This window comes from Bombina bombina, chromosome 7, assembly GCF_027579735.1.
Source record: "Bombina bombina isolate aBomBom1 chromosome 7, aBomBom1.pri, whole genome shotgun sequence".
Taxonomy (NCBI): Eukaryota; Metazoa; Chordata; class Amphibia; order Anura; family Bombinatoridae; genus Bombina; species Bombina bombina.
In genome coordinates this window covers 559,299,831-559,588,188 of record NC_069505.1, presented here as the reverse complement: position 1 = coordinate 559,588,188, position 288,358 = coordinate 559,299,831, and the positions used below count along the sequence as shown (strand labels likewise).

Here is a 288,358-nt window from a genome sequence, read left to right as displayed (position 1 = left end):
ACTCCAGCTTTAAGGAATCAATTCCGATTAGGTCTCAGTGAAGCAATAAAAGATGAGCTTGCACGTGGTATTATTCCTGATGATTTAGAAGCCCTCATGACACTCAGCATAGGTATAGACCGAAGGTTAAGGGAAAGAAAATCTGAAAGATCCTTCAGTGATGCAAGCTACAGAAGATTATCCACTTATCAAGCTACGCCTTCAACCTTACCAGCAAGGTCCTCTGATGAACCTATGGATGTAGCAGTGATTCGTGGTCCTCTAAAACCCGAAGAAAAAGCTAGGCGCAAACTATTGAACCTTTGTTTATACTGTGCTGATAAAGATCACACTGTTAAAGATTGTCCATTACTTCTTCGCCAAAAGAAGGGTAAGACACCACCTAGTTATCATATAATCAATATGGTACATGATTTCAATTCTCATTTGTCCCTTCCTCTCTCCCTACAAGGTAAGGTGTGAGACTGAGTGGTCCTGCAAGAACAAGGGTACTAGTTCATACTTAAACATAACACACCTATCTGGTTCCCGTGGTGTTGTACGTGGCTGGGGAGAAGAAGATAACTTCAGTGAGTTCAGTGAGGACGAGGAACGGGACATGATTAGCTCGGCATCCAACCTTGTGCAAATGGGGTCTTTCATGCTGTCGTGCCTGTTGAGGGACCCTTGTATAAAAAAGCTGAAGGAGAACGACCTGTACTGGGTGTCCACGCTACTAGACCCCCGGTATAAGCTTAAAGTGACTGAAATGTTACAGAATTCCCACAAGTCGGAAAGGATGGAGCAGTTCAAAAATAAATTAAAAAGTATGCTTTACACAACGTATAAGGGTGATGTCACAGCACAACGGGAATCTAACAGGGGAAGAGATGAAAGTAATCCTCCTCCTCCTCCCACGACCACGCCGGCAAGGACAGGACGCTTTCCAGACGTGTTGTTGATGGAGGACATGCGGACCTTTTTAACTCCTATGCAAAGCCACAGCCCTTCGAGATCCAGCCTCAGAGAAAGACTCAACCGACAGGTAGCAGACTACCTCGCATTAACTGCGGATCTTGACACTCTGAGGAGCGATGGACCCCTTGACTACTGGGTGTGCAGGCTTGACCTGTGGCCTGAGCTATCCCAATTTGCAATCGAACTTCTGGCCTGCTCCGCTTCAAGTGTCCTGTCAGAACGGACCTTCAGTGCAGCAGGAGGTATTGTCACTGAGAAGAGAAGTCGCCTAGGTAAAAAAGTCTTGATTATCTCACCTTTATTAAAATGAATGAGGGATGGATCCCGAAGGGACTGACATTGTGCGATACATTAGAGTAAAAAAGGCATGATGAGATGACGAGCTGCCTTGGGCTACAAATGGTACACACGCTGCTGTATTTTATCTTTGAATGCCGGATGACTTGCGTGACTTATCCGCCAACAACTAGGGTTCAAGCCGTAATGTTTTAGGGCACTTTCTAACTGTCAAACAAACATCAATTTTTCTGGCCGCTGCTATAGCAGCGGCTGCAACAATACCTAATTTTTCAGGCATTTGTACATGCCTAATTTTTCTGGCCTCTGGTGCTGCACTGTGGCTACAAAACCCAAACCAAAAAAAAACGGCACATAACAGTGATTAAACTGTTAAGAATAGTAATACTTAACACACCACTCATATCTGGTGGCACAGTAGACTGCACGCGCAGTGCCCCAAATTTGAAGTAGGAGGACCGACCAAGCATCTTTTTCCATCTCCCGGTTCCTAAAAATTATCTCCGGGTTCATAAAATCGATGCCATACCTGTACTCGATTGTGCAAAAGGATGGCATATGTGGTATTTCATGCTGTTGTGCCTGTTGAGGGCCGTGGACCATCGTATAAAAAGGCTGAAGGAGAACGACCTGTACTGGGTGTCCAAGCATCTTTTTCCATCTCCCGGTTCCTAAAAATTATCTCCGGGTTCCTAAAATCGATGCCATACCTGTAGTCTATTGTGCAAAAGGAAGTAACCTTACCATGGGTCCCAGACCGCATGTTTTATTGTTATACTTTGTCAGGGTAATCAGGCAGGCCATATAGACCTCCCCCGATAGGGGGAGTTACAGGGATTAAAGTGCTAAGAATAGTACTACTTAACACAACCTAGTTACCATGGGTCCCTGACCGCATGTTTTATTGTTATACTTTGTCAGGGTAATCAGGCAGGCCATATAGACCTCCCCCGATAGGGGGAGTTACAGGGATTAAAGTGCTAAGAATAGTACTACTTAACACAACCTAGTTACCATGGGTCCCTGACCGCATGTTTTATTGTTATACTTTGTCAGGGTAATCAGGCAGGCCATATAGACCTCCCCCGATAGGGGGAGTTACAGGGATTAAAGTGCTAAGAATAGTACTACTTCACACAACCTAGTTACCATGGGTCCCAGACCACATGTTTTGTTGTTATACTTTGTCAGGGTAATCAGGCAGGCCATATAGACCTCCCCCGATAGGGGGAGTTACAGGGATTAAAGTGCTAAGAATAGTACTACTTAACACAACCTAGTTACCATGGGTCCCAGACCGCATGTCTTGTTGTTATACTTTGTCAGGGTAATCATGCAGGCCATATAGACCTCCCCCGATAGGGGGAGTTACAGGGATTAAAGTTACAGGGATTAAAGTGCTAAGAATAGTACTACTTAACACAACCTAGTTACCATGGGTCCCAGACCGCATGTTTTGTTGTTATACTTTGTCAGGGTAATCATGCAGGCCATATAGACCTCCCCCGATAGGGGGAGTTACAGGGATTAAAGTGCTAAGAATAGTACTACTTAACACAACCTAGTTACCATGGGTCCCAGACCGCATGTTTTATTATTATACTTTGTCAGGGTAATTATATATCTATCAAATCTATCTATTTATCTTCTATCGATTCTATCTAACTATCAATCTATGTATATCTATCTATCAAATCTATCTATCTATCTCGTGGCCAGACTGATTTGAGACAGCCACTTGTGTTTAGGCCAAATTTGAAGTAGGAGGATAGACCAATCATCTTCTTCCATCTCCCTGTTCCAAAAATGCAGGCCATATAGACCTCCCCCGATAGGGGGAGTAACAGGTAGTAAACTGCTAAGAATAGTACTACTTAACACACCACGGGTCCCAGACTGCATGTCTTATTGTTATACTCTGTCAGGGAAATTATATATCTATAAAATCTATCTATTTATCTATCAAATCTATCTAACTATCAATCGTATCTATCAAATATATATTGCATCTATTGATCTATGTAATTCGTATCTATCAAATGTATATTGCACCTTTTGATCTATGTAATTCGTATCTATCAAATGTATATTACATCTATTGATCTATGTAATTTGTATCTATCATATGTATATTGCATCTATTGATCTATGTAATCTATGTATCTATCTATCAAATCTATCTCGTGGTTGTGCAAATGGACTGTTTGCGGTTGTTTGCGGTGCGTTACACGGGGAGTTTGGTCTGTCATTGTGAAGCGGGCGTAACCCTTACACTACCTGATCGATACAACATCATACCTGATGTTTTAAAGCACGTTATTCAAATTTTTTTTAGGAATGTTAGGTGATTAAGGCCCTTTATGGGTTAAAACCAGACTCTGCATCAACTATGTAATTTTCCGTTGGAATTTTGCAAGGATCCCCCTCCGGCATGCCACAGTCCAGGTGTTAGTCCACTTGAAACAACTTTTCCATCACTATTGTGGCCAGAAAGAGTCCTTGTGGGTTTTAAAGTTCGCCTGCCTATTGAAGTCAATGGCGGAAGTTTGAGTCCGCCGTTCGCGAACCGAAATTTTAAGGTTCGCGACATCACTATTTAGTATCTTTAGCCCTGGGCACACTCACTATCATGTCTCATATTAGTAACCTTTTCCCTAATTGAGAAGGAGTTAGGGTTTGTGCAGTGTTTGATACTTTTAGCTAAGCACATTTTTCTCGGTTTATTCAAGACTATTTAGAACTGCCTGGCTAATCAGTCTGTGCCTCTGGTTGTGGAAGAAGAATTATTTTGCTGTTTACTTTCTGACATTGGCCTTGGCTAGTTCCTGATTCTGTTTGTGTGACCCTTTTGCCTTGAAACCTGATTTTGGTTGGACCATGCTGGATTTTCTACCTCACCTGTTTTCTTACCAAGCCTCCAGATTTACCTTGTTCTGTATTTGCCAGAGATACAAACCCTGCTAGTCTAACCTTGTACCCTGCTAGTCTAACCTTGTACCCTGCTAGTCTAACCTTGTACCCTGCTAGTCTGACTTTGTACCCTGCTAGTCTGACCTTGTACCCTGCTAGTCTAACCTTGTACCCTGCTAGTCTGACCTTGTACCCTGCTAGTCTAACCTTGTACCCTGCTAGTCTAACCTTGTACCCTGCTAGTCTGACTTTGTACCCTGCTAGTCTGACCTTGTACCCTGCTAGTCTGACTTTGTACCCTGCTATTCTAACCTTGTACCCTGCTAGTCTAACCTTGTACCCTGCTAGTCTGACTCTGTACCCTGCTATTCTAACCTTGTACCCTGCTAGTCTAACCTTGTACCCTGCTAGTCTGACTTTGTACCCTGCTAGTCTAACCTTGTACCCTGATAGTCTAACCTTGTACCCTGCTAGTCTAACCTTGTACCCTGCTAGTCTAACCTCTTTTCCTGCTTTAAGCTGCAGCTCCTGAGGCCATCTTATTGCTGCAGTGCCTGAACTTTCCTGGTCCTCTTTAGCTACAGTGTGTACCTTGTCTACCTGGTCCTCTGCAATTCCTAAACCTGTGTTTAACCTCTGCCTGTCTGAACTGCCAAGGCCTGTGTTTAACCTCTGCCTGCCTGAACTGCCAAGGCCTGTGTTTAACCTCTGCCTGCCTGAACTGCCAAGGCCTGTGTTTAACTTCTGCCTGCCTGAACTGCCAAGGCCTGTGTTTAACTTCTGCCTGCCTGATCTGCCAAGGCTTGTGTTTAACCTCTGCCTGCCTGATCTGCCAAGGCCTGTGTTTAACCTCTGCCTGCCTGATCTGCCAAGGCGTGTGTTTAACCTCTGCCTGCCTGAACTGCCAAGGCATATGTTTAACCTCTGCCAGCCTGAACTGCCAAGGCCTGTGTTTAACCTCTGCCTGCCTGAACTGCCAAGGCCTGTGTTTAACCTCTGCCTGCCTGAACTGCCAAGGCCTGTGTTTAACCTCTGTCTGCCTGAGCTGCCAAGGCCTGTGTTTAACCTCTGCCTGCCTGAACTGCCAAGGCATGTGTTTAACCTCTGCCTGCCTGAACTGCCAAGGCCTGTGTTTAACCTCTGCCTGCCTGAACTGCCAAGGCCTGTGTTTAACCTCTGTCTGCCTGAGCTGCCAAGGCCTGTGTTTAACCTCTGCCTGCCTGAACTGCCAAGGCATGTGTTTAACCTCTGCCTGCCTGAACTGCCAAGGCCTGTGTTTAACCTCTGACTCCCTGAACTGCCAAGGCCTGTGTTTAACCTCTGCCTGCCTGAACTGCCAAGGCCTGAACTGCCAAGGCCTGTGTTTAACCTCTGACTCCCTGAACTGCCAAGGCCTGTGTTTAACCTCATCCTGTCTGAACTGCCAAGGCCTGTGTTTAACCTCTGCCTGTCTGAACTGCCAAGGCCTGTGCTTAACCTCTGCCTGCCTGAACTGCCAAGGCCTGTGTTTAACCTCTGCCTGCCTGAACTGCCAAGGCCTGTGTTTAACCTCTGCCTGCCTGAACTGCCAAGGCCTGTGTTTAACCTCGGCCTGCCTGAACTGCCAAGGCCTGTGTTTAACCTCTGCCTGCCTGAACTGCCAAGGCCCGTGTTTAACCTCTGCCTGCCTGAACTGCCAAGGCCTGTGTTTAACCTCTGCCTGCCTGAACTGCCAAGGCCTGTGTTTAACCTCTGCCTGCCTGAACTGCCAAAGCCTGTGTTTAACCTCTGCCTGCCTAAACAGCCAAGGCCTGTGCTCAGCCTCTGACTGCCTGAACTGCCAAGGCCTGTGTTTAACCTCTGCCTGCCTGAACTGCCAAGTCCTGTGTTTAACCTCTGCCTGCCTAAACAGCCAAGGCCTGTGCTCAGCCTCTGCCTGCCTGAACTGCCAAGGCCTGTGTTTAACTTCTGCCTGCCTGAACTGCCAAGGCCTGTGCTCAGCCTCTGTTTGCCTGAACTGCCATCACTCAGCCTCTGCTGTACCCTGTGTTCAAGCAATTGAGGTGCAGCAGATGAGAAGCGACGTGTAAGGAAGATCAGCCTGGTAAAAGCATTTATTATGGTTTGTAAGGGAGATAGACAGCAGCTAGGGAGGCTGGAGAGGATAGAGTTGCAATAGTCAAGGCGGGAAATGATTAGAGAGTGGATTAGAGCCTTAATTGTGTCTTGTGTGAGAAAGTTGCGGTGGCAAGAATTGGCCAAAGACTGGATGTGAGGAGTGAAGAAGATCTGAGTCAAGTGTGACCCCCAAGACATTGGGTGTGCGGGGTTGCGGTAATGATGTTATTATCAACAGTTAGAGAAAGTTGGGGGTAGGGATTTTTGGAAGAAGGAAGGGAAAAAACAAACTCAGGGCTAGATTACGAGTTTTGCGGTATGAGTAAAAAAGCAGCGTTAAGCCTCATAACACTGCTTTTTCATTACCGCTGTTTGCGTAAAGTCTTTTTTCAATGGGACTACCTTTGCACCGGTATTACGAGTCTGCCTGGGAGGCCAAAAAGTGAGCGGTACACCCTATACCACCAAGATCAATACTGTAAACTGAAAGTCAGTAGTTATGAGTTTTATGTTACAACGCCGTAACATAAAACTCATAACTAAATTGCTAAAAAGTACACTAACACCCATAAACTACCTAAACCGAGGTCCTCCCACATCGCAAACACTAAAATAAAATTATTAACCCCTAATCTGCCGCTCCGGACTTCGCCGCCACTAGAATAAACATATTAACCCCTAAACCGCCGCACTCTCGCCTCGCAAACACTAGTTAAATATTATTAGCCCCTAATCTGCCGCCCCTAACATCGCCGCCACCTACCTACATTTATTAACCCCTAATCTGCCGCCCCCCCCAACGTCGTCGCCACTATACTATATTTATTAACCCCTAAACCTAAGTCTAACCCTAACCCTAACACCCCCAACTTAAATATAATTAAAATAAATCTAAATAAAACCTACTATTAATAACTAAATAATTCCTATTTAAAACAAAATACTTACCTGTAAAATAAACCCTAAGCTAGCTACAATATAACTAATAGTTACATTGTAGCTAGCTTAGGGTTTATTTTTATTTTACAGGCAATTTTGTATTTATTTTAACTAGGTAGACTAGTTAGTAAATAGTTATTAACTATTTAATAACTACCTAGCTAAAATAAATACAAATTTACCTGTAAAATAAAACCTAAATTAAATACAATTAACTAAATAAAATACAATTACCTAAATTACAAAAAACAAACAAACACTAAATCACACAAAATAAAAAACAAATTACAAGATATTTAAACTAATTACACCTAATCTAATAGCCCTATCAAAATAAAAAAAAGCTCCCCCCAAAATGAAAAAAAAAAACCCTAGCCTAAACTAAACTACCAATAGCCCTTAAAAGGGCCTTTTGCGGGGCATTGCCCCAAACAAATCAGCTCTTTTACCTGTAAAAAAAATACAAACAACCCCCCAACAGTAAAACCCACCACCCACACAACCAACCCCCCAAATAAAACCCTAACTAAAAAAACCTAAGCTCCCCATTCCCCTGAAAAGGGCATTTGAATGGGCATTGCCCTTAAAAGGGCATTTAGCTCTTTTGCAGCCCAAAGCCCTAACCTAAAAATAAAACCCACCCAATAAACCCTTAAAAAACCTAACACTAACCCCCGAAGATCCACTTACAGTTTTGAAGACCAGACATCCATCCTCAACGAAGCCGGGAGAAGTCTTTATCCGAGCTGGCAAAAGTGGTCCTCCAGACGGGCAGAAGTCTTTATCCAGACGGCATCTTCTATCTTCATCCATCCGGCGCAGAGCGGCTCCATCTTCAAGACATCAGGCGCGGAGCATCCTCTTCTTACGACGACTCCCGACGAATGAAGGTTCCTTTAAGTGACGTCATCCAAGATGGCGTCCCTTAGATTCCGATTGGGTGATAGAATTTTATCAGCCAAACTGGAATTAAAGTTGAAAAAATCTTATTGGCTAATGCAATAAAACAATAGGATTGAACTCGCATTCTATTGGCTGTTTCATTCAGCCAATAGAATGCAAGCTCAATCCTATTGGTTGATTGGATCAGCCAATAGGATTGAAGTTCAATCCTATTGGCTGATTGCAACAGCCAATAGGATTTGTTCAACCTTAATTCCGATTGGCTGATAGAATTCTATCAGCCAATCGAAATCTAAGGGACCCTATCTTGAATGACGTCACTTAAAGGAACCTTCATTCGTCGGGAGTCGTCGTAAGAAGAGGATGCTCCGCGCCTGATGTCTTGAAGATGGAGCCGCTCCGCGCCAGATGGATAAAGATAGAAGATGCCGTCTGGATGAAGACTTCTGCCGGCTTCATTGAGGATGGATGTCTGGTCTTCAAAACTGTAAGTGGATCTTCGGGGTTAGTGTTAGGTTTTTAAGGGTTTATTGGGTGGGTTTTATTTTTAGGTTAGGGCTTTGGGCTGCAAAAGAGCTAAATGCCCTTTTAAGGGCAATGTCCATCCAAATGCCCTTTTCAGGGCAATGGGGAGCTTAGGTTTTTTTAGTTAGGGTTTTATTTGGGTGGTTGGTTGTGTCGGTGGTGGGTTTTACAGTTGGGGGTTGTTTGTATTTTTTTTACAGGTAAAAGAGCTGATTTCTTTGGGGCAATGCCCCGCAAAAGGCCCTTTTAAGGGCTATTGGTAGTTTAGTTTAGGCTAGAGTTTTTATTTTTATTTTGGGGGGGCTTTTTTATTTTGATAGGGCTATTAGATTAGGTGTAATTAGTTTAAATATCTTGTAATTTGTTTTTTATTTTGTGCAATTTAGTGTTTGTTTGTTTTTTGTAATTTAGGTAATTGTATTTAATTTAGGTAATTTATTTAATTGTAGTGTAAGGTTAGGTGTTAGTGTAACTTAGGTTAAGTTTTATTTTACAGATAAATTTGTATTTATTTTAGCTAGGTAGTTAGTAAATAGTTAATAACTGTTTAGTAACTATTCTACCTAGTTAAAATAACTTACCTGTAAAATAAAAATAAACCCTAAGCTAGATACAATGTAACTACAACTACAACTATTATTGTAGCTAGCTTAGGGTTTATTTTACAGGTATTTAGTTTTAAATAGGAATTATTTAGTTATTAATAGTTTTATTTAGATTTATTTTAATTATTTTTAAGTTAGGGGGTGTTAGGGTTAGACTTATGTTTAGGGGTTAATAAATTTAGTATAGTGACGGCGACGTTGGGGGCGGAAGATTAGGGGTTAATAAATGTAGGTAGGTGGCGGCGATGTTAGGGGTGGCAGATTAGCGGTTAATAATATTTAACTAGTGTTTGCGAGGCGGGAGTGTGGCGGTTTAGGGGTTAATATGTTTATTCTAGTGGCGGCAAAGTCCGGAGCGGCAGATTAGGGGTTATTAACATTATGTAGGTGTCGGGGGTGGCAGATTAGGGGTTAATAAGTGTTAGGTAGGTTGCGGCGACATTGGGGGCGGGAGATTAGGGGTTAATAAATATAATGTAGGTGTTGGCGATGTCCGGGGCGGCAGATTAGGGGTTAATAAGTGTAATGTAGGTGTCGTCGATGTCAGGGGCAGCAGATTAGGGGTTAATAAGTGTAAGATTAGGGGTGTTTAGACTCAGGGTTCAAGTTAGGGTGTTAGGTGTAAACATAAAATGTGTTTCCCCATAGGAATCAATGGGGCTGTGTTTCTGAGCTTTACGCTGCTTTATTGCAGGTGTTAGACTTTTTTCAGCCGGCTCTCCCCATTGATATCTATGGGGAAATCGTGCACGAGCACGTACTGTATAACCATCTCACTGCTGACTTAAGCAGCGCTGGTATTGGAGTGCGGTATGGAGCTCAATTTTGCTCTACGCTCACTTCTTGCCTAATAAAGCCGGGTTTTTGTAAACCTGTAATACCAGCGCTGTAGGTAAATGTCAGGGTGCCAGGAATCAGACTGAGACGAGAAGTGCAAAAATAATCACACCTTTATTAATACCAAAAAATAATAAAAAGTCCACAAGACAAATAACAAGCCAGGAATCAAAACCAGAACTGGTAGTCAGACGAGCCGAGTCAGGAGCCAAAGCGAATAGTCACACGAGCCAAGTCAGGAGCCAAAGCGAGTAGTCAGACGAGCCCGAATCAGGAACAAGGAGAACAGCAGAGTCAGGAACAAGCCAGGGATCAGGAGGGACGTCAGACAGCCAGGTAATACACAGGGGCTCTCACAAACAGGTCTGAGACAATGCAAGGGCAAAGCATACTGAACAGAGGCCCTTAAAATAATAAGTGATGACATCACAATTCTGAGACTGCATCCTGTCTCACACTGATGATGTACACCAGTCTGGTCATAAAAGGAAGTGCAGGAAATGAGCAGCATCACACAGTATGCACCAGAGTCAGCAAGCAGGTGAGTAAAATGGCTGCCAGCAGCACATGGCAAACAGATCAGGGAAAAAAAACCCTGACAGTACCCTCCCCTCAACGCCCCTCCCCCGCGGGAGGAAAAAAGGCTTATTGAGGAAACAGGCATGGAAGGCACGGAGGAGGGCGGGAGCATGAACATCAGAGGAGGGAACCCATGAACGTTCCTCTGGACCGTAGCCCCTCCAGTAAACCAAATACTGTATGCGGCCCCTGGACATACAAGAGTCAATAATGCTGCTGACCTCATACTCCTCATGGTTGTCAACAAAGATAGGATGGGGATGAGGCAAGACAGTGGTAAACCGATTAAAAACCAATGGTTTCAAGAGGGAGACATGAAAAACATTGGAGATGCACATTGCAGGAGGAAGGTCAAGAGTGTAGGCCACAGGATTGACCCGTCGGAGTATTCGAAAAGGACCAACATAACGGGGAGCCAGTTTATTGGAAGGCACATGAAGGTTCAAGTTGCGGGAGGACAGCCAAACTCTCTCACCAACCTGGTAGGAAAGTGCGGGCAGACGCCTACGATCAGCCTGGAACTTTTGGCGCTGCATAGAACGTTGAAGGCGATCCTGAATCTGCACCCACGTGGAATGGAGTTGCAGGAGATGCTCCTCTAAAGCCGGAATACCCTGAGACATGAATGAATCGGGCAACAACAATGGTTGAAACCCATAATTTGCCATGAACGGGGATAACTTGGAGGAAGCATTAATAGCACTATTACGAGCAAACTCTGCCCAAGGTAACAGTTCAGACCAATTATTGTGGTGATCTAAGACATAGCAATGGAGGAACTGTTCCAGAGCTTGATTCGACCGTTCCGCAGCCCCATTGGATTGAGGGTGATATGCCAAGGAGAAGGAAAGCTGGATCCCCATTTGAGCACAAAAGGAACGCCAAAATCTGGAGACAAACTGGCTACCCCGGTCCAACACTATCTCCTTGGGTAACCCATGTAAACGAAAGACCTCCCGGGCAAAAATTGAAGCAAGCTCCTGAGCGGTAGGCAACTTCTTCAAGGGAATGCAATGTGACATTTAAGAAAAAAAACGGTCAACCACCATAAGGATAACAGTATTGCCATTGGAAACAGGGAGCTCGACAATGAAGTCCATGGAAAGATGTGTCCAAGGATGCTCACTATTAGCAATAGGTTGAAGAAGACCCACAGGAAGACGTCGAGGAGTCTTATTCTGTGCACAAACTGAGCAGGAGGCAACATATGCAGCAACATCAGAAAGGAGACCTGGCCACCAGAATTGTCGAGTGACAGACCAAATCATTTGGTTCTTGCCTGGGTGACCTGCGCTTTAGGATAGTGGTAAGTGTGCAAAAGTTTAGTTCAAAGATTCTCAGGAACAAAACACTAACCGCTAGGTTTCTCAGGAGGTGCATTGGTTTGTGCAGCCAGGATCTCCTCCCCAAGGGAGAAGTCAAATTAGTACGTATGGTAGCCAAAATATGTCCAGGAGGTATAACTGGAGTAGGTACAGACTCCTCCTTGGACAGAGGCGAAAATTGTCGAGAGAGGGCATCAGCCCTAACATTCTTACTACCAGGCAGGTAGGAGACCACATAATTAAACTGAGACAAAAATAGTGCCCATCTGGCCTGTCGGGCGACAAACGTTTTGCTTTAGCTAGATAAGTTTTTTTTTTTTATTAGTTTATTTAATTTCGAGAAATGTATACGGAATATATTAAAGCACATTTGCTTTTGTATTGCACCATGCAGGGTAAATCAAGATCAATGCGAGTTTATAGATTAAATAATACAGAGAAAAGAAAAAAAGAAAAGAACCAAAAAAGAACAAATCATTGTCAATCTGACTGTTTTATAATAAATGCAAAAAAGAAAGACCCTCATTAATTGTATACAAACTGCGAGTTTTCTATTTTCCAAAGGGGTAACTAACAGACAAAACAAAAACAGGAAAAGAAAAAAAAAAAAAGGGGGGGGGAACCCACCAAGAACTCTCTCCTCATCCTCTACACCGCACCCCTGAGCACCCAGCCTGAAATATCCAGGAGATATAGTGGGGCGGGACAGTGCATGACTCATCTAAGCCCTTCGGTGCCCTGACTTTTTTAAGGGTCCAGCCAGACTTAAATCACTCAATACCAGGTTACAGGGAATATTTCCCTTAGTATCAGGCCCTCAAAATATTCAAAGACACAAACAGATGCAGACTCTGCACTTCGTAAGTAAACCGCTGATTGCAAGCAAATGATGTACAATAGCTGATACTGAGTAGATATCATGTAGCTAGTAACAGGTGCTCTGAAAACCGTAAACAGTGTAGCATGTAGTCAGTGGTAGTAATCACTTGTAACAAACTGAGGGTAGAATCATACAGCGTGTGGGTGTGGTGCTAAGTAAGATACAGGTAAACACAAATTTCAGCGTGTAAACTGAAACTAAGGTGAAGCCGGTTAATCTCACCACTCTTGCCGCTGTGTGATCTTTTACTCAGGCCGCCCCATGAAAGGTAAGGATCCACTCCTCCGGCATCCAAACGAAAGAACTCTGATAAACAATGAAAGTTACCTTGTATTGGGACAAATTGCAGCCGCAGGGTATGTGCAGGTAAAAAGTGATGTCTTTATTGTAAGATCAAAAACAGGGTGTCAAACAAACTCAGGGGTACATTGAAACAATGGCAAACGTCCGACGCGTTTCCTGCCCGGAGGCACTTCGTCAGGGACTTAAATTGTATGAACATTAAACAACTTAAAAAGGCTTGCGTACATAAATAACAAGTATAAATTAACAAGCATGAACTATTACCATCACATTTAGTTTAGTATCACATTTTACACAACTTCAATATGAAGTTTATCTTATTTTGTATTTTATATTTAAAGTTTCAGTATCGCATCACTAGAATTAGAATGTAGATTCATTTAATCACTACTATTAACGATTTTTCACTTCACTTCACCCAAAATCTAAAATTTAACATCATATTTTTTTCTCTTGAAGTCACATTCCTTGTCTTTTGTGTTCTAATGCTCTAGGAAACTTAACACCGCAGCCAAAGGCAGCTAAAGGAAGATTTGACATAATAACAACTGTCAAATGTATCAAAAGTTGTTTTTGTTTAGTATCTCCCATTCTTGGTTATCTGCTACATGCATATAACTATATCCCCAGTACTAAAATAGTTTCGTGTATTTTACTAACGTTATTGAAAATACGCATGAGATTTTATTTATCTCACTCTTTGAAAGTTTGATACTAGATATTAACTCTTATTTCCTCTGAGAGTCTGCAGTACATTGTTATAACAATTAGCTTAGATATTTTATTTAATGTTTTTTTCAACTTATTTTTATTGATATTCTTTTTTGTCTACCTACGGAGCAATGTGATATTATGTCATTTCATTATTTCATTTTTTAATATTTTAGTTTAATTCCTTATCAACTGTGTACTTATATAATTAACATCATGGTAGCATGGTCATTAAACGTTTATTTTTTCATTCTTACAAGTAATTCACATTGATACAAGATTCATATACATTGATTACTGAGAATCCAATTTTAACCTATGCAGAGCCTATTGAAAAGGTTCTCATTTTGACCAAGTATAAATCAGTTTCTACTGACAGTATTATTCTGTCCCTTTAATTGCAGTACACAGGTGTTCTCATTGTGACGTAGGTACGCAAGCCTTTTTAAGTTGTTTAATGTTCATACAATTTAAGTCCCTGACGAAGTGCCTCCGGGCAGGAAACGCGTCGGACGTTTGCCATTGTTTCAATGTACCCCTGAGTTTGTTTGACACCCTGTTTTTGATCTTACAATAAAGACATCACTTTTTACCTGCACATACCCTGCGGCTGCAATTTGTCCCAATACAAGGTAACTTTCATTGTTCCTCAAAATATTCAGTTTTGTGAAACGATTTAGTGAGGATATGTTGTATAGAAATAGGATATGACTGGCTAATTTTTATCCATTTATTAAAAAAGCGTTGTATTTGCTTATTTTGTATCTTTGAAGTATTATGTTGCTCGAAAATAATCTGTTGTTTCACAGCTTCCATAAATAGGCTAAAAAGTGGAGGTTTCCTATGCTTCCAATTTCTTAATATCAGATTACGGGCAACTAAAATGATAGTGTTAATCAAGTCATAGTACTGATCTTCTATATTTAAAAAGAAAATAAATCTTGGCTCAAAAAAAGAAGAATACTCTGGGATGCACTTACTGAACCAAAAATTTACCTTCTGCCATAATTGCCTTATTTCTGGACAATACCAGAAGCAATGGAGCAAATCTGCCCCAGACATAACACATTTGTAACAGAGGCCTGATTGTCCCGGCGTCCATATAGCTAGCCTCTTTGGGGAAATATAAGCATTATTGAGTAATTTTAAGTGAGATTCATGCCAGGAGGAACAGAGGGGAGCTTCAATCACCCATTTAATACCTTTCTTGATGTAATCATAATTGATTTCTTCAAAATGATTCGACCAATACAATACATATTGTTCAAGGTTTAATTGACCTTGTTTTGCTAGTAAGATCTTATATAGAAGTGAAATCAATTGATTTCCTTGTTTATATAGGTTAATATAGTCTCCAATTTTTTCGAAACATTCCGACCAGCTTCCTGACTGTAATTTCTTATTTATAAAATGACGTAACTGCAAGTATGCAAAAAAGCTCTTATTGGAAAGATTAAATTCAGTTGCAATTCTCTCAAAAGTTCTCATGTTAAGCCTCTCATCAAGGAATTGTATTATCTTTATTAGACCTTTATCAGCCCATGCCTTGAATATCCTATAGTGGCATCCAGGTAAAAACTCAGGATTTCTTCTGACTGGTAGAAAAGCTGACATATGAAAATGAATCTTAAGGCGGTTACATAATTGTTGCAAAGCTTTGAGCACATTATATAGACTAATAATTGACTTGATATTAACTCGGAGCTGTGAGCATGTGCAATGTAGGATTGCTTTGATTGATAACGGTTGTATAAGATTCTCTTCTATACTTATATTGGTTAACAAGTCATAGGATAGGAGCCAATCGATCTCATAGCGTGCTAGAATAGCAATATTATATAACTTTATATCGGGAAATGCTAAACCACCGAGTTCCTTATATTGAGATAATTTTTTTATAGCAAGCTTCTGCCTAGTCTTATTCCAGAAGAATTTGGCACATGCTTGATTAAAAGTTTTAATATCTTTGTCCTTAATGAATAAAGGGAGATTATTCATTATGGCCTAGATTTGGAGTTTGGCGGTAGCCGTGAAAACCAGCGTTAGAGGCTCCTAACGCTGGTTTTAGGCTACCTCCGGTATTTGGAGTCATTAAAAAAAGGGTCTAACGCTCACTTTTCAGCCGCAACTTTTCCATACCGCAGATCCCCTTACATCAATTGCGTATCCTATCTTTTCAATGGGATTTTTCTTACTCCGGTATTTAGAGTCGTGTCTGAAGTGAGCGTTAGAATTCTAACGACAAAACTCCAGCCGCAGAAAAAAATCAGTAGTTAAGAGCTTTCTGGGCTAACGCCGGTTCATAAAGCTCTTAACTACTGTACTCTAAAGTACACTAACACCCATAAACTACCTATGTACCCCTAAACCGAGGTCCCCCCACATCGCCGCCACTCGATCAATTTTTTTTAACCCCTAATCTGCCGACCGCCACCTACGTTATACTTATGTACCCCTAATCTGCTGCCCCTAACACCGCCGACCCCTATATTATATTTATTAACCCCTAATCTGCCCCCCTCAACGTCGCCTCCACCTGCCTACACTTATTAACCCCTAATCTGCCGAGCGGACCGCATCGCTATTATTATAAAGTTATTAACCCCTAATCCGCCTCACTAACCCTATAATAAATAGTATTAACCCCTAATCTGCCCTCCCTAACATCGCCGACACCTAACTTCAATTATTAACCCCTAATCTGCCGACTGGAGCTCACCGCTATTCTAATAAATGTATTAACCCCTAAAGCTAAGTCTAACCCTAACACTAACACCCCCCTAAGTTAAATATAATTTTAATATAATGAAATTAATTAACTCTTATTAAATAAATTATTCCTATTTAAAGCTAAATACTTACCTGTAAAATAAATCCTAATATAGCTACAATATAAATTATAATTATATTATAGCTATTTTAGGATTAATATTTATTTTACAGGTAACTTTGTATTTATTTTAACCAGGTACAATAGCTATTAAATAGTTAAGAACTATTTAATAGCTAAAATAGTTAAAATAATTACAAAATTACCTGTAAAATAAATCCTAACCTAAGTTACAATTAAACCTAACACTACACTATCAATAAATTAATTAAATAAAATACCTACAATTACCTACAATTAAACCTAACACTACACTATCAATAAATTAATTAAATACAATACCTACAAATAACTACAATGAAATAAACTAACTAAAGTACAAAAAATAAAAAAGAACTGTTACAAAAAATAAAAAAATATTTACAAACATAAGAAAAATATTACAACAATTTTAAACTAATTACACCTACTCTAAGCCCCCTAATAAAATAACAAAGCCCCCCAAAATAAAAAAATGCCCTACCCTATTCTAGATTACTAAAGTTCAAAGCTCTTTTACCTTACCAGCCCTGAACAGGGCCCTTTGCGGGGCATGCCCCAAGAAGTTCAGCTCTTTTGCCTGTAAAAAAAAACATACAATACCCCCCCCAACATTACAACCCACCACCCACATACCCCTAATCTAACCCAAACCCCCCTTAAATAAACCTAACACTAAGCCCCTGAAGATCTTCCTACCTTGTCTTCACCTCACCGGGTATCACACCGATCCGTCCTGGCTCCGATATCTTCATCCAACCCAAGAGGGGGCTAGACATCCATCATCCGACGGCTGAAGAAGTCCAGAAGAGGGTCCAAAGTCTTCATCCTATCCGGGAAGAAGAGTAGATCCGGACCGGCAACCATCTTCTTCCAAGCGGCATCTTCTATCTTCATCCGATGAGGACCGGCTCCATCTTGAAGACCTCCACCGCGGACCCATCTTCTTCCGACGACGACTTCCCGACAAATGACAGTTCCTTTAAGGGATCAGCCAATCGGATTGAACTTGATTCTGATTGGCTGATTCCATCAGCCAATCAGAATATTCCTACCTTAATTCCGATTGGCTGATAGAATCCTATAAGCCAATCGGAATTCGAGGGACGCCATCTTGGATGACGTCATTTAAAGGAACCGTCATTCGGCTAGTAGGCGTCGGGAGAAGAGGATGTTCCGCGTCGGATGGAAGATGATGGCTCCCGAAGAAAGAAGATTGAAGATGCCGTTGATAGAAGACTTCATCCGGATCATGGACCTCTTCAGCTCCCGCTTGGATGAAGACTTCAGCCGGATCATGGACCTCTTCAGCTCCCGCTTGGATGATGACTTCAGCCGGATCATGGACCTCTTCAGCCCCCCGCTTGGGCTTGGATCAGGACATCGGAGGAGCTCTTCTGGATCGATCGGTGAACCTGGTATGGTGAAGATAAGGTAGGAAGATCTTCAGGGGCTTAGTGTCAGGTTTATTTAAGGGGGGTTTGGGTTAGATTAGGGGTATGTGGGTGGTGGGTTGTAATGTTGGGGGGGGGTATTGTATGTTTTTTTTTACAGGCAAAAGAGCTGAACTTCTTGGGGCATGCCCCGCAAAGGGCCCTGTTCAGGGCTGGTAAGGTAAAAGAGCTTTGAACTTTAGTAATCTAGAATAGGGTAGGGCATTTTTTTATTTTGGGGGGCTTTGTTATTTTATTAGGGGGCTTAGAGTAGGTGTAATTAGTTTAAAATTGTTGTAATATTTTTCTTATGTTTGTAAATATTTTTTTATTTTTTGTAACTTAGTTCTTTTTTATTTTTTGTACTTTAGTTAGTTTATTTCATTGTAGTTATTTGTAGGTATTGTATTTAATTAATTTATTGATAGTGTAGTGTTAGGTTTAATTGTAGGTAATTGTAGGTATTTTATTTAATTAATTTATTGATAGTGTAGTGTTAGGTTTAATTGTAACTTAGGTTAGGATTTATTTTACAGGTAAATTTGTAATTATTTTAACTATTTTAGCTATTAAATAGTTCTTAACTATTTAATAGCTATTGTACCTGGTTAAAATAAATACAAAGTTACCTGTAAAATAAATATTAATCCTAAAATAGCTATAATATAATTATAATTTATGTTGTAGCTATATTAGGATTTATTTTACAGGTAAGTATTTAGCTTTAAATAGGAATAATTTATTTAATAAGAGTTAATTAATTTCGTTAGATTAAAATTATATTTAATTTAGGGGGGTGTTAGTGTTAGGGTTAGACTTAGCTTTAGGGGTTAATACATTTATTAGAATAGCGTTGAGCTCCAGTCGGCAGATTAGGGGTTAATAATTGAAGTTAGGTGTCGGCGATGTTAGGGAGGGCAGATTAGGGGTTAATACTATTTATGATAGGGTTAGTGAGGCGGATTAGGGGTTAATAACTTTATTATAGTAGCGGTGCGGTCCGCTCGGAAGATTAGGGGTTAATAAGTGTAGGTAGCTGGCGGCGACGTTGTGGGGGGCAGATTAGGAGTTAATAAATATAATATAGGGGTCGGCGATGTTAGGGCAGCAGATTAGGGGTACATAGGGATAATGTAAGTAACGGCGGTTTACGGAGCGGCAGATTAGGGGTTAATAATAATATGCAGGGGTCAGCGATAGCGGGGGCGGCAGATTAGGGGTTAATAAGTGTAAGGTTAGGGGTGTTTAGACTCTGGGTACATGTTAGAGTGTTAGGTGCAGACATAGGAAGTGTTTCCCCATAGCAAACAATGGGGCTGCGTTAGGAGCTGAACCCGGCTTTTTTGCAGGTGTTAGGTTTTTTTTCAGCTCAAACAGCCCCATTGTTTCCTATGGGGGAATCGTGCACAAGCACGTTTTTGAGGCTGGCCGCGTCCGTAAGCAACTCTGGTATCGAGAGTTGCATTTGCGTTAAATATGCTCTACGCTCCTTTTTTGGAGCCTAACGCTGACATTATATGGACTCTCAATACCAGAGTTATTTTAAAGGTGCGGCCAGAAAAAAGCCGGCATTAGCTACGGGGGTCGTTACCGACAAAACTCTAAATCTAGCCGTAAATAAATTATCTGGTGGAACAAAATGGTTTTTATCATCATGACTTTAGCTGATAATGAAATTGGAAACAGTGTCCAACGTTGTAATTTAGATGTTATATGTGAAAAGAAAGGCGTAAAATTAAGTTTATACTAGATGTTCGGATCCTTATGTAATTTAATTCCCAGGTATCTAAAACTCTCAACCTCTTTTAAGTTATGCTGCTTCAGGCTGTCTTTATTTCTGTGTTTCCAGAGAATCTCTAATTTTGTGGTGTTCACCTTGTATCCTGAAATTGCACTAAATAAGTCTAAAGCTCTAAAAGCTATTGGTATGTTTTTTGTTTTTTTTTAACTTTTATCTTTATTATTCAGCAGAGTAAATTTCAACATATTGATTGTGCCATGCAAGGTCCATATCCAACATCAACATAAAATTAAATTCATCCAGAACTTAACTGCATTAACAATACCACTTAACTTATCCATAACAGAATTAACAATTACTAACGCAGTAATTATATTAACAAAATCTGACCCAAGCTCTGGGATCGGTATTTATCGTCTATGGACTGAATTAACTAATTTTCTCTACTGATTTTACATAGACATGTGCGATTCGTTTCGGTTCGATTCGGAAATTCGGAAAATTCGGAAAATTCGGTGATTCGGATTGAACCGAATTTCCGAATTAAAATTCTGCCGAATTTTCCGAATCTAACCGAATCGAACCAAATCGATTCGTAAATTCGGATGGCCATTGGGATTACACTAGTATTGTACAGTATGTTAGGTTAACACCTAATATACAGTATAATACTAGTCTAATCCCACCTAACACTTACCGAAATGCCGAATTTACGAACCGAATTGAACCGAATCGAACCGAATCCAGCCGAATTTCTTCGAATCCGAATGAATCCGAAACGAATCCGAAACGAATCGATTCATAATTTTCCGAATTCGAATCGATCCGAACCGAACTTCGAAAAATTCTGAATCGATCCGAACCGAACCGAACCGAATTTTTTCGCCATGCACATGTCTAATTTTACATATACTACCCACAATTTCTGATTGCTTCACATCACCGGACCAGTTTTTGGGACAAGTCATATTTATCACTTGATCCCTGATATCCCTCCTCCCCCCCCCTCCGCCGAGAAAGAAGAGAAAAAAAAAAAAAAAAGGAAGCCCCCCACCAGAGGCTACCATACCTCCAATAGTACCAGTTCCGAATTTCTAAGTAGGAAGATCATATAGTCTATTTCCACTGCCGAGAAAATCTTAATAAACACAGACCATTTTGTGAAAAACTTTCTAATGTCCCCTTCATCATTCATATTAGTATCCAGCTGTTCTAATATACATTGTTTTTTTAGACAATTTTTGATCTCCATAACCCTTGGGATTGCAGTCGATTTCCATTTTTTAAGAATCAGATATCTGGCTGCAATCACTGTCATATTGATAAATTTATATTGGAGGTGTAGTTTTTCCTTGTCTTTTCTCAGAAAGACACTATGACTCAGGGTAATTTCAAACAAAGGGATCTTCACTATATTTTTTAACCAATATTCTACTTTTTTCCAGAATTGACCCACTCTAGGGCAGCTCCATATCATATGAACCAGGTCCGCTGCGGGTTTAGAACATTTTGGACACTTATTAAATTCATTATTCCCGCATTTCAGACCTTTCTCCGGGGTGAAATACGCCCTATATAACAGTTTGACTTGTGATTCCCTCCAGGTTGAGGATAGTGTAGTCTGAGATATTCTTGTGATAGAGCCCTGTACCAACTGAACATCCCCATTACTCTCTGGTATTAAGTTGTTCCACTCAACCGAGAGTTTTTCAAGATTTGATGTACCCTTAAGGGAGACAAGCATATAATAGCAAGGAGAGATGGAGAACTGACCATTTTTCACCATGTCTAACCACCCCTCCAGTCTCCCCCACATCCATCCTCCGTTAGCCTCCCTCCTGAGCTCTGTTACAAAGTGTCTAGCCTGCAGATAGGCAAAGAACTCTCTATTGTAGATATCGAATTCCTGCCTAAGTGATTCGTAAGTTTTAACCGCTTGATTCTCTCTGTCCATAAACTGAATAGCCCTATCCAATTCAACCGTATGCCACCTTTGGAATGTTGCTGAATCTAAGCCAGCTGGGAATTTCGGGTTACCCCGAAATGGAACAAACTTAGATACATTACAATCTAACGATAGGAGCTTGCCCATTTTCCACCAACTTTGTATAGGATTGTAAATTGTTTTAAATGATTTCAGCTCCTGAGGTATTAGTTTGGATTTGCAGTGTATTAAGGCTACTGGTAGAAATGGATAACAAATGTTATTCTCTAAATCATTGTTTGTTAAATAATCTATGGAAAAAATCCAATCTTCCACAATGCGTGCTAGATAAGCCATATTATACAACCGCACATCCGGTAGTGCGAAACCCCCTTGGTTTCTTGGTAGTTGTAATTTGAAGAAAGCAATTCTTGTTTTTTTGTTTTACCATATGTATCTTCTCAGTACTGCATTCAGCTGCCGGGTGTCTTTCCCTTTAAGAATTATTGGAACATTTTGAAGAATATATAACAATTTTGGCAGTGATACCATCTTAAACAAGGCTATCCTACCAGATTTGGACAGAGGAAGACTTTGCCAGTTTATTAAGCTCTGTTTAATATCCTGAAGTATTGGGGGATGTTTAATTCGTAGAGCTTGTCTATGTTAGATGGAATTAGGACACCTAGGTATCTAAAGGCCTCTGACACTATTTTGAAGGGTATGTTTGATGGTGATTCTTTATTTTTTCTCAACCATAGCATTTCTGATTTTGAATTATTGACTTTGTAGCCTGAAAAAGATCCAAATTGTTTAATGATCAGTATTAACTTTGGCAAGTTGTCTTTAATGTTTGCTATGTAGAGAAGGATATCGTCGGCATATAATGCAATTTTGAGCTCCTTATTTCGTATTTTTATGCCTTCTAATTGGTGTCGTACCATCATAGCTAAGGGCTCTATTGAGATATCGAAAAGCAGGGGGGAGAGAGGACACCCCTGCCGAGTTCCCCTCTCCAGAGTAATCTCTGGAGTAAGGGCGCCATTGACCAGCAGTCTCGTAGATGGTTTGTTGTATAGATTTTTAATCAATTGACAAAATTTACCTTCAAACCCAAAATTAGTTAAGGTCTCTGTTATATGATCATAGTGAACCGAATCAAATGCTTTTTCCGCATCTATTGAAATGACCGCAACTTCTCTTATCTTTGCTGATGAGTTGCGTTTGTAAAGAAAGCCTGCTTGGTCTCTATGTATAATGGAAGGTAGGATAGATTGTAATCTATTTCCTAAAATAGAGGTTAAGATCTTATAGTCTATATTGAGTAGAGCTATGGGTCTATATGACTCTTTCAAGGTAGGATCTTTCCCTTGTTTGGGTATTAATATTGTGTTTGATGCCGAGAAAGAGGGAGGAATTGAAAGCCCATCTATGTATATTGCGTTAGACAAAGATTTGGAACTATTAGTGGCGAAAGAATTTTATAAAATTCATTTGGTAATGAGTCTGGGCCGGGTGCCTTATCAAATGCGAGTTTATTTATGACTTTCTCTATTTCCAGCTCACTGATGGGAGCATTTAAGATCTCTAACTCTTCCCTCGCTAAAGATGGGGGTGTCAACTGTCTCCAAAATTGAGCAGATTGAGTCTTGTCTGATTTTTTGGACGAGTATATCTCCTGATAATATGTTAACAGGAGGTCCGCTATCTCTTCTGACCTAGTTATTGTTTTGCCTTCCTGTTGAAGTGAATCAATCACGGCTGATCCTTTAGTTCCTTTTACTAGATTGGCCAGGAGCTTACCCGTTTTATTTCCAAATCTATAAAGTTTGGCTTGGAGTTTTAATTCTTTTTGCGAAGCCTGGTAAGTTAAATACGTGTCTCTCTCGTTTTTAGCCTTTATATATTTTAGCCAGTTAACCCTTGATTTATCTAAGAGATAGTGATTATAAGAGTTGATTAATGAACTAATCACTTCTTTCTGTCTAGTTTTAATTTTTTTCTGAATGTTAGCTATATAAGATATTATTTCACCCCTTAAAACAGCTTTTGCAGCCTCCCAGAATATCATAGGATGCCTGCAGTAGTCAGCATTGTGCTCCGCATACTCTTTAAATTTCAAATTAAGCCAATTTTTGAATTTTAGATCTTTTGATAAATAACTAGGAAAAAAAAACGTGCTTGTTTAAATCTCTTATCGGGTTCCTGGAACTGAAGCACAATGGGGGCATGATCCGAGAGGGAGATAGGTAAGATCTCTGTCATTACTTTCCGCTCGAGGAGCTTGATATCCAACAAAAATAGGTAAATTCTGGAAAATGATTTATGAGCCCTAGATAGGCATGTAAAATTTCTTATTTCTGGATTTTGCAGTCTCCAAATATCTTTTACTGCCAAATTCTGAGTAATTTTTTTAAAAATCTTGGTTTCCAAGTTGTCTCTTTTATTTTTGACTTGATTAGCAACTGATCTTAGTCTATCTAACGGATATTGTGGGGCCATATTAAAATCATCCCCACAGATCAAAAAACCTTCCTGAAATAACATAATTTTAGTTAGTAAGGAATCCCAGAAGGTTGAATCTATCACATTATGTGCGTATAGATTACATAGTGTGTATATGGTTTTTGCCACCTTCATTTTTAACAAGATAAATCTCCCTTCTGGGTCTACCCCAGTATTAAGAATCTCTAAACCATTGGCCATTATCTTTTTCCCCAAGAGTATGGCTACACCTCTTTTCCTATTTAAACTTGGAGTGGCCACTACCTCCTTTACCCAGGATTTCTTTAGTTTCCTGGTTTCTTCAATTTTTAAATGCGTTTCCTGGAGGAATACTATATCAGACTTTATCTTCCTTAATTGGTTTAAAATTGCTTTTCTTTTTATAGGGGATGTGAGGCCCCCAATATTCCATGAAACAAATGTAATACTTTCTAACCTTGCCATATTCTTAAGTTAAAATGAGGGGGGAATAAAATAACAAAAAAAAATAAAAATAAATAAATGAAAAAAAAAGAGGACAGCGAAGGGGGGGAAGAGGATAGGGAGACAAGACCATAGTCTTGAACCATTTCTTAACGGGTATCAACTATCACATTTTTAATTTAAATCTATTAATTATTCAGAGATATTTAGTTTAGCTAAGAGTTCGCTTGCCTCTTTAGCCATATCAGCATAGTGAATTTCATCCTTAACCCAAACTTTAAGCCTTGCTGGATAGATCAGGGTGGCCCATATACCCATATTATTGAGTTTGGTGCATGTTGGGGATAGCTCCCTTCTCTTGGTTGCCGTTTCAACCGAGAAGTCCTGAAACAGAAAGATACTGGAGTTCCCCAGAGAAATGGGCTGGTTTTTACGGTAATATTGAAAGAGAATGATTTTGTCCTGAAAATTCAATAGTTTAACTATAATTGGTCTTGGCCTAGCTTTCCGTGTGTTGTCTGGGGCAGCTCTCCCTAATCTGTGAACTCTTTCAATAATAATTTTAGGATATGTAGTTGGAATTTTGAGGAGTTGAACTAATGTTTCAGTAATGAAGCTGTTTACATTTTCATATTGCTTCTCCTCTGGCACTCCTATAATTCTAAAATTATTCCGTCTAGAACGGTTTTCTAAGTCCTCAATTTTAAGTTGGAGTTTTTCAATTGTTGCTTCATTAGTTTTAGATTTTATGGTATGTGTGACCATTAGATCTTCAAGATCTGAGACCCTTTGCTCAAGTTCTTGTACTCTGTTGGAGAACTGCCTAAGCTCTTGTGTAAGTGACCTCATATCTTGCTTGATCTCTAACCTCAGAGTGTCAAACTTAGGGGCAAGTGCTTCTAAGATACTATCCACCAAGGCTTGTGTGTTTGAGGATTCGCTAGAATGTGGAAGATTGCTGGGAACTAGATTAGTATCCACTGAGGTATTTATTGAGCTTTTTGTTTTCCTATCTCTATTTTTGTTCGCCATGGTTGGAGAGGGGGTTTTGCCGTGAATATTTAGGAATTTATCCATGTGCGGTGGACCAACCTGTGATTTAGGGCTGTGCTCTTAATTTTAGACTTACCAAAGTGATAATTTAAGGTGAAGGGGAAGAAAGCAAAAAAAAAAAAAAAAAAAGGGGGGGGGGGGAAACCACAGGGGGAGTGATGGGAAGGAATGTGAGGAATTGTGTGTGATGGTGATGGAGAGTTGAAAAAAAAAATGTGAAAAATTAACGTGTTATTCTTAATAGACAGAATCCAGTAAGGACTCTGATTTTAGTGATTGGTTGTGCAACCACAACGGAAGTGAATTTGGAAAAAAAAAAAAACGAAAAGAAAGTGACTCTGAGTTTAACCCCTTCTCTCCTCCTGGATCTCTGTATTCAATATTTGCTCTAAAAAGCTTCTTACACTTGTAATAACCCTATCCCCTGCTTAACTTCTTTAGTGGTTGACCTTACACAGTCAGACAATTTTAAGAAGGAAAGAAGAAAATAGACTGTTTGGCAGCAAAAAGTGGAGTTTTTTTTGTTTGTTTTTCCCTCCCTTCCTTCCCTCTTTCTTCTTTACAAGTAGCCCTTCAACGTTGGATTTATTATCCAGGCAGAGTTATTGTTGTTCCCTTTTTTTTTTTTTTTTTTTTTTTCTCTCTCTTCTTATAAACAAACAAACAAAAAAAAAAAGATCAAGGGAGAGAGAGAGTCCACTCACTGAACGTGGAGGGCTACAATTTCTCCCAAGCTAAAGAATTTTAACCCTGAAAGTTTTATATCACCTAATTGGTTTTGCTACTCTAGAGTGTGTTGCTTCCCCCGGTTAAATTGACACTTTAAACCATTGATTTAATTGGGTTAATGCAGACAGTGAAAGATATTTAAGTAATACGTGAGGTTTTACAGCATTTTCCCCTTTCCTCCCCTTTCTTCCTCCCCTCCTATACTACTTCACAGTTATTCGCTTTTGTAGGCAGCTTACTGATTTAGAATAAGAACTTATTTAATCCTATTTTGAGCCTGGGCAGCTAGTTTTTACTGCACTTTCTGATCTGCTCTCTGTAACGTCTACCAAACTAATAGGGAGCTTCAGAGCTGAACATGTTGCACCACCCGTATCTATTTCAAAGAAAAAATAAATTTGGTGGAAAAAACAACAATTTTTGCTTAAATCGTATTTCGTTTAAAACTAATAACACATTTGAGCAGTGACCCAGCTGATATATACACCCCGGTATCACAGTTTTCACAGTGCCACAGTTATACCACAATTATTATATATACCACAATTATGCCACATTTATCACAGTATATACTACAATTATCGCATGTGGAAAGCATATAACCAATTTAGTTCACATTTTTCACATTGTTATTATTGCATAATATATAACCAGTGTATCATTATGTCCCTTGAACAATGTAACCTCTTTTAAATTAAGTTTTTTTTTAGATGTAAGGCTATTGACACATACTAAAGTTTTGCAATGGTTGACAGTGATACTTTAACTTTACTTATACGTCAAAAATCAGGGTTATTCTGTTTTCCCAGTCTCCTAAACACAAAGAAGAATTTAAATGCAATAGGGTTCCCCGTTCCAAGGTTAATAGGGGAGTCTCCCCCTTCTTACTCCCCTCTATCTCCCCATAGTCAAATACACAGAAAACTCTTCACTCAGGGCCAGCTTGACCCAATTTGTCCAATAGGTAGTTCGGGGTTAATCCCCTTATCCAGACCAACACAGGGAAGAAAACAGAGAGAGATATTAAAAAGTACCTGACCCAGTCATATAAGCGTGATAAACCTGTGGCTGTACTTCTCCCTTAAAGGCCGGCAGCAGCTTCCTCATGCAGCATCGGTTAGAGGAGCAAAAAACCGGGTCTGCTACTTCCAAGAACTTAGAGGGGGATCCTGCCCTGAAAAGTGTGAGCGTAGTCCATACGCTTAGAGCTGATTTACAGCCAAGCCCTCCTTTTCACAGGGAAGCAGCCAAAGGATACGCAAAGAAAAAAAAGACAAGGCTCCTCCGGATGCCGGTCGCAACCAGCCGCCACTAACCCCTGTCAGATCTGCACATCCAGAACCCGGTTATCTCAGCTACCACAACATGCGTGATGCCTGCAAGCTCCCTTCTGGGTTTCTGTCTCTTACTCAATCCTCTCCGTCTGCGTCTCAGTCACCTGACAGCTGCACCTCCAGACCAGGCCCCCTCACGCAGCAGCGGTGGGAGGGGGAAGGCGACTCTGCACAGGACTTGGTCGAGACTGGGCTTCTCAGCTTGATGCCACTGCAACGAGATAGGTACAAGGAGATTCACCTCTGGCTCTTGACACTGGGGTTCCCAATCAGTTGCGTACTGTCACCAGGTACTTGTTGTTTGTTCTATCTGGTCATTCCTGATCATGTCGTGTCGGTTATCCTTCAGGCGTCCCCCTTCCCCTCCTACATAGATTATCTGCTAGGGGGGAAAAGGAACGCTCCTGTTCCAGTTGTTTTATTAGTAATTAGTTAGCCATTTCTTTGCCAATTCCTTGCAATAAACCACCGAGTTCCTTATATTGAGATAATTTTTTTATAGCAAGCATCTGCCTAGTCTTATTCCAGAAGAATTTGGCACATGCTTGATTAAAAGTTTTAATATCTTTGTCCTTAATGAATAAAGGGAGATTATTCATTATATAAATTATCTGGTGGAACAAAATGGTTTTTATCATCATGACTTTAGCTGATAATGAAATTGGAAACAGTGTCCAACGTTGTAATTTAGATGTTATATGTGCAAAGAAAGGCGTAAAATTAAGTTTATACTAGATGTTCGGATCCTTATGTAATTTAATTCCCAGGTATCTAAAACTCTCGACCTCTTTTAAGTTATGCTGCTTCAGGCTGTCTTTATTTCTGTGTTTCCAGAGAATCTCTAATTTTGTGGTGTTCACCTTGTATCCTGAAATTGCACTAAATAAGTCTAAAGCTCTAAAAGATATTGGTATGTTTTTGTTGGTCTGTTTAAAATATAATAGTAAATCGTCAGCATAGAGTGATAAAACACATTTTTGGGCCCCAAAATTTATTCCCTCTAGTTCTTGTCTGAGGTAGATTGCCAAGGGCTCGATTGCTAGATTAAAGAGAAGGGGGGAAAGTGGGCATCCCTGGCGTGTTCCTTTCTCTAATTTAAAAAAAGGTGTTTGGGTGTTATTAACCAGTATGGAGGAGATTGGCTAGTTGTATATAGTTTTAATAAAATTTATCAAATTCCCAGGAAAACCAAAGTTTGTCAAGGCAATATAAAGATGTTCCCAAATTATAGAGTCAAAGGCTTTCTCTGCATCAACCATTACCAAAGCAAGATCATCTTTAAGTAATGATTTATCTTTATGTAGTTTATTACAAAAATATTCTATTATCATATATGTCTTTCGAATATTTTTGGTAGGAGACCTATTAATCATAAACCCAGATTGATCCTGGTGAATAACTTCTTGAAGTGATTCCTTTAATCGATTCGCTATTATAGAAGTGAGTAATTTGTAATCTATATTCAGCAAGGAAATAGGCCTATAGGACCCAGGATCTGTTGGATTTTTATCCTTTTTTAAAATAAGGGTTATGGTTGAGGCCGACATTGATTTTTCCCCGGTAAAATAGTCATTAAATAAACAAGTCAAAATAAAAACAACTTCCGATTTGAGTAGTCTATAAAACTCCGCCGGAATTTGATCTGGCCCGGGAGCTTTGCCGAGTTTAGTTTCCTCTATAGCCTTCAATACTTCAGCTGGAGATATGGGGGGCATTAATTAAATTAGCCTGCTCTGGCGAAATCTTTGGACAATGGATCTAATTCCAAAAGGTCTTGCTAGATTCTGTATCAATGGATTTAGCAGAGTATATGTTCTTATAATAATTTAAAAAAACATTGCTGATGTCAGATACTTGAGTAGAGTTCTGGCCTTTCATAATAATATTCTTGATTATGTTGTTCTGTTTCCTGCACCTATCTAGCCTGGCGAGATATTTAGCAGACTTACCATATCTACCGCCATAAATAGCATTCATTCTAGCCTCCTCATTTGTCATTTTTGAACAGAGAAACAAGTCTCTTTCTTGTCTAGCTTTTCTATACTTATTCCAATATTTTCTTAGTGGGCTATTTATGTATTTCTGATAGGCCCTGGAAATAGTGTTTGCCAGTTGAACGTCGTGGGCCTTAGACTTTTTTTTGGCTATGATCATATATAATTTTATCTCCCCCTTAAGTAAGCTTTTGCAGCCTCCCAGAATACCTCATAATTATTGGCATAACTTTGATTATTGACGCTATATTCACGCCACTTATTCTTTATCCAATTTTGGAATGCTCTGTCATTTATCATATATTTTGGAAAATAAAAGTTATTTCCAGTACTTGTCTGGACTAATCTAGCACCAATCACCAATGATAATACTGCATGGTCTGATAATACAATTTCACTGATCTCTGTCCGGGTGTCATCTCGAAGGAGAGAATCAGAAATTAAGAAGAAATCAATCCTAGAGAAAGATCTATGGACACGAGATTCACAGGTAAAACTTTTTCCATCAGGATGATGGATACGCCATATATCGTGTAACTTTAAATTTTTGCATATTTGAAATATATATTTAGATAGATAAGTTAAATTCTTGTGGTCAGTAAGAATGACCACTGGCACGCTAGTACCCTCGAGAAGATGCCTCCGTTCCATGAGTGCCAAAATTATGGCCAGTAATTCCCTGTCGCTATTTTCATAATTGCACTCCGCTGGAGACAATTTCTTAGAGAAGAAACCACACGGATGCAAGGAACCGTCAGGCGTAGGACGTTGAGACAAGAGGGCACCTACTCTAGTCTCAGATGCATCGACCTCAAGAACGAAAGGCAGGACAGGGTTAGGATGAGCCAGAACTGGAGCAGTAGCAAAGGCAGTCTTAAGACTATCAAAGACCTTAATAGCAGTAGGGGACCAGTGGAGTGGATCATTCTCTTTACGGGTCATGTCAGCGATAGGTTTGACCAAGGAAGAAAAGTTTTTAATTAACTTTCTATAGTAATTGGCGAACCCTAAAAATTGTTGATTAGACCGAAGACCAACTGGGTGAGGCCACTGCAGAACTGCAGATAACTTGTCAGGATCCATGGAGAACCCTGAAACGGAGATAACATAACCTAGGAAGGTTACTTGAGTCTGATGGAACTCACATTTCTCAAGTTTACAAAACAGGCCATTCTCACATAGTCTCTGAAGAACCCGTGTAACATCAGAACGATGAGCCTCAAGTGTGGGTGAATGTATGAGGATGTCGTCTAAGTACACCACAACACACTGTTGCAACATATCTTGTAGGACATCATTAATAAATTCCTGGAAAACAGCAGGAGCATTACAAGATACTCATAATGCCCGCTCCTGGTGTTAAATGCTGTTTTCCATTTGTGGCCCTCCTTGATCATAACGAGATTGTACGCTCCTCTCAAATCAAGTTTAGTAAAAAACGTAGCTCCCTTGAGGCGGTCAAAAAGTTCCGTAATGTGCGGAATAGGGTAAGCATTCTTAATGGTAAGATGATTAAGATCCCTATAATCGATGCATGGTCTTAACTCGCCACCCTTTTTCTTCACAAAGAAGAAGCCAGCCCATGCAGGAGAGCAGGATTTGCGGATGATCCCCATCAACAGAGCATCGGCAACATACTCCTCCATAGCACAATTCTTCGCAACAGACAGAGAGTAAACCTGGCCCCGAGGAGGAATGGCTTCAGGTTGCAGGTCTATGGCACAATCATAAGACCGGTGAGGAGGCAACGTACCGGCACGCACCTTGTCAAAAACATCTAGGAACTCTCGGTACTCCTCTAGCAATTGAGATACCGAAGAAGTGCACAAGACTTTAACTGGTTTCCGAAGACAAGTGAAAATACATTGCAGAGACCATGACAAAATTTCGGACTTGCGCCAGTCGAGACTAGGATTGTGCTTTTGGAGCCAGGGATAACCCAGAACAACCGGAAAATGCGGAGAGTTTATCACCTGGAACTGGAGGGTTTCAAAATGGAGAGCCCCAACAGCCATGGATAATGGAGCAGTTTCGTGAGTAACGAGTGCGGGTTGAAGGGGCCTGCCATCAATGGCCTCAATAGCAAGCGGAACAAACCGACGCAAAACAGGAATGGAGTGCTTTGATACAAAAGCACAGTCAATGAAATAGCCCGCAGCACCAGAGTCAACAAGAGCCTGGGTGACTATGGAGGAGTCCACCCAGGAAAGGACAACCGTGACCAAAGGTTTCTCATTTAGCGGTTCCGGGGACAAGGATAAAGCACCCAAGGTCTGCCCCCAACAGGACCTTAGGTGTGAGCGTTTGTGGCCCTGCAACCCACAATAGAGGCAGAGCTCCTCCCTCCTCCTAAAGGCCCTCTCTGCCATGGAGAGACGCACGAATCCCAACTGCATTGGCTCAGCAGTACCTGGTGACTCGGGACCAGGAGGCATGGGAGGAGAGGGGGGCATGGGTGGGAACGAACATGTAGGAGACAACGGAACAGGAGGCTTCTGCAAGCGCTCCTTGAAAGAGGGGGAATTAGAAATATTGGTATCCTACAGCGCTGCGTTTGGTGACCTCTTGCTCCTGTCTATAATGGGTCCCCCAAATTCCCACTTGGTTAATAGAATATGAAAGAATAAATAGATAGGAGCGGCAAAAATTATATAGGCAGGGTCTTATGTGATTGATAATTATAATTCTGATGCTAGACCCTGGGTTAGGATAGCATATATTGGATGTTTAGAAAAAATTCTTATATGAAATCATGTGTTATAAGGATGGACTTAGAAATTGGGTATGATGTATTTGACAAAGGGTATTTATTACAATTTGCACAAAATATCATATAATTAAAAACAACTGTGTACGTTTCACAGAATATTATATAGTTAAAATAGTTAAGTACATGGATCCATGTTGATAAAATCCTATTACATATAAATGTGTCCTAAAAATGTTCTAAAAATGAATATGGCTGTCTGAATGTAAAATCTTGTAAGTCTCACATATACAGTATGGCGGTGAAGTCGGACTGGTGAGTGGCCTCCCTAATGAAGTAAACACAACAAACGTGTAGAAAAAAGCAATAATACTAATATGCCAAGAAAAAAGCAATAATACTAATATGCCAAGAAAATGAACAGATATAAACGTTGTGATCAAAAGATATATCAAAATATTTAAAAACAGTCTCCAAAAATGAGATCTACAAAGCAGTTATAGTTAGCATGTGAACAAAAAATAGCGATGTGGTACCACAAAAACATATATGTGTATATCAAACCAAAAATATATATGTGAATATCAAAACAAATTCATGAAAATATTGAAAAATGAAAAAAAAAAAAAAAAAAAAAACTTTAGTGGACAATAGGTGTGTACTCAAACTAGTTGGTGTGATTTAAAAAGTCATTGTTGGAGGTGTAGAGGTTCCTGGAGTTCAGTCTATTTGGTATAATGGTCCTTTGGAGATCCTTTGTTTGTAGTCCTAAAAAAGCCTTAGAAGTCCTAAAAAATGTTTTGAAGATCCAAAGTGTAAAAATATAAAGAATATACGAAATGTGTAAAAGTGTGGTCGATATATAGAAAAAATAAAAATAGTAAAAAATGGTGAAAAAAGATAAGGATACTCTGGAAATTCCTCAAGACCTATAGATAAAGAGGGCCTCTCACTTAGTCTGATGTCAATTAGGATCAAAAAAGACACAAATGCCTCAAGATCCTCTGGTAAATCTCTGGCAGCAACTTCTTCTTTAATTGCATCAGAGAGCCCATGAAAGAATGCAGCAACAAGGGCTTCATTGTTCCAACCTACCTCTGCGGCAAGCTACGGAACTCAATGGCATACTGAACAACAGATCTTGTACCTTGCTGAATGGACATGAGTCGTTTAGCAGCAGAGGAGGAGCGAGCCAGAACTTCAAATACCCTTCGAAAGGAGGCCACAAATTCAGGGTAATTTGAAATCACAGGTTTACTAGTCTCCCACAAGGGATTAGCCCAGGCAAGAGCTGTGTCAGAGAGTAACGAGATGAGAAATCACACCTTAGCTCTGTCAGAGGGAAACGCCTGAGGTAACATCTCAAAGTAAATGCCCACCTGGTTCAAAAACCCTCTGCACTGATTAGGATTGCCTCCATATCGCGGAGGTAGAGGTGCAGAACCGGACATGCTCCTGGTAGGACTAGATGCAGCAGCGGAAACAGGAGCAGCCATAACTTGCGGGACACTTTGGTCCAAATGTGCAGTGCGAGTCAGCAGGGTTTGCAGGGCTAATGCAAATTGATCCAAGCGGTGATCCTGTTCATGCATCCTGAAAATGATGGCAGGTAAAGGTGGATTATTAGCACCATCAGGATTCATGGCCCTTGCGTAATGTCAGGGTGCCAGGAATCAGACTGAGACGAGAAGTGCAAAAATAATCACACCTTTATTAATAGCAAAAAATAATAAAAAGTCCACAAGACAAATAACAAGCCAGGAATCAAAACCAGAGCTGGTAGTCAGACGAGTCGAGTCAGGAGCCAAAGCGAATAGTCAGACGAGCCGAGTCAGGAGCCAAAGCAAGTAGTCAGACGAGCCCCAAAGCGAGTAGTCAGACGAGCCCGAATCAGGAACAAGGAGAACAGCAGAGTCAGGAACAAGCCAGGGATCAGGAGGGACATCAGACAGCCAGGTAATACACAGGAGCTCTCACAAACAGGTCTGAGACAACGCAAGGGCAAAGCGTACTGAACAGAGGCCCTTAAAATAATAAGTGATGACATCACAATTCTGAGACTGCATCCTTTCTCACACTGATGATGTACACCAGTCTGGTCATAAAAGGAAGTGCAGGAAATGAGCAGCATCACATAGTATGCACCAGAGTCAGCAAGCTGGTGAGTAAAATGGCTGCCAGCAGCACATGGCAAACAGATCAGGGAAAAAACCCTGACAGTAAGTGAGCGGTGACAATAATGTGCAAGTTAGCACCACACCCCTCTTACCGTAAAACTTGTAATCTAGCCATCAGTTTTAGAGAGATTTAGCTTAAAGTAGTGAGAGGACATCCATGATGAAATATTAGAAAGACAGTTAGTGACACAAGTTAGTAAGGAAGGGGACAGGTCTGAAGCAGAGATGTAAATTTGGGTATCATCAGCATACAAATGGTATTGAAACCCATGGGACAGTATTAAGGACCAAGGACAGAGCCTTGTGGTACTCCAACAGAAAGTGGTAAAGGGTCGGAGGATGTGCCAGAGAAGGTAATACTAAAGGTCCGGTTAGACATGTAAGAGCAGTGCCACGAGAAAGCTGCGTCACAGAAGCCGATGGATTGGAGGGTTTGGAGCAAGAGAGTGTGGTCGACCGTGTCAAAAGCTGCAGACAGATGAAAAAGGATTAACAAAGAAAAGTGATCTTCAGATTTTGCTGTAATTAGGTCATTAGTAACCTTAATGATTGCAGTTTCTGTGGAGTGTTGTGGGTAAAATACAGATTGAAATGGATCAAGGAGGGAGTTTAATGTGAGGAAATGTGATAAACGTGTATATACGAGTGTTTCCAGAAGTTTTGAGGGGGAGTAGGGAAATAGGGTGGTAGTTGGATGGGGGTGCTGGATCAAGAGAAGATTTTTTGAGGATAGGTGTAATTAGTGCATGTTTAAGGATGAAGGAAATACACCAGTGCTGAGGGAGAGATTAAAAATGTGTGTGAGGATAGGAGTAAGAGTAGGAGAGAGGGATGGCAGTAATTGTGAGGGGATGGGATCAAGGAGACAGGTAGTGAGGTGAAAGGAGGATATAAGGACAGAAACGTCTTCCTCAGTAGTGGGAGCAAAAAAGCTGAGTCTGTGGCTTTGCGGTTTTTGGACATCGATTAGTGGTTGATGGGGTTGTAGACTGCTAGTGTGTTGAGAGATTATTTTCTGATGAAGTCTATTTTGGTAGTGAAGTGGTTGGCAAAATCTTGAGCTGAGAGAGAAGTGGAAATAGGAGGTGGGGGTGGGCTGAAAAGAGTGTTAAAAGTGGAGAACAGACGTTTTGGGTATGAAGAAAGAGTAGAGATAAAAGTAGAGAAGTAGTCCTGCTTGGAGAGGTTAAGGGCAGAATAGTAGAAGTTTAAGATGAACTTGTAATGAAGGAAGTCAGCTGAACAACAGGATTTTCTCCAATGTCGCTCAGCAGAAGGTCTACGTAGGTAGTGTGTCATAGGAATATGCCAAGGATGAGTATGTGACTTTTTGGCTAGGGTAGGAGGTGCCAAATTGTCAAGGACTGCTGTAAGAGTGGAATTATATTGACAGATATATTGATCAGGGCAGGAAAAGGAGGATATGGAAGAAAGCAGAAGTTTTAGAGAGTTTGAAAGATGTTCCAGATCAAGTGACTTAACACTCTTGTGGAATTTGGTGTGAGGGCTAGAAGGAGGGAGGGCAGTTTAAGTGCAGTGATATTACAAAATGATTAGCCTATTCTGCTCATCACCAAACTCTTTGACCGCCTCAAGGGAGTTACGGTCTTTTCTAAGCTCGATCTGAGAGGAGCTTACAATCTTGATAGGATCAAAGAGGGCCACGAATGGAAAACAGCATTTAACACCAGGAGCGGACATTTCAAATATCTTGTAATGCCCTTTTACCTATGTAATGCTCCTGCTGTTTTCCAGGAATATATTAATGATGTCCTACGAGATATCTTACAACAGTGTGTTGTGGTGTACTTAGACGACATCCTCATACACTCACTCACACTTGAGGCTCATCATTCTGATGTCACACAAGTACTTCAGAAATGATGTGAGAACATTCTGTTTTGCAAGCTAGAAAAATGTGAGTTTCACTTTCCTAGATTACCTCATTTCCACTGCAGGTTTCTCCATGGATCCTGACAAGTTATCTGCAGTGGCCTCTCCCAGTTGGTCTTTGGTCTATTGTACATTTTTTGGGCTTCGACAATTACTATAGAAAGTTTATTAAAAATCCTTGTGTTACTGACCCCGGCTCGTCTGACTACTCACTTTGGTTCCTGACTCGGGTCATCTGACTATCTGCTATTTGACTCCTGGCTTGTCATTTGGCTTCTGGACTCGTTATAATTTTTTGTTATTTTTTTAACCCCTTAATGACCACAGCACTTTTCCATTTTCTGTCCGTTTGGGACCAAGGCTATTTTTACATTTTTGCGGTGTTTGTGTTTAGCTGTAATTTTCATCTTACTCATTTACTGTACCCACACATATTATATACCGTTTTTCTCGCCATTAAATGGACTTTCTAAAGATATCATTATTTTCATCATATCTTATAATTTACTATAAAAAAAATTATAAAATATGAGGAAAAAATTGAAAAAAACACACTTTTTCTAACTTTGACCCCCAAAATCTGTTACACATCTACAACCACCAAAAAACACCCGTGCTAAATAGTTTCTAAATTTTGTCCTGAGTTTAGAAATACCCAATGTTTACATCTTCTTTGCTTTTTTTGTAAGTTATAGGGCCATAAATACAAGTTGCACTTTGCTATTTCCAAACCATTATTTTTCAAAATTAGCGCTAGTTACATTAGAACACTAATATCTTTCAGGAATCTCTGAATATCCATTGACATGTATATAATTTTTTTTAGTAGACATCCCAAAGTATTGATCTAGGCCCATTTTGGTATATTTCATGTCACCATTTCACCGCCAAATGCGATTAAATACAAAAAATCGTTCACTTTTTTACAAATTTTTTCACAAACTTTATGTTTCTCACTGAAATTATTTACAAACAGCTTGTGCAATTATGGCTTAAATGGTTGTAAATTCTTCTCTGGGATCCCCTTTGTTCAGAAATAGCAGACATATATGGCTTTGGCGTTGCTTTTTAGTAATTAGAAGGCTGCTAAATGCCACTGCGCACTACACATATATTATGCCCAGCAGTGAAGGGGTTAATTATGGAGCATGTAGGGAGCTTCTAGGGTTAATTTTAGATTTAGTGTAGTGTAGTAGACAACCCCAAGTATTGATCTAGGCCCATTTTGGTATATTTCATGCCACCATTTCACCGCCAAATGCGATCAAATTAAAAAAAACATTAAATTTTTCACAATTTTAGGTTTCTCACTGAAATCATTTACAAACAGCTTGTGCAATTATGGCACAAATGGTTGTAAATGCTTCTCTGGGATCCCCTTTGTTCAGAAATAGCAGACATATATGGCTTTGGCGTTGCTTTTTGGTAATTAGAAGGCCGCCAAATGCCGCTGCATTTCACACGTGTATTATGGCTAGCAGTGAAGGGGTTAATTATGTAGCTTGTAGGGAGCTTGCAGGGTTAATTTTAGCTTTAGTGTAGAGCTCAGCCTCCCACCTGAAACATGAGACCCCCTGATCCCTCCCAAACAGCTCTCTTCCCTCCCCCACCCCCCAATTGTCCCCGCCATCTTAAGTACTGGCAGAAACTCTGCCAGTACTAAAATAAAAGCTATATTTGGGTTTTTTTTTTTGTTTTGTTTTTAGCATATTTACATATGCTGCTGTGTAGGATCCCCCCTTAGCCCCCAGCCTTACTGATCCCCCACCAAAGAGCTCTCTAACCCTCCCCCTCTGCCTTAATGGGCGCCATCTTGGGTACTGGCAGCTGTCTGCCAGTACCCAGTTTAGTGAATAATGTGCCTTTTTTTTAAAATAAAAACCCTTTTCTGCAGTGTAGCTTCCCCCCCCCCCCCCAAGATCAACCCCCCACCCCTTCCACATCAATTAGCTGTTATTTACACTTTAATTCAAGTACTTTTTAAACTTGATTTTTCTGTAGTGTAGCGGTTCCCTCCCGCTCCCGCCCCGTGCACGCGCCCGCCCGCCGCCCCCCGTGCACGCGCGCGCTCCCGTGCGTGCTCCCGCCCCTCCCGCCCCCGATCCCGCCCCCCTCCACTCCACTGGGTACATCGATGGCCGCCCACCCGCCTCCCAGACTTGCTCCCACCCACCAACGATACCGGCCACCGATGTCCGGTGCAGAGAGGGCCACAGAGTGGCTCTCTCTGCATCGGATGGCCAAGGGGGGTTATTGCAGGATGCCTCCATATCGAGGCATCACTGCAATAACCGGAAAGCAGCTGGAAGCGAGCAGGATCGCTTCCAGCTGCTTTCCACACCGAGGACGTGCAGGGTACGTCCTCAGGCATTAACTGCCTTTTTTTTGAGGACGTACCCTGCACGTCCTCGGTCGTTAAGGGGTTAATAAAGGTGTGATTAATTTAGAATTTTACATCTGTCTGGTTCCTTGTACCCTGACACACACACATTCACACACACGCACATAAACATTAGTTAGGCACATACAACACTTTTTGTTTTCCCCTTTGAACATATTATTATTTTAATGCAGCACATACTTTTTTTTTATTCCTTTGTACCCCACTCTCCCTTGAAACCCCTTCCCTTTTAATCTTTCCCTCTTCCTTTTTGAACTGTTTATCTCACTTTTTCATTTAAATTTTTTGATTCATCCCTTTATTTTTTTGCTTTTAAATATTTTACAAACAGCTCTGCCCCATCTTTGTGTTGTATTGTCTACTTCTTTTAGATGTTCATTTTGTATAAACATGCTACGTTCATTATAGCCAACTATGTAAACGTAGCCTGTTTTAGTAATGTTTTTGTGCTGTTACTTAGATTTGTAAGCATTTCAAATTCAATAAAAATGATTTCATAATAAAAAAAGGAAAGGGTTTAGAACCAATTGTGCAGTATTCCTTTTCATACACTAGATGGCGCTACACGCTTATGTTTTATTAGTGTAGTTGCTGGTAGCATCTGCATAGTGACAGGTGATGTCATACCTAGTCTTGTCATTGAATGGCTATCTTATATGACTGGTGGTGTACAATTCAGTTTTTGTGCCCTAGGCACTGGCAAATCTGCTGCCTCTAAAACTCCACACTCTCAACAAGTTTAACTCATTATGGCATCATATATTTTTTACAACTATAGTTTAGAGACTAGATATGTTCATTTGGAGGTTTCATTCACCATCAAATGCAAAAAAATGCGCTTTTCGTGCCGCTCGTCTATTTTCGTTACATCATTTATTCTTGTCCAACAGGAACACACTAAAATCTGTGCAAATCTAGATTTTAGTGCGCTGGTGTTCCACAAGAATAAATGCGGCAATGGAAATAGCCGAGCGGCATGAAGAGCCGTCCCCTTCCGCATTCGGAGTTGAAGGAAACCTCTAAATGCATGTGTCTATTAGGAACATTCACAAGCATTGACATCCAGGAATTGTTGATTTGTAATACAATGAATTCATAAATCAAACATTAGGATAGAATGGGTGTGAGAAGGCATCTTGCCACAGAACTACTCCGTACAATTTGCTACCTCCCTTAAAGGGGAGCCTAGATACTACCATGCTGCAATGCATGCTGGTATCAGGCTCACTAGGCAATCACTGGATGTCTCAGGAGTAAGGTAGTCCAGCGATGCCTAAAAAACTGCCCCATGGTCATATGATAACTGTGACAGCCAGTCATAGTGATCACAGGTCAAAAATGACAAGCTAAAGTTTAACAATGGCTTGTCTTGGCCCCACCCCTTCTCCCTGTAAACACGTTTGGAAAAAAGTAAAATATATATATATATATATATATATATATATATATATATATATATATATATATATATATATATATATATATACAGTATATGTGTGTGTATGTATATGTATATATATATATGTATGTGTATGTATGTCAGCGCTGCGGAATCTGTTGGCGCTCTACAAATAACCGATAATAATAATAATAATAATGTATATATGGATAGATAGATAGATAGATAGATAGATAGATAGATAGATAGAAAGAGAGAGCGATAATAAAATGATTAAATATAAAGTGTTAAAATAACTCTAGGTAAATGCCCTAGAATGTCTAAATTCTACAAATATATACTTTTGTGTAGCAGTTTTGAGTTGGGTGACCACTATTTAGCTTAAAGTAATTGTAAACATTAATGAATTAAAACCCAGTATCAACAAATAATCTTAAAAACAGGGACACTAATTTTTTAAACTTTACAAAGATGCTTTTTTTTTTAAATACTTACCATTGTGTTGTGGTAAACAACGCTGATCCTCTGTCCGCATCTCCTGCTTTCTTTTGCATATCGGTGATGAATCCGGCTTCCTCCAATTGTTGCGTGCCCCTTGAGCTGGACGCCAAAGGGGGCACACAACAATTGGAGGATGTAACGTGGTTCAAATGTTAGTCAAAGGCAAAACTTAACAAAGGAATATTTACCGTATTATGAGCAAAAGAAAAATAAGTCACAGTGCATTATTAAGACAAAGAAAATAAAATTATACATAAGCAGTTTTTTTTAAATAAAAGGAGAAATAACAGAAACCTGTAACTTTACCCAAAGTTCTATAGTTTTCTGTTTCCAGTTAAATTAAATTAGGAAATGACCAGATACACTGTTTCCCATGTGCTATGACAAACTTATATTGTTAGAGTCAAAGTTATATACCATTTTCTCTGATATCAGATTTCTTGACCAAACCTCCTTCCTGAGGGGCCAGGGAAATACCGTAATAAAGCTCTGAATACTTGGCTGAAATTTTAGAACACCTTATAACTTCTGTTCTGTATATCTAGTTCATTAACACAGATAGGCAATCCCTGTGATGGCATGAGGATTATTTTGATACCAAATATATCCAGCAGAAGAGGTGTCTAAAAGGACTAATATTCATAAAAGCTTATTCTAATTTGATCCAACAATAACCTTTAATTGACCTCAGCTCTCTATCTGGGCAGAGGCGACATTTTTGCATCATTAAAATCACTCTCTGTGTTAATGTGGGGCAATAAACTGACCTTAGGCAATAACGTTTCTCCATTGAGGCTTAATGCCATTTATGATGAGCCTCTTGTTTTCTAGGAAAAACAGGAACAGAAAATAAATGATGTAGCACACAAGCTAAAAAGATAGCCCCTTACAACTAAAATCATGAGGCCTTCATGACCTCCCCCCAAGTAAGAGACGCAAAGGGAGGTTGCACACAAGCCAATCCAGGAGCGTATCAAAGGGAGCTTCCCCTTGATGTGATAACCTCATTCCCTGACAAATTGCACATAGGAGTTTTGCCATCATGATGCCCTCCATTTAAAAATGATACACAATTTGATTGGTCTCTAAAATGTATGTCATGCCCTAGGGACACCCTTAGTATTTGCAGGGCCCTGGGCAAGACAAATTTGTGGGGCCCCACGGTTCAGCGCTCTTATTCCCCTGCCCCTGTATGGCTTACTCCTGTTCCAACATCCAGTGTTACCTATATAAAGATTAACAGTATATCTTACACCACCTGATACCATAAAGCTTTCTTCAGGATAAATATTGCACCTTACCATACATTCACCCCTGACAGTGCAGGGGCCCCCAAACACGGGGTCCTGGGCGGGTATCCCTCTCGCCCTGCCCAAAAGGCTTACCTGTCATGCCCTGTTACACGTGTGTCTGTGATGCCTAGTTTCTGAACACTTTGTTTGTTGTCAGCTGTGGATTAGCTAACCGGGGATCTTGCCCCTACACCTAAGTAATTTCTCCAGTGAGGTTTGCAGCCATTTATGACAGGGACGGGACTGTAGCTTTCTAATAAAAAACACAGGGACACATTTCTTCTGAAAACAAACTAACAAATTATGTAGCACACAAACCTTACAACTATTTATCACGAGGCCTTCATGACAGAAGTAAATTGAAAAGTTGTTTACAAATGCATGTTCAACCTGAATCATGAAAGAAAATGTTTGAGGTTCAAGTCCCTTTAATTAGCAAAATGCTTCTAGTAAGCTGCATACGCACATATGCTACACACACTGTGCAACAGCATTCGAACACCATACATGGTCTGAGAGTCCTCTGTGGTTTGTATGATGCAAATGAATTAATCACAGACATGATACACACGGGCTCTATAAGAAAATACACCGTTTCACTCATAGACCTATATCACAGGACATTTTACTAATTGTTATAGTGTGGTCACGTCAGGGACAATCAGCTACATCATTTTGAACCTTCAGACAGTTATTTTGATCTTGCACTGATTACAGGGCCAGATGGACTTTGTAGAGGTGCATGCACAGTTTTAATTGAGACCTCTGATACCTCTGTACTTAAACCTCTGCTAGTATGGCTCACCTGGAGTTGGACATTCACTGAGCTTTTAATACATGGAGCTACTCTTTGTCCTCATACCCTATTCATACCCTAGATGGCGCTGTTGCTATCCATTTTCTAAGCAGCATGGTTGGCAGAATCTCTACATGGTAACAAATGATAAGCCTCATGCTTGACTCTGATTGGTTACATGGTTTGATGATTCCGAACAATTTCTATTTTTCTCTTTAATGCTAAAGTGGAAATCCTGTTTCCTTTTTTTTTTTAAAAAAATCCCCACATTTGTTTCCTTTTTATGAGAAAAAAAAAATCCCTTACTTACACAACATTTCTGAATATTACAGGTTATACCAGTTTACGGTTGCTACTTGGCCTATACTTTACTGGCACCACCAGTATTTTTGTGTGGGGTTGGTGTCAGCATCTTATAGATATTGGTAATGTATTGGCTGCATTGAGTCCTCTATCCTATTTATTATGCATTGGTTTCCCTTTGTGAAACCTGCAACAATCTAAACAGTGTCCAGAAACACCCTGACCTGCCAATAACCTAGCCATGCCTATCTGGTAACCACCCAATCACATCCACAGACTGCCTGACTCTTCCTTGGGCTACCACCTTACACCCTGACCAAACCAACTCTGCTACCATGGTGTCTATTCACACCCATAGATCTTCCTTCTATGGACCCCAACATAAATAGGTTAGGGGAAGAGATAGTGTCATTGGTAATTGTTTTCTAAGAAAGATGGCATCTCTATACCTGCTCCATGTGCTTGTAAACTTCATGGAAAAGAAGGTTTGTACTATAATATTCTGCAAGAACTGTGAACCAACTAATATGATAAATTACCACTGTATAAAAGAACATTCATTGTTTCTTCTATCATGATTCAGATAGAGCATGTGATTTTAAACCACTTTCCAATTTACTTCTATGATCTAATTTGTTTTGTTCTCTTGATTTCTTTTGTTGAAAGGATACACAGATAGACTCAAGAACTGCTCGTTGGTGGCTGCACATATATTCCTTATGTTATTGACTCTCCCAATGCAATCAGCTAGCTTATAAAATATATTTAGCGTTTAATGTCCCTTCAACAAAGGGTACCAAAAGAATGAAGATAATAGAAGTAAATTGGAAAGTTGTTTAAAATTGTATTCTCTCTGAATCATGGAAACAAAATTTTGGGTTTCATGTCCCTTAAAGAGAAAACACAATAGTAATGGTAAGCTGTTGTAAGTTTTACATACAGGGAGTGCAGAATTATTAGGCAAGTTGTATTTTTGAGGATTAATTTTATTATTGAACAACAACCATGTTCTCAATGAACCCAAAAAACTCATTAATATCAAAGCTGAATAGTTTTGGAAGTAGTTTTTACTTTGTTTTTAGTTATAGCTATTTTAGGGGGATATCTGTGTGTGCAGGTGACTATTACTGTGCATAATTATTAGGCAACTTAGCAAAAAACAAATATATACCCATTTCAATTATTTATTTTTACCAGTGAAACCAATATAACATCTCAACATTCACAAATATACATTTCTGACATTCAAAAACAAAACAAAAACAAATCAGTGACCAATATAGTCACCTTTCTTTGCAAGGACACTCAAAAGCCTGCCATCCATGGATTCTGTTCTGTGTTTTGATCTGTTCACCATCAACATTGCGTGCAGCAGCAACCACAGCCTCCCAGACACTGTTCAGAGAGGTGTACTGTTTTCCCTCCTTGTAAATCTCACATTTGATGATGGACCACAGGTTCTCAATGGGGTTCAGATCAGGTGAACAAGGAGGCCATGTCATTAGATTTTCTTCTTTTATACCCTTTCTTGCCAGCCACGCTGTGGAGTACTTGGACGCGTGTGATGGAGCATTGTCCTGCATGAAAATCATGTTTTTCTTGAAGGATGCAGACTTCTTCCTGTACCACTGCTTGAAAAAGGTGTCTTCCAGAAACTAGCAGTAGGACTGGGAGTTGAGCTTGACTCCATCCTCAACCCGAAAAGGCCCCACAAGCTCATCTTTGATGATACCAGCCCAAACCAGTACTCCACCTCCACCTTGCTGGCGTCTGAGTCGGACTGGAGCTCTCTGCCCTTTACCAATCCAGCCACGGGCCCATCCATCTGGCCCATCAAGACTCACTCTCATTTCATCAGTCCATAAAACCTTAGAAAAATCAGTCTTGAGATATTTCTTGGCCCAGTCTTGACGTTTCAGCTTATGTGTCTTGTTCAGTGGTGGTCGTCTTTCAGCCTTTCTTACCTTGGCCATGTCTCTGAGTATTGCACACCTTGTGCTTTTGGGCACTCCAGTGATGTTGCAGCTCCGAAATATGGCCAAACTGGTGGCAAGTGGCATCTTGGCAGCTGCATGCTTGACTTTTCTCAGTTCATGGGCAGTTATTTTGCGCCTTGGTTTTTCCACACGCTTCTTGCGACCCTGTTGACTATTTTGAATGAAACGCTTGATTGTTCGATGATCACACTTCAGAAGCTTTGCAATTTTAAGAGTGCTGCATCCCTCTGCAAGATATCTCACTATTTTTTACTTTTCTGAGCCTGTCAAGTCCTTCTTTTGACCCATTTTGCCAAAGGAAAGGAAGTTGCCTAATAATTATGCACACCTGATATAGGGTGTTGATGTCATTAGACCACACCCCTTCTCATTACAGAGATGCACATCACCTAATATGCTTAATTGGTAGTAGGCTTTCGAGCCTATACAGCTTGGAGTAAGACAACATGCATAAAGAGGATGATGTGGTCAAAATACTAATTTTCCTAATAATTCTGCACTCCCTGTAGAATATTTTATATCTCAAAGCAAGACACAAGTTAGAGGTGTTACCTAATGAGGGGGTGGTTAGAGGTCCCATAAAATGCACAAAACCAGCTGCCTTTGTTTAGTTAAAAAATGTCACCAACAGTGGTGACCCTAGCGTTTGACCAAATAGGCAACTGCGTAAGGTCTTGCTCACTTCAGTATAATGCGTCCAAAGTTAAAAAGGTGCAGCCTAATCAGCAGAGATCACACTGTGGGGCATATTTATCAAGCTCCGTATGGATGCCCCTTGTTTCTGGTAAGCCTTCAGGCTCGTCGGAAACAGAAGTTATGAAGCAGCGGTCTAAAGACCACTGCTCCATAACCTGTCCGCCTGCCACGGACAGAAATCAACCCGATCGATTTACGAACGGGTTGATTGACACCCCCTGCTAGCAGCAGATTGGCCGCGAATCTGCAAGGGGCGGCATTGCAACAGCAGTTCACAAGAACTGCTGTTGCAATGATAAATGCCGACAGCGTATGCTGTCGGCATTTATCGATGTTCAGCGGACATGATGCGCTACTTCGTATCATGTCCGTTCGCACATTGATAAATATGCCCCTGTGGCTTAACTTTCTGGCTACCGGATCTTTGGCAGCCGAGCACAGTGCTCTCTCCTCATTCTGTCCTCCACAGCTTTCTACCACGATTTTATGTCCCATATCAGGACTGTCCTGCATTTTCTGGGACTTTTGAGAGGCAAGTTTCTTATACCATACTATCTAGTTATATGCAGACAAACAACAGTGCTAAGGCTTCCACATATGCAGCAATAAAGAAAACCTGTTTTTTACCATTAATTTGGAGCCCCCCCATAAATTAATTTAATGACGAAAGGCAGAGTTAAAGGAACATTAAACCCACATTTTTCTTTCATGATTTAGAAAGATCATGCAATTTTAAACATCTTTAAAATTTACTTATATTATCTTATTTCCTTCATTCTCTTGATATTCTTTGCGGAAAAGCATATCTAGATAGGCTTAGTAGCTGCTGATTGGTTGGTCAAAATCGGCAAATGTTGAAATTTGTGATGTAACATACGATCCCACAATCTCAATCCGACGCAGATCGATGCTTACGTCATTACAGATGTTCTGAATAGACATTCGACTCTATTTTACACTTTTCCCAATTTAACAAACATTTAACAGGTACACTCGTGTCTATTTGGCCGCAGCGTACCTGGTTTTCAATCCGCCACCCTTGAGGCCGTGGATGCCATAGAAATCAATGGGAGTCTGAAAGCACCAAAAGCTTATGTTCAATGCTGCACCCTAACATAAACCCCGAGTCTAAACACCCCTAATCTGCCACCCCCGACATCACCACCACCTAAATAAAATGTATTAACCCCTATTCTGCCGCTCCCGACACCGCCGCCACAAAATAAACTTATTAACCCCTAAACTTCTGGCCTCCCACATCACAACCACTAACTAAACCTATTAACCCCTAAACCTTCAATCCCCCACATTGCCAAAAACTAAATTAATTCAGGAGGAGAGATGTCGAAAATCCCAAAAGAGGTGCGCTTGTGACTGCAGACAGATGGAAAAGTCAGTAGTAAGGCCGCACTCTTGATAGATAGATGAATCAGATGAAACCTGTAGAGGATAAAAAGAGGCGCCACATCGAGTATTAAAGAGTAGAGAGAGGGCGCCACAATAGCGTGATACCGTCTGGAATGCAGGTACAGATATAAGTAAGTATTATGCTTACCAAATGGTGTGGCACTGTGCTGTGACCAGTGCAAAAGAGCAGGCTAGCACTTATCAGTGGCTAGTACACTGTGGAAGCCTAGCTCCAAAGGCACTTGTCCTGGTTGCAACTTTGTGTATGCCTCCTGTTGTCTGGACTTCAGGTGCTGCAAAGGTGTAATCTTTTGTGTGTTGTTCAGTTGGTATTGATAAACCACAACACAGACAACGTCAAATAAAAATGACTTTTAATACTTATGACGCGTTTCTCAACCTCAAACAGGTTGTTTCATCAGATAAAAAAGTGAATGTCATCATTACCAATTGTTAACAAATTATACACATTTGTGTGTCAAAAGAGGAAGTTGTCATCAGATGTGTAATCCAATAGAAAAACATTTGTGTGCATTCAGCTGTAGAAACCAACACAGGCTCCCAGCTGTTACAATTTAAAATTTTTGACAAATTAACAAGGTTAAAATAGGATGTGTATATATGTGGGAATCAAAAATTTTAACCTGTTGGTTACATTGTGAAAATGAGTAAATGAAACAATCTTGTCACTTTGTTTTCATTAAAAGTTATTACATATATAACCTCACGTAATCATTTATTGTGATGGACACAATCCTTTTAATTTAAAATAATAAACAGAAAAAAATGTGTGTATATGGGAAGTAAAAAATTCATTAAAAAATAATGAGAATCTGAGTGGGAGTCTGAACTTTAACCTATTGTTTGCATTGTGAATGTGAAAATTTAAAGAAAATAATATTAGGTTTTTGTAGAAGATAGATGCTTATATAGCCTCAATATATTTGTTATAATGGCTTGATAGATATATAAAACCTCAATACAATAGTTTGTTATAATCAACACAATCTTTTTTTGATGTGAGAAAAGGGAATTATCACTTTGTTTTCATTACAAGTTATTGCATATATAAACACACTTGATAGTTTATTGTGATGAACACAATTCTTTTGGATAAGGAAAAAATATGTTTAATTATAAAATTGGAAAAGGTGTGTATATATGAAAAAGGGGATGATTCATTATATAATAAAGATCTGAATAGGAGTCTGAACCTTTAACCTGTTGTTTGCATTATGAATGTGAAAATTGAAAAAATGTAAAAATATGTTATTATTTGGTTTATGTTGGAGATAGATACTTGTATAGCCTCAATGTGATTTGTTATAATGGGTTGATGTATGTATAAACTCAATACAGTATTTTGTTATAATAAACACAATCTTTTTAGATGTAAAAAAGAAAAAATGATGTGTTTGTACATAAGGATGTGTGTATATAAGATGAATTGTCCGATAAGCAGAAATATTTTTAAATATGCATATAATATTTTGATGCAAGTAACAGTGAAATTACTATCTAGATGTGTTGTTTTGCCCTATTTTTCCAATAATATGTCTGGCTTGTGAATGATACAAAATGGATTGATAGTCTGTATCATAAAAAAATATATTTATTTAATATTGTAACAACTGTGAATATCTATCAATTGAAGGCTGCTAGATGCAGGTTGGCATTCAACCCTTGTGGATGAAGAGTTTTCAGTCGATAGATCCAGTATGTTTCACGCTGTCTGAGTCTGGTGAGACTGTTGTAGTCAAAACTCTTTGGAATAAAATCAATGGGAATGTATTTGAAAATGTATGGATTTCCATTGTGTTTGGTTAGACGATGATTAGGTATGCTGTGTTTAATTTTATTTTTTCTGGAATTTTTACAGTTGCGGTGATGTTCACCCCATCTGTTTCTCAGTTTTCTGGAGGTGCGGCCTACATATTGGAGGCCGCATAAACACTCCATAAGATAAACGGTAAAAGATGAATTGCAGTTGAAGAAGATAGGAATTTGGAAAATCTCACCAGTGATTGTGGATTTGAAGTTTTTAATCCCTGATTTAATAATTTTACAAGAGCCACATCCTGTTTTGCCGCATTTGTAAATACCCCGAAGGCCAAATAGTCCCTTGTTCTGATTAGGATTTTGTAATGTTCTATTGGAAAATTTGTGTTTCACTTTCTTGCTGGGAGCTAGATGGTTTCTAAGTGTGGGCGCTCTTTTGTATATGATTCTTGGTGTTTCTTTTACCAAATGCTTGAGAATGGGGTCCCTTTGTATTATATTCCAATGTTTTTTTATTATGTGTTGTATTTTATGAAAATCAGAATTGTATTGTGTTATGAAAAAGGTTTCTTTCTCACCAAAAGGTGTATCTGTTTTATTGATCTTTCTATCTGCTAGGATATCCTCCCTGTTTAGATTTTTCGCTCTATCAAGGGCCGTGTCTAGTAAAATAGGGGGGTATTCTTTTTCAATGAACCTATTATATAATACTTGACTTTGTTTCAAAAAGGTATTATAATCGCTACAATTTCGTCTCATCCTACGAAATTGGCTATAGGGTACATTATGTATCCAATTCCTGTGATGACTGCTGTGGTAATTTGAAAAAACTGTTACTGTCGACATCTTTAAAATATGTCTTGGATGTAATGTTGTGTTCTTCTAAACTAAGGATGAGATCTAGATATTCGATATTTTGTGTCTGGATGTTGGCCGTAAATTTTAGGCCCATGCTATTGCAGTTAAGATGTTCTATGAAATTGTTGGCCAACGATAGATCTCCTTCCCATAAGAAAATCAGATCATCTATATAACGGCCATAGAAGACCAGGTTCGCCCCAAAGTTTGCCGAATGGATGTATTTTTCTTCAAAGAAACCCATAAATAGGTTTGCAAAACTGGGGGCGAACCTGGTCCCCATGGCCGTTCCTTTGATCTGTAGGTAAAAATTGTCTTGATATATAAAATAATTGTGCTGTAAAATAAACAAAATGCTCTCTAAAATATAATCACATTGTGTGCTTGGCAAATAAATATCCTTGTGAAGATAATGTGAAATTGCTAATAAACCTAAATCATGCGAAATGTTCGAATATAGAGAGCTAACATCACAGGTGATCCAAGAAAGATTTCTATTGTTAATATTGATTTTTTGTAAATGTTGTAGTAAATGAGTGCTATCTTTGATGTATGATGGTAAAGTGACTACATGTTTTTGCAGATATTTATCTATAAAAAAGGATAAGTTGCAAATTAAATTTCCGATTCCAGCAATGATTGGGCGTCCTGGGGGATTTGTTTCGTTTTTGTGGATTTTAGGTAGATGATAATAGTGGGCAATACCTGGTACTTTTAGGAAATCTCTTTCGTTTTTATTCAAGATTTTTAAGCTGAACCCTTTTTCTATCAAATCTGTATAAGACTTTAGAAATTTATCAGTGGGATCTCCTTGTAGTATTTGGTAATATTCTTTGTGTCCTAGAATCCTGTCTGCTTCCCTAATATAATCTGCCAAATCCTGAATAACTATTCCGCCGCCTTTATTTTTGAGACTAGAGATGGCCTTTTGTTGGCTCATAAGGCAATAATTTCTTTTTTTGTTCTTTGTCCTCAATAAATTGTCAAAATCTTCTAAAACCATACTGTGGTACAAATCTATATGATCCTTTCCTATATTGGTAGGATTAAAATTGGATTTATTTTTTACATCAGTATGTATATATCCATCAAACAGATGATTGGTGAGATCACACTAGTTTCAGAATATAGGCAAACTAAATTGTTGTTTGGTGGCATGGAATCAGTCAAAATGGTTTGAGTCATTGAAAAATCGATATGATCAGTTTTGAGTTTTTTGTTTGCAAAATATTTTTGTAGACTAAGTTTACGTGTGAAACTATTTAAATCCACAAAGATGCCAAACATTTTAGGCGTGTTTTGTGGACAGAAAGAAAGCCCTCGTTTTAAGACTATTTTCTTCTGGGATAGATAATTGATAAGTGGAGAGATTAAAAATTCCCTGATCTAGTCTGGATAATTCCTTTTTCTTGGCGGCAAGGGCTCTGCCTCTGGAACCTCGTTTTCTGTAGTGTGCAGTCTTTTGCCTGCTCTTATATGTGGACTTTCGGTTCTTAAAAGTGGGGCTAACCCTAAAAAAGGAGCTGGACCATGACTTGTGCTAGGACTCTCTATATCTGATATGGATTCTCTGTGTTCAGTGGACAATAATCTGAATCTGTTTGGATGTTCAAATGTATCTTGATGCAAATAATGCACACCGTTTATTTGAATGACCACACAATTTCTTTGCTAGTTTTTTATTTCACTACACTGTGAGAAGCTGAGACGCTCACTGACGCACACCGACTAACAATTAACACTCTAGGATGCTTCCTCCACGTAGGTTTATTACTCGAACCAATCAAATTGATTTTCACATTGTGAGACTGTGCTTCCATCTAACATGCCCACATCAACACTTTTTTTTGGTGGTGATGGACAATTTTAACACTTATAAGGAAGAATGTGATAGCAATAAAAATAATGATGTTGGCTATGGATAATACCTATCTGTGAGGACACAAAAATAAAAAGAGTGATATAAAAGTATTGTGTGTGATGTTAATTAATAAAAGTGACTGACCATACGGCTCCTCTGGTATATGTAGTGTATATAAAGTAATGTGATGTGTTGGCATATGTTGTTGGTAATGTATGTGCTGAAAGTGATCTTGAACAATAGTGGATGCTGGCCACAAGAGAAAAAAAAGTGTGTAGACAAAGGAGTGAAATAATCTAGCTAGGTGCGTGTTGAAAAAGTGATAACTGACAGCTCTCACTGTCCTGCATAGGATATCTTTGTTTATTTGTTAAAGAAAGTGTTAATGGAATGGTTGTTACCCCAAGAAAATAAATGTGTTAGCAAGTGAGTAAAGGGTTCAGACTAATTGTGTGTTAAAAAAGGTGATAACTGACAGCATTCACTGTCTTTCATAGAGTGTCTTCTTGGCTGTGCATAAAAGTGTTGATGTGGGCATGTTAGATGGAAGCACAGTCTCACAATGTGAAAATCAATTTGATTGGTTCGAGTAATAAACCTACGTGGAGGAAGCATCCTAGAGTGTTAATTGTTAGTCGGTGTGCGTCAGTGAGCGTCTCAGCTCCTCACAGTGTAGTGAAATAAAAAACTAGCAAAGAAATCGTGTGGTCATTCAAATAAACGGTGTGCATTATTTGCATCAAGATGCATTCGAACATCCAAACAGATTCAGATTATTGTCCACTGAACACAGAGAATCCATATCAGATATAGAGAGTCCTAGCACAAGTCATGGTCCAGTTCCTTTTTTAGGGTTAGCCCCACTTTTAAGAACCGAAAGTCCACATATAAGAGCAGGCAAAATACCGCACACTACAGAAAATAAGGTTCCAGAGGCAGAGCCCTTGCCGCCAAGAAAAAGGAATTATCCAGACTAGATCAGGGAATTTTTAATCTCTCCACTTATCAATTATCTATCCCAGAAAAAAGAGTCTTAAAATGAGGGCTTTCTTTCTGTCCACAAAACACGCCTAAAATGTTTGACATCTTTGTGGATTTAAATAATTTCACACGTAAACTTAGTCTACAAAAATATTTTGCAAACAAAAAACTCAAAACTGATCATATCGATTCTTCAATGACTCAAACCATTTTGACCGATTCCATGCCACCAAACAACAATTTAGTTTGCCTATATTCTGAAACTAGTGATCTCACCAATCATCTGTTTGATGGATATATACATACTGATGTAAAAAATAAATCCAATTTTAATCCTACCAATATAGGAAAGGATCATATAGATTTGTACCACAGTATGGTTTTAGAAGATTTTGACAATTTATTGAGGACAAAGAACAAAAAAAGAAATTATTGCCTTATGAGCCAACAAAAGGCCATCTCTAGTCTCAAAAATAACCCCAATATCATTATCTGCGACGCCGATAAAGGCGGCGGAATAGTTATTCAGGATTTGGCAGATTATATTAGGGAAGCAGACAGGATTATCTGCGACGCCGATAAAGGCGGCGGAATAGTTATTCAGGATTTGGCAGATTATATTAGGGAAGCAGACAGGATTCTAGGAGACCAAGAATATTACCAAATACTACAAGGAGATCCCACTGATAAATTTCTAAAGTCTTATACAGATTTGATAGAAAAAGGGTTCATCTTAAAAATCTTGAATAAAAACGAAAGAGATTTCCTAAAAGTACAAAATCCAGGTATTGCCCACTATTATCATCTACCTAAAATCCACAAAAACAAAACAAATCCCCCAGGATGCCCAATCATTGCTGGAATCGGAAATTTAACTTACAACTTATCCTTTTTTTATAGATAAATATCTGCAAAAACATGTAGTCACTTTACCATCATACATCAAAGATAGCACTCATTTACTACAACATTTACAAAAAATCAATATTAACAATAGAAATCTTTCTTGGATCACCTGTGATGTTAGCTCTCTATATTCGAACATTTCACACGATTTAGGTTTATTAGCAATTTCACATTACCTTCACAAGGATATTTATTTGCCAAGCACACAATGTGATTATATTTTAGAGAGCATTTTGTTTATTTTACAGCACAATTATTTTATATATCAAGACAATTTTTACCTACAGATCAAAGGAACGGCCATGGGGACCAGGTTCGCCCCCAGTTTTGCAAACCTATTTATGGGTTTCTTTGAAGAAAAATACATCCATTCGGCAAACTTTGGGGCGAACCTGGTCTTCTATGGCCGTTATATAGATGATCTGATTTTCTTTATGGGAAGGAGATCTATCGTTGGCCAACAATTTCATAGAACATCTTTTTTTTTTTTTTTTTTTTTTTTTTATTGAGGTTTAGTTAAAGGCATACAGAGAACATAGTAACAAATTCTTATGTCACATTAGATAAATTGTTACAAGAGTAATAAAATAGTCATGAAACAGGCATATAGTCAGCAGATTACATAGCTTGTAAATATTATACTGATAAAATGCTAATCTTTTATGAACCTTCCATATGACGTAATAGTTTACTCTTGGGCCAACAAAAGTAACAGGTAGTAGTGAAGCGAAGGAAGGAAATTATAATTGGGAAGATCACTTTTGGATCTTATTGATAAACCTCGGGTGTTTTTTTGCTCTTTAAATTTAACAACAGTTTTGTTCCTGAGGCTCTGAGGATTTACGCAACATAAAACAAGAGGGGTATTAATTGGGAGTAATAATGTATCCTCAGGACTACTCACAGAATATGTAAATTATTAAAGTAGGTAAGGGAAATGCTGTGAACTAAGTAAATGAAAAGATTGCTCTGTTAAAGTATGGCATAGGCAAGATAAGCCATATAGATAGCCCTCCAGGATTAGGAGGTACCTTACAGGAGGGGGGGGGGGAGGTGGTAAGTGAAATAAGGTTTATGTAACTTATGGGGTATACCATGAGAGAGTAACAGAGCAGGTCCAGCCTACAATAGAAACCTATTCACTACTGTTATGTAACAAAACCGAAAATCACATTGCAGCCCTATCAGGCTCAAAAATTAAACTATAGCACAGATTCTATCTTCTATTTAAATGGTTTTAGAGGATCTGTTGCAGAAAGGGAAGAAGACACATAGACATAGATAACCCAATATAGTTAGCGGCATGCGAGGATTGAACATAACCCCTAGCATGGGATGTAGGAAATCGGGATACGTATGGCTCACCACCTCGGCCGCCGGCGGTGTCACCATACATGACCAATAAGCAGGGGCAATATACAAATAGTTCCAACAACCAGAGAATTACAGAATACATATATAACCTACCCCTGGTCTGGAACGCTAGAGGAACATTAATATTGAGGTTAAGCAATTGTAAAGTGAGAGGATTAGGTTATAAGCAGGTGTACAGACAGTACGTTGCAAAGGTCAATTTAAAATAGAGAGCAAGGTAGTGGTAATGGGCTCTTAGGGGTGCTGTGAGTGGATGTGGCCTAAATTATATTATGAATGTGCTAGAAGTAATATTAAAGGAATTGGACATAAAATGGACAGTTGGATTGAAAAGAAAGCTGTAAAAAAACAGGGGGTTATGCAAGGCAATATACACTCTTTCCAGATAAAACATCAGCGAGTTAGGCCATTTATGACAAACATCTAGCTTATCAGTCAGGATTTGATAGATATCATAATATGGCATAGATAGGGAAAATGGGAGTATGACTAATTATAGGGATTGAGGTTTTTTGAAAGGGAAAGTGAAGGCTGCATATAATGCTTAGAAGCAGGCAAGACAGAACTATGTAAACAATACATCTCTACATTATTAATGTGCTCTGCAGTCTCAAGTTAACAGTACAAATAACTTCAATGGGGGGCTCAATAAGTCAGGATGCAGAGAAAATATAGATAACGTCAGCTCTCACACACAAAAGGAAAGACATAAGATATATAGTCTATCCTGCACTGTAATTTGTATCAAAGATAAACTCACAAACTGGGGTAATTGCACATAGGGGACAACAAGATGATGTATTAGAGTCCAGTATATTGCGCAATGCCTTGGAGCGCAAAACCCACTATTGTCCATTTTATCCCACAGGGAGCTGTCTTTTTAGTTGCGTGGCATGCGATAGGCATGAAACATAGTGGAGGTGGCTGTGTATGGAAGAACCAGCCAGTGTTCAATGATCTAACCCACACCCTGTCTCTGTGTCTGCGGGGCAGACGTACCTGTCTTCAGGGTGGTCACGAGTCTGCTGAAGATCTTCTCAAAACAGGCTGCTGGCCCAAGAGACATTACAAAAAGCAGAAGGGCAGACGCCTCCACCCTAGAAGAAAGCAGCGCTGTTTGTGATTCCTGCCGCCCCTCATCTGCAACAGTAGTAGCTAAGGCGCCTTTCTGCAGGTATCCCTGCACTCGTGTCTGTGCTACTGGAAGTGAGGCTGCCAAGACTGGATCCATCTGCAGGGTAGGACTTCCGCAAATACGGGGCTCTGAAATAGAAGAGCTCGTAGCTAGTACCACGCTGGCTTCTCTCTGTTCCTCTGTATCTTCTGAGCCATATCGCGGTGAGAAGTGTTCTGCCTCTGTCATCCAAGATGGCGGTTGCCGCGGCTCAGCTGCAATGTCTAAGCGCCTCTTCTTGCTTTCGGCCCAAATTTCTGGGGTGGTAACATGGGCATTATGGGGCTTGAAAGCCTCATCTATTGTATGTAGAAGCGCTTCATGGTGGCGCTCCAGAAGCCCCAATATTTGATTGAGGATGATCGCAGCCATGTTGCTGTGTGTCAGGGAAAATCAGAAACAGGGTCTGCACAAGTATTCAGATCTGCAAAAAAGCCTGCGATACAGCGCAAAGATAGTCCTCTCCATGTATCTTCACAGTGGGGAATCAAAAAATAAGTAAAGTTTACAATAAATCTTTTAAAATTGTGAGATATTTCAGGAGCTCTGAAAATGTGCGTCTTGACACAGTGAAAGCTGGCTCCGCCCCCCTTCATAGAACATCTTAACTGCAATAACATGGGCCTAAAATTTACGGCCAACATCCAGACACAAAATATCGAATATCTAGATCTCATCCTTAGTTTAGAAGAACACAACATTACATCCAAGACATATTTTAAAGATGTCGACAGTAACAGTTTTTTCAAATTACCACAGCAATCATCACAGGAATTGGATACATAATGTACCCTATAGCCAATTTCGTAGGATGAGACGAAATTGTAGCGATTATAATACCTTTTTGAAACAAAGTCAAGTATTATATAATAGGTTCATTGAAAAAGAATACCCCCCTATTTTACTAGACAGGGCCCTTGATAGAGCGAAAAATCTAAACAGGGAGGATATCCTAGCAGATAGAAAGATCAATAAAACAGATACACCATTTGGAGAAAAAGAAACCATTTTCAATTCTGATTTTCATAAAATACAACACATAATAAAAAAACATTGGTATATAATACAAAGGGACCCCATTCTCCAGCATTTGGTAAAAGAAACACCAAGAATCATATACAAAAGAGCGCCCACACTTAGAAACCAGCTAGCTCCCAGTAAGAAAGTGAAACACAAATTTTCCAATAGAACATTACAAAATCCTAATCAGAACAAGGGACTATTTGGCCTTCGGGGTATTTACAAATGTGGAAAAACAGGATGTGGCTCTTGTAAAATTATTAAATCAGGGATTAAAAACTTAAAATCCACAATCACTGGTGAGATTTTCCAAATTCCTATCTTCTTCAACTGCAATTCATCTTTTACCGTTTATCTTATGGAGTGTTTATGCGGCCTTCAATATGTAGGCTGCACCTCCAGAAAACTGAGAAACAGATGGGGTGAACATCACCGCAACTGTAAAAATTCCAGAAAAAATAAAATTAAACACAGCATACCTAATCATTGTCTAACCAAACACAATGGAAATCCATACATTTTCAAATACATTCCCATTGATTTTATTCCAAAGAGTTCTGACTACAACAGTCTCACCAGACTCAGACAGCGTGAAACATACTGGATCTATTGACTGAAGACTCTTCATCCACAAGGGTTGAATGCCAACCTGCATCTAGCAGCCTTCAATTGATAGATATTCACAGTTGTTACAATATTAAATAAATATATTTTTTTATGATACAGACTATCAATCCATTTTGTATCATTCACAAGCCAGACATTTTATTGGAAAAATAGGGCAAAACAACACATCTAGATAGTAATTTCACTGTTATTACTTTGATTGCATCAAAATATTATATGCATATTTAAAAATATTTCTGCTTATCGGACAATTCATCTTATATACACACATCCTTATGTACAAACACATCATTTTTTCTTTTTTACATCTAAAAAGATTGTGTTTATTATAACAAAATACTGTATTGAGTTTATACATACATCAACCCATTATAACAAATCACATTGAGGCTATACAAGTATCTATCTCCAACATAAACCAAATAATAACATATTTTTACATTTTTTCAATTTTCACATTCATAATGCAAACAACAGGTTAAAGGTTCAGACTCCTATTCAGATCTTTATTATATAATGAATCATCCCCTTTTTCATATATACACACCTTTTCCAATTTTATAATTAAACATATTTTTTCCTTATCCAAAAGAATTGTGTTCATCACAATAAACTATCAAGTGTGTTTATATATGCAATAACTTGTAATGAAAACAAAGTGATAATTCCCTTTTCTCACATCAAAAAAAGATTGTGTTGATTATAACAAACTATTGTATTGAGGTTTTATATATCTATCAAGCCATTATAACAAATATATTGAGGCTATATAAGCATCTATCTTCTACAAAAACCTAATAATATTATTTTCTTTAAATTTTCACATTCACAATGCAAACAATAGGTTAAAGTTCAGACTCCCACTCAGATTCTCATTATTTTTTAATGAATTTTTTACTTCCCATATACACACATTTTTTTCTGTTTATTATTTTAAATTAAAAGGATTGTGTCCATCACAATAAATGATTAAGTGAGGTTATATATGTAATAACTTTTAATGAAAACAAAGTGACAAGATTGTTTCATTTACTCATTTTCACAATGTAACCAACAGGTTAAAATTTTTGATTCCCACATATATACACATCCTATTTTAACCTTGTTAATTTGTCAAAATTTTTAAATTGTAACAGCTGGGAGCCTGTGTTGGTTTCTACAGCTGAATGCACACAAATGTTTTTCTATTGGATTACACATCTGATGACAACTTCCTCCTTTGACACACAAATGTGTATAATTTGTTAACAATTGTTAATGATGACATTCACTTTTTTATCTGATGAAACGACCCTTTTGAGGTTGAGAAACGCGTCATAAGTATTAAAAGTCATTTTTATTTGAAGTTGTCTGTGTTGTGGTTTATCAATACCAGCTGAACAACACACAAAAGATTACACCTTTGCAGCACCTGAAGTCTAGTCAACAGGAGGCATACACAAAGTTGCAACCAGGACAAGTGCCTTTGGAGCTTGGCTTCCACGGTGTACTAGCCACTGATAAGTGCTAGCCTGCTCTTTTGCATTGGTCACAGCACAGTGCCACACCATTTGGTAAGCATAATACTTACTTTTATCTGTACCTGACTTTCCAGACGGTATCACGCTATTGTGGCGCCCTCTCTCTACTCTTTATATTTTAACAGTTGTTCCACACTCTCTGGGATCAAGAGGAGCAGCCTGACTCACCATACCTATTAGGAGAATACCTTTATCCCTTCAATTTACCACCAGCTTATGGACATTAAACAGGACTAATACGGTAGATCTGATCTACTATATCTAAAGTGTAATACCTTGCTTTATATTGAATATTGTTTTCTTTTTTAAACATCAGCGCTCTTTTATATCCCTTCATTGGGATATGTTAATTTTTACATCGAGTATTAAAGTTTAGAGCATCCAGCAATAGAGGGTGCAGAGCCTCTAGCATTATCGAGACTGCTGTCTCCTTTGGGCTGTACTCTTTATTGGCCTCCTCCGATTGGCTCATCCGGTCACCTGACTTCACGTCGGAAGCATCCTGACGCCTCTCTGAGTCTTACGGGCGACTCTGTGGGTCCCGTAATGCCTCGTATGGCACTCCGGTTGTGCCGCTGTATTTGGTGAGTTGCTATTGCTAGAGGCTCTGGGCCCTCTATTGCTGGATGCTCTAAACGATACTACTTGATGTGGCACCTCTTTTTGTCCTCTACAGGTTTCATCAAAAACTAAATTAAGCTAGTAACCCCTAAACCTAACAACCCCTTAACTTTAAATTAAAAGATCACTATCTTAATATAAATTAAAACTTACCGGTAGAATTAAAATAAACTAATTCTAAGCTATAAATTAACCTACCCTAACTATTATACTAAAATTAAATTAAACTACCAATTAAATAAACTAAATTACATATTAAAAAAACTAGCACAACTAAAATTATTTAAATATACACTTAAACATTATTGCAAAAACAAACGCTAAGTTACAAAAAATAACAAAAACTAAATTACGAAAAATAACAAACGAAATTATCCAAAATAAAAAAGAATTACACCTAATCTAAAAGCCCTATCAAAATAAAAAAGCCCACCCAAAATAAAAAAAACCCTAGCCTACAATAAACTACCAATGGCCCTTAAAAGGGCCTTTTGTGGGGCATTGCCCCAAAGATATTAGCTCTTTTACCTGTAAAAAAAAATAATACAAACACCCCCCAACAGTAAAACCCATCACCCAATAAGCCCCTCCAAATAAAAACCCTAACTCTAAAATAAACCTAAGATACCTATTGCCCTGAAAAGGGAATTTGGATGGGCATTGCCCTTAAAAGGGCATTTAGCTCTTTTACAAGCCCAAACCCTAATCTACAATAAAAACCAACCCCAAAAATTAAAAAAAAAATCCTAACACTAACCCCCGAAGATCCACTTACAGTTCTAAAGTCCCGACATCCAGGCGGCGATGTGTTCATCCATCCAGGTAGAAGAAGTCTTCATCCAAGCGGCATCTTCTATCTTCATCCCTGCGGCGCGGAGCGGGTCCATCCTGAAGCCATCCGACCAGAGCTCCTCTTCTTACGGTCTCCGCTGTAAACTGAACCTTCAATGCAAAGGACGCGATTCATGATAGCGTCCCTTGCATTCCTATTGACTGACTTGAGTATTAAATTCAAATCAACCAATAGAAAGTGAGCTTCTAAAATCCTATTGGCTGTTCAAATCAGCCAATAGGATGAGAGCTACTGAAATTCTATTGGCTGATTTGAACAGCCAATAGGATTTCAGTAGTTCTCATCCTATTGGCTGATTTGAACAGCCAATAGGATTTCAGAAGCTTGCCTCCTATTGGCTGATTGGAATTTAACACTCAAATCAGAATAGGAATGCAAGGGACGCCATCTTGAATCGCGTCCCTTGCATTGAAGCTTCAGTTTACGGCGGCGACCGTAAGAAGAGGAACTCCACGTCGGATGGTTTCAGGATGGACCCGCTCCGTGCCGCAGGGATGAAGATAGAAGATGCCGCTTGGATGAAGACTTCTTTCACCTGGATGGATGAAAACATCGCCGCCTGGATGAAGACTTCTTCCACCTGGATGGATGAAGACATCGCCGCCTGGATGAAGACTTCTCCGCCTAGATGTCGGGACTTCAGAACTGTAAGTGGATCTTCGGGGGTTAGTGTTAGGATTTTTTTACATTTTTGGGGTGGGTTTTTATTTTAGATTAGGGTTTGGGCTTCTAAAAGAGCTAAATGCCCTTTTAAGGGCAATGCCCATCCAAATGTCCTTTTCAGGGCAATGGGTAGCTTAGTTTTTTTTTTTAGCGTTAGGGTTTTTATTTGGGGGGGTTGGTTGGGTGGTGGGTTTTACTGTTGGGAGGTGTTTGCATTTTTTTTTACAGGTAAAAGAGCTGATATCTTTGGGGCAATGCCCCACAAAAGGCTCTTTTAAGGGCCATTGGTAGTTTATTGTAGACTAGGGTTTTTTTTATTTGGAGGGGGTTATTTTGATAGGGCTATTAGATTAGGTGTATTTCTTTTTAATTTTGGATAATTTTGTTTGTTATTTTTGGTAATTTAGTGTTTGATATTTTTTCTAACTAACGGCTAGATTTAGAGTTTTGTCGGTAAAGACCTGTGTAGCTAACGCTGCTTTTTTCCCAACGCCCCCTTTAGACAATGCTGGTATTTAGAGTTGTCTGAGGGGCTGCGTTAGGCTCAAAAAAGGGAGCGTTGAGCCTAATGTAGCTCCACTTCAACCCTCAATACCAGCGTTGCTTACGGTAGCGGTAAGCTGGATAAACATGCTCGTGCACGATATCCCCATAGGAAACATTGGGGCATTTTGGGCTGAAAAAAAACCTAACACCTGCAAAAAAGCAGCTTTCAGCTCCTAACACAGCCCCATTGTTTCCTATGGGGAAACACTTCCTAAGTCTGCACCTAACACCCTAACATGTACCCCGAGTCTAAACACCCCTAACCTTAAACTTATTAACCCCTAATCTGCCCTCCCTAACATCGCCGCCACCTACCTACAATTATTAACCCCTAATCTCCCGCCCGCAACGTCACCGCTACTATAATAAATTTATTAACCCCTAAACTTAAGTCTATCCCTAACCCTAACATCCCCCTAACATAAATATAATTTAAATGAAACTAAATAATATTCCTAAAAATAACTAAATTATTCCTATTTAAAACTAAATACTTACCTATAAAATAAACCCTAATATAGCTACAATATAATTAATAATTACATTATAGCTATTTTAGGATTTATATTTATTTTACAGGCAACTTCATATTTATTTTAACTAGGTACAATAGCTATTAAATAGTTAATAACTATTTAATAGCTACCTAGTTAAAATAATTACAAAATTACCTGTAAAATAAATCCTAACCTAAGTTACAAATACACCTAACACTACACTATCAATAAATTAATTACATAAATTAACTACAATTATCTAAACTAAAATACAATAAAATAAACAATTCTATAATACAAACACTAAATTAAAAAAAATAAAAAAGAATTACAAGAAGTTTAAATTAATTACACCTAATCTAAGCCCCCTAATAAAATAAAAAAAGCCCCCCAAAATAAAAAATTCCCTACCCTATTCTAAACTACCAAAGTAATCAGCTCTTTTACCAGCCCTTAAAAGGGCTTTTTGCGGGGCATTGCCCCAAAGTAATCAGCTCTTTTACCTGAAAATAAAAATACAATACCCCCCCAACATTACAACCCACCACCCACATACCCCTACTCTAACCCACCCAAACCCCACTTAAAAAAACCTATCGCTAACCCCCTGAAGATCTCCCTACCTTGAGTCGTCTTCACCCAGCCAAGCCGAATACTTCATCCAAGGTGCGCAGAGGAGGTCCTTGATCTGGTAGAAGTCGTCATCCAAGCGGCAAAGAAGAGGTCCTCCATCTGGTAGAAGTGTTCATCCAGGCGGCGTCTTCAATCTTCATCCATCCGGAGCGGAGCCATCTTCAACGGAGCCGACGTGGAGCCATCCTCTTCAACCGACGACTTCCCGACGAATGAAGGTTCCTTTAAGGGACGTCATCCAAGATGGAGTCCCTTCAATTCCTATTGGCTGATAGAATTCTATCAGCCAATCGGAATTAAGGTAGAAAAAGTCTGATTGGCTGATGCAATCAGCCAATCAGATTGAAGTACAATCTGACTGGCTGATCCAATCAGCCAATCGTATTGAACTCGCATTCTATTGGCTGATCGGAACAGCCAATAGAATGCGAGTTCAATACGATTGGCTGATTGGATCAGCCAATCGGATTGAAGTTCAATCTGATTGGCTGATTGCATTAGCCAATCAGATTTTCTCTACCTTAATTCCTATTGGCTGATAGAATTCTATTAGCCTATCGGAATTGAAGGGACGCCATCTTGGATGACGTCCCTTAAAGGAACCTTCATTCGTTGGGAAGTAGTCGGTTGAAGAGGATGGCTCTGCGTCGGCTCCGTTGAAGATGGCTCCGCTCCGCTCTGGATGGATGAAGATTGAAGACGCCGCCTGGATGAACACTTCTACCAGATGGAGGACCTCTTCTTTGCCGCTTGGATGACGACTTCTACTGGATCAAGGACCTCCTCTGCACACCTCGGATGAAGAATTTGGCTCGGCTGGGTGAAGACGACTCAAGGTAGGGAGATCTTCAGGGGGTTAGCGATAGTTTTTTTTTTAAGGGGGGGTTTGGGTGGGTTAGAGTAGGGGTATGTGGGTGGTGGGTTGTAATGTTGGGGGGGGGTATTGTATTTTTATTTTCAGGTAAAAGAGCTGATTACTTTGGTAGTTTAGAATAGAGTAGGGAATTTTTTATTTTGGGGGGCTTTTTTTATTTTATTAGGGGGCTTAGATTAGGTGTAATTAGTTTAAACTTCTTGTAATTCTTTTTTATTTTTTTTAATTTAGTGGGGGGTTTTTGTATTATAGAATAGTTTATTTTATTGTATTTTAGTTTAGATAATTGTAGTTAATTTATGTAATTAATTTATTGATAGTGTAGTGTTAGGTGTATTTGTAACTTAGGTTAGGATTTATTTTACAGGTAATTTTGTAATTATTTTAACTAGGTAGCTATTAAATAGTTATTAACTATTTAATAGCTATTGTACCTAGTTAAAATAAATACGAAGTTCCCCGTAAAATAAATATAAATCCTAAAATAGCTACAATGTAATTATTAGTTATATTGTAGCTATATTAGGGTTTATTTTATAGGTAAGTATTTAGTTTTAAATAGGAATAATTTAGTTATTTTTAGGAATATGATTTTGTTTCATTTAAATTATATTTATGTTAGGGGGTGTTAGGGTTAGACTTAGGTTTAGGGGTTAATAAATTTATTATAGTAGCGGCGACGTTGGGGGCGGGAGATTAGGGGTTAATAATTGTAGGTAGGTGGCGGCGATGTTAGGGAGGGCAGATTAGGGGTTAATACTATTTATTCTAGTGTTTGCGAGGCGGGAGTGCGGCGGTTTAGGGGTTAATACGTTTATTATAGTGGCGGCGAGGTCCGGTCGGCAGATTAGGGGTTAATAAGTGTAGTTAGGTAGCGACGACGTTGGGGGGGGCAGATTAGGGGTTAATAAATATAATATAGGGGTCGGCGATGTTAGGGGCAGCAGATTAGGGGTTCATAGGTATAATGTAGGTGTTGGCGGTGTCCGGTGGGCAGATTAGAGGTTACATTTTTTTATTATAGTGGTGGCGATGTGGGGGGGCCTCGGTTTAGGGGTACTTAGGTAGTTTATGGGTGTTAGTGTACTTTGTAGCACAGTAGTTAAGAGCTTTATATTCCGGCGTTAGCCCATAAAGCTCTTAACTACTGACTTTTTTTGGAGTCTTGTCCGTAGAGGGTCTACCGCTCACTTCTTCCAAGACTCCAAATACCAGCGTTAGGCAGATCCCATTGAAAAGATAGGATACGCAATTGGCGTAAGGGGATCTGCGGTAGCCTGGAACCGCGGTAGGGAAGTGAGCGTTAGACCCTTTCCTGCCTGACTCTAAATACCAGCGGGCAGCCAAAAGCAGCGTTAGGACCCCTTAACGCTGCTTTTGACGGCTAACGCCAAACTCTAAATCTAGGTGTTAGTGTTTTGTTTTTTTGTAATGTAGTACTTTTAATAATGTTTAATAGTATATTTAAATAATTTTATTAGTGTTAGGTTTTTTAATATGTAATTTAGTTTATTTAATTGGTAGTTTAATTTAATTTTAGTATAATAGTTAGGGTAGGTTAATTTATAGTTTAAAATTAGTTTATTTTAATTCTACAGGTAAGTTTTAATTTATATTAAGATAGGGATCTTGTAATTTTAATTTAAAGTTAAGGGGTTGTTAGGTTTAGGGGTTAATAGCTTAATTTAGTTTTTGGCGATGTGGGGGGCTGACGGTTCAGGGGTTAATAGGTTTAGTTAGTGGTGGTGATGCGGGAGGCCAGAGGTTTAGGGGTTAATAAGTTTATTTAGTGGCGGCGGTGTCGGGAAGCGGCGGAATAGGGGTTAATATTTATATTAGTGACGGTGATGTCGGGAGCGGCAGATTAGGGGTTAATAGGTTTATTATAGTGGCGGCGATGCGGGAGGGCAGCAGTTTGAGAGTTAAAAGGTAGATTATGGGTGTAAGTGAACTTTGTAACAGTTTAGTTGGTATAAATAAAGTTGGGAAAAACCCAAATAACAGCGTCATCGATGACTGTTAGTTAACAACAGTCCGATGCTCATCGCCCCGTACTTGGTGCGCGTGTTTTTGACGGCTTTTTTTTATAAATATGGAGATTGTATTCAGATCCGCGGCCGTGATGATAGGCGTGCGTATTGATGCCCGCGAATGCAACACAGTTGCCGATTTGATAAATATCCCCCGATGTCTCTTGCAACAACTTGATACATATTGTGTACATTTATTGTATATGCATTGTTTTATATGTCTCTGTCATCGATTCGTATCTATATATTTCATCCATTATAGGGATGTGTTTCTAGTTGAGAACTCCACACTGTCTTAGAGTTTAGTGGAGTATATTGCAGTATACATTGTTTTATTTACCATTGGTATTTTACCTATACTTGTTTTTGTGCTAGACTACTTCCTCCCTTTTCTGTATATATATATATATATATATATGAAAAATAGAAATATTGAACAGAGATATATGTTAAATATATATATGTTAAGACAATTGTATTAAACAATAACAGCCACATATGTCACATGTAATCAAAGGACACAAATATGCAGGCTTAAGCCTAAAAGCACAAGTCCCATCGTACTTGAATGGTCAGTCCCATGAGCATATGTAGAAAAATGACCTAAGTCTTTATCGGATGTAATTGATAAAGGAGGATTGTAATGTCCCAATTGAGGAAAGGGACGCAGCGTAGTCAGCAAAGTTCAGTGGATATGTGCAGGAAAAAACCGGAGCAGTTCCTCCCTAGGCCCTTAGGGACACAGCGTGAGGAATGACACCGGTACACTCACCCAGGAAAAGACAGCCAGCCGTGGAGAAAAATAGAGACTCCTATCTCCGCAGGACAATGCCGTCTCGGCGTTCACAGCTGAGAGTGAATCACTTCCAGTATCATGTGACTGCTTATGTCGCACGTCACGTGGTCTCCCGCCAACCAATCAGAAACCTTGTAAAGCCGTAGCTAAGACCTTGATGCAGCCAGGGATTCCCATGTCACAGCACGATACTTCCAGCTATAAGCATCTCCTCACTTAGACAACGGCAATGGTGGTGGAAAATATAGGTGAATCCTGAACAGCACAACTGTGTATAAGCTGACAAGAAGGTGCTTCTTAGATATCCCAATAGGTATAATGCAAATTGAGCCTGGGATGATGTCAGAGGTATGAAACTGCTGATGATGAATGGTAGACACCCCACAGTCCACCGGGTATAAATGAGATAAAGTAAAGAACTTCCAGCAGTCAACCATAAGTGTATCAAAAAACGTAGTGCTTTATTCCAGGATAAAACAACAGGACAAGCAGTAAAATTTCAGAACGTAGTCTGACCGGTTTCGGTCTTTCTGACCATAATCATAGACTAATGCATAACATGTGTAACATACATTTAAATAGCATGTATCTTATCCTGATTGGCTAAAAACAAACAGTCAGAAATTCTAACTCCATATGTACTGACACCAATGAATCACACTTATTAAATGGATATACATATACAATTTGTCAAACCATTTAAACGTAAAGTGGTGAAAAGGACAAAGATAGACCCTTTAAGCAAATATCATGTCATTACATATAAAGTGTACAAGAATATAGAGATGTTATGTACAAAAAATATTATAAAGAATATATATATATATTCACTTGGAATACAGAAACATACAGTATAAGAATATATTTAAGCATATACATATCTTCATGCTTATACTTGTAAATAATTGGAACAAGGATATATGGTGAGACTTTGGCAGAATGTTGTACTAATTTATAGTTCATCTCATAAAATGATAATGAATCATATGAGAAATAAATATAGTCAAACATTGATAACAATCATGAAGCATTAAATCATAATGATGGTAATACCTTACTATTCATTGGTTTTTTGATACACTTATGGTTGACTGCTGGAAGTTCTTAACTTTATCTCATATATATATATATGTGTGTGTGTGTGTGTGTGTGTGTGTGTGTGTGTGTGTGTGTGTGTGTGTGTGTGTGTGTGTGTGTGTGTGTGTGTGTGTGTGTGTGTGTGTGTGTGTGTGTGTGTGTGTGTGTGTGTGTGTGTGTGTGTGTGTGTGTGTGTGTGTGTGTGTGTGTGTGTGTGTGAATGGAGCTTTGTAATATAGTATAGCCACTTGCAAATAAAGAATTGAAATTATTACAGTGAGTGCCTTCCGTTTGCCTGCTTTATATGTATTTCATTTGAAGTGCACCCCGGATGATGAACTGCTGATAAAGTGAGTGCTGGTACCCCTTTGCATTTTTATATAAATAAATATAAATATATATATATATATATATATATATATATATATATATGTGTGTGTGAATGGAGCTTTGTAATATATGTACTCACTTATAAGTGTGTTCTCCAATACATGGGGCGCACTTCGAGAAATACCAGAAAAGGTTCCCTTAATCGTAGTGTGTCTAGACACATTGTAATCGAACATAAGCAACATTAATGTATGTTCAATATAACTCCCATTGAAACCTTTCCCGTTTCCCATAAATATATTAGGTATACCAGATTATGCCAGGGATATATCGGTTCCAGTCACTGTTTCCCAATGGATTAAATAAAGTTATTGATTCTGCAGTAATCAAGTGAGATCTAGGTACTATACTATATTTGTGATCCTTGATTGTCATATTCATATGATTGTTAATCCATATGCATGTTTAGTGTTTTCATATGTTATCTTATTCTATTAATGACATGAGTTCTTGACAGCACCACATAGATACTCAGTGTTCTCTACCTGCTTTTTGCATCTACATGCCCTCACCTGTCCTTCACTATCATGTTCCCTGTGACATTGCTTCAGATATCTGGGGCAGTGATATTTATGCTAGCACCAAGTTGGGATATAGTTCCTATTTGTCACTCTTATTTATACATATATATAATTGTAATTATTTTGGAGACCTATATATACCACTTATTGTTTATATTTACATTTGTATAGGTCCACCAATATGATATCACATCAGGTTACACACATATATATTAATTCACTTATTTATCTTCATCTATTCTACACTATCACATGAGTCTATACATATCATTTTTGTATTCTTTTTGCATATGTGTACACATGCATATCATATTTATCTGTATACATATGTACTGTATGTATGTATGTCGATGTGTGTGCACATATGTGAGTGTATGTATGTGTGGGTTTGTGCATATGTTTATATTATATGCATTATTTTACACCATAATAAAGACACATAGCTGCCACCATTAGCATATATGGTCAATATGAATGTACACATTTTGATTTGCCACCACCAAACTTTTTAGGTATCCTTACTTATTCAGTAGGGTTGTTTCTATTAATGTTTATTTATTTATATACAGTTTTCTACTATATCTATTTCATTAGGGGATTTAACACACATATTTGGTTGAGGTATCCCTGTAGAGGTAATTTTTTCCTATATCAAGGATACATATGTGTGCGTATGTGTGCATGATCATATCCAGGCAAATAGCGCTAGTAAGTCCTTTAACTAATCGTGATTGTATATCACTTTGACAACCATGATAGTAACCTATTGGATGTTAGCCATGATAGGAAACCATATCCTACGTTGTCCCATACTTCATGATTGGCTCTCTCATATCCACCTCCAATAGAGAATCAAGGATTGGTCATATGACAGTCACGTGATACTAGACGGTCATGAATCAACAGCATTGCTTAAGATGGAGTTTTTGATGACAGCTTGATGGTGGTCTGTATAATAAGCGTTTTTTGTATTTTGTATTTTCACAGCAGGGTGGTTGAATGGGAGGTTTTGGGCACACTGTATCCGTATCTTTTAGATGAGATCACGGACACGATTCACATTATAAAGACACAGGTGATCATTACAATACAATTATGGAAGCAATTTTATGACAAGACAGGAGGCTCCTATTTTGCTTTACTTTCTTTACTTTCTAAACTCCAGCAGTAATAGAAGTACAGAAAAAAAACCATAGTATATCTGGACAACCAATCAGATCTCAGTACACGGTAATAAAGCCAGGTTCTGGACAATCCACTTCCTCTTTCTTTACTGCTCCAGCAACAAGGTGATGTAAACTTGTTCTGAATTGATTTTCAAATTGCATTGTATGCCACTCATTCATTGAGAGTGGATTTCTCTTCTATATTTCTTTTATATATTTTCTATATTTTCTAACTAACATATATCTTTTGTTATAGATTTATACTTTTATATTTGTTTGTGATTTCAAACTTTTTCAACTATCATCTTAACGCTTAGTTTTACTATTAAAACTGTTTGCGTTTCTATATATTAACGATAGTATCGTTGGTAGTGTAGTGGTTCTAGGCTGAAGGCTTGCAACATCTTCTCTCAGTATCGCCGTCCGGGCGCACTTTTTACCGCCATCGGTGCTCCAGCGGCTATCTTGGTAGAGGAACTTTGCAGTACTTGCTTACTACGCACGCAACATCACATCACGTGACTGCGGCCATCTTGGATTTTAATTTTTCCACTATACCACCAACGATAAACGTATTTGCAAGTGATATCCAAAATAAACGATACACTTATTTAAAGTTAAATTGATGCATAGATGGAGTACTAATATTATATACATCTACAGATACGGATCAAAATCGCTAAATATCCCTGTGAAATAATAACTAAAGGAAAAACAACAAAGAAAGTATCCTTTTAACAAAATAAACAGAAGTGTTTTCTGGCATTTGGCGGTACTCTCTGAGCTCCACAGCAGGCAATACATGTATTAATCATATCATTATCTATCTATCTATCTATCTATCTATCTATATATATTATTATTATTATTTTTTTAATTCCTTAATTTAATAATCAGATATCATGTCTGATGATGATGAACAAACTCCTGTTGACATACAGTCGCTGGTTAATAACTCTGTGTCTCAAGCAGTATCCTCTGCTCTAGCAGATAATTCATCCATAGTTAAAAAACATTATACAGGAGACCCTTGAGCCTCCAGCCCTGACGCATAACCCCTCTGAACCAGAGACCTCAAAAAAGCGTACTTCCAAAACCAAACACCAAGGGGAACCCCCCCTTACTAAGAAAAATAAGCCTTCCATAACCCCTATCCCTAATAATAAGGGAAGACAATGACAATGATATTACCTCTGAACCAAATAACCCCATGTACTACCCTGATGGGTACTTATCAAATCATGAGTCAGAAGAAGAATGGCCTGAAGAGCCTCACGAAACACCATGTTCCCAAGGGGACACTGACCAAACCATTATAGACCCCTTAGGTCAGCCCATGTTTGACCCTGACCAAATAAGACACCCACGGTCATCTGAATGGTCCCCTTCACCACACATAATGCAATTCTTACAAGCATGGCTAAGAAAACCCCTTCCTAATCCCACTAGGAATAAATTACGGGCCGAATGCCCACGACCCCTGCTCCCAGATAGGGAATCTTCCACCCCTGAATTCGACTCCACCATGGTGAGTTTCCTCACCAGAGGTGGGAGAGACCCTAGAAGGGGTCTAGACAAATCACTTAGATCGGCCCAAGATAAATTGTTAGACATGGTGGGGCCTTTTACACAAATTTTACAACTCGCCGATCAGGCGATGAAAACTTTCCAACCCATAGACCCTCAGCAGAATGGGCACAACGTACAATTTGCCATTGGGCACCAATGTAGTACTCTCTACTGAGAGGCGAAGGGCAACTCTTGCCAGACTAGACCCTAAACTTGCCGATATGGCAAAGACAGAAGGCGGATCCTCAGCCAAAGGATTACTCTTCGGGGAGTCCTTTATTCGAGATCTGATTAGATTTGTTTCCACATTTACCTCTTTAGACAGAGCCCAGTCTAATGTGCACAGAGTACTCTATAACAGGTTTTTTTTGTGCCAGGGCTGGGCGTTTCAGGGGTCGTTCACCCAGCCGAGCAACGTTCAGAGGCTCCTTCCGACAGCACTATGCTCCACAAATTAGACCCTTGTTCCCTACACGGGGCCGGCCCTTCTGAGCCAGAGGTCATCCACAAGCCCCTCCAGCTCCCACTAATCAAGGTTAGTCCTTCACTCCTTCATGCTTCCCCAATAGAACTAGCGGGCAGACTTGCACATTATTTCCCAACCTGGAACACCATAACCTCAGACCAGTAGGTTTTGCAAACAGTTTTAAGATTCCAGATAGAATTCTCCCAACTACCGTCGCAACCCCTCCCTCCCAACCCAATCCCGTTTCCTCATGCTATGCAGGAACTTGCAAATTTGGAAATGCATCAGCTTCTCCACAAAGGGGCTATAGAACGGGCCTCAGTACAAGGGTTTCTAAGCAATATATTTTTGGTCAAAAAGAAGGACGGAGGCTTTTGCCCTGTCATCAACTTGAAGACCTTAAACTTATTTCTCATCTACCGCCATTTCAAAATGGAGGGCATACACTTACTCAGGGACACCCTGCAAGGGCAGGATTGGATGGTTTGTCCAGATTTAAAAGATGCATACTTGACAGTGCCCATGCATTCAGCATTCTGCCATTATCTCTAGTTCCTTTGAAATGGAGAACTCTGGCAATTCATGTGTCTCCCCTTCAGACTCAGTTCAGCTCCTTGGTGTTTCACCAAGATTATGAGACCGGTTGCAGCCTTCCTTCGAACCAGGGGCATCAGGCTCATCCTCTATCTAGACAACATCCTCATTTTAGTGCAAGACAAGAGCTTATTACTCAATCATTTAGAGTTCACAACGAACCTCCTATAACACCTAGGTTTCGTGATCAATCACAACAAATCTCTCCTCTCCCCTGCCCAAACTCTAGAGTTTCTAGGTTTCACAGTGAATTCAATAACATCTACCCTAGCCTTGCCACAGGCCAAACTAGTCACCATTCGCAAGGAACTCAGATCAGCTTTGAGGAAACCTCAGTTACCATTGTGACAACTTGCAAGGATAATAGGACTCCTATCCTCCTCCATTCAGGCAATTTTTCCAGGTCCCTTATACTACAGGGCCATGCAGAGATTAAAACACTCTTACCTACACAAAGACCCTTCCTTTGCCCAACCGGTAACTCTCTCCCCAGCGGTCAAACAGGGCCATTTTTGGTTCCTCACCGGATTTTATCATAGTATCAGACGCCAGCCTGATTGGCTGGGGCGCATCCTCCGACTTTCAGGCCACCGGGGGCAAATGGACTCCGGAGGAGTCCTCTCTCCATATCAACTGTTTGGAACTCATAGCGGGTTCTTTTGCCATCCAATCCTTCAAGGATTCCTTGACCAATTATTGTGTACTTCTCCATATGGACAGCATCTCAGCTGTCCAGTATATCAACAAACTTGGAGGTACCAGGTCACTGACCCTATCAAATTTAACGCAACAATTTTACCAATTTTGCTTTGAGAACAATATATCAGTGATGGTGGAGTATCTTCCGGGACAGTCCAACGTCATAGCGGACTGGTTTTCCAGGTACTAGAGAGACGCCAGCAACTGGAAACCGAACAGATGTATTTTTCTCAAAATACAAGCTCTCAGGGGTCCCTTGTCAATAGACCTATTTGCATCCCACACCACTTACCAGCTCCTGACATACTTCAGTTGGTTACCAGACCCAGGAACCCTTGCCACAGATGCCTTTCTCCAGAAGTGGCCCCCATACAGGGCTTATGCTTTTCCCCCATTCTCCATGATCTCCAGGGTTCTAACCCTCATCTGCAGACTCCAGATCACTATCGTGATAGTCACTCTCCTTTGGTCAGCTCAAGCCTGGTTTCCAGCCCTCTTAGAACTAACGTGTCAGTACCCTCTACTGATATCTCCCTTTCCGAACCTCTTGAGGAGCACAGAAGGTGACTATAACCCATTAATTCTAGACAAATAACTCTGTCTCCTAGTTTGGACAGTTTCAGGGGTTCCTGGGACCCCTCAGGCCTTTCGGACACAGCTCAAGGTCTGCTCAGAGATTCATGGGCCCCTGGAACTCAACGGTCCTATCAATCCGCATGGTCGATCTAGGTTCATTGGTGCTTGGCAGAATGTACTGATCCCTTTTCAGCACCTCCGGTGATTATAGCTAATTTCCTGGCACATCTATATGAACAAGGGAAAGCTTATCGTACTGTTAATCTTTTTCGCTCAGCCAATTCAGCAGCTCACCTACTGGTTAATGGCCTACTGGTGGGGAAGGACCCTCTCATCTCTCGCCTCCTGAGGGGTATCCGTCTTAGGATTCCCCCTCAATCTTGTTATAAATCCTTGTGGGAGGTCTCAAAACTTCTGTCCTTATTTCAATCCTGGCCGGATAACTCCTCGCTTTCCATGAAACAACTGTCAGCAGTTGCTCTGTCTTCTATCCTTTAGGAGAGCCTCTGATGTTCAGGCTCTTAATATAGACGGATTTTCTCTATCTCCGTCAGGTTTACAGTTTCATATTAACAGACATACTAAAACCTTCTCGTCTTCTCTATCTTACCCTTATCTAGATTCGGAACCTCTACTTTGTGTAGCAAGATGCCTTAAAGAATACTGCACTCGCACAGCTCCTTTCCGTACTTCAGATAAAGGCCCTTTACTGATCTCTTATGTTCAACCCTTTCGCCCCATATCAGTCCCTACTATTGTCAGATGGATACGATGGGTAATGTCACTAGCTCACATTCCGTCCTCCTTCGGAGCACATTCAGTCAGAGGAGCAGCAGCCTCCTGTGCCTTTAGGAAAGGTTGCTCTTTGCAAGACTTACTGGCTGTGGCAGACTGGTCTTCTGACTCTAAAATCGAAAATTTTATTTTAAACCTATTTCTCAGGCTGCTTTGTCACTGTTAGATACTTAAGCTTTAAAAAAGCAAAATAGGAGCCTCCTGTCATGTCATAAAATATGGATTATGATAGCCTTGGTGACTTTATAGTCCCAATTTTATTAAAGACAGGAGGCGAGTATTTTGCCCCCCCCCCCCCCCTTGGGTAAATGTCTTTCTCCTTCCCTATGTATGTGTATATATATATATATATATATATATATATATATATATATATATATATATATATATATATATATATATATAAAGGTATTTCGTGTTACTTTCATGCATTATCTGTTTTATTCTAGTGTGAATAGTCGGATTTCAAGTTCAGGAAATTTTCCTGGAAGTTATCTGTTAAGGAATCATGTTCCGGTTCCGTTGGAGACCCGTTGGTCTTATATTCTGCAATTCCTGAGGATGGTTCGGTCCGGACCAGTAAAGAAAGAGGAAGTGGATTGTCCAGAACCTGGCTTTATTACTGTGTACTGTGATCTGATTGGTTGTCCAGATATAATATGTTTCTTTTTTCTGTACTTGTATTACTGCTGGAGTTTAGAATGTAAAGCAAAATATATATATACATTTTCTGATAATTCTGTCTCCCTTTATGGACCATGAATATATTTATATAAAGTAATAAAATCGCTTCTCTTTTCAAGAGTAGTATCAATTTATATGACAATACCTAATTAATTAGTAAATTACGTTGAAAAAAAGGAAATGCATAAAAAGGTAAACAGTATAAGGTGATTTTATAAAAGGTTAAATATAGGAGTTTCAAACTTACACCTAGATTCATCAGCCAATAGAATGAGAGCTGCTTAAATCCTATTGGCTGATTTGAATATCCAACAGGATTTAAGCAGCTCTCATTCTATTGGCTGATTAAAAATTTTCAGCCAATAGGAATGCAAGGGACGCTATCTTGAATTGTGTACCTTGATGTGAAGATTCAGTGTACAGCGGCGACTGTATGAAGAGGATACTCCGCGCCGGGTGTCTTTAGGATGGACCCGCTCCACGCCACCGGGATCAAGATAGAAGATGCCATCTAGATGAAGATTGAAGAGGCCGCCTGGATGAAGACTTCTCGCCGCTTGGATGAGGACTTCGCCGCCGGGATGAAGATTAAAGAGGCCGTCTGGATGAAGACTTCTCGCCGCCTGGATGAGGACTTCTCAGCCGGGATGAAGATTGTTCAAGCGGGAATTCAAAAACTGTAAGTGGATCGTCGGGGATTAGTGTTAGGTTTTTTTAAGGATTTTTTGAGTGTTTTTTTTTTTTTTAGATTAGGGTTTGGGCAGCAAAAGAGCTAAATGCCCATACACATTCCCTTTTCAGGGCAATGGGTTGCTTAGGTTTTATAGATCATTTGTTTGTTATTTTGTGTAATGCATTTTTTAGGGGGTGTTTGTTTTTTTGTAGCAAAAGAGCTGTTTAACTTAGGGCAATGCCCTACCAAAGGCCCTTTTAGGGCCCCCCAAAAGGCCCTTATAAGGGCCTTTAGGTAGTTTGGGGGGTGGGGGTTTGTTTACTGTTAGGGGGCGTTTGTTTTTTTGTAGCAAAAGAGCTGTGTAACTTAGGGCTATGCCCCACAAAAGGCCCTTTTAAGAGCCCCAAAAAGGCCATTTTAAGGGCTCTTGGTAGTTTATTCTACATTTATGTTATTTTGTTTCACTTTGTGGAATTATTTGTTCATTTATTTTTATGTTTAGATGTAGGGTTTATGTTAGGGTGTTAGGTTTAAACATTATTTTCTTTTTCCCCATAGACATCAATGGGGCTGCGTTGCGGAGCTTTTCTTTGAACGAACCAAGTAGCAGGTACACACCAAGGCAGAAAAATGGAACAAAAAATAGGCATTCCGACGCGTTTCACACCCCCTAGTGGCGCTTAATCATAGACTTCTATCAGCCAATCGGAATTCAAGGGACGCCATCTTGGATGACGTCCCTTAAAGGAACCTTCATTCTTCAGTAGCCGTCGAAAGAAGAGGATGCTCTGCGCCGGGTGTCTTGAAGATGGAGCCGCTCTGCGTCGGAAGGATGAAGATAGAAGATGCCGTCTGGATGAAGACTTCTGCCCGCCTGGAGGACCACTTCTTGCCGCTTGGATGAAGACTTCTCCTGGCTTCGTTGAGGATGGATGTCCAGTCTTCAAAAACTGTAAATGGATCTTCGGGGGTTAGTGTTTTTTTTAAGGGTTTATTGAGTGGGTTTTATTTTTAGCTAATGGTTTGGGCTGAAAAAGAGCTAAATGCCCTTTTAAGGGCAATGCCCATCCAAATGCCATTTTCATGGCAATGGAGAGCTTAGGTTTTTTTAGATAGGATTTTATTTGGGGGGTTTGGTTGTGTGGGTGGTGGGTTTGACTGTTGGGGGGTTGTTTGTATTTTTTTTTTTTACAGGTAAAAGAGCTGATTTCTTTGGGGCAATGCCCTGCAAAAGGCCCTTTTAAGGGCTATTGGCAGTTTAGTTTAGGCTAGGGTTTTTTATTTTGGGGGGGCTTTTTTATTTTGATAGGGCTATTAGATTAGGTGTAATTAGTTTAAATATTTGATAATTTCTTTTTTAATTAATGTAATTTATTTAATTGTATTGTACTGTTAGGTGTTAGTGTATGGCAGGTTAGGTTTTATTTTACAGGTAAATTTGTATTTATTTTGACTAGGTAGCTAGTAAATAGTTAATAACTATTTACTAACTAGTTAAAATAAATACAAACTTGCCTGTAAAATAAAACCTAAGATAGCTACAATGTAACTATTAGTTATATTGTAGCTAGCTTAGGGTTTATTTTACAGGTATTTAGTTTTAAATAGGAATTATTTAGTTATCAATTGTAATTTTTATTTAGATTTATTTTAATTATGTTAAAGTTTGTGGGTTTTAGGGTTAGGGTTAGACTTAGGGTTAGGTTTTAGTATAGTGGCGGCGATTTTGGGGGCAGCAGATTAGGGGTTAATAACAGTAATGTAGGTTGCAGCGATGTTAGGGACAGCAGATTAGGGGTTAATAATATTTAACTAGTGTTTGCGATGCGGGAGTATGGCGGTTTAGGGGTTAATATGTTTATTATAGTGGTGGCGATGTCGGGAGCGGCAGATTAGGGGTTAATAATTTTATTTTAGTGTTTGCGATGCGGGAGGGCCTCGGATCTTGTAGTTATGGGCTGTACCGCTCACTTTTTGACCGGACAGGCAAACTCGTAATACCGGCGCTATGGAAGTCCCATTGAAAAAGCTATGGGTAATGTATTTATTATTTTCTGTAACTGTTTCTTTTTTATAATGTAACTTAGATTTTTTTTTTTTATAACTTAGTGGGGTTAGTTTAGAAGGGGGTTGAGTTGTTAGTGTAGTTCTAGTTTGTGTTGGGAGGTGGCATTCAGGCTTTAACCTCCTAACCACCCCCCGTACCTGTATGGGGGTTTATTAGGTGATTATTGATGGTTACCATTTATTAGGCCTTAATCAACCAACCACCCCCTCACACCTGTATGGGGGTTGATTAGATGATTAGGTTAGGGCAGCTTATGGGTTAATAGTGCATTTATCTACAATTTTTAGAATATTATGCATTCTTATGTGTGATGCATATTTTTTTAACTATTGTACATAAGTTAATATGTATTTATTTTTTCTTGTGTTTTTTATTTTAAATATAAATATATACTTTAAAATGTATATTCATGTTACAAAAGGCATTGGTGTTACAAATGTTTTATTGCATGACAGGCATGCAGTTATATGATATTATAATTATAATGCGACTGGCTTTTATAATATAAATATCTATTTTAAAAATATATATTTTTTTACAATAATAAATGTATCAAGCAAGAATATCTACATTTGAATTTATATATCCAACTAATATTTATAACATGACCATGCATTTTATTTCAAAGATGGAAGCTATAATGTAGTCAGTGCTTGCATCAATATTCAATATTTAAACCGTTATGCATGTATATTGCATAATGGTCTAACTATTGAATATACATTAGAATGTGTTAATGTAAGCTTGTTGTGTTTATTAGGGATAACATAGATATATATGTTAAAGGAATAGTCTAGTCAAAATTAAACTTTCATGATTCAGATAGAATATGCAATTTTTTTTTTTATAAATCATTTTTATTATATTCCAACAGATTATACATTTTCCATATAATTTCAAAAAGAAAAAAAAAAAAAAAAAAAAAAGAGAAAAGAAAAAAAGAATAAACCAAAATGTTAAAGGCTTAACATCCATAGGCAGTTCAACGACCCTTATACCAATAAACACAAAAAAAAAAAAAAAAAAAAGGCAGAAAGAAAACAATTCTCCTAATATTTTTATAGACTCTCTCTGCCTATATTAATTTAATTAGGTTCCAATTTGTCATTCCTTAATCTTATCCTTTTCTGTTGAAATATACTTTTTTTCCCATTTTTCCCCCCTTCCCCAACTTCCCTGTACACGGTCAAAACAAACAACAAGCCACAATCAAGCAATAAACCAACCAGCTTTGTTCCCTCTTCTCCTTCCCCTTACAGCATATATATAGGATAGGATATAGGATAGGATAGGAAGGATAGATTGCATCTTACTTTACCATATTCCTAGAAGTACCAATTCTGAGTTCTGAAAGGGAAATATTATTTGATCAATTTCTGGCCTTGTGAGCGATTTAATGAATGGTGCCCACTTTTTAAAGAAGGACTTGATATCTAATTCCTCATCTATATTGGTATCTCGCTGCTCTAAAATGCATTGTTTCTTAAGAAAGTTCTTGATCTCTGAAACTGTTGGTAGACTTCTTGACTTCCACTTTTTGAAAATTAAATATCTGACTGCTAAGATAATTGCAACAATTAACTTTCCGTTAGGCAGATGTTCTTCTTGGTTATTCAGACAAAATATAATCTGGGTTGGTGAGAGGTCCAGAGGGGAAATTTTAAGTGACGTCTTCGCCCAAAATTCTATTTTGAACCAGCACTGTCTGATCAGAGGACAGTCCCAGATCATGTGTTTCAAGTCTGCAGCCATCATAGAGCATTTGGGACATTTATCAAAATTTAAATTCTTAATGTCAGCCGCTCAGGAATCAATCCGGGATGTAACCCAACTGCTAGCGTGAATTGAAAGCACACGCTAGCACACTGAGAAATATCCAGGACGTGACCCACTCAGGAAGCAGATTAGAAGATAACAAAAATGAATATTGTTCCAGAATGCAGGAAAGCCACAAAGGATAAAACGTCCCTTTAAATAGTTCAAAGAACAAAAAGGAAATGCTCTTACTTGAAGCTTCTGAAAAAGGTCCTCTTTAGCAGGCTTGTAAAACAAAGGAAAAGTTCTCTTTTGCAGCTTGTAAAAGTATAATGTCCCTTTAAGCAGGTTTATAACAAACAGAAAGGCAAAGTTCTCTTTTGCAGCTTGTAAAAGTAAATGTCCCTTTTAAGCAGGTGTATAACAAACAGAAAGGCAAAATTCTCTTTTGCAGCTTGTAAAAGTAAATGTCCCTTTTAAGCAGGTGTATAACAAACAGAAAGGCAAAGTTCTCTTTTGCAGCTTGTAAAAGTAAATGTCCCTTTTAAGCAGGTGTATAACAAACAGAAAGGCAAAGTTCTCTTTTGCAGCTTGTAAAAGTAAATGTCCCTTTTAAGCAGGTGTATAACAAACAGAAAGGCAAAGTTCTCTTTTGCAGCTTGTAAAAGTAAATGTCCCTTTTAAGCAGGTGTATAACAAACAGAAAGGCAAAGTTCTCTTTTGCAGCTTGTAAAAGTAAATGTCCCTTTTAAGCAGGTGTTGTTTAACAAAGAATAGGTTTAAAGGTAAAGGCCAAAGCAAGGTCAGGCAGGCAGAAGTCGGCATCCAAATATCAGCAAAAGGTATTGGCAAAAGACAGGGTCAGGCAAGCAGAAGTCGGCATCAAAGTATCAGCAAAAGGGTAATAGCTACAGGCAAGGTCAGGCAGGCAGAAGTCAATGTCCAAATATCAGCAAGTAGGGATTAGGCAAGAGGCTTGGTCAGGCAGGCAGAAGTCGGTACACAGAAGAACAAAACTGATAAGGTACTCACAATCCAGGGAAACAACAAACGGGCCCAGATTCAGATCTCCCGCCGAGATTTAAAGGGCAGAGCGTAACCGTCATCAGAGGGGTGTGAGAGAAAGCGTCATGTTGCTAAGCAACATGACGTCAGAGACACAGAGGAGTTCCGGGAGCCGCGGCGACACGGCGATGAACGGAAGCGCTCATGACAGCACCCCCTCCTCAAGGACCCCTCCGGGGGACAGGACCAGGTCTATCAGGATGAGTCTTGTGGAAGGACCTGACCAATATAGGAGCATTTACTTGATGAGCAGGTTCCCAAGAACGTTCCGTGACTGGATAACCCTTCCAATGAATGAGATAATACAATTTCTTGCCCCGCAATTTGGAATCTAGAATATGGCTGATCTCAAACTCAGGATGTCCATGCACCAATAACGGTGGAGGTTTAGAAAAAGGCTTAGAATACCTGTTAAACATCACAGGTTTTAAAAGAGAAACATGAAATACCGGATGGACTTTGAGAGACTTGGGTAAAGCTACCCGATAAGCAGTGGAACATACCTGACCCAGTATTCGGAAAGGACCCACATATCGTGGTCCCAATTTGTTAGAAGGTTGTTTCAGGCGAAGAAATCGAGAGGAAATCCAAACTTTATCACCAGGGCGATATTTGGGAGCCTTTTTCCGTCGAAGATCCGAAAAGAACTTGTAACGTCTAGAAGTTACAGAAAGAATACGATGTATCTTCTGCCAATGTCGAGTTAATCTTCGGGCTGTAAGATCAGAAGCAGGATTCACTGTGGAGGAAGTATGCAAAGGGAATGTCCTAGGCTGATATCCGTAAGCTGCATGAAAAGGAGAAGTCTGAAGGGAGGAATTGTACCGGGCATTATGGGCCAATTCAGCCAAAGGAAGGTAAGAAGTCCAGTTTGAATGATAATGATCCACATAATGTCTAAGATATGTTTCAAGACACTGGTTTACTCTTTCAGTCTGACCATTCGATTGTGGGTGGTGAGAAGTAGAGAGAGATATAGTAGTACCAAAATGTTTACAAAGTGACCTCCAAAATCGAGAAACGAATTGTACCCCTCTATCTGAAACAATATCTAGAGGAAATCCATGGATTCTTACAATATGTAGAATAAAAAGTTCAGAGAGTCTTTTGGCAGATGGTAATCCTGGCAAGGGTACAAAATGAGCCGTCTTAGTGAACCTGTCGACCACCACCCAGATAGTATTGTTCCCAGTGGACAAGGGAAGATCGGTAATAAAGTCCATGGATACATGAGTCCAAGGCTGGTGAGGTATAGGCAATGGTTGGAGTAATCCTGAAGGAAGTTGGCGTGGAGTTTTGTTCATGGCACATTGTGTGCATACTGAGACGTAATCCTTCACATCTTGAGAGAGTGTAGGCCACCAGACATGTTGTTTGAGGTTTCGAGTGGTAATACTGATGCCAGGATGTCCAGAAAGGGGACTATCATGAGCCCAAAATAAAATCTTGGAACGAAGGCGTTCAGGAACAAAGAGTAAACCATTGGGAGGTTTACAGGACAAAGGAAGATGCTCTTGAGCGGACTGTAATTCTTGTAACCAAGAAGTTGTTAACTGGGCAATGACTTCATGAGGTTGGAGAATGGTACCAGACTCAGGAACTGGGGTATCTTGAAATTGTCTGGAAAGTGCGTCTGCTTTAATATTTTTTGATCCAGGTATGTAAGACAAATTATAATGAAACCGAGAGAAGAATAAGGACCAGCGTGCTTGCCTGGAATTTAGTCGTTTGGCTGTTTGGAGATACAGAAGGTTCTTATGATCAGTAAGTATAGTAAATGGCAAAGAAGTACCTTCCAGCCAATGTCTCCATTCATCCAATGCCATCTTGATGGCAAGCAACTCTTTATTCCCTACGTCATAGTTAAATTCGGAAGGAGTGAATTTTTTAGAGAAAAAAGCAACAGGATGAATCCTTCCAGTCTCTGGTATTCGTTGAGACAGAACCGCTCCAGCAGCAACAGAGGAAGCATCCACCTCCAGAATAAATTGAAACTCAGGATTTGGATGACGAAGGATAGGAGCTGAGGAAAAAGCTTCTTTGAGAGATTCAAAAGCTTCTATAGCCTCAGACGGCCATACTTTACAGTTTTGTCCTTTTCTTGTGAGAGAAGTAAGAGGAGAAGTAATAGTAGCAAAATTCTTGATGAACTTTCTGTAATAATTGGCGAAGCCTAGGAAACGTTGTAAAGCCTTCAAAGAATCAGGTCTAGGCCAATCCAAAATGGCAGAAAGTTTAGTAGGGTCCATTTCGAATCCAGATGCCGATATTACATAACCCAGAAAGGGTATGGATTTTTGATGGAAAGAACATTTCTCCAGTTTAGCAAACAGATGGAATTCTCTTAGACGTTGAAGTACTTTCTTGACGTGGTGCACATGATCTTGGTGGTTCTGAGAAAAAATTAAGATGTCGTCCAGATATATGATAACAAAAATATTCAAAAAATCACGAAAGATCTCATTTACAAAATGCTGGAAAACCGTCGGAGCATTGCATAGCCCGAAGGGCATGACCAAATATTCATAATGCCCAAATCGAGTGTTAAAGGCAGTCTTCCACTCATCTCCTTTGCGTATACGGATCAAGTTGTATGCACCACGTAGGTCGAGTTTGGTGAAAATGGTGGCTCCCTGAAGATAAGTAAAAAGTTCAGGAATAAGGGGCAGAGGATAACTGTTCTTGATGGTAATCTGATTCAATCCACGATAATCAATACAGGGTCTTAATCCGCCATCCTTTTTTCCCACAAAAAAGAAACCAGCCCCTACAGGGGAAGAGGAGGGTCGAATAAATCCTCTAGCCAGATTGTCTTTTATATATTCTTCCAGAGCCATGTTTTCTGGTTTAGAAAGTGGATATGTCTTGCCTCGAGGATAGGCAGCCCCAGGAAGGAGGTCAATGGGACAATCAAAAGGGCGATGAGGAGGAAGACGTTCCGCTTCTTTTTTGGAGAAGACATCCACAAAGTCATGGTAATGCATAGGTAAGGATTCCGGAGTTTCAACTGTGAGAGCAATAGTGAGTGGTAACTTAGTAATCTTTTGAAGACATTTAGTCTGGCAGGTAGATCCCCAGGAAGTGAGTTCACCGAAAGTCCAAGAAAAAATGGGATTGTGAATCTGGAGCCAGGGTAATCCCAAGATAATGGGAAATTGCGGAGTGGGAATGACATCGAAACAAATTGTCTCAGAATGAAGTATTCCTACGGTGAGGATTAAGGGTTGAGTAGAAAACTGAATGTATCCAGAACCCAAAGGATCTCCACTGACCGTAGAGACTGAAATGGAATACTCCTTCTTTAGTAAGGGTATAGAATGAGTAGAAACAAATGTAGAGTCAATGAACACACCTCCAGCACCAGAATCAATTAGAGCTTGGGTATAGATCTTCTTATGTCCAATTAGAAGAGTTACTGGAACAAAGAGTTTCTTGTATAGGGAATGACCACTATTTTGGCTTAACTCAGTTCCCTGGACTAGAGTTAAGCCCTGGCTTTTACTGGCCTAGTAGGACAATCCCTTAATAAATGTCCTTTAAGGCCACAGTACAGACATAAGCCAAGAGTCCGTCTTCTTAAGCGTTCAGTCTCAGTTAATTTTATACTTCCTACTTCCATGGGTTCAGCCTGATCAGTAGTAGGAGAGGCTGGAGTGACTGGATTAGAAAAACGAGGAGCTAAACGAAAAGGAGTTCGAGTGGAAGTCCTCTGTGTTCTATCCTTTTCTTGTTGGCGTTCACGAAACCTGGCGTCGAGACTGATACAGAGATTTATTAAGGCTTCTAAGGACTCTGGAAGTTCACGATACACCAATTCATCCTTGAGACGCTCAGAAAGTCCTTTACGGAAAGCAGCTCTGAGTGCTCCCTGATTCCAAGTGGTTTCAGAAGCAAGGGTGCGGAACTCAATTGCATATTGAGAGACTGGTTGATTTCCTTGACGTAAATCCAGGAGAGTTGCTTCAGCAGCGGATGACCTTCCAGGTTTATCGAATACGTTTGAGAATGTAGATAGAAATGTATCAACATCCAACAGTATAGGATCATTCTTTTCTAGCAAAGGTGACACCCAAGCCAAGGCTTTTCCTTTCATTAAGGAAATAAGAAACGTGATTCTAGAAGAGGCAGTAGCAAAGAGAGTAGGGCTATTTCGGAAATGAAGACGGCATTGATTCAAAAAGCCTCTACATTCTTCAGGATTCCCATCATATTTATCCGGAAGAGGAATCCTGGGACTTAGTTGTACCTGAGACTGATTGTTAGGAATCGGAGGAGGTAATGCCTCAATCGGATTTGGATTGGGATTAGGATTGGGAGGTGCGGTAGCAACCAAATTTTGTAATAGAGCAGTAATTTGATCAAGTTTAGTGTCCAGAGACTGCAAGTGAGTGGCATGAGAACCCAAGAGCTGTCCCTGGTGAGCCACGGCCATAGATAATTCAGTGGGGTCCATTTTTATGGCCCGTTTGTAATGTCAGCCGCTCAGGAATCAATCCGGGATGTAACCCAACTGCTAGCGTGAATTGAAAGCACACGCTAGCACACTGAGAAATATCCAGGACGTGACCCACTCAGGAAGCAGATTAGAAGATAACAAAAATGAATATTGTTCCAGAATGCAGGAAAGCCACAAAGGATAAAACGTCCCTTTAAATAGTTCAAAGAACAAAAAGGAAATGCTCTTACTTGAAGCTTCTGAAAAAGGTCCTCTTTAGCAGGCTTGTAAAACAAAGGAAAAGTTCTCTTTTGCAGCTTGTAAAAGTATAATGTCCCTTTAAGCAGGTTTATAACAAACAGAAAGGCAAAGTTCTCTTTTGCAGCTTGTAAAAGTAAATGTCCCTTTTAAGCAGGTGTATAACAAACAGAAAGGCAAAATTCTCTTTTGCAGCTTGTAAAAGTAAATGTCCCTTTTAAGCAGGTGTATAACAAACAGAAAGGCAAAGTTCTCTTTTGCAGCTTGTAAAAGTAAATGTCCCTTTTAAGCAGGTGTATAACAAACAGAAAGGCAAAGTTCTCTTTTGCAGCTTGTAAAAGTAAATGTCCCTTTTAAGCAGGTGTATAACAAACAGAAAGGCAAAGTTCTCTTTTGCAGCTTGTAAAAGTAAATGTCCCTTTTAAGCAGGTGTATAACAAACAGAAAGGCAAAGTTCTCTTTTGCAGCTTGTAAAAGTAAATGTCCCTTTTAAGCAGGTGTTGTTTAACAAAGAATAGGTTTAAAGGTAAAGGCCAAAGCAAGGTCAGGCAGGCAGAAGTCGGCATCCAAATATCAGCAAAAGGTATTGGCAAAAGACAGGGTCAGGCAAGCAGAAGTCGGCATCAAAGTATCAGCAAAAGGGTAATAGCTACAGGCAAGGTCAGGCAGGCAGAAGTCAATGTCCAAATATCAGCAAGTAGGGATTAGGCAAGAGGCTTGGTCAGGCAGGCAGAAGTCGGTACACAGAAGAACAAAACTGATAAGGTACTCACAATCCAGGGAAACAACAAACGGGCCCAGATTCAGATCTCCCGCCGAGATTTAAAGGGCAGAGCGTAACCGTCATCAGAGGGGTGTGAGAGAAAGCGTCATGTTGCTAAGCAACATGACGTCAGAGACACAGAGGAGTTCCGGGAGCCGCGGCGACACGGCGATGAACGGAAGCGCTCATGACACTTAAGCTTAAATGCTTTTTCCGGGGTATAATAATATCTGTGAATAAGTTTTAAATGAGCCTCCCTCCAAGTGGTTGAAATTGTAGCCTGGGATACTCTGCAAATAGAAGTTTTTATCAATTGGGTATCAATATGATCATTCCCCAGAACTAGGTTCCAGTCCTGAGCTAATTTTCCAAGGAGATTTTTCCCTTTATCATCTCCCAATAGATTATAGCATGGGGTGATTGACATCAGCCCGTTCTTAACCAATATAAGCCATCCCTCTAGACTGCCTAAATCCCATCGCCACTTTGTTGTCCGCATCATATCTGTAATATAGTGCCTTGCTTGTAGATACGCAAAAAAATCCTTATTTGAGAGATTAAAAATGTTTTTAAGTTCATCAAATGTTTTGATACATTTTCTCTCGAGATCCACAAAATATATCAATCTATCCAATCCTAATGTATACCAATTTTTGAACACGGGTGAGTCCAAACCTGCCTGAAATTAAGGGTTACCTATTAAGGGTAAGTATTGTGATATCTGACAATTTATATCTAGAATCTTTCCAATTCTCCTCCAGGCCTTCAAAGGGTTAAGAAACATTTTAAATGCTCTAATGTTGGTTGGCCATTCTTTAGGTTCACAATGTAACAAGGCTGTAGGTAGATATGGGTAACAGACTTTTTCTTCGAGTCTGTTATTCAATACATAATCTTTAGAAAAAATCCAATCGGCTGCAATTCGTGCCAGAAAGGCCAGATTATACAGCCTTAAGTCTGGCAGTGCAAAGCCTCCATAGATTTTTGAAGATGTTAATTTATTTAGTGAAATCCTAGGTCTGATTTTTTGCCAGATAAACTTCCTAAGCAGACTATTTATTAGTCGTATGTCTCTTTCTAGAAGCATTGTTGCTGTATTCTGTAAGGCATAAAGTAATTTGGGGAGGAGAACCATCTTGAATAGTGCTATCCAACCAGAGATAGACAGTGGCAGACTCTCCCAGTTTCTAAGCTTTTCCATAAATATTGATATAACTGGTAGAATGTTTAGCTTATATAAATCTTTAGGGTCACTCGGAATGTTGATACCCAGATATTTAAACGAATCTTTGACTAATCTGAAGGGAATATTACTAGGGGAGGAATTATTTTTCCTAAGCCAAAAAAGTTCTGACTTTGTAGTGTTCACTTTGTAACCCGAGAAAGAGCCAAACTGGCCAATAATTTGTAATAATTTAGGAAGGTTAGTTTTACAATTTGATAAATATATCAGAATATCGTCTGCATATAAAGCTAGCTTTATCTCATAGCTCCCTATTTTAATGCCTTCAATTTGTTGCCTAATTACAATTGCCAAGGATTCAATACAAAGGTTAAAGAGGAGGGGGGAGAGGGGGCATCCCTGGCGAGTTCCCCTACCTAATACAATTTGAGCGGAAAGTAGGTTATTTACAATTAGCCTTGTATAAGGCTGATTATATAAATTTTGGATAAAGTCAAGAAAATTACCCGTAAGCCCGAACTTTTCTAAAGAAGTAAAAAGATGGTCATATTGAACAGAATCAAAGGCCTTCTCGGCATCAACTGAAATAATCGCGAAATCTGGTGAGGGCCTTCCCCCCCTCCTCTCCCTCATGAAAGAAGTATTCTGATGTTACCAGAACCTCTCTGATTTTAGCTGCAGAGTTTCGAGAGTTTAGGAACCCCGCTTGATCTTTATGAATGATATCACCTAATATTTTCTGTAACCTTTGGGCAAGTATTGATGTAAAGATCTTATAATCAGAGTTTAATAATGCAATTGGCCTATATGACTCCCTTAGGGTTGGGTCTTTCCCACTTTTGAGTATTAAAGTTGTATAGGAGGATGAGAAAGATTTTGTCACCTCTCCTCCACTTATATAAATAAAGTTATATAGGTTACAGAGATATACTGTTATTTCTGAAGATAAAATTTTATATAATTCATTAGGTAGCCCATCTGGCCCGGAGGTTTTATTTAGGGCAAGGTCAGAGATAGTTTTCTTAACTTCTTCTTCTGTAATTTGAGCATTAAGAGATTCAGCTATCTCAGCCGATATTCTAGGGGCTGTTATTTTATTCCAGAAGTCCTCTGCTTGGGCTGAGTCAGATGGTCTAGGGGAATATATTTCTTGATAATATTTTTCCAATTCTTCCGCTATTTCCTCTTGTTTAGTTATTTCCTTCTTCCCTAAAACTAGTTTTTCAATTAGCGAGGTTTTTTTTTTCGCTTTTGACCAGCTTTGCTAGCAATTTCCCAGATTTATTGCCATATTTATATAATTTAGAATGCAATTTTAATTCAGTCTGGGTTTCTTTATACAACAAGAAGTCATCTTTATTGCTTTTTGCTCTAATATATTTAGCCCAGTTGGCTGGATTTTGGTTGAGCAAAAATCTATTATATGCATTAATTATTGCATTAGTTAGTTCCTTTTCTCTTTGTTTCATTTTTTTATTAAGTGTAGCCATATAAGCTATGATTTCACCTCTTAATACCGCCTTAGCTGCCTCCCAAAATATGGCAGGGCAGTCTCTATATTCTGAATTACAAAGATCGTAGTCGTTGAACTTGGTTCTCAACCAGTTCTTAAATTTCATGTCTGATGCTAAGTAAATAGGGAAGAAAAAACGATTCAGTTTGAACTTGGGCTGCTTGTCATAAAAATCTAATGAGATCGGCGCGTGGTCAGATAAACATATGGGAAGTATGTCTGCTTTAATCTCGAGTGTACACAATCTTTCGTCGATTAAAAACAAATCTATTCTTGATAACGTTTTGTGAGCTTTGGATAAGCAGGTATATTCCCTAACATCCGGATTTTGTATCCTCCAAATATCCTTAATGCCCAAATTTTGCATAAGCCTAGTGAGTAATTTGGTTTCCAAATTATCTTTTTTTTGCTTTTTTTGTTTTGTATATTGTCTCAACCTATCAAGTGGACACTGTGGAGCCATATTGAAGTCCCCTGCTAGAATAAGATTACCTTCCAGTATAGAGAGTATCCCAGTCTGCAATTGGTTCCAAAAATCTGGATCAAGGGTGAAGGAAAGCTATATCTGTCTTCATTTTCCTTAATTCAGTGATAATTGATTTCCTCTTTATAGGGGTAGTAATACCTCCTACGTTCCACAAAACTATCTTAAAATTTGCCATTTATTATGATTTGGTAGGTGAGTAAAATTAGTACTGGTGGGGAGGGGGGGGGGCCCACAGTGACCAGACAGCAACAAAACAAAAACAGACACAAAAAAAAAAAAAAAAATATCCACCACATAACCTCCCTTTAATGCTCTGGATCAATTTTCCCATCATCCCACGCTTAGGGACATATATCAACCGGGATATAAAGTCCCAAGTGCCTGCTTAATTTACTCACTGGAGTTTAATTGGCTCAGTAGTTTTTCTGCATCTTGTGCATTTTCAAACCAATAGACTTCTCCTTTGACAAAAACCTTAAGTTTAGAAGGGTAATTGATTAAAGCCTGATATCCCTGCTGGATAAATTTAGAACAAATTGGGGCAAGGTTTCTTCTCTTAGATGATGTTTCTGCTGAGTAATCTTGAAACAAGAGGATCTTGCTCTCTTTAAACATAATAGGTTGGTTCTTCCGAAAATATTGAAGAAGAGTTATTTTATCATTAAAGTTAAGCAGTTTGACTATTACAGGCCTAGGTCTATTGTTGCCTCTATTATCAGCCTGCAGCTTCCCTATCCTGTGGGCCCTTTCTACCACTATTTGAGAATTACTGGGGGGTATCTTAAGTAGCTGTACTAGGGTATCTGTAATAAATAGATTTAGATTCTCAGGTTGTTTCCCCTCCGGTAGACCAATAATACGAATATTGTTTCTTCTGGCCCTGTTTTCTAAATCCTCAATTTGTACTTGCATTTTAGATATAGTAGCTGTCGTGGATTCTATACTTGCACTGTGACTGATGGTGAGGTCCTCGAGATCAGATACCCTTTGTTCCACTTCATTAATTCTGCTAGTAAAATGCCTTAATTCTTGAGACATCAATGTGATCTCTTGTTTAATTTCTGCCCTAAGGGCATCAAATTTGGGGTTTAAGGCTTCTGCAATACTTGATACTAATGCCTGCATATTAAAGGGTTCATTCATGTCTGAGGTGTTAACAGGGGTTGGCTGTGCTTCAGTAACCGTCTCCGTAGTATTTTTGTTTCTTTTCTCTCTTGATTTCGCTGACATGGCTGGCGGGGGAGTCCGGGAGTGACTGTGAAGGAATTTGTCCATGTGCCACTAATAAAATTGGAGTAGTAATCTACTTGTGCCGTGAGAAAAAAAAAAAAAGGGGGGGGTGAGAGGGGGGAAGAGGGAGTCAGTGAATTTGATGGAGGGAAGGTGATGGAGTGGAGGTGAAAGGGGTGAAGGAATGGAGGTGTAGGAAGTGCGGGTTCAGTTTCATAAGTGATAAATATAGCTTCTGTGTATGAGAGTCCCCACGTCAGCCAGAGAGCCCACGTCGTTTTAACTTAAGGGGGACTTACCTGGGGAGTAAACCCCAGCTGACCCCTGCTTCTATTCACTCTAAACCCTTCACAATTTTTAAGAGAGAAAACCTGATATTCCTCTCATGGAGTTGGGTACATTCAGCCTTCCTTATCTTGTGATTGGCACGTATTTTTTACCAGAGTATATGAATATACGTTACTGAAATTCTGCCTGGTGATAAATAAACAGGCCTAAGATAAATCAGTTATAAGCTTTACTCTTTGCAAGTTATAATACTAATCTACCTTCTCCAATCCTAGCCACCAGACTGTAATAAGTAAACCTTATTTTAGCTTTACCCAGCAGATTTCAGTTATCTAATGGAGTGGAAAGAGAGATATGATATTTTGCCTAATTCTTGAAAAATAATTTTAAAGCGTCTTTTGACAGAGTCTGAACCCAGCTCTGGCACCTATCTATCTGTGTAAACAGGACAGAGTCTTATGTAAAGGAAACTAACAGGTTGGCTAGTTTACCGCCTTGAGTACACAAAGTTAACTGGTTACTCTATGTACCAGTTCACTTACAACCTATGTATTCTTATTTCAGGACACAGCATTACTATACTGAAGCAAACATGCAAATGTTATTTTTTCAGATACAGCAAAAGTTGGATGTACTAAGACAACTTTAGTATATGATTTAGCTTTTTAGGGGTTATCAAATTATTCAAGAGTTACTTAGCATAATAAAAAAAAAAAAAAAAAAACATCCACTATGTCAATATAAGTATTGGAAAGTGTCAGCTATACACAGGTAGTACTTATTGCAAGAATTTGTCAAATGGTCTAACAAAATCCTATTACATCTATAAACCCTTTATGTAGTCCACCTGTTTAGGTGTTGCCTAAGATACAGTGATATAAGCTATAACCCCCTTAACATAGGCAATCACTTTCCTTCCCCTCTCTTCCCTGTCTTACCCAAAAAAGGGTAAATTAGCTGAAATGAGAACAATAGATTATAGAATTTTATAAGGAGGAGGGGGGAGAAATTTGATCTAGCCAAGGCAGCGAAGAGCTAGGTCTTCTAGATTATAATAGGTAGGAATTAATGCTCTTAGGCCTATGTCTTGGGAGCACAGCCTCAGTAGAAAGATAGTTACTGTGATACAACTTTTTAAGAAACACAGAGCAAAAAATGCCTTTAGCATAGACGGGTAGATAAGTATACTCTCAATGCCCCACCCAAGTTCAACATGAGAGGGATACAGTGTAGATGTCCAGAAGTATCGTTTTTGTATCAATAATATCAAGAAGAGGGATGTTTTAAATGGGACAATTACGTTGCTAGAATCTAAACAGCAATTTAAACAAGTAGTCCTGTTGTTGTTCTTCTCTCCTCTTTAAATCATCTCATAGTTCATAGTTCTTGTTTGTGGAAAGAAGATGAAGGGTAGAATAATATTTATTTATTAGCTTCTTTAAGTAGTAAGGAGTAATGTGCACTTGCTATCATCATAAGTCCTAGTCAGTAGGTTTCCAGCCCAGCCACACTTAGCCCTTTGAAATTTTCGGAGGTCTTCTCAATTCCTCAATTTGATATTTACCAAACAGTATATGAAGATGTCAGCAAAAAAAAAAGAACTCACCCCCTCTCGCGCTGCCCGGCCACCCGCCAATCCTCCTCGGCGTCTGGATCCCTGCAGAGTAGCTTATCTCCAGCCCCTCCTGCTTCACAGCCCAAGCGAGGTTTGGGATCGATGCCTCTCACACAGCGTCATGTGAGGGAAAAAGAAAGGGCTGCGACAAGCACCGGCACCAGCAAGGAGAGCAGCCCCAGCATCCGGTCTCCAATCCAGGACCTGAGCCCGGCTCCCTCCCACGCAGCACCGGTGGGGGAGGGGGCGGGACAGATGCCAAGCCGCGAGTTGCTGGAGAAAGGTCCCAGGCAAAGTAGCAGGTAAATTAAACCTTGCAGTACGGTCAGTACAGTTAGGAACTGAGGGCTATCCTGGCGGGGGCTACGGGCACGGGGGGGGGGAGCGAGCAGTTCCAGAGTTAAGCTGTTATACCGGGCTCCACAGAGGAGATAGGTAGAATATTCTGAGATTAGGTCACAGTTAATGTGGTATGAGTCTGTTTTAGACCAGATAGGTCAGTTAGTGAGATAAAAAGTGTGTTCAGGTAGCTAGCAATTAGCTTGCACCAGTGGGATGACTGTCCACTGGTAAGGGGTTCTAGAGCAGATTTCCTTAGCTTATCCGAGATAAACAGCCCCAGGACTTGGGGCAGGGCACGAGAGTTTCACCGCCAATGTGTGCAGGACTGGAGCTGCGAGCTCAGCAGCAACTGTCAAGCTCCTCCTCCACCGGAACCTCCTAGAATATGCAATTTTAAGCAACTTTCTAATTTTCTCCTATTATCAATTTTTCTTTGTTCGCTTAGTATCTTTATTTGCCAGTACCTAAGATGGCGGCAAATAGGTAGAGGGGAGAGAGTTAGAGAGCTGCTGGGGGGGGGGGGGGGGGGTTAGGGGTGTAAGGGGGGATCCTACACTGAAGAAAATATATATATATATAAAAAAAAGATAAAGATAAAATTAACCCTACAAGCTACCTAATTAACCCCATTCACTGCTGGGCATAATGCAAGTGTGGTGCGCAGCTGCATTTAGCGGCCTTCTTATTACTAAAAAAAGCAACGCCAAAGCCATATAAGTCTGCTATTTCTGAACAAAGGGGATCCCAGAGAAGAATTTACAACCATTTGTGCCATAATTGCACAAGCTGTTTATAAATAATTTCTGTGAGAAACCTAAAGTTTGTGAAAAATGTAACAACTTTTTTTATTTGATCGCATTTGGCGGTGAAATGGTGGCATGAAATATACCAAAATGGGCCTAGATCAATACTTTGAAATTCCTAATAAATATTATTGGATGCCATTTGTAAATAGAATAAGTTCACCTAAGCCTAAATATTGGAGAAATCACTTCTGACAGACCATTTTGTTATAGTACATAATACTTTCTTGATGACACATTGGTAACACTTAAAAGTTAAACAACATGGAACAGTTTTAATTATGTACGTTTAAGAGCAATACAATTATATTGTTGTTAATTAAGAAATGGGGGCCTATCTATTAAGCTCACAAAGACCGCTGCTCCATAACCCTGTCCGCCTGCTCTGAGCAGGCGGACAGGAATCACCACAAATCAACCCGATCGAGTACGATCGGGTTGATTGACACCCCCTGCTGGTGGCAGATTGGCCGCGAGTCTGCAGGGGGCGGCGTTGCACCAGCAGCTCACAAGAGCTGCTGGTGCAATGCTGAATGTGGAGAGCATATTGCTCTCCGCATTCAGCGATGTCTGTCGGACCTGATCCGCACTCTCGGATCAGGTCCGACAGACATTTGATAGATAGGCCCCATAGCCCGCAGCTTGTGAATGATTTTTTAAAATCCTTTAAATAGCCCATGAGCACTAGAGGAGACATAGAGCTGTGAGTACGGCATAACTGCCGAAACGCGTAAGCTTGGTCTAGAGCTGAAGGGCACATGTAATGTTACTATGTGTGTACTTGTTTTATCAAGATTTTTTAATAAACTATGGTGTTTTAAATTGCTGCCACTCCGAACTTTTCTTTTCACAATACTTTGGGTTGTCTACTAAAAACAATATATAGTTTTGATAGGTAAATATAAAAAAGGCTCTATATCTTTTTAAATGTAGTGATAGCAAAAATACTAAAAATACTCTGGTCTTTTGGGGAAGTTTTAGTCGGAAATTCACGGTCCTTTTTAAGGGTTTAAGGGTTTAAGTGGGTAAACATTGAGTATTTTTAAACTCAGGACAACATTTAGAAACTCTTTAGCATGGGTGTTTTTTGGTGGTTGTAGATGTGTAGCAGATTTTGGGGGTGAAAGTTAGAAAACATTTTTTTTTTTTAATTTCATCATTTTTTTTATAGTAAATTATGCTATATAATAAAAATAATGGTATCTTTAGAAATTCCATTTAATTGCGAGAAAAACAGTATATAATATGTGTGGGTACAGTAAATGAGTAAGAGGAAAATTACAGCTAAACACAAACACTGCAGAAATGTAAAAATAGCCCTGGTCCTTAACGGTAAGAAAATTGAAAAATGGTCTGGTCACTAAGGGGTTAATAAGAAATAATAAACACAACAAGCAACATTAATCACGTGTTAATTTATATATAATTATTTAAATATTATGCAATGTAAATAACAATGCATCATTTAAATATTAAATATTTATGTTTTGGGCCTTAGTTTATACAGTTAGTTTTAGGTTATGACAGATTAGGGGTTAATGCTTAAATAATATGAGATGAGGAAAAGAAAACGCTGGGTCTCACGGTAAGTCCAAGAAAGTTTTATTGAGGAGCAGGCTTCAAAGAGGACACAGGGTAAGCTCCTGACGCATTTCGTGCATGCGTACATGCCCTTCATCAGAGATCATGTACAATGCATATTGTTTAAATTATTGTAGATATCCTAAAATGGATGTAATGTATGCTTAATGTTTTTTTAAACATAAACATGTATTTTCAAATATATATTTATGTTTGAAATAATATCAAGCAACTATTAAATTTCTTTTAAGATATCTCCAATACTTTAAATAATCTACATTGTAGATGATAATGTATATTTTGTGACAGAGATACGTTAAAATTCTGGCGGCACCAGCAAAACCTGCTTGGCCTATCCGGGCTTCTGGAACTCAGACCGGAAATGAGCCTTAGACCACCAGTGGCAGCTGACCACCGGAGGACTGACAAAACCTCCTTGGCCTATCCAGGCTCCTCAGTGCCAGACTGAAATTGAGCCACGGACTGCCGGCCTAGGAGCTTTTTCCAGTCCGCCGGTGGTCCAACGCTCAATTCCGGTCCAGCACTGAGTTCCAGAAGCCCGGATAGGCCGAGCAGTTTTTGCATATCCTCTGGTCTGGGGCTCAATTAAAGCCCGACACTGAGTTTCAGAAGCCCGGATATGCCAAGCAGGTTTTAAACTCATCTCTAAATGAACAGGCATTGAGGATAGCCACTAGTTAAGACTCTGTTCCATCTGGACATCCAGATAGACAATTTGCGACAGGCCTGAATGATCCCCATTCCACTGTTTGAGCATACACAACTGAAGTGGTCTCACATGAAAACAAGCAAACTGTATAGTGTTGATCTTCCAACCATGCACCCGAAAACACACAAGTATTTTTTGCGTGTGATCCTGAGCCACCCGCAAGGATGGAGCCTAAACCAGAATGTCCTCCAAATGTAAGACTCACACCTTCACATCAAGAATTTGTAGATCAGTTAATATGGTTTTGTAGCTAGCTAAGCTATTCCAGATGAAATGGTATTAAATCTGGGTGTTACTTAAGTAGCAAATTTCTAGGTTATAGAATATTGAAGTATAATGAAACATACCAATTCGATATGCCCAATTAAATTGTAGCAGGTCTGATAAGTAATTTAGTTTTATCGAGTATAACAGTTTAGACTGAGGATCTGGATAAGTAAACTTAAAACTTCTTAGATAAACTGCAGAGAGCATTTGGTTAAGCTACGTAAGCAAGTTGTAACAGACACAACGTTAATGCAGGAGAACCGTTAGATAACTTTGATACGTACAAGTTCAGATCCAAGAGGCAAAACATAGTAACTTAATTACAGCTTTACACAGACTTAACTGGAAGGCAAAACAGGTTTAGTTCATTACGTGAGTGAGCGAGTGTATGTTGATACAATGTAAATTGCGACTTTTGTAAAGACACACAGAGCTCCGTATATAGGTGAGTAATGTTCAAAGGCATAAATAGAAAGTAAAGATACTTGCGGTTACAAACTCTATGATGTTACGGTGAGATTCATGGAGGAAAAACAGTAAGTGCGCAATCTGTAGTACACTGTAATGGAAGCAGCGTGCAGGCAACTAATTCAATGTGGACAACGATTCATAGGTCAGGCAAAGTAAAGCAGCTGAGCACACAGGTGCAGATGATCCGATATGGAGAAACTGAAGAGTAATTCCGTAATAAGCTATTCTAAAGTTTAAGACACAAAGTACAAAGTCTTTAAGCACAAAGAGAGTAAAATAGTAATTCTACAAAACAAAGGTAAGGCTTGAGCTAAAGAACACAGGTACACTTAACAGACTTCAATATTCAGGCAACTTGTTAGTGATACGTTTGGCTTTAAATAGGGTGTATCTGATAATGGGTGGAGGAAGATTTAAAGAGACATGACACCAAATAGGAAGCAACTGCAATCCCCTAAATATGAACAACAGCCAAAAGAGCTCCCAGCACTTAGGTGAGGACTCATGGAGCTGTAGCCAGACCCACTGGAAGTGCAACCTACTGGTAGTGACTATCTAGTAAGGGGAACCAGAGAAAACTGTAGTAATCCCTATGTATTGGGATATGAATTAACATTTTTCTCAAGACTATTAAAGACATGAATTGACCCTCCTGTGCTAGGAGAAGAATGGACTTATTGATTCCACTTCAAAAATCGGAACCTATTGAATTCCTTCAAGTCCAGAATAGGGTGGAACTATCCCTCCCTCTCGGGAACCAAGTAGAGGACAGAGTAGGACCCTCTTCCCTTCTCAGATGGGGGAACTGAGACTACAGCTCCCATGACGATAAGATTATCCATGCAACGGAGAAACACACTCCTTAAGAAGTTTTCTGGGAACCCTTGGTGGCAAGAAACGATCCCTAGGGGACCGGGACCGAAAACTGATTCTGTAGCCATAGTGGATAATGTCCAGCACCCAGGGGTCCCAGACAAATTTTTCTGAAATAAAAACTGTCTGCCCTCCACGCAACCTGGATGCTGGTCGGGACGATCCCGTCTTGGGATGACTACTTGGGCTGCCAAGTCCTATTTCACCACCAGGAGACTCCCTGGTAGCCCTAGAGGATTCAATCTTAGGCATCTCCACTCTCTTATCTCTAGATTTATATCTCTGATCTTGATCGAGGGAAACTCCACTGCCACCCATGACTGTGGCAAAGGGGGAGACCAAACAAGGACTTGTCCTTGAAGGGCAAAGATAAAAGACTAGACTCAGGCACATTATCCACTGACTTTGACGTAAGTCACAAGGCCTGCCTAGTCAGGACTGCAAAGCCGGAGTTCTTAGCATTAATGAGAACAATTTGTATGATAGCATCCCCAACGTAGTTATTATGTAGCCCCAGTAATCAAACATGATCCTGGATCTCATCCATAGAAGCCACCGTAATCCTCTCCGATAAGGATTCACACCAGGACTTGGCTGCTTCCATAACTGCAGCAATTTCCACCGCTGGTTGAAAAAGAGCACCAGACTGGAGAAACAACACCTTGAGATATCTCTTCAGACCTCTATCCTCAAATGAAGAATTTTCTGCAATTGTGTTTGGCTAGAGTTGTTATAGCACTATCCACAGCCGGGACACTATTCCAAACCTCTGCATGGTTATCTTGAAAAGGGAATAAACTCTTAAATGTCTCTGAGTATATAAAAGGGCATCCTGGCCTTTACCATTCTCTAGAAATAATCTTAGCAATAATGGGGGATAAGGAAAAACATCTAGGGCTCTAGGCCTAGACCCAATTCCAGTCTTGGAACCTGCCCCACCTTAGTAAGGCCTAGCTGCCAGAACCATTTGGGTAGATAAGACCCCTTCCAACAGGAGCCTGAACTGCTCCAAATCGAACTTGAGCATTCCCTCCACAGAGTCCTCATCCGACTCTCCCTCTGGAGGGGCAAAAGAAAAAGCTCTCTCTCAGACCCAACCAAAGGTTCCTCCACAGAAAGCAGCCCAGAATTATTAGTTGTGGCCTCTGCCACCACACACTGGCTACACACTAGAGAGCAGTGCTCCATTTCCCTCATTCTACAGGGAGTGCAGAATTATTAGGCAAATGAGTATTTTGACCACATCATCCTCTTTATGCATGTTGTCTTACTCCAAGCTGTATAGGCTCGAAAGCCTACTACCAATTAAGCATATTAGGTGATGTGCATCTCTGTAATGAGAAGGGGTGTGGTCTAATGACATCAACACCCTATATCAGGTGTGCATAATTATTAGGCAACTTCCTTTCCTTTGGCAAAATGGGTCAAAAGAAGGACTTGACAGGCTCAGAAAAGTCAAAAATAGTGAGATATCTTGCAGAGGGATGCAGCACTCTTAAAATTGCAAAGCTTCTGAAGTGTGATCATCGAACAATCAAGCGTTTCATTCAAAATAGTCAACAGGGTCGCAAGAAGCGTGTGGAAAAACCAAGGCGCAAAATAACTGCCCATGAACTGAGAAAAGTCAAGCGTGCAGCTGCCAAGATGCCACCAGTTTGGCCATATTTCGGAGCTGCAACATCACTGGAGTGCCCAAAAGCACAAGGTGTGCAATACTCAGAGACATGGCCAAGGTAAGAAAGGCTGAAAGACGACCACCACTGAACAAGACACACAAGCTGAAACGTCAAGACTGGGCCAAGAAATATCTCAAGACTGATTTTTCTAAGGTTTTATGGACTGATGAAATGAGAGTGAGTCTTGATGGGCCAGATGGATGGGCCCGTAGCTGGATTGGTAAAGGGCAGAGAGCTCCAGTCCGACTCAGACGCCAGCAAGGTGGAGGTGGAGTACTGGTTTGGGCTGGTATCATCAAAGATGAGCTTGTGGGGCCTTTTCGGGTTGAGGATGGAGTCAAGCTCAACTCCCAGTCCTACTGCCAGTTTCTGGAAGACACCTTCTTCAAGCAGTGGTACAGGAAGAAGTCTGCATCCTTCAAGAGAAACATGATTTTCATGCAGGACAATGCTCCATCACACGCGTCCAAGTACTCCACAGCGTGGCTGGCAAGAAAGGGTATAAAAGAAGAAAATCTAATGACATGGCCTCCTTGTTCACCTGATCTGAACCCCATTGAGAACCTGTGGTCCATGATCAAATGTGAGATTTACAAGGAGGGAAAACAGTACACCTCTCTGAACAGTGTCTGGGAGGCTGTGGTTGCTGCTGCACGCAATGTTGATGGTGAATAGATCAAAACACTGACAGAATCCATGGATGGCAGGCTTTTGAGTGTCCTTGCAAAGAAAGGTGGCTATATTGGTCACTGATTTGTTTTTGTTTTGTTTTTGAATGTCAGAAATGTATATTTGTGAATGTTGAGATGTTATATTGGTTTCACTGGTAAAAATAAATAATTGAAATGGGTATATATTTGTTTTTTGTTAAGTTGCCTAATAATTATGCACAGTAATAGTCACCTGCACACACAGATATCCCCCTAAAATAGCTATAACTAAAAACAAACTAAAAACTACTTCCAAAACTATTCAGCTTTGATATTAATGAGTTTTTTGGGTTCATTGAGAACATGGTTGTTGTTCAATAATAAAATTAATCCTCAAAAATACAACTTGTCTAATAATTCTGCACTCCCTGTATTCTCTGATACTTGGCATCCAACACACCCACCCATATATGGGCCACAAGGTCATCAACAAACAGACTCACCCTAGCCCGGGTGGAGCCGCTCTCTGCACCATGCCCTGGAGCAACTGAAGTCACTAATATTGGTTGTTGGACAGGAAAATCCATCTCAATCGAAGCCTGATAAGTTGTAGTAGGGCCTACTGAAGACTGGGTGTGGGGGGGGGGGTCTCCTCCTCAGTCTGACAGCTTGGGCCTCTCAAGTAGGATCTCAGGACATAAGTTAGGCAGCAATTGCAGAGTTGTGCCAGAGGGTTCACAGAATTTCATATATGCCCATGGAATGCCCATGTTCAGCCCATTTTACGGAAAAAAAGAGAACAAGTACGTTTTATATTTTTTACCTAAAATTATGGATTTCTATGTGATTTTTGCACATCCAGTGTACTAAAAACATAATTTATGCTTACCTGATAAATTTATTTCTCTTGTAGTGTATCCAGTCCACGGATCATCCATTACTTGTGGGATATTCTCCTTCCCAACAGGAAGTTGCAAGAGGATCACCCACAGCAGAGCTGCTATATAGCTCCTCCCCTAGCTGTCATATCCAGTCATACGACCGAAAACAAACAGAGAAAGGAGAAACCATAGGGTGCAGTGGTGACTGTAGTTTAATTAAAATTTAGACCTGCCTTAAAAGGACAGGGCGTGCCATGGACTGAATAAACTACAAGAGAAATAAATTTATCAGGTAAGCATAAATTATGTTTTCTCTTGTTAAGTGTATCCAGTCCACGGATCATCCATTACTTGTGGGATACCAATACCAAAGCTAAAGTACACGGATGATGGGAGGGACAAGGCAGGATTAAGCGGAAGGAACCACTGCCTGAAGAACCTTTCTCCCAAAAACAGCCTCCGAAGAAGCAAAAGTATCCAATTTGTAAAATTTTGAAAAAGTGTGAAGCGAAGACCAAGTCGCAGCCTTGCAAATCTGTTCAACAGAGGCCTCATTTTTAAAGGCCCAGGTGGAAGCCACAGCTCTAGTAGAATGAGCTGTAATCCTTTCAGGGGGCTGCTGTCCAGCAGTCTCATAGGCTAGGCGTATTAAGCTCCGAAGCCAAAAGGAAAGAGAGGTTGCCGAAGCTTTTTGACCTCTCCTCTGTCCAGAGTAAACAACAAACAGGGAAGATGTTTGACGAAAATCTTTAGTAGCTTGTAAGTAAAACTTCAAGACACGGACTACGTCCAGATTATGTAAAAGACGTTCCTTCTTTGAAGAAGGATTAGGACACAATGATGGAACAACAATCTCTTGATTGATATTCTTGTTAGAAACCACCTTAGGTAAAAACCCAGGTTTGGTACACAGAACTACCTTATCTGCATGAAAAATCAGATAAGGAGAATCACATTGTAAGGCAGATAGCTCAGAGACTCTCCGAGCTGAGGAAATAGCCATCAAAAACAGAACTTTCCAAGATAAAAGTTTAATATCAATGGAATGAAGGGGTTCAAACGGAACTCCTTGAAGAACTTTAAGAACCAAGTTTAAGCTCCATGGGGGAGCAACAGGTTTAAACACAGGCTTAATTCTAACCAAAGCCTGACAAAATGCCTGGACGTCTGGAACTTCTGCCAGACGCTTGTGCAAAAGAATAGACAGAGCAGAAATCTGTCCCTTTAAGGAACTAGCTGATAATCCTTTGTCCAAACCCTTTTGGAGAAAGGACAATATCCTAGGAATCCTAACCTTACTCCATGAGTAATTCTTGGATTCACACCAATAAAGATATTTACGCCATATCTTGTGGTAGATTTTCCTGGTAACAGGCTTTCGTGCCTGTATTAAGGCATCAATGACTGACTCGGAGAAGCCACCGTTTGATAGAATCAAGCGTTCAATCTCCATGCAGTCAGTCTCAGAGAAATTAGATTTGGATGGTTGAAGGGACCTTGTATTAGAAGGTCCTGTCTTAGAGGCAGAGTCCATGGTGGAAAGGATGACATGTACACTAGGTCTGCATACCAGGTCCTGCGTGGCCACGCAGGCGCTATCAGAATCACCGATGCTCTCTCCTGCTTGATTTTGGCAATCAGTCGAGGGAGCAGAGGAAACGGTGCAAACACATAAGCCAGGTTGAAGAACCAAGGCGCTGCTAGAGCATCTATCAGCGTCGCTTCTGGGTCCCTGGACCTGGATCCGTAACAAGGAAGCTTGGCGTTCTGGCGAGACGCCATGAGATCCAACTCTGGTTTGCCCCAACGATGAATCAATTGAGCAAACACCTCCGGATGGAGTTCCCACTCCCCTGGATGAAAAATCTGCCTCCCAGTTCTCCACGCCTGGGATATGGATTGCTGACAGGTGGCAAGAGTGAGTCTCTGCCCAGCGAATTATTTTTGAGACTTCTAACATCGCTAGGGAACTCCTGGTTCCCCCTTGATGGTTGATGTAAGCCACAGTCGTGATGTTGTCCGACTGAAATCTGATGAACCTCAGTGTTGCTAACTGAGGCCAAGCCAGAAGAGCATTGAATATTGCTCTTAACTCCAGAATATTTATTGGAAGGAGTTTCTCCTCCTGAGTCCACGATCCCTGTGCCTTCAGGGAGTTCCAGACTGCACCCCAACCTAGAAGGCTGGCATCTGTTGTTACAATTGTCCAATCTGGCCTGCGAAAGGTCATACCCTTGGACAGGTGGACCCAAGACAACCACCAGAGAAGAGAATCTCTGGTCTCTTGATCCAGATTTAGCAGAGGGGACAAATCTGTGTAATCCCCATTCCACTGACTTAGCATGCATAATTGCAGCGGTCTGAGATGTAGGCGCGCAAATGGCACTATGTCCATTGCCGCTACCATTAAGCCGATTACCTCCATACACTGAGCCACCGAAGGGCGCGGAATGGAATGAAGAATACGGCAAGCATTTAGAAGCTTTGATAACCTGGACTCCGTCAGGTAAATTTTCATCTCTACAGAATCTATAAGAGTCCCTAAGAAGGAGACTCTTGTGAGTGGGGATAGAGAACTCTTTTCCTCGTTCACTTTCCACCCGTGCGACCTCAGAAATGCCAGAACTATCTCTGTATGAGACTTGGCAATTTGAAAGCTTGATGCCTGTATCAGGATGTCGTCTAGATACGGAGCTACCGCTATGCCTCGCGGTCGTAGAACCGCCAGAAGTGAGCCCAGAACCTTTGTAAAGATTCTCGGGGCTGTAGCCAACCCGAAGGGAAGAGCTACAAATTGGTAATGCCTGTCTAGAAAGGCAAATCTTAGGAACTGATGATGATCTTTGTGAATCGGTATGTGAAGGTAGGCATCCTTTAAGTCCACTGTGGTCATGTATTGACCCTCTTAGATCATGGCTAGGATGGTCCGAATAGTTTCCATTTTGAAAGATGGAACTCTGAGGAATTTGTTTAAGATCTTTAGATCCAAAATTGGTCTGAAGGTTCCCTCTTTTTTTGGGAACCACAAACAGATTTGAATAAAAACCCTGTCCTTGTTCCGTCCGCGGAACTGGATGGATCACTCCCATTACTAGGAGGTCTTGCACACAGCGTAGGAATGCCTCTTTCTTTATCTGATTTGCAGATAACCTTGAAAGATGAAATCTCCCCTGTGGAGGGGAAGCTTTGAAGTCCAGAAGATATCCCTGAGATATGATCTCCAACGCCCAGGGATCCTGAACATCTCTTGCCCACGCCTGGGCCAAGAGAGAAAGTCTGCCCCCTTCTAGATCCGTCGCCGGATAGGGGGCCGTTCCTTCATGCTGTCTTAGAGGCAGCAGCAGGCTTTCTGGCCTGCTTGCCTTTGTTCCAGGACTGGTTAGGTTTCCAGGCCTGCTTAGATTGAGCAAAAGTTCCCTCTTGTTTTGAAGCGGAGGAAGTTGATGCTGCACCTGCCTTGAAATTTCGAAAGGCACGAAAATTAGACTGTTTGGCCTTTGCTTTGGCCCTGTCCTGAGGAAGGGTATGACCCTTACCTCCAGTAATGTCAGCAATAATTTCCTTCAAACCAGGCTAGAATAAGGTCTGCCCCTTGAAAGGAATGTTGAGTAATTTAGACTTCGAAGTCACGTCAGCTGACCAGGATTTAAGACATAGCGCCCTACGCGCCTGGATGGCGAATCCGGAATTCTTAGCCGTTAGTTTAGTCAGATGAACAATGGCATCAGAAACAAATGAGTTAGCTAGCTTAAGTGTTCTAAGCTTGTCAATAATTTCAGTCAATGGAGCTGTATGGATGGCCTCTTCCAGGGCCTCAAACCAGAATGCCGCCGCGGCCGTGACAGGCGCAATCCATGCAAGGGGTTGTAAAATAAAACCTTGTTGAATAAACATTTTCTTAAGGTAACCCTCCAATTTTTTATCCATTGGATCTGAAAAAGCACAACTGTCCTTAACCGGGATAGTTGTACGCTTTGCTAAAGTAGAAACTGCTCCCTCCACCTTAGGGACCGTCTGCCATAAGTCCCGTGCAGTGGCGTCTATTGGAAACATTTTCCTAAATATAGGAGGTGGGGAAAAAGGCACACCAGGTCTATCCCACTCCTTGCTAATAATTTCTGTAAGCCTTGTAGGTATAGGAAAAACATCAGTACACACCGGCACCGCATAGTATTTATCCAGCCTACACAATTTCTCTGGTACTGCAACTGTGTTACAGTCATTCAGAGCAGCTAATACCTCCCCAAGCAATACACGGAGGTTCTCAAGCTTAAATTTAAAATTAGAAATCTCTGAATCAGGTTTCCCCGAATTAGAGATGTCACCCACAGACTGAAGCTCTCCGTCCTCATGATCTGCATATTGTGACGCAGTATCAGACATGGCCCTTACAGCATCTGCGCGCTCTGTATTTCTCCTAACCCCAGAGCAATCGCGCTTGCCTCTTAATTCAGGCAATCTGGATAATAACTCTGACAGGGTATTATTCATGATTGCAGCCATGTCCTGCAAGGTAATCGCTATGGGCGTCCCTGATGTAATTGGCGCCATATTAGCGTGCATCCCCTGAGCGGGGGGCGAAGGGTCTGACACGTGGGGAGAGTTAGTCGGCATAACTTCCCCCTCGTCAGAATCTTCTGGTAATATTTCTTTTATAGTTAAAGACTGATCTTTACTGTTTAAGGTGAAATCAATACATTTAGTACACATTCTCCTATGGGGCTCCACCATGGCTTTCAAACATAATGAACAAGTAGTTTCCCCTGTGTCAGACATGTTTAAACCGACTAGCAATGAGACTAGCAAGCTTGGAAAACACTTTAAACAAGTTTACAAACAATATAAAAAACTTTACTGCGCCTTTAAGAAACACAAATTTTGTCAAAATTTGAAATAACAGTGAAAAAAGGCAGTTACACTAACGAAATTTTTACAGTGTATGTAACAAGTCAGCAGAGCATTGCACCCACTTGCAAATGGATGATTAACCCCTTATTACCAAAAACGGAATAATAAATGACAAAAACGTTTTTTTAAACAGTCACAACAACTGCCACAGCTCTACTGTGGCTGTTTACCTCCCTCAAATACGACTTTGAAGCCTTTTGAGCCCTCCAGAGATGTCCTGGATCATGCAGGAAGAAGCTGGATGTCTGTGTCTGTAATTTTTGCTGCGCAAAAAAGCGCTAAAATAGGCCCCTCCCACTCATATTACAACAGTGGGAAGCATCAGGGAACTGTTTCTAGGCAAAATTCAAGCCAGCCATGTGGAAAAAACTAGGCCCAAATAAGTTTTATCACCAAATACATATAAAAACGATTAAACATGCCAGCAAACGTTTTATATTACATTTTTATAAGAGTATGTATCTCTGTTAATAAGCCTGATACCAGTCGCTATCACTGCATTTAAGGCTTTACTTACATTAGTTCGGTATCAGCAGCATTTTCTAGCAAATTCCATCCCTAGAAAAATATTAACTGCACATACCTTATTGCAGGAAAAACTGCACGCCATTCCCTCTCTGAAGTTACCTCACTCCTCAGAATATGTGAGAACAGCCATGGATCTTAGTTACTTCTGCTAAGATCATAGAAAACGCAGGCAGATTCTTTTTCTAAATACTGCCTGAGATAAACAGCACACTCAGGTACCATTTAAAAATAACAAACTTTTGATTGAAGAATAAACTAAGTATAAAACACCACACTCCTCTTACGACCTCCATCTTTGTTGAGGCTTGCAAGAGAATGACTGGATATGACAGTTAGGGGAGGAGATATATAGCAGCTCTGCTGTGGGTGATCCTCTTGCAACTTCCTGTTGGGAAGGAGAATATCCCACAAGTAATGGATGATCCGTGGACTGGATACACTTAACAAGAGAAATGAAGATTTATGCTGCGCATATTTAATACAATTTTTCCTGTGTAATTTGCATACAAATTTTATGTTTTTTGAAAAATACGATTTTTGGTGAAGAATTTTGTTAAGTTTTGATGCACCTTAACAATACAATTTTTCCCTGCTTATTTTTGTGTGAATGGTTCAATTATTCATTCTGTAATGTTTAAAGTTACACATTTTATTGTGCACTTTTCATTATAGTATACACTTTTCATTGCAGAATACCCTGTCTTAAGGGTAGAAGTGTCTTTAGATGATTCCACCAGGGAAATAGAAGTATTGACAAACATTCTTTAATAATCTCGCCAACCCAGAGAGCTTTAGGATCATTGGGCCCTTAGGCTCTGAAGAGAAATTGCAGTGTGTCATCAAAGATGGCCGCTGTCTGTGAGGAAAGGAGAACACAGAGCACAGTTTGGAGGAGAAAAAGTTAACTCTCTGAACCTTGCATAGCTCAGAAACTTCTGAAAATGAACTACTTAGCATCAGAACTGTTCCTGATCATTTAAAAGCCTGCTGAAAATGACACCGGTGGTAGGGACGTGTCAAACTCCTGCGGGAGATTTACGCTCACTGACAATATACTCCTTTACACCCTTCTGTCCTATCCCTGGCTTTCTGAGTGGGATATTGGGTCTCACATCAGTTTGAGAACCCCTTTCAATCGATGTGCAGATCAGCACTTCAAGTTTCACCATCCTCCTTGCTGGAGGCAAAAAAATGACTAAGGAATCATGGGGAAGTGGGAGGAATTAAAACTATTGTGTGGGGTGTTTTGCCTCCTTCTGTAGGATTGGACTTTAATGCCATATGTGATGGATCATGGACTCTCACCATCTTATGAAATAAATATACTGTCACTTAGGGCATTATTGTTACAGTAAAAATAGACACCATGGGTCCGTCATCTCATGTGAAGTGTATACTGATGCTTCCATACTATTAATAGTGTATCAAAGAAAAGAAAACCATCACACAGAAAGCAGGCTACAATACATATTGTGTGAGCACAGTTTTATTTATAAAAAGAGACAGTGATAGAAATATATTAACATATCAATCAATAATCACTGGCTAACAGTAAAGCTGTATCTAATCATTTATACAGTACCAAATATGTTCCATATTTGTTTTAATTGGAACTTAAGGCCATTGTCATCTATATACAGGACAAACATATGAAACAATAATAAATGTAAAATGTATTTATATACAAACATATGTAGAAATCAACACACTTCTTTCATGTTAATTAGTAAAGCGGATACATCACCTAGCAGAAAATAATGCTCGTTGCCGGTGTATTTATTGTATTACATCCATCTTAGCAAATGATTTCTGTTTAAAAAATAAAATGTGAATTCTCATGTCATTTATGCCAGCGAAAGAGATTTACTAAAACTTGGTAAGTCAACAAATTTTGAGTAAAGGATATTTCATTTAGTGCTTACCCTTCTCAACATGGTCTCATTAAATCTTTAACTGTAGCTTCAGTCATGTCTTGCCGAATTCACTAAGCTCACAGATATGCAATTTTTTTAAAAATTAATCTCAGCAGTGTTCACTGAAAGTTTTAAAATTAAAAAAAGCATTGAAACAGTTTGTAGCTAGAAGTGAACCTAAAGGGGTTACTCACTAATGGCCAAATTATGCAGCCAAATTACAGCCGACTTGATAATAGATAAATTAAAACATTAATTTTTCTAATTCGTCTATTCAAAAAACGGTAATTTAGTCTATTTCCGTCAAATTAAATAAATAATTTGGCTACCATTTAGTTCAATTTGACTGCAATTTGGTTCAACAGAATTGAAGCTATAATTCTCCCGAAATTCATAAATTCACAGACAAAAGAATGGTAGCCGAATTACAGCCGATTTTCCGAATTAATTAATTAATTAATAATTCTCCCCAAAAAATCACTACCTCCAGAGGTAATGAATTGGACATATCTTGACCTCTTGACATCATATGGGGTTAATATATCAATAAAAATTAATTTAAAGTTAATTGAAATAAATTGACAGAAATGACAAAAACTAGTCCAAAGTAGCCTACATTGAGAATTTCTCCATTTAATTATCCAAATCACTGTTTGATTAATGAACCCCTATAGAAAGGCCAATAACCTTATGTGCAGAGGTAACTTAATACAACCTATAAACCATAATTCAATAAAACAGTGATTTGAACATGAAATAAAGATATTCTCCATTATATATGTGCTGAGCTTCTTGGTGATTTAATAATGAGTTTCCTAACTATTATAGTATAATTCGGCTTTGATTCTCAGGTGATTCAGCTGCTATTCACTCTTTAATGAAGAGTCATTGCGGTCGATTTAAAAATGCAGCGGATGCTGCTTCTGACCCCGATTGTTTCAAGTCATAAGACCGCTGCTCCTTTTAGGTGGCGGACTGAAATCATCCCGATCCGATCGAGATGATAGACACTCCCTGCTAGCGGCCGATTGCTCGGCAGTGTGCAAGGGGCGGCATCGCGCAAGCATTTCACTAGAAATGCTTGTGCAATGTTACAGCGAATCATGTCCGCTCGACCCTACATAAGTCTACCCCATAAGCATATGAATCTGACAGCCGAATCGCACTAGAATTGAGCCGAAATGTTGACCGAATTATTTGGGCCAAATTTTGTATTTGAATTAGGTCCTTGGTGAATAACTCTGTAAATTATCCAAAAGGTATTTTTTAACAGTTCATGGTGGCCTATCCTAAACATATCAGAGAGAAACCTTCAAATATATTAAGGGATTTAATTAGGTTGAGGATATTTTTCACAAAATGACAAATACTGTAAGGGAAAACAAGAATATAGAAAAAAGAAATAACGATCCTTATTACATATAAGGTTAAAGGCCATGTAATAGCTGGAGGGTCAGGTTAAAAAGCGATCTAACGTGTTTCGGCTACAGAGGCCGTATTCATAGATACAAGAATTCCTGGGATATGGATGTCTATCTTAAGAATTTACGTGTCAGTAAAGGTTAAAATGGCTATATTTAAAGGATCAGTAAAGTCAAAATTGAACTTCCCAGATTCCGATAGAACATACAATTTTAAACAACTTTCCAATTTACTTCTATTATCAAATTTGCTTTGTTCTCTTATTATCCTTTGTTGAAGAATAAACCTAGGTAGACTGATAGGAGCTTAGGAGTGTGCACTTGTCTATAGCAGTCTATGGCAGCAGCGTTTGTAACTATGTATAACATAGCTAAAAACAATGTCTCAAACACTGCTGCCGGATGGATAAAGACACATGGACGCTCCTGAGCTCACCTAGGATTTACTCTTTAACAACAAAATACCAAGATAACTAAGCAAAATTGATAATAGTAGTAAATTGCTCTATCCAAACAATTTAAGTAAAATTTTTACTTCACTGTCCCTTTAATACTGTGTGCAATACAGATTGTATTGAGCTAAATAAAGCACATGTATTGCCCCCTAAGCCTGCACTTTTTGTCAATATTCAGCAGTGGGCTAATGAGAAGGCTGCTGCCCACCCTAATCGCTTCCCACTATGTTCATTCCTGATTCTGCATGTCTTCCCAGCTTACTAAGGCAGACAGGCAGCCTACCTCCTCATTCAAAAAGCCATACAGACAAGCAGAAAGGAACATGCACCATAGAAAGGTAATAGACCAACCGGTAAACTGCCAATTGACTGTACCCTACTCTGTGCCAACTTGGCATCGGCCTGAAGAACCTTAGCAGAGCAGGTTTTATAGGTAAAATATTCCTTAGCCGTCGCAGCTACAAATGTGCTTTATAGCTAAAGGCTATCTGTGAGGCACACTATATTAATATTATATCAGTTTGTTTTAATGTGTACTGTCTTCTTATTTAATTAAGCTTAACCTTCTACAGGAAATAAGAACAGACTCGATTGGCCTTTTGAGTCTGATATGCTTACAAATGATACAAAGCTATTGTTCATTCCTGGCAGATTGCTTCTCTTTCTGTTTGTATTTGTAACATGACCCTGGGGAAAGTCTCCCTAAGAGTGATGGGTTAAACCAGATGTGGACACCTTGCCCAATTTGCTTAGATGGATATGGCTGCACCTCACTGATGAGCCCCATAGGAGGCTAAAACAATCTTCTGGTGTTGTCATTTCTCTTGTTCAGCGGAGAATTGCTTGGCATTTCGGGGCTGGAATGACCTTGTTGGACGGGATCGGAATGATATACTTCAGAAAAGTTCTCCCCTGTGAAAAGCACAATTGGGCAAAAAGAAGCCACTCCCAGGTGTTAACTCGGCCATAGAACAAGCTACTGAGCTGTTTGTTCCTGGCAGATTGCTTCTCTTTCTGTTTGTGTTTAGGTCTGCTATGCTGTCAAAACGTAGATTTCTAAAACAATGGCTTTAAATTGTTTTTGTTAGTTATTGCTCATAATCCAAAATATTCTTCCTGATGTATTTAATTAAACAGCATCTGTACTTTTATACATTGTCATTTTTATGGCTGTATCCAAAAGGAAGAAGCACTGATGTGACGTCTATACTGATGTATGTATAATATACAAGCACATGCAGGTTTTATTGTATGCGCACAGCTGCTTTTTTGCTGAATATTTTTGAGTTTTTATTTAGCAGACACTTATAATTTTTAGAGGAGGTGTATAACTTCCTGTGGTTTGTTGTTTCATATCATAATAAATGAATTATGAATTAGATTAACATATCTGATAGTATGCAAACAATAAATAAGTGTAGAATTTGTTAGCTATGTATATAGTCATTTTCACTGCACACATCACACACTACTCATAAGGTCTGTTTGTAAAGCAAGCATTTTTAGATCAGTGTAATTTTCCTTATATAGCGCTAAATTACAAGTGACATGCTCACTATTGCGCACAAGCAATATTGAATATTTTTGGCACGATTACAAGTTGAAAGTAAAAGCAAATGCGTGAGCACAATCAGGATTTATGCTTGTCAGGGCTTTAACAGAGATAAATACACGTCTAAATATGTATATGTATGTGCATTGGAGCACTTTGCAGTCAAATATCTGAAAACATGAAAAACCCTATTTATGCAATATTCATATTTAACAAAATGCTTAACTGTGTAACTGTAAATATTTTACATTCTAATGTTCTTCACATAAGATAATATGCTCTTAGCGCGCAAGTATAGGTGTTAGGTGCTCCACTGAAATCTATGTGAGAATAAGTAACACAATCGCGATATTCATAGTTCAATTCTTTGCGCACATCGGGTTTTCGCTCGTGCAAACTTTTTACTTTCAACTTGTAATACGATCACAACCTGGCACGTGCAAAAACTTTGCTTAGTGAAGTTACGCATGAGCGCAAAATAGCGCGCCACTCATAATCTAGACCATAGTCTTTAACATCTATATAATATAGTACAGCTTTATTCTTTTTCTTTTCTTCTTAAATCACATCTCAGCAGTGCCTCTATATGAAGCAAGATACAATTCTAAGCATCAGGGTATAGTAGGTTTTGGGTACGCATTAATGAAGGAAACCTGAAGAGGAAAGAATAACAAAAAAAATTAAATATGATAAAAACAAAAAACAAATAGAATAATGAGAATTTAAACTTCTAGCAATACTGTCAGAGTCTAACATGTAATGAGACCTTGCCTAGGGTCTTAAAAAGCTTACCAAAGAATAATGCATTTGAAAATGGTTTAGTGTTCTGATCATGATAGAAAAGCATTAACAGTATTTCAGTAGCAGATATAATGTTGCTAATTAATGTAATTTTAACCCCTTGACTACTAGATAAGGCTACATCAGCACCTAGGCAGTCCTGTAGAGAAGCTGACCACTACTTTAGGATACTTCTGATAGAAAGTCTATGGAAGGATTGAGTTTAATACGACAATGCTTTATCCCAAACTTTAATAAAGATGCTTAAACATAACTAAAAATGATCAAAGCATGAAAAATGAAATTTATTAGGCTGTTGAAAGAGCATTTATTCTTAAAAAGTGACATAATAGCGAAAAGCCAAAGAAGAACTGTTTTCTAATGTATATCTGGTCTTTGTTGTAGAGGTCAATTTACCAGAGTAAAATTAATCCCATATAACAAAAAGGGAAACCCCTATGTCTGGGACAGATGGAGAAGAGGCTGATAAGGTGGGTACATGTGAGCTAATTTGGATGGGTGGAAAGGAGATGAGTCAAGAAAGAGGATGAATTGGAGGCTCATTTTGGCTTGACTCATGTAAGGTGAGGCTTTCCTTGCAAACAACCAGATATGCATTGGTGATTGACACAATGAGGTGGCAGTATGCTTGCAGTTGATGACAACTGCGGTAATGGTAGCAAATCCTTGAGGTGGGCACAAATGCAGGCAGGTGATCACAGGAATGATAATGGTTATTGGAATGACTACAGTAAGGGTACAAGTCTCACAAAGTGATGTTTCTTTTTCCTAATAATAATTAATACACTATTGGAATTCTGCACGTGTATCAATTACATAGTTAAAATACTGGTACTTACTTGAGATTAAATGCTGCTAAGAGTAAAATTAACTAGTCTTCTATATTAAAATAAATTTAGAGGAAACTTATGACTCTATAATTGCTCTGGTTTTATAAATACAGAAAAAGTAAGTTATTTTCAACAGTAAATAAATTAGTGAAGGAATCTTGAGTCATTATGTTGCTGGAGTTTTGCAGCTGTCTACTAATAATTTCTCAGATAGGGTTGCCAGGTGTCCCATATTTAAGCAGACAGTCCAGTATTTTAGTAGGCTGTCCAGTAAAATCTTAACAAAAATATTGGACAGTTTTTTTAAAGTCCACGATTATTAGCTAAATGTAAAGGGTCTCTTTTGTCTCAACAATTTACAGATATGGAGCAGATAAAAGTGAGGGTCAGTCAAGGCGATCAGATCACTTCTGCTTACATGTATTAATAGCAATCAAATAGATAAAATTATTTCAGTGTTACTGGCGGCCAAGGGGTACAGTGACTGTTCAGTTGTGAAAAATATGCATGGTAATATTAAGAGTGTGGACAGAGGCATTGTGTGACCCCCACCTACTATTATGACCAGTCACCAACAGATTGTTCACTATTTTTGGGAAATACAGCTACAAACCCTACTCTCAGATAAGAATTCATCTAGCACTCACATGACTATTCAATGTTATAATCTCTTTAAAAGATCATTGAAATAACAAACTTACTTTCACTCGGAATTCCAACAAATTGTGCTGTAAAAAAAAAAATACATGGAATTATTAACACCAATAAAAATAGGTTATTACTAAATTCATCCCCAAACATCTAGCTATTTTGGACTTTCGGTAATTTCCCATTACCTTTTTTGCTTTTCACATAGATAATGAGGCCTGCAACGAGAAAGACGCCTCCCAGCACAAATCCCACAATTCCAGTCACTTTCTTGTTGTGGGCTGACTCCGATGCTTCCGGTTCTTAAGATAAAAAAAAGAAAGAAAAACTAAGTATAGCAACAGAAGCTAGAATATTTTTTCAACACTTTCTGAAGTTCTTCCCAATTTTGGCTGATAGTGACATTAGCATAACAGCCTTCCTTATTAAACCTACTTTTTCTATTCAAAGAAACCACACAAAATTCTCATGGATCCTATGATACATTGACTTTAGTTATTTGAAAAATAAAGATGAAATTAAATAGATGAGGGGAGCAGCAGAAGATTTCCTTGCTACCATGATATAACCTAAAGTAAAACAAACATTCTACACACTATTTACTGTAATACTGTTATGCACCTTGTATTGTCTAATGCAATGTTACTTCTTAGGACAAACAACAAGATCACAATGTAAGGATCTATCAGCTTATACTAAATAGTAGCCTAGATGTAACAACACTCTCTGGCCCTACAACTTAACTTGTTACTGCTGGTTCTGCAAAGACCCTTGGGAATTAAAAAAGGGATAGTTCACAACAAAAAGATATGTAGCTAGATTGGAACTTTCTCTCCATTTCCAGAACTACAGAGTTTTGAAGCGCTATACAAAAACAAGAGAATAATAATAATATATCTCTGTTTGGAAGGTGAGTCAAATGATATACAATGTAGAATACAATGAAATATGTGTACTTCCCAGTAAGCTTCAGATTTTTGTGTATAGCAGTGCATACAAATTACATTGGGATTTCCGTTTGTATGTTATATAAAAATGTGTCTCATTGTGTTGCACAGGGAGTTGTACAACGTGTTCCTTAGGGGTTACGTGTTTCTGCAGCTCACTGTAAGATGGAAAAAAAGTAATTTGCATCTGCAGGTCTTGTAAATGTTATGTTTGTGAATTTGCCACAAAATAAAAAACAAATTGTCTATGTTTATATAATTTAATATGTTTTGCATGGTGCCAAATAACTTTCTATGAGAAGCAGCCCACAGGTAACTTGAGGGTCAGCCCCATTTTCCAACTGTGTTTCATGGTGATAACTTCTGTAAGATAGCAGACTGCACAGATCGTATTAAATATAGACTAGCGCACCAATCAGTTTGATTGACTTGACTATGCTCAAGCAAGAATATTCATACGTTCCGGATTGTTGAAGTGTTCAAAGAACTACAGATGGATGGTACTACGATTATTTTAAAAAGTATGATGCCCTGTTAATATTGTTCACTGTGGTTATTCCTTGTATAAGATGGTAATCGGTAGTACCGCACACTGTATCCCGTGCACTGGTCCTTCCAAATGATCCTATTTCTATATGAACCATCCATATTTATAATGGATGACTGCAAATAAATAACATAATTTATGCTTACCTGATAAATTCCTTTCTTTCATGGTGATCTTCACGAGCCTTGATGTGTGGGATTGAATTCATGCCATTAGGAGGAGGCAAAATACTAAGAGCTTTTGAACCCTCCAATATCCCTGCATAACTCAGTTTACCGTATAGCCGAGCAGAAGGAAAAATATACACAGAAAGTTAGGAAACAATAAAAATTGAATTGGGTGGGGTCTTGTGGACTCTCACCACTATGAAAGAAAGGAATTTATCAGGTAAGCGTCAATTAGGTTTTCTTTCATATGGCGGTGAGAGTCCACATGCCTTGACGTGTGAGATCTAATACCCAAGCTGTGGAGTCCATGAGAAAATGAGCGAGACAAAGAATAAAGGCAGTTCTATTTGCCAGAAACTGCGGCCTGAAGAACTTTTCTTCCAAAAGCGGTCTCAGAGGAGGGAAAAGCATCAAAATGATAAAATGTACCAAATGTATGCAATGAAGACCAAGTTGCAGCTTTGCAAATCTGTTCCACAGAAGCCTTATTGTTAAAGGCCCAAGAAGTAGAGACCGATCTAGTGGAATGGGATGTAATACATTTAGAGGGCAAAGCCCCTGCCACCTAGTAAGCTTTGTGAATCACCTGCTTTAACCAAGAAGCTAGGGTAACAGCATTAACCTTTTGTCTTCTACAAGGACAAGAAAAATGGATAAACAAGCTCGGTCTGAAATCCTTAGTTGCCTGTAAATAATATTTTAGGGCCCTAAGCACATCTAGGTTCTGAAGGAGTCTATCCTTAGAATTTGAAGGGTTAGGACACAAAGGAGGAACTACAATTTCCTGATTTACAGTATGTTATGTTGTCATAGGAAACAAACTTCTGTATAAACTCATAGGGTTAGATTACGAGTGGAGCGGTAGTTTGAGCTCCAGCTCGTTCTTTAACCCCGCTTGACTTCGGCTTTTTGCATCAGGTTGCACGCATATTACAAGTTGAAAGTAAAAAGCTTGTGCGCTTACCCGATGTGCGCAAAAAGCCGTACTTCGAACAGCGCAACTTTTTTATATATTACCCCATAGACTTCAATGAAGTGTGAAAAGTGAAAAAAAAAATAAACTACTAACATGCAAACCCAATCACATTTTATATATATATATATATATATATATATATATATATATATATATATATATATATATATATATATATATATACACACATTTTTAAAAATATTTTTTTAGCAGACAATGTTCTTATGAGTATTATAAGAAACTGGGAGATCCTAAAATAAATCAGGCAGAGAAAAATAAACGTGAAAGAATAAACCCCCCCCCCCAGTATTATAAAGGCTTACCAGATGCGTCAATGAGTTTCAGCCCTCATAGGGGCCTTTATCAAGATAAAGGTCCTTGTGATGCATTTTATTACATTCTATTTTGTATAAATAAATTAAATATAGTCCCAGTTACTTATTATAGTTTACTTAGGTCTTATTAGGATATCTTTGGGATCTTTAGTATTACTATGAGTGTAACTGTACTTTTAAATGTAATTTTGATGTTATTTGCGCAACATTTTAGTCAAGCGTAACAGTTAACCAGAGCTTTGAGGTTGCACTATCCCGTCACACGTTAAATTCAATTGCGCTCATGCAAACTCGTTTACTTTCAACTTGTAATACTGCGCAGAGCCACAATAAATCATTTTTCACTCGCACGCAACTGTTAGCACGCCACTCGAATTCTAGCCCATATTGTGTTTGTTAAACCGCTTTGTCTTTATGGAAAATTATGAAAGGCGACTCACAAGATAGAGCAGACAACTCTGACTCTCTCCTCTCTGAGGAAATAGCTAAGGGAAATAAAACTTACCAAGATAAAGTTGAATTTCAATAGCATGCATGGGCTCAAAGGGAGGAACCTGCAAAACAGAAAGGACCAAATTCAAATTCAATGGTGGAGAAATGGGTTTTACAACAGGTCTAATCCTGACTAATGCCCGACTAATGCCTGTACAAAGGCTTTAACACCAGGTCACCTGACTATCTTGCTGTGAAACAAAACAGAAAGAACGGAAATCTGACCTTTTAAGGAGCTTGCTGACAAACCCTTATCCAATCCAACTTGAAGAAACTGAATGATTCTGGGGATTCTAAAGGGTTGCAACGAAAACCGGGATTCTTGCACCAAGAAAAATACATTTTTCAGATTTTGTGATACATTTTTGTAATCACAGGTTTCCAAGCCTGCAGAAGAATATCAACTAAGGCATCTAAAAAAAAAAACATTTGCTTCAAAATTTAGAGATTGTAGATCTTGGTAAAATAGAGGATATTGAGACAATAGGTCCTTGTGCTGTGGAAGAAGGCAAGGAGGAGAGCTGTACATTTGAATCACATCTGCTGGATGGAGCAATTAGAATGACTGAGGCATTCTCTTGCTTGATCCAAGCTACAATTCAGGGTAGAAGAACAAAAGGAGGGAATATAAAGGCTAGATAAAATGATCACGGACTCAACAGATCATCTATCAGATCTGCTCTTGTATCCCTGGATCTGGCACAGTATCAGGGAAGTTTAAAATTTAGATGTGAAGCCATCAGGTCTCTAGTTCCTCCCGTCTTGGTACATTTATCTGTCAACCATGACTGCATAGAAATGACAGAAGCCATTGAGTGGGAACGGAATGGTAGTATTCTTAGCAAGCGTAGAGATTGCACCATCAATATTAGGAATAGACTCCCAAAGTTCCATATTCTTTGCAGATAACAGATACATCTTTCTAAACTTCAAGGATGGAGCAAAGGGATATCAGGATTATGCCATTACCTGGAAATAATTTCAGAAACTAACTCCAGAAATGGAAAAACCTCAGGAGATTTTCAAGGTTTAAAAACAAGTCAAGCTGATTAGCTGCAGCTTTTTTGATCTGAAAAACCCAAAGTTTGAAGAACCACACATAGAAACAAACATACATGGTCCACCTTAGGCATAAAAGAATTGTCCACATCTGAATCAAAAAAACATTCTGAATCGTCTGAGGATATCTCACCCTCTAAAGTACTGTATGAATCTTCCGAGGATGACTCCTACAAAACAGTTGGCATTTCCTTAGGAGCCTGAGCAACTGCCATAACATAAATTATGCTTACCTTAACTTTTCTTCCGTTGGAAAGAGTCCACAGCTGCATTCATTACTTTTGGGAAATAAGAACCTGGCCACCAGGAAGAGGCATAGACACCCAGCCAAAGGCTTAAATACTACTCCCACTTCCCTCATCCCCCAGTCATTCTGCAGAGGAACAAAGAACAGTAGAAGAAATATCAGGGTGAAAAGGTGCCAGAAGAATGAAACTACAACGCCCCACAAAAACGGGTGGGGAGCTGTGGACTCTTTCCAACAGAAGAAAAGGAAATGATCAGGTAAGCATAATTTATGTTTTTCTTCCTAATTGGAAAGAGTCCACAGCTGCATTCATTACTTTTGGGAAAACAATACCCAAGCTAAAAAGGACACTGAATGCCAAAAAGGGAGGGTACAATAGGTGGCCCATTCTGAGGGCACCCAGCCTGAAACCACTACCCACAACAGACCCCCGCTTCGTCCGAAGCTGAGAGAAAACAAATGCAAAGGCCCCAGGACACTAACCAACAGACAACTCAGAGCCATGCTTAGAGACCGCAAACAGACTCACTGAGCCAGCAGTCCCCCAGGACACACCGTCGTCACGGACAGTCCCCAACCACACACCCCTTCTAACGAAGGGAACCCAGCCAATAGCTCCCAAGGGAGAAAGCAAGGAAGGACCACAGGGCAACCCAAAAAGGTTACCACAAGTCCCGAAGGAGAAACCATAAAATGTATATCCCCGGAACAGAAAACACACCTGAGCTGACCAGGACTAAGACATGCTCTTAAGCAAACAAAGTCAGAGCACCCAAGCCAAACGCTCAAAAATCAATAGGTCCTGACAACAGGAAGGCCACTCCCAGATAGGAAGCAGAGCAGAGAAAACATTTCTCACCACCTCTGTGAATTTCCGGAGAATCCACACCCCATCAAGACTCAAGCCGCTGCAGCCGGAGGCACGGAGCAACCCTACACTTGCCAGAGAGCAAGAACTAAACTCCCGCCCCAGCGGAAACGGAGATCAGAAAACCTTCGACTTTAGATACTGAGGAAGCAGGCCTATAACAAGGCCAAACCAGACCAAGGTAACCCTTAAGTCAACACATGGCCATCCTCAAGATGACACAGAGGAAAGGCTTGCAGGAGCAAGAAGCGTTCCCAAAACCTCGATGCCAGAACTCCCCTGAAAAGGGGATGCTCCAGGCAGCCTCGTCCGCCAAGTCACACAAGGGACTCAAAGAAGGAAGGAAAGGAAAAAGGGGAAACCAGAACCTCAACAAGGCCCACAGCGCCCCCAGGGCTTGGTAACAGAGCACAGGCCCTACTCCTAACCGAGCCAAGCTAACCAGCGACAGGCCAAGACCAAGGGAACAGTAGAACTTTCGTCCAGCACAACCGCACTCGGACACCAATCCGAACATAGCCTGGAGACAGTCGACAAGGCCAATGTTCAGAGAACTAGCGGTGGCCCTATGTCATCCAATGCTCAGCAAATGATCCTCAACTGACAGAACAACCCATAGAGCGTATATCTCTCAAAAGGGTCAAGCCTTCATCCTAACCCCCTAAGACAGGAAAAGTCCTAACAAAAAGAACAAAATCCTGCATGAAGGAGACAATCCTCCCACTAAAAGTGGGAATCCCAGCCCCGAAGGTATGACCCACAGGCCAACCAGGATTCAACCTGCAACACAGAAGAACCTCGAGGAAACTCCTGAAACAAGTAGCCTGCTAGCACGAGAATAAAGCGACAGAGCCTTAACCGATACACCATGACCCCATTACTAGAGCGAGCCAACAGGGAGAATCAACAAGCAGACCAGGGGAAACTGGACCGTGGTGAAGCAAGGTCAAAAGGCATCCGACCATAGAGAAACGGGACCAAAAACTGGACAATTAGTCAGACCCAGGGTCACAGCTAAATGTTCGGGAACTGGAAAATCTGAACCAGCCCTGAAACCAAAAGACAGGGAAAAAAGCCCCGGGATCCACAAGGGAAGTCTAAATTTAGCCAGACCCACGGTCACAGCCCAAGGTTTCTGGAACTGGAAAATCCAACCAGCCCTAGATCTGAAAGGTAGGAAAACCCCACCCCGGGATCCACAAGGAAAGGCTAAAAGCCGCAGCCACCAGCAGAACCAGAACTGAGAGGTCCGAGCTCCAAGTATTCAGAAGGGAACCACCCGTCCGATTAAACCAGACTCACAGGGGAAACGCAAGTAATATCCAGCAGGGCTGCCAGAGACGAAACGCTCCAAAGGAGCTCAAACATCAAGTCCTACAATGGTACCAGAGCCAGCAAAGGGAACCTCGAGGACAAGGCACTCAAGCAAGCAAATCTCCCCAGTACCTTCAAACAATTGGAGGACCACAGGGAGAAGACACGGAGCCTCCGTCAGCTCCAGGGAAAAATCCCTAATGCTACCAGGCCCGAAAGGAACAACCCTCTTCTAAAGGAAAACCAGTCCCCCATAAGGAGACCCGACCCACATGGAGAACAGACAAGTTCAAGAGGTCTCAAGAAAAGGAACCCCAGAAGGAACAAGTCTAAAGGACAAAACTATGTCCATAGCCTCAACGGCCAAGACTGCCCAAACCGACAGAAAGAAGGCATAGGCCTCAATCCTCCAACGAGAGGAAGAAAAACTCCAGATCCCGAGAGAATCGAGAGCAAGGAGAATGACAGACCCAGAGCACCGAAAAAAGGCACCTAGAGGCTGGAAAAAAATATCCTATCTTAGAACCGCCAGAAGAGAGACCAGAACCTTTGTAAAAATTCTTGGGGCTGTAGCCAACCCGAAGGGAAGAGCTACAAATTGGTAATGCCTGTCTAGAAAGGCAAACCTCAGGAACCGATGATGATTCTTGTGGATCGGAATGTGAAGGTAGGCATCCTTTAAGTCCACTGTGGTCATGTACTGACCCTCTTGGATCATGGGTAAAATGGTTTGAATAGTTTCCATCTTGAATGATGGAAGTCTGAGGAATTTGTTTAGGATCTTTAGATCCAAAATTGGTCTGAAGGTTCCCTCTTTTTTGGGAACCACAAACAGATTTGAATAAAACCCCTGTCCTTGTTCCGTCCGCAGAACTGGATGGATCACTCCCATTACAAGGAGGTCTTGCACGCAGCTTAGGAATGCCTCTTTCTTTATCTGGTTTGCAGATAATCTTGAAAGGTGAAATCTCCCTTGTGGGGGAGAAGCTTTGAAGTCCAGAAGATATCCCTGAGATATGATCTCCAACGCCCAGGGATCCTGAACATCTCTTGCCCACGCCTGGGCGAAGAGAGAGAGTCTGCCCCCTACTAGATCCGTTGTTGGATAGGGGGCCGCTCCTTCATGCTGTCTTGGAGGCAGCAGCAGGCTTTCGGCCTGCTTGCCCTTGTTCCAGGACTGGGTAGGTTTCCAGGCCTGCTTAGATTGAGGAAAAGTTCCCTCTTGTTTTGAAGTAGAGGGAGCTGATCCTGCACCTGCCTTGAAATTTCGAAAGGCACGAAAATTAGACTGTTTGGCCCTTGATTTGGCCCTGTCCTGAGGAAGGGTATGACCCTTACCTCCAGTAATGTCAGCAATAATTTCTTTCAAACCAGGCCCGAATAAGGTCTGCCCCTTGAAAGGAATGTTAAGTAATTTAGACTTTGAAGTCACATCAGCTGACCAGGAATTAAGCCATAGCGCCCTACGCGCCTGGATGGCGAATCCGGAATTCTTAGCCGTTAGTTTAGTCAAATGAACAATGGCATCAGAAACAAATGAGTTAGCTAGCTTAAGTGTTCTAAGCTTGTCAATAATTTCAGTCAATGGAGCTGTATGGATGGCCTCTTCCAGGGCCTCAAACCAGAATGCCGCCGCAGCAGTGACAGGCGCAATGCATGCAAGGGGCTGTAAAATAAAAACCTTGTTGAATAAACATTTTCTTAAGGTAACCCTCTAATTTTTTTATCCATTGGATCTGAAAAAGCACAACTGTCCTCAACCGGGATAGTGGTACGCTTTGCTAAAGTAGAAACTGCTCCCTCCACCTTAGGGACTGTCTGCCATAAGTCCTGTGTAGTGGCATCTATTGGAAACATTTTTCTAAATATAGGAGGTGGGGAAAAGGGCACACCGGGTCTATCCCACTCCTTACTAATAATTTCTGTAAGCCTTTTAGGTATTGGAAAAACATCAGTACTCACCGGCACTGCATAGTATTTATCCAGCCTACACAATTTCTCTGGCACTGCAATTGTGTCACAGTCATTCAAAACAGCTAATACCTCCCCAAGTAACACACGGAGGTTCTCAAGCTTAAATTTAAAATTAGAAATCTCTGAATCAGGTCTCCCCGATTCAGAGACGTCACCCACAGACTGAAGCTCTCCGTCCTCAGGTTCTGCATATTGTGACGCAGTATCAGACATGGCTCTTACAGCATCTACGCGCTCTGTATCTCGTCTAACCCCAGAGCTATCGCACTTGCCTCTCAATTCAGGCAATCTGGCTAATAACTGTGACAGGGTATTATTCATGATTGCAGCCATGTCCTGCAAAGTAATCGCTATGGGCATCCCTGATGTACTTGGCGCCATATTAGCGTGCGTCCCTCGAGCGGGAGGCGAAGGGTCCGACACGTGGGGAGAGTTAGTCGGCATAACTTCCCCCTCGACAGACCCCTCTGGTGACAATTCTTTTATAGATAAAGATTGATTTTTACTGTTTAAGGTGAAATCAATACATTTAGTACACATTCTCCTATGGGGCTCCACAATGCTTTTAAACATAATGAACAAGTAGTTTCCTCTGTGTCAGACATGTTTGTACAGACTAGCAATGAGACTAGCAAGCTTGGAAAACACTTTAAACAAAGTTAACAAGCAATATAAAAAACGTTACTGTGCCTTTAAGAGAAACAAATTTTGGCAAAATTTGAAATAACAGTGAAAAAAGGCAGTTACACTAACTAAACTAAAATTTTTACAGTGTATGTAACAAGTTAGCAGAGCATTGCACCCACTTGCAAATGGATGATTAACCCCTTAATACAAAAAACAGATTAACAAAATGAAAAATATGTTTTTTAAACAGTCATAACAACTGCCACAGCTCCTACTTTTGAAGCCTTTTGAGCCCTTCAGAGATGTCCTATAGCATGCAGGGGACTGCTGAGGGAAGCTGAATGTCACAGTTTGTAATTTTAAGTGCACCAACTGTAACTTTTATACTATAACAGTGGAAAGCCTCTGTTTCTAGGCAAAAATAAAGCCAGCCATGTGGAAAAAACTAGGCCCCAATAAGTTTTATCACCAAAGCATATATAAAAACGATTAAACATGCCAGCAAACGTTTTATATTACACTTTTATAAGAGTATGTATCTCTGTTAATAAGCCTGATACCAGTCGCTATTAAATCACTGCATTTAGGCTTAACTTACATTAATCCGGTATCAGCAGCATTTTTCTAGCAAGTTCCATCCCTAGAAATATGTTTACTGCACATACCTTATTGCAGGAAAACCTGCACGCCATTCCCTCTGTGAAGTTACCTCACTCCTCAGAATATGTGAGAACGGCAATGGATCTTAGTTACTTCTGCTAAGATCATAGAAATCACAGGTAGATTCTTCTTCTAATGCTGCCTTTGATAAAACAGTACACTCCGGTACCATTTAAAAATAACAAACTTTTGATTGAAGTTAAGAAACTAACTATAATACACCACTCTCCTCTTACTACGTCCATCTTTGTTGAGACTTGCAAGAGAATGACTGGATATGGCAGTTAGGGGAGGAGCTATATAGCAGCTCTGCTGTGGGTGATCCTCTTGCAACTTCCTGTTGGGAAGGAGAATATCCCACAAGTAATGGATGATCCGTGGACTGGATACACTTAACAAGAGAAAAACAACCTCCCTGCCTCCCAGGTGCCAACTTGCAGAAGCAAGAGAACACAGCATGATAATGCGAGTACACTGCGCCCCAAGGCACCACGTGACTAAGGAAGCCACAAGGCAGGGGAACTGAATCCCACTAGGACCCGCTACAGCTAAGGCCCTAATTGCCAAGTTGCCGAAAACCTCCCCCGAGGGAAAGGAACGAAAGACAACCAGCGGACTAACATGTCCGTAACTAACTTCCACAGAAGTAACTAGAGAGTATCAAAAACGATCAACGAGAGCTCTAACAATGGTTTTGACAGATAAAAGAACCCATCGGTTATCATCCAAAATAAATACCAGTCCAACAGGGACTACCAAGCTCCATTGTAAAGATACTCAACAATTAGACTATAGAAGACTGAGCAGAACCAGAACCATGTAGGACGGGATCATCCACCACCGCCAAAGTGTGCCTCAAAAGGACACAAAGACGCGCCAGTCTATACCAAGAAGCACAGCAAACCCCCACCGGAACGAAGGATGACTCCGGTCCCGAAGGCTGTCCCCCTGAAGCCTTTAGGGGTAGACGATCCCCCTAACAGCTGAACAGGCACTACGCCTGAAAAAAACCCTAAAAATCGAGCACGAAGAACATCTTAAGCCACCCTTCAGAAGCTGCAAATTCGCTAGCGCTAAAAGTATGGCCATGCGACAACGTGCCGGAGCCGCGGGGGGAAATGAGCTACCCTCCGAAGAAGGATAAGCTAAACCTGGGTTACCTGCAAGCATAGATAGAAAAGGTGGAAGGGAACTCGCCGCTCGAGGGATAGAACCCCCAGAGGCAGATGGCTCAGCGGCCCATAAATTCCCTGAGCCCGAGGAATTGAGCACTCTAATACGGCAATCGGAAACATAACTGGTAGTCTAGTATCATCTGGGGCAATATGCATTCTGTGCACAGAGTAGAATCAAAAATAGAGACATCTGTCCCCATAACATCAGATACCTCCATAACCAGGATATTGATACAATAATGGACCAAAGAGAAAATTCTAACGACACCTGACACCCCCGTTGGCTGGGGCGCTCACCACCTCCTATGCACCAGACACCAGCAGAACAGAATATCTCTGTCGCCACTCAGGAATGCGGAAATGGAGAGCAGACAATGCAACCACGCCTGGTCACAAGGTGAACCATATAGTCCAAAAAGCGCGCCCTCCAAAGGATTGCGCCATTATCAAAAACCCAGTTATGTTCCACCGCTAAGAGCCAAAAACACACTACACATAATGCAGGTTGAATCACATAACACATGATTATAAACCCCCCCTGTTCAATAACCCCCCTCAGGAGATACTAACCCTTCGATTCCAAGATCTCAAAAGGTGCCTCACAGAGACCCTCAACGCTTACTGTCTTCTCTTTTAATTCTTTTTTTTTTTTTAAATAAATCCCGCCAGCGGGAACACAATGACAGTACATTGGAATAGTAAAATGAAACGTTCTTCCCGAAATCTATGCCGTGGAACAGGAACACAGCCCTTCCTTCAAGTGTGACAGATAGTAGCATCGCCTCCGACATGGACTTGAGAGAAGAAAGCAGGCAGCGAAGCTCGACAACGTAGATAGCTGGTGGAGCTGTTAAAATGAATCAGGATGGTTGTGTGTATCTGCATGTGTAAATGTATACTATGTAGAGTGTGTGTGTGTGTATATCTGCATGTATAAGTGTATGCTATGTAGTGTGTGTGTATCTACCTGTATAAGTGTATGATATGTAGTGTGTCTGCATGTGTAAGTGTATGCTATTTAGTGTGTGTGTGTGTGTTTGTATCTGCATGTGTAAGTGTATGCTATGTAGTGTGTTACTGTGCATTTTTGCTGACTTTAAAGGCCAGAATCTAGAATATTAATGGGGAATACAGAGAGCAGTTTTAAAGAATCTATTTTTAAATGTCCAATTAAGATAAAAATATTTAGCACTGTCTCTGCAAAGGCTAATTAAATACATAGCTCACATAGCTATACCAGTGGTTTGAGCTTGTGTTTGATTTGCTGCCTAAGCTTATTAAAATATATGACTTTATTTAGAATTTTATTTATATTACTTTAGTCTTATGATTTTTTTTAAGCCCCGTCCCTGCTCCTGCCCACCATATTTAAAATTTTTGCTGCTCTTTTGAATTTTGAAATATTGGGAGGTATGATAAAGGTGTAATGGTTAACTGCATTATAGTCTTAATGAAGTACAACTAGAGATAAAATATAAGGTGTCTCTCAACTAGTGAAGTAAATTAACCTCCAACATCACAATAAAATTCAATTGGAAGCCCCAAGAGCTCTTGGTGTCTAGGGTACTCACCACTCCGCAACCAAAAATCTGTAGTGCTGCGGCGACAGCAGTATACAGAGCTTGTAGTGATGGCTGCTTCTAACAGGAAAAAAGAGCGGGAAACCAAATAGGATAAAGGCTGGGCTGCCACAGCACTTCCCACCGTACTGAGGAGTGTGCTTCCCTTTAGTGACACTGCGCACTGTACAAGCCGCTGACACCAAAGACTCTGAGAGGAGCAGATGAAGAGATCAGGGCCCTTGCCACTTAATAAATCAAACCAGTATCCGCCCTCTGCAAGTGTGTCAAACAGGTACAAACCAATCACAAACAAGCACTCAGCCTATCACACTGTATAAAAAAAAAATTAAATGTGTCCGGTGTATGAAAATAAACGTGTGGATGCAATGTGTGCAATATGTTAAACTGTGTCTCAGTGTCCTATTACTCCTCAATCCAATACTAACTCACTCTACAGCTCCGGTGTTTGCTCCTCTCTCTCTCTCTCGCACATTTCTACAAGTCGCCAGTTTGGCCTACTTATGCCAGTATATCATATGGCGTTGTGTTTTATGTGATTCACCCGATGTGTGAAGTGAACTTATGGGTGACGTGGGTTTCAGCAGTTGTTCTGAAATTTATGTAATCGCGCCCCAGGAGCGCACTTTCCAGAAACAGAGCATATGCAACTGACCGAAAGAGCACACTCACAATACTCTGACATCAACAAGTGAAAAAAACAAAAAAAACACTGAGTTCCACTAAAGTAATAATTAAATAAGAGCAGCACTATGTGTGACTAAAACAGTTACACTGCCCCCTGCTGTGCATAATAAAACTTGCATAGAGGTGTTTTATTAAATGAAAAAAAAATAACCGAGACCCCTAAATATATGTAAATACTGTGTGTTTAGCATATGTGTCCCCTGGCTATGCTATACAATAAACTGTATCTGGGCTTTGTGTGCTTTACACTCACCTGAAGGGCCCCCACTTAACTGAAACTTACCAGCTGAAAAAAGCTGATCCCAGTAGAGAGACCATCCAGTGCTGTGAAAGTAACAGCAGAGGAGTTTGAAGAGGAATATCACAAACAGGAGGAGGCTAAGGACAAGTCCCTGCAACACCCGTGGAAGACTTGTTGCTAAAATCACATAGGGAAATATTGCGCCACTACCTAGTACTCCTGTATCCAAGGTTCATTAATAAAGAGGGGTAACGGGTCTCACATAGGTCTGAGAACCCCTTCCAATGTAACATCTGGAGCACCTCAAGTCAAGTCTTCACCTACTCCTGGAAGGCAAATAATAAAACTGGGATGTGCAGGGAGGTGGTAGGGTTCAAAAGTTCTGAGTGCTTGGGGTATCTTTGCCTCCTCCTAGTGGTGATAATTCAATCTGACACATCAAGGCTTGTGGACTCTCAGCACCTTATGAAAGAAATATGTAATATTTACAACTACATGGGACATTGATGGACTTTATAGGTAATATTTCAACCAATAAATTGATCAATACATGCAAATCACTGCAGTCTCTTAGCCTCAGTAGGATTCTTCTTTTAAGTAATGTTTTTTTTTTAATTAAAAGTTAATTATAAAAATTTAGATAACAATCCTCTCCTGTGTCACAAATGGCTAAATGTGGAGATTTATATACCGAAAATAAACCTTACTCCAGTCTACTCTGAGTGGGTTTTCCAGACTCTTGTGCAGAACTTCGCAGGTGAAAAGATCTCCTCTTTGTAACCGTGTCTCCAACATCACTATAAACTTGTAGGTCCAATCTGCGTTTTGATAGACGTGAGAATATTCAACGCTAGACGTCTCCTCCACGTTGTTCCTAAACCACTTAACCTCGATCTCCGATGGGTAGAACCCATAGACATTACAGTACAGTGTGTGCAGTCGTGAATCCGTACCATCAGCTTGTTTTAATACCGATATAGAGACTTTAGGTGTAACTGGAAAACAATTAAATACAGAGAAAAGAAGTGAACAAATAATTTTCTGTCTGATAATAATAATAACAATATTAACCCCATAACCCATTAAGGGATAACCCCAATTGCCCCAAAATACAGTGTTAGCTTCTATAATAATAATAAAAAAAATAAAAAAAGAACAGAAAAAAGCATTTTTAATAAAAAAAAAAAAATTGCACTTAGCAGTTATCAGTGGCGGGAGTGGGGTGTCACTGAAAAGTGACAGTAAATATAAATATGCTTATATACATACTGTATATATTTATTTGATAATATGTGTATATACAAATATTAACACATATATATATGTATATATTCATATATATTTAAAATTTTGCCCATCGCTGTGCGATTTACCAACCTTCGCTGCGCTAGTTCTCATGCCGTGTCTCATAGCTTCCTAGCAATGCGAACGCAAGGTCTCGTTTGAATTGTGCTGCACTGCAAATTGCTTGTGCTTATATTATGAGTGGAGAGCAATTATTGTGCTGGCGTAAGCACATTTTGGCCCTAAGACGTATATATAAGTCGTGCTGTACTATGCTTATTGTACTGCACAATTTATATATGCGTCTGAGCTGCAGAAAGCTCCAGTAGTCTGGAGGTGGAGATCCTGAGCTCCAGGCATCTAGCATATGAGGGCAGATACAAGAACGTTACAGTCTGTAACAATCATCTGTTGGTGCCGGTGGTAGGTGTCGGAGGGAATATGGGAGGCGGGTGCGCGGGCCAGGAGGGGAAGGGAGACCACTACACTAAAGAAAAAAATTATTATTATTTTATTTTGATTTTTTAATATAAAAAGGATTGTATAGGTACTGGCAGACAGCTGCCAGTACCTAATTTAGTGGATAATAGTTAGAGGTGGAAGGGTCAGAGAGATGTTTCGGATGGATCAGGGAGGTGGGAGGGTAAGGGGAGATCCTACACTGCCGACAAAATTATAATAAAACAAAAAAAGCCTTACATTTTCATGATTCAATTAAATTAGTTGTGTTATGTGTTACATATTCATGTGTGTAATAATAACAATCACTCACCTCTCCGGTCTGCTGTGACACTGTGTATTACACAGTTGTGTTATGTGTTACATATTCATGTGTGTAATAATAACAATCACTCACCTCTCCGGTCTGCTGTGACACTGTGTATTACACATAGTTGTGTTATGTGTTACATATTCATGTGTGTGTAATAATAACAATCACTCACCTCTCCTGTCTGCTGTGTCACTGTGTATTACACATAGTTGTGTTATGTGTTACATATTCATGTGTGTGTAATAATAACAATCACTCACCTCTCCTGTCTGCTGTGACACTGTGTATTACACATAGTTGTGTTATGTGTTACATATTCATGTGTGTAATAATAACAATCACTCACCTCTCCAGTCTGCTGTGTCACTGTGTATTACACATAGTTGTGTTATGTGTTACATATTCATGTGTGTGTAATAATAACACTCACTCACCTCTCCTGTCTGCTGTGTCACTGTGTATTACACATAGTTGTGTTATGTGTTACATATTCATGTGTGTGTAATAATAACAATCACTCACCTCTCCTGTCTGCTGTGTCACTGTGTATTACACATAGTTGTGTTATGTGTTACATATTCATGTGTGTAATAATAACAATCACTCACCTCTCCTGTCTGCTGTGTCACTGTGTATTACACATAGTTGTGTTATGTGTTACATATTCATGTGTGTAATAATAACACTCACTCACCTCTCCTGTCTGCTGTGTCACTGTGTATTACACATAGTTGTGTTATGGGTTACATATTCATGTGTGTGTAATAATAACAATCACTCACCTCTCCTGTCTGCTGTGTCACTGTGTATTACACATAGTTGTGTTATGTGTTACATATTCATGTGTGTAATAATAACAATCACTCACCTCTCCTGTATGCTGTGTCACTGTGTATTACACATAGTTGTGTTATGTGTTACATATTCATGTGTGTGTAATAATAACAATCACTCACCTCTCCTGTCTGCTGTGACACTGTGTATTACACATAGTTGTGTTATGTGTTACATATTCATGTGGGTGTAATAATAACAATCACTCACCTCTCCTGTCTGCTGTGACACTGTGTATTACACATAGTTGTGTTATGAGTTACATATTCATGTGTGTAATAATAACACTCACTCACCTCTCCTGTCTGCTGTGTCACTGTCTACTACACATAGTTGTGTTATGTGTTAAATATTCATGTGTGTAATAATAACAATCACTCACCTCTCCTGTCTGCTGTGTCACTGTGTATTACACATAGTTGTGTTATGTGTTACATTTTCATGTGTGTGTAATAATAATAACAATCACTCACCTCTCCTGTCTGCTGTGACACTGTGTATTACACATAGTTGTGTTATGAGTTACATATTCATGTGTGTGTAATAATAACACTCACTCACCTCTCCTGTCTGCTGTGTCACTGTGTATTACACATAGTTGTGTTATGTGTTACATTTTCATGTGTGTGTAATAATAACAATCACTCACCTCTCCTGTCTGCTGTGTCACTGTGTATTACACATAGTTGTGTTATGTGTTACATATTCATGTGTGTGTGATAATAACAATCACTCACCTCTCCTGTCTGCTGTGACACTGTGTATTACACCATAGTTGTGTTATGTGTTACATATTCATGTGTGTAATAATAACAATCACTCACCTCTCCTGTCTGCTGTGTCACTGTGTATTACACATAGTTGTGTTATGTGTTACATTTTCATGTGTGTGTAATAATAACAATCACTCACCTCTCCTGTCTGCTGTGTCACTGTGTATTACACATAGTTGTGTTATGTGTTACATTTTCATGTGTGTGTAATAATAACAATCACTCACCTCTCCTGTCTGCTGTGTCACTGTGTATCACACATAGTTGTGTTACGTGTTACATATTCATGTGTGTGTAATAATAACAATCACTCACCTCTCCTGTCTGCTGTGTCACTGTGTATTACACATAGTTGTGTTATGTGTTACATTTTCATGTGTGTGTAATAATAACAATCACTCACCTCTCCAGTCTGCTGTGTCACTGTGTATTACAAATAGTTGTGTTATGTGTTACATATTCGTGTGTGTGTAATAATAACAATCACTCACCTCTCCTGTCTGCTGTGACACTGTGTATTACACATAGTTGTGTTATGTGTTACATATTCATGTGCGTAATAATAACACTCACTCACCTCTATTGTCTGCTGTGACACTGTGTATTACACATAGTTGTGATATGTGTTACATATTCATGTGTGTAATAATAACAATCACTCACCTCTCCTGTCTGCTGTGTCACTGTGTATTACACATAGTTGTGTTATGTGTTACATATTCATGTGTGTGTAATAATAACACTCACCTCTCCTGTCTGCGGTGTCACTGTGTATTACACATAGTTGTGTTATGTGTTACATATTCATGTGTGTAATAATAACAATCACTCACCTCTACTGTCTCCTGTGTCACTGTGTATTACACATAGTTGTGTTATGTGTTACATATTCATGTGTGTGTAATAATAATAATCACTCACCTCTCCTGTCTGCTGTGTCACTGTGTATTACACATAGTTGTGTTATGTGTTACATTTTCATGTGTGTGTAATAATATCACTCACCTCTCCAGTCTGCTGTGACACTGTGTATTACAAATAGTTGTGTTATGTGTTACATATTGATGTGTGTGTAATAATAACAATCACTCACCTCTCCTGTCTGCTGTGCCACTGTGTATTACACATAGTTGTGTTATGTGTTACATATTCATGTGTGTGTAATAATAACACTCACCTCTCCTGTCTGCTGTGACACTGTGTATTACACATAGTTGTGTTATGTGTTACATATTCATGTGTGTATAATAACAATCACTCACCTCTCCTGTCTGCTGTGTCACTGTGTATTACACATAGCTGTGTTATGTGTTACATATTCATGTGTGTGTAATAACAATCACTCACCTCTCCTGTCTGCTGTGACACTGTGTATTACACATAGTTGTGTTATGTGTTACATATTCATGTGTGTGTAATAATAACACTCACCTCTCCTGTCTGCTGTGTCACTGTGTATTACACATAGTTGTGTTATGTGTTACATATTCATGTGTGTGTAATAATAACACTCACCTCTCCTGTCTGCTGTGTCACTGTGTATTACACATAGTGGTGTTATGTGTTACATATTCATGTGTGTGTAATAATAACACTCACTCACCTCTCCTGTCTGCTGTGTCACTGTGTATTACACATAGTGGTGTTATGTGTTACATATTCATGTGTGTGTAATAATAACAATCACTCACCTCTCCTGTCTGCTGTGTCACTGTGTATTACACAGTTGTGTTATGTGTTACATATGCATGTGTGTAATAATAACAATCACTCACCTCTCCTGTCTGCTGTGACACTGTGTATTACACATAGTTGTGTTATGTGTTACATATTCATGTGTGTGTAATAATAACACTCACTCACCTCTCCTGTCTGCTGTGTCACTGTGTATTACACATAGTTGTGTTATGTGTTACATATTCATGTGTGTGTAATAATAACAATCACTCACCTCTCCTGTCTGCTGTGTCACTGTGTATTACACATAGTTGTGTTATGTGTTACATATTCATGTGTGTAATAATAACACTCACTCACCTCTCATGTCTGCTGTGTCACTGTGTATTACACATAGTTGTGTTATGTGTTACATATTCATGTGTGTGTAATAATAACAATCACTCACCTCTCCTGTCTGCTGTGACACTGTGTATTACATATAGTTGTGTTATGTGTTACATATTCATGTGTGTGTAATAATAACAATCACTCACCTCTCCTGTCTGCTGTGACACTGTGTATTACACATAGTTGTGTTATGTGTTACATATTCATGTGTGTGTAATAATAACACTCACCTCTCCTGTCTGCTGTGTCACTGTGTATCACACATAGTTGTGTTATGTGTTACATATTCATGTGTGTGTAATAATAACAATCACCTCTCCTGTCTGCTGTGTCACTGTGTATTACACATAGTTCTGTTATATGTTACATATTCATGTGTGTGTAATAATAACAATCACTCACCTCTCCTGTCTGCTGTGTCACTGTGTATTACACATAGTTGTGTTATGTGTTACATATTCATGTGTGTGTAATAATAACACTCACTCACCTCTCCTGTCTGCTGTGTCACTGTGTATTACATATAGTTGTGTTATGTGTTACATATTCATGTGTGTAATAACAATCACTCACCTCTCCTGTCTGCTGTGACACTGTGCATTACACATAGTTGTGTTATGTGTTACATATTCATGTGTGTGTAATAATAACAATCACTCATCTCTCCTGTCTGCTGTGACACTGTGTATTACACATAGTTGTGTTATGTGTTACATATTCATGTGTGTGTAATAATAACAATCACTCACCTCTCCTGTCTGCTGTGACACTGTGTATTATACATAGTTGTGTTATGTGTTACATATTCATGTGTGTGTAATAATAACAATCACTCACCTCTCCTGTCTGCTGTGACACTGTGTATTACACATAGTTGTGTTATGTGTTACATATTCATGTGTGTGTAATAATAACACTCACCTCTCCTGTCTGCTGTGTCACTGTGTATCACACATAGTTGTGTTATGTGTTACATATTCATGTGTGTGTATTAATAACAATCACTCACCTCTCCTGTCTGCTGTGCCACTGTGTATTACACAGTTGTGTTATGTGTTACATATTCATGTGTGTGTAATAATAACACTCACTCACCTCTCCTGTCTGCTGTGACACTGTGTATTACACATAGTTGTGTTATGTGTTACATATTCATGTGTGTAATAATAACAATCACTCACCTCTCCTGTCTGCTGTGACACTGTGTATTACACATAGTTGTGTTATGTGTTACATATTCATGTGTGTGTAATAATAACAATCACTCACCTCTCCTGTCTGCTGTGTCACTGTGTACTACACATAGTTGTGTTATGTGTTACATATTCATGTGTGTAATAATAACAATCACTCACCTCCCCTGTCTGCTGTGTCACTGTGTATTACACATTGTTATTATTACACACACATGAATATATAAAACAACTATCACTCACCTCTCCTGTCCGCTGTGACACTGTGTATTACACAGTTGTGTTATGTGTTACATATTCATGTGTGTGTAATAATAACACTCACCTCTCCTGTCTGCTGTGACACTGTGTATTAGACATAGTTGTGTTATGTGTTACATATTCATGTGTGTGTAATAATAACACTCACTCGCCTCTCCCGTCTGCTGTGTTACTGTGTATTACACATTGTTATTATTACACACACATGAATATATAAAACAACTATCACTCACCTCTCCTGTCTGCTGTGTCACTGTGTATTACACTATAGTTGTGTTATGTGTTACATATTCATGTGTGTAATAATAACACTCACTCACCTCTCCTGTCTGCTGTGTCACTGTGTATTACACATAGTTGTGTTATGTGTTACATATTCATGTGTGTGTAATAATAACACTCACTCACCTCTCCTGTCTGCTGTGTCACTGTGTATTACACATAGTTGTGTTATGTGTTACATATTCATGTGTGTGTAATAATAACACTCACCTCTCCTGTCTGCTGTGTCACTGTGTATTACACATAGTTGTGTTATGTGTTACATATTCATGTGTGTGTAATAATAACAATCACTCAACTCTCCTGTCTGCTGTGTCACTGTGTATTACACATAGTTGTGTTATGTGTTACATATTCATGTGTGTAATAATAACACTCACTCACCTCTCCTGTCTGCTGTGTCACTGTGTATTACACATAGTTGTGTTATGTGTTACATATTCATGTGTGTGTAATGATAATAATCACTCACCTCTCCTGTCTGCTGTGTCACTGTGTATTACACATAGTGGTGTTATGTGTTACATATTCATGTGTGTGTAATAATAACACTCACCTCTCCTGTCTGCTGTGTCACTGTGTATTACACATAGTGGTGTTATGTGTTACATATTCATGTGTGTGTAATAATAACACTCACCTCTCCTGTCTGCTGTGTCACTGTGTATTACACATAGTTGTGTTATGTGTTACATATTCATGTGTGTGTAATAATAACAATCACTCACCTCTCCTGTCTGCTGTGTCACTGTGTATTACACATAGTTGTGTTATGTGTTACATATTCATGTGTGTAATAATAACACTCACTCACCTCTCATGTCTGCTGTGTCACTGTGTATTACACATAGTTGTGTTATGTGTTACATATTCATGTGTGTGTAATAATAACAATCACTCACCTCTCCTGTCTGCTGTGACACTGTGTATTACATATAGTTGTGTTATGTGTTACATATTCATGTGTGTGTAATAATAACACTCACCTCTCCTGTCTGCTGTGTCACTGTCTATTACACATAGTTGTGTTATGTGTTACATATTCATGTGTGTAATAATAACAATCACTCACCTCTCCTGTCTGCTGTGTTACTGTGTATTACATATAGTTGTGTTATGTGTTACATATTCATGTGTGTGTAATAATAATAATCACTCACCTCTCCTGTCTGCTGTGACACTGTGTATTACACATAGTTGTGTTATGTGTTACATATTCATGTGTGTGTAATAACAATCACTCACCTCTCCTGTCTGCTGTGACACTGTGTATTACACATAGTTGTGTTATGTGTTACATATTCATGTGTGTGTAATAATAATCACTCACCTCTCCTGTCTGCTGTGTCACTGTGTATTACACATAGTTGTGTTATGTGTTACATATTCATGTGTGTGTAATAATAACAATCACTCACCTCTCCTGTCTGCTGTGACACTGTGTATTACACATAGTTGTGTTATGTGTTACATATTCATGTGTGTGTGATAATAACAATCACTCACCTCTCCTGTCTGCTGTGTCACTGTGTATTACACATAGTTGTGTTATGTGTTACATATTCATGTGTGTGTAATAATAACAATCACTCACCTCTCCTGTCTGCTGTGACACTGTGTATTACATATAGTTGTGTTATGTGTTACATATTCATGTGTGTGTAATAATAACACTCACCTCTCCTGTCTGCTGTGTCACTGTCTATTACACATAGTTGTGTTATGTGTTACATATTCATGTGTGTAATAATAACAATCACTCACCTCTCCTGTCTGCTGTGACACTGTGTATTACACATAGTTGTGTTATGTGTTACATATTCATGTGTGTGTAATAATAACAATCACTCACCTCTCCTGTCTGCTGTGTCACTGTGTATTACACATAGTTGTGTTATGTGTTACATATTCATGTGTGTAATAATAACAATCACTCACCTCTCCTGTCTGCTGTGTCACTCTGTATTACACATAGTTGTGTTATGTGTTACATATTCATGTGTGTGTAATAACAATCACTCACCTCTCCTGTCTGCTGTGTCACTGTGTATTACACATAGTTGTGTTATGTGTTACATATTCATGTGTGCAATAATAACAATCACTCACCTCTCCTGTCTGCTGTGACACTGTGTATTACACAGTTGTGTTATGTGTTACATATTCATGTGTGTGTAATAATAACAATCACTCACCTCTCCTGCCTGCTGTGTCACTGTGTATTACACAGTTGTGTTATGTGTTACATATTCATGTGTGTGTAATAATAACAATCACTCACCTCTCCTGTCTGCTGTGTCACTGTGTATCACACATAGTTGTGTTATGGGCTACATATTCATGTGTGTGTAATAATAACACTCACTCACCTCTCCAGTCTGCTGTGTCACTGTGTATTACACATAGTTGTGTTATGTGTTACATATTCATGTGTGTGTAATAATAACAATCACTCACCTCTCCTGCCTGCTGTGTCACTGTGTATTACACATAGTTGTGTTATGTGTTACATATTCATGTGTGTGTAATAATAACAATCACTCACCTCTCCTGTCTGCTGTGTCACTGTGTATTACACAGTTGTGTTATGTGTTACATATTCATGTGTGTGTAATAATAGCAATCACTCACCTCTCCTGTCTGCTGTGTCACTGTGTATTACACATAGTTGTGTTATGTGTTACATATTCATGTGTGTGTAATAATAACAATCACTCACCTCTCCTGTCTGCTGTGACACTGTGTATTACACAGTTGTGTTATGTGTTACATATTCATGTGTGTGTAATAATAACACTCACTCACCTCTCCTGTCTGCTGTGTCACTGTGTATTACATATAGTTGTGTTATGTGTTACATATTCATGTGTGTGTAATAATAACAATCACTCACCTCTCCTGTCTGCTGTGTCACTGTGTATTACATATAGTTGTGTTATGTGTTACATATTCATGTGTGTAATAATAACAATCACTCACCTCTCCTGTCTGCTGTGTCACTGTGTATTACACATAGTTGTGTTATGTGTTACATATTCATGTGTGTGTAATAATAACAATCACTCACCTCTCCTGTCTGCTGTGTCACTGTGTATTACATATAATTGTGTTATGTGTTACATATTCATGTGTGTAATAATAACAATCACTCACCTCTCCTGTCTGCTGTGTCACTGTGTATTACACATAGTTGTGTTATGTGTTACATATTCATGTGTGTGTAATAATAATAATCACTCACCTCTCCTGTCTGCTGTGACACTGTGTATTACACATAGTTGTGTTATGTGTTACATATTCATGTGTGTGTAATAACAATCACTCACCTCTCCTGTCTGCTGTGACACTGTGTATTACACATAGTTGTGTTATGTGTTACATATTCATGTGTGTGTAATAATAATAATCACTCACCTCTCCTGTCTGCTGTGACACTGTGTATTACACATAGTTGTGTTATGTGTTACATATTCATGTGTGTGTAATAATAATCACTCACCTCTCCTGTCTGCTGTGACACTGTGTATTACACATAGTTGTGTTATGTGTTACATATTCATGTGTGTGTAATAACAATCACTCACCTCTCCTGCCTGCTGTGTCACTGTGTATTACACATAGTTGTGTTATGTGTTACATATTCATGTGTGTGTAATAATAACAATCACTCACCTCTCCTGCCTGCTGTGTCACTGTGTATTACACATAGTTGTGTTATGTGTTACATATTCATGTGTGTGTTTAATAACAATCACTCACCTCTCCTGTCTGCTGTGTCACTGTGTATCACACATAGTTGTGTTATGTGTTACATATTCATGTGTGTGTAATAATAACAATCACTCACCTCTCCTGTCTGCTGTGCCACTGTGTATTACACAGTTGTGTTATGTGTTACATATTCATGTGTGTGTAATAATAACAATCACTCACCTCTCCTGTCTGCTGTGTCACTGTGTATTACACATAGTTGTGTTATGTGTTACATATTCATGTGTGTGTAATAATAACAATCACTCACCTCTCCTGTCTGCTGTGCCACTGTGTATTACACAGTTGTGTTATGTGTTACATATTCATGTGTGTGTAATAATAACACTAACTCACCTCTCCTTTCTGCTGTGACACTGTGTATTACACATAGTTGTGTTATGTGTTACATATTCATGTGTGTGTAATAATAACAATCACTCACCTCTCCTGTCTGCTGTGTCACTGTGTATTACACATAGTTGTGTTATGTGTTACATATTCATGTGTGTAATAATAACAATCACTCACCTCTCCTGTCTGCTGTGACACTGTGTATTACACATAGTTGTGTTATGTGTTACATTTTCATGTGTGTGTAATAATAACAATCACTCACCTCTCCTGTCTGCTGTGTCACTGTGTATTACACATAGTTGTGTTATGTGTTACATATTCATGTGTGTGTAATAATAACAATCACTCACCTCTCCTGTCTGCTGTGCCACTGTGTATTACACATAGTTGTGTTATGTGTTACATATTCATGTGTGTGTAATAATAACAATCACTAACCTCTCCTGTCTGCTGTGTCACTGTGTATTACACATAGTTGTGTTATGAGTTACATATTCATGTGTGTGTAATAATAACAATCACTCACCTCTCCTGTCTGCTGTGACACTGTGTATTACACAGTTGTGTTATGTGTTACATATGCATGTGTGTAATAATAACAATCACTCACCTCTCCTGTCTGCTGTGACACTGTGTATTACACAGTTGTGTTATGTGTTACATATGCATGTGTGTAATAATAACAATCACTCACCTCTCCTGTCTGCTGTGACACTGTGTATTACATATAGTTGTGTTATGTGTTACATATTCATGTGTGTAATAATAACAATCACTCACCTCTCCTGTCTGCTGTGACACTGTGTATTACACATAGTTGTGTTATGTGTTACATATTCATGTGTGTGTAATAATAACACTCACTCACCTCTCCTGTCTGCTGTGTCACTGTGTATTACACATAGTTGTGTTATGTGTTACATATTCATGTGTGTGTAATAATAACAGTCACTCACCTCTCCTGTCTGCTGTGTCACTGTGTATTACACATAGTTGTGTTATGTGTTACATATTCATGTGTGTGTAATAATAACAGTCACTCACCTCTCCTGTCTGCTGTGTCACTGTGTATTACACATAGTTGTGTTATGTGTTACATATTCATGTGTGTGTAATAATAACAATCACTCACCTCTCCTGTCTGCTGTGTCACTGTGTATTACACATAGTTGTGTTATGTGTTACATATTCATGTGTGTAATAATAACAATCACTCACCTCTCCTGTCTGCTGTGACACTGTGCATTACACATAGTTGTGTTATGTGTTACATATTCATGTGTGTATAATAATAACAATCACTCATCTCTCCTGTCTGCTGTGACACTGTGTATCACACATAGTTGTGTTATGTGTTACATATTCATGTGTGTGTGATAATAACAATCACTCACCTCTCCTGTCTGCTGTGACACTGTGTATTACACATAGTTGTGTTATGTGTTACATATTCATGTGTGTGTAATAATAATCACTCACCTCTCCTGTCTGCTGTGACACTGTGTATTACACATAGTTGTGTTATGTGTTACATATTCATGTGTGTGTAATAACAATCACTCACCTCTCCTGTCTGCTGTGTCACTGTGTATTACACATAGTTGTGTTATGTGTTACATATTCATGTGTGTGTAATAATAACAATCACTCACCTCTCCTGTCTGCTGTGCCACTGTGTATTACACAGTTGTGTTATGTGTTACATATTCATGTGTGTGTAATAATAACAATCACTCACCTCTCCTGTCTGCTGTGTCACTGTGTATTACACATAGTTGTGTTATGTGTTACATATTCATGTGTGTGTAATAATAACAATCACTCACCTCTCCTGTCTGCTGTGCCACTGTGTATTACACAGTTGTGTTATGTGTTACATATTCATGTGTGTGTAATAATAACACTCACTCACCTCTCCTTTCTGCTGTGACACTGTGTATTACACATAGTTGTGTTATGTGTTACATATTCATGTGTGTGTAATAATAACAATCACTCACCTCTCCTGTCTGCTGTGTCACTGTGTATTACACATAGTTGTGTTATGCGTTACATATTCATGTGTGTAATAATAACAATCACTCACCTCTCCTGTCTGCTGTGACACTGTGTATTACACATAGTTGTGTTATGTGTTACATTTTCATGTGTGTGTAATAATAACAATCACTCACCTCTCCTGTCTGCTGTGTCACTGTGTATTACACATAGTTGTGTTATGTGTTACATATTCATGTGTGTGTAATAATAACAATCACTCACCTCTCCTGTCTGCTGTGCCACTGTGTATTACACATAGTTGTGTTATGTGTTACATATTCATGTGTGTGTAATAATAACAATCACTCACCTCTCCTGTCTGCTGTGACACTGTGTATTACACATAGTTGTGTTATGTGTTACATATTCATGTGTGTGTAATAATATCAATCACTAACCTCTCCTGTCTGCTGTGTCACTGTGTATTACACATAGTTGTGTTATGAGTTACATATTCATGTGTGTGTAATAATAACAATCACTCACCTCTCCTGTCTGCTGTGACACTGTGTATTACACAGTTGTGTTATGTGTTACATATGCATGTGTGTAATAATAACAATCACTCACCTCTCCTGTCTGCTGTGACACTGTGTATTACACAGTTGTGTTATGTGTTACATATGCATGTGTGTAATAATAACAATCACTCACCTCTCCTGTCTGCTGTGACACTGTGTATTACATATAGTTGTGTTATGTGTTACATATTCATGTGTGTAATAATAACAATCACTCACCTCTCCTGTCTGCTGTGACACTGTGTATTACACATAGTTGTGTTATGTGTTACATATTCATGTGTGTGTAATAATAACACTCACTCACCTCTCCTGTCTGCTGTGTCACTGTGTATTACACATAGTTGTGTTATGTGTTACATATTCATGTGTGTGTAATAATTACAGTCACTCACCTCTCCTGTCTGCTGTGTCACTGTGTATTACACATAGTTGTGTTATGTGTTACATATTCATGTGTGTGTAATAATTACAGTCACTCACCTCTCCTGTCTGCTGTGTCACTGTGTATTACACATAGTTGTGTTATGTGTTACATATTCATGTGTGTGTAATAATAACAATCACTCACCTCTCCTGTCTGCTGTGTCACTGTGTATCACACATAGTTGTGTTATGTGTTACATATTCATGTGTGTGTAATAATAACAATCACTCACCTCTCCTGTCTGCTGTGTCACTGTGTATTACACATAGTTGTGTTATGTGTTACATATTCATGTGTGTGTAATAATAACAATCACTCACCTCTCCTGTCTGCTGTGTCACTGTGTATTACACATAGTTGTGTTATGTGTTACATATTCATGTGTGTAATAATAACAATCACTCACCTCTCCTGTCTGCTGTGACACTGTGCATTACACATAGTTGTGTTATGTGTTACATATTCATGTGTGTATAATAATAACAATCACTCATCTCTCCTGTCTGCTGTGACACTGTGTATCACACATAGTTGTGTTATGTGTTACATATTCATGTGTGTGTGATAATAACAATCACTCACCTCTCCTGTCTGCTGTGCCACTGTGTATTACACATAGTTGTGTTATGTGTTACATATTCATGTGTGTGTAATAATAACACTCACTCACCTCTCCTGTCTGCTGTGCCACTGTGTATTACACATAGTTGTGTTATGTGTTACATATTCATGTGTGTGTAATAATAACACTCACTCACCTCTCCTGTCTGCTGTGCCACTGTGTATTACACATAGTTGTGTTATGTGTTACATATTCATGTGTGTGTAATAATAACACTCACCTCTCCTGTCTGCTGTGACACTGTGTATTAGACATAGTTGTGTTATGTGTTACATATTCATGTGTGTGTAATAATAACACTCACTCACCTCTCCCGTCTGCTGTGTCACTGTGTATTACACATTGTTATTATTACACACACATGAATATATAAAACAACTATCACTCACCTCTCCTGTCTGCTGTGTCACTGTGTATTACACATAGTTGTGTTATGTGTTACATATTCATGTGTGTGTAATAATAACAATCACTCACCTCTCCTGTCTGCTGTGTCACTGTGTATTACACTATAGTTGTGTTATGTGTTACATATTCGTGTGTGTGTAATAATAACAGTCACTCACCTCTCCTGTCTGCTGTGTCACTGTGTATTACACATAGTTGTGTTATGTTACATATTCATGTGTGTGTAATAATAACAATCACTCACCTCTCCTGTCTGCTGTGTCACTGTGTATTACACATAGTTGTGTTATGTGTTACATATTCATGTGTGTGTAATAATAACAATCACTCACCTCTCCTGTCTGCTGTGTCACTGTGTATTACACATAGTTGTGTTATGTGTTACATATTCATGTGTGTGTAATAATAACAATCACTCACCTCTCCTGTCTGCTGTGTCACTGTGTATTACACATAGTTGTGTTATGTGTTACATATTCATGTGTGTGTAATAATAACAATCACTCACCTCTCCTGTCTGCTGTGTCACTGTGTATTACACATAGTTGTGTTATGTGTTACATATTCATGTGTGTAATAATAACAATCACTCACCTCTCCTGTCTGCTGTGACACTGTGTATTACACAGTTGTGTTATGTGTTACATATTCATGTGTGTGTAATAATAACAATCACTCACCTCTCCTGTCTGCTGTGACACTGTGTATTACACATAGTTGTGTTATGTGTTACATATTCATGTGTGTGTAATAATAACAATCACTCACCTCTCCTGTCTGCTGTGTCACTGTGTATTACACACAGTTGTGTTATGTGTTACATATTCATGTGTGTGTAATAATAGCAATCACACACCTCTCCAGTCTGCTGTGTCACTGTGTATTACACATAGTTGTGTTATGTGTTACATATTCATGTGTGTGTAATAATAACAATCACTCACCTCTCCTGTCTGCTGTGTCACTGTGTATTACACATAGTTGTGTTATGTGTTACATATTCATGTGTGTGTAATAATAACAATCACTCACCTCTCCTGTCTGCTGTGTCACTGTGTATTACACATAGTTGTGTTATGTGTTACATATTCATGTGTGTGTAATAATAACAATCACTCACCTCTCCTGTCTGCTGTGTCACTGTGTATTACACATAGTTGTGTTATGTGTTACATATTCATGTGTGTGTAATAATAACAATCACTCACCTCTCCTGTCTGCTGTGACACTGTGTATTACACATAGTTGTGTTATGTGTTACATATTCATGTGTGTAATAATAACAATCACTCACCTCTCCTGTCTGCTGTGACACTGTGTATAACACATAGTTGTGTTATGTGTTACATATTCATGTGTGTGTAATAATAACAATCACTCACCTCTCCTGTCTGCTGTGTCACTGTGTATTACACATAGTTGTGTTATGTGTTACATATTCATGTGTGTGTAATAATAACACTCACTCACCTCTCCTTTCTGCTGTGACACTGTGTATTACACATAGTTGTGTTATGTGTTACATATTCATGTGTGTGTAATAATAACAATCACTCACCTCTCCTGTCTGCTGTGTCACTGTGTATTACACATAGTTGTGTTATGTGTTACATATTCATGTGTGTAATAATAACAATCACTCACCTCTCCTGTCTGCTGTGACACTGTGTATTACACATAGTTGTGTTATGTGTTACATATTCATGTGTGTGTAATAATAACAGTCACTCACCCCTCCTGTCTGCTGTGACACTGTGTATTACACATAGTTGTGTTATGTGTTACATATTCATGTGTGTGTAATAATAATAATCACTCACCTCTCCTGTCTGCTGTGACACTGTGTATTACACATAGTTGTGTTATGTGTTACATATTCATGTGTGTAATAATAACAATCACTCACCTCTCCTGCCTGCTGTGTCACTGTGTATTACACATAGTTGTGTTATGTGTTACATATTCATGTGTGTGTAATAATAACAGTCACTCACCTCTCCTGTCTGCTGTGTCACTGTGTATTACACATAGTTGTGTTATGTGTTACATATTCATGTGTGTGTAATAATAACAATCACTCACCTCTCCTGTCTGCTGTGTCACTGTGTATTACACATAGTTGTGTTATGTGTTACATATTCATGTGTGTGTAATAATAACAATCACTCACCTCTCCTGTCTGCTGTGTCACTGTGTATTACACATAGTTGTGTTATTATTACACACACATGAATATGTAACACATAACAATCACTCACCTCTCCTGTCTGCTGTGTCACTGTGTATTACACAGTTGTGTTATGTGTTACATATTCATGTGTGTGTAATAATAACAATCACTCACCTCTCCTGTCTGCTGTGCCACTGTGTATTACACATAGTTGTGTTATGTGTTACATATTCATGTGTGTAATAATAACAATCACTCACCTCTCCTGTCTGCTGTGACACTGTGTATTACACATAGTTGTGTTATGTGTTACATATTCATGTGTGTGTAATAATAACACTCACCTCTCCTGCCTGCTGTGTCACTGTGTATTACACATAGTTGTGTCATGTGTTACATATTCATGTGTGTGTGATAATAACAATCACTCACCTCTCCTGTCTGCTGTGTCACTGTGTATTACACATAGTTGTGTCATGTGTTACATATTCATGTGTGTGTGATAATAACAATCACTCACCTCTCCTGTCTGCTGTGTCACTGTGTATTACACATAGTTGTGTTATGTGTTACATATTCATGTGTGTGTAATAATAACAATCACTCACCTCTCCTGTCTGCTGTGTCACTGTGTATTACACATAGTTGTTTTATGTGTTACATATTCATGTGTGTGTAATAATAACAATCACTCACCTCTCCTGTCTGCTGTGTCACTGTGTATTACACATAGTTGTGTTATGTGTTACATATTCATGTGTGTAATAATAACAATCACCTCTCCTGTCTGCTGTGTCACTGTGTATTACACATAGTTGTGTTATATGTTACATATTCATGTGTGTAATAATAACAATCACTCACCTCTCCTGTCTGCTGTGTCACTGTGTATTACACATAGTTGTGTTATGTGTTACATATTCATGTGTGTGTAATAATAACACTCACCTCTCCTGTCTGCTGTGTCACTGTGTATTACACATAGTTGTGTTAAGTGTTACATATTCATGTGTGTGTAATAATAACAATCACTCACCTCTCCTGTCTGCTGTGTCACTGTGTATTACACATAGTTGTGTTATGTGTTACATATTCATGTGTGTGTAATAATAACACTCACCTCTCCTGTCTGCTGTGTCACTGTGTATTACACATAGTTGTGTTATGTGTTACATATTCATGTGTGTGTAATAATAACAATCACTCACCTCTCCTGTCTGCTGTGTCACTGTGTACTACACATAGTTGTGTTATGTGTTACATATTCATGTGTGTAATAATAACAGTCACTCACCTCTCCTGTCTGCTGTGTCACTGTGTATTACACAGTTGTGTTATGTGTTACATATTCATGTGTGTAATAATAACAATCACTCACCTCTCCTGTCTGCTGTGACACTGTGTATTACACATAGTTGTGTTAAGTGTTACATATTCATGTGTGTGTAATAATAACAATCACTCACCTCTCATGTCTGCTGTGTCACTGTGTATTACATATAGTTGTGTTATGTGTTACATATTCATGTGTGTGTAATAATAACAATCACTCACCTCTCCTGTCTGCTGTGTCACTGTGTATTACACATAGTTGTGTTATGTGTTACATATTCATGTGTGTGTAATAATAACAATCACTGACCTCTCCTGTGTCACTGTGTATTACACATAGTTGTGTTATGTGTTACATATTCATTTGTGTAATAATAACACTCACTCACCTCTCCTGTCTGCTGTGACACTGTGTATTACACATAGTTGTGTTATGTGTTACATATTCATGTGTGTGTAATAATAACACTCACTCACCTCTCCTGTCTGCTGTGTCACTCACTTTGTATTACACATAGTTGTGTTATGTGTTACATATTCATGTGTGTAATAATAACAATCACTCACCTCTCCTGTCTGCTGTGACACTGTGTATTACACAGTTGTGTTATGTGTTACATATGCATGTGTGTAATAATAACAATCACTCACCTCTCCTGTCTGCTGTGTCACTGTGTATTACACATAGTTGTGTTATGTGTTACATATTCATGTGTGTGTAATAATAACAATCACTCACCTCTCCTGTCTGCTGTGACACTGTGCATTACACATAGTTGTGCTATGTGTTACATATTCATGTGTGTGTGATAATAACAATCACTCACCTCTCCTGTCTGCTGTGCCACTGTGTATTACACATAGTTGTGTTATGTGTTACATATTCATGTGTGTGTAATAATAACACTCACTCACCTCTCCTGTCTGCTGTGCCACTGTGTATTACACATAGTTGTGTTATGTGTTACATATTCATGTGTGTGTAATAATAACACTCACTCACCTCTCCTGTCTGCTGTGCCACTGTGTATTACACATAGTTGTGTTATATGTTACATATTCATGTGTGTGTAATAATAACAATCACTCACCTCTCCTGTCTGCTGTGTCACTGTGTATTACACATAGTTGTGTTATGTGTTACATATTCATGTGTGTAATAATAACAATCACTCACCTCTCCTGTCTGCTGTGTTACTGTGTATTACATATAGTTGTGTTATGTGTTACATATTCATGTGTGTGTAATAATAATAATCACTCACCTCTCCCGTCTGCTGTGACACTGTGTATTACACATAGTTGTGTTATGTGTTACATATTCATGTGTGTAATAATAACTATCACTCACCTCTCCTGTCTGCTGTGTCACTGTGTATTACACATAGTGGTGTTATGTGTTACATATTCATGTGTGTGTAATAATAACAATCACTCACCTCTCCTGTCTGCTGTGTCACTGTGTATTACACATAGTTGTGTTATGTGTTACATATTCATGTGTGTGTAATAATAACACTCACCTCTCCTGTCTGCTGTGTCACTGTGTATTACACATAGTGGTGTTATGGGTTACATATTCATGTGTGTGTAATAATAACAATCACTCACCTCTCCTGTCTGCTGTGTCACTGTCTATTACACATAGTTGTGTTATGTGTTACATATTCATGTGTGTGTAATAATAATCACTCACCTCTCCTGTCTGCTGTGTTACTGTGTATTACATATAGTTGTGTTATGTGTTACATATTCATGTGTGTAATAATAACAATCACTCACCTCTCCTGTCTGCTGTGTCACTGTGTATTACACATAGTTGTGTTATGTGTTACATATTCATGTGTGTGTAATAATAACAATCACTCACCTCTCCTGTCTGCTGTGTCACTGTGTATTACACATAGTTGTGTTATGTGTTACATATTCATGTGTGTGTAATAATAATAATCACTCACCTCTCCTGTCTGCTTTGTCACTGTGTATTACACATAGTTGTGTTATGTGTTACATATTCATGTGTGTGTAATAATAATAATTGTGGCAAACCTAGCCACTTCTGGACTATAACGTAAGAAAGGTTGTCTGTGACAGACCCTTCGGTCAGGACTGAAAGTGTTAACTTTATTTTCTAACCACAAGTGGCTGGCTCCAGCTACAATCTAATTAATGCTTAGCATTCTATTGTTTGATCACCCCCAGAGAGAAACGCCTAAGTGATAAGGAGAGTCAAGAGTGTCCTGTGGTTGAAGTGTTTAAGTAATATAATCCTATTGTATCATGTCAAGGGCGCTTCTCCCTTCTATCTAATGTACAACATTCTTTCAACCCCCATCTGAGGGGGGGTCAAAAACCTGTATAAATCTGTATGCTGCCTTCAAATAAAGTGTTATTCTGTTTAAAACCTGAAAACTGGCTGGGTTGTGAACTGCTGATTCCCTATGCAGGACATTGTTCCCTGGTGTTAACCCTTGGTATCCGGTTGGTACCGTTACAATTGGTGGCAAGCGACGGAATGAACCTTATCGCCCAGAAGAGCAACTACACAAGCAGTAACCTCAGGAAGAGGGGGATTACTACAATACTGACTAAGATGGAAGGAGTACCAGGGACCGAAGTGAATGGAGATGGATTATTCTAAGCTAAAGAGACAAACGTAAAAGGAACTGCTAGAAGCCAGGGGAAAGATAGGCAGCAGCAAACCCAAGGCTATATTAATTGCTGAGCTGATGGAGGGAGACAGAGCTCGCAGCGCTACGCCTCCAGCAGCCATGGAGGAGACCCTATACCAGAGGGAAATGAGGACCAGGCTGGAATTTTTACCCCAACCTGTACCACGGGATATGCTATCCGTGGTAATGGCAGATGTGCAGGAGTACGTGATGGCACACAGTCCGCGGAATGCATCCTCCCGAGCAGAATCCATTTTGGACGCACTCAGCAACCCAGTAAGACCCAAAATCCCATACCATGCATTTAAAATGTTTTGTGAGGAGAAGGATGAGATTGATGGGTATTTACAGGATTTTGAGAGACTGTGCGAGTTACATGATTTGGAGCAGTCCGTATGGGTGCCGGTGCTAGCAGGCAAGCTAGCCGGTAGGGCAGCGGAAGCGTATCGCGCTGTACCCAGGGAGGACAGCAAGGATTACGCTAAAGTGAAGAGAGCGATCTTGGAAAGATATGCCATTACCTCAGAGGCATACCGGCGCAAGTTTAGAGGCCTGCGCAAGCCAGAAAGAGATTCCCATGCAGAGTGGGCCCACAAGCTGGATCAAGCATCTCAGGGGTGGATACAGGCCAGCCAAGCTACCACCATGGAAGAATTGCGACAACTGATGCTGTTGGAGCAATTCTTTAACGGCTTGTCCCCAGAAGCCCAAGAATGGGTGAGAGATCGAAAACCCCTCACCTTAACCGAAGCAGCCAGATTAGCAGACCAGCATTTTGATGCCAGGAGGCACCATGGACTACAGCCTAACAACGGACGGGCTAATATACAATGCCACACCTGCAAGCAGTGGGGACATATGGCACGTGAGTGCACCCAAAATCGGAGCAGACAAGCTTGGAACCAGGTCAGACAGAACCTGGCCCCAAGGGCGGCTGCTCACCATTACCAAACGGAGCCAGCCGCTCATGAGGTGTTGAGGACCCAAGCCGAGGAACCCCTGGGAATTCTGCATGAGGTGATGTCGGTCCAGGGACTTCGGGATTCGGGAGCTACTTTAACCCTGATAGCTCCCCATTTGGTGCCGGATACAGCACCCACTGGCGGATCCGTGGCAGTACGAGGGGCAGGGGGAGCAGTATACCGATTGCCCACTGCTAGAGTGGAGTACAGACCCCCAGTCACCCCAGCAGCTGCCAGTTACCAACCCCCGGCGCACCGCTATACCACACGGCCTCCGGCCACGAACTACCCTCAGAGAGCCCGGTTCAATTCGCGGGGCTACTCACAACCTATTCGGTGCTTTGGATGTAAGCAACTAGGGCACAAAAGACCAGAGTGTCCCCTAAATGCAGCGAATCAAGCACAGTCCTGGAGAAGACCCGCTGGCGGAATCCCACATAATCCTCAGCCTGTGGCCCGCTACGTAGAGGCGCCAGAATGCTGGGGCAGCCTACATGAAGCAGACCCCGTGCAAGCTGCCCACCGGAATAACCGGCAACGGGTTAAAGTGAATGGGAAGGAGGTCAGTTGTCTACGGGATACTGGTGCTACCATGACCTTGCTTCAAGAGAACTTGGTGCCTGAGAAACAGCACACTGGAGACACTGTGGCTGTGAGGGTAGCAGGGGGCACTGTGTTCCGCCTACCTGTTGCCAGGGTACATTTGGATTGGGGAGTGGGCGCTAGACTTGTGAATGTGGGGGTCAAGAAGGACTTACCTGCTGATGTTCTCCTTGGAAATGACTTGGCCCCCCTTGTTTCTGCCTATGCTCCCATGGATCCCGCTAATGTTAACCCTGTGACTACCCAAGCCCAGTCCCTCCGGGAAGAGACGCTTCCATGTTTGGGGTGGGGGCAGTACTGAGCAAAGTTGGAGCAGATGGCGGAGAACACCCCGTAGCTTACTTGAGCCGAAAGTTGTTGCCCCGGACATCCCCAAGCCGATCCGTTGGGATCAGACTGTGTATGCCGGCTTGGTTCTGGGGGAGCATTGTGGCAAACCTAGCCACTTCTGGACTATAACGTAAGAAAGGTTGTCTGTGACAGACCCTTCGGTCAGGACTGAAAGTGTTAACTTTATTTTCTAACCACAAGTGGCTGGCTCCAGCTACAATCTAATTAATGCTTAGCATTCTATTGTTTGATCACCCCCAGAGAGAAACGCCTAAGTGATAAGGAGAGTCAAGAGTGTCCTGTGGTTGAAGTGTTTAAGTAATATAATCCTATTGTATCATGTCAAGGGCGCTTCTCCCTTCTATCTAATGTACAACATTCTTTCAACCCCCATCTGAGGGGGGGTTAAAAACCTGTATAAATCTGTATGCTGCCTTCAAATAAAGTGTTATTCTGTTTAAAACCTGAAAACTGGCTGGGTTGTGAACTGCTGATTCCCTATGCAGGACATTGTTCCCTGGTGTTAACCCTTGGTATCCGGTTGGTACCGTTACAATAATCACTCACCTCTCCTGTCTGCTGTGACACTGTGTATTACACATAGTTGTGTTATGTGTTACATATTCATGTGTGTGTAATAACAATCACTCACCTCTCCTGTCTGCTGTGACACTGTGTATTACACATAGTTGTGTTATGTGTTACATATTCATGTGTGTGTAATAACAATCACTCACCTCTCCTGTCTGCTGTGTCACTGTGTATTACACATAGTTGTGTTATGTGTTACATATTCATGTGTGTGTAATAATAACAATCACTCACCTCTCCTGTCTGCTGTGTCACTGTGTATTACACATAGTTGTGTTATGTGTTACATATTCATGTGTGTGTAATAATAACACTCACTCACCTCTCCTGTCTGCTGTGTCACTGTGTATTACACATAGTTGTGTTATGTGTTACATATTCATGTGTGTAATAATAACAATCACTCACCTCTCCTGTCTGCTGTGACACTGTGTATTACACATAGTTGTGTTATGTGTTACATATTCATGTGTGTGTAATAATAACAATCACTCACCTCTCCTGCCTGCTGTGTCACTGTGTATTACACATAGTTGTGTTATGTGTTACATATTCATGTGTGTGTAATAATAACAATCACTCACCTCTCCTGCCTGCTGTGTCACTGTGTATTACACATAGTTGTGTTATGTGTTACATATTCATGTGTGTGTAATAATAACACTCACTCACCTCTCCTGTCTGCTGTGTCACTGTGTATTACACATAGTTGTGTTATGTGTTACATATTCATGTGTGTGTAATAATAACAATCACTCACCTCTCCTGTCTGCTGTGACACTGTGTATTACACATAGTTGTGTTATGTGTTACATATTCATGTGTGTAATAATAACAATCACTCACCTCTCCTGTCTGCTGTGTCACTGTGTATTACACATAGTTGTGTTATGTGTTACATATTCATATGTGTAATAATAACACTCACTCACCTCTCCTGTCTGCTGTGTCACTGTGTATTACACATAGTTGTGTTATGTGTTACATATTCATGTGTGTGTAATAATAACAATCACTCACCTCTCCTGTCTGCTGTGTCACTGTGTATTACACATAGTTGTGTTATGTGTTACATATTCATGTGTGTGTAATAATAACACTCACTCACCTCTCCTGTCTGCTGTGTCACTGTGTATTACACATAGTTGTGTTATGTGTTACATATTCATGTGTGTGTAATAATAACACTCACCTCTCCTGTCTGCTGTGTCACTGTGTATTACACATAGTTGTGTTATGTGTTACATATTCATGTGTGTGTAATAATAACAATCACTCACCTCTCCTGTCTGCTGTGTCACTGTGTATTACACATAGTTGTGTTATGTGTTACATATTCATGTGTGTGTAATAATAACAATCACTCACCTCTCCTGTCTGCTGTGTCACTGTGTATTACACATAGTTGTGTTATGTGTTACATATTCATGTGTGTGTAATAATAACAATCACTCACCTCTCCTGTCTGCTGTGTCACTGTGTATTACACATAGTTGTGTTATGTGTTACATATTCATGTGTGTGTAATAATAACAATCACTCACCTCTCCTGTCTGCTGTGTCACTGTGTATTACACAGTTGTGTTATGTGTTACATATTCATGTGTGTGTAATAATAACAATCACTCACCTCTCCTGTCTGCTGTGTCACTGTGTATTACACATAGTTGTGTTATGTGTTACATATTCATGTGTGTGTAATAATAACAATCACTCACCTCTCCTGTCTGCTGTGTCACTGTGTATTACACATAGTTGTGTTATGTGTTACATATTCATGTGTGTAATAATAACACTCACTCACCTCTCCTGTCTGCTGTGACACTGTGTATTACACATAGTTGTGTTATGTGTTACATATTCATGTGTGTGTAATAATAACAATCACTCACCTCTCCTGTCTGCTGTGTCACTGTGTATTACACATAGTTGTGTTATGTGTTACATATTCATGTGTGTGTAATAATAACAATCACTCACCTCTCCTGTCTGCTGTGTCACTGTGTATTACACATAGTTGTGTTATGTGTTACATATTCATGTGTGTGTAATAATAACACTCACCTCTCCTGTCTGCTGTGACACTGTGTATTACATATAGTTGTGTTATGTGTTACATATTCATGTGTGTGTAATAATAACAATCACTCACCTCTCCTGTCTGCTGTGTCACTGTGTATTACACATAGTTGTGTTATGTGTTACATATTCATGTGTGTGTGTAATAATAACACTCACCTCTCCTGTCTGCTGTGACACTGTGTATTACATATAGTTGTGTTATGTGTTACATATTCATGTGTGTGTAATAATAACAATCACTCACCTCTCCTGTCTGCTGTGACACTGTGTATTACACCATAGTTGTGTTTACAGACTGTTTCCACCTGAGCCTTCATCTGCTCTATGATGTCCTTATTACTGTTCCAGCTGTCAGCCTCAGGTCTCCCAAACTCTGTCTTTGCTATGAATTTACCAACATCACTGTCAAAGTAAACATCCTCCTCCTTGTTGTAGAAATATCTCTGCAGAAACCTCACACGCTCAGTGCCGTTTATAAAGTGACATTCACCTTTAGCCTGTAAAACAAAATCCTGTGCCCCTGTGAGGAGAGATGAGCGTCACATTATTATAGTTCCAGCCCTTTATTCTCACACAGTTTCCTCAGGACAGAAATAAAACTTCCTGTGCTCAGCGCCTGTACAAGCATTTGCTTTATTTTACCTCACAGCTTCACACACACAGCTGCACAACACCAGCCAATCATAAACAAGATATAATAAGACCCGCCTTTTATTGATTGACAGGGGAGTCTGGGAATTGTAGTCATTTACTCCCATTTTCTACAGCAATTACCATCAGCACAGCAGAAAAAATTAGGCAAGTTACATTTTTAGGTAACTACAGGACAATAAAAATAATTAAAGTGATATGAAACCCAAATTCTTTCTTTCATGATTCAGATAGAGCATCTAATTTACTGCTATAATCATTTTTACGTCGTTCTCTTGGTACTTTAATTTAAAAGCAGGAATGTAAGCTTATGAGGCGGCCCATTTTTGGTTCAGAACCCTGGGTAGCGCTTGCTAATTGGTGGCTACATTAGCGCTACCCAGGTTCTGAACCTAAATGGGCCACCTATGCTTACATTCCTGCTTTTTTTAAATAAAGATACAAAGAGAACGAAAAATTGATAATAGAAATAAATTAGAAAGTTGCAGGGACAAAACTACAGGGGGTGCAGAGGTTCGCAATTGCGACTGGGCCCCCAAGTCTTTCTGTTTTACCCATTGGTGTTTATGTGTGTGTATATGTGTGTATGTATGTATGTGACTGTGTGTGTATTTATGCATGTATGTGTGTGTATATGTATGTATGTGACTGTGTGTGTATTTATGCATGTATGTGTGTAAGTGTGTATGTATGTATGTGACTGTGTGTGTATTTATGCATGTATGTGTGTAAGTGTGTATGTATGTATGTGACTGTGTGTCTATTTATGCATGTATGTGTGTAAGTGTGTATGTATGTATGTGACTGTGTGTGTATTTATGCATGTATGTGTGTAAGTGTGTATGTATGTATGTGACTGTGTGTCTATTTATGCATGTATGTGTGTAAGTGTGTATGTATGTATGTGACTGTGTGTCTATTTATGCATGTATGTGTGTAAGTGTGTATGTATGTATGTGACTGTGTGTCTATTTATGCATGTATGTGTGTAAGTGTGTATGTATGTATGTGACTGTGTGTGTATTTATGCATGTATGTGTGTAAGTGTGTATGTATGTATGTGACTGTGTGTCTATTTATGCATGTATGTGTGTAAGTGTGTATGTATGTATGTATGTGACTGTGTGTGTATTTATGCATGTATGTGTGTAAGTGTGTATGTGTGTATGTATGTGACTGTGTGTGTATTTATGCATGTGTGTGTGTGTGTGTATGTATGTGACTGTGTGTGTATTTATGCATGTATGTGTGTGTGTGTATTTATGTTTGTGACTGTGTGTGTATTTATGCATGTATGTGTGTAAGTGTGTAAGTGTGTATGTATGTATGTATGTGACTGTGTGTGTATTTATGCATGTATGTGTGTGTATATCTGTATATGTATGTATGTGACTGTGTGTGTATTTATGCATGTATGTGTGTAAGTGTGTATGTGTGTATGTATGTGACTGTGTGTGTATTTATGCATGTATGTGTGTGTGTGTATTTATGCATGTATGTGTGTATGTATGTTTGTGACTGTGTGTGTATTTATGCATGTATGTGTGTAAGTGTGTATGTGTGTATGCATGTGACTGTGTGTGTATTTATGCATGTATGTGTGTGTGTGTGTATTTATGCATGTATGTGTGTATGTATGTTTGTGACTGTGTGTGTATTTATGCATGTATGTGTGTAAGTGTGTATGTGTGTATGTATGTGACTGTGTGTGTATTTATGCATGTATGTGTGTGTGTGTGTGTGTGTGTGTGTATTTATGCATGTATGTGTGTATGTGACTGTGTGTGTATTTATGCATGTATGTGTGTATGTATGTGACTGTGTGTGTATTTATGCATGTATGTGTGTGTGTGTGTGTGTATTTATGCATGTATGTGTGTGTGTGTGTGTGTGTGTGTGTGTGTGTGTGTATTTATGCATGTATGTGTGTATGTATGTTTGTGACTGTGTGTGTATTTATGCATGTATGTGTGTGTTACGGTACCAACAGGATACCAAGGTTAATACCAGATGACAACGTCCTGCATAGACAATCAGCAATTCACAACCCCGATCAGTTTCCCCTCAAACATGAGACCAAGCTCCACATTTCAGGTTAAAAACAGACTGTGTTTATTAAAGGCTGAATGCCTAGTATTTATACAGGTTTTGACCCCCCCAGATGGGGGTTGAAAGAATGTTGTACATTAGATAAAAGGGAAAAGCGCCCTTTTGACATGATACAATAGAATTATATTACTTAAACACTTCAACCACAAGACACTCTTGGCTCTTCTTATCACTTAGGTGTTTTCTCTCTGGAGGTGATCAAACAATAGAATGCTTAGCACTAATTAGATTATAGCTGGAGCCAGCAACTTATATTTAGAAAATAAAGTTAATGCTTTCAGTCCTGACCGAAGGGTCCGTCACATAGCTCCCCCCTTGTGGAACACTCCGGCAGACCCGGCTTGACCCTTTGGCGGGTCAACTTGGGGATGACCGGACTAGGTGGTGGTAGGCATGTCAGTTTGCCGGGACAATCCATCTGCATTGCCGTTTAGCTTACCGGGCCGGTAGCTGATGGTGAAGTTATAGGGCTGGAGGGCTAAACTCCACCTCAGCAATCTACCATTGTCTCCTGAGACCCGGTTGAGCCAGACTAAGGGATTGTGGTCCGTTATGAGGGAAAATTCCTGTCCATATAGATAAGGGTTCAACTTCTTCAGTGCCCAGACCAGGGCTAAACATTCTTTCTCTACTGCCGCATAACTTACTTCCCGAGGTAATAACTTTCTGCTTAGGTATGCGACAGGATGCTCTCCTCCATCCTCCCCGACTTGACTCAGTACAGCCCCCAGTCCATACATGGAAGCATCTGTATGAATGAGACAACGTTTGTTAGGGACTGGGGCAGCCAAGACAGGGGCATTCACAAGGGCCTGCTTCAGTGCCTGAAACGCGGCTTCACAAGCTGGAGACCACAGGACCTGTTTGGGGAGGTTCTTCTTAGTCAGGTCAGTCAGGGGCTTGGCGATAGTACTGTAGTCGGGGACAAAACCTCGGTAATACCCGGCCGTCCCCAGGAAGGCTAGTACTTGGGTCTTAGTGATACGTGTGGGCCAGTTAGCCACAGCCTCTACCTTGGCTGGCTCCGGTCTCTGGCTCCCACACCCCACTCGGTGCCCCAAGTACTGTACTTCAGCCATACCTAGATGGCACTTGTCCGGTTTCAAGGTCAGGCCAGCGGCCCGAATCTTGTCCAGAACCAGCCCTACATGGGTAAGGTGTTCTTCCCAGGACCCACTGTAAACCGCAATGTCGTCCAGGTATGCACAAGCAAATTCCTGGAAGCCATCAAGGAGTCTATCCACCATACGCTGGAAGGTAGCCGGAGCATTCTTCATCCCAAAGGGCATGACCTTAAACTGGTACAAGCCGAATGGGGTGACGAAGGCCGACTTGGGGATAGCATCCTCGGCCAGGGGAATCTGCCAATAGCCTTTACACAGGTCTATGGTTGTCAGATAGCGCCCCCTAGCAATACGGTCTAGTAATTCGTCTACCCGGGGCATCGGGTAGGCGTCAGTGGTGGTCCTCTCGTTGAGCCGCCTGTAGTCCACACAGAACCGGGTGGTTCCATCCTTCTTAGGTACCAGGACTACAGGGGAAGCCCAAGGACTATCGGAAGGCTCGATCACTCCCAGCCGGGCCATCTCCTGTATCTCCTTCCGCATTCCTTCTCGGACTGCTTCGGGTATACGGTAGGGAGGCTGTCGCAGGGGATTCTGTCCGGGAGTCTCTACTTTATGTACAGCTAGGGTAGTGTAGCCGGGCTCTTGGGAGAACGTCGCCTGCTTCTCCCACAGGAGCTGTCTTGCCTGTACCCTCTCGGTAGGGTTCAACCGGTCCCCTAGCTGCACAAGACTAGTGAGGTCAGTCTGGGGGTCCTTCTCTAATAAGTCGGGTAGGGGTAAGTTCTCTGGGTCGTCTGCAGCAGGGGCACATACTGCGGCTACATCCTCTGGCCTCTCCTGATACTCCTTCAGCATGTTCACATGAAAGGATCGCTGGATCCTCTCATCTGCACAGCTGGCTATAACATAGGTAGTATCACACACCCGAGATAACACTTTATACGGGCCCTGCCAAGATGCTTGCATCTTGTTGGCCTTCACAGGCTTGAGCACCAAAACCTTCTGTCCAACCTGGAAGACCCGCTGCCGGGCACCCTGATCGTACCACCCCTTCTGTCTTTCCTGGGCCACCTGGAGATTCCCTCTTACCATCAGAGACAGTTTCTCCATGCGGTCCCGGAGTTCCAGAACATACGGCACGATGGGGGTTCCCTCCTGCTCTATCTCTCCCTCCCAGTGTCCTCTAATGAGATCCAGGGGGCCGCGGACTCTTCTCCCATAGAGTAACTCAAAGGGAGAGAACCCAGTGGATTCCTGGGGCACCTCCCTGTACGCAAATAGCAGATGAGGCAGGAATCGTTCCCAATCTCTGCAAGTGTCCGTGAAGGTTCTCAGCATCTGCTTGAGGGTGCCATTAAAGCGTTCGCAGAGACCGTTAGTCTGGGGGTGATAAGGCGAACTGAGCAACGGTTTAATGCCGCACACCTTCCACAGCTGCTGGGTGAGCACAGCGGTAAACTGGGTCCCCTGATCAGAGAGAATCTCCTTAGGGAACCCGACCCTAGTAAAAACCTTAACTAGGGCATCAGCGACTGTCTCTGCCTCTATATTCGACAGTGCTACTGCCTCTGGGTAACGAGTGGCATAGTCCACCACAGTGAGAATATACTTCTTACCTGATGGACTAGCCCTGGCAAGTGGACCCACAATGTCAACGGCTATGCGGGAAAAGGGTTCCCCAATGACAGGCATAGACATAAGCCTAGCTTTGGTATGGTCCCCCCGCTTACCCACCCGTTGACAGGTGTCACAAGTACTACAATATACCCGCACATCTCGGTTAAAATTGGGCCAGAAGAAATTCTGGGTGATCTTATGAGCGGTGCGGCGGGACCCTAGATGTCCAGCTAACGGTACATCGTGCCCAATCCGCAGAATCTCTTGCCGGTATTTCGCAGGCACTACCAGCTGCCGATTTTGTGGAAGGGCAGTACTTTTCTGGGCAGGTTTGGGGATTCTATATAGCCTATCCCCCACCCACTCATAACGTTCCCCATCTACTCCCTCTTCTCCAGTGTCTGCCCTAGCCCTGTACTTCTGAAGGGTCGGATCCTCCCGGGTTTCCCTCCCGTACGTCTCTGGGGTATCCCAACTCAAGGGGGTCTGGTCTAGGGTATAAGTCGGGGAAGAGAGTCTTACCTGGGTCTCAGCAGCAGGTGGGTCGGTCTCGGTGACACGGGCCTGGGCACGGGTAGTCACTGGGTTAACATCAACGGGACCCATGGGAGCGTAGGCCGAAACAAGGGGGGCCAAGTCATTTCCAAGGAGAACATCAGCTGGTAAATCCTTCATGACCCCTACATTCACATGTCTAGCGCCCACTCCCCAATCCAAATGTACCCGGGCAACAGGTAGGCGGAACACAGTGCCCCCTGCCACTCTCACAGCCACAGTGTCTCCAGTGTGCTGTTTCTCAGACACCAGGTTCTTTTGAAGCAAGGTCATAGTAGCACCAGTATCCCGTAGACCACTGACCTCCTTCCCATTCACTTTAACCAGTTGCCGGTGCTGTTGCCGGTTATCCCGGTGGACAGCTTGCACGGGGTCTGCTTCATGTAGGATGCCCCAGCATTCTTGTTCCTCTATGCAGTGGGCAGCAGGCTGAGGGTTACGTGGGATTCCGCCGGCGGGTCTCCTCCAGGACTGTGCTTGGTTTGCCGTGTTGAGGGGACACTCCGACCTTTTGTGTCCTATTTGCTTACATCCAAAGCACCGGATAGGCTGGGAGTAATCCCGTGAGGTGAACCGGGCTGTCTGAGGGTAGTTCGTGACCGGAGGCTGTGTGGCATAGCGGTGCGCCGGGGGTTGGTAATTGGCAGCTGCTGGGGTGGCCGGGGGTCTGTACTCCACTTTAGCAGGGGGCTTAGTGGTAGCAGTGTCCAGTTTGCGGGCATCCGTATACTCATCTGCCAAGCGAGCAGCTTCATGCAGGGTGGAGGGTTTACGGTCCCGAACCCACTCTCTAACTCCTGCTGATAACTTGTCAAAGCAATGTTCCAACAGGAATAGCTGCAGCACCTCTTCCCCAGACACGGCTTGGCACCCCGCCATCCAGTGCGATGCTGTGCGGTGCACCTTACATGCCCACTCAACGTAGGAATCGCCAGCCAATTTAACAGTGTCTCTGAACCGTCTCCGGTATGCCTCCGGTGTAACCGCATACCTGGAGAGCAGAGCCTCTTTCACAGTATTATAATCTCCAACTTCCTCATCTGGAATGGCCCGAAAAGCCTCACTGGCCCGGCCGGATAATTTTCCGGACAATATCGTGACCCAGTCCTCGGCGGGTACCTGGTGTAGTGCACATTGCCTCTCAAAATCCGCAAGGTACCCATCAATCTCTCCTTCTGTTTCCAGGAAGTTTTTAAAAGCGGTAAAATGCACTTTTCTCTTTTCCACTGGGGTTGCGGTGACTTGGACTGCTGCAGCGCCGCTTTGGCGAAGTAGGTTGGCCTCCACAGCTGCTATAACCCGGTCGATAATTTCTGCAGATGGTTTGGGGCCATAGTGTGCCAGTCTTATTTTGACCGCCCGGTCAAAGCTTGCTTCTTCGGGGGTTCTGTCTGACATGCTGGGCTCATTGGTTCCTTCGTGCCCTGATACTCCGCCCATCTCGGTCAGTCTTGCAATAATCTCCCTCTTCCTGAGGTTACTGGTTTGTTGGCCCCGTTGCTCTAGCAGGTCTTTAAGGGTAGCTCTTTTTAGCCTTTCATACGGTGTTCCCATTCGGTCTGGATCCGTAGTTGCTCCTTTGGGCGATAAGGATTCTCCCGTCGCTTGCCACCAATTGTTACGGTACCAACAGGATACCAAGGTTAATACCAGATGACAACGTCCTGCATAGACAATCAGCAATTCACAACCCCGATCAGTTTCCCCTCAAACATGAGACCAAGCTCCACATTTCAGGTTAAAAACAGACTGTGTTTATTAAAGGCTGAATGCCTAGTATTTATACAGGTTTTGACCCCCCCAGATGGGGGTTGAAAGAATGTTGTACATTAGATAAAAGGGAAAAGCGCCCTTTTGACATGATACAATAGAATTATATTACTTAAACACTTCAACCACAAGACACTCTTGGCTCTTCTTATCACTTAGGCGTTTTCTCTCTGGAGGTGATCAAACAATAGAATGCTTAGCACTAATTAGATTATAGCTGGAGCCAGCAACTTATATTTAGAAAATAAAGTTAACGCTTTCAGTCCTGACCGAAGGGTCCGTCACAGTGTGTAAGTGTGTACAGTACGGGGGGCTGGACTATGTAACACACTACTGTGGTCACTTTATAAAGTACTGGGGCAGGTAGGGTCAGGCCAGCCATCTCACCGACAGATTACAGACTGTGTCACTGACTCACTATATACAGTACTGGTGGTTTAAACAGTGTCACTATATACAGTAATAGGGGGTCAGACCATCTCACAGACTGTGGCACAGGGTATCTCCTTTAGCAGACATGTAATCTGATTCACATTTTTTTTCTGTTAAATGTATTTTTATATATATATGTATGAAATTCACTTTTTTTTTTTTTGGGGGGGGGGGGCTTCTAAGATTCTTGCACCTGGGCCCTGTGGTTTCTAGTTACGCCTCTGGAAAGTTGCTTAAAATTGCTGCTCTATCTGAATCATGAAAGAGAAAATTATGGGTTTAGTGTCCCTTTAAAACAAAATAAATTTATAGTTTAAACACCTCTACATTTTTTTAACCCTAAAGCAACCATTTTTTATATATATTTTAGTGGCCCCATGAATATATAAAAATGGTGGTTAATATTATGTTGTTTTTATTTACATGCTCAGTTGCCCAGGGCCAGCTGAAGAACTTGTACGGATAATGTGCCGTCTGGGTCTGAAAATAAAGTGACATTATCCCCTAATCCTCTTTCTACTACATTCTAATCTAAACTCAATAACTGCAGCTTCCTAAACACAGAAGAGATACATAGACGTATACAAGGGACTTGGCACTTTTATATTATTTCAGACAACCATATTCTCCCCATGTGTTGCCCATGTTAAGTGCCACCTGGGTCCCATGGTCCAATCAAGACCCACTATAGAACCAGCCCTTCAGCTTCATTCCTTGGTGAAGCTCGTTGTCTCCCTTTTCCGTCAGCAGGAGGTAAAGAAAATCAGATATTTTACAGTCTCACTGAATCTAAGCAGAACATGCTCCATCACTCTGCTTTACCTGCTCCAGCTTAGGACCAGCCGCATGCATCTATGGGGTACAGTGGCCCTAATTTCAAAGAAGAAATTCTCTCATTTTAAAGGGAAACTAAACTGTCAAATTTGTTTCCATTTAAAGGGACATAAATCCCCCCAAAATCTACTTCATGATTCAGATAGAACACACAATTTTAAACAACTTTCCACTTTGCTTCTATTATCAAATTTTCTTTGCTTGTTATCCTTTGTTGAAAAGCAGGGATGTGCGCTCAGGAGTATGCATGTGTCTGCAGCACTATATGGCAGCAGTTTTGCAACAATGTTATACATTAGTAAGAGCACTAGATGGCAGCACTATTTCCTGTCATGTAGTACTAATGTTATACATTAGCAAGAGCACTAGATGGCAGCACTATTTCCTGTCATGTAGTACTAATGTTATACATTAGTAAGAGCACTAGATGGCAGCACTATTTCCTGTCATGTAGTACTAATGTTATACATTAGCAAGAGCACTAGATGGCAGCACTATTTCCTGTCATGTAGTACTTATGTTATAAATTAGCAAGAGCACTAGAGGGCAGCACTATTTCCTGTCATGTAGTACTAATGTTATACATTAGTAAGAGCACTAGAGGGCAGCACTATTTCCTGTCATGTAGTACTAATGTTATACATTAGCAAGAGCACTAGATGGCAGCACTATTTCCTGTCATGTAGTACTAATGTTATACATTAGTAAGAGCACTAGATGGCAGCACTATTTCCTGTCATGTAGTACTAATGTTATACATTAGCAAGAGCACTAGATGGCAGCACTATTTCCTGTCATGTAGTACTAATGTTATACATTAGTAAGAGCACTAGATTGCAGCACTATTTCCTGTCATGTAGTGTTTCAGGCATGTGCACACTACCTATCTAGACATCTCTTCAACAAAGAATAACATGAGAATGATGCAAATCTGATAATAGAAGTAAGTTGGAAACTTTTTAAAAATTGTATTCTCTAGCTGAATCACGAAATAAACATTTTGGATTTCATGTCCCTTTAAGGGGATGGTAAAGTCAAAAGTAAACATACATTATTTTGAATTTTTAACAACTTTCCATTTTACTTATATTATCTTATTTGCTTTGTTCTCTTGGTATCCTTTGTTAAAAACATACATAGGTAGGCTCAGTAGCAGCTATGTACTACTAGAAGCTATCTGCTGATTGGTGGCTGCACATATATTCCTCTTGTCATTGGCTCACCTGATGTGTTCAGGTAGCTCCCACTAATGGAGTGCTGATTCTTCAACAAACGATACAAAAGGAATTAAGCAAATATGAAAATAGAAGTAAACTGAAAAGCTGTTTAAAATGTTATTTCTTTCTAATGACACAGTGAGTCCACGGATCATCTAATTACTATTGGGAATATCACTCCTGCCCAGCATTAGGCGGCAAAGAGCACCACAGCAAAGCTGTTAAATATCACCTTCCTTCCTTCCAACCCCAGTCATTCTCTTTGTCTACGTTAGAGCAAGGAAGTGGTAAAGTTAGGTGTTAGGAAAAGATTCTTCAATCAAGATTTTATTATTTTTTAAACAGTGCAAGATTGTTCTGATTTGTTCTAGGGTGTAGCCGTAGTCCATATCAGTCTCTTCAGTAGAGCAGTGGCGGCTTTCAAGCAATGGGAACTTGTGGGGTACAATCCTCACTGCGCCTCCCATGTATTTATGCTGCCCTAACCGTGCAAGCCTGAGTAAGATTACTCAATCTTTGTTTCTATCCACAGGTCCATGTGAGGGAACTGGCCTCTCAAACCTAGTGAGCTGCCTTGCTGCCTGGCAGAAGTCTTAAGGTAAGTGCTAACTTTCATTTTTCTGGGACACGCTGCAGAGAAAAAGATAGCACTTTTACATACATTGGGGGAAAAGTCACATTCACCTATGATAGGGGAATGTTTATTAAGGGCAGCAGAGCAGGCACTGGGGACGTGGAGAATCTAAGGCTCAAGTGAGAAATGGGGAAATATCCGACAGCGCTGACTAGAAATAGACCTCTGGGGCGCGATCCGATATAGATCGCAGTTTGCGGCACAAGCGAGGGAACCCCCGCCGCCCGCAGTTTCAGCTTGCAACTTGAGCTATCCTATATACGGCGCCGTCAGATGCTAAAGTAGCGTAAGTCTCACAAACCAGCGATGTCCAGAAATCTGCGTAAGTACAAATTTCTGGAGTCGCCAGTGACTTACGGCACTTTAGAAACTGCCGGCGCCTACAAAACCTGACTAAAGTTATAAAATCTCCCGTACTGTCTAACACGCCTCCCAAACATAGCCCGACACGTCTAACCCTCTATCCGCTATCCCCCCCACTATCCTAACAATAAAACATGTATTAACCCCTAAACCGCCGCTCCCGGACCCCGCCGCCACCTAATAAAGTTATTAACCCCTAAACCGCCGCTCCCGGACCCAGCCGCCAGCTATATTAAATCTATAACCCCCTAATGTGAGCCCCCTACACCGTCACAAGCTACATTACATACACCCTAATGTGAGTCCCTTACACCGCCGCCATCTACCTTACCTACCCCCTAAACTGAGCCCCCTACCCCGCCGCCATCTATCTTACCTACCCCCTAAACTGAGCCCCCTACCCCGCCGCCAGCTACCTTACCTACCCCCTAAACTGAGCCCCCTACCCCGCCGCCATCTACCTTACCTACCCCCTAAACTGAGCCCCCTACCCCGCCGCCATCTATCTTACCTACCCCCTAAAGTGAGCCCCCTACCCCGCCGCCATCTATCTTACCTACCCCCTAAAGTGAGCACCTACCCCGCCGCCAGCTACCTTACCTACCCCCTAAAGTGAGCCCCTTACACCGTCGCCATCTATTTTAAAAATATTAACCCCTAATTTAATCCCCCTACACCGCCGCCAGCTATATTAACTATATTAACCCTAATTATATTAGGGTTAATATAGTAATTATATTATATATATTAACTATATTAACCCTAATATAATTAGGGTTAATATAGTTAATATCGTTATTATAATATATATATATATATTAAGTATAATAACCCTATCTAACGCTAACACCCCTAACTAAATTCTTATTAAAATAGATCTAATTAATATTAATATTATTAATTAAAATATTCCTATTTAAATCTAAATACTTACCTATAAAATAAACCCTAAGATAGCTACAATGTAATTAATAATTACATTGCAGCTATTTTAGGGTTTATATTTATTTTACAGGTAACTTGGTATTTATTTTAACTAGGTACAATAGCTATTAAATAGTTAATAACTATTTAATAGCTACCTAGTTAAAATAATTACCAATTTACCTGTAAAATAAATCCTAACCTAAGTTACAAATACACCTACACTATCAATAAATTAAATAAACTACAAATATCTAAATTAAAATACAATAAAATAATCTAAACTAAATTAAAAAAAACAAAACACTAAATTACAAAAAATAAAAAAATATTACAAGATTGTTAAGCTAATTACACCTATTCTAAGCCCCCTAATAAAATAATAAAGCCCCCAAAATAAAAAAAATGTCCCTGCCCTATTCTAAATTAAAAAAGTTCAAAGCTCTTTTACCTTACCAGCCCTTAAAAGGGCCTTTTGCGGGGCATGCCCCAAAGAATTCAGCTCTTTTGCATTGAAATAAATATACAATACCCCCCCCCAACATTACAACCCACCATCCACATACCCCTATTCTAAACCCACCCAAACCCCCCTTAAAAAAATCTAACAGTACCCCCCTGAAGATCTCCCTACCTTGTATTCACCCAGCCGGGCCGAACTCTTCATCCGATCCGGGCGATGTCCAATGAAACGGCAGTGAAGTCTTCTTCCATCTGGGCGATGTCTTCAATCAAGCGGCAGTGAAGTCTTCTTCCACCGGGCGATGTCTTCAATCAAGCGGCAGTGAAGTCTTCTTCTATCCGGCGATGTCTTCTTCCACCCGGCGATGTCTTCAAGCAAAGCGGCATCTTCAATCTTCTTTCTTCGCTACTCCGCCGCGGAGCATCCATCCGGCACGACGACTTCCCGACGAATGAGGTACCTTTAAATGACGTCATTCAAGATGGCGTCCGTCGAATTCCGATTGGCTGATAGGATTCTATCAGCCAATCGGAATTAAGGTAGAATTGGCCAATCGGATTGAACTTGAATCTGATTGGCTGATTCAATCAGCCAATCAGATTTTTCTACCTTAATTCCGATTGGCTGATAGAATCCTATCAGCCAATCGGAATTTGACGGACGCCATCTTGGATGACGTCATTTAAAGGTACCTCATTCGTCGGGAAGTCGTCGTGCCGGATGGATGCTCCGCGGCGGAGGAGCGAAGAAAGAAGATTGAAGATGCCGCTGTGCTTGAAGACATCGCCGGGTGGAAGAAGACATCGCCGGATGGAAGAAGACTTCACTGCCGCTTGATTGAAGACATCGCCCGGTGGAAGAAGACTTCACTGCCGCTTGATTGAAGACATCGCCCGGATGGAAGAAGACTTCACTGCCGCTTCATTGGACATCGTCCGGATCGGATGAAGAGTTCGGCCCGGCTGGGTGAATACAAGGTAGGGAGATCTTCAGGGGGGTAGTGTTAGGTTTTTTTAAGGGGGGTTTGGGTGGGTTTAGAATAGGGGTATGTGGGTGGTGGGTTGTAATGTTGGGGGGGGTATTGTATATTTATTTCAATGCAAAAGAGCTGAATTCTTTGGGGCATGCCCCGCAAAAGGCCCTTTTAAGGGCTGGTAAGGTAAAAGAGCTTTGAACTTTTTTAATTTAGAATAGGGCAGGGAATTTTTTTTATTTTGGGGGGCTTTATTATTTTATTAGGGGGCTTAAAATAGATGTAATTAGCTTAACAATCTTGTAATATTTTTTTATTTTTTGTAATTTAGTGGGGTTTTTTTTTGTAATTTAGTTTAGATTATTTTATTGTATTTTAGTTTAGATATTTGTAGTTTATTTAATTTATTGATAGTGTAGGTGTATTTGTAACTTAGGTTAGGATTTATTTTACAGGTAAATTGGTAATTATTTTAACTAGGTAGCTATTAAATAGTTATTAACTATTTAATAGCTATTGTACCTAGTTAAAATAAATACCAAGTTACCTGTAAAATAAATATAAACCCTAAAATAGCTGCAATGTAATTATTAATTACATTGTAGCTATCTTAGGGTTTATTTTATAGGTAAGTATTTAGATTTAAATAGGAATATTTTAATTAATAATATTAATATTAATTAGATCTATTTTAATAAGAATTTAGTTAGGGGTGTTAGCGTTAGATAGGGTTATTATACTTAATATATATATATTATAATAACGATATTAACTATATTAACCCTAATATAATTAGGGTTAATATAGTTAATATATATAATATAATAACTATATTAACTATATTAACCCTAATATCATTAGGGTTAATATAGTTAATATAGCTGGCGGCGTTGTAGGGGGATTAAATTAGGGGTTAATATTTTTAAAATAGATGGCGGCGGTGTAAGGGGCTCACTTTAGGGGGTAGGTAAGATAGATGGCGGCGGGGTAGGGGGCTCAGTTTAGGGGGTAGGTAAGGTAGCTGGCGGCGGGGTAGGGGCTCACTTTAGGGGGTAGGTAAGATAGATGGCGGCGGGGTAGGGGGCTCAGTTTAGGTGGTAGGTAAGGTAGATGGCGGCGGGGTAGGGGCTCACTTTAGGGGTAGGTAAGATAGATGGCGGCGGTGTAAGGGACTCACATTAGGGGGTATGTAATGTAGCTTGCGACGGTGTAGGGGGATCACATTAGGGGGTTATACTTTTAATGTAGGTGGCGGCGGGGTCCGTGTGGGGCGGTTTAGGGGTTAAATATTTTATTAGGGATTGCGGCGGGGATCGCGGTTGCCAGGTAGATAGACATTGCGCATGCGTTAGGTGTTAGGTTTTATTTAGCAGATCGTGGTTGACAGCTAGATAGACATTGCGCATGCGTTAGGTGTTAGGTTTTATTTAGCAGATCGCGGTTGACAGCTAGATAGACATTGCGCATGCGTTAGGTGTTAGGTTTATTTTGTAGCTAGTTTAGGGAGTTACGGGGCTCCAATAGACAGCGTAAGGCTTACTACGACTGCTTTTTGTGGCGAGGTGAAAATGGAGTAAGATTTCTCCATTTTCGCCACGTAAGTCCTTACGCTGTATATTGGATACCAAACTGCGCTGGTTTGGTATACCTGCCTATGGCCCAAAAAACTACGGGCGACGGCAGAAATATACAAGCGTAACTTCTAGGTTACGCCGTATATAGGATACCAAACCAGCGCAAATTTCGGCATCGCCGGCTTTTGCGGGCGACGCTGCATATCGGATCGGGCCCCTGGCTCCTAAAACAAATGGGTCCCTAGTTACCCATAGGAAAACAAATAAGAACTGACTGGTAAGTAGAAGGAGCGCCTAAACTAAGGCCAGGTCTAAACAAATGCAATAATAATCGTGAGAAGCAATAAAAATATGTAATCGTTAGTAACAATGGAAGTATGAATATAGATAAAACCGTGGGTGGCAATAGGGTAGCAGATAAAAGTTGAATAAAAATATATTTAATCTAAGCATATTAGAAAGTTTAATAACAAATATTAATAATACACAATAATACATGGATCCATGATACAGTTAAAAACAAATTCCAATATTAAAAACAATAAAATCAATAGTAAATATGTATGAGATATAAATTGCAGTATAAAAAGAGAAAGGAGCAAAATCCAATGATATAAGAAAAGGCCAGGGTACAGAATGGAAACTACTCTATAGTGTACTAAAGTGCATGTAATGAATAAATACAATACAATAAATAGATAAATGCAGTGCGACAAATACAATATAATAATAAGATAAGAGCAATCCAAATTGATTAAAAATGAAATAGTTCATCGTGGTAACCATGATATAAAGTCTCAGAAGTGGAAGTCAATAATGCAAATGACAAAATAGTCCAAATAATCCAAAGTCAAAATATAAGTGATGATTGATAAATGTGAAAAAAATAATAATATATATCCAAGTAAATCCAAATGCAAGTGGTAAAAAATAAATAGAAAAAAATAAGTGGAATAGGTGAAAAAATACAAAAAGAAAAAAAATTAAAAAAATTAAAAAAGGAAAAAGGTAAAATGAAGAGTGTAGCAATATCAAAAATGTGATCAATCCAAGCTTATAAACAAGTGGAAAAAAATGTTGATAGTGATCAAATTAATAGAACAAAAATCTCCAAATCCTGTGGAAAAAAGAAAATATACAACATAGAGCAGTACCGTTTTACAGATAGCTACAGGTAATTAAAATATATCTCACCATATATGCCAACGCGTTTTGGCCCACCAATAGGGCCTTTCTCAAGACTGATATATGGTTGGTGAGAATGCTTCCTTTATACAGATAATAATGTCCTATTGGCGCCAAAAACAAACAAAATTTGCGCCAAAATTTGACCCTCTAACCCGGATCTAATTCAGAAACCGGATGTGCTAATTTGATCTTTATTATTGTTAAACATCAATTATATATAGACAAATAATAAATCGTTGGTTAATAATACCTAATAACAAAATAACAAAATACTAACCCCTTTTTCCTTAAATAGACTTATAGCGGATAATAACCGCTGTTTAGAAGAAGTGATTTTAGTTAGACCGGAAGTGGGCTGTTATCGCCAAACAGGAAGTGATCTTTTACCGCTGATACCGGAAGTAGTCATATCGTTTACTTCTGATTAGCGTCTGGTTACGTAATTTCGACTTTCCTGTTTATTTTAAAAGGTACGCAAAATTGTGTATTTGTTAAGGGGATAAATGTATGTTATATGTAAATTATTAGTGGTTCAAATATATGTGTAGTATAAGGGGGGAATTAACTTAATATGACCTATATGGAGGGCTAAGATGTAGAATACAAGAATTACATCAAAATTGTGTAAAATAGAAATATAAATGAAAAGAATATGGAAAGGTGTTCGGATGAAAGTAGAATAAATTAAAAGGTAGGTCAGTGGGATATATCCATAAATAGGATATCTGACTTATAATCGCAATAATATATAACTCACAATATGATATGGTCTCAACTGAGAGTGGAACCCCTGTGATGGGGGTGGGGTCAAATGTACAATCAAGGTGTCAAGTCTAAGGATAAATTTGCAGTTTGGATTTTTGATTATAACATTGTGTTCTAGCTGTGTGTTAACACACGATGTTTGGGTGGGAGTCCTTTGTGGGTGTATACTGATATACTTATGCACTAAGTGGGTGCAAAATTTATCCTTAGACTTGACACCTTGATTGTACATTTGACCCCACCCCCATCACAGGGGTTCCACTCTCAGTTGAGACCATAATCATATTGTGAGTTATATATTATTGCGATTATAAGTCAGATATCCTATTTATGGATATATCCCACTGACCTACCTTTTAATTTATTCTACTTTCATCCGAACACCTTTCCATATTCTTTTCATTTATATTTCTATTTTACACAATTTTGATGTAATTCTTGTATTCTACATCTTAGCCCTCCATATAGGTCATATTAAGTTAATTCCCCCCTTATACTACACATATATTTGAACCACTAATAATTTACATATAACATACATTTATCCCCTTAACAAATACGCAATTTTGCGTCCCTTTTAAAATAAACAGGAAAGTCGAAATTACGTAACCAGACGCTAACCGGAAGTAAACGATATGACTACTTCCGGTATCAGCGGTAAAAGATCACTTCCTGTTTGGCGATAACAGCCCACTTCCGGTCTAACTAAAATCACTTCTTCTAAACAGCGGTTATTATCCGCTATAAGTCTATTTAAGGAAAAAGGGGTTAGTATTTTGTTATTGGGTATTATTAACCAACGATTTATTATTTGTCTATATATAATTGGAGTTTAACAATAATAAAGATCAAATTAGCACATCCGGTTTCTGAATTAGATCCGGGTTAGAGGGTCAAATTTTGGCACAAATTTTGTTTGTTTTTGGCGCCAATAGGACATTATTATCTGTATAAAGGAAGCATTCTCACCAACCATATATCAGTCTTGAGAAAGGCCCTATAGGTGGGCCGAAACGCGTCGGCATATATGGTGAGATATATTTTAATTACCTGTAGCTATCTGTAAAACGGTATTGCTCTATGTTGTATATTTTCTTTTTTCCACAGGATTTGGAGATTTTTGTTCTATTAATTTGATCACTATCAAGATTTTTTTCCACTTGTTTATAAGCTTGGATTGATCACATTTTTGATATTGCTACACTCTTCATTTTACCTTTTTCATTTTTGACTTTTTTCATTTTTTTCTTTTTGTATTTTTTCACCTATTCCACTTATTTTTTTCTTTTCATTTTTTACCACTTGCATTTGGATTTACTTGGATATATATTATTTTTTTTTTCACATTTATCAATCATCACTTATATTTTGACTTTGGATTATTTGGACTATTTTGTCATTTGCATTATTGACTTCCACTTCTGAGACTTTATATCATGGTTACCACGATGAACTATTTCATTTTTTAATCAATTTGGATTGCTCTTATCTTATTATTATATTGTATTTGTCGCACTGCATTTATCTATTTATTGTATTGTATTTATTCATTACATGCACTTTAGTACACTATAGAGTAGTTTCCATTCTGTACCCTGGCCTTTTCTTATATCATTGGATTTTGCTCCTTTCTCTTTTTATACTGCAATTTATATCTCATACATATTTACTATTGATTTTATTGTTTTTAATATTGGAATTTGTTTTTAACTGTATCATGGATCCATGTATTATTGTGTATTATTAATATTTGTTATTAAACTTTCTAATGTGCTTAGATTAAATATATTTTTATTCAACTTTTATCTGCTACCCTATTGCCACCCACGGTTTTATCTATATTCATACTTCCATTGTTACTAACGATTACATATTTTTATTGCTTCTCACGATTTTTATTGCATTTGTTTAGACCTGGCCTTAGTTTAGGCGCTCCTTCTACTTACCAGTCGAATCTAAGGCTCAGTCATGGTGGTGTATTTTTCCTTTACTCCCGACGGCTGTGATAATACATTTAGCCCGATCGGGAGTTTCATGTGGTTACGCCCATGATGGGCGGAGTTAGATACAGCGGCAGTTCCTATTGCGCGCCTTTTTTTCTGGCCCCGTCTCACTTCCTGTGTTCTGGATTAGAAATCAGCTGCGTCACAGATTCAGCAGCGTTATGGTTACAGACTGTAATTTTAAGCATTTAAGAGTCTGGATCAGCCTCAAAGTAATATACTTCGTTAGTAGGCAGGCAGGTAAGCACTTCAGCAAGGCTAAGCTGAGGTGTAGAGTTGTCTGGAGTGTTATTTTGGGGGCCATTGTGTATTTTAGAAAAACAGAAAAATAAAGCAGTTATTTTTTTTCGTTTAAAATTTAAAGAAACAGTAACTATTTTTTGGGGGGGCTATTTTCTAAATAAAAATATCAGTTTGTCTGTTTATTGGTGAATAAAGATGGACCAAGAAACCCTGCAAGATGTTACATGTTCTTTATGTTTTGATGCTAATATAGAACCACCAATCCCTTTCTGTTCCTCATGTATTGAGAACTTTACATTACAGGGATAGACTTTTTCCTGAGCCAACATTGTCTAAGGCGGATACTGTTCAGGAGTCTTCTGACAATGTTCAAGATATGCCGCAACTTTCTCCTCAAGCGTCCCAAAATTTAGCATCCATACAACCAGTGCCCTGCGCTTCCTGTATTACTCCACCTGGAGTTACCTTGCAAGACATTGCTTCCCTAATGTCATTAGCGGTATCTGATGCGTTGTCTGCTTTTCTCATGCTGCATGGAAAGTGCAAGAGGAAATGTAATCAATCAGTGAATAAGGTTGCTGACACAGTAGTGGCTATTCCGAATGTTTCTTCCCAGAATCCTGAAGAGGAAGATACTTTGGTTGCATCTGAGGGTGAAATCTCAGACTCAGACAGTGTAATACCTTTAGCTGATACTGAAATTGTTTCTTTCAAGTTTAAGCTAGGACACCTCGGTTTGTTACTTAAGGAGGTTTTAGCTACCCTGGACGACTTCGATACTACCGTCATAGTCAATCCTAAGAAGTCTAGTAAACTAAACAAGTATTTTGAAGTGCCTTCCATGGTGGAGGTATTTCCTGTACCAGATAGGATTACAGAGATTATTGCTAAGGAATGGGAGAGACCGGGTATCCATTTTTCTCCATCGCCTATATTTAAAAAGATGTTTCCTATAGCAGACTCTATCAAGGAGTCTTGGCAGATTGTACCCAAGGTGGAAGGAGCAATTTCCACACTAGAAAAAAGAACAACTATTCCCATATAGGATAGTTGTTCCTTTAAGGATCCTATGGATAAGAAGTTAGAGGGGTTACTCAAGAAAATGTATTTACACCAAGGTTTTAAATGGCAACCTGCGGTTTGTATTGCTACTGTCACTAGTGCGGCAGCATACTGGTTTGATGCGTTGTCTGATTCTATTCGGACAGACACTTCCCTTGAAGAAATCCAGGATAGGATCAAGGCCCTTAAATTGGCCAACTCCTTTATCACGGATGCTTCCCTACAGGTTATTAAGCTGGGAGCTAAGATTTCTGGTTTTGCCGTACTGGCCCGCAGAGCTTTATGGCTAAAATCTTGGTCTGCGGATGTGTCATCTAAGTCTAAACTTTTGGTGATTCCTTACAAGGGAAAGACCTTGTTTGGGCCGGGTTTGACGAAAATAATTTCTGACATTATGCGAGGAAAGGGCCATTTCCTCCCTCAGGATAAGAGAAATAAGCAAAAGGGACGTCAGAGTAATTTTCGTTCCTTTCAAAATTTCAAGGGAAAGCCTTCCTCTCCCTCTTCCAAGCAGGAACAGTACAAGCCTTCCTGGAGGCCCAACCAGTCTTGGAACAAGGGAAAACAATCCAAAAAGCCTGCTATTGAATCAAAAACAGCATGAGGGGCCTGCCCCCGATCCGGGACCGGATCTTGTGGGGGGCAGGCTTTCCTTCTTTGTTCAGGTTTGGGTTTCGAGATGTTCAGGATCCCTGGGCAGTGGACATCGTGTCCCAGGGATACAAACTAGAGTTCAAGACCTTTCCTCCCAGGGGCAGGTTTCTGCTTTCAAGATTTTATGTAGACCAGATAAAAAGAGAGGCGTTCTTACACTGTGTACGGGACCTCCTCGACCTGGGAGTGATAGTTCCTGTCCCAATGCAGGAACGGGGTCTGGGGTTCTACTCCAATCTGTTCGTGGTTCCCAAAAAAGAGGGAACCTTCAGACCAATTTTAGATCTCAAGAGTCTAAACAAATTCCTCAGAGTGCCGTCCTTCAATATGGAAACTATTTGTTCCATTCTTCCTTTGGTTCAAGAGGGTCAATTTATGACAACTGTAGATTTAAAGGACGCGTACCTGCATGTTCCAATCCACAGGGATCATCACAAGTTTCTAAGGTTTGCATCTCTAGACAAGCACTTCCAGTTTGTGGCTCTTCCATTCTGCCTTGCCACAGCTCCCAGAATTTTCTCAAAGGTTCTGGGATCCCTGTTGGCGGTGCTCCAATTGCGGGGCATTGCAGTGGCACCTTATTTGGACGACATTCTGGTTCAGGCCCCATCCTTTCAACAAGCAAGATCCCACACAGAAATTTTGTTCTCTTTCCTGCAATCTCACGGATGGAAGGTGAATTTGGAAAAGAGTTCCTTAGTTCCAACTACAAGGGTAATTTTCTTGGGAACCATAATATATTCCTTATCAATGAAAATTTTTCTGACAGAAATGAGGAAATCAAAGATTTTCAATTCTTGCCTAGTGCTTCAGTCCTCTCCTCGGCCATCAGTGGCTCAGTGCATGGAGGTAATCGGTCTGATGGTAGCAGCAATGGACATCATCCCGTTCGCCTGTTTCCACCTCAGACCTCTGCAGTTAAGCATGCTCAGACAGTGGAACAGAGATTATGCGGATCTGTCTCCCCGAGTACAACTGGAGCAGGAGACAAGGGATTCTCTTCTTTGGTGGTTGTCTCAGGATCATCTTTCCCAGGGTACCTGCTTTCGCAGACCCTCTTGGGTGATTGTGACAACAGATGCCAGCCTTCTGGGATGGGGAGCAGTCTGGGGCTCTCTAAGGGCTCAGGGAACATGGACTTGGTCGGAGTCTGTTCTACCCATAAACATTCTGGAACTGAGAACAATCTTCAATGCTCTTCTAACCTGGCCTCAGTTAGCTTTGGCTCAGTTTATCAGGTTTCAGTCAGACAACATAACTTCAGTGGCTTACATTAACCATCAGGGGGGAACTCGGAGTTCCTTGGCCATGTCAGAGGTAGCCAAGATAATTCAGTGGGTGGAGAACCACAACTGTTGCCTGTCGGCGATCCACATCCCAGGAGTAAACAACTGGGAGGCGGATTTTCTGAGCAGACAGACTTTTCACCCGGTGGAGTGGGAAATCCATCCGGAAGTGTTTTCCAGCCTGATTCTCAAATGGGGACTGCCAGAACTGGACCTCATGGCATTGCGGCAGAATGCCAAGCTCCCGAGCTACGGGTCAAGATCAAGGGACCCTCAGGCTGTACTGATAGACGCTCTGGTGGTTCCCTGGAATTTCAGTCTTGCATACCTATTTCCTCCGTTCGCTCTTCTTCCTCGGGTCATTGCTCAAAACAAGCAGGAGAGGGCGTTGGTGATCCTCATTGCACCGGCGTGGCCTTGCAGGATTTGGTATGCAGACCTGGTAGAGAGAGATGTCATCTCTTCCACCTTGGAGACTTCCGTTGAGAAAGGACCTTCTACTACAAGGGCCCTTCCTTCATCCAAATCTAGTTTCTCTAAAGCTGACTGCTTGGAAATTAAACGCTTAATTTTATCTAAACGTGGATTTTCAGAATCGGTCATTGAGACCATGATTCAGGCTCGTAAACCTGTGGCTAGAAGGATTTACCATAAGATATGGCGTAAATACTGTACCTGTATTGGTGTGAATCCAAAGGCTACTCTTGGAGTAGAGTTCGGATTCCTAGAGTTTTGTCTTTTCTCCAAGAGGGTCTGGAGAAAGGTTTATCGACAAGCTCCCTAAAGGGTCAAATATCTGTCTTGTCTATTTTGTTACATAAACATCTGGCGGATTTCCCAGACGTGCAATCGTTTTGTCAGGCCTTGGTCAGGATACGGCCTGTGTTTAAGCCGGTTACTCCTCCCTGGAATCTTAACCTAGTTCTTAAAGTTCTTCAACAGGCTCCGTTTGAGCCGATGCATTCCTTAGATATTAAGTTGTTAACTTGGAAAGTTTTGTTTCTTGTTGCTATTTCATCTGCTCGAAGAGTTTCAGAGCTCTCGGCATTACAGTATGAGTCTCCTTACCTTATTTTTCATGCGGATAAGGTAGTTTTGCGTACTAAATTAGGGTTTCTCCCTAAAGTGAGACTGTTAGTGTGTGTGTGTATGAGACTTTTAGTATGTGTGTGTATGAGACTGTTAGTGTGTGTGTATGAGACTGTTAGTATGTGTGTGTGTATGAGACTGTTAATGTGTTTGTATGAGACTGTTAGTATGTGTGTGTGTATGAGACTGTTAGTGTGTGTATATGAGACTGTTAGTATGTGTGTGTGTATGAGACGGTTAGTGTGCGTGTATGAGACTGTTAGTATGTGTGTGTGTGTATGAGACTGTAAGTATGTGTGTGTATGAGACTGCTAGTGTGTGTATATGAGACTGTTAGTATGTGTGTGTGTGTATGAGACTGTTAGTGTGTGTGTATGAGACTGTTAGTATGTGTGTGTGTGTATGAGACTGTTAGTATGAATGTGTGTGTGTATGAGACTGTTAGTATGTGTTTGTGTGTGTATGAGACTGTTGGTGTGTGTGTATGAGACTGTTAGTATGTGTGTATGAGACTTAGTATGAATGTGTGTGTGTATGAGACTGTTAGTATGTGTTTGTGTCTGTATGAGACTGTTAGTATGTGTGTGTGTATGAGACTGTTAGTATGTGTGTGTGTGTATGAGACTGTTAGTATGTGTGTGTGTATGAGACTGTTGGTGTGTGTGTGTATGAGACTGTTAGTATGTGTGTGTATGAGACTGTTAGTATCTGTGTGTATGAGACTGTTAGTGTGTGTATGTATGAGACTTTTAGTATGTGTGTATGAGACTGTTAGTGTGTGTGTGTGTATGAGACTGTTAGTATGTGTGTGTGTATGAGACTGTTAGTATGTGTGTGTATGAGACTGTTAGTATGTGTGTGTGTATGAGACTGTAAGTGTGTGTGTATGAGACTGTTAGTATGTGTGTGTATGTATGAGACTGTTAGTATGAATGTGTGTGTGTATGAGACTGTTAGTATGTGTTTCTGTGTGTATGAGACTGTTAGTATGTGTGTATATGAGACTGTTAGTGTGTGTGTGTGTGTGTGTGTGTGTGTGTATGAGACTGTTAGTATGTGTGTGTGTGTGTGTGTGTGTGTGTGTGTGTGTATGAGACTGTTAGTATGAATGTGTGTGTGTGTGTGTGTGTGTATGAGACTGTTAGTATGTGTGTGTGTATGAGACTGTTAGTGTGTGTATGTGTGTATGAGACTGTTAGTGTGTGTGTGTATGAGACTGTTAGTATGTGTGTGTATGAGACTGTTAGTGTGTGTGTGTATGAGACTGTTAGTGTGTGTGTATGAGACTGTTAGTATGTGTGTGTATGAGACTGTTAGTATGTGTGTGTATGAGACTGTTAGTGTGTGTGTATGAGACTGTTAGTATGTGTGTGTATGAGACTGTTAGTGTGTGTGTATGAGACTGTTAGTATGTGTGTGTGTATGAGACTGTTAGTATGTGTGTGTGTGTATGAGACTGTTAGTGTGTGTGTATGAGACTATTAGTATGTGTGTGTGTGTGTATGAGACTGTTAGTGTGTGTGTATGAGACTGTTAGTATGAATGTGTGTGTGTATGAGACTGTTAGTATGTGTGTGTGTATGAGACTGTTAGTATGTGTGTGTGTATGTGTATGAGACTGTTAGTGTGTGTATGAGACTGTTAGTGTGTGTGTATGAGACTGTTAGTATGTGTGTGTATGAGACTGTTAGTATGAATGTGTGTGTGTATGAGACTGTTAGTATGTGTTTGTGTGTGTATGAGACTGTTAGTATGTGTTTGTATGAGACTGTTAGTGTGTGTGTATGAGACTGTCAGTATGTGTGTGTGTGTATGAGACTGTTAGTATGAATGTGTGTGTGTATGAGACTGTTAGTATGTGTTTGTGTCTGTATGAGACTGGTAGTATGTGTGTGTGTGTATGAGACTGTTAGTATGAATGTGTGTGTGTATGAGACTGTTAGTATGTGTTTGTGTGTGTATGAGACTGTTAGTGTGTGTGTATGAGACTGTTAGTGTGTGTGTGTGCGTGTGTGTTTATGTGACTGTCAGCAATGTGTTTGTGTGTTTATATGAGACTATTAGTATGTGTGTGTGTGTGTATGAGACTGTTAGTGTGTGTGTATGAGACTGTTAGTATGAATGTGTGTGTGTATGAGACTGTTAGTATGTGTTTGTGTGTGTATGAGACTGTTGGTGTGTGTGTGTGGTGTATGAGACTGTTGGTGTGTGTGTGTGTATGAGACTGTTAGTATGTGTGTGTGTGTGTGTGTGTATGAGATTATTAGTATCTGTGTGTATGAGACTCTTAGTGTGTGTGTGTATGAGACTGTTAGTGTGTGTGTGTATGAGACTGTTAGTATGTGTGTGTATGAGACTGTTAGTGTGTGTATGTGTGTATGAGACTGTTAGTGTGTGTATGTGTGTATAAGACTGTTAGTATGTGTGTGTGTATGAGACTGTTAGTATGTGTGTGTGTGTGTATGAGACTGTTAGTATGTGTGTATGAGACTGTTAGTATGTGTGTGTATAAGACTGTTAGTGTGTGTGTATGAGACTGTTAGTATGTGTGTGTATGAGATTGTTAGTGTGTGTGTATGAGACTATTAGTATGTGTGTGTGTGTGTATGAGACTGTTAGTGTGTGTGTATGAGACTGTTAGTATGAATGTGTGTGTGTATGAGACTGTTAGTATGTGTTTGTGTGTGTATGAGACTGTTAGTATGTGTGTGTATATGAGACTGTTGGTGTGTGTGTATGAGACTGTTAGTATGTGTGTGTGTGTGTGTGTGTGTGTATGAGATTGTTAGTATCTGTGTGTATGAGACTCTTAGTGTGTGTGTGTATGAGACTTTTAGTATGTGTGTGTATGATACTGTTAGTGTGTGTGTGTATGAGACTGTTAGTATGTGTGTGTATGTGACTGTTAGTGTGTGTGTGTGTGTGAGACTGTTAGTATGTGTGTGCATGAGACTGTTAGTATGTGTGTGTATGAGACTGTTAGTATGTGTGTGTATGAGACTGTTAGTATGTGTGTGTGTATGTATGAGACTGTTAGTGTGTGTGTATGAGACTGTTAGTATGTGTGTATGTATGAGACTGTTAGTGTGTGTGTATGAGACTGTTAGTATGTGTGTGTGTGAGTGTATGAGACTGTTAGTATATGTGTGTGTATGAGACTGTTAGTATGTGTGTGTGTATGACACTGTTGGTGTGTTTGTGTGTGTGTGTGTATGAGACTGTTAGTATGTGTGTGTGTGTATGAGACTGTTAGTATGAATGTGTGTGTGTATGAGACTGTTAGTATGTGTTTGTGTGTGTATGAGACTGTTAGTATGTGTGTGTATGAGACTGTTAGTATGTGTGTGTGTGTGTATGAGACTGTTAGTATGGATGTGTGTTTAAGACTGTTAGTATGTATGTGTATGAGACTGTTAGTATGTGTGTGTGTATGAGACTGTTAGTGTGTGTGTATGAGACTGTTAGTGTGTGTGTATGATACTGTTAGTATGTGTGTGTATGAGACTGTTAGTGTGTGTATGAGACTGTTAGTATGTGTGTGTGTATGAGACTGTTAGTATGTGTGTGTGTGTGTATGAGACTGTTAGTGTGTGTGTGTGAGACTGTTAGTATGTGTGTATGAGACTGTTAGTGTGTGTGTATGAGACTGTTAGTATGTGTGTGTGTATGAGACTGTTACTGTGTGTGTATGACACTGTTAGTATGTGTGTGTGTATGAGATTGTTAGTATGAATGTGTGTGTATGAGACTGTGAGTATGTGTTTGTGTGTGTATGAGACTGTTAGTGTGTGTGTGTGTGTGTGTGTATGAGACTGTTAGTATGAATGTGTGTGTGTATGAGACTGTTAGTATGTGTGTGTGTGTGTGTGTGTGTGTGTGTGTGTGTGTGTATGAGACTGTTAGTATGAATGTGTGTGTGTATGAGACTGTTAGTATGTGTTCGTGTGTATATGAGACTGTTAGTATGTGTGTGTATGAGACTGTTAGTGTGTGTGTGTATGAGACTGTTAGTGTGTGTGTATGATACTGTTAGTATGTGTGTGTATGAGACTGTTAGTATGTGTGTGTGTATGAGACTGTTAGTATGTGTGTGTGTGTATGAGACTGTTAGTGTGTGTGTGTGAGACTGTTAGTATGTGTGTATGAGACTGTTAGTGTGTGTGTATGAGACTGTTAGTATGTGTGTGTGTATGAGACTGTTACTGTGTGTGTATGAGACTGTTAGTATGTGTGTGTGTATGAGATTGTTAGTATGAATGTGTGTGTATGAGACTGTGAGTATGTGTTTGTGTGTGTATGAGACTGTTAGTATGTGTGTGTATGAGACTGTTAGTGTGTGTGTGTGTGTATGAGACTGTTAGTATGAATGTGTGTGTGTATGAGACTGTTAGTATGTGTTTGTGTCTGTATGAGACTGTTAGTATGTGTGTGTGTGTGTGTATGAGACTGTTAGTATGAATGTGTGTGTGTATGAGACTGTAAGTATGTGTTTGTGTGTATATGAGACTGTTAGTATGTGTGTGTATGAGACTGTTAGTGTGTGTGTGTATGAGACTGTTAGTGTGTGTGTGTATGAGACTGTTAGTGTGTGTGCGTGTGTGTTTATGTGACTGTCAGCAATGTGTTTGTGTGTTTATATGAGACTATCAGTATGTGTGTGTGTGTATGAGACTGTTAGTGTGTGTGTATGAGACTGTTAGTATGAATGTGTGTGTGTATGAGACTGTTAGTATGTGTTTGTGTGTGTGTGTATGAGACTGTTAATATGTGTGTGTATGAGACTGTTATTATGTGTGTGTGTATGAGACTGTTAGTATGTGTGTGTATGAGACTGTTAGTATGTGTGTGTGTATGAGACTGTTAGTATGTGTGTGTATGAGACTGTTATTATGTGTGTGTGTATGACATTGTTGGTTTGTGTGTGTGTGTGTATGAGACTGTTAGTATGTGTGTGTGTGTATGAGACTGTTAGTATGTGTGTGTGTGTGTATGAGACTGTTAGTATGAATGTGTGTGTATGAGACTGTTAGTATGTGTTTGTGTGTGTATGAGACTTAGTGTGTGTGTGTATGAGACTGTTAGTATGAATGTGTGTGTATGAGACTGCTAGTATGTGTTTGTGTCTGTATGAGACTGTTAGTATGTGTGTTTGTGTGTATGAGACTGTTAGTATGAATGTGTGTGTGTAAGAGACTGTTAGTATGTGTTTGTGTGTGTATGAGACTGTTAGTATGTGTGTGTATGAGACTGTTAGTAGTGATGTCGCGAACCTAAAATTTTGCGTTCGCGAACACCGAACGCAAACTTCCACAAAAGTTTGCGAACGGGCGAACCGCCATTGACTTCAATAGGCAGGTGAATTTTAAAACCCACAGGGACTCTTTCTGGCCACAAAAGTGATGGAAAAGTTGTTTCAAGGGGACTAACACCTGGACTGTGGCATGCCGGAGGGGGATCCATGGCAAAACTCCCATGGAAAATTACATAGTTGATGCAGAGTCTGTTTTTAATCCATAAAGGGCATAAATCACCTAAAATTCCTAAATTGTTTGGAATAACGTGCTTTAAAACATCAGGTATGATGTTGTATCGTTCAGGTAGTGTAAGGGTTACGCCCGCTTCACAGTGACAGACCAAACTCCCCGTTTAACGCACAGGCTGGCAGTGGCAGGCTGGCCTGGCAACTGAAATTAGATTACACTAGCAGACTGATGTAAAAGTTTTTTTTTTAAATTTACACTAATGTTACACCAGATATGATTGGTGGCACTGAGCGAGTAGGCACAGTATATGCTGTGAGCCTGACACACAGACTGGCAGTGGCAGGCAGGCAACTGCTATTAGATTACACTAGCAAACTGATGTAAAAGTTTTTTTTTTTTTAAATTTACACTACTGTTACACCAAATATGACTGGTGGTGGCACTGAGCAAGTAGGCACAGTATATGCTGTGAGCCTGACACACAGGCTGGCAGTGGCAGGCTGGCCTGGCAACTGAAATTAGATTACACTAGCAGACTGATGTAAAAGTTTTTTTTTTTAATTTACACTAATGTTACACCAGATATGAGTGATGGCACTGAGCGAGTAGGCACAGTATATGCTGTGAGCCTGACACACAGGCTGGCAGTGGCAGGCAGGCAACTGCTATTAAATTACACTAGCAGACTGATGTAAAAGTTTTTTTTTTTTTAATTTACCCTACTGTTACACCAGATATGACTGGTGGTGGCACTGAGTGACTAGGCACAGTATATGCTGTGAGCCTGACACACAGGCTGACAGTGGCAGGCAAGCAACTGCTATTAGATTACACTAGCAGACTGATGTAAAAGTTTTTTTTTTTAAATTTACACTAATGTTACACCAGATATGACTGGTGGTGGCACTGAGCAAGTAGGCACAGTATATGCTGTGAGCCTGACACACAGGCTGGCAGTGGCAGGCTGGCCTGGCAACGGAAATTAGATTACACTAGCAGACTGATGTAAAAGTTTTTTTTTTTTAAATTTACACTAATGTTACACCAGATATGAGTGGTGGCAGTGAGCAAGTAGGCACAGTATATGCTGTGAGCCTGACACACGCTGACAGGCAGGCAAATACAATTAGATTACAAAGAAAAAAAAAAAAATGATGTTCTAGCCCTAAAAAGGGCTTTTTGGGGTGCTGTCCTTACAGCAGAGATCAGATGAGTCCTTCAGGACTGTAGTGGACACTGAATACACTAGCCTAGCTATCGATTTCCCTATTAAATTAGCAGCAGCTACACTGTCCCTCCTCTCACTAGCAATGCAGCTTCCAAATAAATCTAAAATCGCTGCTGTCCATGAGGTTTAAGGGTCTGGGAGGGAGGGAGGGTCTGCTGCTGATTGGCTGGAATGTGCCTGCTGACTGTGAGATACAGGGTCAAAGTTTAGGCAATGATGAAGAATAGGGGGCGGATCGAACATCGCATATGTTCGCCCGCCGCTGCAAACGCGAACAAGCTTTGTTCGCCGGGAACTGTTCTCCGGTAAACTGTTCGCGACATCACTAACTGTTAGTGTGTTTGTATGAGACTGTTAGTATGTGTGTGTGTGTATGAGACTGTTAGTGTGTGTGTGTGTGTTTATGTGACTGCTTAAATATATATATACTGTATATATATATATATATATATATACAGTATATATATATATATATATATATATATATATATATATATATATATATATATATATATATATATATATAAAATAAAAGTAACAAAACCGGCGAGCATTTACAGATGTGTTCTGTAACATTACTGGCTTTTTTATAACTGCATCACAATCTATAGAGAGAGAACTTTATTTCAAGGAATTATCACAGTAACATTTCAGTAATTGTGAGTTTAAATACATTTGTCAAGTTCATACAACCTATAATGCAGATTTCGAGGCCTATTTATCAAGCCGTCAACTATGCTGCATTCGCCGGTGTGACAGACCCCTCTGTCAACCTCCCTACGGATTATGGATTTGGGCATTATGTTAAGTCACCCTGTGCCCATTATGGGTACAGGGTGCAAATCCAACAGTACTGGAGGGGTTAACTTCAGTTTTGAGTAACTGTTAGTTTTGAGCAACTGTATTGTCTAAGACAGTTGTTGTTAGCAGTTGTAGTTGTTGCACCAGTTTTTAAGCAGTGGCTAGAAGCAAAATAAATAGCTGATTTAGACTTAAACTTGGACTGAATTATTTAGACGACATTTTTAAGATGAAGATGTCTCTGCCTAACTAAAAGATATTGCGGATCCTACTGCCTCTCCGCTACAATTGGTGGCAAGCGACGAGTTAGTCCTCATAGCCCAGAAGAGCAACTACACATCCGGACCTAATGGGAATACAGTATGAAAGGCTGAAAAGAGCCACCCTTAAAGACCTGCTAGAACAACGGGGCAGACAAGCCAGTAACCTCAGGAAGAGGGAGATTATTACAATACAGACCGAGATGGACGGAGTACCAGGGCCCGAAGGAACCAATGAGCCCAGCATATCAGACAGAACTCCCGAAGAAGCAAGCTTTGACCGGGCGGTTAAAATAAGACTGGCACATTATGGCCCCAACCCGACTGCCGAAATTATCGACCGGGTCATAGCCGCTGTGGAGGCCAACCTACTTCGCCAAAGCGGCGCTGCAGCAGTCCAAGTCACAGCAACCCCAGTGGAAAAGAGAAAGGTAAATTTTGCAGCTTTTAAAAACTTCCTGGAAACAGAAGGAGAGATTGATGGGTACCTTGCGGATTTTGAGAGACAATGTGCACTACACAAGGTACCCGCAGAGGACTGGGTCAAGATATTATCCGGAAAATTATCCGGCCGGGCCAGCGAGGCTTTTCGGGCTATTCCAGATGAGGAAGTCAGGGATTATAATGTTGTAAAAGAGACTCTGCTCTCCAGGTATGCGATTACACCGGAGGCATACAGGAGGCGGTTCAGAGACACTGTTAAACTAGCTGGAGATTCCTACATCGAGTGGGCATGTAAGGTGCACCGCACAGCAGCTCACTGGATAGCGAGGTGCCAAGCCGTATCTGGGGAAGAGGTGCTGCAGCTATTCCTGTTGGAACATTGCTTCGACAAGTTAGAGAGTGGGTTCGGGACCGTAAACCCTCCACCCTGCATGAAGCTGCTCGCCTGGCAGATGTGTATACGGATGCCCGCAAACTGGATACTGCTACCACTAAAATCCCTGCCAGAGTGGAGTACAGACCCAGCAGCTACCAGTTACCAACCCCCGGCGCACCGCTCTACCACACTGCCTTCAGCCACGAACTATCCTCAGACAGCCCGGTTCAACTCACGGGATTACTCACAGCCTATTCGGTGCTTTGGATGTAAGCAACTAGGGCACAAAAGACCAGAGTGTCCCCTAAACACAGCGAACCAAGCACAGTCCGGGAGAAGACCCGCCGGCGGAAACCCACATAACCCTCAGCATGCTGCCAACTGTGTAGAGGAGGAAGAATGCTGGGGCATCCTACATGAAGCAGACCCCGTGCAAGCTGCCCACCGGAATAACCGGCAACTGCACCGGCAACTGGTTAAAGTGAATGGGAAGGAGGTCAGTGGTCTACGGGATACTGGTGCTACCATGACCTTGCTCCAAAAGAACTTGGTGTCTGAGAACCAGCACGCCGGAGACACTGTGGCTGTGAGGGTAGCAGGGGGCGCTGTGTTCCGCCTACCTGTTGCCCGGGTACATTTGGATTGGGGAGTGGGCTCTAGACATGTGAATGTGGAGGTCATGAAGGACTTACCAGCTGATGTTCTCCTTGGAAATGACTTGGCCCCCCTTGTTTCTGCCTACGCTCCCATGGGTCCCGCCAATGTTAACCCTGTGACTACCCGTGCCCAGATCCGTGCCACAGAGACTGACCCACCTGCTGCTGAGCCCCAGGACGCTGAGCTCAGTAAATCTCTGTCCACTATTGATACGTGGAAGTCCCGTTACAATGCACTGATGAAGGAGAAGAGTCAAGTAGAGGATGAAATGGTCACGTTAAACAATCACATAACGGTGCTAGTGGGAGAAAAGAGGAGCGCAGAGGAAAAAGCGTGTTTAGAACGGGAATCTCTGCTAGACAAAAAACCAGCTTCAGAGTGGAACATGAAACATTAAAGACAAACTTAGCGACACTGGAGGAGAAGCTGACGCTGGTTCATAGTGAGGTGCAGCAACTCAAGGGCACCCTACATCAGTATGAAGGACTTGTGGATACCTATACAGAGCAGGTACAAAAAACTCGTAAAGAAGCCGATGAGATTTGTCTCCAACTGGAAAGAAGCGTCTCTGAAAACAAAAACTTGAAGGAATGTTTAGCCCTGGTCTGGGCACTGAAGAAGTTGAACCCTTATTTATACGGACAGGAATTCTCTCTCATAATGGGAATGCAGATGGATTGTCCCAGCAAACTGACATTCCTACCACCTCCTAGTCCGGTCATCCCCAAGTTGATCCGCCAAAGGGTCAAGCCGGGTCTGCCGGAGTGTCCCACCAGGAGGGGGCCATGTGACAGACCCCTCTGTCAACCTCCCTACGGATTATGGATTTGGGCATTATGTTAAGTCACCCTGTGCCCATTATAGGTACAGGGTGCAAATCCAACAGTACTGGAGGGGTTAACTTCAGTTTTGAGTAACTGTTAGTTTTGAGTAACTGTATTGTCTAAGACAGTTGTTGTTAGCAGTTGTAGTTGTTGCACCAGTTTTTAAGCAGTGGATAGAAGCAAAATAAATAGCTGATTTAGACTTAAACTTGGACTGAATTATTTAGACAACATTTTTAAGATGAGGATGTCTCTGCCTAACTAAAAGATATTGTGGATCCTACTGCCTCTCCGCTACAGCTGGCACCAATACGCTCACCTGACATCACCTAACATCGCGGCCGCGGACCTGAATACGCTCACCAAATTTAACAAAAAAGCTGTCAAAAAGCCGCACACCAAGTACGGGGCGATGAGCAGCGGACTGTTGTTAACTAACAGTCATCGATCTCGCTGCTCTTTGGCTTTTTTACAGCTTTATTTGTATACTGTCACTAAGCACCGCCACTATACTAAACTGTTTAACCACTATCCCGCTACTCCCGGACCCCGCTGCAACTAAATAAAGTTATTAATACCTATTTATGTTCTTAACCCCTAATCTTCCGCCCCCTACACCGCCTCCACCTACATTATGTTCTTAACCCCTAATCTGCCGCCCCCTACACCATGTTATTAACCCCTATCCCGCTGCTCACGGAGCCCACTGCAACTCTAATAAAGTTATTAACCCCTATCCCGCCAGCCCCCCACATTGCCATAAACTAAATTAACCTATTAACCCCTAAACCTAACAACCCACTAACTTTATATTAAATATTAACTCATCCCTATCTTATAATAAATTTAAACTTAACTTTAGAATTAAATTAAACTATATTAAACTAATAATTAACCTACCCTAAATATTATACTAAAATACATTAAACTATATTAAACTAATAATTAATCTACACTAACTGTTATACTAAATTACATTAAACTATATTAAACTAATAGGTAATTAATCTACCCTAACTGTTAGACTAAATTACATTAAACTATATTAAAATAATAATTAACCTAACATAACTATTAGACTTAAATTACATTAAACTAATAATTAATCTACCCTAACTTTTATACTAAATTACATTAAACTACAAATGAAATTAACTATCGCCTAGATTACGAGTCTTGCGTTAGCCTTAAAAAGCAGCGTTGAGGGGTCCCAATGCTGCGTTTTAACGCCCGCTGGTATTACGAGTCTGGCAGGTATATCTGTACCGCTCACCTTACGTCAATTGCGTATCCTATCTTTTCAATGGGATTTTCCTAACGCCGGTATTACTAATCTTGGAAAAAGTGAGTGGTACACCCTCTCCTGTCAAGACTCCTACCACATTTAAAAGTCAGTAGTTAAGAGTTTTATGGGCTAACGCTGTAACATAAAACTCTTAACTAAAGTGCTAAAAAGTACACTAACACCCATAAACTACCTATTAACCCCTAAACCGAAGCCCCCCCCCCACATCGCTATCACTTAAATACAATTTTTAACCCCTAATCTGACGACCGGACATCGATGCCACTTTAATAAATATATTAACCCCTAAACCGCCGCACTCCCGCCGCGCAAACACTAGTTCAATTTTATTAACCCCTAATCTGCCGTCCCTAACATCGCCAACACCTACCTACATTTGTTAACCCCTAATCTGCCGCCCCCAATGTCGCCGCCACTATACTAGAGTTATTAACCCCTAAACCTAAGTCTAATCCTAATCCTAACACCCCCCCTAACTTAAATATAATTTAAATAAATCTAAATAAAATTACTACAATTAACTAAATTATTCCTATTTAAAACTAAATACTTACCTATAAAATAAACCCTAAAATAGCTACAATATAACTAATAATTACATTGTAGCTATTTTAGGATTTATTTTTATTTTACAAGCAAGTTTGTATTTATTTTAACTAGGTACAATAGTTATTAAATAGTGTGTGGTGCTAACGAGCATTTTATGCTCACCACTCACCTACAGACAACGCTGGTATTACGGGTTTTGTTTTTTTTACAAACCCGGCGTTAACCGCAGAAAAGTAATCGAAGAGCAAATTTAGCTCCACATCTCACCTCAATACCAGCGCTGCTTACGGTAGCGGTGAGCAGGCTGAATGTGCTTGTGCATGATTTCCCCATAGGAATCAATGGGGGAGAGCCGGCTGAAAAAAAACTAACACCTGCAAAAAAGCAGCGTAAAGCTCCTAACGCAGCCCCATTGATTCCTATGGGGAAATACATTTTATGTCTACACCTAACACCCTAACATGAACCCTGAGTCTAAACACCCCTAACCTTACACTTATTAACCCCTAATCTGCCGCCCCAACATCGCCGCCACCTACATTATACTTATGAACCCCTAATATGCTGCCACCAACATCGCCGACACCTACATTATATTTATTAACCCCTAATCTGCTGCCCCCAATGTCGCAGCAATCTACCTACATTTATTAACCCCTAATCTGCCGCCCCCAATGTCGCCGCCACTATATTAAAGTTATTAACCCCTAAAACTAAGTCTAACCCTAACACCCCCTAACTTAAATATTATTTAAATAAATCTAAATAAAATTACTACAATTAACTAAATAATTCCTATTTAAAACTAAATACTTACCTATAAAATAAACCCTAAGCTAGCTACAATATAACTAATAGTTACATTGTAGCTATCTTAGGGTTTATTTTTATTTTACAGGCAACTTTGTATTTATTTTAACTAGGTACACTAGTTATTAAATAGTTATTAACTATTTAATAGCTACCTAGTTAAAATAAAGACAAATTTACCTGTAAAATAAAACCTAACCTAAGTTACAATTACACCTAACACTACACTATAATTAAATGAATTCCCTAAATTAAATACAATTAAATACAATTAAATACAATTATCTAAAGTACGAAAAAAAAACACTAAATTACAGAAAATAATAAAATACTTACAAGTTTTTTAAACTTATTACACCTAATCTAATCCTCCTAACAAAATAAAAAAGCCCCCCAAAATAATAAAAAGCCCTACCCTATACTAAATTACAAATAGCCCTTAAAAGGGCCTTTTGCGTGGCATTGCACCAAAGTAATCAGCTCTTTTACCTGTAAAAAAAGTACAATACCCCCCCAACATTAAAACCCACCACCCACACACCCAACCCTACTCTAAAACCCACCCAATCCCCCCTTAATAAAACCTAACACTAACCCCTTGAAGATCACCCTACCTTGAGAAGTCTTCACCCAACCGGGCCGAAGTCCTCAGCAAAGCCGGGTGAAGTGGTCATCCAGATGGGCAGAAGTCTTCATCCAAGCCGGGAAGAAGTGGTCCTCCAGACGGGCAGAAGTCTTCATCCAGACGGCATCTTCTATCTTCATCCATCCGGCGTGGAGCGGGTCCATCTTCAAGACATCCGACGCGGAGCATCCTCTTCTTTCGACGTCGACTGTAGAATGAAGGTTCCTTTAAATGACGTTATCCAAGATGGCGTCCCTTCAATTCCGGTTGATAAATTTCTATCAGCCAATCAGAATTGAAGGGACGCCATCTTGGATGACGTCATTTAAAGGAAACTTCATTCTACAGTCGACGTTGAAAGAAGAGGATGCTCCGGGTCAGATGTCTTGAAGATGGACCCGCTCCGCGCCGGATGGATGAAGATATAATCTGCCCGTCTGGAGGACCTCTTCTTCCCAGCTTGGATGAAGACTTCTGCCCGTCTGAAGGACCACTTTGCCCGGCTTCGTTGAGGACTTCGGCCCAGTTGGGTGAAGACTTCTCAAGGTAGGGTGATCTTCAAGGGGTTAGTGTTAGGTTTTATTAAGGGGGGATTGGGTGGGTTTTAGAGTAGGGTTGGGTGTGTGGGTGGTGGGTTTTAATGTTGGGGGGGGTATTGTACTTTTTTTCAGGTAAAAGAGCTGATTACTTTGGGGCAATGCCCCGCAAAAGGCCCTTTTAAGGGCTATTTGTAATTTAGTATAGGGTAGGGCTTTTTATTATTTTTGGGGGCTTTTTTATTTTATTAGGGGGATTAGATTAGGTGTAATTAGTTTAAAAAACTTGTAATTATTTTATTATTTTCTGTAATTTAGTGGGGGGGGTTTTCCGTACTTTAGATAATTGTATTTAATTGTATTTAATTGTAGTTAATTTAGGGAATTCATTTAATTATAGTGTAGTGTTAGGTGTAATTGTAACTTAGGTTAGGTTTTATTTTACAGGTAAATTTGTCTTTATTTTAACTAGGTAGCTATTAAATAGTTAATAACTATTTAATAACTATTGTACCTAGTTAAAATAAATACAAAGTTGCCTGTAAAATAAAAATAAACCCTAAGATAGCTATAATGTAACTATTAATTATATTGTAGCTAGCTTAGGGTTTATTTTATAGGTAAGTATTTAGTTTTAAATAGGAATAATTTAGTTAATTGTAGTAATTTTATTAAGATTTATTTAAATTATATTTAAGTTAGGGGGGGTTAGGGTTAGACTTAGGTTTAGGGGTTAATACATTTAATATAGTTGCGGCAACGTTGGGGGTGGCAGATTAGGGGTTAATAAATGTAGGTAGGTGTCGACGATGTTAGGGACGGCAGATTAGGGGTTAATAAAATTTAAATAGTGTTTGCGATGCGGGAGTGTGGCGGTTTAGGGGTTAATATATTTTTTATAGTGGCAGCGATGTCCAGTCCGGCAGATTAGGGGTTAAAAATTGTATTTTAGTTTTTGCGATGTGGGGGGGCCTCGGTTTAGGGGTTAATAGGTAGTTTATGGCTGTTAGTGTACTTTTTAGCACTTTAGTTAAGAGTTTTATACTACGGTGTTAGCCCATAAAACTCTACTGACTTTAAAATGCGGTACCAGGCTTGACAGGAGAGGGTCTACCGCTCACTTTTTGGAAGACTCGTAATACCGGCGTTAGGCAAATCCCATTGAAAAAATAGAATACGCAATTGACGTAAGTGGATTTGCGGTATTTTCGAGTCTGGCCGAAAAAGTGAGCAGTGAGCCTGTCATTTCAAGACTCGTAATACCAGCGGGCGTTAAAAAGCAGCATTGGGACCTCTCAACGCTGCTTTTTAAGGCTAACGCAAGACTCGAAAAACACTAAGTTACACAAAATAAAAAAGAAATTATCAAATATTTAAACTAATTACACCTAATCTAAGAGCCCTATGAAAATAAACCCCCCCCAATAAAAAACCCCCTAGCCTACAATAAACTACAAATAGCCCTTAAAAGGGCCTTTTGCGGGGCATTGCCCCAAATAAATCAGCTCTTTTACCTGTAAATAAAAAATACAAACAACCCCCCAACAGTAAAACCCACCAACCACACAACCAACCCCCCCAAATAAAAACCCAACTAAAAAACCTAAGCTCCCCATTGCCCTGAAAAGGGCATTTGGATGGGCATTGCCCTTAAAAGGGCATTTAGCTCTATTGCACCCAAACCCTTAATATAAAAATAAAACCCACCCAATACACCCTTAAAAAATCCTAACACTAACCCCTGAAGATTCACTTACAGTTTTGAAGATCGACATCCATCCTCCAAGAAGCCGGGAGAAGTCCTCATCGAACCCGGGAGAAGTCTTCATCCAAGCGGCCGAAGTCTTCATCCAAGCCCTCAGAAGTCTTCACCCAGATGGCATCTTCTATCTTCATCCATCTGACGAGGAGCGGGTCCATCTTCAAGACATCCGGCGCGGAGCATCCTCTTTTTCTGACGACGAACGACGAATGAAGGTTCCTTTAAGTGACGTCATCCAAGATGGCGTCCCTTAGATTCCGATTGGCTGATAGAATTCTATCAGCCAATCGGAATTAAGGTTGAAAAAATCCTACTGGCTGTTGCAATCAGCCAATAGGATTGAGCTTTCATCCTATTGGCTGATCCAATCAGCCAATAGAATGCGAGCTCAATCCTATTGGCTGATTGGATCAGCCAATAGGATTGAAGTTCAATCCTATTGACTGATTGCATCAGCCAATAGGATTTTTAAACCTTAATTCCGATTGGCTGATAGAATTCTATCAGCCAATCGGAATCTAAGGGACGCCATCTTGGATGACGTCACTTAAAGGAACCTTCATTCATCGGGAGTCATCGGAAGAAGAGGATGCTCCACGCCGGATGTCTTGAAGATGGACCCGGTCCTCGCCGGATGGATGAAGATAGAAGATGCTGTCTGGGTGAAGACTTCTGCGGGCTTGGATGAAGACTTCGGCCGCTTGGATGAAGACTTCTCCCGGCTTCGATGAGGACTTCTCCCGGCTTCTTGGAGGATGGATGTCGGATCTTCAAAACTGTAAGTGAATCTTCAGGGGTTAGTGTTAGGATTTGTTAAGGGTGTATTGGGTGGGTTTTATTTTTAGATTAGGGGTTTGGGCTGCAATGCCCATCTAAATGCCATTTTCAGGGCAATGGGGAGCTTAGGTTTTTTTAGTTAGGTTTTTATTTGGGGTAGTTGGTTGTGTGGGTGGTGGGTTTTACTGTTGGGGGGGTATTTGTATTTTTTATTTACAGGTAAAAGAGCTGATTTCTTTGGGGCAATGCCCCGCAAAAGGCCCTTTTAAGGGCTATTTGGAGTTTATTGTAGGCTAGGGTTTTTTTTATTTTGGGGGGATTTTTTATTTTCATAGGGCCCTTAGATTAGGTGTAATTAGTTTAAATCTTTGATAATTTCTTTTTTATTTTGTGTAACTTAGTGTTTATTTTGTTTTGTAACTTAGTGTTTGTTATTTTTTGTAACTTAGTTGTTAGTTTTTTGTAACTTTGTAATTTTTTAGTGCAGATTTAAATTATTAGAGTAAGTTTAGGTGTTTAAATATATAATATAGTTAATTTAATTTGTAGTTTAATGTAATTTAGTCTAACAGTTAGGCTAGATTAATTATTAGTTTAATATAGTTTAATGTAATTTAGTATAATAGTTAGGGTAGATTAATTAATATTTAATATAGTTTAATGTAATTTAGTATAATGGTTAGGGTAGATTAATTAAAAGCTTAATATAGTTTAATGTAATTTTAGTATAATATTTAGGGTAGGTTAATTATTAGTTTAATATAGTTTTTTTTTTTTTTTTTAAATAATTTTTATTGAGGTAAAAGATGGCATACAGAATTAACATTAAGACACACCAGACATGTCATCGCCATAGACATAATGTAACACTGGGTATACAAGGAATGTAATAGAAATGTTAGCATTTATAACAACATCAACTAGCAAGATGACATGCATAGGGAACACTGAGAGTATTATGCAGAGACATAATTCCGATACGCCAATACAAATTTAAGCCTTCTCTTCTAATCAAGGGTCACACTTGGACCCCCTAACCAATTGAAATTTTAAGCAATAACAGAAGGCTACCTGAAATAAGGAAGACCACTTATGGGTCTAACGCTGTGTACCTCAGATTTTTGAACTATTTAAATTTATTTGAATTCTAGCCTCACAGCTACTGGAGGTAAGAATAAAATAGGCATATGAGAGTGAGAGGCTCTTTTTTACCAGTCTTTCGTGTGGTAGAGTTGCGGGGTAAACTATATAGGTATGCTGCAATATATAATGAAAAATATAGTTAGGGTGCGGTATTGACGAGAAAAACCGCCTAGTTAACCCTCCTGTTATAGGAGGTATATTATGTATGGGGGGGGGGGGAGGGGGAGGAGGTGGTGGATTAAGTAGTTAAGGGCCAAAGGTATAAACCAGAGAGTGCACATATAGCAAAAAGAAATAAGCTAGGTATATTCTGGCCTAGTGTAGTTTCATATATTCAAAGATGCCCAATCTGGAGTCTTCAAAATTGCTCTATTGCAAACAATTTAATTCCTATGCAGCGCATACTATGGCCTCGTTTTATATGAAAAGCGCAGGACCAGCCTGTCTTAAAAATATGTATTAGCCTGGATTTACGGTCGGGTGACTATAGAATATTGAGTAAGAGACGTTACCAATATGAGAATGATCTCTCTCTGGATGATCTATGTGTCTGAGATAGCTAAAATAGCACCTAATATAGTAGGTGTAGATCAGTATACAATGAAAATATAGTGAGACTAGAGCTATGCTGAAAAGTGAGTAGTTATTCACAGTCCTTTTATAACCTGTCTCCGCCACCCGGGCACGGGCCCTATGTCCAGGAGGCGGGCCAAACAATCAAAGTAGTCTAGTGATAAATTATGAATTTTTCCAAGGAGCTACTCACATCTTTAGAGTTGGATATAATTATGAATGATTAATAAAACATTAGAAAGAAGAAAACAAACATAACTAAACCATATGGGTAGAACATAGTAACAGTCTCTAGTAGTATTATAGGATTGCTTGTAAGAATAGGGTACAGTTGTTCATTGGCAACTAGATGCTAAACAGTAGATTCATTTCTATGTGTGAAGCTGCAGTAGTACATAATATGTATGTGAATATAAGTGCAGTATGTTAGGATTCAGGCCTCGTGTCCTGATTACCAGGAACATAAAAAGGGAGCCAAAGGGAGCTGTAAATAGGGCGAAAAGCTGGTTAGGCTAAATGTTGTAGGCTGTGTTTGCTGAATCATGCTAAGAAGTTTTTAGTAGGGAGAGATACACTAGTTTAAGCTTGCAAGAAAAGTGCAGCAGAGCACCAGTCATCAGATTAAACATGTAACTATAAGTGCAGTATACCACCAAATTTCTTAAAGGGCCATAATACCCAAATGTTTAAACACTTGAAAGTGATGCAGCATAGCTGTAAAAAGCTGACTAGAAAATATCACCTGAACATCTCTATGTAAAAAAGAAAGATATTTTACCTCAAAAGTTCCTCAGTAGCCACCTCCCATTGTAAAGGATTTCTAAGCAGCATTTTAGTATGTTTGTCCTGGGACATCTGAAGGGACTAGCATTGTGCACTCTCATATTATTTCACCAATCAGGTAAAGGAAGCTTACTATGAAATCTCATGAGAGTTATGTCAAATCTCATGAGATCACAGTAAGAGTTCATGACCTCAGCAATGCTGATGCTGATTGGCTGCTGTTCATTTCTTCATTTTTTTTTATTTTTACCTGCAGCTGGGAGCAGGTGAAGTATAACTTTTTACACAGAACTGACTCTGCTGAGCTGAGGAGATTGTGAGGTAAAATATCTTCCTTTTTTACATAGAGATGCTCAGGTGATATTTTCCTGTCAGCTTTTTACAGCTATACTGCATCAATTTCAAGTGATTTAGCATATGAGTATTATGTCCCTTTAAGTAGAAAATTATATTGAAGGACACCCAGGTGCCACACAACAAGGGTGTCATAGTCTCAGAGGTAGAGTATGGGAATATAAAGAATATTGAGTATAAAGCTTTGTAGTAAACAGACTGCAATCAAACCACATGGTGGTGTAAAATGGCTATTGCTTCAGTTATCTAGGAGCATTAGTGTAAAGTTAAGTTCTGCATTACTGCTTGTCTAGACATATGTAGAATGAACATCAGATATGAACACAGCAATTCTAAGTAACTATAGAGAGAACACAGTGGAGCATATAAGCAGAATATCATAAAGTAACAGAACTATATAAGCAACCTGTATATATGTGCACACTAACGTTAAGATTTAACAGCATTAATATGTGATGAATAAAAATTACAGTCAATACTAAAAGCCCTGGGGCTAAACAAAGTCATGAAGAAAAAAAAAATGAATCTAACAGGCAGCTAGGTAGTGCATGATGTTTACTATACGCAGGATATGCTCTGTATGAATACTTTATTAAATAACTTAGCCAATGCCAATTCTAGGGCAAGCAAATACCAAGAGTTTAAAGTGTCTATGTAGTCGAACATCATCATGGAAGGTAAGCCATCTGTTCGGTAAGGGACTCCACATGTCAATTTTCTTTACCAAATCTAAACAAGCCTGCTGCACTCGTTGCGTGTATCCCAGTCCTACCTTCCAGTCGGTCACATTGGTAGAATACTGCGGGACTCCACAAGACAGTGGTAAGCAAGTTGAGAGTCCTGTAGACCCATATACATCTATGTGATGGGAGCTAGTTACCTCATGAAGGTTATAACAGGCAGTCCAACAAGCGGCAGACCCACGTGACTCCCCTGGCCAAATTTGCTCTGTATGGCTCCCAAGTGTCTCCGTCCAAGGCGTTACATTTAGGTCCCGACAAGGCACCTCCGGGTGTAAGCTATGCAGCTCCTTGAGTGTGACCGCTGCATCGCCAGCACGCCTCCCCCCTATTTCCTTCAGATTGTGGGGCAATGCTATGTGTAGCGACGATGTCTTCAAAGATGGCGGCTCTCGTGCAACAGTTGCTGTGCTCGATCTCAACCCCTCATGAGCAGCCAGAGTACCTGAGGTGACAGTGAGAGCAGTAGGGGGTCCGAAAGCCTCCGCCACTGCGTTGGAGAGAGTGTCGTGGTGGCGATCCAGCAGTTCAATTAGCTGATTGAGGATAAGTGCGGCCATGGCTCCGTGCATGCGGCGCAACACACAAGTTCAAGGGCAGGGTCCAAAATAAAATTTAGAGCTGCTAAACTGCTGCTAGGGCAACAAATAGGTATCCCTCTTCATAGATCTGTAGAGTAGGGTAAAAATAGGGCAAAATTAGCCATTATATTCTGGTAAATTGCACAATGCCCCAGGAGCTCCATAGATGTGCGACTTATCTCTCTGGGTGTTGGCTCCGCCCCCCCAATATAGTTTAATTTAAATCTAAAGGTAAGTTTAAATTTATTAAAAGATAGGGATGAGTTAATATTTAATATAAAGCTAGCGGGTTGTTAGGTTTAGGGGTTAATAGTTTAATTTACTTTATGGCGATGTGAGGGGCTGGCGGTTTAGGGGTTAATAGGTTTAGTAAGTGGTAGTGATGTGGGAGGCCAGGGGTTTATGGGTTAATACCTTTAGTTAGTTGCGGCGGGGTCCGGGAGCGGCGGGATAGGGGTTAATAACTTTTATTTAGGTGGCGGCAGGGTGTCGGGACGGCAGAATAGGGGTTAATAAGTATAATGTAGGTGGCGGCGATGTCGGGGCAGCAGATTAGGGGTTAATAAGTATAATGTAGGTGGCGGCGGTGTAGGGGGCGGCAGATTAGGGGTGTTTAGACTCGGGGTACATGTTAGGGTGTTAGGTGTAAACAACAAGCATGTACAGACATCCTAACTCTCCCTGAAGTTCAGGGAGTCTCCCTGATTGTAATAGCGGCTCCCTGATGCCAGCAAATGGAATGCAATTTCCCTGAAACTCCAAGTACCATGATCCAATGTGGCCCAAATCCAGAAAAGTGTTTCTTTAAGGAATGCCTTTAGTTGCTGGGACATTATAGAACCCTCAAAGCATCAGTAACCAAAAAGCCCCCACTGATTCTAATAAAATAAAACACAAATATTACCTTATTTACTGCACGTAATTAAACTTCATATTCTAAAATATTTAAGCATTCAACAAGCGTACGGCTACTTTTGTTTTTAATGTGACTTTAGTGGGAAGCTACTTTAATGATAAGTCTGTATCTTACTTAGGGTTTCAAGGTGTCCAATATATAACTGGGAGGGGGGGGGGGGGGTGGCACAGTAGCAGGTGAACCCACCTCCCTGAAATGAGTTTTTGCAGGTTGGGATGTCTGCATATAGTGTGTGTCAGTAGGAAGGTGTGCACAAGTAGTATGTAGTGTGTGTCAGTAGGAAGGTGTGTGCATGTAGCATGTAGTGTGTGTCAGTGGGAAGGTGTGCGCATGTAGCATGTAGTCTGTGTCAGTGGAAAGGTGTGCGCATTTAGTATGTGTCAGTGGGAAGGTGTATGCATGTAGCATGTAGTGTATGTCAGTGGGAAGGTGTGCGCATGTAGTGTGTGTCAGTGGGAAGGTGTGTGCATGTAGCATGTAGTGTGTGTCAGTGGGAAGGTGTGCGCATGTAGTGTGTGTCAGTGGGAAGGTGTGCGCATGTAGTGTGTGTCAGTGGGAAGGTGTGCGCATTTAGTATGTGTCAGTGGGAAGGTGTATGCATGTAGCATGTAGTGTATGTCAGTGGGAAGGTGTGTGCATGTAGTGTGTGTCAGTGGGAAGGTGTGTGCATGTAGTGTGTGTTAGTGGGAAGGTGTGCGCATGTAGTATGTAGTGTGTGTCAGTGGGAAGGTGTGCGCATGTAGTGTGTGTCAATGGGAAGGTGTGCGCATGTAGTGTATGTCAGTGGGAAGGTGTGTGCATGTAGTGTGTGTCAGTGGGAAGGTGTGCACATGTAGTGTGTGTCAGTGGGAAGGTTTGCGCATGTAGTGTATGTCAGTGGGAAGGTGTGCGCATGTAGTGTATGTCAGTGGGAAGGTGTGCGCATGTAGTGTATGTCAGTGGGAAGGTGTGTGCATTTAGTGTGTGTCAGTGGGAAGGTATGTGCATGTAGTGTGTGTCAGTGGGAAGGTATGTGCATGTAGTGTGTGTTAGTGGGAAGGTGTGTGCATGTAGTATGTAGTGTGTGTCAGTGGGAAGGTGTGCGCATGTAGTGTGTGTCAGTGGGAAGGTGTGCGCATGTAGCATGTAGTGTGTGTCAGTGGGAAGGTATGTGCATGTAGTGTGTGTTAGTGGGAAGGTGTGCGCATGTAGCGTGTGTCAGTGGGAAGGTATGTGCATGTAGTGTGTGTTAGTGGTAAGGTGTGCGCATGTAGCATGTAGTGTGTGTCAGTGGGAAGGTATGTGCATGTAGTATGTGTCAGTGGGAAGGTGTGCGCATGTAGCATGTAGTGTGTGTCAGTGGGAAGGTGTGTGCATGTAGTGTGTGTTAGTGGGAAGGTGTGCGCATGTAGCATGTAGTGTGTGTCAGTGGGAAGGTGTGTGCATGTAGTGTGTGTTAGTGGGAAGGTGTGCGCATGTAGTATGTAGTGTGTGTCATTGGGGAGGTGTGCACATGTAGTGTGTGTCAGTGGTAAGGTGTGTGCATGAAGCATGTAGTGTTTGTCAGTGGGAAGTTGTGCGCATGTAGTGTGTGTTAGTGGGAAGGTGTGTGCATGTAGTGTGTGTTAGTGGGGAGGTGTGCACATGTAGTGTGTGTCAGTGGTAAGGTGTGTGCATATAGCATGTGTTGTGTGTTAGTGGGAAGGTGTGCGCATGTAGTGTGTGTCAGTGGAAAGGTATGTGCATGATGTAGTATGTGTTAGTGGGAAGGTGTGCGCATGTAGTGTGTGTCATTGGGGAGGTGTGCACATGTAGCATGTAGTGTGTGTCAGTGGGAAGGTGTGCACATTTAGTATGTGTCAATGGGAAGGTGTGTGCATGTAGCATGTAGTGTTTGTCAGTGGGAAGGTGTGCGCATGTAGTATGTGTCAGTGGGAAGGTGTGTGCATGTAGCATGTAGTGTGTGTCAGTGGGAAGGTGTGTGCATGTAGCATGTAGTGTGTGTCAGTGGGAAGGTGTGCGCATGTAACATGTAGTGTGTGTCAGTGGGAAGGTGTGCACATGTAATGTGTGTCAGTGGGAAGGTGTGTGCATGTAGCATGTAGTGTGTGTCAGTGGGAAGGTGTGTGCATGTAGTGTGTGTCAGTGGGAAGGTGTGCACATGTAACATGTAGTTTGTGTCAGTGGGAAGGTGTGTGCATGTAGTGTGTGTCAGTGGGAAGGTGTGCGCATGTAGTGTGTGTCAGTAGGAAGGTGTGTGCATGTAGCATGTAGTGTGTGTCAGTGGGAAGGTGTGCGCATGTAGCATGTAGTGTGTGTCAGTGGGAAGGTGTGCGCATGTAGCATGTAGCGTGTGTCAGTGGGAAGGTGTGCGCATGTAGCATGTAGTGTGTGTCAGTAGGAAGGTGTGTGCATGTAGCATGTAGTGTGTGTCAGTGGGAAGGTGTGCGCATGTAGCATGTAGTGTGTGTCAGTGGGAAGGTGTGCGCATGTAGCATGTAGCGTGTGTCAGTGGGAAGGTGTGTGCATGTAGCATGTAGTGTGTGCCAGTGGGAAGGTGTGTGCATGTAGCATGTAGCGTGTGTCAGTGGGAAGGTGTGTGCATGTAGCATGTAGTGTGTGCCAGTGGGAAGGTGTGTGCATGTAGCATGTAGTTTGTGTCAGGGGAAAGGTGTGCACATGTAGAATGTTGTGTGTCAGTAGGGAGGCGTGTGCATGTAGTGACACACACTACATGCTATATGCACAAACATTCCCACTGACACACTACATGCTACATGCGCAGACATTCCAACTGACACGCACACACTACATGCTACATGTGAAGACCTTCCCACTGACACACACTACATCCTACATGCGCACACCTTCCCACTGACACACACTACATGCACACACCTTCCTACTGACACACTACATGCTACATGCGCACACCTTCCCACTGACACACACCAGGGCCGGATTGGGCTGGATGGATAAAGACCTCGCTGCCTGGATGGATGAAGACCTCGCTGCCTGGATGAAGACTTCTCGCCGCCTGGATGTCCGGACTTCAGAAACTGTAAGTGGATCGTCGGGGTTAGTGTTAGGTTTTTTTTCAACTTTTTTGGGGTGTTTTTTTTTATTTTTTATTAGGGTTTGGGCTTTCTTAAATGAGCTAAATGCCCTTTTAAGGGCAATGCCCATACAGATGCCCTTTTCAGGGCAATGGGTAGCTTAGGTTTTTGCAAGAGTTAGGTTTTTAATTTTGGGGGGTTGGTTGGGTGGTGGGTTTTACTGTTGGGGGGGTCATTGTTTTTTTTACCGGTAAAAGAGCTGTTTAACTTAGGGCAATGCCCTACAAAAACATAATTTATGTAATAACTTACCTGAAAAATTAATTTCTTTCATAGTGGCAAGAGTCCATGAGCTAGTGACGTATGGGATATACATTCCTACCAGGAGGGGGCAAAGTTTCCCAAACCTCAAATGCCTATAAATACACCTCCCACCTCACTCATACCTCAGTTCAACATATAGCCAAGTTAGTGAGATGTAGGAGTAAAAAGCATAAAAAAGAGGAACAGGATAAATTAAGTGCTTAATATATAAAAAAAAATCATAACCCCAAAAAATTGGGTGGGTCTCATGGACTCTTGCCACTATGAAAGAAATGTATTTATCAGGTAAGTTCTTACATAAATGATGTTTTCTTTCATGTAAGTGGCAAGAGTCCATGAGCTAGTGACGTATGGGATATAATACCCAAGTAGAAGTCCACGAGTCACTCCGCTGAGAAATTAAATCCAAAAAATAATAAAGTTTTCTTAAAATAATTAAAAAAACCTCAAATCATAGGCACTAGAATCAAACTGAGACAGCTGCCTGAAGAACCTTTCTACCAAAGGCTGCTTCCGAAGAAGCAAACACATCAAAGTGGTAAAATTTAATAAATGTATGCAAAGAAGACCAAGTTGCTGCTTTGTAAATTTGATCAACTGAAGCTTCAATCTTGAAAACCCAAGATGTGGCGACTGATCTAGTAGAATGAGCTGTAATACGCTGAGGTGGAGACTGCCCCACCTCCAAATAAGCTCTGTGAATCAAAAGCTTCAACCAAGATGCCAAGGAAATGGCAGAGGCTTTTTGACCTTTTCTGGAACCAGAAAAAATAACAAATCGACTAGAAGACTTTCTGAAATCTTTAGTAGCTTCAACATAATATTTCAAAGCTCTTACCACATCCAAAGAATGTAAAGACCTTTCAAGAGAATTCTTAGGATTAGGAAACAAAGAAGGAACAATAATTTCCCTACTGATGTTGTTAGAATTCACAACCTTAGACAAAAATTTAAACGAAGTCCGAAAAAACAGAATTTATGTTTACCTGATAAATTACTTTCTCCAACGGTGTGTCCGGTCCACGGCGTCATCCTTACTTGTGGGATATTCTCTTCCCCAACAGGAAATGGCAAAGAGCCCAGCAAAGCTGGTCACATGATCCCTCCTAGGCTCCGCCTACCCCAGTCATTCGACCGACGTTAAGGAGGAATATTTGCATAGGAGAAACCATATGGTACCGTGGTGACTGTAGTTAAAGAAAATAAATTATCAGACCTGATTAAAAAAACCAGGGCGGGCCGTGGACCGGACACACCGTTGGATAAATTAATTTATCAGGTAAACATAAATTCTGTTTTCTCCAACATAGGTGTGTCCGGTCCACGGCGTCATCCTTACTTGTGGGAACCAATACCAAAGCTTTAGGACACGGATGAAGGGAGAGAGCAAATCAGGTCACCTAAATGGAAGGCACCACGGCTTGCAAAACCTTTCTCCCAAAAATAGCCTCAGAAGAAGCAAAAGTATCAAACTTGTAAAATTTGGTAAAAGTGTGCAGTGAAGACCAAGTCGCTGCCCTACATATCTGATCAACAGAAGCCTCGTTCTTGAAGGCCCATGTGGAAGCCACAGCCCTAGTGGAATGAGCTGTGATTCTTTCGGGAGGCTGCCGTCCGGCAGTCTCGTAAGCCAATCTGATGATGCTTTTAATCCAAAAAGAGAGAGAGGTAGAAGTTGCTTTTTGACCTCTCCTTTTACCGGAATAAACAACAAACAAGGAAGATGTTTGTCTAAAATCCTTTGTAGCATCTAAATAGAATTTTAGAGCGCGAACAACATCCAAATTGTGTAACAAACGTTCCTTCTTTGAAACTGGTTTCGGACACAGAGAAGGTACGATAATCTCCTGGTTAATGTTTTTGTTAGAAACAACTTTTGGAAGAAAACCAGGTTTAGTACGTAAAACCACCTTATCTGCATGGAACACCAGATAAGGAGGAGAACACTGCAGAGCAGATAATTCTGAAACTCTTCTAGCAGAAGAAATTGCAACTAAAAACAAAACTTTCCAAGATAATAACTTAATATCAACGGAATGTAAGGGTTCAAACGGAACCCCCTGAAGAACTGAAAGAACTAAGTTGAGACTCCAAGGAGGAGTCAAAGGTTTGTAAACAGGCTTAATTCTAACCAGAGCCTGAACAAAGGCTTGAACATCTGGCACAGCTGCCAGCTTTTTGTGAAGTAACACAGACAAGGCAGAAATCTGTCCCTTCAGGGAACTTGCAGATAATCCTTTTTCCAATCCTTCTTGAAGGAAGGATAGAATCTTAGGAATCTTAACCTTGTCCCAAGGGAATCCTTTAGATTCACACCAACAGATATATTTTTTCCAAATTTTGTGGTAAATCTTTCTAGTTACAGGCTTTCTGGCCTGAACAAGAGTATCGATAACAGAATCCGAGAACCCTCGCTTCGATAAGATCAAGCGTTCAATCTCCAAGCAGTCAGCTGGAGTGAAACCAGATTCGGATGTTCGAACGGACCCTGAACAAGAAGGTCTCGTCTCAAAGGTAGCTTCCAAGGTGGAGCCGATGACATATTCACCAGATCTGCATACCAAGTCCTGCGTGGCCACGCAGGAGCTATCAAGATCACCGACGCCCTCTCCTGAGTGATCCTGGCTACCAGCCTGGGGATGAGAGGAAACGGCGGGAACACATAAGCTAGTTTGAAGGTCCAAGGTGCTACTAGTGCATCCACTAGAGCCGCCTTGGGATCCCTGGATCTGGACCCGTAGCAAGGAACTTTGAAGTTCTGACGAGAGGCCATCAGATCCATGTCTGGAATGCCCCACAGCTGAGTGACTTGGGCAAAGATTTCCGGATGGAGTTCCCACTCCCCCGGATGCAATGTCTGACGACTCAGAAAATCCGCTTCCCAATTTTCCACTCCTGGGATGTGGATAGCAGACAGGTGGCAGGAGTGAGACTCCGCCCATAGAATGATTTTGGTCACTTCTTCCATCGCTAGGGAACTCCTTGTTCCCCCCTGATGGTTGATGTACGCAACAGTTGTCATGTTGTCTGATTGAAACCGTATGAACTTGGCCCTCGCTAGCTGAGGCCAAGCCTTGAGAGCATTGAATATCGCTCTCAGTTCCAGAATATTTATCGGTAGAAGAGATTCTTCCCGAGACCAAAGGCCCTGAGCTTTCAGGGATCCCCAGACCGCGCCCCAGCCCATCAGACTGGCGTCGGTCGTGACAATGACCCACTCTGGTCTGCGGAATGTCATCCCTTGTGACAGGTTGTCCAGGGACAGCCACCAACGGAGTGAGTCTCTGGTCCTCTGATTTACTTGTATCTTCGGAGACAAGTCTGTATAGTCCCCATTCCACTGACTGAGCATGCACAGTTGTAATGGTCTTAGATGAATGCGCGCAAAAGGAACTATGTCCATTGCCGCTACCATCAAACCGATCACTTCCATGCACTGCGCTATGGAAGGAAGAGGAACGGAATGAAGTATCCGACAAGAGTCTAGAAGTTTTGTTTTTCTGGCCTCTGTCAGAAAAATCCTCATTTCTAAGGAGTCTATTATTGTTCCCAAGAAGGGAACCCTTGTTGACGGAGATAGAGAACTCTTTTCCACGTTCACTTTCCATCCGTGAGATCTGAGAAAGGCCAGGACAATGTCCGTGTGAGCCTTTGCTTGAGGAAGGGACGACGCTTGAATCAGAATGTCGTCCAAGTAAGGTACTACAGCAATGCCCCTTGGTCTTAGCACAGCTAGAAGGGACCCTAGTACCTTTGTGAAAATCCTTGGAGCAGTGGCTAATCCGAAAGGAAGCGCCACGAACTGGTAATGCTTGTCCAGGAATGCGAACCTTAGGAACCGATGATGTTCCTTGTGGATAGGAATATGTAGATACGCATCCTTTAAATCCAATGTGGTCATGAATTGACCTTCCTGGATGGAAGGAAGAATAGTTCGAATGGTTTCCATCTTGAACGATGGAACCTTGAGAAACTTGTTTAAGATCTTGAGATCTAAGATTGGTCTGAACGTTCCCTCTTTTTTGGGAACTATGAACAGATTGGAGTAGAACCCCATCCCTTGTTCTCTTAATGGAACAGGATGAATCACTCCCATTTTTAACAGGTCTTCTACACAATGTAAGAATGCCTGTCTTTTTATATGGTCTGAAGACAACTGAGACCTGTGGAACCTCCCCCTTGGGGGAAGCCCCTTGAATTCCAGAAGATAACCTTGGGAGACTATTTCTAGCGCCCAAGGATCCAGAACATCTCTTGCCCAAGCCTGAGCGAAGAGAGAGAGTCTGCCCCCCACCAGATCCGGTCCCGGATCGGGGGCCAACATTTCATGCTATCTTGGTAGCAGTGGCAGGTTTCTTGGCCTGCTTTCCCTTGTTCCAGCCTTGCATTGGTCTCCAAGCTGGCTTGGCTTGAGAAGTATTACCCTCTTGCTTAGAGGACGTAGCACTTTGGGCTGGTCCGTTTCTACGAAAGGGACGAAAATTAGGTTTATTTTTTGCCTTGAAAAGCCGATCCTGAGGAAGGGCGTGGCCCTTACCCCCAGTGATATCAGAGATAATCTCTTTCAAGTCAGGGCCAAACAGCGTTTTCCCCTTGAAAGGAATGTTAAGTAGCTTGTTCTTGGAAGACGCATCAGCTGACCAAGATTTCAACCAAAGCGCTCTGCGCGCCACAATAGCAAACCCAGAATTCTTAGCCGCTAACCTAGCCAATTGCAAAGTGGCGTCTAGGGTGAAAGAATTAGCCAATTTGAGAGCATTGATTCTGTCCATAATCTCCTCATAAGGAGGAGAATCACTATCGACCGCCCTTATCAGCTCATCGAACCAGAAACATGCGGCTGTAGCTACAGGGACAATGCATGAAATTGGTTGTAGAAGGTAACCCTGCTGAACAAACATCTTTTTAAGTAAACCTTCTAATTTTTTATCCATAGGATCTTTGAAAGCACAACTATCCTCTATGGGTATAGTGGTGCGTTTGTTTAAAGTGGAAACCGCTCCCTCGACCTTGGGGACTGTCTGCCATAAGTCCTTTCTGGGGTCGACCATAGGAAACAATTTTTTAAATATGGGGGGAGGGACGAAAGGAATACCGGGCCTTTCCCATTCTTTATTAACAATGTCCGCCACCCGCTTGGGTATAGGAAAAGCTTCTGGGAGCCCCGGGACCTCTAGGAACTTGTCCATTTTACATAGTTTCTCTGGGATGACCAACTTGTCACAATCATCCAGAGTGGATAATACCTCCTTAAGCAGAATGCGGAGATGTTCCAACTTAAATTTAAACGTAATCACATCAGGTTCAGCTTGTTGAGAAATGTTCCCTGAATCAGTAATTTCTCCCTCAGACAAAACCTCCCTGGCCCCATCAGACTGGGTTAGGGGCCCTTCAGAACCATTATTATCAGCGTCGTCATGCTCTTCAGTATCTAAAACAGAGCAGTCGCGCTTACGCTGATAAGTGTTCATTTTGGCTAAAATGTTTTTGACAGAATTATCCATTACAGCCGTTAATTGTTGCATAGTAAGGAGTATTGGCGCGCTAGATGTACTAGGGGCCTCCTGAGTGGGCAAGACTCGTGTAGACGAAGGAGGGAATGATGCAGTACCATGCTTACTCCCCTCACTTGAGGAATCATCTTGGGCATCGTTGTCATTGTCACATAAATCACATTTATTTAAATGAATAGGAATTCTGGCTTCCCCACATTCAGAACACAGTCTATCTGGTAGTTCAGACATGTTAAACAGGCATAAACTTGATAACAAAGTACAAAAAACGTTTTAAAATAAAACCGTTACTGTCACTTTAAATTTTAAACTGAACACACTTTATTACTGCAATTGCGAAAAAACATGAAGGAATTGTTCAAATTTCACCACAGTGTCTTAAAGCCTTAAAAGTATTGCACACCAAATTTGGAAGCTTTAACCCTTAAAATAACGGAACCGGAGCCGTTTTTAACCTTAACCCCTTTACAGTCCCTGGTATCTGCTTTGCTGAGACCCAACCAAGCCCAAAGGGGAATACGATACCAAATTACGCCTTCAGAAAGTCTTTTCTAAGTATCAGAGCTCCTCTCACATGCGACTGCATGTCATGCCTCTCAAAAACAAGTGCGCAACACCGGCGCGAAAATGAGGCTCTGCCTATGATTTGGGAAAGCCCCTAAAGAATAAGGTGTCTAAAACAGTGCCTGCCGATATTATTATATCAAAATACCCAGAATAAATGATTCCTCAAGGCTAAATATGTGTTAATAATGAATCGATTTAGCCCAGAACAAGTCTACAGTCTTAATAAGCCCTTGTGAAGCCCTTATTTACGATCTTAATAAACATGGCTTACCGGATCCCATAGGGAAAATGACAGCTTCCAGCATTACATCGTCTTGTTAGAATGTGTCATACTTCAAGCAGCAAGAGACTGCTCACTGTTCCCCCAACTGAAGTTAATTGCTCTCAACAGTCCTGTGTGGAACAGCCATGGATTTTAGTGACGGTTGCTAAAATCATTTTCCTCATACAAACAGAAATCTTCATCTCTTTTCTGTTTCTGAGTAAATAGTACATACCAGCACTATTTCAAAATAACAAACTCTTGATTGAATAATAAAAACTACAGTTAAACACTAAAAAACTCTAAGCCATCTCCGTGGAGATGTTGCCTGTACAACGGCAAAGAGAATGACTGGGGTAGGCGGAGCCTAGGAGGGATCATGTGACCAGCTTTGCTGGGCTCTTTGCCATTTCCTGTTGGGGAAGAGAATATCCCACAAGTAAGGATGACGCCGTGGACCGGACACACCTATGTTGGAGAAACAGCTTTATCTTGATGGAAAATCAGATATGGAGACTCACAAGAGAGAGCAGACAATTCAGAAACTCTTCTAGCAGAAGAGATGGCCAAAAGAAAAAACACTTTCTAAGAAAGTAGTTTAATGTCCAAAGAATGCATAGGCTCAAAAGGAGGAGCCTGCAAAATCTTTAAAACCAAATTAAAACACGAAGGAGGAGAAATTGATTTAATAACAGGCTTGATACAAATCAAAGCCTGAACAAAACAGTGAATATCAGGAAGCTTAGCATACCCGATATCGGAACGTCTTCACTTCGGAGTTAAACGGACTTCACACATTGATGTACTAAAATATCCAGTTTTAATGAGGTTCCATTTTCCATTATTTTAAATAATAGAAGTGCAAATATCAGATATATTGTATTGATATATATTTTGATCTACATTTGTATACAATATTGAGTTAGCATTTATAGGTCTCTATTCGCACTATTGAGTTAGCATTTATAGGTCTCTATTTGCACAATAGCGCCCTCTGGTGACTTAGGTCAATTTGTTTGTTTTTATGAAATAAGACAGAAAGAGCAAAGATTTACCGTTTCAAAATATTTGCAGACAAAACTTTTATCCAAACCATCCTGAATAAACTGTAAAATCCTAGGAATTCTAAAAGAATGCCAAGAATAATCATGAGTGGAACACCATGAAATATAGATTTTTTTTCAAACCTTAAAGGGACATGAAACCCACATTTTTCTTTCATGATTTAAAAAGAGAATGCAATTTTAAACATCTTTCTAATTTACTTCTATTATCTAATTTGTTTTATTCTCTTGATATTCTTTGCTGAAAAGCATATCTAGATATGCTCAGTAGCTGCTGATTGGTTGCTGCACATAGAAGCCTCGTGTGATTGGCTCACCATGTGCATAGCCTTTTCTTCAACTAAGGATATCTAAAAAATGAAGCAAAATAAATAATAGAAGTAAATTGTAATGTTGTTTAAATTTCTATTCTCTATCTGAATCATGAAAGAAATATTTTGGGTTTAGTGGCCCTTTAAGATAAATCTTCCTTGAAACTTACGAGCCTGTATCATAGTGTTAATTACTGAGTCAGAGAACCCTCTATGACTAAGAACTAAGCATTCTATTTCCATGCCTTCAAAGTTAGAGATTTGAGATCCTGATTGTGCTGCCTCAATGGGCATAGAATATTACATAGCCTCTGTTAATGTTCATGTTGTTATAGTTAAGAAATTATATATTTGTATGCCATTTTTCTCAAGGCTTCCCTGTGTTTGTTCTGTACTGCCATCTAGTGACCCTTTTTGGTAATGCTCCTGTTTTCTACAGTATCTTACCTCTGACCTATTATGCATTTCCTTTTTGTGTATTGCTCCGCCCTTGTAGTGTGATGATGTTTTCCTGTGTCATGGCTGCAGCTAACAGGCCTCATGTAACAAGCACTCATGTTAATTACATTGCAAGCTACGATCAGTATCAACTTTTGACCGCTTAAATACTTTAACCATTCATCTGCTGTATTTTACAATCTGCAGTAACCTGATATTCAGAATAAAGCAACTTTGTGGATGGATAAGGTATTGGTGAGTTCAGCTATCTGACAAGGATTGTCTGCAGTGATTGTATCTTCTTATACAGGCCAGCCATAGAGGTCTCAGCAAGGGATAGATCATTATTACAACTATCTGAGTCAGAATAGTCAAAAGTTAGTAGAATTCCTACAGCCTGCTATGTATATGTGTGTGTCTAATCTGCAATCAAGCTCAGGGTCATCCGCCATCTTGTGAAAGCACATGTCGCACAAGTTTACTGCACTTCATCTGAATGTTGAAAACTGTTTCTTTGCATTGAACTGTTACCCCACCTGTCTAAGCTGCTGTTTGTCTTCTTAAAGAGACAGTACCATTTTTTGCAAAACTTGAAAAAATGTCTAGGCAAGGCTCTGAGCACTCTTTTATAGCCGAACCTACACAGATACATCATGCCTCTGAACCAGCAGACGTACAGGGAGCAGATCCTGCAGATATTGCTGAACAGAGTGTAAGACCCAAACGTACAATAAAACCAACACATAAACTCAGAGAAAACTATGAATTCACTAGAGATGAGTTCTCCAGCAATCTGTCAGACCTATGCGACAGAATTTCACAATGCATGTCAGTTTTATCACACTTTAGTGATCAACCAGCCAAATTGAGAGACTCTATAGATCACCTATCTGCTGCGTATGAATGTTACCAGCGGCTGTCTGCAAAATACACAACCTTCTTACAGGACTTTAATATAGAGGACTCTTCAGCCGAACTGACTAGGACTGATGCACTGGACCAACATAGAGATCTCTTAGTACAAATCGCTAAAGAAAAGGCAGAGTGCCGCATTGCTCAACTGCAGGAGACCAGATCTCATAGATCCACATCAACTAAGCTCACTGCACGTTCTTCTAGATCCTCTCGCTCCAGAAGTTCAACATTAAGCGACAAGCTAATAGAGGCCCGTGCTGATGCGGAATCAAAAAAAGCGCAAAGCTCCTTTACCAGAAGGGAAGCAGAAATGGAAGCCCCAAGCAAAGCTCTCCAAGCACAAAGGGCTGCACAGGAAGCAGAGATGGAAGCCCAAGCAAAGCTGTCCAAGCACAAAGGGCTGCCCAGGAAGCAGAGATGGAAGCCCAAAGCAAAGCTCTTCAAGCACAAAGGGCTGCCCAGGAAGCAGAGATGGAAGCCCAAAGCAAAGCTCTCCAAGTACAAATGGCTGCCCAGCAAGCAGAGGTGGATTCCCAAATAAAGGTTCTGCAAATGGAAAAGGAAGAAGCAGCAGCCCTAGCAAGGCTGAAAGTCCTTGAACAAGCAATGGGAGAAAGTACTAATTCAGATTCCCATATCCCAGCAGATCTGGAAGACCCAGTTGAACGCACTAGTAAATACGTGCTAAAGCATAATATTTGCAACGATACAGAGTCATCTCCTGTGCCTCCTACTAACACCATCGTTCTCAATCTCAACACAGAGACCTCTCAGTACCAAATGCCTGAGCCTCTTCAAATCCACAACACAAGTGCATCTAAGCAGCAAACCACATCTCCTCCCGCTGACAAAGTGCATCTAAGCAGCAAACCACATCTCCTCCCGCTGACAATAAGGTGACTTCCAGTGACAAGCCGCAGCTCAAGCCACAGCCAGCAGAAGCCTTAGAGACTACACCACAGTTGAATGCTCTTGCAACATCATTTTATCCTGGTAAACTTCACCCTTCTTCACCAAAGAACTTTCACACCCAAGGGGTTCCTCAAGTTACTTTGGCACCAAAGAGTGAGAGATCAGACTTTACTGACTTCGCCAGATACATGATACACCGTGAGCTCATTAACACAAGCCTCTCAAGGTTTGACGACTGTCCAGAGAGCTACAGGGCCTGGAGATCAACCTTCAAGGTTGCTACCGCTGATCTCGACCTTACAACCAAGGAGGAACTTGATTTGCTCATAAAGTGGCTGGGGCCAGAATCTGCAGATCATGTTAAAAGACTGAGAACAGTACATGTTGACCACCCAGATTCAGGCCTTGTTGCTACATGGGCAAAACTTGAGCAAGCCTATGGTAGCTCTGAAACCATAGAAAGTGCTCTGTTCAAGAGACTGCAAAACTTCCCGAAAATAGGGAACAAAGACTATCGCAAGCTCCAAGAACTAAGTGACCTCCTCATGCAGCTAGAGTTGGCAAAGACAGACCCATGTCTACCTGGACTAAGCTTTCTGGACACTGCTCATGGTGTCAATCCAGTGGTGTCTAAACTGCCATATAACCTGCAAGAGAAATGGGCACAACAGGGCTCAAGATACAAAAGAGACTAGCCTTATAGTATCCTTTCCTCCTTTCTCATATTTTTGCAGGTACATCAGCGATCAAGCCTAGATGAGAAACTATCCCAGCTTCAGCTTCTGCAAACCCAACTTGCCTGCTTCATCATCCTTACCAACATCATCAAGGTATGATAACATGGCAGCTAAACGTAGAGACTTTAATAGAGCAATATCTGTTAAAAGGACACACATCTCACCACCCGTATCCTCTCGTGTACACCAGAGTGACTCGGGCGAGAGAGATAAAGACCCTAATCGTCAGTGCCCTATTCATAGGAAGCCTCACCCTCTTAAGAAATGTTGTGGGCTTAGGGAAAAGACTTTACAAGAGCGCAGGAAGATTCTCCAGAAACTTGGAGTATGCTACAGGTGTTGTGCTTCTTATGATCACTTTGCTAAAGACTGTAAAGTTGTTATAAAGTGCACAGAATGCAGTAGCGACAGACACGTTATAGCTATGCATCCTACTCCACTTCTAGACAACCCACAGCAGCTAACTGCCTCCACCCCTGTCTCAATTCATGGCGGGGAGCAACAAAGTCGTGCTCCAGTCACAGCAAGTGTTTCCTCTGCATGCACAGAAGTCTGTAGAGAAGGCTTAGACTACAAATGCTGTGCCAAGGTATGTCTAGTCAAGATTTACCCACAGGACCAACCTGAGAAAGTTGCTAGGATGTATGCTATAATAGATGAACAGAGCAACAGATCCCTGGTTAAGCCTAAATTCTTTGAGATCTTCGGCATAGAGGGTCATGCAACACCGTATACTCTCAGAACCTGTTCTGGTCGTGTAGAGGCCTTTGGCAGAAGGGCCAATGGATTCATGGTCTCTCATATCAAAGGAAGCGAAGGCATACCCCTACCAACATTAGTCGAGTGTGACCAGATACCAGACGAAAGGGAAGAGATTCCTACTCCAGAGGCTGCCTATCACCATCCTCACTTAAGGCACCTTGTTGATGAGATTCCGGCAATGGACATGAATGCAGACATCTTGGTCCTGCTAGGAAGAGACATTCTCAGAGTACATAAAGTACGCAAGCTGTGCGATGGACCAGATGATGCCCCTTATGCACAGAGACTTGATCTAGGCTGGGTGATAGTGGGCGATGTATGCTTGAATAGTATGCGTACGTCATCTGAGATCCACTCCTTCAAAACTTACATATTAGAAAATGGAAATGCATCCCACTTCAAACAGTGCTCTCACCAACATGAAGTAAGGGAGAAGCCTCCTAACATCATCCAAATACCTGATGTTACTCCTATACTTTGTGATGACAATCTGGGTACCACAGTGTTTTGTACTACAAGTGATGACAACAAAATAGCCTTGTCAGTTGAAGACAGAGAATTCATCAAAGTAATGGACAAAGAATTCTTCAAGGGCGCGTCTAACAACTGGGTTGCACCATTGCCTTTTCGTGCTGCAAAGGTCAAACTCCCAAACAATCGTGAACAGGCATTATCCAGATTCAACTCACTTCAACGAACACTAAAGAACAGGCCTGAAATGAAGGACCATTTAATTGCCTTTATGAAAAGAATCTTTGACAATGATTGTTCCGAGCCAGCTCCACCACTTCAAGGACTCCAAGAGTGCTGGTACCTGCCTTTCTTCGGAGTGTATCATCCACGTAAGCCAAAACAAATCAGGGTAGTGTTCGACTCCAGTGCCAAGCATCAAGGCATATCTCTGAACGATGTTCTTCTCACTGGTCCTAACCTGAACCCATTCATTGATGATGATGGCATGTTAAGGGTTGGAGGACGATTAAACAAGGCTAAGGGGGGCGGAGTCTGACAGGGCTCCAAGATGGATGCCTTAGCTTAGAGCTCTGTATACCAGAACAGGGAGATCAGCCACTACTCCTCTCCATCAAGGATCCAGAGGGTACATCTCAGCTCAAAAGTTATGTGAAGCTGCTGGGAACACCACAGGGGCTGAAACTGCAGAAAACAGGCTGTGGATAACTGTCATCATCAGCCAGACCATCATCCACCCTGTGGGAAAGGGCTCAGTCGTGAGTAATGGCCATATAGATCTGGTCAAACCTTTACAGACCTGAAAAAACATTACAGCACAGACATGGAGCCTAACACACATTGCCACACTATAAAATACTGGCCAGGACATTAATCTTTAAGACAGAAACCTTCAGGTCCAAATTACAAATCCTGGAAATCACTAAGTTATTAGAAATCTCCCATGTGGCTAGATAAACCTGAGAACACAATGGCATCTTAGGAAGAACTAGCTTCTTAAAAGTGCAAAGAATAAGATCTGTACTACCACTTTTTTTAGAGGTGAACAAATTGCAATATTCCTACTCCCCTCTCAACATTCTACATGAAGGGTCTTGTATTTGGGAAACTATATTGTTTTGTAAACTGGGACATGTTTTTTTAATGTAGTTGAAAATCAGTTCATAGAGATACACCTATTCCTATACAACAGCGCCACCTGCTGGATGATTACGAAAGCACACCCAAAAGGACTTTTTCTATTAAAACCTCAGAAGATTAAATATATCAATACTCTCACTATTGCTGGAGTAATATTTTTTAGGGAATTACCCCTACCTCCTGAGACTATTTTAGAGCATTAACATGGCCTCCAAGAAACCAAATAAATCAGACAAGCCAGGGAAATCTGCATCTGTCAACTCATATTTTAAACCATCCCAGGGAGATAAAACCCCAGATGCCAACAAAGAAATGACAGAAATGAATACAATGAAGCCTTCCATGCAGGATCCTTCTGTCGACTCCACTCCACTAACTAAAGCGGACCTACATCTACTTGTCTCCAAACAAGATATTACTAATAGTTTTGATAAACTCTGGGAGAAATTGGATTCCATGCATACCTTTATGACGACAAGTCTGAATGATATCAAACAAGAAATTAAGGACCTAGGTTCCAGAGTAGAAACACTGGAGGAAAATAGAGACAACCTGGTAGAGGATGTTGAAATGACAGTCCAACAAGTATCAGAGCAACAGCAGGTAGTAACCGATTTGCTGGACAAGATCGAAGATATGGAAAACAGGAGTCGAAGAAGTAACATCCGTCTTAAAGAAATTCCCGAATCGATTACTGCAGCTGAATTGCCTTCATATTTACATCAATTGTTCTGTGCAATAACAGGGGTGGATCAGTCAACGGAAATAGAGATTGAGAGAGCATAGGGCTCTTAGACCCAAACCCAAAGCTGACAACCCACCTCGAGATGTTATAGTGGCATTCCTGAGATTCCCAGAGAAGGATAAGATTCTCAAAGAGGCTGCTAAACAACCAACTTTCAAGTTTCATGGAAACGTTGTACATTTCTATCAGGACTTGAGCACTAGGACACTCCAACGGAGGGGGACTTTGCGTCCTCTCACCTCTCTGCTTCGAAAAAATGGCATCCAGTACAGATGGGGTTACCCCTTTGCTCTACATATCTCTAAGGACAATAAAATCCTCACAATCAGAGATGTTAATGGGATATCCGATATATGTGAAGCACTGGATCTGGAAACACCAAACCTGCCAGAGAAATCACAGATGGAGGAGACTATAACACCTCAACAGGCGAAACTTAAGTCTCAGAAGTCACAATGGACTAGAGCCCCGAGGAGACGACAGAAGAATAAGTGAAAGACTCACAGTGAAGTTTAGTGTATCTCCTTGTTTTTTCTATTTTCCCCTCTCTTACAGGTTGCAGTGTACCTACAGAGACTAGGAAATTCTCCTGAGACAATGGGTCAAGCTTAAGAACTCTTACAATAAAATGTATAATTTAGTTTTTACTAAGTTTATCTCTTTATCTCACAGCATAGTAAGTTTATCCAAATGTTGTATTTCTAAAGATCATATACAGTTATTGTTGTTGGCTTTGGTAGGGGAGAGTGGTTAATAGTTAATATCTAACAATATTAATGGTACTTTACCTTACAGCTAGTTTCCCCCTATGTTTTAAAAATGGAGTTAGTTGGCAACTCCTCTGTTCTATAGGTTCCCCCAGAACTAATTGATGTTATTTCAGAAACCTCAATATGTTATTTTTTATTTTATATTTCTTTTGTTTAAGTTATTCTTCTCTAACGTCTTTGCTTTTTCTACCCTACAGTTATTCATTCTACTTATCCTTCTCTTCTCTCCCCTTGTGCCTTCCCCAAGTGGACCACAGACACACCCAGTAACCCAACGGATGAGAGTGATTTTTCAGAGAGGTGATTCGTTACTAGAGGCTGGTGAGCTCTTGCAAACACAATACACTTCATCACTATTCCTTACAATTAATAATTAAACAATTCCATTTGTCACACACTAATGACTCCGACTAATATAGTTCTACTCTCCCATAACGCAAGAGGTCTAAATTCAGATGCAAAACGTAGGAAAGCCTTATCCCAATACACACGCTTGGGTGCTAACGTCATTTTCTTACAAGAAACTCATTTTGAGTCTAATCATATTCCCAAATACTGGACGAATCAATACCCAACACACTTTCATTCTACTACAGATAAAAAGAAGAGAGGGGTTTCCATCCTTCTCCACTCCTCCTTAAATTTTATTCACAAAGAATCCATAATAGATAAAGAGGGCAGATACCTAATCATTAAGGGCCACATTAACGAAGTGGAAATTATTTTTTGCAACATCTATGCCCCAAACGAAAAGCAAGACAAATTCATTAATAAAATCTCACACCTTCTCACAAACTGGAACTCGGCTAGAATATTTCTAGCAGGAGACTTTAATGTCTCCCTCTACATGCAATTTCCTCAGTCACAAATCCGACCCACACAATCACAAATTAGAAACAACAGAAAAACTAAATCTATTTCCAGTACTCTGGAAGGACATAATGTACTTGACTCTTGGACTGCGCTATATGGCATCACTTCAGATCACACTTTCTACTCAACAGCACACCGAAAATATTTCAAGCTAGATTACATTTTCCTGAGCCAAACCCTAATTTCCAATCTGGTATCCTCCTCCATTCATCCTTGTGTGTGGTCTGATCATTCCATAATAGTAGCTAAAATAGCAGGGCTTCTTCCCCCAAACAATGCAAGAAGCTGGACTTATGACCCCACACTTATGAAAAATCCCCAACATAAAGATCGTATTTTCAAACAGATGATGGAATTCTGGAATATTAATACAGATTCCATTGATAACCCGATTCAGATTTGGGCAGCCCATAAATCGGTGTTAAGAGGTTTCCTAATCCAACTAAAGTCAAAATCAAAAAGGGAAACACAGTTACTATTACAGACACTACACAAGGAGATAGCTACACTAGAGAAACAACATAGACTTACCTGCTCACCCAAGGTATATAAAACATTGCAAAATCAACGCCAAAAACTAGATAAATTATTAAATGACCAGTCACTTAGAGCCGGATTAAGACTACAAACCAAATACTATATATACGCCAATAAACCAGATCGTTATCTAGCCAATAAAATTAGAGATAGGATCAAAGATATTTCCATTCCCTTCTTATGCATAAATGCATGTGAATCTACATCCCACCCAAAAGTAATTGTAGACACTTTTGCCAACTATTATAGTTCTTTATACGATGGCAAGAAAGTTTCCAAATCGGAACAAACTTCCTGTCTCCTGAATAGATTTCTGGAGGAAGTCACTCTGCCCCAAATTGACCAACAAGATTTGGCAACTCTTAACTCAGACATCAGTGCAAGTGAGGTACAGAGAGTTATCCAAGATCTGAAACCTGGTAAAGCAGCAGGCCCAGATGGCTTTTCAGGCGAGTACTATAAACTATTTAAATCCTTTCTCATACCTCACCTAGTCAAATTTAGCAATCATATACTTCAAGGACATACTATTCCCTCAGAACTTTTAGATGCCAAAATTATAGTCCTCCCTAAGCCGGGTAAGGACAGGTCCCTCTGTCATAATTATAGACCAATTTCCCTCATTAACCAAGATTTAAAAATTTTTACCAAAATTCTGGCCAACCGATTAAAACACTTGCTCCCAAAACTAATTCACCCAGACCAGGTTGGCTTCATTAAAAATAGGGAAGCTCCAGATAATATCAGAAGGATGATATCATTAATAGATTATTTGCATATTTCTAAAACGCCTTCTCTGTTGTTATCCCTGGACGCAGAGAAGGCGTTTGACAGGGTCGACTGGGAGTACATGCAAGCTGTACTACATACCATGGGCTTTAGGGGTTCTTTTATTACAGCGATCCAGAGTATATATTCATATCCCTCGGCATGCGTTAAGGCAATGGGACACCAATCTAACAGATTTGCGGTCTTAAATGGGACGAGACAGGGTTGTCCTTTATCCCCTCTCCTTTTTGCTGTTTGCATAGAGCCCCTGGCGCAACACATTAGGAACTCCCCAGACATTACGGGTATTAAAATAGGACAATCAGTTTACAAACTCACTCTTTTTGCAGACGACGTTTTGCTCTCCCTAACCAAACCCCTTATATCTCTGCCAAATTTATACAACACCCTTAGGAACTTCTCCACTATTATCAGGTTCCTTGGTTATTTGAATCACAACTGCAGAGTCTAAATAAATTATATTTGTTTCACAACTGAAGTACAGGCTATTATATCAGCATAGACTGTTTTACTCAGGGTGATTTTTATAAGGAAGGGCAGTAAGTCTTTATATGGTTATATATTATTGTTATACCATATAAATATTTAGAGACTGAAAGTAAGTATTAGTATTAATAACAACTTTTGACATTGGTTGTGCTCAAACCCAAATGAGAGAGATAGTGTTCATTGTAATAAGCACTGAAGCATGAGAGATGTGAGACACACAGACTGCAGCTGCTGACAGGGGCGTGACCTGCTGCGAGACACAGCACACTGAATAATGCTTGCAGCTTGGATATCTGAACACAGACCAGTGAGTGTAATAGGTGCTGTGAGACACGCTGAGTTGTAAGGAGCTGTATGGCACGCTGAGATGAATGAAGCTGTGTGACGTCACGTAAAGTCTGTTACTGTCCGGTATGAGAATGAATCAAAGAAAGTTTATAAAATTAAATGAAACATACGTTGCAAAACATAGTAATATCTGAGAGACAAAGTCAATTTAGATAAGTTCAAGAGAAAACATGATATTTGAAATTAGCCGTTACTTTAGGCATCCAAGGTAAATTAGATTTGATACAAATACCGTAGCGGTAGTAGGTAGAATCCTCCTGTTGGAAATTAAGTAGCAATTCCTGTAGAGATGTGGAGTTGAAATAAATTAATACTTCTTGGAATAGCAAACTTCAGGATGAATGAGACTAGTTGTTATTAGTCCCTTTATGAGACCAAACTGCAGCTGGTATTTGTAATCCCAAATGTTAAAGTAGTTGAAGTAAATCTTCTTTTGATAAGAATATAGCTTATAAGAAACAGAGCACTGGTTTCAGCAAACAATACTCAACAACTAAGCACTTGTTTGGGGCGGGGTGATGCCTTAAGTACAGGTGAGGAAGGTGAGTTGAGGCAAAAAGCAAAAGCAGGACTGGAATCCTTACAGATCCCCCCCCTCAAGCAAGCCGACCATGGGTTGAAATTTAGGTCTACTTGGATAGCGTCTATGGAAACGAGCAATAAGCTTCGGAGCATTAATGTGTGCATGAGGTTCCCAAGTGTCATCCTCTGGGGCGAACCCTTTCCATCGGACCAGATACTGTAATTCTCCATTATAATGTCTTGAGTCCAAAAGATCATAAACTTCATAGACATCAGTGCCCAATTGAATAGGAGAAGGGGGTAGAAGAGGTACATCAGGCTTATCTCCCAAGTAGGGTTTCAATAATGATACATGGAAAGTTGGGTGGATGGGTAAAGAATCAGGTAGGTCAAGCCGGACGGCATTTTCATTGATGATGTGTAGAATTTTGAATGGGCCAAGGAACAACCCAGCCAATTTTTTACTTGGTAAGTGCATTTTAATGTTTTTGGAAGATAACCAAACATAGTCCCCTATGGAATATTTCGGAGAAGCTCTACGACGTAAATCATAAAATTTCTTCTGAGAAGCCTGAGCTTGTTTGATGTTATCACGTAAGTGTAGGAAATTTTCAGCTATGTTTTGTGTTAACACATCAACAGATGGTGAGTCATGTGTAGAGGTCGTTTGGATAGTGAATCTTGGATTAAAACCATAATTGGCGAAAAAGGGAGAGTAATTTGTAGTGCTGTTAATGGTATTATTATAGGCAAATTCAGCCATAGAGAGAAAAGAAGTCCATTTATTTTGATGATATGAGCAATAGCAACGTAGATATTGCTCAAGCCACTGATTGAGTCTCTCAGTTTGGCCGTTAGTCTGAGGGTGGAAGGCTGTGCTTAACCTTTGATCGATTTGGAGTGCTTTAGTGAGTGCTTTCCAGAAGCGTGAGGTGAATTGGGTTCCTCTATCAGTAGTTAAAATGGAGGGTAACCCGTGGTATCGTACAATGTGGTTTAGAAATAAGTATGCTGTTTCAATGGAAGTGGGTAACTTGTGATAAGGAATAAAATGTGCCATTTTAGTAAAATGATCTGTAACAACTAAAATGGTAGTTTGTCCAGAACTAGGTGGTAAATCAACTATAAAATCCATTCCCAAATGAGACCAAGGAGATTCTGGTACTTCCAGAGGAATTAAATAGCCATAGGGAGGTCTCCTTTCTGGTTTTGATACTGTACAGGTTGTACAATGTTGTATATATTCCTTTATACTGGTTTTCATCGATGGCCACCAGTAACTTCTGGAGATGAGCTCATGTGTACGTTTGATAGCTGGATGACCAATTAGTGGAGGGTCATGATGATCTTTGATTATTTTCTGTCTGAAACGTTCTGGAATATATAGTTTAGAACCATGAAAGTAAAACCCATTCTGGAGGCTTAGGCTATCTAGTAGGGTTTGGTCTTCTGAAGATAGATCAGATTGGTATTCCTTATCCTGTTGAGATAGGATAGCAAGGAAGCGAGTAGGGGGAAGAATGCTAGTAGGAGAGTCTTCTTGTACAGGTCTTGAATCTCGTCGAGAGAGTGCATCTGCCTTCCCATTTTTTGATCCCGGCCTGTACATGATTTGAAAATTGAAACGACTAAAGTAGAGACTCCATCTCACTTGACGTCCAGATAAAGTTTTGTTATTTTGTAGATATTCCAAATTCCGGTGATCAGTGTAAATCACTATAGGTAGGGAGGTACCTTCAAGAAGATGTCTCCAGAATTCAAAGGCTCTTTTAATGGCTAGAAGTTCCTTGTCCCCAATGGAATAATTGATCTCTGCTGAAGTCATAATTTTTGAATAGAACCCAACTGGGTGTAGTGGTTCTTTAGGAGACTGTCTTTGGGAGAGGACAGCGCCAAGAGCATAATCTGAAGAATCCACCTCTAGGGTATATTGAAGGTTTGGATCAGGATATTTCAGAATGGGAGCAGATGAAAAGGAATTCTTCAGGAAGCTGAACGCATCATCCTGTTCTTTAGTCCACTGGAAAGAGCAATTAGCACTAGTTAATTTAGTCAGAGGTTTCGCAATTTTTGAGAAATTGCGAATGAACTTTCTGTAATAGTTACTGAAGCCAAGAAACTTTTGTAGTTCTTTCCGTGTTGAAGGTGTGGGCCATGATTTTACTGCTTCCACTTTGTTATCTTGCATTTGAATCCCATTTGGGCTGATGGAGTAACCCAGGAACTCTATTTTGTTGGTGTGGAAAATACATTTTTCCAATTTGGCGTAGAGCCGATGGACTTGGAGTCTTGCTAAAACCCAACTAACATGTTTGATATGTTCTTCTAGATTTGTGGAATAGATTAGAATGTCATCTAGGTAGACAACAACACATGTGTCAAGGAGATATTGGAAAATGTCATTAATAAAGAACTGGAAAGTTGCGGGTGCATTAGTTAAGCCGAAGGGCATAACTAGATATTCAAACAACCCATACCTAGTTCTTAAAGCGGTAAGCCACTCATCCCCCTCTCGGATACGCACTAAATTGTACGCCCCTCTTAAATCTAATTTAGTAAAAATCTGAGCATGCCTGAGTCTTTCTATGAGTTCAGGAATGAGGGGGAGAGGGTATCGGTTTTTTATGGTTATTTTGTTCAATTGTCTGAAGTCAATGATAGGCCGAAGAGATTGGTCTTTGTTCCGCACAAAAAACATTCCTGCACCAGCAGGAGAAACCGAAGGACGGATAAACCCTTTCTTTAGATTTTCATCTAGGTAAGTCTTTAGATGATCCAGTTCTGGTTGACAAAGTGGGTATAAATGTCCAATAGGTGGTGTGGTTCCAGGTTTCAGTTCAATAGGGCAGTCATAGATTCTGCGTGGGGGAAGGGTGTCTGCTTCCTTCTTACTGAAGACTTCAGAGAACTGCTTGTACATTTCTGGTATCAGAGTTTCTGATGTGGAGGATAAACTGTGAAAAAAGGTTCTATGGCAAGTCTGTTGACAGAAATCAGAATTTAATTGAACATTTAAGGATTTCCAATTAATATCAGGTTCGTGTAGCTGTAACCAAGCTAGCCCAAGTACTATTGGGAATAATGGAGAAGTGATTACATCAAAAGTGAGATGTTCATGATGTGTTTTTAATGTGGTGACAGAGAGCGGGATGGTGTGATGTGTAATCGGCCCTGATGATATCTCAGAGCCATCAACCACACGAAGGAAAATAGGAGACAACTTTTTTATCAATGGTATTTTATTTTTTGAAACCAGAGAACTGTCAATGTAGTTTCCTTGTGCTCCTGTATCCAAGATGGCTGGAATGGTCACTTGCTTATTTGCCCACTGTAGAGAAAGAAGTAAAGAACAATGAAGAGGGTTGTTATGCTTTGACTGGAGAGAAAGATTGGTATGGTACTTACTCTTCTTGTTCTGTGGCAAAGAGGGGCAATCCTTTAAAGTATGAGATGAGGATGCGCAATACATGCAGAGGCCTCTAGTCTTCCTTCTGATGCGTTCTTCAGGAGTTAGAGGTCCTCTAATAAAACTTATATCCATTGCTTCAGCACCAGTTGAACCAGTATGAGGACTGTTAGAAGTGGGATGGTTTAGAACCTTATCCTTCTTGTAAACAATTTCAGGGTATTGACGTTCAAATCTTCTTTCACGTAATCTCCTATCAATTTGCCTGCTGAGCTTCATAAGGCCTTCCAATGTTTCAGGTAACTCAGTTCGGGCTAATTCATCTTTTACTGCGTCAGAGAGTCCAAGCCTGAACTGTTTTTTTAAAGCATATATCAGGTTCCTTGGTTATTTGAATCACAACTGCAGAGTCTAAATAAATTATATTTGTTTCACAACTGAAGTACAGGCTATTATATCAGCATAGACTGTTTTACTCAGGGTGATTTTTATAAGGAAGGGCAGTAAGTCTTTATATGTTTATATATTATTGTTATACCATATACATATTTAGAGACTGAAAGTAAGTATTAGTATTAATAACAACTTTTGACATTGGTTGTGCTCAAACCCAAATGAGAGAGATAGTGTTCATTGTAATAAGCACTGAAGCGAGAGATGTGAGACACACAGACTGCAGCTGCTGACAGGGGCGTGACCTGCTGCGAGACACAGCACACTGAATAATGCTTGCAGCGTGGATATCTGAACACAGACCAGTGAGTGTAATAGGTGCTGTGAGACACGCTGAGTTGTAAGGAGCTGTATGGCACGCTGAGATGAATGAAGCTGTGTGACGTCACGTAAAGTCCGTTACTGTCCGGTATGAGAATGAATCAAAGAAAGTTTATAAAATTAAATGAAACATACGTTGCAAAACATAGTAATATCTGAGAGACAAAGTCAATTTAGATAAGTTCAAGAGAAAACATGATATTTGAAATTAGCCGTTACTTTAGGCATCCAAGGTAAATTAGATTTGATACAAATACCGTAGCGGTAGTAGGTAGAATCCTCCTGTTGGAAATTAAGTAGCAATTCCTGTAGAGATGTGGAGTTGAAATAAATTAATACTTCTTGGAATAGCAAACTTCAGGATGAATGAGTAGTTGTTATTAGTCCCTTTATGAGACCAAACTGCAGCTGGTATTTGTAATCCCAAATGTTAAAGTAGTTGAAGTAAATCTTCTTTTGATAAGAATATAGCTTATAAGAAACAGAGCACTGGTTTCAGCAAACAATACTCAACAACTAAGCACTTGTTTGGGGCGGGGTGATGCCTTAAGTACAGGTGAGGAAGGTGAGTTGAGGCAAAAAGTAAAAGCAGGACTGGAATCCTTACAACTATATCTGGTTACAAAGTGAACCTTGAAAAATGTGAAGCCATGCCTCTTGCTATTCCAGACCACACAAAAAAATTGATAGAACTAAACTTTGAGTTTAATTGGGTAAAACATCATCTCAAATATCTAGGGATCAACCTTACAAAACACTCATCGGAATTTTACCAAACCAACTATCCTCCAATTTATAAAGTAATCAAACAGGACCTCACTAAATGGAGCAAACTGAGATTTTCTTGGTTTGGACGTCTATCTGCGATCAAAATGTCTGTGTTACCAAAGATTTTATATTTATTTCGGACCCTACCGATAGGCATCCCAAATTGTGATCTAGACAATCTCCAAGCTTGCATTAACAATTTTATAAGAGGGACTAAAAAAGCTAGAATTCCTAAACCAATATTTACGAGACATAGGCATCTGGGAGGCCTGGGCGCACCAAGGGGCCCATTTATCAAAGGGCTTGCGGACCTGATCCGACACTGCAGATCACTGCGACACTGCGGTCTTTAGATCGCTGCTTCATAACTTGTGTTTCTGGCGAGTCTGAAGACTCGCCAGAAACACGGCCCTTCAAGCTCCATACGGAGCTTGATAAATGGGCCTGAATATCTCAGACACTACTTCCAAGCAGCTAGGTTAGCCCAAACTACTCTCCTTAACAAAATGGAAGATGAGATAGGATGGACCACGTTGGAGTCAGACATAAATAAACTATATCCTCAAGAGCTGGCTCTGTTGGACCCACATAGAGCTCAAACCCAAAAACTTAATAAATTCCCAATTACAGATTACATGCTCAAAGCTTGGTCCACTCTTGTTTCGTCTCTCAAAATTCTCCCTAACAGATCCCTCAAGACCCCCCTAAAAGTAATCATACCTTCAGAACAGATCCCAGCTATACAGAAGTGGGAAAACAGAGGTCTTTATAGGATTGCAGACTTAGTAGACAAAGGCAAATTAATGACATAAAACACAACTTCAGGATAAACTGTCTCCTTCCAAATTACATTGGTTTCTATATCTTCAGATATCCTCCATCATACATAAATACCTACCTTCATTGACTGGTCACAAATTCACTCCCTTAGAAATAATTTGTAGCTCCTCATCCAGACCTAGAAAAACTATTTCACAATTATACCAACTAATTCAATCTTCCACACAAATCACTAAAACAAGCCTTCAGCTCAAATGGGAGGCAGACCTCAATACAGAAATTGATATTTCCGACTGGAACAACTTAATATTTAATGCGAGTAAAGGCCTGTTGAGTGCTGACATGCAGGAAAATTGCCTTAAAACAATTTTCAGATGGTATCTCACTCCAATTATCACCTCTCATTCCATTAAACGGGGGTCCAAGCTCTGTTACAGGGGTTGTGAAGTCGAAGGTACATACAAACACATGTGGTGGGACTGCTCTTACTCTAAAATAATCTGGAATAAATTATCACTCCTTTTAAGTAGGATACTAGATAGCCCCATTCAGTTGTCAATGAACCAAGCCCTATTGAATGTACGCTTAAGGCAGTTTAATAAAGACATTAATCAATTTATCAAAATTTTATGTACAGCTACACGTATATGTATAGCCCGTCACTGGAAGGAGGGGGCTCCCCCCTGGGACGAAATTTTACATAAAATTAGGCACATATACAATATGTCCGCACAGGCAGCAATATTACAAGACACTCAGGAAGCTTTTCACAAAGTCTGGTTTTATTGGATCACACATGACTCCATATAATACTGTTTGAATTGTCAATATACCCAATACAGCAGAGATCTTATATGCCTTTATACATCCGTTGGTTAATCATACTATTATCCTTATTGATGAAAATTCCACTGGGTGTGTCATGGTCGGAAGGCACTATTTTCTTACTCTTCTTCATCTTCCCCTCTTATCTTCTTCTCTTCCCCCTTTGATTTTCCCAACTTTTCTCTATACTCCCTTTGTATTCAAGATCTTCATAAATTTTTTGGTTAAGATGGGAATGAGGGGGTGTCCTTACCCCACTCAGGTCCCCCAGACAAACTGACAGACAAGATGCATGATAGCTGTTGTTTAAGGAGTAATCGACCAAGTCATTCCATCTATATAGCGATACAAATGTAAATGTTTTAAATGCTTTTAGGAAATCTTAGTTACTGTCTACTAATATTGGTCTCATTGATCTATCTGTCATTAAGTGGCTATGTCTTCTGTGAAGGTCTTGTTTATTCTTTTGTATTGTTTAAATATCAATAAAAAATTATTTCAAATAAACAAGGCTAAGTTGGAATGTCAAGAACAGAATCCTCTCATTATACCTGCTCGCAATCATATCACCACTTTGCTCATACGGCACTACCATGAAGGGGTTAAGCACCAAGGTAGACACTTCACAGAGGGTGCCATAAGAGCGGCAGGCCTTTGGATTATAGGAGCAAAAAGATAGATTACAGCTACACTGCATAGCTGTGTTTAGTGCCGTAAACTAAGAGGTAAACATCAGCAACAGCAAATGTCAGATTTGCCAGCTGACAGGTTAAGTACTGACCCACCTTTCACTCATGTTGGTTTGGATGTCTTTGGACCATGGATGGTAACAGCCCGCAGAACTCGAGGTGGCCAAGCAAATAGCAAACAATGGGCAGTGCTGTTCACTTGTATGAGTGTGCGTGCAGCACACATCGAAGTAATAGAATATATGGATGCCTCAAGTTTCATCAATGCTCTAAGACGATTTCTTTTGCAAGATGTACCGAGTCCACGGATTCATCCTAACTTGTGGGATATTGTCCTTCCTGACAGGAAGTAGCAAAGAGAGCACCACAGCAGAGCTGTCTATATAGCTCCCCCCTTAACCCTTGCTGGCTCTAAACAGGAAGGGTAAAGAGAAGAGGTGTTAAACTGTTAGTTTTATTTTATCTTCAATCAAGTGTTTGTTATTTTTAAATGGTACCGGTGTTGTACTATTTACTCTCAGGCAGGACATAGATGAATATTTCTGCCTGGAGGATGATGATCTTAGCATTTGTAACTAAGGTCCACTGCTGTTCCCACATGAGCTGAGGAGTACAGGAAAACTTCAGTGTGAGGAACGGTTTCTTGCTATACAGCAATGAGGTATGTTCAGTCATATTTTCTGCAGAGACTGTGTTAACTCAGAAAGGCTGACAGTGTCCCCATTAGGGGAAAGGTAAGCAGTAATCCTAGTGTTATCAGAGTTTTTTACTAGCTTGCATAAAGGGTTAATTTTTTGTGGGCACTCAGTTTGTTATGTGAATTTGGGACAAACGTTTTTGTGTCTGGGAGTAACGTTTTCTGTTTTATGGGACATTTGCTTGAGGGTTCTTTGGGGTTGTTTATAACCCACATGGCTTTCAGGCAGGGTTTGTTAGTTTTGTGTAGGCCCCAGCAACATCGAGTGAGGTGGGCGGGGCCTACATTTACAAGCAGCAAGCAACTTCTCCTGAGGTCCTGAGAGTCTTCTGAGGGACTAATTGAAGCTTTAAACCCCATATTATCGCTTCCTAAGGGCAGGTAGGGCCACAGCAGAGCTGTGGCAAGGTGCTTTAGGGGGTTTTAACCGGTTTTAGACAATTATCAATCTGTTTTTTTCATTTGGGGGTCTATTGCTTTTTTACTTGTGGTGCAATCCTTCTAAAGCTTAGTGGGTACACTGTTAAAATTTCAGAATTTTTGAAGCAATTTTAACCTGTTTTGCAGTTTGTGTATGCCTTTTTTTCTCTTAAAGGTACAGTACCGTTTTTGCAAATTGTGTTTTTTTCATTAAATAAAGTGTTTTCCAAGCTTGCTTGCTTCATTACTAGCCTGTTAAACATGTCTGACACTGAGGAAACTCATTGTTCAATTTGTTTAGAAGCCATTGTGGAACCCCCTCTAAGAATGTGTCCCAATTGTACTGATATGTCTATAAATTGCAAACAGCATATTTTGACTTATAAGAATTTGGCATTAAATGATTCTCAGACAGAAGGAAATCAGGATTCGCCATCTAGTTCTCCCCAAGTGTCACAACCAGTTACGCCCGCACAAGCGACGCCAGGTACTTCTAGTGCGTCTAATTCTTTCTTGCAAGATATGGCTTCAGTTATGAATACTACCCTCACAGAGGTTTTATCTAAACTGCCAGGGTTGCAAGGGAAGCGCAGTAGCTCTGGGTTAAGAACAAATGCTGAGCCTTCTGACGCTTTAGTAGCCGTATCCGATATTCCCTCACAATGTTCTGAGGTAGGGATGAGGGATTTGCTGTCTGAGGGAGAGATTTCTGATCAGGAAAGATGTTCCCTCAGACAGATTCAGATATGACAGCATTTAAATTTAAGCTAGAGCACCTCCGTTTATTGCTCAGGTAGGCATTAGCTACTCTGGATAATTGTGACCCTATTGTCGTTCCAGAGAAATTGTGTAAAATGGACAAATATTTAGAGGTTCCTGTTTACACTGATGTTTTTCCGGTCCCTAAGAGGATTTCGGACATTGTTACTAAGGAGTGGGATAGACCAGGTATTCCGTTCGCCCCCCCCCCCTCCTGTTTTTAAGAAAATGTTCCCCATTTCTGACACCAAAAAGGACTCATGGCAGACGGTCTCTAAGGTGGAGGGAGCTATTTCTACTCTGGCTAAGCGTACAACTATACCTATTGAAGACAGTTGTGCTTTCATTGATCCTATGGATAAAAAGTTAGAGGGTCTCCTAAAGAAATTTTTTGTTCATCAGGGTTTTCTTCTTCAACCTATAGCGTGCATTGTTCCGGTAACCACTGCAGCTGCTTTTTGGTTTGAGGCTCTAGAAGAGGCTCTTCAGATGGAGACCCCACTAGATGATATTTTGGACAGAATTAAGGCCCTTAAGTTGGCTAATTCTTTTATTACAGACGCCGGTTTTCATCTTGCTAAGTTAGCGGCAAAGAATTCAGGTTTTGCCATTTTAGTGCGAAGAACGTTATGGCTTAAGTCCTGGTCAGCTGATGTGTTATCTAAATCTAAGCTTTTGACCATCCCTTTCAAAGGTAAGACCCTATTCGGGCCTGCACTGAAAGAGATCATTTCAGACATCACTGGAGGGAAGGGTCATGCCCTCCCTCAAGATAAGTCAAATAAGACAAGGACCAAACAAAATAATTTTCATTCCTTTTGAAACTTCAAGTGTGGTCTTGCTTCCTCTTCCCCTGCTGCAAAGCAAGAGGGGAACTTTGCTCAATCCAAGCCAACCTGGAGACCTAACCAGGCTTGGAACAAGGGTAAACAGGCCAAAAAGCCTGCTGCTGCCACTAAGACAGCATGAAGGGGTAGCCCCCGATCCGGGACCGGATAAAGTAGGTGGCAGACTTTCTCTCTTTGCTCAGGCCTGGGCAAGAGACGTTCAGGACTCCTGGGCCGTAGAAATTGTAACCCAGGGGTATCTCCTAGATTTCAAAGATTCTCCTCCAAGGGGGAGGTTCCATCTTTCTCAATTGTCTGTAAACCAGATAAAAAGAGAGGCGTTCTTACGCTGTGTAGAAGACCTTTTTACCATGGGAGTGATCTGCCCAGTTCCGAAAACAGAACAGGGGCAAGGTTTCTACTCCAATCTGTTTGTGGTTCCCAAAAAAGAGGGAACCTTCAGACCAATTCTAGATCTCAAGATCCTAAACCAATTCCTAAGAGTTCCATCCTTCAAGATGGAGACCATTCGGACTATTTTACCAATGATCCAGGAGGGTCAATATAAGACTACCGTGGATCTAAAGGATGCGTATCTACACATTCCTATCCACAAAGATCATCACCAGTTCCTCAGGTTTGCCTTTCTGGACAGGCATTACCAGTTTGTGGCTCTTCCCTTCAGGTTGGCCACGGCGCCAAGAATCTTCACAAAGGTGCTAGGGTCCCTTCTGGCGGTCCTAAGGCCAAGAGGCATAGCAGTGGCGCCTTATCTAGACGACATCTTAATTCAAGCGTCGACTTTCCAACTTGCCAAGTCTCACCCAGACTTAGTGTTGGCCTTTCTAAGATCTCATGGGTGGAAGGTGAACGTGGAAAAGAGTTCTCTTATTCCTCTCACAAGAGTTCCATTCCTGGGAACTCTGATAGATTCGGTGGACATGAAAAAATTTCTGACGAAGGTCAGGAAATCAAAGATTTTAACCACCTGCCGAGCTCTTCATTCCATTCCTCGGCCGTCAGTGGCTCAGTGTATGGAGGTAATCGGACTTATGGTAGCGGCAATGGACATAGTTTCGTTTGCTCGCTTGCATCTCAGACCACTGCAACTATGCATGCTCAAACAGTGGAATGGGGATTATGCAGATTTATCTCCTCATATAAATCTGGATCAAGAGACCTGAGACTCTCTTCTTTGGTGGTTGTCACAGGATCACCTGTCCAGGGGAATGTGTTTCCGCAGGCCAGCGTGGGTTATTGTGACGACGGACACTAGCCTACTGGGCTGGGGTGCAGTCTAGAATTCCCTGAAAGCACAGGGTTTGTGGACTCAGGAGGAGGCCCTCCTACCGATAAATATTCTGGAATTAAGAGCGATATTCAATACTCTTCAGGCGTGGCCTCAGCTGGCTTCGGCCGGATTCATCAGGTTTCAATCGGACAACATCACGACTGTAGCTTATATCAATCATCAGGGGGGAACAAGGAGTTCCTTGGCGATGATAGAAGTTTCCAGGATAATCCGATGGGCAGAGACTCACTCTTGCCATCTATCAGCGATCTATATCCCAGGGGTGGAGAACTGGGAGGCAGATTTTCTAAGTCATCAGACTTTTCATCCGGGGGAGTGGGAGCTCCATCCGGAGGTGTTTGCTCAACTGGTTCAGCTATGGGGCACACCAGAATTGGATCTAATGGCGTCTCGTCAGAATGCCAAACTTCCTCGTTACGGATCCAGGTCAAGGGATCCTCAGGCAGTAGTGATAGATGCTCTAGCAGTACCCTGGTTGTTCAACCTGGCTTATGTGTTTCCACCATTCCCTCTCCTTCCGCGTCTGATTGCCAGAATCAAACAGGAGAGAGCTTCGGTGATTTTGATAGCGCCTGCGTGGCCACGCAGGACTTGGTATGCAGACCTGGTGGACATGTCATCTTTGCCACCATGGACTCTGCCTCTGAGACGGGACCTTTTGATTCAAGGTCCATTCAAGCATCCAAATCTAATTTCTCTGCAACTGACTGCTTGGAGATTGAACGCTTGATTTTATCAAAGCGGGGTTTCTCTGAGTCGGTCATAGATACCTTGATTCAGGCTCAAAAGCCTGTCACCAGGATGATCTATCATAAGATATGGCGTAAATATCTTTTTTGGTGTGAATCCAAAGGCTACTCATGGAGTAAGATCAGGATTCCTAGGATTTTGTCTTTTCTCCAAGAAGGATTGGAGAAAGGATTGTCCGCTAGTTCCTTAAAGGGACAGATATCTGCTTTGTCTATTCTGTTGCACAAGCGTCTGGCAGATGTCCCAGACGTTCTGGCTTTTTGTCAGGCTTTAGTTAGAATTAAGCCTGTGTTTAAACCTGTTGCTCCGCCATGGAGTCTCAATTTAGTTCTTAAAGTTCTTCAGGGGGTTCCGTTTGAACCCATGCATTCCATAGATATTAAGCTTCTATCTTGGAAAGTTCTGTTTCTAGTTGCTATCTCTTCAGCTCGTAGAGTTTCTGAACTATCTGCATTACAATGTGACTTGCCTTATCTTGTTTTCCATGCTGATAAGGTGGTTTTGCGTACCAAACCTGGGTTCCTCCCTAAGGTTGTTTCTAACAGGAATATCAATCAGGAAATTGTTGTTCCTTCTCTGTGTCCTAATCCTTCTTCTAAGAAGGACCGTCTGTTGCACAACTTGGACGTGGTTCGTGCCTTGAAGTTTTATTTGCAGGCAACCAAAGATTTTCGCCAATCATCTTCTTTGTTTGTTGTCTATGCTGGAAAGCGTAGAGGTCAAAAGGCTACGACTACTGCTCTTTCCTTTTGGCTGAAAAGCATCATCCGTTTGGCTTATGAGACTGCTGGACAGCAGCCTCCTGAAAGAATAACAGCTCACTCCACTAGAGCGGTGGCTTCCACATGGGCTTTTAAAAATTATGCTTCTGTTGAACAGATTTATAAGGCTGCGACTTGGTCTTCGCTTCATATCTTTTCCAAATTTTACAAATTTGATACTTTTGCTTCTTTGGAGGCTATTTTTGGGGGAAAGATTTTGCAAGCAGTGGTGCCTTCCGTTTAGGTTCCTGTCTTGTCCCTCCCTTCATCCGTGTCCTAAAGCTTTGGTATTGGTATCCCACAAGTTAGGATGAATCCGTGGACTCGGTACATCTTGCAAAAGAAAACAGAATTTATGCTTACCTGATAAATTTCTTTCTTTTGCGATGTACCGAGTCCACGGCCCGCCCTGTCTATTCAAGACAGATAGTATTTTTTATGTAAACTTCAGTCACCTCTGCACCTTATAGTTTCTCCTTTTCTTCCTTGGCCTTCGGTCGAATGACTGGGGGGTGGAGTTAAGGGGGGAGCTATATAGACAGCTCTGCTGTGGTGCTCTCTTTGCTACTTCCTGTCAGGAAGGACAATATCCCACAAGTTAGGATGAATCCGTGGACTCGGTACATCGCAAAAAAAAGAAATTTATCAGGTAAGCATAAATTCTGTTTTCTTGCTATCAGAGGACCAGTCAAAACATTAAGATCTGACTGTGGAACTAATTTAGTTGGAGCCTGTCGAGAGTTACATCTCAACTCTAGGCCAATTCAAGACCTATTAGCTGAAAAGGGCTGTACTTGGATTTTCAATCCTCCTCATTCTTCCCACATGGGTGGCTCCTGGGAGAGAATGATAGGCATCACACGTAAAATACTGGACTCCATGCTTATGGACTTGAAATCCACAAGACTCACCCATGAGATTCTAATCACCTTCCTGGCAGAAGCATCTGCCATAATCAATTCAAGACCACTTGTTCCAGTGTCTGTAGATCCAGAGGCCCCAACTATCCTCTCTCCAGCTACTCTTCTTACCCAGAAGCTTGGGTCTGTTCCTGTTCCCCCTGGAGACTTTAAAACAGGAAATCTGTGCTACAATCAGTGGAAGCGAGTACAACACCTTGCCAACTGCTTCTGGAATCGTTGGAAGATGGAGTATCTCTCTACTCTGCAAGGACGCAGGAAATGGCAACGTCTGAACCCTAACATCAATGTTGGAGATCTCATTCTCCTCAAGGACCAGCAAGCTGAAAGAATCGAATGGCCCATGGGACTGATTGTAAAGAGCATTCCTAGTGATGATGGAAAGGTGCGTAAGGTGGAGGTGAAAGTTGCAAGACAAGGGACTATAAAGACTTTCATCAAACCGATCACGGAACTTATCTTGCTCTTGCCCTTTGGAGACTGAGCCTACTTATGTATGCTGTCGGATTCTTCTTGTGACTTCAAGATGGAAGTATCTTGAACTTTAATTGACACAACTTGAAGTCTTATATTATAGTTGTTGCATTATATGTATGTTCTCCTTATATCTTTCAGGCCTTCAAGACATATCTGCAAATTACATTGTTATGCATAACTTCTGTTATGATTTAAATAGTGACATTTACTATGCCAGACGGGGAGTGTGCTGCCTCAATGGGCATAGAATATTACATAGCCTCTGTTAATGTTCATGTTGTTATAGTTAAGAAATTATATATTTGTATGCCATTTTTCTCAAGGCTTCCCTGTGTTTGTTCTGTACTGCCATCTAGTGACCCTTTTTGGTAATGCTCCTGTTTGCTACAGTATCTTACCTCTGACCTATTATGCATTTCCTTTTTGTGTATTGCTCCGCCCTTGTAGTGTGATGATGTTTTTCCTGTGTCATGGCTGCAGCTAACAGGCCTCATGTAACAAGCACTCATGTTAATACATTGCAAGCTAGGATCAGTATCAACTTTTGACCGCTTAAATACTGTAACCATTCATCTGCTGTATTTTACTATCTGCTGTAACCTGATATTCAGAATAAAGCAACTTTGTGGATGGACAAGGTATTAGTGAGTTCAGCTATCTGACAAGGATTGTCTGCAGTGATTGTATCTTCTTATACAGGCCAGGCATAGAGGTCTCAGCAAGGGATAGATCATTATTACAACTATCTGAGTCAGAATACTGATGGAAAACTGGGCCTTGAGACAGAAGGTCTGGTTTTATAGGAAGTGACCAAGGCTGGCAACTGGACATTCGGACAAGGTCCGCATACCAAAACCTGTGAGGCCATGCTGGTGCTATCAGAAATACATAAGCATTGTTCCATTATGATCTTTGAGATCACTCTTGTAAGAAGAACCAGAGGTGGAAAAATGTAACCAGGTTTGGAAAAAACAGGGAACTGCTTGAGCATCCATCATTTCCGCCTGAGGATCCCTGGACCTGGAAAGGAATCTGGGAAGTTTCTTGTTTAGATAAGAGGCCATCAGATCTATATCTGGAAGACCCCACATCTGCACAATTTGATAGAACACATCTGGGTGGAGAGATCACTCCCTGGATGTAAAGTCTGACGGCTACGATAATTCACTTCCCAATTGTCTATACCTGGTATATGAATTACAATGATTAGACAAGAATTGGATTCCACACAAGAAAGTATTAGAGATACTTTTTTTATTGCTAAGGGACTGTGAGTCCCCCTTTGATGATTGGCATATGCCACTGTTGTGACATTGTCTGTTTGAAACCAAATATACGATTCTCTGTTTAATAGAGGCTAAGCTTGAAGAGCTCTGAAAATAGCACAGAGTTCTAAGATATAGATTGGTAACCTCGCATCCCAAGGATTCCAAAACTCCTTGTGCTGTCAGAGACCCCCAAACAGCTCCCTAACCTGAGAGACGTGCATCTGTTGTGATCACAGTCCAGGTAGGATAAACATAGAAGGCCCCTTAAACAAGAAGGTGATGGGTTAACCACCAAGTCAGAGAGAGTGGAGAGTTGGGATTTAAGTATATCAGTTGTGATATCTGAGAATAAACCCTGCACCATTGATGCCACATGCAAATCTGTAGAGGTCTCATATGAAAACAAGCAAAAAGGATTGCGTCCAGTGCTGCAATAATGAGACCTAAAACTTCCATGCACATAACCACTGAAGGGAATGATAAGAGACTGAAGGTTTATACAAGCAGAAACCAATCTCAAATGTCCCTTTTCTGTTATGTCATGGACACTGAATCTATCTTGAAATCTATTGAGCTAGTACCAAGATATTGTCCAAATAAGGAAACACCGCAATACCCTGCTCTTTGATTACAGATAGAAGGGCACCTAAAACTATTAAGAATATTCTTGGTGCTGTTGCAAGGCCAAATGGAAGAGCGACAAATTGGTAATGCTTGTTTAGAAAAGAGAAACTCAGAAAACGATAGTGATCTGGATGAATCAGATTGTGAAGGTAAGCGTCCTGTAAGTCTATTGTGGACATGAAGTGACCCTGCTGAACAAAAAGGCAGAATAGTCCTTATAGTCACCATCTTGAAAGTTGGGACTCTTACAAAACCATTTAAAGTTTTTCAGATCCAAAATTGGTCTGAAAGAATTTTCCTTCATAGGTACAATGAATAGATTTGAATAAAACCCCCAATTCTTGTTCCTGCTGTGTAACTGGGACAATTACCCCTGAAGGTTCTAGATCTGAAACACATTTCAGAAAGACTTGAGCTTTTACTGTTTTTTTTTGGTACATGGGTAAGAAAGAATCTTCCCAAAGAAGGTCTTATTCTGAAACCTATTCAACACCCCTGAGAAATGATATTCTAAATCAACTGATTTTGGACAGAGTCTGTCCAAACTCTTTGAAATACCTTTAGTCTGCTCCCTACCAGAAGAACTGGCTTGTGGGCCACACCTTCAAGAAGGTTTAGGGGCAGAATTTAGCTACTTATAAGGCTTGGATTTAATCCAATTCAGAGATGGACTTTAATTAGAGCCAGAGGCCTTAGGGGAAGGAGTGGTTTTCTGTTCTCTATTTGGACGAAAGGAACGAAAACGATTGGGAGCTTTAAATATACCCTTAGATATCTTGTCTTGGGGCAGAAAAACTAACTTACCCCCAGTAACAGTGGGGATAAAAGAATCCAATTGTGAACCAAAAAGATTTTTACTTTGAAAAGAGAGAGATAATAATCAAGTTTTAAACACCATGGGGCCCATTTATCAAGCTCTGGGTGGAGCTTGAGGGTCCATGTTTCTGGCGAGCTTGCAGGCTCACCAGAAACACCTTTTATGAAGCAGCAGTCTAAAGACCGCTGCTCCATAACCTGTCTGGCTGCTCTGAGCAGGCGGACAGACATCGCCGCAATTCAACCCGATCGAGTACGATCGGGTTGATTGACACCCCCATGCTGGCTGCCGATTGGCCGTGAATCTGCAGGGGGCGGCGTTGCACCAGCAGCTCTCCGCATTCAGCGAGGTCTGTCGGACCTGATCCGCACTGTTGGATCAAGTCCGACAGACCTTTGTTAAATAGGCCCCTATGTCAGCATTCCAAGATCTAAGCCATAAAGCTATTTTAGTTAGAATGGCTAAAGACATGGATTCAACATATAATGATAGATAAATCAGAATCTGAAGACAACTGCTGTGCTAAACTGTCCAATCAAAAAGTAGAAGCAGCAGCAACATCAGCCATAGGTATAACAGGCCTAATAATATAGCCAGTATGTAAATATGCCCTTCTTAGATAAGTTTCAAGCTTCCTATCTAAAAAATCCTTAAACAAAGTACTTTCTTCCATAGGAATAGTAATACATTTGGCAAAAAAAGGTACTAGGTTTAAAACCATGCATATGAAAAACTTCAGGAGCAAAACAGTAGTCTTAAATACAGAATTTAGACAATTACTAGCTATATCATTAGGCGATTTAGGCTCCTCAATACCCAAAGTAAACAAAAACTTCTTTTAACAAATATATTTTAACTTAAATAAAAAATAAGATTTGTCTATATCAGTCTCTGACGTGGCATCCTCTGAATCAGAGGAGACCCCATCAGTAGAGGATACATCAGCATGCTGAAGGTCAGAACTTAATTCAATAAGTTTAGAAAAATGCGTAGAAAAAGCGTAGAGGTCAAAAGGCTACGACTACCGCTCTTTCCTTTTGGCTGAAAAGCATCATCCATTTGGATTATGAGACTGCTGGACAGCAGCCTCCTGAAAGAATTACAGCTCACTCCACTAGAGCGGTGGCTTCCACATGGGCTTTTAAAAATGATGCATCTGTTGAACAGATTTATAAGGCTAGCCAGTATGTAAATATGCCCTTCTTAGATAAGTTTCAAGCTTCCTATCTAAAAAATCCTTAAACGAAGTACTTTCTTCCATAGGAATAGTAATACATTTGGCAAAAAAAGGTACTAGGTTTAAAACCATGCATATGAAAAACTTCAGGAGCAAAAACAGTAGTCTTAAATTCAGATTTTAGACAATTACTAGCTTTATCATTAGGCGATTTAGGCTCCTCAATACCCAAAGTAAACAAAAACTTCTTTTAACGAATATATTTTAACTTAAATAAAAAATAAGATTTGTCTATATCAGTCTCTGACGTGGCATCCTCTGAATCAGAGGAGACCCCATCAGTAGAGGATACATCAGCATGCAGAAGGTCAGAACTTAATTCAATAAGTTTAGAAAAATGCGTAGAAAAAGCGTAGAGGTCAAAAGGCTACAACTACCGCTCTTTCCTTTTGGCTGAAAAGCATCATCCGTTTGGCTTATGAGACTGCTGGACAGCAGCCTCCTGAAAGAATTACAGCTCACTCCACTAGAGCGGTGGCTTCCACATGGGCTTTTAAAAATTATGCTTCTGTTGAACAGATTTATAAGGCTGCGACTTGGTCTTCGCTTCATATCTTTTCCAAATTTTACAAATTTGATACTTTTGCTTCTTCGGAGACTATTTTTGGGAGAAAGGTTTTGCAAGCAGTGGTGCCTTCCGTTTAGGTTCCTGTCTTGTCCCTCCCTTCATCCGTGTCCTAAAGCTTTGGTATTGCTATCCCACAAGTTAGGATGAATCCATGGACTCGGTACATCTTGCAAAAGAAAACAGAATTTATGCTTACCTGATAAATTTCTTTCTTTTGCGATGTACCGAGTCCACGGCCCGCCCTGTCTATTCAAGACAGATAGTATTTTTTATGTAAACTTCAGTCACCTTTGCACCTTATAGTTTCTCCTTTTCTTCCTTGGCCTTCGGTCGAATGACTGGGGGGTGGAGTTAAGGGGGGAGCTATATAGACAGCTCTGCTGTGGTGCTCTCTTTGCTACTTCCTGTCAGGAAGGACAATATCCCACAAGTTAGGATGAATCCGTGGACCCGGTACATCGCAAAAGAAAGAAATTTATCAGGTAAGCATAAATTCTGTTTTCTTGCTATCAGAGGACCAGTCAAAACATTAAGATCTGACTGTGAAACTAATTTCGTTGGAGCCTGTCGAGAGTTACATCTCAACTCTAGGCCAATTCAAGACCTATTAGCTGAAAAGGGCTGTACTTGGATTTTCAATCCTCCTCATTCTTCCCACATGGGTGGCTCCTGGGAGAGAATGATAGGCATCACACGTAAAATACTGGACTCCATGCTTATGGACTTGAAATCCACAAGACTCACCCATGAGATTCTAACCACCTTCCTGGCAGAAGCATCTGCCATAATCAATTCAAGACCACTTGTTCCAGTGTCTGTAGATCCAGAGGCCCCAACTATCCTCTCTCCAGCTACTCTTCTTACCCAGTAGCTTGGGTCTGTTCCTGTTCCCCCTGGAGACTTTAAAACAGGAAATCTGTGCTACAATCAGTGGAAGCGAGTACAACACCTTGCCAACTGCTTCTGGAATCGTTGGAAGATAGAGTATCTCTCTACTCTGCAAGGATGCAGGAAATGGCAACGTCTGAACCCTAACATCAATGTTGGAGATCTCGTTCTCCTCAAGGACCAGCAAGCTGAAAGAATCGAATGGCCCATGGGACTGATTGTAAAGAGCATTCCTAGTGATGATGGAAAGGTGTGTAAGGTGGAGGTGAAAGTTGCAAGACAAGGGACTATAAAGACTTTCATGAGACCGATTACGGAACTTATCTTGCTCTTGCCCTTTGGAGACTGAGCCTACTTATGTATGCGGTCGGATTTTTCTTGTGACTTCAAGATGGAAGTATCTTGAACTTTAATTGACACAACTTGAAGTCTTATATTATAGTTGTTGCATTATATGTATGTTCTCCTTATATCTTTCAGGTCTTCAAGACATATCTGCAAATTACATTGTTATGCATAACGTCCGTTATGATTTAAATAGTGACATTTACTATGCCAGACGGGGAGTGTGCTGCCTCAATGGGCTTAGAATATTACATAGCCTCTGTTAATGTTCATGTTGTTATAGTTAAGAAATTATATATTTGTATGCCATTTTTCTCAAGGCTTCCCTGTGTTTGTTCTGTACTGCCATCTAGTGACCCTTTTTGGTAATGCTCCTGTTTGCTACAGTATCTTACCTCTGACCTATTATGCATTTCCTTTTTGTGTATTGCTCCGCCCTTGTAGTGTGATGATGTTTTTCCTGTGTCATGGCTGCAGCTAACAGGCCTCATGTAACAAGCACTCATGTTAATACATTGCAAGCTACGATCAGTATCAACTTTTGACCGCTTAAATACTGTAACCATTCATCTGCTGTATTTTACTATCTGCTGTAACCTGATATTCAGAATAAAGCAACTTTGTGGATGGACAAGGTATTAGTGAGTTCAGCTATCTGACAAGGATTGTCTGCAGTGATTGTATCTTCTTATACAGGCCAGGCATAGAGGTCTCAGCAAGGGATAGATCATTATTACAACTATCTGAGTCAGAATACTGATGGAAAACTGGGCCTTGAGACAGAAGGTCTGGTTTTATAGGAAGTGACCAAGGCTGGCAACTGGACATTCGGACAAGGTCCGCATACCAAAACCTGTGAGGCCATGCTAGTGCTATCAGAAACACATAAGCATTGTTCCATTATGATCTTTGAGATCACTCTTGTAAGAAGAACCAGAGGTGGAAAAATGTAAACAGGTTTGGAAAAAACAGGGAACTGCTAGAGCATCCATCATTTCCGCCTGAGGATCCCTGGACCTGGAAAGGAATCTGGGAAGTTTCTTGTTTAGATAAGAGGCCATCAGATCTATGTCTGGAAGACCCCACATCTGCACAATTTGATAGAACACATCTGGGTGGAGAGATCACTCCCCGGATGTAAAGTCTGACGGCTACGATAATTCACTTCCCAATTGTCTATACCTGGTATATGAATTACAATGATTAGACAAGAATTGGATTCCACACAAGAAAATATTAGAGATACTTTTTTTATTGCTAAGGGACTGTGAGTCCCCCTTTGATGATTGGCATATGCCACTGTTGTGACATTGTCTGTTTGAAACCAAATATACGATTCTCTGTTTAATAGAGGCTAAGCTTGAAGAGCTCTGAAAATAGCACAGAGTTCTAAGATATAGATTGGTAACCTCGCATCCCAAGGATTCCAAAACTCCTTGTGCTGTCAGAGACCCCCAAATAGCTCCCTAACCTGAGAGACGTGCATCTGTTGTGATCACAGTCCAGGTAGGATAAACATAGAAGGCCCCTTAAACAATAAGGTGATGGGTTAACCACCAAGTCAGAGAGAGTGGAGAGTTGGGATTTAAGTATATCAGTTGTGATATCTGAGAATAAACCCTGCACCATTAATGCCACATGCAAATCTGTAGAGGTCTCATGAAAACAAGCAAAAAGGATTGCGTCCGGTGCTGCAATAATGAGACCTAAAACTTCCATGCACATAACCACTGAAGGGAATGATAAGAGACTGAAGGTTTATACAAGCAGAAACCAATCTCAAATGTCTCTTTTCTGTTATGTCATGGACACTGAATCTATCTTGAAATCTATTGAGCTAGTACCAAGATATTGTCCAAATAAGGAAACACCGCAATACCCTGCTCTTTGATTACAGATAGAAGGGCACCTAAAACTATTAAGAATATTCTTGGTGCTGTTGCAAGGCCAAATGGAAGAGCGACAAATTGGTAATGCTTGTTTAGAAAAGAGAAACTCAGGCTCACCAGAAACACCTTTTATGAAGCAGCAGTCTAAAGACCGCTGCTCCATAACCTGTCTGGCTGCTCTGAGCAGGCGGACAGACATCGCCGCAATTCAACCCGATCGGGTTGATTGACACCCCCATGCTGGCGGCCGATTGGCCGTGAATCTGCAGGGGGCGGCGTTGCACCAGCAGCTCTCCGCATTCAGCGAGGTCTGTCGGACCTGATCCGCACTGTTGGATCAAGTCCGACAGACCTTTGTTAAATAGGCCCCTATGTCAGCATTCCAAGATTTAAGCCATAAAGCTATTTTAGAATGGCTAAAGACATGGATTCAACATATAATGATAGATAAATCAGAATCTGAAGACAACTGCTGTGCTAAACTGTCCAATCAAAAAGTAGAAGCAGCAGCAACATCAGCCATAGGTATAACAGGCCTAATAATATAGCCAGTATGTAAATATGCCCTTCTTAGATAAGTTTCAAGCTTCCTATCTAAAAAATCCTTAAACGAAGTCCTGTCTTCCATAGGAATAGTAATACATTTGGCAAAAAAAGGTACTAGGTTTAAAACCATGCATATGAAATAATTCAGGAGCAAAAACAGTAGTCTTAAATACAGAATTTAGACAATTACTAGCTTTATCATTAGGCGATTTAGGCTCCTCAATACCCAAAGTAAACAAAAACTTCTTTTAACGAATATATTTTAACTTAAATAAAAAATAAGATTTGTCTATATCAGTCTCTGACGTGGCATCCTCTGAATCAGAGGAGACCCCATCAGTAGAGGATACATCAGCATGCTGAAGGTCAGAACTTAATTCAATAAGTTTAGAAAAATGTTGCAAAAACCCTTTTACCTTTAATTGAAGGCAAAATAGCAGTCATTGGCATCTATTTATCAACCCGTCAACTTACTTGCTTTCAACAGCACCAGTACGCTCGCCTAAGATCGCCTAACATCACTGCCGCGGACCTGAATACGTTCTCCAAAGTTACCAAAAAAGCTGTCAAAAAGCTGCGCACCAAGTACGGGGCGATAAGCAGCGGACTGTTGTTAACTAACAGTCATCGATCTCGCTGCTCTTCGGCTTTTTCACAGCTTTATTGGTACCCTGTCACTAAACAACCACACTATACTATACTGTTTTACCCCCTATACCGCCGCTCCCGGAGCCCACCGCAACTCTAATAAATGTATTAACCCCTAAACCGCCGCTCATGGACCTCACCGCAACTAAATAAAGTGTTTAACCCCTAAACCGCCGCTCCCGGAGCCCACCGCCACCTACATTATACTTATTAACCTCTAATCTTCCGCCCCCTACACCGCCGCCACCTACATTATACTTATTAACCCCTAATCTGCCACCCCCTACACCGCCGCCCCCTACATTATATTTATTAACCCCTAATATGCCCCCCTACACCGCCGCCATTATATTAAGTTTATTAACCCCTAAACCTAAGTCTAACCCTAACCCTAACACCCCCTAACTTAAATATAATTTAAATAAATCTAAATAAATATTCCTATCATTAAATAAATTATTCCTATTTAAAACTAAATACTTACCTATAAAATAAACCCTAAGCTAGCTACAATATAACTAATAGTTACATTGTAGCTAGCTTAGGGTTTATTTTTATTGTACAGGCAAGTTTGTATTTATTTTAACTAGGTACAATAGTTATTAAATAGTTATTAACTATTTAATAACTTCCTAGTTAAAATAAGTACAAATATACCTGTAAAATAAAACCTAACCTAAGTTACAATTACACCTAACACTACACTATAATTAAATAAATGCCCTAAACTAAATACAATTAAATAAAATTATCTAAAGTACAACCCCCCCCCCACTAAATTACAGAAAATAATAAACAAATTACAAGATTTTTAAACTAATTACACCTAATCTAATCCCCCTAACAAAATAAAAAAGCCCCCCAAAAAAATAAAAAAAGCCCTAGCCTACACTAAATTACAAATAGCCCTTAAAAGGGCCTTTTGTGGGGCATTGCCCCAAAGTAATCAGCTCTTTTACCTGTAAAAAAAAATTACAACCCCCCCCAACATTAAAACCCACCACCCACACAACCAACCCTACTCTAAAACCCACCCAGTCCCCCCTTAAAAAAACCTAACATTAACCCCTTGAAGATCACCCTACCATGAGAAGTCTTCACCCAACCTGGCCGAAGTCCTCAACGAATCCGGCAGAAGTGGTCCTCCAGACGGGCAGAAGTGGTTCTCCAGACAGGCAGAAGTCTTCATCCAGACGACATCTTCTATCTTCATCCATCCGGCGCGGAGCGGCTCCATCTTCTAGACATCCGACGCGGAGCATCCTCTTCATCCGACGTCTTTTTGAACAATGACGGTTACTTTAAGTGACGTCATCCAAGATGGCGTCCCTTCAATTCTGATTGGCTGATAGAATTCTATCAGCCAATCGGAATTAAGGTAGGAAAAATCCTATTGGCTGATGCAATCAGCCAATAGGATTGAAGTTCAATCCTATTGGCTGATCCACTCAGCCAATAGGATTGAGCTCGCATTCTATTGGCTGTTCCAATCAGCCAATAGAATGCTAGCTCAATCCTATTGGCTGAGTGGATCAGCCAATAGGATTGAACTTTAATCCTATTGGCTGATTGCATCAGCCAATAGGATTTTTCCTACCTTAATTTCGATTGGCTGATAGAAGTCTATCAGCCAATCGGAATTGAAGGGACGCCATCTTGGATGACATCACTTAAAGGAACCGTCATTGTTCAAGAAGACGTCGTCAGAAGAGGATGTTTCACGTTGGATGTCTAGAAGATGGAGCCGCTCCGCGCCGGATGGATGAAGATAGAAGATGCCGTCTGGATAAGACTTCTGCCCGTCTGGCGGACCACTTCTGCCCGTCTGGAGGACCACTTCTGCCGGATTCGTTGAGGACTTTGGCCCGGTTGGGTGAAGACTTCTCACGGTAGGGTGATCTTCAAGGGGTTAGTGTTAGGTTTTTTTAAGGGGGTATTGGGTGGGTTTTAGAGTAGGGTTGGTTGTGTGGGTGGTGGGTTTTAATGTTGGGGGGGTTGTAATTTTTTTTACAGGTCTTTTTACAGGTAAAAGACCTGATTACTTTGGGGCAATGACCCGCAAAAGGCCCTTGTAAGGGCTATTTGTAATTTAGTGTAGGGTAGGGCTTTTTTATTTTGGGGGGCTTTTTTGATTTGTTAGGGGGATTAGATTAGGTGTAATTAGTTTAAAAATCTTGTAATTTGTTTATTATTTTCTGTAATTTAGTGGGGGGGGTTTGTACTTTAGATAATTTTATTTAATTGTATTTAATTGTATTTAGTTTAGGGAATTTATTTAATTATAGTGTAGTGTTAGGTGTAATTGTAACTTAGGTTAGGTTTTATTTTACAGGTATATTTGTATTTATTTTAACTAGGAAGTTATTAAATAGTTAATAACTATTTAATAACTATTGTACCTAGTTAAAATAAATACAAACTTGCCTGTAAAATAAAAATAAACCCTAAGCTAGATACAACGTAACTATTAGTTATATTGTAGCTAGTTTAGGGTTTATTTTATAGGTAAGTATTTAGTTTTAAATAGGAATAATTTATTTAATGATAGGAATATTTATTTAGATTTATTTAAATTATATTTAAGTTAGGGGGTGTTAGGGTTAGACTTAGGTTTAGGGGTTAATAAATTTAATATAGTGGCGGCGGTGTAGGGGGGGGCAGATTAGGGGTTAATAAATATAATGTAGGTGGCGGCGGTGTGGGGGGGGGCAGATTAGGGGTTAATAAGTATAATGTAGGTGGCGGCGGTGTAGGGGGGCAGATTAGGGGTTAATAACTTTATGTAGGTGGTGGCGGTGTAGGGGGCAGCAGATTAGGGGTTAATAAGTATAATGTAGGTGGCGGCGGTAAAGGGGGGCAGATTAGGGGTGTTTAGACTCGGGGTACATGTTAGGGTGTTAAGTTTAAACGTTACCATAGGAATCAATGGGATATCGGGCAGCAGCGAACATAAGCTTTCGCTGCTTTCAGACTCCCATTGATTCCTATGGCATTGAAAACCAGGTACGCTGGGCCGGAATAGTGGCGAGCGTACCTGGTAGAAATTTGATAACTAGTAAAAGTAGTCAGATTGTGCCGAATTTGCATTTGGAACATCTGTAATGACGTAAGCATCGATCTGTGTCGGACTGAGCCCGGCGGATCGTATGTTACGTCACAAAATTCTACTTTTGCCGGTCTGTAGGGTTTGATAACTAAGGGGAATCAGGCTCGCCACAAATACGCTGCGGAATTCCAGCGTATTTGCGGTTGACGGCTTGATAAATAGATGCCATTGCCTTCTCTATAGCTGCAGCAATAAAATCTTACATTACTGCAGAAATGCTATGTACATTTAGACTGAGATGGAAAAACAGTGTGTGTATTTGTACTCATAGATATATTTAACAGTTTGTGAAAAACAAAATGTGAAAAAATAAATTAATTAATTCAGCAAATTTATATCCATGCTCCTATATATGATATATATAATAGGTTTGAGAGAATGGGAAACAGAACGAAAAAAAATAAAAAATTATAAAAAAGAAAACTGATTCATAAAATGCTGCATGAAAGCTCTCTAAGGGGCCTATTTAACAAAAGTCTGTCGGACCTGATCCGACAGTCCGGATCAGATCCGACAGACCTCGTTGAATGCGGAGAGCAATACGCTCTCCATATTCAGCATTGCATCAGCAGCTCTTGTTAGCTGCTGGTGCAACACCGCCCCCTGAAGATTGGCCGCCAGCAGGGGTTGTCAATCAACCCGATCGTACTTGATCGGGTTGAATTGCGGCAATGTCTGTCCGCCTGCTCAGAGCAGGCAGACAGGTTATGGAGCAGCGGCAGAATCACGGGCGGCAGAAACACGGGCCCTCAAGCTCCATCCAGAGCTTGATAAATGGGCCCCTAAGTGTTTTCTGAGAACACTGAATGAGCTGGGGGCGGAGCTTATAACAGCAATTTGGCTGGAAATTTTTGGCGCCAAAAAAATGGCACACAATGATGACACGTTACCCTATGACATAAATAGAATGGGAATATTGAGTACTGGCGCTCTGGGCAAGGGGTAAAGAAATAAGTTTGAAACCTGGCTATGAGGATATTTCGGAGTTAGATCTGGTATTGTAGATGTCTGGGTGTTTACATCTTATATAGGGATGTCTGATATGGAAATAATAATACAGTAGATGTGTACTAATAATAATAAATAAGTAATTCAATAATTATAATAATACTGAGCTAAAATATATGTGATCAATTAGAATATATATAATCAGTAGTCTAGAATAAGTATTTAGGACTAGCTCGAAAAAAGCAGATTACAAAAATACATACTCTTTAATAGTAACCATATAAAATATATCAATATCACAGATGTATAATATATATATAATTAAGACATTAAAACATTTCATCAATGAATAAATCAAATGAGCAAACCAAAAAAGAATAAGAAAAATAGTAATACAAGGAAAATAATAGTACAGTATCTGATAATAGCACCTAATATTCATATAGCACCAAATCTAATACCAATTAAATTGAATAACGAAAATAAGCATAAGTATAAATCGGCATAGGGGTATATCTGCTAACACTGGACGTCCAGGAGATAAAATCTATCAAAGAGAATAATATGTGTGCATTACATAGGATTAAAAAAAAATTAAAAAAAATAGTATGGCCCAAAAAATATATAAAAATATATAAAGTCGACAACAGCTGATCGCTTGAAGAAGCCTACGTCACATTCCAGTGATGACAGACGCCATACACGTGCGATAGCACAGAAGGAAGCGGCACTTATCTGCACAGCTAAAACTCCTACACTGCTGTAGCGGTCCGGAGCGGTCCAGAGGAATCCACTAATCCCTTCAAGTTTTACTAACCAAAGAGGTAGACGGACAGCCATTGCAACTGACACATCTAACCTCAAATATTTGAGAGACGATCCATTCACAGCATCGTTAACGCCCGCTCTCTTGACGGAGAGTAAGTGGCGTGCAGGTACCCTCTATTCCTATACATTGGTCACTATAAGTCAGATTGACCACTATACATTGTGAAACTACATTTTTTCTGCCTTATACATCTTATTGACTAACTACGATCATCTACTCTTTAAAGATTGATGCAAAGTTTCTACAGACTATGCTAAGTTTCTACTGACTCCTCCGATTTTAGCGTTTTTTTATATATTCACATATTTTTATATATTTTTTGGGCCATACTATTTTTTTTTTTTTTTTTAATCCTACGTAGTGCACACATACGACTAAATTACGAGTTTTGCGTTAGCCTTAAAAAGCGGCGTTGAGGGGTCCCAACGCTGCTTTTTAATGCCCGCTGGTATTACGAGTCAGGCAGGTACAGGTGTACCGCTCACTTTTTTTCCGCGACTCAAGCATACCGCAAATCCCCTTACGTCAATTGCGTATCCTATCTTTTCAATGGGATTTGCCTAACGCCGGTATTACGAGTCTTGGAAAAAGTGAGCGGTACACCCTCTCCTGTCAAGACTCCTACCGCATTTAAAAATCAGTAGTTAAGAGTTTTATGGGCTAACGCCGTAACATAAAACTCTTAACTAAAGTGCTAAAAAGTACACTAATACCCATAAACTACCTATTAACCCCTAAACCGAGGCCCCCCCACATCGCAAACACTTAAATAAAAAATGTAACCCCTAATTTGCCGACCGGACATCGCCACCACTATAATAAATATATTAACCCCTAAACCGCCACACTCCCGCCTCGCAAACACTAGTTAAATTTTATTAACCCCTAATCTGCCGTCCCTAACATCGCCGCCACCTACCTACATTTATTAACCCCTAATCTGCCGCCCCAACATCTCCGCTAATATATTAAATTTATTAACCCCTAAACCTAAGTCTAAACCTAACCCCCCTAACTTAAATATAATTTAAATACATCTAAATAAAATAACTACAATTAAATAAATTATTCCTATTTAAAACTAAATACCTATAAAATAAACCCTAAGATAGCTACAATATAATTAATAATTACATTGTAGCTATTTTAGGATTTATTTTTATTTTACAGGCAACTTTGTATTTATTTTAACTAGGTAGAATAGTTATTAAATAGTTATTAACTATTTAATAACTTCCTAGCTAAAATAAAGAAAAATTTACCTGTAAAATAAACCCTAACCTAAGTTACAATTACACCTAACACTACACTATAATTAAATTAATTACCTAAACTAACTACAATTAATTACAATTAAATTAAATAAACAAAAGTATGAAAAATGCCCCCAATAAATTACAAAAAATAATAAAATAATTACAAGAATTTTAAACTAATTACACCTAATTTAATCCCCCTAATAAAATAAAAAAGCCCCCCAAAATAATAAAAATTCCTACCCTGTACTAAATTACAAATAGCCCTTAAAAGGGCCTTTTGCGGGCCATTGCCCCAAAGTAATCAGCTCTTTCACCTGTAAAAAAAAATACAATACCCCCCAACATTACAACCCACCACCCACACACCCAACCCTACTCTAAAAACCACCCAATCCCCCCTTAATAAAACCTAACACTAACCCCTTGAAGATCACCCTACCTTGAGATGTCTTCACCCAACCGGGCCAAAGTGATCCTCTAGACAGCCAGAAGTCTTCATCCAGGCGTCATCTTCTATCGTCATCCATCCGGAGCGGGTCCATCTTCATCCCAGCCAACGCGGAGCATCCTCTTCAAACGAAGTCCAACTGAAGAATGAAGGTTCCTTTAAATGACATCATCCAAGATGGCGTCCCTTGAATTCCGATTGGCTGATAGGATTCTATCAGCCAATCGGAATTAAGGTAGGAAAAATCCTATTGGCTGATGCAATCAGCCAATAGGATTGAAGTTCAATCCTATTGGCTGATCCAATCAGCCAATAGGATTGAGCTTGCATTCTATTGGCTGATTGGAACAGCCAATAGAATGCGAGCTCAATCCTTTTGGCTGATTGCATCAGCCAATAGGATTTTTCCTACCTTAATTCCAATTGGCTGATAGAATCCTATCAGCCAATCGGAATTCAAGGGACACCATCTTGGATGACGTCATTTAAAGGAACCTTCACGCTTCAGTTGGACTTCGTTTGAAGAGGATGCTCTGCGTCGGCTGGCTTGAAGATGGACCCGCTCTGCTCCGGATGGATAAAGATAGAAGATGCCGCCTGGATGAAGACTTCTGGACGTCTGGATGTCCTCTTCTGCCCAGATCGGATAAAGACTTCTGGCCATCTGGAGGATCCCTTCGGCCCGGTTGGGTGAAGACATCTCAAGGTAGGGTGATCTTCAAAGGGTTAGTGTTAGGTTTTATTAAGGGGAGATTGGGTGGGTTTTAGAGTAGGGTTGGGTGTGTGGGTGGTGGGTTGTAATGTTGGGGGGGTATTGTATTTTTTTTTACAGGTGAAAGAGCTGATTACTTTGGGGCAATGCCCCGCAAAAGGCCCTTTTAAGGGCTATTTGTAATTTAGTATAGGGTAGGGATTTTTATTATTTTGGGGGGCTTTTATATTTTATTAGGGGGATTAGATTAGGTGTAATTAGTTTAAAATTCTTGTAATTATTTTATTATTTTTTGTAATTTAGTGTTTTTTTCCGTATTTAATTTAATTGTAATTAATTGTAGTTAGTTTAGGTAATTAATTTAATTATAGTGTAGTGTTAGGTGTAATTGTAACTTAGGTTAGGGTTTATTTTACAGGTAAATGTTTCTTTATTTTAGCTAGGAAGTTATTAAATAGTTAATAACTATTTAATAACTATTCTACCTAGTTAAAATAAATACAAAGTTGCCTGTAAAATAAAAATAGCTACAATGTAATTATTAATTATATTGTAGATATCTTAGGGTTTATTTTATAGGTAAGTATTTAGTTTTAAATAGGAATAATTTATTTAATTGTAGTTATTTTATTTATATGTATTTAAAATATATTTAAGTTAGGGGGGGTTAGGGTTAGGTTTAGACTTAGGTTTAAGGGTTAATAAATTTAATATAGTAGCGGTGATGTTGGGGTGGCAGATTAGGGGTTAAAAATTGTAGGTAGGTTGCGACGACATTGGGGGCGGCAGATTAGTGGTACTGGTTAATAACTATAATGTAGGTGTCGGCGATGTTGGGGGCAGCAGATTAGGGGTTCATAGGTATAATGTAGGTGGTGGCGGTGTCCGGAGCGGCAGATTAGGGGTTAGTAATATAATGCAGTTAACGACGATGTCGGGGGCAGCAGATTAGGGGTTAATAAGTGTAAGATTAGGGGTGTTTAGATTCGGGGTTCATGTTAGGGTGTTAGGTGTAGACTTAAAAAGTATTTCCCTATAGGAATCAATGGGGCTGCGTTAAGAGCTGAACGCTGCTTTTTTGCAGGTGTTAGTTTTTTTTTCCAGCCGTCTCAGCCCCATTGTTTCCTATGGGGAAATCGTGCACAAGCACTTTTAACAGCTCACCGCTAACATAAGCAACGCTGGTATTGAGGTGAGATGTGGAGCTAAATTTTGCTCAACGCTCACTTTTCTGTGGCTAACGCCGGCTTTTCGAAAACTCGTAATACCAGCGCTGTTTTAAGTGAGCGGTGAGAAAAAAAGACTTGTTAACACCGCACCCCTGTTACCGCAAAACTCGTAATCTAGCCGATAGTATTCTCTTTGATAGATTTTATCTCCTGGACGTCCAGTGTTAGCAGATATACCCCTATGCCCATTTATACTTATACTTATTCTCGTTATTCAATTTAATTGGTATTAGATTTGGTGCTATATGAATATTAGGTGCTATTTATATATCAGAAACTGTACTATTATTTTCCTTGTATTACTATTTTTCTTTTTTTTTTGGTTTGCTCATTTGATTTATTCATTGATTAAATGTTTTAATGTCTTAATTATATACAGTATGTATTATACATCTGTGATATTGATATATTTTTATATGGTTACTATTAAAGAGTATGAGGCCCATTTATCAAGCTCTGTACGGAGCTTGTGGGCCCGTGTTTCTGGCGAGTCTTCAGACTCGCCAGAAACACCAGTTATGAAGCAGCGGTCTAAAGACCGCTGCTCCATAACCCTGTCCGCCTGCTCTGAGCAGGCGGACAGACATCGCCACAAATCAACCCGATCGAGTACGATCGGGTTGATTGACAACCCCCTGCTGGCGGCCGATTGGCCGCGAATCTGCAGAGGGCGGCGTTGCACCAGCAGCTCACAAGAGCTGCTGGTGCAATGCTGAATACGGAGAGCGTATTGCTCTCTGCATTCAGCGAGGTATGTCGGACCTGATCCACACTGTCGGATCAGGTCCGACAGACCATTGTTAAATAGTCCCCTATGTATTTTTGTAATCTGCTTTTTTCGAGCTAGTCCTAAATACTTATTCTAAACTACTGATTATATATTCTAATCAATCACATATTTTAGCTCAGTATTATTATAATTATTGATTTACTTATATATTATTATTAGTACACATCTACTGTATTATTATTTCCATATTAGACATCCCTATATGAGATTTAAACACCCAGGCATTTGGAGTGTTTTTCACTGATACTACAACACCAGATCTAACTGCGAAATATCCTCATAGCCAGGTTTCAAACTAATTTCTTTACCCCTTGCCCAGAGCGCCAGTACTCAATATTCCCTTTATACACATTAGATTTGTCTAATTTGGAACTTATTTGAGGAAGTTCCTTTGTATTTGGCTATAGGGGAGTCTATAGCGCCAGCTTTTCCAAATCTTTGCTATGACATAAATAGCATCATCACATGCGCGACATGCAAAGCTGAATAGGATTTCTAATACACCTAACACTTTAAAAAGCAGGTAAGAATTTTGATTGTATTTACAAAAAGCAAAATGTACCAAAATAAAGCCTTAAGGATACTTCTATTATAGCTGCATAAAATGTGATTATCAACATTCCATGAGACTAACATAATACTTAGCATCCTAATTTATAAATAAATTACTAGCTCCAAAAAAAAATCTGTATGTTTCACAGACACTACCAACCTTGAAAAATATTTAGCCACAAATAAAGTCACTAAAAAAGAGCACTGAATTACTGACTTAAGGCATGTACAGTATACAGACAATATATAACAACTTTACTTAACAAGTGCCCAATCCATAGCTGAGAGTGTCTTATATAATAAAAGTATATACTTACCGTGTAAGACACCCATCCACATATAGCAGAGAGGCAAACCAGTACTGAAAGATATCACCAGAGGTAATGGTATAGGAGTATAATGTCAATCTGTAAAGGGAGGCAGCAGATGAATCCCTGCGACCGATTTACAGAGAGCCCTGGAATAGATTTCCCATAGGCGAAAACATGGTATAATCAGGCAATACTCTCTTCACATCCCTCAGTGTACTTAGAGAGGAACTGGGCTTCAAAATGCTTAGAAGTGCCTTTCACTGAAGAAATCAAGCACATCTTGCTTCACCACCTCCAAAGGAGGCAACATTTGTAAAACTGAGGTATGAGTGAGGTAGGAGGTGTATTTATAGGCATTTGAGGTTTGGGAAACTTTGCCCCCTTCTGGTAGGAATGTATATCCCACACGTCACTAGCTCATGGACTCTTGCCACTTACATGAAAGAAAGGCACTTTTAAGGGATGGAGTGTATGTTCAGTGGTCGGGGGGGCCTTAGATTCTGTGTCAATTGGGGCTGTGGGGGCCTTGTCTTCTCCCCGTGGTACTCATCTCTCCCAATTCTCATTCCAGGAAATCATGGAATCGCAGGGTTGTCATGCCGAGGAGGAGCAGAGCTGTCAGGAGCAGCCCTCGACTTCTGCCGATCCGCACCATGTGCAGCATCCATTGGGAACCGGTAAGACACCTTTGATTTCTGGGCTAAAGGGGTTTAGCTCATCTTCCGATGATTCTGGGTCAGAAAGTGATAGGTCACTGGGGTTGGTGGCCAAAAAGTTTAAAAGGCCAGATACGTTCGACGAATGGTGAAAATCCTTTTGTGTGTATGCATCTTGCTATATCAACAAATTTCTAGACCAGGCATTGGATATTCTGAAATATCAAGATGCCATTGAAACTATTCAGGAACGGTAGAGGGAAGGGGCGTGGAGAGATTACGACGTGGCTTTTTTGCAGGAAGAAAGTCAGTAACCCTCGCCTGTCCTTTGGGGATGTAGATATGTGCTTATGGGTGCAAATAGGGCCTGAGAAACCAATGGGGCCTGGGCAGCCTCCTGCTGGGCCTTCTGGCAGCAGAGCTCCTCAGCGGTCTCAACGGCGTCCTGCAGGGGTGTGCTGGTGCTTTCAGGACAAGCTCTGAGTTAAGGGAGCAGCGAATGCGTTCCGACACGCTTGCAGGTATTGTGGAGGGAGCCACTCTGGCTCTGAGTGCACAAGGTACCAGGAAGCTGGGCGCTCCCAGGAGAGACTGGGCTCTGGGTCTAGACCTATCGTTGGTGGAAAGGGGGCGGCCACCCCGCTGAGGGTAGCCGCAATTGAAAAATGTCTGATACTCTACCCGAATAGGGAGGCCGCCGAGTTACTCGTTATTCCCATCAATTCTAAGGTATGTGGTTCATCGGTCCGCAGGAACCTGAAATCAGCATATCAATCCCCAAGCGTGGTAAGGGAAAAATTGGGCAAGGAGATTGCATTGGGCCGCATGGCCGGCCCATTTAAGGAGATACCAATTCCGGAGTTGGTTATCTGTCCCTTGGGGGGCGATCCTAAAAAAGAACCTGGAAAATTCAGGCTAATTCAAAACCTGTTTTTTCCCGAAAGGGTGGTCCATTAATGATGCTATCTCCGCCGAACTTAGTTTGGTTCACTACCAGTCCTTTGATGATGCTCTTTCGCTTGTCAGGAGGGCAGGTAAAGGGGCACTTTTGGCGAAGCTGGACATGGAATCCTTTTTTCGGCTCCTCCCCATCCACCCCTCATCCTTTCACCTCATGGGGTGTTGGTTTGAGGGTGAGTATTTCGTAGACAGGTGCCTGCCTATGGGTTGCTCCATTTCTTGTGCTTATTTTGAGGCTTTCAGTAGTTTCCTACACTGGACTATTGCTGCGGTTGCCGGCTTTGATGGCCTGGTGCACTACCTGGATGACTTCCTGTTGGTAGGTGATTCTGAGACGTCTGAATGCGCCTTCCTGATGAAGGTCACTAGACTCTTGATGGGCAGGTTGGGCGTTCCTCTGGCAGAAGACAAGACACAAGGTCCTTGTACCTGCCTTACTTTCCTGGGCATAGAAATCGACTCTGTGGCGATGCAGTGCCGTTTGCCACAGGATAAAATTGACCGCATCCCTCCGGGATGGAGGGCCAGCGCTCACTTCTTCCAAGACTTGTAATACCGGCGTTAGGCAAATCCCATTAAAAAGATAGGATACACAATTGACGTAAGGGGATTTTCGGTAGCCAAAAGTCACGGAAGAAAAGTGAGCAGTACACCTGTACCTGTCAAACTTGTAATACCAGCGGGCGTTAAAAAGCAGCGTTGGGACCTCTCTACGCTGCTTTTTAAGGCTAACGCAGAACTCGTAATCTAGGCTAAAGACTGTAAAGGAATTCTAAAATGTCTGGGACACGCATAAGGTGTTCTTATCTACCTTCAAATTCTTTTTCTATGCTTATGAGGCTATCCTGTTCGCAGTCGCCTTAAAGCTGGCTTTTCACGGGGCACTCAGGGTGAGTGAATTAGTCCCCCCTTCAAACAACAAGCCCGGAGGCTTTTTTGGCCTCTCATGTACGGAGCAATGAGTCTGTAAAAAGACTGTAAAGGAATTAAAAAATGCCTGGGACATGCCTAAGGCTATTCTAAGGAAAAAGTAACATGTAATATGGGTAGACTTGATGGGTCTTTTTGGTTCTTATCTACCGTAAAATTCTATGTTTCTATGCTTACGAGGCTACCCTGTTCACAGCCGCCTTTGGGCTGGCTTTTCACGGGGCACTCAGGGTGGGTGAATTAGTCCCCCCTTCAAAGAACAAGCCCGGAGGCCTTTTTGGCCTCTCATGTAGGGAGCAATGAATCGCCCGTTCTCGTTTTCTGCCTAGATCGAAGACCGACCAAGAAGGCAGAGATATTTGGATCTCATTACCTGCGCATACAGGCTCCGCCTGTTGCCCAGTTAGACTAATTGGGACCTATATGGATGTGCATCCGGAGGGTCCATTACAATTTCTAGTTCATGCTGACGGTTCCCCGTTGACGAGATTTCAGTTACGGAAAGTCTTGAACTGGGCAGCGGCTAGAGTAGGCCTTGACCCTAGGGTCATTGCTCCTCATTCATTTAGGGTTGGAGCAGCTACCACCGGCGCGGGGTTGGGTTGGTCTGCTGACCATATTAGATCATTGGGGCGGTGAAGGTCACAAAGATACCTGTTGTATGTTAGGCCATTGACTGAATAACTGTTTTGTTTTGCCTAGCGATGTTCCCTTGTTAACTGTTGTTTCTTTGCAGGACCAAGAGAGGGTCCCTTGAGAGTGTGGATTACGGGTCACTTCTACATCCACTGGGCAGAACTGAAAGAGATTGCGAGACCAGATGGACACCAGTTGGGATTCCCCTCCTCTAGGGTTACTGTTAGATGGTTGGGCCGCAGGGGGTTGTCTTGGTCGGGTCTTCCTGAGTTACTGCAGGGGACTATGCATAGGTGGGAGAAACCTCACGTGCTGATCATTCACGCCAAGGGGAATGATATGGGGCTCCTTCCATGCAAACAGCTCAGTGCAGTGATTCAGTTGGATCTGCGCACTTTCCATACTTGGGTCCCCAATGCTAGGATAGGATGGTCTAAAATGATCCCGAGAATAAAGTGGCGCCATATGCTGTTCCACAGGGCGGCCTTTCAGGTCCGTAAGAAGTTGAACAGGGAAGTGAGAATTTTCTTGTCTCAGATAGGAGGTTTTGTTGTGGAACATGGGAACATCACAACGGCTGAGAGGAGCCTCTACAGGAAGGACGGGGTGCACCTCTCTGAGAGCGTCTTTAACCTGTTCCTATGTAATTTGAGGCGTGCTATTTTGTTACATCTATGAGGGTGGCGGCAAGAGCTGTGCCTGTTTGGCTGTCTCTTGTGGCGGTTGGCCCCAGTTTGCCATCAGAGGTAGAGTGACGGCTGCCCCAGGAGGAGGGAAGTGTCCGCAGGCGCGCGCCTTGGGTCCCTCCCCCATTTTGACATTGCACAGAACTCCCTAAGCCCTTCTGCGTGCAGCTAAGCTCCGCTTGTGTCGGCGTTCACGAGCGCGGCCCATCTTACTAGCAGGGGGTTACTTACTCTCCTAGCTAGCTTGCTGCCATCTGGTGTAGGTTTGCCTTGTTGCTTTCAGCCGGTTCTCTTATTTCACAATAAACGTGACCCACGGGTCTTTTCCCACACTCTTTGTCTTGTGTTTATTTATGTTATAAGTTATATAAGTTATTGTTATGGATCAGTCAGTTCTATGACTGTTATGTTATAATACAGCAAGCCAGAAGGATAGGGCATTTAATTACTTATGCGGGCTGACATGATCAGCTGTAGCGGATCATGTCCGCCGCACATCGATAAATGTCTCCACAAGACAAGTGTTATTAATAAAAGAACAAGTGGCAGAGAAGAACCAGAAAAAATTACTATGGCAACCACCTATGCTACAGATAAAAATGTCTTTAATGAAATCCTGAAAGAAAATTGGAAAATATTGAGCACTGAAGAATCACTTCCCTTTAGGGAAATGGGGATACCAAGAATAGGGTATAGACGGGGCAGATTGTTAAAGGATATATTACAACAAACTGACCCCACCCACTGCTATACAACGAGAACATGGCTAGAAGAGGCCAAACCAGGATGTTATAAGTGCAGTGGATGCACCACTTGTAATGGGATGTCAACTGGTCAATTCTTCCACCACCCAAGAAGCAGAAAAAAATATTTTCACAAACACAGGATGACCTGCACCACTAGTCATGTGGTATACTTGCTGTACTGCCCATGTAGTTTATTCTACGTGGGTAAGACTAGCGACAACCTGAGAACTAGGATGGCCAACCATAGGAGTGCAATTCACACAGCCATTAAGAAACAAGAGTCGGATCATGCAATGGCTCACCACTTTTTTCAGAATGGACATAATGTATCTGACCTACGTTACACATTAATAGATCATGTCCCCATTCCCCCTAGAGGAGGTGAGAGGAATAAAATCTTGTTGCAGAGAGAGGCAAGGTGGACATTTGAGCTGAATACCCTGACACCAAAGGGTTTAAATGTTAAAATGGACTGGCAGTGTTTTCTCTAGGCATGCTATAACATTTATGTTTAGAATAGGATGTGAACGGTATTTTTAACTTTAATGGGTTAAAACCCCTAAATGGTGTTGACATAGATCCAATTCCTGCGTCAAGTTTGATATCAAATATGATATGTGGCTTCCTAAAGTATTTAAGTCTAGAGTAGTACCTTGAGTAAATTGTGTATAATAGTTTGTTAAGAAGTAACTTACTGATTTCTATGGTTTTAAATTCACAGATGGGTTGTATATCACTATGTTATATTGTTAAATTAAGAAGTTGCCTGGCAACAAACGGCATCCCTGATGACGCATGCAATGCGCCGGGTTACGATACTGTTTACACAAAGTGTTATTTGCCTCTGGCAGTGGGTTGCTAGGCAACAAAAGGCGGATCTGATGATGCTAGCTATGCGCCGGGCGACTACCGCTGGAACACACACAAGGTGTGATTACCGCTAACAAGGCACTTGGGGTAAGTAGGGTATATAAGTTTGCTAAGTTTGCATATGCTACATTGCACTTTATGTAAGTCTGAAGACGGGGGTGAAACCCTGAAACGTCACGATTATGGATTAAACACATTGGTGTTAGAAACACGGAGAGTGCCTGCTTTTTTCTTTGGATGTTTACTGTGTATATATATATATATATATATATTTATAAATAAATAGAACATATTCTGATATGTGAAGAACATTGAAATGTGAAACATTAATATTTTATATTGGGTTAGCGGACTTGAGAAAATGTGATAGGGTTTGTGTTTTTTTTACAAATTGAAGGTTTGGGGCAACCCTGCGTCGAACAAATCTATTGACGTCATATATATTTATACACACACATATATATATATACACAGTATATATATATATATATAATAATAGTTGTGGGATAAGCACTCTCACGTCCTCCTCCTCAGTAAACGGCCAGGGTGACAGGAACAGTGGCTATTTATAGTATAAAGTAGATTCGCACTCACTGGACTTTGAAAAAACAAAACCATCTGATGAAGGGGACGGTTTGATCTCCGAAACGTCACAACAATAAACCACGTTTTGTTTTTTCAAAGTCCAGTGAGTGCGAATCTACTTTATACTATATAAATATATATACACACACACACACACATAAATAGATATATTTAGACCGCTGCTTCATAACTTCTGTTTCCGGCGAGCCTTCAACAATGGGCATCAAGCTCCATACGGAGCTTGATAAATCGGCCCCTGTATGTTTGAAGGAGTTAAACACACATCTGTATGCAGCAACAGTGCAATACTAAAATGATCTAGCATAATAGACCAGTTTCATTTTGCCCTTACATATCCCTTTAATCATGCATAATAAATATATGTACATTCATCATTATTTATTCTGTCTGTTGTCTGTAATTTAAATCTAGAAACATTTTTTTCCAAAGACCCCAGAGAGGCTGGAGTTTATTTCATGAAATTCTGAATGTTGCCCCACCTACAGTTTACATGATTGCTTGACTAGTGTAGGAGCTCATTTATGTACAATAATTAAACACTCAAGAGGCTTTTCAAATGTGTGTGAGTGTGTTTACTGATGAACATTTTTTTTGTATGCAGATCTTTTCTAATTCAGTGATTGTTTATTGTGTTGTGTATGTAAAAAATAACACACACACAAAAATATATATATATGTGTGTGTGTATATTTATAAATATGTATGTGTGTGTGTGAATATATATATATATATAAATATATATATATGTATATATATATGTGTGTGTGTGAATATATAATGTACATATAACAGCACTTTTTTAAATATTTCTGCTTCTTTAGAAAAATACATCATATTTTATATTAAATCCATCAGTTTGATTGTGAATTATGGTTTGATGTTGCAGGTGATAAGTAACATTTACCCAACGCCCAATGTTGTAATGTACAAATAATTCCAAACAAATAGTACCACAACTTCACAGTAACAGAGTTTTTATTCAGTTGATTTCATATAACAAAGCACATTGTATTAGGGAGCTCAATATACAATGATCACACGCATAACAAGTATCATACAGTATATATAAATATATAGTAAGCAAAGCCTATTAACCCTATGGGGTAGATTTATCAAGCTCCGAACGGAAGGCTCGCCGGAAACAGAAGGAAACAGAAGTTATCCATAACTTGTCCGCCTCCTCTGAGGCAGCGGACAGAAATCAACCCGATCGAATACGATCGGGTTGATTGACACCCCCTGCTAGCGGCCGATTGTCCGCGTATCTGCAGGGGGCGGCATTGCACAGCAGTTCACAATGATAAATGCAGAGAGCGTATGCTGTCGGCATTTATCAATGTGCGGCGGACATGAAACGCTACTTCGTATCATGTCTTTCCGCACAATGATAAATCAGCCCCTATATGTACATTATGTGCACATACCCAAGAACCAAAAAGTATCCAGCACATTGTTATATTTTAGTTTGTAAGAAGACAGCAATAATGTATTAATATATATTATTTAATAGCCAATAATGCTGAAAGTGTTTCCATACATTTCTAAGGCAAAAAAGACCAAACAAAAACATGTAAAACTAAAAGCCTTATTCAGTCCACAGTATCTGTCTCTCTGTAAACGTAGCCTAATGTTATCCTATTATCTTATCTAGACAAGTACCAACTCTTTGTGTAACTAACTTCCAAATATCTCTAAATCACATATTCAGGAGCACTGTCACATCTAATTCTATCATATGTTTATCGTATCCTGTAGAATATTCTCCAGTTTAAAAACTATTTTTTTAATGAGTTATATCTTCTCTATGACCTTACTAGATATTCATACCAAGGTGTTGCTAATGATTTTGGAAGCGGTATAACACTTTCCCTTTGCAGCTAGTACGTTTAGTTATATTTAAAAGAATCCTACAGATGTACCCACTGCATTAATAGCTTGCTTACCAACCTTTAAAGGGACATGAAACCCAGAACTTTTCTCTCATGAGTCAGATCATACAATTTTAAACAACTCTCGTATTTACTACAATTTTCAAATTTGCTTTATTCTCTTTGTATCCTTTGTTAAAGGAGCAACAATAAACTACTAGGAGCTAGTTGAACACATCTGGTGAGCCATAACAAGAGGAATATATGTGTGTTCACCAATCAGCAGCTAGCTGTCAGTAGTACAGTGCTGCTTTCAATAAAGGATACCAAGAGAACAAAGCAAATTAAATAATAGAAGTAAATTGGAAAGTTGTTTAAAATGAGACTTTAGTGTTATAAATGATACATTTCTGTATATTAGCTCTTATCCTGTATTCTGTTCAAACACACAGCTGTTTGTTTCCGCTCATTATTATATTTAATCATCTATTTATAGTACATACCTGTAGAGGATTTGCACTGTGTAAGTTCTGCAGCCAAAACCATTAGAATTAGCTGAAACGCAGCCACAATACAAAATCTTCCCATCCTTGTGCAGTATTTGTCTGTACTTCTTGGATCAGAGCACTCAAATAGATTAAACTAAATTTCTCTACCAAACAATATTACAATAAAGTGCCTGGGATTTATACTTTAAAGCTTTTCATTGGACAAATTATTCAGCATTGACCAATAAAAATACATATTGGCAAAACATCATCTGTTGCTGGAAGAAACACTTTCTATTCAGTGTTTTAGAGCCGTGTTACAATGGCAAAAAATTACAGTACTGAAAAAATATTTACATACAAAATGTAATCTCTCACTGTATTATTTTCTTTCACCATTTCCAGAAGCAATTCTAGGGGGGTTTAGGGTGCACAGTATCTAGGATCAGTAGTTTAGCATTAGTATCCCCAAATAAATTAATATAAATTAAATAATTAAATAACCTAACATCTACCAATACCAATTTGTTTATAAAGAATTTGTGTTAAATAAAAAATTTTCACAATGGAATAATAACTAAATAGATGTTAGACTAATATATTTAGGGCTAGATTACAAGTGGAGCGCTAAATATTGCTTTCATGAAAGCGATATTTGCGCTCCCCTGTGTAATACCAGCGCATGCTACTGTGCAATGGTATTATAAGTTGTCAGCAATGCGAATGCGAGCTTGCATTCGGATTGCTGGAAAGCATTGTGCTCACGAGAGCGTGCTTGCCGGCAGAGACGGCATCAGAACCTAAGTGCAGCAAAGGGGGGGAAGTAGCATAGCAATGTGCATCAATATTAAATATATATGTATATGAATATATACTGTACATATGTATGTGTTAATGTGTCTATATACACATATTAACACATAAATATATATGTATATATACTGTACATATGTATGTGTTAATGTGTCTATATACACATATTAACACATAAATATATATGAATATATACTGTACATATGTATGTGTTAATGTGTCTATATACACATATTAACACATAAATATATATGTACAGGGAGTGCAGAATTATTAGGCAAATGAGTATTTTGACCACATCATCCTCTTTATGCATGTTGTCTTACTCCAAGCTGTATAGGCTCGAAAGCCTACTACCAATTAAGCATATTAGGTGATGTGCATCTCTGTAATGAGAAGGGGTGTGGTCTAATGACATCAACACCCTATATCAGGTGTGCATAATTATTAGGCAACTTTCTTTCCTTTGGCAAAATGGGTCAAAAGAAGGACTTGACAGGCTCAGAAAAGTCAAAAATAGTGAGATATCTTGCAGAGGGATGCAGCACTCTTAAAATTGCAAAGCTTCTGAAGCGTGATCATCGAACAATCAAGCGTTTCATTCAAAATAGTCAACAGGGTCGCAAGAAGCGTGTGGAAAAACCAAGGCGCAAAATAACTGCCCATGAACTGAGAAAAGTCAAGCGTGCAGCTGCCAAGATGCCACTTGCCACCAGTTTGGCCATATTTCAGAGCTGCAACATCACTGGAGTGCCCAAAAGCACAAGGTGTGCAATACTCAGAGACATGGCCAAGGTAAGAAAGGCTGAAAGACGACCACCACTGAACAAGACACACAAGCTGAAATGTCAAGACTGGGCCAAGAAATATCTCAAGACTGTTTTTTCTAAGGTTTTATGGACTGATGAAATGAGAGTGAGTCTTGATGGGCCAGATGGATGGGCCCGTGGCTGGATTGGTAAAGGGCAGAGAGCTCCAGTCCGACTCAGACGCCTGGTAAAGGGCAGAGAGCTCCAGTCCGACTCAGACGCCAGCAAGGTGGAGGTGGAGTACTGGTTTGGGCTGGTATCATCAAAGATGAGCTTGTGGGGCCTTTTCGGGTTGAGGATGGAGTCAAGCTCAACTCCCAGTCCTACTGCCAGTTTCTGGAAGACACCTTCTTGTTCCTGTTCTTAACAGTGTTTTGCTTATGTTTTTTATTATCATCAATACACAATGATGATTTATTTTGATGCACACAAACGATGATTTGGTCACTAGTATGGTCTGCTGAAGTTTGGTATCTGTACTAAATTATGTTTGGGCTGTTGGTTGCCATACCAACCTTCTAGCAGACAGGTGCTAACACTTAATGACCATCAAGGTTGGAGCCATCTGATTGGCTAATTAGTAGGTCTAGTTTTGTATAAAGCAAGTGTATTCTGAATGTGTTTTTATAATTTTTTAGCCTGATGAAACAGCTTGTTATAGCTGAGAAACGCGTCGCATTTTAATAAAGATTTTTACAGAAATACACTTGCTTTTTGGACAATCTTTATATCATTTACATGCTGCTCAAACTTTGATTGGCACCTGAGAGTTAATCTGCTTTCACCTGGAGGGATCAGTCTACTGGGCGACTGTTTGGTTCCAGTTTGCAGTGTATGCACCTGCAGGTGCTTTGGATCTTGTAAGTAGGATTGCTCAGATTGCCATTCACTTGTACAAACGTTACTGGGCTATGGTTTGCATATTTTTTGTTCACTCAGGAACCTGTTAATCACCATCACCAAGGACCACAACTGATACGTGAGACACATCAGTGAGCTGGACCACTGAGAGGCTCCAGTCTGCTTCAATAGCACCATTGGGTGCGTCTCCTTTGTGAGTATCCAATTGCTACCCTGTTAATTGTTATATCTGGTATCTGGCTATACTAGGCCATGTTTGGCGCCTCTGTGTTTTCTCTTTTTTTCTAGTTTTCTAAGGTTTTATGGACTGATGAAATGAGAGTGAGTCTTGATGGGCCAGATGGATGGGCCCGTGGCTGGATTGGTAAAGGGCAGAGAGCTCCAGTCCGACTCAGACGCCTGGTAAAGGGCAGAGAGCTCCAGTCCGACTCAGACGCCAGCAAGGTGGAGGTGGAGTACTGGTTTGGGCTGGTATCATCAAAGATGAGCTTGTGGGGCCTTTTCGGGTTGAGGATGGAGTCAAGCTCAACTCCCAGTCCTACTGCCAGTTTCTGGAAGACACCTTCTTCAAGCAGTGGTACAGGAAGAAGTCTGCATCCTTCAAGAAAAACATAATTTTCATGCAGGACAATGCTCCATCACACGCGTCCAAGTACTCCACAGCGTGGCTGGCAAGAAAGGGTATAAAAGAAGAAAATCTAATGACATGGCCTCCTTTTTCATCTGATCTGAACCCCATTGAGAACCTGTGGTCCATCATCAAATGTGAGATTTACAAGGAGGGAAAACAGTACACCTCTCTGAACAGTGTCTGGGAGGCTGTGGTTGCTGCTGCACGCAATGTTGATGGTGAACAGATCAAAACACTGACAGAATCCATGGATGGCAGGCTTCTGAGTGCCCTTGCAAAGAAAGGTGGCTATATTGGTCACTGATTTGTTTTTGTTTTGTTTTTGAATGTCAGAAATGTATATTTGTGAATATTGAGATGTTATATTGGTTTCACTGGTAAAAATAAATAATTGAAATGGGTATATATTTGTTTTTTGTTAAGTTGCCTAATAATTATGCACAGTAATAGTCACCTGCACACACAGATATCCCCCTAAAATAGCTAAAACTAAAAACAAACTAAAAACTACTTCCAAAAATATTCAGCTTTGATATTAATGAGTTTTTTGGGTTCATTGAGAACATGGTTGTTGTTCAATAATAAAATTAATCCTCAAAAATACAACTTGCCTAATAATTCTGCACTCCCTGTATATATACTGTACATATGTATGTGTTAATGTGTCTATATACACATATTAACACATAAATATATATGTATATATACTGTACATATGTATGTGTTAATGTGTCTATATACACATATTAACACATAAATATATATGAATATATACTGTACATATGTATGTGTTAATATGTCTATATACACATATTAACACCTAAATATATATATGTATATAAGCATATACCTATATATTTACTGGGAACTCACAGTTCCCATAGACTACAATGTAAAGGGACTTTTCAGTGCCATTTTCTTTCTAACAACCCACACCCGCCAACTTTCAAGGCCCAAAACTGCCTAGTGCAGTTTTTTTAATAAAAAATAAAAGCTACATATTTTTAAATGTTTAAATTTTTAAAAACTATAAGGCCATCTATTTTGAGGGCATTGAGGCACTTTTTAAAAATTATCCAGAGATCTAATCTCTAGCTAATTTTCTGAGCGCTAATTGCTACCGTGAGCTCGCGGTAGCAATAACCAGGCACTTATAATGGCTGGTTAAATATTGCGCAACCCGCAAACGTGCAAATTTGGCTGTTTGCGGGAGTGTGATAATTTAGTGCTCCACTTGTAATCTAGCCCTTAAATTGTCAACGCTGCTTGATTGATCACTAAGAAGACCCACCGATAATATTTACTAGTATATATGTGAAGTATGCAATACGCAGACTAAGGGCTAGACTACGAGTGGAGCGCTATTGTTTGCGCATGAGAGATATCAGGTTTTTGAGGCAATTTGTGCGCAACTTAAATTCCGCTCATACTACAAGTTGAAAGTAAATGCAAACGCGTGAGCGTAACTGCGAATTATGCTAGAATGATTACCGCGACCTCAGAACTTTGGTTAACTGTTATGCTTGAATAAAAAGTTGTACAAAACACATCAATAATATATTTTAACCCCTTAGTGACCAGGCCACTTTTCAATTTGTTGACCATCTGGGACCAAGGCTATTTTTGCATTTCTGCGATGTTTGTGTTTAACTGTTATTTTCCTCTTACTCATTTACTGTACCCACACATATTATATACCATTTTTCTCGCCATTAAATGGACTTTCTAAAGATACCCTTATTTTCATCATATCTTATAATTTACTATAAAAAAAATTTATAAAATATTAGGAAAAAATGAAAAAAACACACTTTTTCTAACTTTGAGCCCCAAAATCTCTAACACATCTACAACCACCATAAAATACCAATGCTAAACAGTTTCTAAATTTTGTCTTGAGTTTAGAAATACCCAATGTTTACATGTTCTTTGCTTTTTTTGCAAGTTATAGGGCAATAAGTACAAGTAGCACTTTGCTATTTCAAAACCATGTTTTTTCAAAATTGGCGATAGTTACATTGTAACACCAATATCTGTCAGGAATCCCTGAATAACCCTTCAAATGTATATATTTTTTAAAAGAAGACAACCTAAGGTATTAAACTTGGGGTATTTTGACTTTTTTAATGCAACCATTTTACCACCAATCTATGCCAAAGTTTGGGGGGGAAAAAAAATAATTTGATTTTTTGACAAATAGCAATTTAAGAATACATTTACTGATAAAATGGTAAGGGTTACTGCCGAATAACACCCTAATATGTCTTCAGTAGCATCTCCTGGGTACAGTGATACCACCCATGTATAGGTGTGTCGGGTTCTCTGTGGGCTAAAAGCCCTTATTTTTAGAGAGCGTATTCCAGTTTTTCAACTTGGAATTTTCACATCGGTCATCATGCACCCATGTCCTATTTGGGACATTTCTGAAGCTGGCCAATGGAATTTACCCCCATCAAACCATATATTTTTGAAAAGTAGACACCCTAGGGTATTTCAAATGCTGGTATTTTAACACTTTCCATGCACTAATTCAACCACTAGTCTTTGTCAAACTTTTGGGTAGTCATTTTTTTGTGTTATTTTTCACACACATTGTACTTTAGGCATGGATTTTCAGTTCCTGTTATGTGTTACTGCCAAAAACCACCTCAATATGTGTTCAACAATATCTCCTGAGTACAGTGATACCACCTATGTATAGGTGTGTCGGGTTCTCTGGGGGCTAAATGGCCTTATTTTTAGGTAGCGCATTCCAGTTTTTCAACTTGGAATTTTCACATTGGTCATCATGCACCCATGTCCTATTTGGGACATTTCTGAAGCTGGCCAATGGAGTTTACCCCCATCAAACCATATATTTTTGAAAAGTAGACACCCTAGGGTATTTCAAATGCTGGTATTTTAACACTTTCCATGCACTAATTCAACCACTAGTCTTTGTCAAACCTTTGGGTAGTCATTTGTTTGTGTTATTTTTCACACACATTGTACTTTAGGCATGGATTTTCAGTTCCTGTTATGTGTTATTGCCAAAAACCACCTCAATATGTGTTCAACAACATCTCCTGAGTACAGTGATACCACCTATGTATAGGTGTGTCGGGTTCTCTGGGGGCTAAATGGCCTTATTTTTAGGTAGCACATTCCAGTTTTTCAACTTGGAATTTTCACATTGGTCATCATGCACCCATGTCCTATTTGGGACATTTCTGAAGCTGGCCAATGGAGTTTACGCCCATCAAACCATATATTTTTGAAAAGTAGACACCCTAGGGTATTTCAAATGCTGGTATTTTAACACTTTCCATGCACTAATTCAACCACTAGTCTTTGTCAAACCTTTGGGTAGTCATTTTTTTGTGTTATTTTTCACACACATTGTACTTTAGGCATGGATTTTCAGTTCCTGTTATGTGTTACTGCCAAAAACCACCTCAATATGTGTTCAACAACATCTCCCAAGTACAGTGATACCACCTATGTATAGGTGTGTCGGGTTCTCTGGGGGCTAAATGGCCTTATTTTTAGGTAGCGCATTCCAGTTTTTCAACTTGGAATTTTCACATCGGTCATCATGCACCCATGTCCTATTTGGGACATTTCTGAAGCTGGCCAATGGAATTTACCCCCATCAAACCATATATTTTTGAAAAGTAGACACCCTAGGGTATTTCAAATGCTGGTATTTTAACACTTTCCATGCACTAATTCAACCACTAGTCTTTGTCAAACTTTTGGGTAGTCATTTTTTTGTGTTATTTTTCACACACATTGTACTTTAGGCATGGATTTTCAGTTCCTGTTATGTGTTACTGCCAAAAACCACCTCAATATGTGTTCAACAATATCTCCTGAGTACAGTGATACCACCTATGTATAGGTGTGTCGGGTTCTCTGGGGGCTAAATGGCCTTATTTTTAGGTAGCGCATTCCAGTTTTTCAACTTGGAATTTTCACATTGGTCATCATGCACCCATGTCCTATTTGGGACATTTCTGAAGCTGGCCAATGGAGTTTACCCCCATCAAACCATATATTTTTGAAAAGTAGACACCCTAGGGTATTTCAAATGCTGGTATTTTAACACTTTCCATGCACTAATTCAACCACTAGTCTTTGTCAAACCTTTGGGTAGTCATTTGTTTGTGTTATTTTTCACACACATTGTACTTTAGGCATGGATTTTCAGTTCCTGTTATGTGTTATTGCCAAAAACCACCTCAATATGTGTTCAACAACATCTCCTGAGTACAGTGATACCACCTATGTATAGGTGTGTCGGGTTCTCTGGGGGCTAAATGGCCTTATTTTTAGGTAGCACATTCCAGTTTTTCAACTTGGAATTTTCACATTGGTCATCATGCACCCATGTCCTATTTGGGACATTTCTGAAGCTGGCCAATGGAGTTTACGCCCATCAAACCATATATTTTTGAAAAGTAGACACCCTAGGGTATTTCAAATGCTGGTATTTTAACACTTTCCATGCACTAATTCAACCACTAGTCTTTGTCAAACCTTTGGGTAGTCATTTTTTTGTGTTATTTTTCACACACATTGTACTTTAGGCATGGATTTTCAGTTCCTGTTATGTGTTACTGCCAAAAACCACCTCAATATGTGTTCAACAACATCTCCCAAGTACAGTGATACCACCTATGTATAGGTGTGTCGGGTTCTCTGGGGGCTAAATGGCCTTATTTTTAGGTAGCGCATTCCAGTTTTTCAACTTGGAATTTTCACATCGGTCATCATGCACCCATGTCCTATTTGGGACATTTCTGAAGCTGGCCAATGGAATTTACCCCCATCAAACCATATATTTTTGAAAAGTAGACACCCTAGGGTATTTCAAATGCTGGTATTTTAACACTTTCCATGCACTAATTCAACCACTAGTCTTTGTCAAACTTTTGTGTAGTCATTTTTTTGTGTTATTTTTCACACACATTGTACTTTAGGCATGGATTTTCAGTTCCTGTTATGTGTTACTGCCAAAAAACACCTCAATATGTGTTCAACAACATCTCCTGAGTACAGTGATACCATCTATGTATAGGTGTGTCGGGTTCTCTGGGGGCTAAATGGCCTTATTTTTAGGTAGCGCATTCCAGTTTTTCAACTTGGAATTTTCACATCGGTCATCATGCACCCATGTCCTATTTGGGACATTTCTGAAGCTGGCCAATGGAATTTACCCCCATCAAACCATATATTTTTGAAAAGTAGACACCCTAGGGTTTTTCAAATGCTGATATTTTAACACTTTCCATGCACTAATTCAACCACCAGTCTTTGTCAAACTTTTGGGTAGTCATTTTTTTGTGTTATTTTTCACACACATTGTACTTTAGGCATGGATTTTCAGTTCCTGTTATGTGTTACTGCCAAAAAAAACACCTCAATATGTGTTCAACAACCTCTCCTGAGTACAGTGATACCACCCATGTATAGGTGTGTTGGGTTCTCTGGGGGCTAAAAGGCCTTATTTTTAGGAAGCCCATTCCATTTTTTCCACTTTGAATTTTCACATCCCATTCACCCATGTCCTATTTAAGACATTTCTGAAGCCGGCCAATGTAATTTACCTCAATCATACCATATATTTTTGAAAAGTAGACTTCCTAGGGTATTTCAAATGCAGGTATTTTAACACTTTCCATGCACTAATTTAAACACTAGTCTTTGTCAAACTATTGGGCATTCATATTTTTGTGTTATTGTTCACATACATTGTACTTTAGACATGGATTCACAGCTCCTGTTATGTGTTACTACCAAAGAAGACACCAATATGTGGTCACCAACATCTCCTGAGTTCAGTGATACCACCTATGCATAGGTTTGGTGGCTTGTTTGGGGGGTGCAATGCCAAATGTCTGACATGCGTTTGTGATTTTTTTTCACATTTAACATATTTTCTTTGCCTATCGTCTTTTTGGGGGGTCTTTTAACATACCCCAATTTATTTGTTTTCCATGAATGTGCATATATTTGAAAAGTTGACACCCCAAGGTATTGTATATGGTGTGCTTTGATGCCTTTGAAGCAACCGTTTTAGCCCAAAAAATTGGAGAAAGTGTATGGTGGTTATTTTTCAATTTTCATTTTTACAGACACATTGCTTTTTGACTATGATTTAGGAGAGACTGTTGTAAGTTATTGCAAAAGAATACTTCAGGTTGTTTTCTGCAAGGCACCCTGAGTACACCTATGCCCCCCATGCATAGGTTTGCCAGGATTTTGGGAAGGTTATGTTACAAATTTATGACTTGTGATTTTAGTTATTAACAATGAGAGTATTTCTTCTGATAGGCCTATCTTTAGTTTGTGGCCTATCGCATACCCCACTTTTATTTATTGCCATGAAAGTGTATATTTTTTAAATGTTGACACCCCAAGGTATTGTATATGGTGTGCTTTGATGCCTTTGAAGCAACCGTTTTAGCCAAAAAAATTGGAGAAAGTGTATGGTGGTAATTTTTCAATTTTCATTTTTACAGACATATTGCTTTTTGACTATGATTTAGGAGAGACTGTTGTAAGTTATTACAAAAACATACTTCAGGTTGTTTTTTGCAAGGCACCCTGAGAACACCTATGTCCCCCATGCATAGGTTTGACAGGGGTTTTGGTTAAAAAAAAAATAACAGGCCCAATTTTAGAAAAAAATAGAGTAGTGAAATGTAAAAATCTGGCACAGTAAAAGTAAAAAAAACAAAAACCCATCTAACAGTAAACATAACCAAAAAAAAAAATATATATATATATATATAACACCAAATGTATTTATTTTTTTAAAAATTGACCATTGTATGGTACCGCTTGAAGCAGTCCCCAATGCAGAGTGCAGGCTGTCCAGGGCAATCAGGACAGTGATATATGGTGTCCCTTCTCTTCCCCCTCTTGGTACAGACTCTGCATTTTTTTTGTGGTTTCTGCTTTGCGGCAGTAGGGGGGATTTTAAAAATAAAATGAGTAGCCCCAACTCTGCTCTCTCCCATCACCGCCCAGGGAGCAGGTGCATCATGGTACAAAATACCAGTAATAATCTGGAGCTGAAACTGTAAAAAAGTTTTTTTAACTCTGGGGTTTGCTTTTTTGAACAACAAAAAAGCGTTGTGGGTTGCAATCTGCATTAGATAAATTGCAACCTTTTTGTACCAGGCCCTTGTCTTCCGCATAATTAGGTAGGGCTGCAGCAGCTGATCAGCCAGATCAACCCCACCCATATGCCGGTTATAAGACTTGATGCACACTGGCTTCCTTATGATCTCAGCTCTGCCACGTACAGAAACCGCCACCGTCCTCTCTGTGTGGATGGTGGTAAGAAGGTATACATCCTTCTTGTCTCTGTACTTAAGTGCCAACAGCTCCTCTTGGCGCAGAGCTGAGGTCTCCCCCCTTCGTAGCCGGGTGCGTACAAGTTGTCCTGGGAAACCTGCGCGGTTCTTTTTAATTGTACCGCAAGCTACTGTATCAAAGCAATACAGTAGCTTGAACAAAAGGACACTTGTATAAAAATTGTCTAAGTACAAGTGATACCCTTTGTTCATTAGGGGTAATATCAGGTCCCAGACAATCTTGCCAGTGGTTCCCATATGTTCTGGGCAACCTGGAGGGTCAAGGTGGCTATCCTTTCCCTCATACACCCGGAAGGCCTGAGTATACCCAGTCTCGCTGTCACAGAGCTTATACACCTTTACCCCATATCTGGAGCGTTTGGAAGGAATATACTGCTTGAATCCCAGCCTTCCCTTATACTTCATTAGGGATTCATCAACGCATATATTCCTTCCAGGTGTATAAACCTCTGCAAACCTGGCAGAAAAGTGGGTTATCAGGGGGCGGATTTTATACAGCCTGTCAAATTGGGGATGCTCCCTAGGGGGGCACAGGCTGTTGTCGCTGAAGTGCATGAAATGCAGAATCATTTCATACCTCTTCCTCGACATAGTCTGGGAGAAAATGGGGGTAGAGCAGATGGGGCTACTACTCCAGTAGGAGCGAATGGAGGGTTTCTTTATGATGCCCATCAGCATAGTCAATGCCCAGAATTTTTTGAATTCTGGCACATTGATGGGGGCCCATTGCTGCTTTGCCAAATATGTTCCAGGCTTTGCAGCACGGAACTGATGGGCATATAAATTAGTTTGGGCGACAATGTTCCCCAATATATCATCGCCCAGAAACACTTCCAGAAACTGCTGGGGGCTAAAACATGCCACATCTATATTTATGCCAGCATTTGCTGTGAAGGGTGGGATATCTGGCCTCTGGAGATGAGGCGTTACCCACTCTTCAGCAGCAATGGCAGCAACACGCCTCCTTCTGGCAGGGGGGCTAGCAGGGGGGCTGGCAGGGGGGGTAGCAGGGGGGCTGGCAGGGGGGCTAGCAGCCACAGATACATCACTATCAGTTGAGACTGCATCTAGTGATGTATCTGAGCACATGGCAGGGTCAAAATTGGGGTCTGAGTCAGAAATAGAGGCATCTGACTCTGACGCAAGGATGGCATACGCCTCCTCAGCACTATATCTTTTCTGTGACATTTTTGTATCTGTCACAGAAAACAATTACTAAAAAAAATTAAATTAACTAAATTAATTAACTAAATTAACTAGCAAAAAAGTACAGCTATGCTACTGCCAGTGATTTATAGCGATCACTGGCAAGCTAGTGGTTAATGGCTCTGAAAATTAAATTAAATTAACTAAATGTTTCTGAAAAGAGCCTTTGGGTTTTTAAAAAATTACAACAACAAAATTAACCCCTAAAAAAATGCACAGACAGCAAAAAAGTACAGCTATGCAACTGCCAGTGATTTATAGCGATCACTGGCAAGCTAGGGGTTAATGGCTCTGAAAATTAAATTAAATTAACTAAATTAATTAACTAAATTAACTAGCAAAAAAGTACAGCTATGCTACTGCCAGTGATTTATAGCGATCACTGGCAAGCTAGGGGTTAATGGCTCTGAAAATTAAATTAACTAAATGTTTCTGAAAAGAGCCTTTGGGTTATTAAAAAATTACAACAACAAAATTAACCCCTAAAAAAATGCACAGACAGCAAAAAAGTACAGCTATGCAACTGCCAGTGATTTATAGCGATCACTGGCAAGCTAGGGGTTAATGGCTCTGAAAATTAAATTAAATTAACTAAATTAATTAACTAAATTAACTAGCAAAAAAGTACAGCTATGCTACTGCCAGTGATTTATAGCGATCACTGGCAAGCTAGGGGTTAATGGCTCTGAAAATTGAATTAAATTAACTAAATGTTTCTGAAAAGAGCCTTTGGGTTTTTAAAAAATTACTACAACAAAATTAACCCCTAAAAAATGCACAGACAGCAAAAAAGTACAGCTATGCAACTGCCAGTGATTTATAGCGATCACTGGCAAGCTAGGGGTTAATGGCTCTGAAAATTAAATTAAATTAACTAAATGTTTCTGAAAAGAGCCTTTGGGTTTTTAAAAAATTACAACAACAAAATTAACCCCTAAAAAAATGCACAGACAGCAAAATGCAGCAAAAAAAAAGTGCACCTATGCTACTGCCAGTGATATATAGTGATCACTGGCAAGCTAGGGGTTAATGGCTCTGAAAAGAGCCTTTGGTTCTATATTTTTTAACAAATAAAAGAAATAAATCTCTCTCTCTGCTAAATACAGGTCTCTCTCTCTCTCCAACAAAATGGCAAGTGAGGAGAGGGAGGGAGATCCACACTGATCATAGTCAATATTTACAAATATTGACATGATCAGACAAATGGGGTATTTTATTATTATTATTTTTTTTAGGGTGGGAGGCTCAGATTGGGTGACCCTAGCTTGCCCCTATGATGATGCAGGCTAGGGACACCCCCAGAGGCCCCATGATGCACTGGGCATCGCCATCTTGGATGCCTAGTGAAGGGGGAGGGGGGGGGGCTATTTAGGGCTTTTTTTATTTTAATCGTTTTTTTGTTTTTTTCTTTTTTAATTTTATTTTACAAGTAACTAAGTGCCTCGACCCACCGAGGCACTTAGCACACAAGCAGAGCATCGGAAGCGTGTCCGATCGCTTCCGATGCTCTGAAACACTGCCGGGCTCCACGTGGAGCGAAACCGGAAGTGATCACTCGTGGGGGAGTGATCAATCCGGTCCCGGCACTCGGGAACAGTATTGCAGGATGCCTAGACCTCAAGGCAAGCCTGCAATACTGTTAGAGCAGCTGGAAGCGATTTCGATCGCTTCCAGTGCTCTGTTAAACCGACGACGTATGCCATACGTCCTCGGTCGTTAAGTGCTTTTTTTCTGAGGACGTAGGGCATACGTCGTCGGTCGTTAAGGGGTTAAAGTACAGTTACACTCATAAAACTATCTAATAAACATTATTATTTCTCTTGTAAGGTGTATCCAGTCCACGGATCATCCATTACTTGTGGGATATTCTCCTCCCAACAGGAAGTTGCAAGAGGACACCCACAGCAGAGCTGTCTATATAGCTCCTCCCCTAACTGCCATACCCAGTCATTCTCTTGCAACTCTCAACAAGCATGGAGGTAGTAAGAGAGAAGTGGTGAAATGTAGCTGTTATTTTGCTTCAATCAAGAGTTTATTATTTTTAAATGGTACCGGAGTTGTACTATTTTGTTCCAGGCAGAAAAATAGAAGAATCTGCCTGTGATTTCTATGATCTTAGCAGGTTGTAACTAAGATCCATTGCTGTTCTCACACATGACTGAAGAGAGCGATAACTTCAGCAGGGGAATGGCGTGCAGGTTATCCTGCTATGAGGTATGTGCAGTTAAGATATTTCTAGAAGATGTGAAGGCTAGACAATGCTGCTGATACCAAATTTATGTAAGGTAAGCCTGAATACAGTGATTTAATAACGACTGGTATCATGCTTACTTTCTGAGGTAATACTCTTTTATATTTACAATATAAAACGTTGGCTGGCATGTTTAAACGTTTTTATATATACTTTGGTGATAAAACTTTATTGGGGCCTAGTTTTTTCCACATGGCTGGCTTAAATTTGCCTAGAAACAGTTTCCTGAGGCTTTCCACTGTGTTACTATGAGTGGGAGGGGCCTAATTTAGCGCTTTTTTGCGCAGTAAATTTTACAGACTGAGACATCCAGCTTCCTCCAGGAGCCCCCTGAATGCTATAGGACATCTCTAAAGGGCTCTTAGGCTTTCCAAAATCGTTTGTTGGGGAAGGTAGGCCCACAGCAAGGCTGTGGCAGTTTGGTGTGACTGTTAAAAAACGTCTATATCGTTTTTTTTATCCGTTTTTTGAACTAAGGGGTTAATCATCCATTTGCAAGTGGGTGCAATGCTCTGTTAGCTTATTATACACACTGTAAAAATTTCGTTTGATTTACTGCCTTTTTTCACTGTTTTTCAAATTCTGACAAAATTTGTTTCTCTTAAAGGCACAGTACCGTTTCTTATATTTGCTTGTTAACTTGATTTAAAGTGTTTTCCAAGCTTGCTAGTCTCATTGCTAGTCTGTACAAACATGTCTGACATAGAGGAAACTCCTTGTTCATTATGTTTAAAAGCCATTGTGGAACCCCCTCTTAGAATGTGTACCAAATGTACTGATTTCACTTTAAGCAATAAAGATCATATTCTGTCTTTAAAAAATGTATCACCAGAGGAATCTGACGAGGGGGAAGTTATGCCGACTAACTCTCCCCACGTGTCAGATCCTTTGACTCCCGCTCAAGGGACTCACGCTCAAATGGCGCCAAGTACATCTAGGGCGCCCATAGCGTTTACTTTACAAGACATGGCGGCAGTCATGGATAATACACTGTCAGCGGTATTAGCCAGACTACCTGAATTTAGAGGAAAGCGAGATAGCTCTGGAGTTAGACGAAATACAGAGCATACTGACGCTTTAAGAGCTATGGCTGATACTGCCTCACAATATGCAGAAGCTGAAGAAGGAGAGCTTCTTTCTGTGGGTAATGTTTCTGACTCAGGAAAGATGATGCAACCTGATTCTGATATCTCTACATTTAAATTTAAGCTTGAACACCTCCGCGTGTTACTCAGGGAGGTTTTAGCTGCTCTAAATGACTGTGATACAATTGCAGTGCCAGAGAAATTGTGTAGACTGGATAAATACTATGCAGTGCCGGTGTGTACTGATTTTTTTCCAATACCTAAAAGGTTTACAGAAATTATTGCTAAGGAATGGGATAGACCAGGTGTGCCGTTCTCTCCCCCTCCTATTTTTAGAAAAATGTTTCCAATAGACGCCACCACACGGGACTTATGGCAGACAGTTCCTAAGGTGGAGGGAGCAGTTTCTACTCTAGCAAAGCGTACTACTATCCCTGTCGAGGACAGTTGTGCTTTCTTAGATCCAATGGATAAAAAGTTAGAGGGTTACCTTAAGAAAATGTTTATTCAACAAGGTTTTATCCTACAGCCCCTTGCATGCATTGCTCCTGTCACTGCTGCTGCAGCGTTCTGGTTTGAGTCTCTGGAAGAGGCTTTACAGGTAGCAACTCCATTGGATGACATACTTGACAAGCTTAGAGCACTTAAGCTAGCCAATTCTTTTGTTTCTGATGCCATTGTTCATTTGACTAAACTAACGGCTAAGAATTCTGGTTTTGCTATCCAGGCGCGCAGAGCGCTATGGCTTAAATCGTGGTCAGCTGACGTTACTTCAAAGTCTAAGCTGCTTAACATTCCCTTCAAGAGGCAGACCCTATTCGGGCCTGGTTTGAAGGAGATTATTGCTGATATCACTGGAGGAAAAGGTCATGCCCTTCCTCAGGATAGGTCCAAATCAGGGGCCAAACAGTCTAATTTTCGTGCCTTTCGAAACTTCAAGGCAAGTGCAGCATCAACTTCCTCTAATGCAAAACAAGAGGGAACTTTTGCTCAGTCCAAGACGGTCTGGAGACCTAACCAGACCTGGAACAAGGGTAAGCAGGCCAAAAAGCCTGCTGCTGCCTCTAAGACAGCATGAAGGAACGGCCCCCTAACCGGTAACGGATCTAGTAGGGGGCAGACTTTCGCTCTTCGCCCAGGCGTGGGCAAGAGATGTCCAGGATCCCTGGGCGTTGGAAATTATATCCCAGGGATATCTTCTGGACTTCAAGGCTTCCCCCCCAAAAGGGAGATTTCACCTTTCACAATTATCTGCAAACCAGATAAAGAGAGAGGCATTCTTACACTGTGTACAAGACCTCCTAGTTATGGGAGTGATCCATCCAGTTCCAAAGGAGGAACAGGGACAGGGATTTTACTCAAATCTGTTTGTTGTTCCCAAAAAAGAGTGAACCTTCAGACCAATTTTGGATCTAAGGATCTTAAGAAGGCCACGGGGCATAGCAGTGGCCCCTTATTTAGACGACATCCTGATTCAGGCGTCAAACTTCCAAATTGCCAAGTCTCATACGGGCATAGTGTTGGCATTTCTGAGGTCGCATGGGTGGAAGGTGAACGAGGAAAAGAGTTCTCTATCCCCCCTCACAAGAGTTTCCTTCCTAGGGACTCTGATAGATTCTGTAGAAATGAAAATTTACCTGACGGAGCCCAGGTTATCAAAACTTCTAAGTTTCTGCCGTGTTCTTTATTCCATTCCTCGCCCTTCGGTGGCTCAGTGCATGGAAGTATTCGGCTTAATGGTAGCGGCAATGGACATAGTGCCGTTTGCACGCCTACATCTCAGACCGCTGCAACTCTGCATGCTCAGTCAGTGGAATGGGGATTACACAGATTTGTCCCCTCTACTAAATCTGGATCAAGAGACCAGGGATTCTCTTCTCTGGTGGCTATCTCGGGTCCATCTGTCCAAAGGTATGACCTTTCGCAGGCCAGATTGGACAATTTTAACGACAGATGCCAGCCTTCTAGGTTGGGGTGCAGTCTGGAACTCCCTGAAGGCTCAGGGATCGTGGACTCAGGAGGAGTCACTCCTTCCAATAAACATTCTGGAACTAAGAGCGATATTCAATGCAGGGCCGGACTATATATCTTCACACACACACACACTAAATCAGACATATATAAACGCACACACACTAACAGACATATATATATACACACACACACACACACACACAGTGCACACACATACACACAGACAGTGCACACACACACATACATAGATACACACATACATACACACACACATAGATACATACACAGATACACACACATACATAGACACACACACACACAGATACACAAATACATACATACATACACACACACATAGATACACACACACATACACAGACATACATACATAGATACACACAAACACACGCACATACATAGATACATAGATACACACACACACAGACATATACAGACACACACATATACACACACATACAAATACACACAGACACACACATAAATACATAGGCACACATTTGAATTATGCTTTTACATGTAAACTTTCTGCAGAAGATTTGTGTGGGTGTGCATACAACTTGAGAAAATTAAAAGGAAAATGCTCTGCTTGTGCCCTGTGGTGTGGTGTCTGTATAAATCACTATATGTCCAGTCAGTTGTTTCTCCTTTAAATAACAGCACTGCCCTTTACACATCATAATCCAGCTCAGCTGTCACAAGAAGCAGCAGTAACTAGCAGCCTTACCTTACCTTACCTTCTGTGTCTCTCTAGCAGACAAACATTATACAGAAGGTTAAATTCACAAGGCTCTCCACTGCTCTCCCATAGTAAATTATCAGCAATAGTCCCACCCCTCCCCCACCTGTCACACTCGTTACCGGCAGATCTTCTGTGTCTGGGGGAGTTTACAACACTGGCACTGCTGATAGCACGGAGCTAAAGTGGTTCTGGATTCCCAAACATTTTCCTCTGTGTTTTTGTTTGCAGTCACAGCCCTGCCAGCACTGTGCTAATGCACAAAACGGTATTTGATGAGAAGCACATGGAGGAAAATGTTTGGGAATCCAGAACCACATTGTTTATTTAAAAAAGGAGAAGTACTGTGCAGGAGTCTAAATGCAAAAATATAAGCTGAGAGCTCCCAAGTAAATCAAATAGTTAGCCACTAGTGAAGCATTCTTTTACCTCACTGCTGTTCTTATGCTGTCCCTCGGCGCACCATTCAGAGGCACAAGTGCAGGCACTGTGAGAACTTGACTTCCTGTCCCTGACACCTGAATCTCGCGCTCTCTAGCACAGTTTAGCGCTCCTCATTCCCTGGCCGGTGCCATTTTAAATGGGGGCTGAAATGCACTTGTTACTGTTAGTGCAGCCTACCCCTGGACCTCCTGCGCTTTCATTTTGGTTGCTTGCCGTAGTAGCATGCCGCGCTCTGCATGCTGTGTGAGCCTCAGCCTGTGCGGCACTGTTGCTCTCCAGACAGTCCACACTCTGAGTCTGACTGTGCAGCTACCGGCCGGCCCAGGCTCAGCCCGGCCCAAGGGGATTTTCCCCGGTATCCCGGTGGCCCAATCCGGCCCTGATTCAATGCTCTTCAGGTTTGGCCTCAGGTTCATCAGATTTCAGTCGGACAACATCACGACTGTGGCTTACATCAACCATCAAGGGGGAACAAGGAGTTCCCTAGCGATGTTAGAAGTCTCAAAGATGATTCGCTGGGCAGATTTTCACTCTTGCCATCTATCAGCTATCCATATCCCAGGTGTAGAGAACTGGGAGGCGGATTTTCTAAGTCGACAGACTTTTCATCCGGGGGAGTGGGAACTCCATCCGGAGGTGTTTGCATAATTGGTTCATCGTTGGGGCGAACCAGAACTGGATCTCATGGCGTCTCGCCAGAATGCCAAGCTTCCTTGTTACGGATCCAGGTCCAGGGACCCCAAGGCAATGCTGATAGATGCTCTAGCAGCGCCTTGGTCCTTCAACCTGGCTTATGTGTTTCCACCGTTTCCTCTGCTCCCTCACCTGATTGCCAAAATCAAGCAGGAGAGAGCATCCGTGATCTTGATAGCGCCTGTGTGGCCACGCAGGACTTGGTATGCAGATCTGGTGGACATGTCATCCTTTCCACCATGGACTCTGCCGCTGAGACAGGACCTTCTACTTCAAGGTCCTTTCAACCATCCAAATCTAATTTCTCAAAGCGTGGTTTCTCCGAGTCAGTCATTGATACCTTAATTCAGGCACGAAAGCCTGTCACCAGGAAAATCTATCATTAGATATGGCGTAAATATCTTTATTGGTGTGAATCCAAGGACTACTCATGGAGTAAGGTCAGGATTCCCAGGATATTATCTTTTCTCCAAGAAGGATTGGAGAAAGGATTGTCAGCTAGTTCCTTAAAGGGACAGATTTCTGCGCTATCTATTCTTTTGCACAAGCGTCTGGCGGATGTCCCAGACGTTCAGGCATTTTGTCAGGCTTTAGTTAGAATCAAGCCTGTGTTTAAACCTGTTGCTCCACCTTGGAGCTTAAATTTGGTTCTTAAAGTTCTTCAGGGGGTTCCATTTGAACCTCTTCATTCCATAGATATCAAACTTTTATCTTGGAAAGTTCTTTTTTTGGTAGCTACTTCCTCGGCTCGTAGAGTTTCCGAGTTATCTGCCTTACAATGTGATTCCCCATATCTGATTTTCCATGCAGATAAGGTAGTTTTGCGTACCAAACCTGGGTTTTTACCTAAGGTAGTATCTAATAAGAATATCAATCAGGAGATTGTGGTTCCGTCTTTGTGTCCTAATCCTTCTTCAAAGTAGGAACGTCTATTACACAATCTGGACGTGGTTCGTGCTTTAAAGTTTTACTTACAAGCTACTAAAGATTTTCGTCAAACATCTGCTTTGTTTGTTGTCTACTCTGGACAGAGGAGAGGTCAAAAGGCTTCGGCAACCTCTCTTTCTTTTTGGCTAAGGAGCATAATCCGCTTAGCCTATGAGACTGCTGGCCAGCAGCCTCCAAAAAGGATTACAGCTCATTCTACTAGAGCTGTGGCTTCCACATGGGCCTTTAAAAATGAGGCTTCTGTTGAACAGATTTGCAAGGCGGCGACTTGGTCTTCGCTTAATACTTTTTCAAAATTCTACAAATTTGATACTTTTGCTTCTTCGGAGGCTATTTTGGGGAGAAAGGTTTTACAGGCAGTGGTTCCTTCTGTTTAAGTACCTGCCTTGTCCCTCCCTTCATCCGTGTACTTTAGCTTTGGTATTGGTATCCCACAAGTAATGGATGATCCGTGGACTGGATACACCTTACAAGAGAAAACATAATTTATGCTTACCTGATAAATGTATTTCTCTTGTGGTGTATCCAGTCCACGGCCCGCCCTGTCATTTTAAGATAGGTATTTTTTAATTTTAAACTACAGTCACCACTGCACCCTATGGTTTCTCCTTTCTCTGCTTGTTTTCGGTCGAATGACTGGATATGGCAGTTAGGGGAGGAGCTATATAGACAGCTCTGCTGTGGGTGTCCTCTTGCAACTTCCTGTTGGGAAGGAGAATATCCCACAAGTAATGGATGATCCGTGGACTGGATACACCACAAGATAAATAAATTTATCAGGTAAGCATAAATTATGTTTTTTTTTAAAAATGCATAAAAAAGTTATAAGTTCTCAACGATATGATAGAAGAAAAAAAAAGTCAGGCAAAGGGCTTTAACATACAGATACATACATACACACACACACACACACATATATATGTGTGTGCGCACATATGTATTTATGTATTTATATGTGTTTTAATACTCAAAGATGAGCGCAAACTATCTCCTCTCGTAATCTGGCCTTAAATGGACAGAAAACTCCAAAATTTTCTTTCATGATTTGGATAGAACATACAACTTTAAACAATTTTCCAATTTACTTCTATTATCTAATTTGCTTCATTCTTTTGTTATCATTTGCTGAAGGAACAGCATTGTACTACTGTCAGCTAGCTGAATGCATCTAGTTAGCCAATCACAAGAGACAAATGTGTGCAGGCACCAAACAGCAGCTAGCTCCCACTAGAGTAGGATATGTGCGTATTCATTTTCAACAAGAGATACCAAGAGAACAAAGCACATTTGAAAATAGAAGTGAATTTAAAAAGTCTCTTAAAATGACATGCTCTATCTAAATCCTGCAAGTTTAATTTTGACTCTGCTATCCCTTTAAGATGTAAATTCAATTGCAGTTGAAAAGTTTGTCCCAAACTAAATCTGACAGAAATGTCATTAGAGTTAAATGGAATATTTAGTAGAAAAACTATATTTTGACTGCATTAGAATTAAGGCAGAAGTTGTTTTTTTAAGGTCATATAACTTTTGTACTTTTTTCTAGGTGATGATGTTGCCTGTTGTATATTACATTTTTATAAAACAGAACAATTAACTAAAGAAAGTTAAAAAAAAAAGCTCATACATTCATAGGAAAGATCATATTAGTGGCAGAATATAGATTCATCATTTATAATGGTTCTTCTTTCAGCATTTTACAATTGCTACAACCACTATGACTGCCAAATGTATAATATATAGCTGGGATTAGCAACAAGTATGCTTATAAAATATATATTCTTTTAACCCTTATATTAAACACAAAGCCAAAGTATTTATGTTTAATGTGGGTGATGAAGGGAGTGAATAAGGGACTTTGTTTTTTTCTTTGGAGGAAAGAACCGGTATGGTTGGTTCTAGGGGAAGCCTTGGTCACTATATGCAGCCCTCAGGCCCCCAGTTGCCCACCACTAGTATTCAGCATATTAAACATCTTATAATAATCGAAGCTTGCAATCAGAAATCATAAACTATAATACACATATCTAAGGTCCACTCTGCTCTGTAAGTGGCTGCCTAGTAACTGATGAATCATAATCTAGAAATATTACTATTGGCTGAATGATAATAGACACGCCTGATAACAAGCAAGAATTACAGAAGTCTTAGGCTAGTGTACTCAGTTTTACATCTACTCTCTGTACGCACTGTATGTTTCATGTAAGAAATCAGTGAGAGAATATGGCTGAGAGAACACACAACCACCTACGGCTTCATTCGCTGTTATGTCTTTTCTGCGTCACTCAGGCCGTGAAAGGTAAGTAATATCACCAGTATAAGTACTGTATATCAGTGTTAGATAAGTAAGCATTATAGATAAACAGGGTGCACAAAATACGATAAAAAAATAAGAAATCATTGTTAAACTTTATTAGTAGTTAAAAAATGTTATACAAATACACAAAATTAAATAGAGACAGCATTTATATGGCTTCCCCCCCCCCCAAACATTACAGTTTGTACTTTTGTGCTTAATGATTCACACTGGTTTTTATTTATAGAATAATACAGTACAAGTCACCAGTAAGGTTAGTCTTGCGTATGTGCATGTCTGCCAGCTTAATGGGACAGTAAGTCAAAATAAGACGTTCATGATTATCTTGGTATCCTTTTTTGAAGAGTAAATCTAGGCAGACTGATATGAGTTTAGAAGTGTGCATGGGTCTTGAGCAGTTTATGGCAGCAGTATTTGTATAACATTGCTATAAAAATTGTTACAAACACTACTGCAATAGAGTGTAAAACTCCCTCCTGGCAGCGTGGGATTTAGTGGGGAACACAGCCCTTTTCTTGTAAAATGCTCCAACGAATGCGCAATGAAGAGATCTGAAGTAACAGCTTCTGATGCAGCGTCAGATCTCACGCTGTAGTGCAGGAACCATATATATTGTAGAATGCTATACAAAGTGCGGGGGGCACTATTGGAAATATTCAGAGGGTAGTCCAGGTGCACAAAAAAAACAAATATAAGTGGAAATCCTAGTATATATATTTCAATAAAAGATCTATATTTCACATTTCATCAAGGATGGGTAGGTTTGCCAAGTTTCACAGCCAGCCAGTAGCTTTAGTGATTTATTCAACAATATTAAAGGGACACTGAACCCAATTTTTTTTTTCTTTCATGATTCAGATAGAGCAGACATTTTTAAGCAACTTTCTAATTTACTCCTATTATATTTTTTCTTCGTTCTCTTGCTATCTTTATTTGAAAAAGAAGGCATCTAAGCTTTTTTGGTCCAGGACTCTGGACAGCACTTTTTTATTGGTGGATGAATTTATCCACCAATCAGCAAGAACAACCCAGGTTGTTCACCAAAAATGGGCCGGCATCTAAACTTTGATAATAGGAGTAAATTAGAAAGTTGCTTAAAATGTCATGCTCTATCTAAATCACGAAAGAAAAAATTTGGGTTCAGTGTCCCTTTAAAATAGATTTAGATTGTAAATATAATTTGTTTTTTTATAGGAAATATGTCTTTTCACAATTAACAGACTAAAAAAGGGACATAAAAATATTCGAAGCAGTACATGAACAGAAATTTGACCAATTTCAGTGGTTAATAACACCTATAGGGGAGAAAATATTAAATGTTTTTATGATAGCCCAATGCTTTTTTTTTTTCTTTCTGTGCACAGAGGAAAGATTAAAGTTAAATTATGTTGTAGGGCTTTTTTAAGCATTATATTGTAATGTAGGTGTCTGTCTTTCATATCCAGAACCTGAATAGTGAGATAAACAGCTCTCCAGCAGAAATTTGCCTTTCTAAAATTATTAGAGGGACCACGCAATACTGACGAGACTCCATAGATAATCTAGCTAGAGTAGAGATTATTAGGCACAATGGGGCCGAATTATTAACCACTGTATGGTGCCTAATACATATGTTTCTGCACGTGCCTTCAGGCTCACCGGAAACAGGAGTTAAGAAGCAGCGGTCTTAAGACTGCTGCTCCTTAACTGGTCCGCCGACTCTGAGCGGCGGACACCAATCAACCCAATCAGATACGATTGGGTTGATTGACACCCCCTGCTAGCGGCCGATTGGCCGTGAATCTGCAGGGGGCAGCATTGCACAAGCAATACACCAGAACTGTTTGTGCAATGCTAAATGCAGACAGCGTATGCTGTCTGCATTCAGCAATGTCGGGCAGACATGATCGCTACAGCGAATCATGTCCGCCCGCCATTTGGTAAATCGGACTCTATACATGGACTGGACTAGATAAAGCAGCATTTTGTTGAAGGTACTCTTGGTTTCAATCTATTTATACATTCTATTAAATTATTAACTAAATCTCAATTCTAAATCTCATTTCATGGTGAACCTATCTGAAGAATTCTGCTATATATTCTATTAGCCCTATATTCATCTTCACACACACACATACATATACACACAATGTACGCACACACACATACATACATACACACACACATATACATATACACACATGTACACACACATATATACATACACACACACACACAAACACATATACACACTCACAAAACACACACATACATATACACAGTGGTGTATTTAGGTTTTGTGCTGCCCTAGGGACTCAAATTTTCACACACACACACATAGATACATACATACACAGGTACACACACAGTACACACACATCCATACACAGATACATTAACATACATACACAGGTACACACAGTACACACAGATACATTAACACACACACACAGATACATTAACACACACACATAGATACATACATACACAGGTACACACACAGTACACACAGATACATTAACACACACACACAGATACATACATCAACAGATACATGAACACACACATACACAGGTACACACATATGCATGCAAACACACATACACAAATACAGACACACACAGATACATGAACACACACATACATAGGTACACACACATTCATGCATACACAGATACACACACACAGGTACACACACATTCATGCATACACAGATACACACACACACACAGGTACACACACACACATACATAGGTACACACACATTCATGCATACACAGATATACACACACACACACATACACACACAGTACTGCTGACAAAGTTGGAGTAGGGCACACAGTGAACATATTAAAAAGGAGATCCACCTGTATTAATCAGAGCCATACATTGAGGGAATCCTATTGCAGCTCTGTAAGCACGTTATACTGTTTGTTGGCTGCAATATCCAGGATGGTGAAGTAAAAAACTATGTGCTACAGGGGAACTGTGACCTCAATAGAAAAACTAAAAGGGGAGGAGATAACTTGATCTACCTTCTGGGTTCAGATCTGTCTCCTGGACACTCATGGGATGGGATCTACTCATGTGGACGGGGGACCTGCTGCTGCCTTACATGGAAGTATGCACTTTAGGTTGCTCTTTGGAAATAGCATCTCCTACGTTGTGGAATACCCTGAAGAGTATTTTCTTTATGGATTAGATGTTTTGATCAAAGCATATAATGCACAAAGAAAAGTAAATGAAATACCGTTGAAATAAATGGCATCCATGATCCTTCACTGCCCGACCCTCAAAGCTGATTTCCCTGCACTGTCAGCGCTGCCACTGTCTAAGAAAGCACATCTGTGGGCCCCTCTTACCTGTGGGTAAGGATTGCCACCACTGCTTCCTCTGCAGCCTCCCTCTCTTCTTCTTTATGCCTACTGACTGACTCCCCCATAGCAGCTCTCCATCTTCAAAGGCAATGCACTAACCCCATGCTGCCAAACTTCAGATAGTGAGCGAATGGTGAGTCAACATTCACTCACTATCTTTCACTTGCCCCAGCTCTCTAAAAGCCTGCCCACTGTAGTGCTTAGTGTACTGTGCGCAG

The 288,358-nt window shown here is 40.4% G+C and overlaps 1 protein-coding gene across 1 annotated transcript; it reads right to left on the bottom strand.

Annotated features, from left to right (window-relative positions):
• Nucleotides 1–108,105: 108,105 nt before the first annotated feature.
• LOC128667045 (SLA class II histocompatibility antigen, DQ haplotype C beta chain) lies at nt 108,106–262,783 on the bottom strand. The gene is made up of 6 exons (XM_053721917.1): nt 262,650–262,783; nt 154,729–155,004; nt 128,859–129,146; nt 114,444–114,557; nt 114,309–114,335; nt 108,106–112,629 (listed from the first exon to the last, which is right to left on the bottom strand). The coding sequence occupies exons 1-6, from the start codon at nt 262,732–262,734 to the stop codon at nt 112,616–112,618; spliced, it is 804 nt and encodes a 267-aa protein (XP_053577892.1). The 5' UTR covers nt 262,735–262,783; the 3' UTR covers nt 108,106–112,615.
• Between the last annotated feature and the right edge of the window lie 25,575 nt (nt 262,784–288,358).

What these genes read in the sequence shown, in the direction of transcription:
- LOC128667045 (XM_053721917.1), bottom strand. Translation starts at nt 262,734, where the DNA reads ATGGGAAGATTTTGTATTGTGGCTGCGTTTCAGCTAATTCTAATGGTT. An exon ending in CCCACTCAGAGTAGACTGGA is followed by an intron (nt 114,558 to 128,858) that starts GTAAGGTTTATT and finishes TTTTATCTTAAG; the next exon opens with AACCGGAAGCATCGGAGTCA. An exon ending in CTATGTGAAAAGCAAAAAAG is followed by an intron (nt 114,336 to 114,443) that starts GTAATGGGAAAT and finishes TTTTTTTTACAG; the next exon opens with CACAATTTGTTGGAATTCCG.